Source organism: Cydia strobilella, chromosome 4, assembly GCF_947568885.1.
Source record: "Cydia strobilella chromosome 4, ilCydStro3.1, whole genome shotgun sequence".
NCBI lineage: Eukaryota > Metazoa > Arthropoda > Insecta > Lepidoptera > Tortricidae > Cydia > Cydia strobilella.
In genome coordinates, this window is record NC_086044.1 from 9,268,650 (window position 1) to 9,521,123 (window position 252,474).

Here is a 252,474-nt window from a genome sequence, read left to right on the forward strand (position 1 = left end):
GCTTATTAATAAAATCAAAGTGCATAGAGTTATGATAGAGTTAGAACAAGAAAAGTGCAACGATTTTGATAGCATACGCAGTGCAAGTGTTATTTATAAGCTCCCTCTACACTCGTGCGCGAATCTCGGCGCGAAGCCACGAACGTGAGTGTATAGTCGATTTCGCAGATCTACGACGCCTGCTCCACACTCGCCTTCGCGGCTTCGCGCCGCGATTCACGCACGAGTGTGGAGCGAACTTTACATCATAATTTCATAACACTCCAGACTACGCGGCGTGAAGCCGCGAACGCGAGTGTGGAGTCGATTTAAGTTTAAAATAACACTTCCACTGCGTTTGCTATCAAAATCGTTGCAGAATTACTTGGTCTAATTCTACATTTTTTTTTCATATCATGAGACTGTCTTTTTTGGAACGATCCCTGAGGGAATGGAGAAACAAGTAACGATTTTCGATTTTTCAATGTAGGCGGTAACCCTCTATCCAAAGAGTAGTATAATATATAGGAGACCTCTATCCTATCCATATCCTATCATATCTCCAACGAGAATATAAAGGGTATAACACACCATCGCACCGCACCGCGACCTTGGAGCAGTTCTAGGAATAGGTAGTACTGGCGTGGGCTTCTACACTTGTTCCACGCTATCGCACCCAACCGTCAAAACGGTACGATCCTCCTTACAGACTGCCGCACACGTGCGCCAGTGTTGCCAAGTGTCCCATATTTCTATGAATAAACTGAAAAACATGGAAATATGGGACACTTAACAACACTGGCGCACGTGTGCGGCAGTCTGTAAGGTAGGGTAGGATAGCACCGTTTTGACGGTTCGGTGCGATAGTGTGGAAGCCCACGCCAGTACTACCTATTCCTAGAACTGCTCCAAGGTCGCAAGGGCCTTGGGGCGGTGCGATGGTGTGTTTATTACTGTATCCATCATCGTAACCATCTATTGATATACCATTCTCATATGTCAAACTGACAGTGACAATAGTGACATTAATTATGATAAATCAACTTAACCGCATGCATGTTGTGTGTTCTATACTAAATATATGTTAAAATTATACGAGCTTGTACCGAATACTTGAATAGTGATCATTCGAAAGTAATATCCTTAGATTGGGTAACGATGAGCCTCAAAATTTAAATACTATTTATACTATCGCACTCGACTAGCCTTGACAAAATTTAAAATATCTTGCACCGCACCGGTCTTGATCAAGTCGCTTTTCAAACAATTTCATTTTTAATATGGGTTCTAAAGCACTCGCTTTCACCGTTCAGGCAGAATGTACAGTTACAAAGGCTCGAGCAGGACTAATGGAGCTACCCCATTATAAAGTGAGAACTCCAGTCTTTATGCCGGTTGGAACACAGGTTAGTTGTACTATTATTATTTAAGCTTTATTTCTCGCACATCCGCTGACAATTGACTTCTTTTTAAAAAAATTCATGATCCCTTGAGGGTAAAAGCCTCCACATTTTTCATTTATCTTTGTCTGTAGCATTATTCTATCTATTCTCGCAAGTCTATCTGTCCGTATTGTTTTCATCCGGATATATGTGTTTCTTACTTTGTTTATTCTTCTTAGTTTCAATAGGCTTCTTTCCATTGCATGTTGGCAAGAAAAAAATAATCTTTAACTTTCTCAGTGAAGACCCATGTCTGGCATATGTAGGTTAAACTGGGGAGGAAGCAGGAATCCATAGCTATTTACTTTATTTTTAAACTATAATTTCCTTTTAGGATTTCTATATGTGACAAGTATTTTCTCCAAGCTATGTTTATCCTCTTGTTTAGTTAGTTGTATTGTGGTTGTATTAAAAATAAAATATAGTGTTTTAATGACAATGGGAAAACTTTAAAAGTTCTGGAGGAGCTTACGTTTTACACTGTTACAACAAGACTAAAATAATATACAATATTTGCTTAATATTTGGCACTTACCAGACAGCCGGCCATGGAAATTGCCGTATACATCAAAACATAATATATTACCTAAGCCCTTTAAAGGGTTAACATTTATTTAATAAAAAAAATAGCTCAATATTTTTATGATACTTAACACTTTCAGTGCCAAGCGTCCCATTTCCAATAGGTACAAAATGAACCGACCCATGCCCATGAACGGGTCCTTGGCAGTTAATGTGTTAAAATTGATAAGTTTGAGCTACTAGATTGGACTTAATGCTTATTATACATATGTTGTATAAGTAAAACTGCTACCATCATTGTTATTTTCATAAGTTAATTAATTATTTTACAGGGAACAATGAAAGGTATATTGCCCGAACAATTGGAAAGTTTGGATTGTGAAATAATATTAGGAAATACTTACCACTTGGGCAACCGCCCAGGCACAGATGTGCTGAACAAAGCCGGAGGCCTTCACAAGTTCATGGGCTGGAACAGAGCTCTGCTCACTGACTCTGGTGGATTTCAAATGGTATCTCTTCTAAAATTGGCTGAACTTACAGAAGAAGGTGTCAAGTTCAGATCACCTTATGATGACTCAGAAATCATGTTGACCCCTGAGAAGTCTATTGAGATACAAAATTGTATAGGTATGCACTTCCTGCTTCTTTTATTTTTAACATGATAAGTTTCCCAAACTTACAGCCTTGTATCTTGGTCGGACGAGATAAGTATAGCTGGTCCTAACTGGTTGCAAATAGCCCAGGATAGAGCAAACTGGGTATCTTTGGAGGAGGCCTTAACTTGCGGAGGGGTTCTTGCAGATTAAGTATTTTTATAGTCTCAAAAAAGTAAATTATAAGTGTTAATCATAACATAGAATTAGTTTTTTAGTTATGTAAAAATTGTATTGTATTAGTTCTGGTTGCAAGGAATAAAAGGCTTTTTTATTGTAATGGAGGCTTACCATAGCCCATAAATATATACAGGGCATGGACCCACCGACCAGAGATGGGCAAAATGTAATCGACTAACGATTAAGATTACAAGAATTAATTGCGACTGACGATTGAAAACTACGATTGATCAATCTTAGTTGTATAGAGTGCAACTAATTTAGTTGCAACTAAATTAGTTGCCGATTGATTTCGGACAACTAAATTTTGTAATTGACTAATTAGTTAGACTATTTTCTCGCGACTAATGTTAGAAGCAAATTGAATAGAATACCTCGGTATGGCTATGTTGACAGACTGATTAGGACATCTTAACGGATATTTAAAAATAAAATAGTCATGTATTACTTACAATATTTGATTTTCTTTACAAAGAGGTTTAAATATTTTTAATGACCACACGTTGAAAACAAAATAGACCGCGTAGATAATAAACAACATGCAGATGTGTCATTCAATAGAACGTGTTATGTTTAGAAGATGCGTCGGCACTTGCACCAAAATGCAACAAACAACTTCCAGGTAAGTAGGATTATCCCATTGTTTTGTCACCGCGTGACACTAAAAAGAGTTTTACTATTGTCAGAGACAGCAAAATATTGATAGTTTCTATGTCTAAGATTTACACAGTATCGTATAATTCAAAGTATTAATAATGCACCAACCTACTTTATTGTTTGCGATTTGTAAACAATGCAGTTTTTCGCTATTTGTCGTTATTACCAATATATCGTTATAATAATATTATGGCATTATTTGCATTGTCATTCAAGCATTTCAAACTAAACGTGTATACATAATTTTAGCTCAATCGGATGAAGATATCTGCTTCAAAATAAGTCGCAAAATTCTACCCAAACTAACATAGTTACAACATACGAGTACCTCCATATGTTACATACATACGTACTTGTAGTTACATATTGCAAGATAAAAAATGCAAAACGGGCGACTACGTATAGGTAGTTTTAATATAGATTTAATAGTGAAATTTAGTCGATTGAAACTAAAACTAATTTAGTTGTTAGTCGAACATTCTCACAACGAATTTAATCGCAACTAAATTAATCGCGATTAAACAATGACGATTGATATTTTTCATCGATTGATTAGTTAACTAAAAGATTAATCGATTAATGCCCATCTCTGCCACCGACAATGAACATTATAGATATATATGATAGCTCTTATTGAAATCATTTACACCCGATAATATGTTTACCATCACACATCCTGAGCAATAAAATTGTTACTTTTTGTTCATCTTAAATAATTTCCATTCATGAATGGTTTCCCTTCACTCCATTATTTAAATAGAGGGTTGACAATGTTATATTTGTAACTTATGTATATATATATATATATATATATATTCAAACGCGCTAGGAAGCTTATTGCAGAGGCTAGACTGCAGAGCCTTGAACACCGTAGAAAGGTAGCTTGTTTATCGGTGTTCTACAGGATACATTTCGGGGAGTGTGCGATGTGATTACATAATTTAATCCCCCCATCTCCTTTCTGTCACCGTGGGACTAGACGCGGACTTGCGTTTCACCCTTACGTCGTTACTCTGCCACTGATTCGTACTAAGCGCTATGCATCCAGCTTTATCATGCGAACGGCTAAGGAGTGGAATTCACTTCCTGCAAATATATTCCCAGTCCACTATAACTTGGATCTTTTTAAATCAAGAGTGAATAGACATCTTTTAGGTAAGCATGATCCATCCTAGACTGCATCGGCACTTACCATCAGGTGAGATTGCGGTCAAGTGCTTGCCTTTTTGTAATAAAAAAAATAAATATATATATATATGTATATATAATTTCAGGTGCAGACATTATAATGCAGTTAGATGATGTTGTCCAAACCACATTCAATGACCATGATAGAATCAAGGAGGCGACTGAAAGAACTAGTCGCTGGCTAGACCGGTGTCTAAAAGCCCATAAGAGGCCAACTGAACAAAACATTTTTCCCATAGTTCAGGGTTTGTTAAATGCAGAGTTGAGAGAAAAAAGTGCAAGAGAACATATGACTAAGGATGTCAATGGATTTGCTATTGGCGGACTTAGGTAAATAGATGTATAACTTTTAACCTCATGAGAATATTGAGAATGCAATACATAGCATAATTTTTTTTGTACATATTCAAGTTCAAAAACAAAACAACTACTTCAGGAGGTGAATTATTATTATTGTTATAATAGGCATTGGAAGCCCTAGCAAAAAAATTTGATTGTGGGTGGAACCTTTATAGTCTCTACTTGTGATGTTATTTTTTATTTTTTTATTTTACTTTATTAGGTACACTAAACAGATATCGTACAATATCATGAGAAACATACATTTCACATTATGGCTTAAGAACTAGCACGAAATCCAAAACAAGTGTATGTACACAGCATGTTTTACAATTCAGCGGAAATGTTACAAGTTAATTTAACTATCATAGCTACAGTAAAACACATTTTGTTTTATTTATGGTATTTTCTATAAAAAGGGACCTTATTGTCGATGGCGCTTACGCCATTACAAACGATGCTCCGATATATACAATGCCGCGCGACGCTGTGCGGCGTAAGCGTCGTGGCGCCATCGACAATAAGGTCCCTTTTCATTGGAGATGCCCCATTTTAATTCAGATTTATGTTATGTTTATTTACAGTGGAGGTGAATCAAAAGATGATTTTTGGCCCATGGTTACCCTGAGTACCGACATCCTGGACAAAAATAGACCTCGTTATTTAATGGGAGTGGGAGTAGCCATTGACCTCGTGGTTTGTGTGGCCCTGGGTGTGGACATGTTTGATTGTGTGTTCCCAACAAGAACTGCAGTAAGTTGGTCAGATTTTTAAGTAAAAAATACTATTTAGCTACTTTCATAATGAATCCTTCCAAAATGTATTTGTTTTGTAAGTAACATAACCTCAACTATTACTTAAATTTCAGCGATTTGGCTGTGCACTTGTCAATAAAGGACAACTTAATCTTAAACAAAAACAGTACGAAACTGACTTGAACCCAATTGACAAGGATTGTACATGTTCAACGTGCAAAAACTACACTAGAGCTTATCTGCACTGCATTGTCACTGTGGAGACAGTTGCTTGCCATTTACTGTCAGTGCATAATATTGCTTATCAGGTATGTAATAAAATTATATATTATAACATGCACGGCTAGCATGTCTTGTCGCGACTCACGCGACGACCGAGGACAAATCAAGACTGCGAAGCTGTATAAGCCCTTAACTCCTTATAGATGTGCTAGACATACTGAGTTTGCGTGTTGTGTCATTATTAAATTTTGTAGGTGAAATTTTTATTATCTACTTTACAGTTTACACAAGGTTTCTTTGTTAATCTAATCTTTGTATTTGTTTATTTTCTTTTACAGATGCGTCTTATGAGAACCATGAGAGATTGCATACAAAAAGGGACTTTCCCAGAATTTGTACGGAAGTTTGTTAAAGAAGCATTCCCAGATGAAAACTACCCTACATGGGTGATTAATTCCCTCAATTCTGTTGGAATCAGCATAGAAATTGATAAAAATAAAAATTAATTATAAAATTTAAAATTCAAGGGTTTATTTTCCTTATCACATGAAATCATCAGAGTCATTGCCATCATAATTAGTGCTCATGTTTTCTGGTTTCATAAGAGTTGAGTAGCTTCTAAGTTCTGCTTCTTCCTTTTTCTTTTTCTCCTCCTCCTTTTCTTTTTCTTTCTTTTCTCTTAGCAGTTTCTTTTTGTCTTCTCTCTCAGATCGATCCCTTTCTTCCCGCTCTTGTCTCAGGTCTGGAAAAGCTTCCTTCTTTGTTTTGTTAAGTCTATTTACAATTTCGTTGTGTCTTTTGGCCACTCTGACTTTTCTTACATCTTTATCTTTGTGGAATGCAACTTGGCCTGCCTGTAACAAGTTAAAAAATAGTTTATTCTTCAGACTATAAATCATTGTTTGAGAATTTAGAAGGTATTGCTAATAAAGGGGGATAAAACTTAAAAACATAGATAGTTTTTTATAACTGTGTTTTGTTCCATGTTCTTAAGTCCATAAAATTAAACAAGAAATTGATCTATTGATTTACAAGCTTTTATTTATTTAGTTTCACCAGCCCCAGTCTGTATGTTTGCAATTAAATCTTGCAAGCTAAATTAGACCCACTTCCTATTATTCAATTAAGCTGAAACTTCTCATACTTATGATAGTTGGGTGACAATGCTATGTATAGGTAAATAAATCATTTATCCATCAAGCTGATCTTATGATGGAGACCAGAGGTGCTATAGGAACTCTGTAGTACTATGCCTTATGTGAAACGGTCGAAGAGATAATTCAGATCCGGAATCCGCTACCAAATTTTAGTATGTTGTTAGGCATGGTACTGGGTCTCCAAAACTGCCGGGAGACAGCGGCGCCGGCCATCTACTTCAGCGGAATGACGTCATCAAAATGACTCTCGCCTCGTTGCGAATATTGCATTTTGCACCCAAACTATGCATTGCACATAAACGAAAGCTAATAAAATATTATATATTTCACTAAAACACTATGTAACAAAATATACAATAGTTTAAGAGAAATTTAAAAATAAATCAAAATGATGGAAAAAAAATCGATTATTTGGGTTTTTCAACCAAACCAAAAGTCGGACGTTAAAGCAATGTACTACAAAATTAAAGCTGATGTCTCAAGCCATACACTGATATCAAAATCAGACCAAAAATGTGAAAATTATGCATCAAAATGTAGGTATTTGCTAGAACAAATGCATTAAAGTTAAAAAAATCGAAATTGGTCATTTTCAGGATAATCCGCATAAGCTTCTAGTATGTTACTAGCAATATAAAAAGGATCATAAAACTGCTGGGAGACAATCTCTATAGTGCCTGAGTGACAAATAATGGCGTCATGTGACCACTACCGAAATTTGCAAAATCTAAATTATAACTATACCATGAGTCATACATACACGTGTGCTATATCAAACGAAAGGTTATTAAATATATTATGATTCGTTAATACATTATTTATAAAAACAATGTATATCTTAGGAGCTACAAACAAAGAAAAACCACTTTTTTTGAGAAAAGTTCGTGTATATATATTTTATAGCTCAACTAAAAACGTTATAACAATTTTGCGTCTAGTATAAAAGAAACCAGTTATTCAACTATACGTCACAGCTTAAATTTTGAATTTCGGACAAAAACTGTGGAAGTTGTACAAAAAAAACTAAAGCGCGCCAACAATTCTACCTTAATGCGTTCATATTATGCAAGGAATAGTCCGAATTATAAGGTATTAAATGAAAGAACATTACATAAGACACATGAAAACGATATTTTGGAGTGGAATTATAATTTATAAATTGAATTTGTTTGATAAATAAGCAAAACAACGGTTTTTTTCGTACCTAATCTCCTCCTTTGAAAGTCGGTTAAAATTTAAGTTTTGTGCACCTGGGCTACAAAGGCGAATGAATTGACGCCTCATTCATCAAAATCAGTTCAGTAGTTCCATGTAAACAATACATCACACGTAGACAGCAAATTCTGCCTATTTCTATTGTCTGGGAGAGGACAGTGACTTCTGTAACAGGTTTTTTTTAGTGGTGTACCGACTATGGATTTGGCCGACTAGCCGACTAGTCGGCCCTCTGAGCGCCGACTAGTCGGCTTGGCCGATCATTGGTTTCGTTTTTGTATGAAGCTACGAAAAATCTGAATGATGATGAAAGTGAAGCAATGGGATGTAATCTGGATAGTTATTAAACTAATAATAGTAACGGTGATGACTTAGAGTCAATGATCCACCGCAATTTTTGGCAATGTTATCAAGAATTGGCGTCAAGAAAAATTCAAGACGCAGATGAAAATGATGGTAGATCTAGTGCGGCACACGAACTCCAGTCCTGCTGCTGCTGCGACATCCCATTAATTAAGCGTGCCTAAACTAACATCTATCTAGCCTAAACTATGTATTTCTCCTTACCCAGTGCGGTATATAATAATTATTCAATTTTGGTTGTAAGATTGTTACCTACAAAAAATATATACTCGTATGATTATTTGTTAAATTTGACTAACGTACTTAAAAGAGTTTAAATTAAAATCTTTAAAATAAATATTGGTATTTTTTTCTTTTCTTTCCTGTAGTTTAAAGAGTGCCGACTATTCGGCTAATTTTGCCGACTAGTCGCCGACTACAAATGTGGCCGGATAGTCTGCTTTCCCGACTAGTCGGTACATCCCTAGTTTTTTTACTTAGCTCAGAAGTCAGGGATTTCAACACCTATTTTGTACTTGCTTCTGTCAATATTTTTTTTTTATTTATTTTTTTCAAGTTCATTTTATAAATTATGATTCCACTCCAAAATGTCGTTTTCATGTATTTTATGCAAAGATAGATATAACTCCGTAATAGATGGATACAGTCTAAGGAAAAAACGTGCCTCGAAAATCACGAAAATTTGATTCTCGATCAGATGGCGCCACTAGTTTTGGCCTACACTCGTATAGAGGGCGTTGACTGTTTCGTTTGTTATTTATAATTTTAACTCATACCAGTGAAAGAACATGGGTCAAAATCATATAAAAATAATTAATGCAAATAAAAAAATCATTTATCCATATTTAAATAAATTTTATCGTATTTTTATAAATATTTATTTTTAGTTTTAAAGTGTGTCGACAGATGGCAGTGAATTTACTGGGGTTACAAAATTTAATATGACAGTACCGCTCTAGTATAAGTTACTCTATGATTTTATGTAATGTTCTTTTATTGAATATTTTGCATGCGTGTGGCGTAATATGCACTCATGAATTTGTACCACACTGACATGACCAATATTGTATCTGTGTCTATTAGCAAAATAAATAAATTGAAATACCCCATAATTAGGATTATTCTTTGTATAATATGAGCGCTTTAAGGTAGAATTGTTGGCGCGCTTTAGTTTTTTTGTACAACTTCCACAGTTTTTGTCGGAAATTAAAAATTTAAGCTGTGAAGTATAGTTGAATAACTGGTTTCTTTTATATTAGACGCAAAATTGTTATAACGTTTTTAGTTGAGCTATAAAATATATATACACGAACTTTTCTCAAAAAAAGTGGTTTTTCTTTGTTTGTAGCTCCTAAAATACACATTGTTTTTATAAATAACGTATTAACGAATCATAATTTATTAAATAACCTTTCGTTTGATATAGCACACGTGTATGTATGACTCATGGTATAGTTATAATTTAGATTTTGCAAATTTCGGTAGTGGTCACATGTATGACGCCATTATTTGTCACTCAGGCACTATAGAGATTGTCTCCCAGCAGTTTTATGATCCTTTTTATATTGCTAATAACATACAGAAGCTTATGCGGATTATCCTGAAAATGACCAATTTCGATTTTTTTAACTAATGCATTTGTTCTAGCAAATACCTACATTTTAATGCATAATTTTCACATTTTTGGTCTGATTTTGATTATTTTGATATCAGTGTATGGCTTGAGACATCAGCTTTAATTTTGTAGTACATTGCTTTAACATCCGACTTTTGGTTTGGTTGAAAAACCCAAATAATCGAATTTTTTTTTTCATCATTTTGATTTCTTTTTAAATTTCTCTTAAACTATTGTATATTTTGGCACATAGTGTATTAGTGAAATATGTAATATTTTATTGGCTTTCGTTTAATACCCCACACGTGTATGTGCAATGCATAGTTTGGGTGCAATATGCAATATTCGCACCGAGGCGGGAGTCATTTTGATGACGTCATTCCGCTGAAGTAGATGGCCGGCGCCGCTGTCTCCCGGCAGTTTTGGAGACCCAGTACCATGCCCAGCAACATACTAAAAGTTGAAAGCGGTTTCCGGATCTGAACTATATTCCCATGAGGCAGTGCACTACTGTGAAAACAATGCAACCCCATTGTGTTTGGGTTTATTAGAATTGTCTCAATGAGTATTAGTACTGTTGAAAGAAAGGTACAATCAAAGCTTGTATCAAAATAGAAATTGTTAAAAAAAATTAAGACAGTCTTTTAACTTTGGAGTATGCAACATTTATGACAAAATATAATACTTTACCTCCATAGCAGCAGTCTTTTTTAAATTTGACCACATGGTGTAGACAATATCTATATCATTCATCTTATTTCCCATTATAGAGTTGGCCTTTACTAATTGACAAGCATCATCAAGAACTGAATTGGGTATATCATCTATCGTTTGACCCTAAAACAAAACAAAAAGTAGATAGCAAATTTGCAAGAGGCCCACCTTTGGACGCTATAATGGATGATGCATTCTCACTTGATATTATGTAGTTTGTAAGTACTTACAGGCTCTAAACGAAGATAAACATGTGCAGATGATACTTTATCGACATGGAACCACACATCCTCAGGCCAGCCCCATTTAATTAAATCTTCGTCTAAAACGAAAGGGATGTTGATTTAGCGATAAATTAGTACATGTGGAGTACGGAGATGTTTATTCTAAAGTGAAAAATATCTAGGTATAAGGGAATGTTGCGAATTTTAAGGACATAATTATATTCTTACATACTTTCATGCTTGTCAGCACCCATGAATAAGGTTACAGGCGGAGATACTACATCACTAGTAAAATAGAAAACCATTTTTGATGTTTTCCCAGGAATTGCTTAATTTTATTTAATAAGTCCTTAATAAATTTCCAACCTATACACATCTAATCTAATTTGACACTGACATTTGACAAACGAGCAAGCAAATGACAGTTGTCATGCCATGTGTTGACGCTGTAAAAAATAAATAATGATTATTTTTATCACACTGTCAGACAAAATTAAAACTTTATTACACGTCTCATGTAGGATGGCTTGTATAATATGCAATGTATTAACAGCCTTAAAATCCACAAATTATTGCACAATAGACAAAAATCCAAGTTTATTAAAAGTGTGACAGAAGAGATAGAGATATGACATTGACAAGAAGAAAAGCAAACAGCAGTTGATTTACTTCGATTTATTTAGAATTTGGTTTTCCATTCAAGATTTGCAATGGGTAGCCCAGAGCAAGAGCTCTGTCCACCGCCATCAGAAGAAGATGAGTTAACCTTACCTAGAGCAAGTATTAACAAAATGATAAAGGAGTTGGTTCCTTCCGTTAGGGTTGCATTTGAGTCTAGAGAACTAATACTTAACTGTTGCACCGAATTCATACACTTGCTCAGCTCTGAGGCCAATGAAGTTTGTAATCAGAGTAATAAGAAAACTATCAATGCCGAACATGTACTCACAGGTATGTCCTTATTTCTCATGTGGTATGTAGGTATGTGTATTTGTAAAAAGTAACATTTTTGTAGTCTTCCACGTTACTGAAAGACAATACATTAACAATAAGTCTAATGTAGTCTTGGTTCTACATTCCAATTTTGGCACTGTCCAATAATACTGTATCACAAACTAAGGTTGTAAGATTGTAAACAATTGATTTTCAGCTCTAGATAGGTTGGGGTTCAATGACTACACAATAGAAGCAGAAGCAGTGCTAAAAGACTGTAAGGCTGTAGCGGCAAAGAGGAGAAGGCAGAGCACCCGTTTGGAAAACCTTGGAATTCCAGAAGAAGAATTGCTTAGGCAGCAACAGGCACTATTTGCAAAAGTAGCTAAATCTTTTATCTTTTGTTATTATTAATTTCTTTATCTAATTTATTAAACATACTGGGACAAGAGATGTACTAGGGTGAGCAAATACATACAAATTGTAACTTTTTAATAGGGGGTATTTCTGCAATGTTCTGCCGCCAGAGTGCAGCACTAACGCCTATAGTAAACCATAGAGTAACTTATACATACTGTGCCTTTAACAGTTTTTTGACAAGTTTTCAGAGATAATAAAATATGACATTGATGCAATAAGGCAGTTTGTTTACAGACTGAGGACCTACCGGGAAACGCGAATCCGAAATTTCACTATCTGCCTCTTTATCGCTCGAAGATGCAAGAGTTATAGAGATGTTAGGTAACGAAATTTTGATTTTCTTGTTTCACGGTAGACCCTCAGATTGTGGTAGTGGCGCCCCCTATGCGAGATTCGCGTAATATTCCCTATTAATTAGACTGGAACATAGATAAGTATTATTGAAATAATAATTTTAACCTAAATAATAAAGCAGGTAGAATTGATTAATGAAATAAAATCTGAATTTTGTAGAATATATCTGTACATAGTTTCACACTAATATAACGTTTGTAATCAAACACTTCATTTGTAGGCATTGCAGACAATTGTTTAATTTGTAGATAAATGTTTTAGCCATAGACAATCAATATCAGTGTTTACCAATTTTAATCTTCAGGAGAACCAACTGATGTTTTTTTTTAATTAAATCCAGGCTCGTGAAGAACAAGCAAAGCAGGACCAACAGCAATGGCTGCTGCTGCAGCAACAGGGGTTGGTGGGCTCCGATGTGACGGCACAGCCTTACATACCACCTCCGACTGGACCCAAGGGTGACATGGATGAAGATGATGACTACTCATAGGATTAATATTTATTTCTAACATGTGATATGTCAATATTGTGGCTAATTTAATATTTTTACAAGAATTTGACAAATAATCAATTACTTTGCATCTATAAAATATGTTATACCTATCTATCTGTTTGTAATGTATGTTGATAGGCTTACCCATTCATCGTCTTTAAGTGTCGGAGTTACCATACCACAATAAAACTAAAGCTACCTATTAGCTAAGAAAACTTGGATCCCAAACTTAGTATGGCATACTCCATTTTTCCACTTTTAATATAATTTTAAATAAAACGTGACACTGCAAAGTTCAAAAATAAAAAAGTCCCCTTGTGTGTGCTTGATGTAGAAATACCTACAGAGTTTCTGTGAGCGGGGAAAAAGTAAACAAATAAGACAGATTTTGCTTTGTAACCAATATGTTAAATTTACTATTTAATGAAATGTTTTACTGAAATATGATCCTTTAACTAAAATAGAAATGTAAATAAATTGTTGATATTGATAGGACCATGTTCATTCTCTTAGGCTCCATTCGGACGAGAGCTTAAAAAGCGTTGCGTGTGTGACGCACCCATAAGTAAGAGAATGGAAAGAGATATCGCTTTCTCGCTTTTACTTATGGGTGCGTCACACACGCAACGCTTTTTAAGCTCTCGTCCGAATGGGGCCTAAAGGTAAGGTAAATTCCTTAAAATTAATGTACACAGTTGTTATAGACTTAGGACAGTTCTTAGGCTTATTATACCTATTTTTTTTTTGTTATTTTGTACTGGGATCACTAGAATCTAGACCATATCTAGACTGTCAATACAATAAATCAAAACTTGTCACTACTGTCATGTTGGTTTAATTTCGTTTCTTATAATTTTAATAATGAACACCTCTAAGGAATTCAAGTAATATTAATCAATATTACATGATGGTTTCTGCAAAATGAATACTAATGAGTCTAAAAAGAAGAAGGCTAAAAAAGGTCAAACTAAATCTTTACCAAGGAACATTTCTCAGGCATCAGTAAATTTCATAAAGCTCAATACCTAAAGTTGTCCATTGTTGATAAAATTGCAGATTAGCTTTATTATAAACATTTCAGGGTTCCAGACCAACCGGCGATAGTAATGTCAATGATATAGAGGAACAATGTTGCCCCTTGATAGCCAAAGACTCCGAATGGGTAGACATTTTACAGACACCACATAGAGCCATGTCCTCTGAATCCACCGTAGAGGTAATAAATATTTTGATTACCTGTGTACCCACTTTACTAATCTTTAGGCCAGTGGTTTTCAACCGGTGCTCTATTAGAATAGGTAAACAGATTTATGATATGAATAGTTAGTTATCGGTTTTATAAGGGGGGAAAAATGGTTGAGACCCGAGCAATGGTGTCAAAATTGAACTACGAGCGTAACGAGTGGTTTGATAAGTGGAATCTTGAGCGTTGCGAGGTTTAAACAAACTTTGTTACCGAGTGAAATACAAAAGTTTTCACCACACCAATGCAAGGAATTTTAAAAAGCTGAAAACTACTGTTAGGCACAACTAAGACAAACTACGCGTACCTACTACCATCCTCCTTCTTTTTTAGGTAGAATCGGAAGATGGTCGGGAAATGAAACCATTAGCAATCATGTTTCCAGGACTGCTCGCGAAAGACCCCCAAACTTTGCAAAGCATGCTGACCAAGGCCATGTCGACCACGGAAGTCACCAAGCATTTAGTTGATCTCGGACAGAAAGCTAACTTCAAATACATGAAAAAATCTAGCAGGCTCATTCCGCCTGATAAGGTACTAAGACATTTTAAATTTGAAGGTTTTTAAGGAATTTAAAAAGCTCCTGTGACAGCTCCCTAAAGTGAAGTTGCAGACATCTGTAGATAATAATTTAAGAAATCGGGCAAGTGCGAGTCGGACTCACCCACCGAGGGTTCCGTAATTTTTAGTATTTTTTGTTATAGCGGCAACAGAAATACATCATCTGTGAAAATTACAACTGTCTAGCTATCACGGTTCATGAGATACAGCCTGGTGACAGACGGACAGTGGAGTCTTAGTAATAGGGTCCCGTTTTTACCCTTTGGGTACGGAACCCTAAAAGTATGTATCCCGGCTGGTAGGCACATAACTTGACCTGCTAGCATGAGTTGCGTTCTCACGCGCGAGTGCGCGTCGCGCGTCTGGATACCTAATTACCTAAGTTACGTGTTAATCTTTGCCACGAATGCCACGGTCAGTCTATATATTAACCCTTAAATGCATAATGATGTATATATGCATCGTATATTTGATGGTCCGTGGCTCAATATGCAGCTATCCAAAATCACATTTATTACTTTTATACAGCATGACACATCTATTTCAATTTATTAAAAAGTTATACAAAAAATCATGCATTTAAGGGTTAAATGTATTTTCAGGAATGGTTGGAGAGCGTTTCCGAGGTAAACACCGATTCCCATTCTTCAATGGGCCCCAGCGTGAGCGGTAAGTTTTACGTTTGAAAGCACTTTATTTTGATAACCCAGTCACAAAACGTTTTGAAAAATTAATTTGCCATTACCCATTGGTGTCTTCTGATTTGGACGGCAACTAGTTAAAGTCGAGCAGCCCACTCGGCGCACGGCCACGCTTAGCGTGTTCATATTACAATTCTTATAGTAACGTGAATGTGGCTCGCATTCGGCCGTAGTTTACGTGCGTAGGTATCAGTTTCAATACGTTTTAAAACTAGATAGTACTCAGTTCTACGAGAGCGGGATGGCAATAGGTACAGTTCGCCATCAGATATATCGGAGCGGCAGAGACTTTCACAAATATCTGAACACGCCTCTATTGTCAAGGCGTTATAGTGCGTGTTCAGATATTTGTGAACACCTTGGCCGCTCCGATATATCTGATTGCGGCTGTACCTATTGTCTTTCTATATCTTCGATCTAGCGCTCTTGCAGTTGCAAGCTCGACCATAAATACGAAATCTTTACAGCATGAATTTAAATATTTATTTTCTCAAAAGGTTCCAATTCTTACAACGACTCACTCGAAGATACAGAAACCAAAAAATAGAAGAACTATGACAGTAATATTATAAACATAACATAGGAAGACATCGCGCGCTAAATAAATAAGAAAATCACCCAATAAAATAAATTTCCATTGATATAATATTAAAAATTTATTACAATTTTTGTACAGAAAAAATGTATTTACATATATTTTCTTTTACTACCAATTCGAGACGTACATGAATTATTTCAATGTTTCACTTGTTTAATTTCTATCATTCTGGTCACCTGGTGGATTGATGTGGTTACTAATTATGACGCCATTTCCGGCGAAGGTGCTTTCAACAGCACAGCAACGGCGAGGCGTCTGACAAAGGTGAGCCGAAGCTAATTTTTGTATGCATTTTCACAAAGACACGAATGTTAACGGTACCTTAATACTTTCCCGGTCCATGTATTTGGATAAATGGACAGGAATAGTGTGTGTTGTTGTTAGGAAAAGACATGCTGCGCCGACCCCAAAAGAATGGGATAAGGGCAAGCGAATGATGATGTTGATGATGGACAGGAATAGTGTTGTTGTTAACACAGCCAATAGGGAATATTACGCAAAACTCTGCGTGGGGGGGGGGCACTAGCAGAAACACACCAAACAGTAGACAAACCGCCTTGAAGCATCAACGTCATATTTATTTGTAATAAATAATCTGAAAACTTGTCAAAAAAATGTTTACGGCATAGTATGTAACGGGTGTCCCAAAAACTGTGTACTAACAACAATGATCTCAATTGGTCTATGAATAAAAAGTAAATTAAAAAGGACGCAAGATTTCAATTTGCCGCCATTTTTGTATTTTAGTGCTGGCAACCCTAAAAAAAACTATTTGACAGCTGAATGTTTAGGGTTATACTTGTACGAAAGATCAACGAGTTTTTATTATTGAACAATATTTCAAAAGTAATGAAAGTTTGGCGGGTACGGTTCTAAAATTCCTAGTCGTGTGATCTCTCGATTCGGTGATCAGAATTGGCCCCCTAGATCTTGCGATTTAACGCCTTTACACTTCTTTTTAGGGTTATTTAAAGTCTAAAGTCTATGCCAATAAGCCCACAACCACTCATGCTTTAAAAGAGGAAATTCGACGCTGCATCGGAGAAATTCAGCCGCATCTATGCAAAATGGTCATAGAAAATTTTGACAAAAGAGTGCGTATGTGCCAGCAAAGCCTAGGAGGACATTTGCCTGACGTATTATTCCACAAATAACCCTGTTTTATGTATTTCAAGATTTTATATGTATACAAATGTATTATAACAAAAAAAAATGTTTTTCATCAATTTCAAATTTTGCGTCCTTTTTGGGACACCCTTTATAAGTTGCTCTAAATTTTACGGTTTGTGCTAGTGCTGCACTCTGGCGGCAAAACATTGCAGTAATACTCCTATTAACCCGTTGAACGCCATAAGTGCTATACAAAAATGTCACCCGCACGCAAAGGACATAGGCGTATGCGAGCCGGAATGGACCTTATTTGAAAGTAGGAAGGTAGGTACAGTAGCGGCAAAAAGTTGGAAAATTCGTGAAATTAGACTTTATCACTACATAGTATAAACCAAAGTCGCTTTCCGCTGTCTGTCTGTCCCTATGTATGCTTTAAAACTATACGCAACGGATTTTGATGCGGTTTTTCATTAATCAATAGAGTAATTCTTGAGGAAGACTAAAAAGTGTATAATTTGTAAAGGTTTTGTGTAACCCATGCGAAGCCGAGGCGGGTCGCTAGTATCATATAAACAATGATTGTATCATCATCACGTGCGTTAGCACAATGCGGATTGGGGATTTCAAATACACCAATTAATGTATGTTATAAATTTGAATATTGAATTTCTTATTTGAAAACACTCAAAAGCGAATCTTAGCAACAATAAAACATAGATTGATCGATTTTTCACCCTCGTTAGCCTCTGGTTTGAAAATTAAATCGAATCATTACTTTTAAATTTAATACCCACCGGGAAGCCGCGAAAACTCGGGCAAACTAATTATTCATTTATTAAAGTGTACCCTAGTTTGATCTAATTGTCGTTTCTATACGCCCCTGTATTGTAAATTTCATCGAAATCGCTAGAGCCAGTCTTGAGAAATTACCAAAAAAGTATGCAAATGTCTGAAGAAATATGATAGATTATTTGCAGCTACCGTACATAATACCTAGATACAACACCTATAAGCGTTATTGATGGTGCTGTTAACAGAACTACTCACATCGACTTTTTGCATTATTTGGCGTTCAAAGGATTAAATTTGAATTTCGCTAGTTTCACAAACGCCTCGCCACTGATAGGATATCGCAATACTGTGACAATGAGATAACATTACTAAATATCTAGTTTATAAATGTGTCCTGGTTCATATTATATAATGTAAATTTCAAGTCTATATAGCTGATTACATGATGTAGGCTGCAATCTAAGGCACCTATATATGAAATATCATATCCCACGCTATTTCCGAGAGGATGGCACTGTTCACGTAGGTACTAAGTGTTATCAGTTATTAGTATTATTGGTGTATTATTATGTTTGTCGTAGATAGGCAACACCCTAGATAATTTAACAACCGGAATCGCCTTTAACCTTTTGAACTCCAAGAACACCTAAACGTTTTACGTTAGCTCGCTTGCGCTCTGTCGAAAACCTCGCCCAATGGTCATACTCATTGTATAGACTAACGTTTATCTGACATGGCTATTTGTACGTTACGTATAAATAAGTAGCCATACATTTGACGTGCCCCTCCCCGCAAAAATCGGCAGACTGTTTTGTACAGAAAATTACAGACTCCGGCGACTCCGGTTGTTAAGGCCAACACAGACATAGCTGTTATCTTGTGTCGCCTAATATACGCTGACTTAACAGTACTTAAAAAAAGATGAATAAAGATATACATTAAAAATAAAATTATTGAGCATGATTTAAAACAATCTTATGTCCTAATTTATTAATAACATTTTATAAGGAATAACATAAGTTTAAGACAGTGTAAAACACAATTTAATAAGACTAGCAGTGCCGGATTAACCAATAAGCAAAATAAGCACGTGCTTAGGGCACCACGTTTAGGGGGGCACCAGAATGCCAGGTTGGAAACGGTAAACATATTTTTAAATTAGGTACACACATAATTTTTACCACACGATTTTATTTTAGCTGACCAAAAGTTCATTGCTTAAATAATGGTGCGTAATTCTTTGAGAAACAATCCGAATTTCACAACGTTACTAACAACCCGTCTCGTTGGGCCCGAGTTAAAATCCCACTTTAAGTCTGAGCTTCAATTACGCTCAGTGTGTATGAATCTCGAGGTCATGTTATACTAGATAAATTAAATGCGAGTAGAAAAGGTAGTTTTATGAATTATGTATTGTATAGAGTCAGATTTGCTCCGAAAAATTAATTATAGCCATACCATAAAAAAATTTGCTTTTCATAAAACTAGAAAATCAAAAGTGTTATTAGGTTAGAGTTAAATAAATGTTTGTGATAGTTTTAGTTTTTATTATTCATGCTTGTTTTTAGTAAAGAAAATCACATTATGCTAGGCCAGTTAAATTAGATCCAATAAAAAGCGTTTTGTGAAAATAATTCCCAGCAAGCTGGAAATCATTTAAATACCTTCATTTGGTCCTAAATGCGTATAATTTGCTCCCAGGAGGAGTGGATACATTTTGGGAGCCTTGGAAGCGAATTTTCCGTCGGACGTACCGTTTTTGAATTACAAGCAAAAAATTGAAAGAGCAAAATTTTTTCCACAACTGGAACGATTTCCAGCTTGCTGAGAATTAATTCGTGGAAAAAATCTAATTTGACTGGCCTATGACTATTTTGTAGAGATTTGAGTCTTTTTCAGAGAACTCTTTATTGCAAATATTTTTTCAGAACCATTATTTTACATAAAATTCATGAGTTGGTAGATAGACGAATCATGCAGTTAAGTCTTTGTTATTTACTAATAGTTTAAATAAAACCTACAAAATTGTTGATGGTCTGATGGAGTCTTTATTTCGAAGTTCGAGTCCTTTTGAGTTTAAAAAATACTTAACAAATGACTTGACTCGGGACTACGAGTGCAAAGAATGGAAAGTGTTGTTGCAGTCCGCTGCAGTCTCGTAAAAGGGTTTCTCGACTCGAGTTTTTATTTGACATCCACACAATGTCATAGATTGGTCACGTGCTTCATTGCAGCCACACCTGGTATACCAAATCAGTCAAATTTGAAAAAGTCCAGGGTGAGGGGGCACCCTGGCCTAGAAATGCTTAGGGCACCAAAATATCTTAATCCGGTACTGAAGACTAGATAAGTAAATGATTACTATTTAAACTTGTTGCAGTTATGGGTAGAATGAAAGGATATTGGCAAGCCAATAATGTGCACTCAACTAACCGATTTGTGAATTTGTTTTAATTCTAATCATGCCAGTTAATCTTGCTTAGGAAAATTCGAAAATTTTACTTTTAACCCTTTTCCATCCGCACCAATCTAGAAATTTAAATCGACTCATGAGAGCGTCTGTTGTCTTTTTGGGCCTTAATTAGGAGTCTTGATAAGGTTATGGTGGGTATGTAATGTACTTTGCTAGCAAAAAGGTCAAATGAACTAAATTCAAAGCAATGAAGCAAATAGACACAAATTAAACATTTGGAAGCACCATCACAAACATGCATACGTAATTAAGAAGATAAAATATCTAATTTTTGAGCTACAAAAATAGAGATAGGCTCTTATTACGTGCCAAAATTCGTGAAAATATAGAGAAAATATTTTCTTATTATTGTGGGGCTTATTACTGATTAGTAATCATTAGCAATCAGGTCAGCAAAAATAGTTACGCGAGCGTAGTGATCCAAGAACCTAACATTCACAATCTTCTCTTCGTGTTTATATAATTTCGAAACTTTCTAGGTAGGTATAAGGTAACCTGCCTCTGCCGGAGACAGTACTTTGCGCACTTGAAATAATCACATAAAAACCGGACAAGTGCGAGTCGGACTCGCCCACAGGTTTCCGTAATTTTTTAGTATTTGGTGTTAAAGTGGCAACAGAAATACATAATCTGTGAAAATTTCAACTGTCTAGCTATCACGGTTCATGAGATACAGCCTGGTGACAGACGGACAGTGGAGTCTTAGTAATACGGTCCCGTTTTTACCCTTTGGGTACGGAACCTTAAAAATGAAGTACCTATATTATTCGAGTACCTAATTGTTTTGTTTTACTTCGACACCTGACTTACATCTTTAGATTACCCTTGCGATACACACGAAAGTATTCCACTTCAAATCTAAAAAGCTATCTGCTACCTATTTTTAAAATATCTATCAAATTGTACTCTACTAAAATTCTTTTGCTAAAAATATGCTGCGGTTTGTTATGTACTATTAATTACCCACTATAAAATAGCAGATAAGCGTACTGCATCTGAATCTAAAACCAATAATTGTATATTATATGTATCATAAGTTTTGTAATAAGTACGTGTGATTATATATACTGCTTTCCGACGTAAAGTCGAGAAGTAAAGAAAAATAAATCTTACATATTACAACAATTGTAAGATTATCAATCGTGTGAATATTGTTAGTCAGAAACCCACAATGCTTGTTTTTGTAAATATTTAAACATTATCAAAAGCTATCTTAGACTAGAAATAATAAATACCTATATAATTTATTAGATATTTTCGCGTCATTGAACACATTCGTACCTATGAACTACTATTTATGGTTTGAAGATGAATACGTGATATTCGATTTATTACTTACACTTTTGGGCAATGTTACAGAAGCTGTGATCATCGAGAATATAAGTTATATCTGTCCTAGCCTGATTGTACGAGTACAATGCCGCTAACAGTTATTGGTAGTAAAATATAATATGTGTGTCTAAAGGGCCACTTGCACCATTCACTAACCCGCAGTTAACCGGTTAAACCTGGAGTTACCATGGTTACCAGTACAATTTGACACTGGGTTAGCTATTTAACCGGTTAACCCCGGGTTAGTGGGATGATGCAAGTGGCGCTAAGAAAGGTCATGACCACGAGTTTGCCATCCGAACTAGATAGCGCAATACGGGACAATACCACAGTGTAAAAAGTATACAGTGGACCGACGACTTTGACGTGTACCAAGCTACTAACAATGGTGAATGTATGCAGCTCGCTGCTAGGGTGCGCACGGTTCCCCCCTCGCACCCCGCACGATGGCCCTGTCTAAACGGCTTCGTCGAATAACTGTATTATTTTATAGACTGTGACCATACAGTCTACTTCAACTGTCAAATTTGAAGCATGATTTTTAGGGTTCCGTAGTCAACACATGTCCGTCCGTCTGTCTGTCTGACCGATGCTTTGCTCCGTGAACGTTAGTGCTAGAAAGCTGAAATTTGGCATGGATATATAAATATATAAATCAACCAATACGAAAAAGTCGTAAAATAAAATCTAAAAAAAATTGTGTGTCCAACAACCATTTTTTGATTAAGTAATTATTTTCGGAAAGAAAAAAGATGTGCCCCCTACCTCTAACTTTTGAACCATGGGTCCAAAAAATATAAAAAAATCGTAAAAAAAAAGCTTAATAAATACTTTTAATGAAAACTATATCAAATATAATCGGTCCAGCCGTTTTTGAGTTATTGCAAAAAGTCTTCTCTTCTTAGTAAATAGACGTACAAAGCGCTGAATCTAGATTCTAAAGCGACAGTATCTCGCGCGACGAGATAGACTAGCCGTTCCTATTCTGTCTATCTCGCGCGCGAGGTACGGTCGCGGCGCACTAGTGCTAAAACTACCGAAATACTTGTTTTTATCGAAGAGATTTACCTATATCTCATGTCAGTCAATATCCCAAAAATCTGGTTACAACATGGGGCCACGCCACAGACAACAACATTCGTGTAGTTATAGATATGAAACATGTCAGCGTCATTTTCAATTTTGAATTATACTCGATACATTTTATCTGTCCATTCGCCTCTCTAAATTCCATGACCCGTACCTACTTATCACAACAACAACCTCGTTATGGTTTTTTGACACAGTTATGCCGATTTAATATTTTATTAGATAGATAGATAGAATACTCTTTATTGGCACACCTCAGTAAAAAGATACAAATGAAGAGAACAATTGATTAAATGTAGAGGCAGACAACAGGCGGTCTTATTGCTAAAGAGCGCTCTTCCAGACAACCTTTGTGTTGTGGAAACAGAGAAATTAATCGAAAAAGTAGGTGTTGCAAAAACGTTATTGTATAAAATAAACCGGATAATAGCTAAATATTATGACAGCAACATGTCAGCCACAGAGTAAAAATAACTATGTATGTACTATTAATTACATTATAAAATAAATTTACAATACAAATTTGTAATCAAAGGGGGCTAGGTATCTTCTCAACTGACTGCACAGTACGTAAGAAATTAAAATTACAAACGAAATTTTCATTTCTTCATGTAGTAATAACCTGATACCCTAAATGAGTGTTAAATTGGCAACAAATTAGTTAAATGTGGTTTCCCGTTATTCCTTATATCGTTTTAACAACAATGTCAACAATAATACAAATACTACATACATACATAGGTATTATTATAAAAGCTTATTTAATAAGTTTTTACAAGTGTGTCGTTTTCAAGCAAAAGGTATTGTCGCTTAACATAACGGCGAAAATTGCTTGTATCTTTATACGAAAAACCTGTCAGAGCGTCCTTATGGTAAGCGACACAAGTAATTTCCTACACATTGTCTCAAATAATTTTTAATATCTACAATCCTTTTACGCGTCTTTTTTTTACATGATATACAGATAATTATGCAACTAGACACAAAGTTTTCAATAATTAAAACAGCCACTGGCAGTCTACAGGCTATGTTTAGCAAGTGTAAATGTTATAATTTGTGTAGCTTTATGTACTGACGTTTAAAGCTGCTAAGGCCCACTTGCACCATCCCACTAACCCGGGGTTAAGCGGTTAAACCGTTAACCCAGTGACAAATTGTACTGGTAACCATGGTAACTCCAGGTTTAACCGGTAAACCCGGGTTAGTGTAATGGTGCAAGTGGGCCTAATTGTTAACTGCAGAGGGCGTCTAGGGAAAGGTTTAAAGTGACAGGTTATTATTTGCATTTGATTATAAGTAATTATATACATAGTTTATCTATTTCCGATATTTGTAAATAATTTTCGTATTTTTAGATTATCTTTGAAAAATAGCAAATAGCAAACAAGATATAATTCATATATCTATTTTTTTATCCGAAGCCTAGAATTCAAACTTACAAAATCTCACCTATCACTAGAAACCGTTATACAGTCGAAGGCAAAAATATCGATCCAGACAAATGGCTCAAAAATATGTGAACACGACTTTATTGTCTAAGGTGTAAGAGCGTACACATATGTGATGTTTTCAACCAAAAGGTTGCTGCTGAGGCTTGTCGATAAGGTTGATTTCAAATTGAAGCTATATGGAAAAAGCGCCTTATTGACAACCGACGATAAGTACCCTTTTCGTTGAGAATGGCACATATTTTTGACACTTTGGGAATGTATATATATTTATGTCCTTGACTGTACAACAGCGCCATCTGCGTTTAGCTTTGCGCGTTTAATATCATATCTAGCTACTGTTTGAAAGTTATTTGACGAGTAATTTTCATGATTATATGCAAGTTAAGTAATGGTTTACAACTATAATAATAATAACTATGGATGTTTAATGAAAGAAGTCTGTTTCACAACCTCAGTCATCGGTGAGTAAACAAGTGAAATCGTATTTACTCATAAAATTTGCCGCCACTAGGAAACGGAAAATAACGTAAGCTGCAATCAACACAACTAATGTTGTTACTGACTCCGAATAAAATAACAATTATACAACGGTAAAGCGGAAAAATCACAATGGTGTCATGCAATTTTTGTTAAGGTGTACCGAAAAAAAAAATCTCGCTTTTCAAACTAGGTACGATTTTACTAGCATCTAGCATAATATATATCCTATCCCGAACGTGTAAATATGATACTCAGTGGCGCTCGAGAGTTTGAAAACGGAATAATTGTATTCCTAAGATGTATCTACGGTGTATCCCGCTACAAATACAAAATACAACAGAATAGGGAAGTTTCCTCTACTTAAAATAAATTATTTCACACCGTGCACGAAATAAAGCACCTCTATTTAATAAATCGGATTGAAATATAAAAAGTAGGTGAGCTGACCGTGACGTCACTAATGTCACTATACCCGTTTTTATATAAACTCCTAGAAAATCGTTTTGAAAGTTCTAAAAAAGAAGCTGATTTGACTAGTAAGAAAGTAATAATGGTACTAATGGGGGATGGCCAAGGGCCTGACACTCTATGATAAAGAAAGATAGTCTTATTGCGATTTCTATAAGAGGAAAGAGAAAATAGCTCCATGCTTTGTCCTTATCACCGACCGGGTGGCATCATAGGTAGGCGATGGCGAAATATCGAAATTTATAAGTGAAAGAGAAAAAATCCTATGCTGCCCAAATTTTATATGAATATTCTTTCTCTCACCCCCGGTCGCCCGATGGCGCGTCTATAACTACTTGTATATACTATGTCTATGGGGATGGCCGATCGAAGCTTTTTACAGATGGCGTCAGTAATGCAAGTATAGACCTGTCAATTCTACCAATAATGTCAAATCGTTTTTGTTTTTTATGGAATTTTATGACCCGGATGCTAGGATAAAAGCTAGAAACAAGGAAACCTAAGCCGGCACCATGTCTAAAAACCTTTGACAGTCGTCAACTCTATTAAGTAAATACAAAATGATCAATCTAACATTTTCCCTTAGCTTAATTTTTAACAAGTTAGTAGTTTAAAAGACCGTCTAGGTATCGTACCCAGGCAAGCCAGGCACGGCGACGGCGTCTCTTGGCTGACACGTGCAGCGGGCGAGCACGGTGGCGCCGAGCAGCGCGAGCGCCGCCGCCGCCAGCAGTCACGCGCGCGGCCGCGGCCCGGCGGCCACCGCGGCGTACCTGCACGGATATATCCAATTACATTGATTAAATGTTTACTAGTACAGGTCCATAGTTCGACGATTAGCTATATGCTGAAATTAAAGATGTCAATGGATTCTACTTCCTGTGAAATTGAAATATGTATTTTTAATACACCTGCTATCTATTTGTACCCCAGAAATTACCAAGAGCAAAACTAAGTGTGGCGCGTGCACCACCCCTGGTAAAAGCAGCCCATACAAAAAGCTCGCAGCCTGTGACATCACATGGCAGACAGGTTTTTATGCTAATCTGCATTTAAAGAAAAGTATAACATCAAAAGTATAAAACTTTTTCCACGACTTTTTAACCAAACCTGGTATTTTAGAGTAGTTAATGCATGTAATGTTCCTATTCTCCTGGCTGAATGCTATATTTTTCTGACTAACCGTCATTGCGCGGGCTTGAGCGCTGCCATCTTGCGTCCTCGCGCGCGCGCCTCCTGCCGCGTAGTGGTGTACTCGAACCACATCACGTTGGGGATCAGCGTCGTGTCACGGATCATCAGCATCTCGCAAATTTTTCTGGAATTCACAGAATTCTCAATTTCATTGTACAATTAGCCTCATGCATGAAGTTTATATTTGAACGAAATATTTTTTATTCGAACGTTTGTTACAGTTATATCGTGTTACAAATGCATTTCCGTTATTAAATTATCATTTAATTGCTTAAAATAATAAATAAAAAGTACAAAAATTTGCCCGCGAAAGGTCACGTGACGTCACGCGTTCGACAGATTAGTTCACATAAGTGTCATTACTGACATTACTGTCATTAGTGGCAAACGTCAGTTGGACCGTCCAACGCGTGACGTCATCACGCTCTGTCGAATTCGCGCCAAAAATTATGAGTTTCAACCGCTCAAAATTTTTCAACATTTTAAATATTTTTTAATAAATTAATGTGAAGGTTTACCAAAGTATTTTTTTTCTGGTGTTCAAACGATATAAATTTTATTATGATTATGAAAAAAAAAAAACATGCATGGAGCTAATTGATTATAAAGGGACTAGATCTTTTTTTTGTCGACAAAGATTCCGATATAAAATGAACTTTAATGCATTCTAATAAAGTTGACGAATGCGTGTTACCTATATAAAATAGTTACAGTGTTCAAATGGTTAATTTTAAAGTCTATAGTATTGTTATGGTTGACAACTTGTCAGATCATAAACTTTGAAACCAAGGGCCTGAACTCTTTGATAGAGAAAGATAGTCTTATTGCGATTCCTATAAGAGGAAAGAGAAAATAGTGCCATGCTTTGTCTTCATCACCGACTGGGCTGGGCGGATATAAAAATCGGGATTCATGTGGTTATACCTTTTTTTTACCATTATTTACGTCACCACGCGCGCGCTGCACACGGGCACGCTCGGATATACGTCCAAATTAGTCGAGGCACACACACCAAGGCGCCTTTGAGCATGGTCAAAAGACCGACTGCTCGCCGCTCGCTCGCTGCTCGCACATGGCGCGTGAGGCGCGTACGGATTTGAGCAAACAAGGCGAGCCGTGCGTGCCTCGACCCGAGGCTGCCTCAAATGCGTATGCACCTTAATATTAACCATTATGTTACTCAGAATGTAACATTACACAAATCCAGTCATGCTAAGCTATCTGAGCTTACTTACAATGAAACTAAATGTGGAAATAGTGGTGTCAGAACTCTATGCACCAAGGCAAACCATATTGTAGCAAAGAGGAAGCCCACAAGGGCCCCCACTATGACTTGTGCGGATGTGTGGTAGTGTAGGTACACCCGGCCTATGCTCACGAGCAAGGCCAGGCTTAAACATCCACTGACTATGATGCCTTTCCACAATGCAGATATTATACTATTATTGTTTATATGGTGCAATCTGAAACAATATAAATATGATAACTAGATAGTTATCATAGTTAACCGCTAACCATTTTGAAACTGAATTTATAATAGGTGATACCACTTTTACATAATTATAATGGGATAAAATATTTTATAATAACCTCTAGCCACACTGAAATCAAAACTTGCTATTACAGATACAATTTTTGATTTGTCAAAATAAAGATTTAAAATGTAATGGAGTTGAAGACCTTTTTCTTACTCTGTGTAGCTAGAGGACAAGCACCTGAATAAGAAAACTTTTGTTACGGTACTGGAAAAAAATATTTAATATAAATTCTAATCCAATCAACTTACCTCACAGCAACAAAGTACAGTACATAAATACTGAAAAACCAAACAAATTGAGCATGAGATGATGGCATTCCATACTCATTGTACAGATGCCCTCTCGCTAGAGGTCTTGCTTCACATATTATGTGCTTTAATATTATGTTTAATACTTCATTGACCAGTGTGCCTAAGAAGAAGGCAATCTGAAACAGAAATATATATCTTAGGTGAAACCACATGTGTCTGTTTGCATATACATATACAGTTTCATATTTATATACAGCAATCCAAAAATTTACTGTTCTCCAGAAAGCAAACCAGAAAAAATTAAAAAAAATATTTACTTTTTAATAATGTTCTGCATAGAGTGATACTGTATGAAGCAATGGGATATTTCTCTGTGGAGAAAAAATAATGTACAACTTACGGTATGAAGATCTCGTCGAAACAAAACAAGTGTGACGAATCCGGCGCCAATTCCAAAAGGCGACAGGCTAATAAAGGCAAAGAATTTCCCTATCCAATCACCTGGAAAAATGAAACGAAATACGTGATACTCCTCCGGCCGTTAAAGGAGCTGTTAAAATAGTTTTATTGTATTCAGTGAAGAAAAATCGGTGCAACTTTCACGCATGAACTAGCACCATTTACTGGGTTGCATTGTATTTAAACACTTTGTACCACTCTTCTATAGATATTATGTTTATGGACTGTTTATATGACGACGAAATGTATTGTGGTAATAAAACAATACATACCTTTTGGATATTCAACCAAAGTAAGAGCAAGCGGTTGCCATTCGATCTCGCCGTTGAGTTGCATTGTATCGCTAACAGATGAAACTTCTTCTTCCATTATATTACGCTTATTATTATACAGATTTTAAGATAGAAATCGTCATAGAAGTAACATCCTTTTTGTTATAAATTTATATAAATTAGGTACACGATATGCGATACCTATCAACTATCTATCAACGATTGACAAATTTTGGTAGTTGATTTGACGTTTGGCTCGGTTTACTTTTTTTTAAGTAGTGACTACAATAGGACAAGTGAAACAGCCTGAAAAACTTGTTTCACACGAGTTAAGCGTTAGGTATCGTAGACACGGTAGGACGAACGGTCTCACCAAGTTGGGCCGACACCGTGTGTATTGAGCTTTATCTCATATAACCATAGACAAACATTACCGATTTTTCGATTCAATCAGGCTCTATTTTATGACAGTCACATCACACCGACCTAGGTCTTTCTTTTGTGGAACCGTCGTCAAAATAAAGGAGACCTTTGTATCAAAAATTTCCTGAAAATTATAAAAAATAAAAATGGCAGAATCGGAAATAGTGGATGCGGACCTTACAATTGATGATTTACTTCCTAAAAGTCCAGAAAGGTAAAAGTAAATGCAATTATACATATAAGATACCTAGAATTCGTGAACCAAAATGTACGGAATTTGGTATTGATTAAAGAATGCATTGTTTGCTGAGAGCTGGTGTTCTTTATTGAGCTAGATTTTTAATGAGCACATGAATTAGATTGCAACGTGCCAATAACGTAGGAGTAAGTAGCTATGTACCTTGACATTTGACCTACTTGCATGGATCAAAATATACCGTCGACCAATTTTTAACAAGGAGCAAATTCTCTGCATAAACAAGTTGTACAGCTGATAGCAATGTGTTACTGTTATAGTAATTGATCAACATCTGAAGCTATTATAATAGTCAACTGCACTTGTTCATTTTTTGTTTAGAAATGAATATGAAACGTTCATTGATCTTGTCACATTTCAGTCTGGCTGAGGAGAAGAAAGAGAGTGGCAACCACTTGTACAAATTTAAAAATTACAAGGGTGCTCTTGTTATGTACAATGAAGCCATCCAGCTATGCCCGGAGAATGCCTCATACTATGGCAACAGATCTGCTTGCTACATGATGCTGGGCATGTACAAAAAGGCCCTGGAGGATGCTCAGAAATCTGTTGTGCTGGATCCAACTTTCACCAAGGGATACATCAGAATTTCAAAATGCTGCATAGCTCTTGGTAAGAAAAAATATTATTATTATTTGTATGTCTTTTCCATATCACGGGACCATGGGGTCCCGGACCTTTGGGAGGCGTACGTGGGGCCGAAGCCAACAGCGCAGAGGCCCTTTAAGACACTTTGAAGAAAGGGATACACGTGGCGGATACCATCCCCGATTTGTACTGCGATGGGAACTAAGGTCATGGGCTATTGATTTGAATGTTGGATGGATTGGATAATGGGCTATGGGGGGAGACTAGCGGACACCTGCCGTGACAATCAGTCTCAAAATTGTGTAAGACAGATGGTGACTCGCCAAATCATTTAGTGGGCCCTACAACGGCCGCACGCACAGTGCGACAATAGGGGGCAGCACTTGAGAGCGGCTGTGAGGTTGTCGAGAGTGAGATCCCGGTGATCCGTTCAGCAGGCCGCTGGGGTTATGTCATTTTACACTTCCAACCTGGAGCATAGGTCCCGCTCTTGCGACTCCACTCTGGCCGGCCAGTCAAGGCAAGCACAGAGGCGAGGGCCAGATGACAGGGCCCTCCGGAATAGGGGTCCGCGGTGTCGCCACCACTCACCGTCAGCTCGCCACTAGCTGCCCCCGCGGGTTTATTATTATTATTATGTGTATCTCCATTTTAAAACTCGGGTCATTCGAGCCCGGTCATTTATAAGGCGTGCGTGGGGATATAGGTCCAACACGTAGAGGCCGTTTGGAGAGATTTGATGTCATTTAGAATGCCTGCTGGAATCCATTCACGGGTACATCAATAGATACCCGTGAACTGGTTTCAGCAGGCATTGGAAGCTATGTAGAGAATATGGACAGAGTGCTGGTCTATGGTTTAAGTTTGGGTGGAAAAAAACACTGGGCTATTTCAAAGAAGTCCCGACACCTGCCATAACATTGCTTGCACAAGTTATCGAGGCAGGTGGTGACTCGCCACTCGTTAGATGGGCACCTGATGCGCCGTCGTAAAGACGGCCAGGCGCAACACCGGCGTAAGCGGCTCAGGGGTGTCGAGAGGTGTGCTGCGCTTTCTCCAAAGTTACTCGCGGCGTTATGCCCTTTAACACTTCCACCCCTGGAGCATATAGCTCTTACGACTCCCCTCTAGACGGCCAATGAAGGCAAGCCAGAGCTGAGAGTCCTGCGGGTCCCCTTGGGGTCCACTCCGACCGACGAAGACACGCTGGAGACGGAGACCCTGACCGACTCTCTGGAGCACTCGGGTCCGTGGGGTCGTCACTCCCCAACAGCTCGCCACAAGCTGCCCTTATTATTATTTCATTTTAGACAGGCAGCTGATGCTGGTACGTCTAAATCATTGTTCACTTAGCACAGTTATGTATTAGATTTATATATTTTCCAAAATAGGAAAACTGCTCGTTTTATTTTTATTTTTTTACAATACTTATGGTCTCACAATACATTTTGTGTAGTGCCTGGAACATAATTTTGACTTTACCTTATTTAATTGTTAAACTTAATGATGTTAAATTAAAATATTTTTACTCTTGTTTGTGATGTTGTTTCTTTCCCGCATGAAATTATTATTTTTTGTATTATGTATTTACAGGAGACATCTCTGGCGGAGAGCAAGCTGTACGCAGCGCGACAGAGCTGGGCGGTGCCGACTGCGCAACGAGTGAGCGCCGCGCACTGGAGTCTCTGCGTAGGCTGCATGAGGATGCCCAGCGTGCCATGGAGGCTCAGGACTACCGCCGTGCTGTGTTCTGCATGGACCGCTGCCTCGACTACAGTCCATCCAGCTCCAAGTAATTATTTGCAGATTTAAACTAGTTTTATCTATTATATTTCGTGAGTATGTTTCATGAGTAACTGTCGCGGTAACTGAAGACAATATTATTGTATTTCGACTGACCTGTTTGTCTTGTTATTATACCACCTGTTGCCTTCTAAATTGATATGATTTTAGTGAGATCAAAATATCTAACAAAATATAATATCCTAATTATATCATTAGCATTTTGGCAAAGAAAATGATGTAAGGAAACCATCCTATTACCAAAAAAGCTTAGTTTACTTTCTGTATGCTTAGCACCACGACAGTATTCCACGCGCGTGATGAATACCTGTTCCTTTCTTCTTCTTTGTTGTCACACACTTGTCGGAGTGGTCGTGGTCGTCATATCTGGCGTGGTGCACCCGTGCTAAGACTACTTGGAAGTAGGAATTGCAGTCACTTTCGTAATCACTGTTGGGATTTCATTGACATTTGACACTGAGTTAACCTTATACCTATCCCTTAGATATAGAATAGAATAGAATAGAATAGAATAGAACATTTTTATTCAACATCACATGAAATGGCAGAGTTAACAGATAGCGTAGTACATTTTTTACAGATAAACCTTAAATTTAGACTTACAAAACTAAGAAATTGAGTTGCACATCAGAGAGAAATATTCATGCGTGTTAAATAGGAGCTTGCCTCAGCATAATGTTGCAGTGTATTTACTACAACGCTGGTTTTCAGGCAGACCCTTGATACATTATCCCTTACTCGCTGTTAGTCGAAAACTAAATGGCTTAGAATTGTGTTAACATGTATGTATGAGTGTAAACTATGTTTTAGAAATTGGACAGAACAATTGCTGGTATAGTGTGTAAGCAGAATTTAATAGTTACATATGTATTAAAGGAAGTATATAAGCTTATGATAGATAGATATGAGTGCAAAAATACTTAATATAGATAAGAATAAATAAAGACATAAGGTGCATAGATATAATCATTTTAAATATGACGGCGTGGGTCTAGTACCAAGAGGTAGCGAGTTTTGTATTGCTAAAAGATATTGTTTAAACCGCAATTTAAAACTACTTATTGTATTTAAGTTTTTGAGGGGTGGAGGTATATTATTCCAGCATTTCGTTGCTGTATATTTGAAGCTACCTCGAAATGCAGCAGTATGGTGACGTGGTAATACCAACTCGTCACAAACCGATCTGATGCCATACAAGCTCGACCTGCTTGCGCGCCAAGTGAACTTATCGAACAGATACTCTGGCTCTGATGTTTTAAAAACTCCAAACAACAAAGATGACAGGTGCAGTTCTCTGCGAAATGCCATTTTGAGAATACCTGCTGAGTTCAAATAAGGTGTCACATGCTCTCGTGGCGGAATTCCGAAGCAATAACGAGCACATGCATTCTGCACTCTCTGCACTATACGATCAGTGCGGGCTAGTAAACGTGGACCGTAGACTATGTCCGCATAATCAAATTTAGAAAGTACTAAAGAATTACAAAGTTTGATTCGCAGATCGACGCTGATAAAATTCCGAATTCGATATAGTATTGTGAGTCTATAAAATGCGTTTCTTGTAATTTCCGCAATATGCCCCTCGAAACGCAAAGATTCATCCATTATTAATCCCAGATTGCGTGCCTCTGATACACGTTCTACTTCTTCTCCCGAGATTATAACTGCTGGTTTATGGTGTTCGATCCGCTTAAGTTGATTTTTAGAGCCAAATACCATAACTTTAGATTTACTTGGATTTAACACCAAGCAGTTGGACTCTGACCAGGCTGTAATAATTTCTAAATCTTCATTTAGTTTCGCAATAGCGTGTCCTGTATTATTTGGATTAAATGAGATGTAGATTTGAATATCATCAGCATAAAGGTGGAACTTACAATGCTTTATGGAGTCACGGACATCTGTGGTATAGAGAATAAAAAGCAGTGGACCCAAGATAGAGCCCTGAGGTACCCCTCTGGAGACAGCAGATGGCTTTGAATTTGCACATAACCCTCTATCATTTTGAAGTTTAACGATCTGCGAACGACCACTAAGATAACTGGCAAACCATGCAACTGTCTATATATTTCCTACATACGGAATTTCAAACATGTGTTATATTTTGGATGAGTAAGACTGACATTTGATTGTCAAAATGTCAGCCTGGTAAATTATCTAGTAAATGGTTAAATCCCAGCATTTGTTTGCGTCTTCTTTAATCAAAATGACAAGTAATATAAGAACTTATTTCCTGGTAATTTTAAAAATTTCGGTGGTTTTAGGAGATCCAGATCTTGCATGGACAATTTAACTAGGCTAGTTTCACGCATCCAGACTGGGTATTCCAACAGACTTGCCAGTGTGGGTTGCTTCGTTGATATAGACAGTGCCTATAATAATGTTAGTTTAACTTGTCTTCTGAAAGCACTAGACCACCTTGGTGTGGGGTGTGGGCAATGTTATCTGTAAATATCTTTGGCAGTTTTTACATTCACGTCAACTTCTTAACAAGTTTATTCTGACTTTGAAAACCGTATCGTTTTACTTAAACTCTATTTGAAAAATATGCAAAATATTTGAATAAAATTATCCCCACTACACTCTTTTCAGAGAGAAGGAGGAATCCTATGTGATCATTCAATATAAAATTATGGTGATATAATTTATTAATTCTCATATTTGCTTATTATTTATGACAAGAAATCCCTACCTTCGCAAGTTATCACGATAATTTCGTTGACAAGAGTTTAGTTCATGAACGAATTGATGTATACCAATCATATTATTATTGCAGGGCCAAATTGACCAAAGCAGAATGCTTGGCTATGATTGGACGCTGCCAAGAAGCACAAGAAATTGCTAATGACATGATCAGACAAGACAGTTTGGACGCAGAGGCCATATTTGTGCGGGGCCTCTGTCTTTATTTTGAGGTATGTATCAAACATAGATTATATGTGTTATATCTATATTCGGGGTGGTTTTCCAGCTCTTAGCTAAATATTCTGCCATTGGATATTAGCAGGCAGTCAGTCTTCTGTGAACAAAATGTTCTAAGACGACTGCCTTTTAGTATCCAATGGTAGTATTGTAAGTTAAATATATAGGTAATACTGAGCAAATTTTACTATTTCACCAACCCCGAAATAGCAAAAATATTTTCTGCTTTTCCATAGAAAACATCGACATCTGATCAGCCAACGTTTATGGAACAGCCAATTTTATTTTCGTGATTTCGGGGTTGGTTCCATAGTAAATGTGCTCATGCTCATATCCTCACAAGCTGACAAAATATATTCATATTCATATCATTATTGCTATCATGTAATATGGCTAAGGCTCGGAAAAACATCAGGAAACAATTTAATTCATAAACCATGCTTATTTTTTAGGACAAGGATGACCAGGCATTTAAGCATTTCCAACAAGTGTTGCGTCTTGCTCCAGATCACAAGAAAGCAATAGAAACTTATAAGAAAGCTAAACTTCTCAAGCAAAAGAAGGAGGAAGGTAATAAGATTAACATTATATTAGATTTCGTCACTTGTCCCTTCATGTTTCACCAATACATTCACCAGTAGTATGTATCTCTATTATTCTCTATCTGCCGGCTAGTAGTCGCACAATATTTGAAGACATGTGTTGACTTCTAAGCTAAATAACATCTCTCTAATCGTTCGACGTTCTACTGGCGTCCGCCATGACTCTTGCTTCATTGTTTATATATTATATGTTGTACAGTTAGAATAAAACATTTTATATGTCCAGAAATCAAGTTCAGCATCGTAACAACACATGTATGGAAATGGGGTCTCAATGGCTTTGTTACACTAGTAACTATATTATGTATCACAGGCACGTAAATAACGCGCACTGTAAATTTTAATAAAAAGTCAAGTGCCAAAAAAATCGCGGCATTGTAACAGATGGCGTTGCAATGTTATTTTTACATACCTTTTTTTAGGAAATGAGGCATTCAAGATGGGCCGCTGGCAGCAAGCCCTCACCCTGTACAACGAAGCCCTCACCATCGACAAAAACAACAGAGCTGTCATTGCCAAGCTCTACTTCAACAAGGCCACAGTATGCGCCAAACTCAACCAAATCAAGGAAGCCGCTGAGGCCTGCACTGCTGCTCTTGAATTAGATGAAAACTATGTCAAAGCCCTTCTCCGCCGAGCCAAGTGCTACTCAGAACTGGGAGATTACGAGGAGGCAGTCAAGGACTATGAGAGACTATACAAAATAGATAAAAGTAAAGAAAACAAAATATTACTCCAAGAGGCCAAACTTGCTCTTAAGAAGTCCAAACGCAAAGACTATTATAAAATACTTGGGGTTGAGAAATGTGCATCAGAAGATGATATTAAGAAGGCTTACAGGTATGGAATGTTTAGGATCATAATGTAAATTATATGTGCAAATAATTTGACTTGATATAAGGGCCTATGCACACCGCGTTTTTTTTAACGCGCCGACGACGCGTAATTGTATTGATACAAACGCGATTCGCACGCAAGTCAGACGCGGCACGTAGACCTTTGCACACCTACATGCTAACGCGCTTGCAACGCGAGTTTGTAACGATACAAACGCGCTGACCAAATGCGTTTTTTAGCAGAGACTTTCTAGGATACCCCGGTAGTCAAAACAACGGGCCGTCAACGCGCGTTTGTACCGATACAAGCGCGCGTTTGTATTGGTACAAACGCGCCGTCGACGCGCCCTTGTATCGATAAAAACGCGCGTTTGTATCGTGACAAACGCAAACAAACTGCTCTATAGAATGAAAAAACGCGCCGTCGACGCGCATTCCCAAAACGCTAAAAAGACGCGGTGTGCAAGGGCCCTAAGTAGTAGGTATGTTTATTTGCCTACAATAAAATAGGTATTCTTTCTGGAATACATATTTTGTAACTTAAAATTTGATTTAGGAGAATTTGATTGTTTTGTGCGGTAAGCGTAGCATTAAGAGTTCCGGCAAGCTCGCAATACAATAAAACTTAGATCAATGACTCGGAACAATTCTTGGTGAGAAAAATAAACACTGAAAACACCAAAAGGTACCAAATTGTCGGTCGCTAAAAAAAAAAAGACCAAAAAGGCAATCGCTAGTCGAGTCTTAATGACAGGAATGCTTTATTGACTATCGACAATAAATACTCTTCTGGTCGAAAATGGCACAAATGAAGGCATGTTAATTTTGTGTACCTAGGAAGCGCGCCCTCGTGCACCACCCGGACCGGCACGCGGGCGCGCCGGACGGCGAGCGGCGCGAGCAGGAGCGCCGCTTCAAGGAGGTGGGCGAGGCCTACGGCGTGCTCAGCGACCCCAAGAAACGCGCGCGCTACGACCACGGACACGACATGGACGACGACAGCGGCGGCATGGCCGGTTAGTGTTTTATCCTTCAAGGAGCTGGGCGAGGCCTACGGCGTGCTCAGCGACCCCAAGAAACGCGCGCGCTACGACCACGGACACGACATGGACGACGACAGCGGCGGCATGGCCGGTTAGTGTTTTATCCTTCAAGGAGGGGGGCGAGGCCTACGGCGTGCTCAGCGACCCCAAGAAACGCGCGCGCTACGACCACGGACACGACATGGACGACGACAGCGGCGGCATGGCCGGTTAGTGTTTTATCCTTCAAGGAGCTGGGCGAGGCCTACGGCGTGCTCAGCGACCCCAAGAAACGCGCGCGCTACGACCACGGACACGACATGGACGACGACAGCGGCGGCATGGCCGGTTAGTGTTTTATCCTTCAAGGAGGGGGGCGAGGCCTACGGCGTGCTCAGCGACCCCAAGAAACGCGCGCGCTACGACCACGGACACGACATGGACGACGACAGCGGCGGCATGGCCGGTTAGTGTTTTATCCTTCAAGGAGGTGGGCGAGGCCTACGGCGTGCTCAGCGACCCCAAGAAGCGCGCGCGCTACGACCACGGACACGACATGAGCGGCGGCATGGCCGGTTAGTGTTTTATCCTTCAAGGAGGTAGGCGAGGCCTACGGCGTGCTCAGTGACCCCAAGATGCGCGCGCGCTACGACCACGGACACGACATGGACGACGACAGCGGCGGCATGGCCGGTTAGTGCTTTATCCTTCAAGGAGGTGGGCGAGGCCTACGGCGTGCTCAGCAACCCCAAGAAGCGCGCGCGCTACGACCACGGACACGACATGGACGACGACATGGACGACGACATGGACGACGACAGCGGCGGCATGGCCGGTTAGTGCTCCCCTTATCTTAGGGTGCGGCCACACATAACGGGATTCGGCGAATATTCGCAATGGCGACTCTCCCTACCCAAGGAAAATGAAAGCCTGTTAAGATTGAAAGAGTAAAGAAAATGTTCAAGTCATTTTTCGACCACTTATTGTTGGTAACCGATTATTTTACTGAAATTCAGCATACTTAAATCAGCCTGAAGACATATCACGATAACGTCAAATGATTGAGCTCAAAGGTGTTTTGTATAGGAACTTTGTAACGAAACCTCATTTAGTTTGGGCTTGTTAGAATAGTCGTGGTTGCTAAATAAGTTGTTGGCAAAAATTTGAGTTTTCGCTACAAGCTTATATCGCTAACTGCACTTTTGTTTCGATAGTCCGTCTTTTACTGGTTAAGGGTGGTATTCCATCTGTCCAATATCTTGGTCCAATGTGCACTGCATCTTACTCTCTTATTGAGCAAACTATGAGACGCAAATACACATTGGACCAATATATTAAACAGATGGAATACCACCCTTAACCAGTAAAAGACGGACTATCGAAAGAAAAACTTGTAGCGAAAAATCTAATTTTTGCCAAAAACTTATTTAGCAACCACTATATTGGACATTTGGACCAGACCGTTTGTGAAGGCTGTTTTTCTGAAGGATGGCTGTTGGGACAACAGCTGCAAAAGTGCATTCCCACTTTATGAATAGAATCCATTTATAAAGCGGGTATGCACTTTTGCAGCTCGCCATTTCTAAGACTTCTTATCACTGGGTTTCTGAGATATCCTTGTTCTTCATATGTTGTATTTATTTTTTCTTTTTTAAAGCGGCAATTGACTTGACATTTTTGTTGCAGATATTGACCCGAACGTAGTGTTCCAGACTTTCTTCAACCGCGGAGGTCAACACTTTGATTTCCAGTCGGGAGGAGGCTTCCCTGGATCCGCATTTAGCTTCCAGTTCGGTTAATTCGTAGGGAAACTAACGAAACAATGTCCCAGATAGATACACAAAATTACTAATTCAATACATTGCCATTCCAAATTATATGAATCAAAATAGTGCACTTTATTTTATCATGTAGCGCGTTACCCACGTTTCTACTGATTGTTTTATACCTACTCGTAATTTAGCACTAATAAAACATTTACAATGTCAAATTATGCTGTGTTGGATATAATGATTAATGACTTTGATATTTTAGTACCTGCAATATTTTGAAATGACGAATCATCCCTTAAATATATGGGATGCATTAACGCCTTTAATAACAAGATGGTTAATGGCAAATTAATATTAATCGCATAATTAATTAATATAGATAGAGATAGAGTTAGACCAAGATAAGTCTGCAACGATTTTGATAGCACACGCGGTGCAAGTGTTATTTTAAACGTCAAACTTCTGTGAAATTATGACGTATAAATAACACTTGCACTGCGTATGCTATCAGAATCGTTCCAGACTTTTCTTGGTTTAACTCTAGTAATGTTATCGACTGATTTGGTTAAGTAACTTTTTTCATTCTTCATATGAAGCAGTAACTGTTTAGAAAGTAATAATGGTTTGCTTTTCTTTGATAGTTATTGGAACCCTTTTGATGTGTATATAGTGTAGCGCTGTTACTAGATCAGAAATAGAAATGTACCTTGCATTTTTTAAATAAAGTCATGTGTAATTTCTCTCACTCTATTCTCATTTTATATTACATTGTTAAAATGACCAGTAATATATGATCATTGTCAAGAGGGCGCTGTTCATTCTCATGTATAGGGTGACAGTTCAGTATAGTATGAAAAACATGGAGACTATATAAAGGAGCCAAATCTCTATGTATGAAAAGTGTCCATCAAAAAACAGTAATTAGGCGGCGCCACCATACACCGAAATACTACCAAAAACAACCTACGTAATTTGGTCGGGTTATTTATTGCCTTATGTCCCAGAGCCTAACTAGCGCCACCGGAGAGATTAGGAACTATTATTTAAAGCTAAAAGCGATCACTTTTGCAACAATTCTGCCTTAAGAGATTGGCATCCTTTCTATACCATCCATAATGAAAAAAAATAGTTCCAGTTATGGATGGTATAGAAAGGATGCCAATCTCTTATGGCAGAATTGTTGCAAGTGACCGCTTTCAGCTTTAAATAATAGTTCCTAATCTCTCCGGTAGCGCTAGTTAGGCTCTGGAACATGAGTATAACATGAACCATATAAGGCAACAAATAACCCGACCAAATTACGTAGGTTGTTTTTGGTAGTATTTCGGTGTATGGTGGCGCCGCCTAATTACAGTTTTTTGATGGACACTTTTCATACATAGAGATTTGGCTCCTTTATATAGTCTCCATGGTTCCAGTGAAATTCCGCAACATAGGGCGTGATCATATATTCGGTCAGGCTTTATATGTATTTATATGTGACAACAATACAAACTTTCATGAAATGGGGGGCCTCATATAAAAATTACAACTATATAATTAGGCGAAAAATCTGTATAGTGATAGCAAGTGATAGATTTATTTTATTGAAAGTGTTCGTCTAACATTAAATAAGAAAATGATGTATAAGCATCAAATAAATAGTGACGGTCAAATAATTATATCGATTCACATATCTTTATTTGTGTGATAACAAAGGTGTGTTACGATATACACGGTGGCTAAAAAATAAGTGCATTCCCGTTGCCAGGGACGTTTTGAGATTATACTGAGCAACTTTTACGATGGAACCAACCCCGATATCTCGAATATTTTTTTAGCTGTTTCATACATTTTGGCTGGTCCATTTTCTAGGCGAGGGTAATTTTTATTAGCGATTTTCCCATAGTAAGAGTTGCTCAGTATAATCCCTAAACCTCCCTGGCAACGGGAATACACTTATTTTTTAGCCACCCTGTATTTGGCCACTTTGGCCGTCACTATATATTTGAAGCTGATTGTACTGTGCAGCACATCTGGCACGTTTTACCAAGACTCGCGGGACCACATGTGTCAACTTGTCAAGTCGCGCGATTTACGACAACATACGCTAGACGTGCTGGAATAATATGAATTTACGACATCGAGCATTGGGAGCTTTCAGCTAAGATTAACACTAAGGCGGCGCATGTTATATGGGATTGTTTCAAATAATTACAAGTACCTACAGTACAAAATAACGCTTTTATAACTTGGTTGGTGTCATAATTTACTATCTGAAACTACTTGTTCGGTTTTTATATTGTTAAATCAGCAACAAACTGGTCACAAATACAGTCCTTTGACCTTGCTGACTGTACTTCGCTTAAGCGAAACAATTAACATCTATGCTGTTGTTGCCGAATATAAGAATGCCAACTGATAATTGTACTTTATTTTATTATCGGTACGGTTTAGAAATAAAGTTTTACGCCAAATGTGGGTTGTACTTATTAACAATTTTCATAGTAATTTAAAATTATTAACGCTTTTCCAGGCATAGTACAATTTATCGACCACATCATCCGTGTCAATTTAATTTCAACCTTAGCAAGTTTTCTTTCGGTAAATGTGACTTGTCTTTAAATGAATCACAAAAGCGTAACTATTTGTAATATGGTATTTGATTTGGGAAAACCTTCTAGATTGGTAGATTGGCGAATTTTAACTTGATAATTCCGATTAAATTAATCACATGGACCTTACTTCAACTTCTAATATTTCTTTTACTTTATAACAGACATGGTTTCGGGAATGTGGTGAATTTTCAAACAGAAACGAGATACCTACATACAGTTTGGAGGTTTTATTGATCGAAAACTTGAAATAATATATAAAAATTAAGAATAAATCGTATAAAATAATTAAAAAGTACAAATAAAGAGAAAATATGAGATTTCACTAGTTTTCACCCAATTGCATAGATTTCACTAGACTAGAATAACAAATCGTCGTAGTAAAAATACCGCTCAGAAATTAGAGACAATTGATTCAATGTTCAGGCCTCTTCTTTTTTCTCAGGCTTCTTATTCTTTAGATCTTTCTTGTACTTCATCGCCTTGTCATCTTTGGAACGTTTAGTTGTAGTTTTACTGCCGATACCTTCAAACCTGAACAAATATAAAAGATATAGTTTGTCAAAGGACTGTCTTATTTCAAACATAGACAGAGATAATCATGTTATCTTTGTCTTACACTAGTACTAGCACCCAAAAGAATAGGATGAGTATAGTTCTTTTTGTTCTTATTTACTGACAAGATTTGCTTGACCAACTATATAATTAAGGATGCTGGGAGCGACACAAGGACGTTACATTTAAACTGGACGTTTCGCCTCATAGACCTAGCATTACATAGATGCGGCCTACCGCGTGCGCCCGTAAGGGATAGACATAGATGACGTCATAAACGTGGGGATACCATATTGGTAAAAATTACCCCAATATTTGATATCACGTTGGGGCGATTACCCCGGAGGCAAAGTTTGACGGTATTAAAATTGTTGAATAAAATATCAATGGGCCATTCTTTTTAGGCGTATGAACAATGAAATAATTATATATAATTCGCGCAGGTGGTACAAAACTAAACATGTTTAGTAAATCAAACGTAAAATAAAATGTATTATGAGTTTTAATTTTATGAAATCACAAATCACAATCACATTATTCACACCAATTAATGTACACCACATTTAATCTTCACAACATTTGTTTATATTATTTTTTGGAATTAGAATTACGAAAAAACTTCCGAGGTCAAAATTACCCATAAAATTATGATATTTTCGTCTGGTATCCCTAACATGATTGTTATGCAGCTAAATTAAGAAGAAGATTAAAAACGGCTGACCTCAGACTCGTCTGAGTAGCTGACATATTACCACAAACAACCTACGTAATTTGGGCGGATAATTTTAAAAATAATGTTTTGTTAATTTGCATAAATAATTGTGATATTTTTATTGAAATCGTTTGATTCTACATTGCTTTGAGTGTAACGTAATTTTACGATGTTATTCTCACATATTGCGTTAAGAGAAAGGTGTATCATTTTTAAGAAAAAAAAACCGACTTCAATGGGGGCCGCTGAAAGTTCACTTATGGTGCACTCTCAGATTCCAGACAATAAAATGAAAAAGACAGCATCTTTTGCCTAATTATGTAGAAAAGGAGGTAAAACCACCCACTTTTCTAGCAGCATTTCGTTTTTGTAAGGGTCACAGCTCTAACCTAACCTACTTTTCTGATAGCAGTTCTGTTCTGTGAGAATCGCAGTTCAAAACCCAACCACCCACCTAACCCACTTTTCTAGTAACATTTCCGGGTCCGGGTTTTGGTCCGGATCAGAGTCCGGGTCCGTGTCCGGCTGGCCGGGTCCAAGTCTGGGTCAGAGTTCGGTCCGGGTCTGGGTCCGGTTGGGGTCCATGTTCAGACCCGGGTCCGGGTCCGAGTCCGGGTCCAAGTTTAGGTCTGGGTCCATAAGGAAGAAAACAAATCGCCAAACGTGGACTGTCATCGAAGAGTTCCATTCTGATCGTTATCAGCAGTTTCCACTTTATCAAATGTCACTTTTTTTAAATGTAAATGCTGGATTTGTTGATGAAAATACAAAAATCACTATATGTATGCCTTTCACATTTGAGGAGTTCCCTCGGTTCCTCGTGGGTCTCCTCATCAGAACTCGAGCTTGACAAAAATATGTCTTAAAAACTTAAGTTGCTTAACAAACACAAAGAAGTGGACAAATCGCCAAACGTAAACTATGCGTCATTAAAGAGTTCCAATCTGATCATCATCAGCAGTTCCACTTCAGCAAATGTCACTTTTTAAAATGGAAATGCTAGATTTGTTGATAAAAATACAAAAATCGCTATATGTATGCCTTTCACATTTGAGGAGTTCCCTCGATTCCTCATGGATCCCATCATCAGAACTCAAGCTTGACAAAAATGTTTCTTGAAAACCTAACTTGCTTAACAAACATAACGAAGAGGACAAATCGCCAAACGTGAACTATGCGTCATTGAAGAGTTCCGTTCTGATCATCATCAGCAGTTCCACTTCATCAAATGTCACTTTTTTTTTATGTAAGTGCTTGATTTGTTGATGTAAATACTAAAATCACTATATGTATGCCTTTAACATTTGAGGAGTTCCCTCGATTCCTCATGGATCCCATCATCAGAACTGCTTTTTGACAAAAACGGGACCAATCTGTATGTATATACTTACAATCAAAAAAAGAATTTTCAAATTCGGTCCCGAAATGACGGAGTTATGGAGTAACAAACATTTAAAAAAAAAAAAAAACGAATTGAGAACCTCCTCCTTTGAAATCTTGAAGTCGGTTAAAAATACCGTACTTACGCGTGAAAGGTTATGTTCTCATATTTTTGCTCAGAGCGGCTATTACAGCCGATTACAGAACTATTCACCATTATTTTATCAATTCAAAACGCTAACCATCAGACCATCACTATGTTTTATAAGAGAAAGCACAATTTCATAAAAAAAACAACAATAATTAAACAAGCAACGAACAAGCATGACATGTCACGTACTTATTTGTTTGCCACAATTTCGGTTGTGGCAGCGGTGGAAAAGTGAAACTATGACAAAGACAAAAAGTAATATATTGCTCTCTGTCACTACTACTGAAAGATACATAATACCATGGAGACTATATAAAGGAGCCAAATCTCTATGTATGAAAAGTGTCCATCAAAAAACAGTAATTAGGCGGCGCCACTATACACCGAAATACTACCAAAAACAACCTACGTAATTTGGTCGGGTTATTTGTTGCCTTATATGGTTCATGTTATACTCATGTCCCAGAGCCTAACTAGCGCCACCGGAGCGATTAGGAACTAATAATTTAAAGCTGAAAGCGGTCACTTTTGTAACAATTCTGCCATAAGAGATTGGCATCCTTTCTATGCCATCCATTCATAATACTATCCCGTTCGGTCATTTCGCCCCACCCGTCATGACCGATCCAATGGCAATGCGACAATAAGATTGGTCGATTAAATTTGTAGCCCACCATAAACCATACAAATTTACGGTCGGGAATAAAAAAAAAAGTGAGACTGTGGCAAGGACAAACAATAACGTATTGTGCAGTATTAAGCTGCTGAAATAATAGATATATAAAAAAAAAACACGCGGAGGTATTTTCTATAACCAGAAAATATTATTTTAGAATATGACCTGATAAACACAAAAATACAGTTTGTTTAGCATTATTTACGTGTCTTACGTTATTAAAATTCTTAACGGTCAACGATTGTCAGCTAATATTATACCGGGTTAACCGGAGCTCTATTTTTAACTGCTTAAGCGCGCTCCAGACTACGCGGCGCGAAGCCGCGACCACGAGTGTGATTTCGCTGTTTAGCGAGCTAGACTCCACACTCGCGTTCGCGGCTTCGCGCACGAGTGTGGAGGGTCCTTTATGCTTATAATATTAGTTATAAACATAGACCTAGCATTACATAGACCAGCTATACGCGTGCGCCCGTAAGGGATAGACATAGATGACGTCATAAACGTGGGGATACCATATTGGTAAAAATTACCCCAATATTTGATATCACGTTGGGGCGATTACCCTGGAGGCAAAGTTACCTTGTTTGACGGTATTAAAAAATTGTTAAATAAAATGTCAATGGGTCGTTCTTTTTAGGCGTATAAACAATGAAATACCTCCTATAATTCGCGCAGGTGGTACAAAACTAAACATGTTTAGTAAATAAAACGTAAAATAAAATGTATTATGGGTTTTAATTTAAAGAAATCACAAATCGCAATCACACCAATTACACCACACCACATTTAATCTTCACAACATTTGTTTATTTATTTTTTGGAATTAGAATTACGAAAAAACTTCGAGGTCAAAATTACCCATAAAATTATGATATTTTCATCTGGTATCCCTAACATGATTGTTATGCAGCTAAATTAAGAAGAAGTTTAAAAATGGCTGACCTCAGACTCCTACCTACCTACGTAATTTGGGCGGATAATTTTACAAATAATGTTTTGTTAATTTGCGTAAATAATTGTGATATTTTTATTGAAATCGTTTGTTTCTACATTGCTTTAAGTGTAACGTAATTTTACGGTGTTATTCTCACATATTGCGTTAAGAGGAAGGTGTAAAATACCGTACTTACGTGTGAAAGGTTATGATCTCATATTTTTGCTCAGAGCGGCTATTACAGCCGATTACAGAACAATTCACCAGTATTTTATCAAAGTTCAAGCAATTAAAAACGCTAACCATCACTATATTTCATAAGAGAAAGCACAATTTCATACAAAACAACGATAATTAAACAAGCAACGAACAAACATCACATGTCACGTACTTATTTGTTTGCCACAACCTCGGTTGTGGCAGCGGTGGAAAAGTGAAACTATGACAAGGACAAACAATAACAGCGCTTTCTCTGCTACTCCTACTGAAAGATACATAAGACTATCCCGTTCGGTCATTTTCCCCCACCCCTCATGACCGATCCAGTTATACTAGATTCATGGTTATAAATTGTTGAGCAATACACTTTTTGTCAGTCGCGACACACGGGACATCTAGTGTCGAGTAGCAGTACTGATATTCCGCTACTTGATGCTAGATGTCGACTACGAACATAATAGTCGTTTCGGTATCAAAACTGATATGGAGTGAGGAGTGAGCACTTTATGGGCCAGTTGTTGCACCAATCACAATTAACATACTGATTAACGTGTGATTAACGTCAAGCAACAGAGAACTATGAAACTTTCCATACAATAAAATTTAGCGAACGGTAAAATGGTGACAGACGGTTTGATGCAACCGGCCCTTACTCTACTTAATTCTCTTTGGTCTAAACAGAGAAAAAGCCAACAATTTGAAAAGGGAAATGGGGGCGTCGTGAGCTCATCTATCATCCACAACAACGACGGTGTTTGTAGGTCTTACTTTTTCATTTTAAACATTTTCTTTTTCTCAGGTTTTGGGGGCTGCTGGGCATTTTTGAAGCTCAAGACGTAACTTTTTACTATGTCAACGTTAAAAGCGGTGTTCTCAGGGTACATTCGTTTTTTCCAGAGGTCTCTTTCAGCAATCCACATTCTTTGGTATTCGTACGAGAGCAGCCATCCTATGCGCGATTTACCCTCCTGGAAACGATGTAGTTTAATTATCATATTAGCCGAAACTGCTGGATAAAGGCCTCCCCGTAGGATGGAGATTAGAGACAACGTTCGCTCGTGCGCTGCCAGCATCCAAGTATCCTGCGCTTCTGATGCTAGATTTAAGTCCGGTTTACATTCGCGTGCGAGCCACGAGCCGAGACGCGAGTGTAAACGGTGGGCTCGTGGCTCGTCTCCCTAGAGAGAGGCCTCTACCCCTCGAGCCCACCGTTTACACTCGCGTCTCGTGGCGAGGCTCGCGGCTCGTCTCGTGTCTCAGCCACAGTTGGTAAGCTCGTCGAGCTAATCAATTTTAAACACAAACGGCACGGTATTATAAGGTTTGTAACCGAATGACAGCCGAACGCGAATGTAAACAAAGCGCGCGTCCCGCGCGAACCCTATGACTCGTGCCCAAAAAACCGCTCCTCCACGCGAGCCGATCCACGAGACCACCGTTTACACTCGCGTCTCGTGGTGCGGCACGCGAATGTAAACCGGACTTGACCAGAGTGCAGGAATTCCTTGTTGCGGGTGCTCCCACGCTGCAAGCAACTGCGGTTAATAACGATTGTAGGTGGACTTGTGTATGAGATGTGGGTAGGGGAGAGAATGAATAAACAGTCTTTTTTTTTTTTTTTTTTTTTTAATCCTTGTTTAAAGAGCTTTGTCACTTTTGTGACGATGTCGCTCTGTGCGTATACAAAAATGTGACTATCTTCTATTTAGTCCAAGCGCAACAAGTTTGTATAAACATTTTGCATCCTCAGATAGTGGGTGCCCCAAAATTTGGTTGCAACCCCCAACTTCAAATAAGGTTACGTTCATATCCTTTCTCTCACTTTCGTTTCGGACACACTCCATGATGACATGGTATGCATCCTCCAAAATGTCACATTCGTCACAGTTTGGCGACGGCACCTTTTTCATTAGATACGCAAATTTATTTAATGGGATGTGTCCGGAACGTAGTCTAAATGCTAATACTAGTTCGCGTCGACCCATGGACGAGTCCTCAAACCATGGATTCCTTAGAAGTTGTGGCTGGATCGTTTTATACCATATCGCCTTATCTACCGATCTACAATCAAAGTATTCACTCCACATTTGCCTACATTGTTTTTTGACTAGGTGAATTGAATCCATAAATGTAGGTACTATACTAAACGGGATTCCGTCGCTAACCGCCTCATTTGCTAAAATATCTGCCACCTCATTACCTGTAAGACCTATATGGGACGGTATCCATTGTAGGGTAATCGATTTATCGTATTGTTTTAATGTGCGAACTGTTTTTAGTATAGAATAGGCTATCGGTGCTCCTCGATAGTTCGAGGTGCATCGAGCCAGGTGCTGAAGGGAACTCCTTGAATCTGTCAGTATTACAAATTCTTTTCCATCCACTGATTCAATCCAAGATAATGCTTCTGCAATAGAAACTAGTTCGACCTGCATAATTGAGATATTGGCAGACATTTTGAACTTAGCCGATACCTTGCATTGGGGGTCATAAAAGGCAGCACCCGATATTTCCTTATTCTTGGAACCATCTGTAAATATTTTGTAATGCGACCCATATGTTTCATCCAAATATTGAGTGCATTTAGCTTTGAGTTGGTTTTTATCATATAGTCTTTTCGCTTGCGTTACGGTTTCTAAATTTATTTTAATGACATCAGACAATTTTATGTTATTAATCCAAGTATCTAAGGTAAACATTTCCAGTTGTTTTTTTGACTGAATTAGGACATCCTTTAGACAATTGTGAATCGAAACTAAAAGAGGTATTTTAATGCCATACTGACGAGAGCTGAGAATTTGAGATAAATTGCAAATGGAATTAATTGTAGGATTATTCAAAAGGGGTTTAGATTTTAAATAGTATTTACCAGCCAGATAATATCTACGAATGTTTAGTGGGGGGATATGCAATTCATTTTCCATTACATGTATAGGGGAACTTTTTATAAATCCACCAATCACTCGCATACATTGGTTTTGAACTTTGTCTAACTTGTATAAGTGACATTTTGCGCTCGTGTCATAAAGGAAGCTACTGTAATCCAATCGACTACGTATAAGAGCTATATATAATCGTCTTAAGTGTTTGGGATGTACTCCCCAACGGGGTCCTGTGAGAACTTTAAGAATATTGATAAATTTAGTCAATTTTTGTGTTATTTCATCTATATGTCGCTTCCATCTCAGTCCGCGATCAAGCCACAACCCCAAGTACTTAACATTATCAACTACTTGTAAGGCTGAATCGTTTACGCTAATGTTTATTGCCTCGGCCTTTATATATTTGCCAAAAACGCATATTTTGCTCTTAGACCCTGAAATTGATAGCCCCTTTTCCTTTAATAGACGGTTCATCATATTTAGAGCAGATTGTATCTCAATTATACCATCATTGACGTTCTTGGCCGCAGTGTATAAAACGAAATCATCAGCATATTGCGATACTGTTACTGTTACATTTGTTTTTGTGGAAATATCTATACCTACATTTATACTTAGGTAGGTAGTATATTTATATAAGATTGATTAAGACTTGGCAATTTTATAAATTTCATGAAGCCGCCGGTAGAATTAGATTTCCATACCTACCTATTTACCTAATAGGTAGGTAAATAATGCTGCGTGTACCTCCTACTACATAATTTTGATAAAACTTTATGAGGTTTTTCTCGTCATGATTGAGTGCAAGTAGCCCTTAACTTAGTTAATACAAATAATTACATTATTACTAATAATTATGTAGTGATGATAATTGACGTAAAATAAAAACACGTCCGCGTCTACCCTTCGCGCTCGGTACCACAAACTAGCGTGTTTGTGGTACTGGTACGCGGCCCGCGCCGCCCGTCACCCGCGAGTTCCCCTCCGTTGCTCTGCGTAAGTACATTCGTCGCGCTACTGTAGGGAATATTGTAATACTGTGCTAATGGTGAAGGATATAAATATAATCGGTGGTAAATACGATCTAATTGTGTCATTTAACTACCTAGCGAAAAAACAATTTCGATTGACCACAATTATTATCAGTAGCAGTAGGTATGCTATTTTTATATTTACCATAAATTTCCAGGGTTGAGGATTATATCTGGGGAAATCGGAAGAAATAATATTATGTACTGGGGCACATCGTTGAGCTTTCTCCCATTTAATTTGGCCCATTCGCCCCATGTTTAAAATATAATGTGTACTGCTACTATAATAAACAAAACCCTAAAAACGACAGTAAACAGTCAATGTGGCATATTATCATTTTTAAAAGTAGCCATAATTTCCTTTTACTTACCTAAACCGGCCAGCAAACTATTACCTAAAGCCCCTCCACACTCGTGCGCGAAGCCGAGAACGCGAGTGTGGAGTCTAGTTAGCTGATCGGCGAAATCTACCACACGTTCGCGGCTTCGCGCCGCGTAGTCTGGAGTGACCTTCTTTTTTAGGGTTCCGTACCCAAAGGGTAAAAACGGGACCCTATTAGTAAGACCAGGCTGTATCTCATGAAGCGTGATGATAGCTAGACAGTTGAAATTTTCACAGATGTATTTCTGTTGCCGCTATAACAACAAATACTAAAAAGTACGGAACCCTCGGTGCGCGAGTCCGACTCGCACTTGGCCGGTTTTTTTATACCAAGTCGGTGGCAATCAAGCATACGTCCCGCCTGATGGTAAGCAGTTACCGTTGCCTATGGACGCCTGAAACACCAGATATTACATGCGCGTTGCCGACCCTTTAAAAACCTGTACACTCCTTTTTTAAAGAACCCCATACTGTAGCCCTATTATACTTACTTTACTCTTAGACCTTCCTAGAACTGCTCCAAGGTCGCGGTGCGGTGCGATGGTGTGTTAAGGTCCCTCCACACTCATGCGCGAATCGCGGCTTCGCGCCGTGACGGCCTACATTCGCGCGCGAGCTACAAGTAACGGCTCGTCTCCCTCTCCCCTCGAGCCCACCGTTTACACTCGCGTCTCGCGAATGTAAACAGACTTCACGCTTGGCAAGTCGGCACGCATGTAAACAGACTTTATATATTGATATATGTATACCAACCTCCTAAACTATAAGCAATTCAGACATAGGTAAATTTGATTACAAAAACAAAAAGATGTTTTTTTTTGTATTTTTTTATTTGATACACAAGTGAGTTTTAGATGTTAAGTACTGCACCAGTGCACCTGTAACAATAAGAAAAAAAAATTGTTAAATAACACAATTTTGAATTAATAATAGTACCTAGAGGGCATAGTTTTTTTGTGTGCCATATATTAGTCCATTTTAATGCATCCTGCATTGAATGGGTGGAGTAAGCAACATAATATACCCTCCTATTCTTTGCATAATTCTTATAAAAAGAACATGACTGCCTGGGAGGGACAAAAATATAATACCTACTAGAACACGAGTTCACAAAATTAATTAGTTTTATGCTTGTGCATACTATTTGCCCTCTTTAAGGAGACTAAACCAAAATAATGTTTTTAATACAGTTGCTCAAAAAGTGCTACTTTTAGTGGCTGTTTAGCGTGCGGAAAGTTGGTTTTCGCGAACTAGTGCTTTTTACTTTTCCAATTTTTTTAAATTTTTACTTGTTCCAATTCATGACTACTTATTGATGAGTGTTAATATTAGTTTCCTTTAAACGTCGTAATCAACATAAAAACCTAATGTTAATGTAGGAATACGAAAAATATGCATATTTCATATTTTATTACTTACCTCTTCATCATTATAAGTATCATAACACGTTTATTTTTTAATGTTGAAAAACCGTTCTTAATAAGTTGTCTGAATGGAACGGAACACCTGTCAAAGAAGAGGCGTTTTTTCTTACTGCAAGAATGTTTTAAGTTTCCAAAGGCAACATTCGATATTGTAAATAACGATATTTAGGTAATAATAGTACAATGTTTTAAATTTACAATTGTTTCTGTCTTAGAACATGCATTTGAAAAAAAAAACTCATTGAAGTGGGTTCAATAATAATAACAAAATCCATTCTAGTCGAATAAAAGCAAAAAAAACACCTCTTCATAATGTCAATGATGTCACAGAATTAATAATATAAGTTACGAATTCCTTACTTGTAGTTTCTTATTTTTTCGCAACTGTATTAAAAAACGTCGTTCGATACACGTGCGGAAATGTCATTCTTCACTCGTCCCATCTCGGTACTCGTGAAGTAATGACATACTTTCCGCACTAGCATCGAAATGTACTATTTCAGTGCCCAATTTACACAGCTTGCTCGAAAAAATTCAATTCGAACCACTCAATGTATTAATATTGAAATACCTGATCCTCACAGATCCTGGTGTTTTTGGGTTCTTTCAACTCGGTATCACTAGCATATTCAACCCTGATGATATGCTGTCGATTCCGAGTGGAATGAGCTCAAGAATGTCCAGATTTGAAAGAATCAGGTTTTCAATATTTATTTTCGAAAACGCCCATTTTCAATGACTGATTAATCTAAATCTAACAGTTGCAAGTCAAGCCAAAGGATTTTTCGAATGTAGGTAGGTACAGTCAAGTGTAAAAATATGGGTGCATATAACATACTCAAAAATATGTCCCTAAATAACTCACTGACATAAGAGCTATGGGACATTTTCGAGTATGATGTGTGCACCCATATTTTTACACTTGACTGTAGGTACTAGGTATTGAAACTAACAGGTATGGAAGTTTTTTAGCAAACATCAAAAATTGAATATTCATATCAATGAGGATATAATAAGATAGAGCGGTACTGTCATAGTAAATTTTGTAACCACTGTAAATTCACTGCCATCTATCGACATACTTTAAAACTAAAAATGAAGATTTAAAAAAATACGTTAAAATGTATTTAAATATGGATAAATTATTTTTTTATTTGCATTAATTATTTTTATATGATTTTGACCCATGTTCTTTCACTGGTATGCGTTAAAATTATAAATAACAAACGAAACAGTCAACGCCCTCTATACGAGTGTAGGCCAAAACTAGTGGCGCCATCTGATTGAGTCAAATTTTCGTGATTTTCGAGGCACGTTTTTTCCTTAGACTGTATCCATCTATTACGGAGTTATATCTATCTTTGTTCATACTAACCCATCTATAGTTCGTTTTTTTTGCATTAGTAAGAAGGTAAGAGATCTTGACGTGGCTTTTTATTAAAAATCGCTTGAAAAATAAGTCACAGCAAATATGTTACAATTATAAATCATATACGACCTTTTGCTTTCATAATAATTTTTTTATTTTAAAAGCGTTTTTCAATATTTTTCAATAAAAAGACACCTAAATTGTTAACCTATTTTCTAATGCTAAAAAAAACGAACTATAGTGAAGTGTAAAAATATGACCAACATTTTGCACCTTATTCCTTTATACAACTTGAAAAACATAATATTGCCATTGCCATATCCAGAAATGTCAGACACATCAACATACCTACTTTATACAAGCTATAAACTAATGAGGGCTAACGCGTATGAATTCGCCGCTAGGGGCGCTAGTGTAGATGGTGGTCTTTTCCATAGTTCGAAATGTCAAATGTCACAGAGGCGCCAACTGGTGAGCAAAAAAAACGATAGCCCTCATTGAAAGGTCTTATGGTTTTTGTGGGCCCTCACGGATACACTTTAACCCATAGGGATCTTATATGCAGTTACCCCCTAGGAAAGATCCGTCAACTACTCAAGAGCTTTTTCCACCATCTCCATGTGCCGGATGATGGAGCTCATAGGTAGCATTTTGAATTCCTTTGGTTCTCGATAGCCTGCTCAAAAAAGTCCTTCGTTCTTTATCTGGCAAGGGTGGGCAACATTAGGTGTTTTACTGTCTCTTCTAATAAATTGAAAGGTCGCCATCAGGTATACCAGAGGGGTCGAGGTGCCCATAAATATCTGAACACACTAGCGCCCTGATAATAGAGGCGTGTTCAGATATTTGTGAGAACCTTGGCTGCTCCGATATATCTAATGGCGACTATCATAACTCTTGTAAGTCTGAAGGTTTCTAGCCTGCCTGCTAGTATTCTACTGGCATGGACGGCACTCATGACAGCTTTAAGGGTTAAATAATTCGTGGAGCGTTATATGGTTAGAAGCTTTTCATTAATTAATAGGGGTATTAACACACCTTTTCTTTAAAGTTTTCATAGCACTATTAGCAGGTAAAGAGAAAACTTGGCCATGTGCTTTCCTCTACACAAATTTGCCTGTTTTTTCTCAAATTAATTACCTACTAGAGCCTGCATTGCATGTAATGAAATATACATGCCAAGTTTCTAAATAAATACTTATGGATATTTGCTTTAAAATTTGAAATTAATTTTCATGAATTTGCACATTGATGTGTTTAGAAAGCATGGATGCTCTTTGGTAACCTCAAATTTTCATTTAGTGTTTGATAGTAATTAGTGTTTAAAAAACCGGACAAGTGCGAGTCGGACTCGCGCACCGAGGGTTCCGTACTTTTTAGTATTTGTTGTTATAGCGGCAACAGAAATACATCATCTGTGAAAATTTCAACTGTCTAGCCATCACGGTTCATGAGATACAAGCCTGGTGACAGACGGACAGCGGAGTCTTAGTAATAGGGTCCCGTTTTTACCCTTTGGGTACGGAACCCTAAAAACGAAGGTTTTATATTGACCTAATGGCAAGAAAACTCAGCGTAAACTAATGTAATGAGTATAAACTAAATATTAAGATCCAAGCCATGTTAAGTATTGTAAATAGTAAATAAAAACTTAGCTTTGTAATGCAGGAAAAGTGTAGAAAGCTTTATTTTTTTTTGAATGTGTAAGTGTGTATACACGGTGGCTAAAAAATAAGTGCAATCCTTATAACTTTTATTATGGGGCCAAACCCGAAATCGCGAAAAAAAAATTGGCCTTGGCAACGGGAATGCACTTATTTTTTAGCCAGCCTGTATAAAAGCTAAGGTCAATTAAATAAAAACTGATAGTATGTAGTCCTCAAATTCTTCAATCATTCTAAAAATAATTACATCTTTCACTATCGAAAATATATTTTTATTTAAACACGAACACGTGGTTAACGATACACAAGTAACCAAGAGATAGCTGAAATTTTCCGTTCGTATCACTGAGATACTAGCTGCACTTGAAATACAATTGACAATCTAAACAGCATCACTAACATCAGTCATCATTAGTCAATTGTATAGATAAAGCAATAAAGATATATGAAATATAAATATAGATTAGAGATGAATTCGTTAATTAATCAAACCTAAAACCTAAGTAATAGTTCAGATAGCATCTTTTCAACTAATTGCAAGAATACCTAAGGCCTTGCAATCGGCTTTAGGAAAAGGCGTGTTTTAGAGGTTATCAAAGTATATAAAAATAAAATTAAAATCAGCTTACCCAGTTTATTTAGACCTCGCACGCATCTTCCTGCGTTTACGCTTTAGCCTTCGCATGCGCTTCTTACGCCACTGAAATAGAAAAGAAAAAACATTAAAATGTGTCGAAAATGTAAGGTTGGATTGTACGTGTTAGAAAAGAAGTAAGAATAATGTACATTCAACAGAAGAAATATAAAAATATACAATACCTTGGCTCTCATACCGAAGAGATGAGAAGTTTACTTTGGAGAGACCGCTTATAGCCTTGTGATCGTTGTAATAACTGAAGATACAATATGAGGACCGGCTACGACAAGCGAGCGGGCCCGTGCGAAATCTATAAAAGAAAGAACAAACTGAAGTTACCAGACGCAGGAATAATTTGACTGTTTTTATTGCCAGGCGACAAAATTAATTAAAAAATAATGTTTTGACAGTGAATAGAAATCTTGACGTAACAAATGGGGCAATTATTCGTACAATCTGATTAAATCTAAAATTGGTTGGCACACCGGCTGCGTGTGCGTAGACGTGCACGTGCGTGCGTCGTGAGTGTGGAGCCTAGTTCGCTAATCAGCGAAATCGACTCCACACTCACGTTCGCGGCTTCGCGCCGCGATTCGCGCATGGGTGTGGAGGGCCCTTTGGAGCTGTCAAGCTGTGCATGCACACGTCAAGGTGCGTAACGATCCAACCCTTACTCCCTCGTGCTCCATGGTTCTCTTTCTGTAGAGGGCCCTCCACACTCGTGCGCGAATCGCGGCGCGAAGCCGCGAACGCGAGTGTGAAGTCTACATTCCTTTAAATAGCTATGCGTTTATGATGCGTAAAGTTGACTCGCCCAAATGTAATTTATGCGGAGTAGTTGAAGACGTTGAAGAATGGGTCACTTTAGATTTGTGACCGTACTGGTAACATTGTAAATTGATACATGCCTTGAAAAAAAATGGTCTGTCAAAAAATTGACAATTCGATCACTGCTGTAGACGTATTCGCGCCAAATCTATTTTTATCGAGATATTGTTCATAATAATTAGATTTATCGTAAAAGTGATTGAGAAATATCAAGTATAAGTGAAGGTAAGTTTCCTTAATATGTATTTGACTTTTTTTCACTTGTATTCTAAGTAAATGCTATTTATTTAACTTACGGTTAACCTATGTTGTCGTTTAGTTTGACAGTGTTACCAACATTCTGCAAAAAAAGTGTAATTGTAATGTCGTTTGTAGTTCCATTGTGGCACGGTACGAAGCTTCGTTTTAATATTGATTGTTATTTTGGCTATTAAAAGGCAGATAATATGAACGCTAACGCTATTATTGTGACATGAAAGTCAGTGTATTGTACAGTGAATAGTGTATAGATGCTATAACAACAGTTGTGTTATACGTGTTAATGACGCTGGACATGCATCTGTAAAGATGGTAACTTCCAACAAATTACTCGATAAAAAGGTCGTTAAAATGGCTGAACAGAACAATAGTACGGTTGTGCCGCAAAGAACTTTGTTAGGAGAAGTGAATGAGCAAATTACTTGTCCGCTATGTCGCGGTTACTACATCGACGCCACCACGATCGTAGAATGTTTGCACTCGTTTTGTCGCAGCTGCATCATCAAGCATTTGCAAATTAGCCGTTACTGCCCGGTCTGCGACGTGCAGATAAATGTTGCAAAGCCAAATTTCAGACTAGACAAAGCTCTTCAAGATATTGTGTACAAACTTGTACCAGGGCTTTTCCAAAAAGAAATGGAAAGGCGACAACAGTTTTACTCGTCTAGACCGGGGCCGGCTGCTTCCGCGACGCCAGAGCAAAGAGGTGAAGATACAGAAAGGATAATTTTCAGCCCAGAAGATGTCATCTCATTTTCTTTGGAATATGCAGATGCCACTGACACTGACAGCATATCAAGCAAATCATCAGATAGCAATGAACCTCAGCCACCAAATGGTACCACGAGGAGGTTTCTACAGTGTCCTGCAGTTGTCAATATTAGTCATTTGAAGAAATTCTTGAGCATGAAATTCGATATTGACAGCACTCAATTTGCTATTGACATTTTATATAAAAGGGTACCATTGCCAGACTACTACACTTTGATGGATATTGCTTATATTTACAATTGGAAGAGGAATGAACCAATGAGATTTTTCTACCAGATTATAGATTATGTAGCTATCAGAAATAGATTGTTTGACATTAATAGGAAAGGTTCTCATTTTCGAGATAGTAAATCAAGCCCAACACCAACAGAAGACACAAATGTTAGTAGCCCGGCACCTAATCTAAATGATCACGGTTCAGAAGTATCATCAGGTACTGACAGTCCCATGCCAGAAGATAACAGTGGCAAAAAGTCACATAGTTCTTCAACTACAGACAAGAATAATCAGTCCAACAAGGATATCAGTAGTCAAAATAAGTCAGGCGCCAACAGTAACTCTACAGCGAAGAAAAATGATGATGAAGTAGAAAAGTCGCAGTTTTTGAACTCTTTTGAATTAACAGCCAAAAGTAATAGCCAGTCAGTTAAATCATCTCCTGTAAAAGGTAATGCGCAGGAAACGTCATCTTCATCTAATAATAATACAGTTAAAAGTCAAGAAGCACCAAAGGATGATGATACTTTAAAGAGGAAACCACAGACACCACCAAAAGCACCAGAAGTTAAAAGACTCAAAATTGAGTTAGAAAAAACTAAAATACCCCAAGGTCTGACTAAACCTGCCAACTCTACTTCTGCTTCATCCACTGGAGCTTCAGAACTTCACAACAAGTCTGGGAGTGCATTTGATAATTTGACAAAAACAAAAGATACTGACAGCAAACTCAGCCCTCAGCCTGACAAAAACACATCATCATCATCATCTTCACCAACAAAGGAGCAAAAGATGCCTGCTGTGGGTTCAAAACCAACTCCCGAGAGTACTGGATTAAAAAGAACAATTCCTAGTACAAGTAATGTTTCTTCTCCAAAACGAAAAGCAACAAATGAGCCAGTGGCATCAGTACGGCATGCTTCTCAACCTAAAACAGTTTCTCCTCTTAAGCTTCAAGTACCCAAAATGGATACACAGCAATTTTCTCTCCCAAAGCCCGCAGAAGTTCCAAAGCCACCTCCAAAAAGAATGCCTGATTTAAAACCTACCATGCCAACAACACAGGCAACCCAAAATAAAGGACAACCAATTAATAAAGTGAGGATGGATCTGTTAGCCAACAATAGTGATCCCACAATAGATAGAAGTAAGATATTGTCCCAGGTGAAATCATCACTCAGTGCCGCTCATAATACAGTCCAAACCTCAGGTGACCCGCTGAAATCTTTGTTGTTAGATTCATGTAAAATTAACATCCCTTCATCACTCTCAATTACTTTAACAGACCAGAAATTAGATCCACGTAGTCCTGGTGAGCCAACCACAAGTGATCCGAAAAAGAATATCACTAATAAAAATTTAGTTTCCGCGAATAGTAGCACAGCTCATAAAGTGCCTAGTCCGCCTGTTCACAACTACATTGAAATATTAAAGTTGCCAGATAGTAATCCTAAAAAACAACAGATGAAAGCTGAAGGTAATACTGATACCAAGCAAAGTCCACAAGCAAAACCTGAAAGTTCAACAGCATCACCAAAGCCTCCAGGCAAATCTTCTGAGTCATCCGCTAAAGGGCCAATACCTAATTTAAAACCTATAGCTGACACTAAATTAGGAAAGCAAAGTGGTAACTTTGCTTCACCTATTACTTTCCAGCAAACATTTGAGAAGCAATTACAAACTTTAGTATCAGATAAAAAAACTAAACTCCCAAAAAATAAAGCTCAGGTGCCCAAACTTGTTCCAGCTACTCCAAAAACATTCAATACCATAAATAAACTGAATAATCCAAACAATAAGTCTCCCAGTAGTGTAACTATGACTCCAGAAACTAAGCCTAGTGCTGCTCTAGACTTAACAACTCCCCATAATATGCAAAGTCAAATAGGACAGCATCCTAACCAATCACGACTTTTAGAAAAAATGCAGTCAATTGCGAATTTGGCAGCAACAAAACAAAACCCTCCTGGAAAGGGTTTGCCTGCAAATGTGAATCAAGGGAATGTCTATTCACCTATTTCTAATAGACCTGCAAATACGGGTGCAAGTCCTTTGAGAATACCTTCTTCGAGTATGAACCAAGTTAAGCATGAGAAAGGTAGTCCCAGTGGGTCCCAGACTTCTGTTCGGCATGACATGGGTAACAAACCTTTTCAAATGAATCAAGCAAACACTGGCAATTCTATAATGTCTCCTAGCTATACCCAGTCACATAATTCTCCAACTCCGACACACCCTTCTCCAAGATCTCAAACACGATCTCCTAGTTCTTCTCCTAAGTTAGTAATTGCTGAAGAAAAGCAGGCAAGTAGTAGTTCATCAGAACAGAGTATTAACCAATCTAATCAAATATCGAGCACACAACTTCCCAACCTTAACACTTTAAAGAATGAATCTCCGAAGGCATTCCCAGGGCCTTCTAAACCAGGTCCTAAGCCAATGAAACCATTATCATCAGGTCTAAAACTGTCTGGGATTCGCCAGCCCATAACCCCTTCTATTAAGTCCAACTCTGGTATGAATCTTCCACCAGATTATATGACATCTCAGCAACTGATTGCACAGCATCCAATGGCACATTTAAGGCATCAGATGGAAATGAATTGGTACAAAGCTAATCTATTCAAAAGTATGGCAAATGCCGTACATCAGACTCAACATGATTTTAATAACAAAGATAAACAATGAAATTTCAATGTAAGATAAATAATTGTTAATTCATATTGTATGTATTATAATGAAAACATAATATACATTAAATAGTTAATAATATAATATTTCCTGTTTTTTGAGTTATATTTTACATTTTTATTTTTTAGTTTCATCTTAACTGTATTAACATAAATAAGTTGTGTAAATGAGATATTCTTAAAAATAACTGTAATTTTATATTATGTAGGTAGGAACAGTTGTAAAAGGGTGTTTAATTCATTTGTAAACTTATTTTGATGCTGGGAGTAGACATATAATTAATGTATTACAAAGATTCATAAACATACTTGAATAATAGAAGATCCATATTTTTATATCAAATTTTGTTTCAAATAACACATACTTTTGTCAAATGAATCCAACGCTTTACTGTTGTATCTAAAATCATGAATTAAATAGTACCTATATATGTATGATTTAATAATAAGAAAATACCATCATTTATATTGGATGACCATGCAATTTACTTTTTTTAGGGTTCCGTACCCAAAGGGTAAAAACGGGACCCTATTACTAACACTCCGCTCTCCGTCTGTCTGTCACAGTTGAAATTTCACAGATGTATTTCTGTTGCCGCTATAACAACAAATACTAAAAACAATAAAATAAATTTTTAAGTGCGGCTGCCATACAACAAACGTGATTTTTTTGCCGTTTTTTACGTAATGGTACGGAACCCTTCGTGCGCGAGTCCGACTCGCATTTGGCCGGTTTCTTAGAATAGTTCTATATACTTTACATAAGGTTTGTGATGACAGATTGTTTCTCAACGTTTCATTTTGAATCTTATCTGTATAGTTAAAAGTCTATATTACGAGCATAATATTTAGTTTTAGTTATAAAACCAGATACATTAAAATCAAACGTCAATCATGAATTCGAAATACCTAATTTTATTTACCTGTACGTCTACCACCAGTTTGACACTGATATATTCGCTAGCGCGTGCGTTATTTACTTTCTATGCATCGCGCTCGTACTCGCATAATAGTGCAAGCGAGATGTATAGAAAGTAAGTTACGCAGACGTTAGTGAATATGTCAGTATGACACTTCTAAGGCAGTCGTGGTAAGGCTAATAAACTTGCATGTTTACTATGCTTGGGTTTCATATGGCATACAATTGAAGGCATGTTAACAAAAACAACATAACTAACATTTTTTGCGGATTTGAGTTTTTGGTATCATAGCATTCGTCTAAGCAGGATCTACACGTAGAGCAAAAGATAGTGTCCAAAAATTAACCCAAATGTCCAAAATCAGTCCCCAAAAATATACCTATTTTACAAACCACTAGTTAAGTAAGATAAATCTGTACCTCTCTGATAGAATACAAAACATAATTTCTATAGAAACTTGTTTTATTTTTTTACAAAAAGAACATAACATAACTAACAAAATTTTACAAAAACAGCTTAAGGGGCTACCTGAGGTTTTCATAGATTTTTGACAAGTTTTGAATTTTATCTCCTACTTTTGCACTACATATAGCATATAAGACAAGCGGCTATCGGTTCTTCAATCTTTTATCTCCATTTTTGTCTACCGGATTGTGAAAAAAATTAATACTTATTTATTTATGATTGTTTTAAACATTGTCTAAAAAAAACACTTTTCGTATCTCGATTGCTGTGAAAGATCTTACTTATACGAAATCTACATATTTGGATTCGTCTTAGATGTCTCTAAAAATTTGTCTAAGGTTTAAATTTTAAACTAATTAACACAAAAGTTATGGCCAGAAAACCAGTTTTTTGGCCTAAAATTGTTCAACTTTGATGCCAAATATTTCGAAAACAATGAACTTTGAAGTAAAGATGGGATACTATATTGCTAAAATCCGTTGCTGTTAATATGATAAGCTACAAAAAACATTAGAAAACTAAGGGATTCAAATCGAAGGTCATCGGGGCATGAGTGACGGAACTTATTTTTATTTTTCAATTTTTTTCCAAAAATACTGGTCTTTGAAATGTGTAATCGTATATTTCGGAACTATTGGCCACTTACTAAAATCACCTATACAATGATTATATCCAATAACTAATATATAAGAAGACATTTAGTTTTTTTCGTTTCCTGTAAATTCATGTCTAGTGTAGTTGTTGTTTTTGTAAATATGCCTTCAATTTAATGCTGAGTTTATCTTTTACATATTAGGTTGTTATACATAACCTATGTATTCACTTTACATACTTTACAAACTGTATTCTTGTGATTAAGAAATCTTGACCTTAAGATGGGAATTGTAATTTGTAATAAATGGTGGCAATAATTTTTTTTTATAATACCTGTCCTGTAGGGTTTATATTGGAGATCTAAAAGGTATATATTTTGTTTAAATAAATATATGAGTTTATTGAATAAATTTGTAAACTTCTGTTGGTGTTCAATTAGGTTTTACATTTCAGATGTCGGTTGCTCAAACTGCTATCCCCTTTAAATCCCGCAAGAGGACATACATGAATAAGAGAAACAAAGAATGTAATGAAAATGATAATATTCTTAACAAAATGAAGTTACCAGAAGGCCGTGATTTAAATCTCAAAAATATCTTTGACAATGGTAAGATTTTACTGTCTATTTATATTATTTTATTCAAATTAGGACAGCAACAGGCCAGATGATACGCTAAAATTCATATAGCAGGTGTGCAAGTATCACATTGCAAACACTTACATATACCTTTCAACACGGCGAATAATGTTTGGTAATCGCCAAATTATATAGGACTTTATTTTCTGGGGAAAATAACAAACATCTATAGTTATAAATGGTTTTATTATCTTTATATTTGTTCACCAAGATGAATGATTCCCTTTTTGCATATGTTGAAACCACTTTTCATAGCACTTTAGGGTTCCGTACCCAAAGGGTAAAAACGGGACCCTATTACTAAGACTCCGCTGTCCGTCTGTCTGTCACCAGGCTGTATCTCATGAACCGTGATAGCTAGACAGTTGAAATTTTCACAGATGTATTTCTGTTGCCGCTACAACAACAAATACTAAAAAGTACGGAACCCTCGGTGGGAGAGTCCGACTCGCACTGTCGCACTTGTCCGGTTTTTTCCATTCTGATCTTGGTGTACAAAACGTTTATTTTGTACGCAAAAACGGCTTTGTAGCGAGCTTTTTTTTTACATATGTTCATGTAATGATCAGACGACATGCCAAAAGTCATATTGCAGGTGCAGGTGTGCAAGTATCACATTGTAGTTTTATTTTATTTACATATTCTGTGTTAACCTTACATATGAAAAAGGGATGTTGCGGATGCCGATTTTTTGACATCCGCGGATGAGGATACGGACGCGGATTTTTAGGCTCACATCCGCGGACGCGGATGTCGAGATTAGGCATATAAAAAACGTCAAATATTACACTTTAGTCATTTTTATTAAAAAAAAAGAAGCTTAGTATTTGAACAAGAATATAGGTGTCCCACTATCGTATTACTATACTAAAGCCTAAATAAAACAAACTTTTCACTTCTTGTCGCTGTCCGTCATAGGCTAAAGTGCTCGATCGACGAATCACAAAAACGAAACGAGATTCCTATTGGCTAATGATGAAATTACCTAGCACTTATGCCGCCGCTAAGACGCTCCTGTACCTACCTGTTCCACATCCGCATCCGCATTAAGCTCCGCATCGATTTTATGCGGATGCGGATGTTGAAAATAATGCGGAAGTTCCGCGGTTGCGGATGCGGATGCGAATATTCGCAACATCCCTGATATGAAACTTTCAACACGACGAAGAATAATGTTTGGTAATCGCCAAATGATATAGGACTTTATTGTCTGGGGAAAATGACTCAGAATTGAGTACTTATTACTTAAACTTAAGTAAAATACATTTGTGCTGTGATTGATAAGTCTACTTAGATCTTATAGTAATTAAGATTAATTGTTTCAGAGTCTTGCTCTGCTCCCAAAATATCCAGAAAAACCTTGAAGTCTGTTTCAATCGACAAGTCTAAAGATGAATGTGAAGAATCCTTTGACGAGAGGTTTGTAAGACAATAAAAGCATAGTATAATTATGATGTACGGGAAATCTGTAAGAGCTGGGTTACATACAAAACATTTTATAGTCCGTTTTAATCAGTCCCCATGGCTAACATCGGCAAGGGCCAGCAGATAATGATGATTAACAAGAAAATGCGGAATAAATTGTTTATGACATCTTTTATATTTTTTGTAATTTTTCAGAAATCGAAATGCTGTTACTTCAGGACCGCTTCCTAGTCGAGAAGAAGAATTTGAATGGTTGCACAACGTCCTTTTAGAGAGCCTTGACAAAGAGGAATCTGCTTCTTTATATGTCTCTGGGCAACCCGGCACAGGCAAAACGGCAACCTTGTCATGCTTACTGAATTCGCAAAAGGTATACTTCACTATACAATATCTGTCAATCAAAATGGTAATTAGGACTGTAACTATATGCGAGATGTGAGTAATTGAGTCTATTCGCTAGGCGCGTGACTGGCGTTGTGGGCTTTTCTACGTTAAATGTTATGGAGTAAAATTAGTTCCAACGGCTGCCGCTAGCATTAATGTGCGACATTCCATAAGATTACGTGTGTTTGTGACAAGCGTCACTTCTCTCTCCACCGACTTCGGACCTTGCCAATAACGCTAGTAGCCCACCCACTTTATGGGAAAGCCTGAGCTTTGCTAATCTCCGTGACTCAATTTATGAAGCTACATGTTTACAAGTCTAAGCTGAGAATATTTAATGCTGATTAGAACATCTCTTTTGCCAATAAATTTAGGGCTAAACAATATTTGTCCGAATGTTACCCTTATTATTCAACAATTCGTTATATTTCAAATGAGAAACAATCGTGAAATCTCCGCCTCAGGCGGGACCCGAAGTTCTGACTTTGGAATACAAGCGCCGCTCTACCAACTGAGCTACCAAGACATGCCTGTGTCCGTCGTAATCGCAAAATGCCGGATCTCCACCGAAATTCAAAAATTAAATTTGTATTTTGTTCATTGTATTTTAACTTTTAGCTTAAATTTGTTTACAGATCAAAGAAGGCTTTAAACAAGTGTATGTAAACTGCACTATGATGAAGTCCGCCACGAGCATATACAGCAGAATTTGCAAAGAGTTGCAGCTGCCTACTTCAGGTTCCACAGAGAAGGCATGCTTGGCTGCCATAGACAAATATTTGAATAAAAAACACAAGATGATGTAAGTAATATAATGTAAAATGTTGCTAATATGTACCTTTGAATTGAACCTTTAGAATTAGTGGTAAGATAAGTTGAAATGACTTCAGTCCTTTTTTCGTTACAGCTTGTCTGAATCATTAATTAAATTACTTCTACTTAATATTATTACTAACCTCATTTAAATGCTGATAGTGTAATAGAAGTCAAATATTAAATCTGTAATTTGCAATACAGTAACCATTTCCATCACATAAGCAATTATTTGCTCTACTTAAGTTATAAATGTTACACGAATGGTGCTATTCAAATTATTCAATACACGTCATACAATCCTTAAATAGTGAATAGTTATATTTCTTTTGTCCTTATCTGTTGCTAATGCATTCGTTTATTAAAAAAGGCCAAACATGAATGAACTACTAGTATGATAATACTATTACTTATTCTGTGCTACTAGGCATCGTGCGCGTTGGAGGGTCTGCCTCTGCCATCTTGTGGCTTGAATCGGAAACATAAACATTTACATTGCTAAAACAAGTGCTACCTTTCTCGTACGTTTTCATGCGCATAATAGGTTCGAGGGTTCTGCCATCTTGTGGGCTACATCCACAGAACTGGAAAGCATAAAAATTACAGGTCTGTGGCTACATCGATGATCGGAAGCATAAACTTCACATTTACGCCGCGCGCCAAAAATCTGACAGCTCCTGCTGCCCTCTATAGTTCATGCACGCTTGCCTAACCCCTTTAGTAAGAACGAAACATTAAAGTCTAACCGTTTCAGGCCGAGAATTACTGTAATTGAAAAAACTTGTAATCACTAAATGTATGAATTTTTTTTTCTATTTAGGAACGCTGATGACGTCAACTTATTTCAATAGTTAAATTATCCTATTAGCCTAGAGGTAATCGCGTTAGGGCCACTTGCACCATCCCACTAACCCGGGGTTAAAATGTTAAACTGTTAACCCAGTGTCTAATTGTACTGGTATAGTCTTCATCTTCTCAAATGACTTTTTCGTCTAAGACGGTAATCTGTTAAACAAAAGCCATTGTCTCTTTTGTGCGAGCTGTCGGCCTTTGCGTGCCATTGTATGTTGGCGGGTGCCACGGCGCGTGCGGCGCTCACACAATGGCACACAATGGCCGACCGCTCAGACAAAAGAGACAATGGCTTTTGTTTAACAGATTACCGTCTTAGACGAAAAAGCCATTTGAAAATATGAAGACTATAACCATGGTAATTCCAGATTTAATGGGTTAACCCTGGGTTAGTGGGATGGTGCAAGTGGCGCTTAGCCGCGTAAGCTGAAGGCGCCGGTTCGATTCTGGCCTCGGCCACTAGTGGGCGTGGTCACTTTGTGTTGTATATGACATCTATTTCAGTTTATAATTCTATTTGTTCAACTTGTATGTTTTTCTAGCTTACTGGTGTTGGACGAGATCGACCAGCTAGATAGCAAGCGGCAGTCAGTGCTGTATACGATTTTTGAGTGGCCGGCGTTGGCTGGGTCTCGTCTGGTGTTAGTCGGCGTGGCCAATGCTCTGGACTTGACCGAGCGCGCTCTTCCGCGGTTGCAGGTATTACATTAGTAATGGGTTAAGTTTTGATATCTTAAGGCCGAGATTTCGTTATATCTAGCCATAGTATCAAATATTATGTCCAGGGCCATAATAACAACTTTTACTATGAAGCAAACCCCGAAATCGCATAAAAAGAGTTGATCCATATAAAACTTCGACATACATTAACCTTAATGTATAAAACAGGCGTAGCTGATGTCTGTTTGTGTTTCGGGGTTGGCCATATAAGCAAGTTGCGGCATTCATATTCACCTGTTCAGAATATGGCTACTGATTGACTACAAATCTTTACCAAGTATTTTTTATGTTATTATTACGTGTTTTTATGCAGACTGAAGAGGGTCTAATTGTTAACTTTATGGGCTTATTTTGATTGGTCATTAATTCATGACAGACCATAAATTTGTATGAAGTAACTACATATTTAAAATATATACCACGTTATTCCATACAATATTCTGATATGTTTGATGGTTCCAGGCGCGTTGTTCGCTGCGGCCGCGCACCCTGCACTTCGCGCCGTACACCAAGCAGCAGATCATCAACATATTCACCAAGATATTGGGCGAGGCTGACAAAACCAACGTGTTTTCGCCTATCGCCTTACAAATGTTGGCAGGTATATATCTTAATTCAATATTTTGGAAAAATTCGTTCTTTATCCTTTACTAATAGATGCATTTGTCTATTTTTAACTAATTAATCTAAATAGGCCGATTTTTTTATTTTGGTTTTGTCTCGTAATATGTGAGATGATCATAGGTGCGAACTGCGAAAGTGCGAAGGTCATATTATACAGGGTGGCTAAACATTCCTGTTGCCAGGGAGGTTTTGGGATTATACTGAGACTTGGGTGACTTAATGGACAATAAGTTGATTTTTGATCGACACGTGGATTCAATAGTCAATAAAGCTTTTAAGGCACTTGGTTTTATCCAGGGACCGGACAACCCTTTCCGCTATAAAACCCCTTCAATGGGCGACACTTAAACACGGCTAACACATTGAAAGACTTTCCCTTTTGAACTGCAAGCCCATTCATACCCTTACCTTTGACTAACCCTTACCGAAAAGCTAACCAACAATAAGGCTAGCTCTTAATAAGGGTTACCCTTATCTTTAAGCGCTTTTTATAAAGGTTTCCCTTTGCGTAAAAGAGACAGGATTAGTATATATCTACGCTAGTGTATGAAAAGGAAAGAAAATACATGCCTAGTCAAAGAACGCCGCCGTTGCCGCCGACGATCGCTCGGATTCGAAGTAATGTGTGCTTTATGAACAAGGTAGACGATTTAAATTAGCACGCTTATATGCTAAAAGGGAAGCCCTTTATAAGGCTAACCCTTATAAGCAATATGCAAGGTGTTGGTGAGCGGATGATAAGGGTTTTGTAAGGGTATTTGGGCTACCGATTACTCAAATGTGGTAGCTTTATATAAGGGTTTTTAAAAGCAAAACAAAGGGTTTCGTCTGGCAAAGGTTATGGTGAGTTAAGCCTTATGCAATACCCCTATAAAACCCCGATAAGGGATAGCGGGCCGGTCCCTGGTTTTATCACAAGATCGTACAAGAACTTTAATAAGTTAAAATCAATTAAAATTGTCTATTGCGCATTTATAAGAAGCCATCTCGAATACGCCTCTCAGGTTTGGAACCCTTGTTATGACACCTATATTTCTAAAATAGAAAGAGTTCAAAAAAAGTTTATTCGTTCTCTGAGATTTAAATTCAAAATTCCAAAACAAAGTTATAAACAGCATTGTGCAAAACTTCATCTGCTACCTCTCTACATCCGGCGTAATATATCCGACGTAATATATATATAAAATTGCTCAGAACCATGTAGACTGTCCTGATCTACTAGCCAACTTGAATTTCGCAGTCCCCCCACGCATATCCTCTCGCACCAAAAAACCTTCCATATTCCCTCCGTTCATACTAATTACAGGAAAAACTCCTTCCTTCTAAGAGCTGGTAGGTTTTTCAATCAGCTTTGCAAACATTATGATCTCATCGATCTGTTCTGCGATAGATTTAGTTCGATACGTAAGCTAATGACTCAGGACTTTTCCCACTGTTAAGTGTTAACAGTGGGAAAAGTGTTAACTCAACACTGTATCTCTATCCTGCTTTTTTTCTCTCTTTTGTTCTTCTTGTTAACTGTTTAAACCAATTTTCCCTGTCTAGTAAGATAAGTAAAGTATATTTATAACTTAGTAAGTATTATTAGTTGTAATTTCGCACTCCATACACTTTACGCAGTTTCTATCTGTGGAAACTTGTAATTGGCTCACTGCTTCTATGTTATTACCTAACGTGTTACTTTAGTTGTAAGTTTTCCTAGTAAATAAAATAAAATAAATAAAATAAGTGTTTTTTTGAAAAAAATAATAATAATATCATGCTAAGAGTATTTTATTAACACATTTTCATAGTTATATTCATATTTAGCCATTAAACTCTTTTTACTTTCCTTCTTTTAGCCAAAATCGCCGCCGTCTCTGGTGACATGCGAAGAGCCCTAGACATAGGCCGTAGAGTGATCGAGCTAGCTAAACGCAGTAAATTCGCCGAGAACCAATCCGTGGACACCATGATGAAAGACTGCACGGTCACAGTGGAGCTCAAGCAAGTCCTGGAAGTACTGAACGACGTGTACGGAGGCTCCAAGAAAATCGAGTCTGATGTTGATGAAGGTTTCCCGATGCAACAGAAGTTGATACTTTGCAGTCTTATGCTTATGCTCAAGGGAAAAAATAAGGACATCGTTATGGGGAAATTACACGATGCTTATAAAAAGTGAGTACACTCTTTTATTGACTCATTATTTATCATTTGTCCTGTCGTTGTCCTGACTTATCGCTACGGCTCACTAAGGGAGCCTATTCATTCGAAAACTACTCTGAAGAATTGGCACAGGCACTACTTTTTACGGAAGGGATTGATGACCTTAGTAGTAGCTGGAGGGGAAACTGGAAATTGTAGTCCGGTTTCCTCTCGATGATATCTTTCACCGAAAAGAGACTTAGGGCCTGTTTCACAATGTCCAAGTAAAGTCCTGAATAAGCTACTTGCCACTTATCTGACAAAAAAAGTCATCTTTGGCGTTTCACAATCTTCAAATAAACTTAACTGGTAGATAAATACCTTTACAACTGAAGGTAGTTTTAATTAGCTATCAAATACTTTACTTGGACATTGTGAAACAGGCCCTTAAGCAATGTATAACAGTTAACTGAATTTCGTATATAAGTTAGGAAGCTTCACACCTTAAGCTCGTCACAGACGGAGCGATAACATATCGGCAGATACCGACACATATCTTAAGAGTATCGCTAAGCACCACACATGCCAACTATACCAAAATATATATCGCTCTCTGTCTAGCCCCTACATAGTGAGAGACGAAATATACCGAGCGATATATCGCAAGGCATCTTAAGCCATCTGATATGCGATAAGATATCGTAAGATACCAAAATATATATTACAACTTCGTGTCTGGACTCTATCAAATAGTACGTAAAAGATTATTATCTTATCACTCTGTCTGTGATGAGCTTTTAACGCTCCAACCAATACTTTCATCCCGCTAGGTTACCATCGCTCATACTCCATACTCGTAAATGAACTGATGATGACTAGATGAAGTGATAGCAGGCTATTGACCATCAACCGACCTTGTGAGGCACACGTTTGGTTACATATCGAAACATACACGATTCACTCTAATATTGAAAATATTTCACTTTCAATCGGCCTTGCTTAGTGCCTCATTGCATTGTATGTCATACTGATAGAGAAAAGCGTTCTGTTTTATCTGAAAAATTTAATATATACAGGGGTTTATTACTTCGGCACTTTTGCAGCCCAATTGGCTCGATGAATTTGATCGCATTAGGTGTCGTTACATTGTTTCCATTAGTAATAAAAAAAACCGGCCAAGTGCGAGTCGGACTCGCGCACGAAGGGTTCCGTTCTATTACTGAAAAAAACAGCAAAAAAATCACGTTTGTTGTATGGGAGCCCCATTTAAATATTTATATTATTCTGTTTTTAGTATTTGTTGTTATAGCGGCAACAGAAATACATCATCTGTGAAAATTTCAACTGTCTAGCTATCACGGTTCATGAGATACAGCCTGGTGACAGACAGACAGACAGACTGACAGCGGAGTCTTAGTAATAGGGTCCCGTTTTTACCCTTTGGGTACGGAACCCTAAAAAAGAGGTTATCAGCTTCTGCCAAAAAATTCTTTTAACTTTTAATGATTTAAATTAATATGGGTGTTTTTGTATACAGAGTAGCAGCAGCTCGCAACATCGCGCCGCTGGACATGAGCGAGATGTCAAGCGCCTGTACTCTACTCGAAGCGCGCGGTGCGCTACGGTGAGTTGGATTACTGTCAATAGGGAATATTACGCAAAACTCTGCAGAGGGCGTCACTAGCACAATCACAGGGCTTACCGCGAAACACGAAAATCGAAAGTTCGGTTTCTGCCTCTCTATCACTCTTGCTTATTCGATCGATAGAAAGGTAGATAACGTTTCGCGGTAGGCCACCTGTAAACAAACCTACTTGATGCATCAATGTTATAGTGAAAACTTGCCAAAAAACTGTTTAGTATGTATAAGTTATTCTATGGTTTAGTATGTGCACTAGTGCTGCACTCTGGCGGCAGAACATTTAGAAGCTTTTGATCTTGGATAGAAATTGAATGGAATAGGGAAGGTCTGCTAAGACTATTTTCGCGGAGCATCACGGGATCCGGGAGCTGCCCTCAGTGCCCCATTTATTTCACGTCGGATGCGTGCAAAGCGCTGTCTCGCTCGCACACCGGAGAGTCATAGGAACCCGCACCGGCGTGATAACCGCGTACCTCGTGGACTTTTATCAGATTTACCCCGTTTAATAACCTTATTTCCAACACACTTGCTCGTAACATGCAAGTTATTGAACCGCTTTTAGGCTCATAATCCTAGATATTAAACACGCATGCTATATCATTATATTATAGAACTTGTTAGGTAATGAATGATAATCCGACTGATTTAAGAAGGTAAACTGATTGCTAATAATATGTATGGAAACGGAGCCTTCTTAAATTAGTCCAGTAGATTTTACAACAACGCCTGCCCCGGCCGGCCCGCCAGCGGCAGGCAGTATGACAGATGCAAGCTGCATACTGTTTTAATAATTAAAATTTGATTAATATGAAAGTTTCCTTTTTTTCCTCGCAAGTGTGTTGAAAAAGTCGTATGAAACGCGTGTGCATCGGTCACTACGCACATCGCTCGCGCGCACAATATCGACTCGTGTGTGATGACCAACGTATCACACTTGTATCACAACGTAATGTAGTATTATTTGTCCAGATGCACGGGTCCCTGGGGGCGCACCCGGCGCCTGCGCCTGCAGTGGGACGAGGCGGAGCTGACGGCCGCGCTGCGCGACAAGCCGCTCATGGCCGCCATCCTCGCCGACTCCAGCTGCCGTCCCAACTGTTAGTATAATGCGTCCGCTGATAGTCAGTACGTCGAGAGGCGGGGTATTTGTAGAATTAACGACGCTGACCGCGCTTACTGTCAGCGTGTTAAAAAAAAAAACGAAAAATGGAAAAATCCGATGTCTCGGACGAATATAGCGTTGTCCCGCCTTTTTGCTAAGACTCATAAGAACCTTGGGTTCGCTGGGGAACTATTTATAAAAATTGGCGTCGGTACTAGTTTTTACGAGAGCGACTGCCATTTGATATGCAACCCGGAGAGAAAACGAGGCCTTATTAAAATTAGAGGAATAGTCTAAGAAAAAAATGTGCCTCGAATTTGACCGCTGAAATTGATGTCGCTGTACGGCCCAATGACGTTTGACAATTCAGTTATCACCAGGGACCGGCCCGCTATCCCTTATCGGGGTTTTATAAGGGTATTGCATAAGGCTTAACTCACCATACCCTTTGCCAGACGAAACCCTTTGTTTTGGTTTTAAAAACCCTTATATAAAGCTACCACATTTGAGTAATCGGTAGCCCAAATACCCTTACAAAACCCTTATCATCCGCTCACCAACACCTTGCATATTGCTTATAAGGATTAGCCTTATAAAGGGCTTCCCTTTTAGCATATAAGCGTGCTAATTTAAGTCGTCTACCTTGTTCATAAAGCACACATTACTTCGAATCCGAGCGATCGTCGGCGGCGACGGCGGCGTTCTTTGACTAGGCAAGTATTTTCTTTCCTTTTCATACACTACCGTAGATATATACTAATCCTGCCTCTTTCGCGCAAAGGGAAACCTTTATAAAAAGCGCTTAAAGATAAGGGTAACCCTTATTAAGAGCTAGCCTTATTTTTGGTAAGCTTTTCGGTAAGGGTTAGTCAAAGGTAAGGGTATGAATGGGCTTGCAGCTCAAAAGGGAAAGTCTTTCAATGTGTTAGCCGTGTTTAAGTGTCGCCCATTGAAAGGGTTTTATCGCGGAAAGGGTTGTCCGGTCCCTGGTTATCACAAAGCATAATGGCGATGTATAATGCCATCTAGAACCCGTACTATGGATGGTATAGAAAGGATGCACATATCTTATGGCAGAAATGTTGCAAAAGTCACCGCTTTCAACTTTAAATAATAGTTCCTAATCTCTCCGGTGGCGCTAGTTAGGCTCTGGGACATAAGCCATATTAAGGCAACAAATAACCCGACCAAATTACGTAGGTTGTTTTTGGTAGTATTTCGGTGTATGGTGGCGCCGCCTAATTACTGTTTTTTGATGAACATTTTTCATACATAGAGATTTGGCTCCTTTATATAGTCTCCATGACCCGTACCATGAGTCACTGACAGTGTCAAAACTGGCATAAACGCTATAACATAACGTCTACGTAATTTACTTTCTATACATGTCGCTCGCACTAATATGCGAGTACGAGCGAGATGCATAGAAAGTAAGTTACGTTCTCGATAGCGTTTATGTCAGTGCCAAACTGGTGGTAGCCACATAGGTCGGCTGGCATACTCGAGCGCACGTTTATTTCTTAGACTTTACACCTCTTCCATAATTAATAATTATTTCTTACCAACTGAGACTAGATTTTTCCATTTCATGTTTTTAAAATTATGATACACATATATGTAATTAACAGACGGATCTGGGTAATACAATATTTATTTAACAGATCGGTAATCGGAGGTAGATAGATTCCTGACGAGCATACGTCGCACTAAGTACAAATACTTTATACTGACAACTCGAAAATTGATTTGTGAACCTTACCGAATGACTTGCCCGCAAAATGCCCGCTGTAGTGCGACGTATGCTGACGAGTTATCCAAATCACTAATTCTACATTACCCATTGGTTCAAGCCGTACCGAATAAAACCGCGAGAAACTCACGGTAAGGGTACAAACTGACTTGTGTTCGTCTTTTCGGCACCAGGGTTATAACCGCGAAAATCGAAGTTCGCAAATTGCGGGCATCTTTTTCTGTCATTCTAATTACGCCTTTATTGGAGTATAGAGAAAGATCTCCGCTATTTGCGAATTTCGGTTTACGCGGTAGGCCCTCTGTACCGATAACAACAATTTTTACCTAATGACACTTTTTTTTCGTAAAGGTGTTTATTAGGGATGTACCGACTAGTCGCCGACTAGTCGGGAAAGCCGACTATTCGGCCACGTTTGTAGTAGGCGATTAGTCGGCGACTAGTCGGCCAAAATGGCCGATTAGTCGGCCTTTTATTAGTTACAGAAAAACAGGACATAAACTAAATAAACAGCAAATACATTTGATAAAATTTCCATTTTATTCAATGAAATTAATTATACTTTATACCTGTTAAGGGTGCATACGAATATTGTTATTCATATTATTATATTAAATTCATGTGTAAGGAGTAAATAGATAGATTTATTTGTTTGTTAAAGAAAAAGACACAGTACTTTATACAAAGAGATAAAACAAAATGCTTTCACGAAAAGATCTTCAACTTAAAATTGAAACAGCAAAAATAACAACTTATGAAGTAAAATATTAAATAAAAGATAAAATGTTACAAATAAACAATGTGATGTGACTCGCAAAAAAGGGGTATTGCCGAAATATGAAAAAAGTATGTATGTCGTCGCAGTCCATTCAATATTATGTAGTTGGTTGCAATTACAAACGTTTTATTACAGTGCCTATGTAATTTTTATTATTTGAGGCGCGCGGGTCTCTTAAGGAAAGTCTATTTTGCTCAAAATGCTCAAATGGCAATTGGCTTATTTATGCATAAAGCTTGTATTTGAAGGAAATATTTTTTATTCGAATATTTGATGCCGTAATATCTTGTAGCATATGCATTTCCTTGGTTCAATTGTCATTTAATTGCTTAAAATGTGAAATAAAATGCATTAAAATTACGCGCAAAAAGCTAAAACGACGAAAGGAACAAGAAAATTGTTTTACAAATGAATCCTAACTTAGACATAGCTGTTGCAGTGACCATCTGAATGTAAACTTTAAAGAGAAATAATGATTTATGAATTTGGCCGACTAGCCGACTAGTCGGCCGACTAATCGGCCATCGGAGCGCCGATTAGTCGGCTAGTCGGCTAGTCGGCCAAATCAATAGTCGGTACATCACTAGTGTTTATTAATTTAAATTACAGTTTTAAAAGGCCCTTCCAGGTTATGTTAATAAAACTGGAAGGCCTGCTGCTAGGTTTCGTTATATTTACGAGTATAAGGCTGCTAATGATTAGATTAATCAATTAATGAAAAAAAAAATTTAAACTAAATTATTGTTTTTTGTTAAGATTGTGTTGTGTAGGTATAACATGTTGACCCTGTGAAGATGTATGCTGTGATTAATTTCTTATGTTCCAATTTTCCTTTGGCATTAAGAACACGATGGTAATGACATTTTTGAGGTTTTTGCCAATGAACTAAATACCTATAGTCAGAAAAGTTTTTGATATTGACATAAGGTTTAATTGTGTCTGGCTTGTCTGAGAAAGATTTTTTACTAATTCCTAAGTAATTAAAATAAAATATCCCAAAAATTAAGGTTTTATTCTGAAAAACTTAAGCAGCAGTGATGAAGCGTGACGTTGGCGTTACGTTTGTGAGATACCGTTGCGTTGCGCTGGTCATTTCCGTTACGACCAAAACATTCGTTTTTTACTTACGGTTTTGTGGCTTGTGGTTTTTGATTGCGATTTACTTGTTTTTACATTCACAATAATATTACATAGCCTTTTAAGTATAAAGTTCCGTTAGATTTTATTTTAGGTTACATATTACTCGGTCATTTTATTCTACACTGACTTGGAGGAAGAATCCAATGGTATTCACGTTGACTACTGTTCAACATACAAATCTAACGGTTCTTTATAAATTGTACCCTAGACTTATATTGACCGGGATATGGACCGTGATTACCTGTTATATTTTCCAAGTACATGGTCCATATCGGGATATGGTCAATATAAGTCTATAGTGAAACTAACCGTGAATTATTCAAAACTCAAATTGTACCCGGTTTCAAAACGGCTCAATATAACGAAAGGAGAGTGTAGTGCCTTGACATGTATTGTTTGGATGTTTGTTAAGGTGAGTTAGTGTTTAGTAATCTTAGGTAATTATGTTTGAATCTATTAATACTTAATTCATGTTGTATAATATCTAATATCAAATCTATGAATTAATATATCTGATATTTTGGTAGTTGAACCTAAAGCGTGCGGTTGTTTTATGCGATTAACGCAGCGTTTAACGCGAGGCGTTTGCTGCACACCCATTATACATCAGATAATATAATGCCACTACATTGTATTACGCGTTAAATACAGCGGTAAACGCATTGTCTATTTTCCTTCATTTCGTTGATCGCACCGCATAAAACAACCGCGCGCTGTATAGTTAAAATAATATAATTAATGTTTTGTATATAGAGGTCATATTCACGGCTTATTTTGTACGCGCGTTTCCTGGCATTTGTTGGTTAAATTATTGATAAAGCGCAATCCAAAAAATAGATATGTATGTACATATATAGAACAACGCGACAACGCGATGTACAAAATACGACCGCGGAAAACCTCTAACTAAACATCTAAAGTACACCTATAGTGTAAAATTCCCTAAACTTTTTTATTTTTACTATATCCGGTAGATCTCATACCAGACCTAACATACTATTTTTTATTCTTTAATTGTAACAGCCAGCGGACAACAGGTCTGGTGGAACGTTGTATGCGAGTATTATGACGTAAAAAGACTTCGACAGGATGGTGAAATTGTCTTTCCAATTTTTTACTTAAGCTTTGTGTTTATTAGGAATACATTCAAAAATAAATGTGTTATTAGTCCATCAGTACCTATTCCATTTTTTATCTGTAAGTCTTTTGTTGTAGTTATAATCATTATATTTACTTATATCAATTTGTATTTGTAGTTTTACACGGGACTGACTTTTTATACATAGGATTTTATTTAATGATAATGTTTGGGAAATAAATAAAGAACAAGTATAATATTATTTTTTATTTAATCTTAAACATTTATACACTAATTCTATTTTGTGCAAAAACAAGACTTTTTACATTTTTTTGCGAAGTACCTCTGTACAGAAGACAAGATGACTGACCAGAAGGCGCGACAGCGACGAACGTCGAAACGATCTGATCTTTGGATAGCGAGCTTAGTAACGAGTTAGGGGTACTGTCGGGGCTTACAAATACTCTTTATCTGCAAAAGGTACCCAAAAGATAACGTCGAAGTATGTTAATTTAATAAATAACTTAAATATCAATAGCCACTCGGTTTTGTACAATGTCAGCCATCTAAATTAGAGGGCGAGGCTTCATCGGGGGCTCATAGGCGCAGCTGAGGGTTGCGCGAGCGCACGAAGTTGAGCAGCTCGTCGCTGTCCTCGCAGACGAAGGGCTTCACGTGGTGACACGCCACGTCGTGCCACTTGATGCCGTCGTTGTAGAAATTGTTCAGGATCGCCAGGCACGACTCGTCGTTGCCCTGAGAAACAATCGCGCGATTATGCAAAACGTTACCTCGCGAGTCGTTGAACCGATACAGAGTACAGACGCGAGTAATAAATTCCTCACGCTCCAAAGATGAATCACGAAGTAAATTTCTACAAACAACTTTCAACTTTCTCGAGCTGCAATCTGCGATTCAAACTTCCGGGATTTTTTTAGATTGTAGGGAAATACCGACTATTGTGTAAAAGTTGACGGCGGAATTTTACTTTGTATCCGAAATGACAAAAAACTATGCCTCGTACTTCATGCAGTGGCACAACTGAACGAAGTCCCATGAATAAGAAGACTGATACGGGTTTAAATGACTTCAAAACTATTTTGCGCGATTTTGGTGCATGTGTGTCAATTAAAAATATTTATGTGGCCTAGGCAATTTTTTTTAATAGACATCCAAATCATCCAATAGCATAGTTTTATAAATGAATAAATATTATCTTCTCTAAATATTATCTTAATAAAGAGGCAGTTTTATAAAAAATAAATGCTTGTGTAAAATGATAAAGTTTACCTGGGCAGCTTCACGATTGTCAGGTTGGGGCTGTCCGTACCCGCCGGTGTAGGACCAGTCGCCGGTGTTGCGCTGCGTGGTGGGCCCGATCTTCGCGCCCGACCCCGACCAGAACCAGCCGTTCACGTTCGGGGGCTGCAGGTCGGGCCGGTCGCATCCCGCGAAGTTGCATTTACGACCTGACGTCCAAATGTACCGCACGTTACCGCGAGCGATCCTCTGCTTTATGAATTCGTTCTCCTGTAACATACGTCAAATTTATAATAAGTAAGCTAATGTTATGTACGACGCTCTACTAATTAGTATAATTACGCTGGCAACGACTTGATCCGCTATTCGATTTGCCGCATGCCTCGGCGTTCCACGGTCTCGGTCAACGACTAGGCATTATAATAAACAGTTGTGGTACAAACTACAATACCTAATCAAATCGATTCAACACTCAAGACAGATGCAAACATAGATTCCAAGGTTAGTATGCCCGTAGGTAGTAGGCTCCGTAATTTATAAAAATCAACGCCTCAATAACAATTAATTATTTTAGTAGAATCGCAGGGACTAGAAACACAGAAAAGATAGTCTAATAAGGTAAGTCGGAATGTCAACCTAATTGGAAAGGGAAGTTAGTATCGGCGCGTGTCCGGGTCCGGCACCATAGCCGTCAGAAGTGGGCAGCGGCCCGGCTGCAGCAGGAATGTGTGTCGTGCTCCAGTCCACATGGCGAGCGGTCATAGCGGCCGCGGCCGTACGGCAACACTCGTGACGCACTGGCTCTAGGCCATTGCACCCCTTTCATTCACGCGACGCCTTAACGCTCTATAAAGCGCATCAATCTGTAGATCCTAATAAATATTGATACCTCGTCGCTATTATAGCTTCACTCGCAGAATAAGAGGCGTCATTTGCATCTACTGTCACGCCATTCCGGATACAAGAGCTATAAACGATAGGTAGACGAGCGGAGCTGTACGCGTTCGTTGACATCTCGCAACCGCTGCAGGAAATGTTTAGAGAAAACAGCGTCTTCGACTAGGCATCTATTTATTTCCCACTACCCGGATAGTAATGTTGACAATAGGATATAGGCAGGCCGCGCACATCCGCGACGAACACAGGATTGGCACGTAACTACAGACAAAAATGTAGTTGCCTGGTAACTTGGTATTCCCACAATCATTATGCAAATTTACCTACCTACATTGAGGAGCACAGTATTTATTTTTATGCTTACATAACACTTAACTGGTAACTTTATAAATATGCTTGAATTTGTGTAAAAACGGTCACAGAGCCCAGCCTTCTTACAAAAAAGATCCGGGTTTTTTTTATTACTATTAGTAATAGGTACCTACCTCGGTATCATTTTAATCATTCTAAATCAATCTCTTACTTACTGTTAAGTAAGTTAAGGTCATCGATGATAGATAAAAAAAAATACATCGTGACGCGGTCATTAAATTGAAATGCATGATGTTCATCATCTTGTAAGCGAGATGATTCTAGTAATTTTTGGTTACAACATACAAATTGCAGATTAAATTGCTACAAGTTAAATGTAGTTTGATACCTGGGAAAGTGAACGCATCAGCATCACGACTGACCCTGTTGCGTGATTTATTTGTAGGTATTTGCAAGAGGATTACCTAGTCTCATATAGCGATCTCAAGGCCCGGACAAAATCATGACTGAAAGCAAAATGAAAGGATGACGCTCTGAGAAGAAATAATTGCGTAAATATGTGCAATATGGTACGTATACTTAATGGAGTTACCTATCAATAATGTATATGTAATTAACGCTTAATACTTAGATGAAACGATTGTCGTCGCGAAGGACATTTATAAGAAATAAGGAAATATATAAGGAATAGCAACGAAATTCTAGAATCACAATCCAAGCATGTGAAAAAATAGTGTTGATGCTGGTGCTGATGTCAGACAGTATGAATAGCATCTAAACCAACCTAGTGACGAGATGACGAAATTTAAGAGGTTTGGAAGAAATAATATCGTACAAATAGGGATGTTAACAATTTTTTAGAACTGTTTTAATTTTATAGATAGACATTAGACACGTAATTATTGCAAAAAAAATTGTATTCATTCATCTTTAATACAAAATCGACTTTAATTAGTTTAGTGTTTAAATTTCGTGCAAAAACGCTCCAAGCTGTCACGTGATAAAAAAAAAGACGTGATCATGACGCAACGATGTGATAAACAAACTGCTGTCAGTGCCAGACACGGATTTAGATTTTAATAAACCGGATGGAGTACACGGGCCAAAAAGTGTGTCCACATGAGAAGTCAAAGTGGGCGGTTGCATCTCTTTCTAATTAGGGTGACCATAAGTCATATGTATGTGGGATATTAGGATAAGTTGGAATGTATAGTTTGGCCAAGATATTTTTTCATTCATGCAAAGAGAATGTCAAAACGAATGTCATGTGGTGTTGGGGAAGTCAGAGAGAATGGATATAGTTTTTTTCTCCTCTGTAAAACGCTTCACAAAACCTTACTTAATTTAGTTTAGTCGTTATAAAAGCTGTTACTGATGACAGACAGACTGACAGACGGACAGCGGAGTCTTATTGATAGGGTCCCGTTTTTACCCTTTGGGTACGGAACCCTAAAAATGGTCACTTTTTTTCATTTGTAGTCTGCCTCTTTCGCACTCATGGTATGTTCATATACGTAATGGCTTCTCTTTTACACACTACAGCTATTCTTTAAGCGTCATTGTAGTTAATTGCACCTTTTTTTTATTTGCCGCCTTTGTGTACTGACGGAAATGTGTGTTCAACCTATATAGAATATTATGTATAAATGTGTCTGTAATATTTAAGGATTTTGGATTTAAATTTTGGCAATTATATAACTCTCATTACGTGCACAAATAAATCATTTATCTATCTATCTATCAAACAAATAATTAAACATGCCGAAATAAAGATATACTTATTTAGGTAAACTTATTTTTACATTAAGTAAGTACGAGGTAATAAGAACTCTGTAAGGCCGATTCACATCGTGCCGAAATCATAGTCACCGTAATGAGTTTGACAATGTTTTCTTGTATTTTTATCGTAAACTTTAATAGTTGAGGCTTACCTGTGAAAAGATATACCACAATCAACAAAACTTTAACTTTCACACAACATCTTTTACCCATTTTATACTTTATTTCGCAAATAAATCTTGAGCGCCGCCATTCATGTATTTTGAAAATTTCATTATCAAGTTGGGGATACCAATTAATATTCAAAGTTACTACAATGTCTACCATATTAAAATTAATGTATTTTTTGTTGTGCACATGCTTGGTTAAATCAAAACTATTTACAAATTACGTAAAAGATATCAGAACCGCACTCTGAATATAGCACTTAAAGAAGGTATTTAATTTTAGTAGTTATTGATATAAATACTACCAAAATGGTATTTTTTTAACATTGGCAACATGTGCGAGTGGGACACCGCGACCCACTTTTGCTATCTCATGTGGACCGTTTTCTCTAGTCTGGTACGAACACCTTTCTGGCTCGGTGATAAGGTTCAATTTAGTATGGCAAAAAAAGTGACAGCTCGCTCCTGTTTAGGGTATAACTTCATGGTGCCAGAGGACCACCAGGTTTGACAACTTGTCTGTGCGTGTTTCTCACACCGTGACGTCACGCGCTCCGATTTGCGTTTGAAGTCACGTGATGCTGGAAATTATTTTAAATACTTTTAATTAATTTGTTACGCATACTTATTTCAATATTTACACTTACAAAATATGATTTTCAGCATTCTAATATTCCCTGCTAGTAGTTCAGCATTCTAATATTCCCTATGGTAAAAAAAGAAATAACAATTTATATATTCGCGATTCATGTCAATAAGGGCAAGCGAATGCTAATGATGCGTACCTGAGGAGTTTCTAGCGACACGGCGTCCATGCAGTGGCGACGGCAGATGTTCCTGGCGTCCAGCCAGTCCACCTCCAGGCTGCGGGTCGGCGCGTGCTCCCAACTGAAGAAGTACGAATGCAGCACACCACGTGCGTCGCGGTACGTCGAGTGCCGTACCCCTGTTAACAACGTAACTAATGTGAATACGTGACATCATTGCATGCACTAATACGCAGACACACGCGTTCTTATTGATGGCTAATGAAGATTTTAATTGTAACCGTGCGAATAAGTTTAGCACCATTACGACAGACATGCTCTTCTAGAGAATACCTAATGCGAAGTGCAGAATGGCTTAGCGAATTGTGCCACACCACAAGGAACAAAACAGTCAAACAACTAATACACACGTTAGGAGGTACATTGCGACATGCACGGCATGTAGGATGTGGGTAAGTAAGTTACCTACCATTCCGTCTAGCTTCATACAACAGACTCAACAGAGCAGGTACATCTATTGAACGTCGGTGACGACACCTAGGTATAGACACGTTTCGAAACAAGAGTTTAAATTCGAACGATCCTCCGCTCAAAGCTTTGCACAAGGTTACAGATTTTCGTTGATTCTCATAGTGCCATTGTTTGGGCCATTAGCTGTAGAAACAGTAATTTGTAGGTCATCATTATTTTCACAAAAAGTAAGTGCCACCAACCCATTGCGCAAATCACCTGTTCTTTGTCCTATTAAGCTTTATAACATGCTTATGCATAAAATACGCATGTCATTAACGTGTGCAAACGTATAGATCCACGGTCTAACAAATTATCCAATCAAAGAGTTCTTTCTCTACGGTTCGATAGGCCAAATAAGGCTGTCGTGGTAATAGGGGACATCGTACGTGAAATGCCTTGCAAGTTGCAATCAAAACAAACGTATGGTCAGGCCGTTCAATGAAGCGAGTCTTTCGTAATTAGAAAGTGCTTATTTCATGCCTCTCACCAACTCATCTGCGAGCTCCGGGGCTATGCTGAGTATGCTGAGTTGTTTTGTTCACACGTGTTATGCATAGCTAATATATTGCAAGTTGTCAAAAAGTACCAACACTTAGTAGCAATTTAATAGCTATTTTCGGCATAAAAGAAGTTGGCGCTAACTAGTTGATTACTTAAGGGGATCCCATGGCCCAATGACATTCGATCTGAATCCCTTAGTTTTCTAATGTTTTTTGTAGCTTATTATATTAACAGCAACTATTCCATATTTACTTCAAAGTTAATTGTCTTCGAGAGATTTGGTATATCAAAGATGAACAATTTTAGGCCAAAAAACTGGTTTTCTGGCCATAACTTTTTTGTTAATTAGTTAAAATTAAAACCCTAAACCAGTTTTTAGAGAAGTCAAAGAACGAATCCAAATATGTAATTTTGTATATTGTAAGATCTTTTACATTACAGCAATCGAGATACGAAAATAGTTATTTGTTATACAAGGGTGCAAAGTTGTATTTTACCCGCGAGTGTGGAATTGCAACGACGAGCAAGCGAAAGGATCCTATAACACACGAGAAGTAAAATACATTTGCACCCGTGTGTAACACAAAACTTTTCCCCTCACTATAGCGAGGCTCCACAGGCGTTAGATCATCTTCATCACTGGAATCACTTATTTTTTTACGATAATACGATATTATAACAGAAAACTCTGGAAGTTGTGTATTTTTACGTGTTGGAGTCGGTGAGAAAATTTTTGTTGACAATGTTGACATTTCTGACGATGCGTTTTGTTTTGAAATTGCATCGACTTCACAATAACAACTTAAATGTAAATATAAGGAAAACAACATACTTACAATTCATAAATCACAATGCTAAAAAACTGCCACTTAGGGTATCTTTAGATAATGAACCTATAGAAGAAGCATGTCAAACAATATTTCTGGGCATTATTTTAGACGACAAGTGCTCTTGGGTAAGTCACATCGATAAAGTGTGTGGCAAGATAAAGTCTTTTGTATATGCTTTGTGGAGACTGGTAAAAACTTGTAGCAAGAAGGCAGCCATACAAGCGTACCATGGCTATGTTTGCTCCCTACTTAGATATGCCATCATCCTATGGGGAAACTCGTGCCATGCAAATCGAGCGCTGATAGCTCAAAAGCAATGCATCAGAGCAATTTGCGATGTTGATATTATGACATCTTGCAGACCATTGTACAAAGATCTTGACCTAATTACAGTACCTTGTATGTACATATACGAAATATGTATGTTTGTTAAAATGAACCCAGAACTTTTCAAGACGTTTCAAAATGTATGTAATTTTAATACAAGGTACCCTGATAGGCTAGCAATACCTTGCAAACGAACAGCTTTGTATAGCAGAAACACTTTTTGTATGAGCATAAAAATTTATAATAGACTGGATAATGACATCAAGCAGTTGCCTTTGAAAATGTTTAAAGTAAAACTAAAAGCATGGCTCGTACAAAAAGCCTTCTATTCCGTTGAGGAATACATGATATCTTTTGAGTGAGGTAGGTGCATGATAATTATAATATAGGCCTTGACTATGATTGTTTAAACTTAGCTTTAGTTGTAAGTTTAGTTTTTTGCATGCCAGATGCTGGTGAAATACGTGATACTTATGTATAATATTGTCTGACCACCTTTTGTACCATATTTCATGCAAAATAAAGTTATTTTCTTTTCTTTTCTTTCTTTCAACTTGTGCGTTCAGAATTACATTCAACATCTTCTTCTTCTTCCCGCTAGACCTGTTCCCATTTACTTGGGGTCGGCCTTCCTTGTCCTCAATTTCCATCTAGCGCGGTCTTGCGCTACGTCCTTATTTAAATGAGCTTCTTTTATGTCTTTTTCAACCGTCGTCCACCAGGTGGTAGGTGGTCTGCCTGAGCTGCGTTTAGTGGTTGGCAGTTTTAGGGCCAGTTTCACCATATGGTCTTCTGAACGCCTTTGGACATGACCATACCATCTTAAGCGTTTCTCCTTGACCTTTTCAATAATCGGGGCCATCTTGAAGCTTCCTCTGACATACTGATTTCGGATTCTATCCAGTAGCGTAACACCCGCTGACCAGCGTAGCATACGCATTTCTGTGATGTGCAGCTTGTCTAGATGCTGCTTATTGGTTGCCCAACATATAGATCCATACAGAACACATTCAACATCATTTAAAAAAAACAAATGTTTCTTATGGAATTTAAGGTTTATGACTTAAAATCATTAATTAAAGCTAAATTTGGTATTTTTTATTAAATTCTCAAACCATTTATTTTCTGATAATTAATATCGAACGAACCATTATTATGAGCGTTTTACGTTTTGTTATCTGTCAAAAGCTATTTAAACACGCTCCATCCAAGGTCAAATTACTTTCCCCGCTAGTGGATAAAATGCGTTTTTCCCCGCTTGTTTTAAAGGATAAAAGACGGCTTTCCGAGCTAGTGAGGGGAAAAAGTTTTTTTTAGACAATGTCAAATAAGTACCAATTCATTTCTTTCAAAATCCGGTAGACAAAAATGGAGATAAAAGATTGAAGAACCGTATTGTCTTAAAATTGTATCTATAGTGCAAAAGTAGGAGATACGATTCAAAAGTTGTCAAAAATCGATGAAAACCTCGGGTAGCTCCTTAAGTAGGTAATTATTTAATATTCTCTTCACACAAATTATGTAACTAAAGAGAAAGAGAATTGATGTTATTGATATTGACATGTCAAGCCATGAGAAACTACCGCGCGTTACGTATTACGCGTCAGTGAATTCCCACTTTTTACAATACAAGAGGTACAAGAATAGAACAAAAGAAGTTGCGCTACTGATGTTATCAATATCAGACAAAAGAATATTCAGATGATATCGAGTTTACGCCATTATAAGTAGTTAAAAATTAATCACATATTTCATACTAGCTGTGCCCGCGGCTTCGCCTGCGTGGAATTCGGTCTGTGTCATGGCGAAGCAGATGCTCACGGAGACCTGTAGGCGGTTGAAGCGGAACGGGAAGTTGCTCGGGATGAGGGGAATGCGCGGGATGAACACGGCTTCTCCGGCGCCACACTCCGTCAGGGTCTACGCCTACATATGTATTTCGTACGATGTCTTTCGGATCACAATCGAGACTCGCGCTGGCTTGCCGTTTCAGCCGAAAGCGAAGCGACCTACCTGGCTAGAGCGCCACTGAGTCTCTTACCGTGGTCTTTCTCAGACTCCTGAGACCGTGCCCCTTGTAGCCTCAATGCGTTGCGAGGCTTTCGCGAAAGATTCGATTTTTTTCGGGAAGGCATAGTAACGCGTATAAGTCCCAAATCGTTTGACAATTACTCCGTAAACGACATAGAAAAATGTTTTTTTTTTAAAGTACCCACCTTCGTGGCCATTATTAAGAGGAAAGGGCACGGCCGCTTCTCCATACAAACGCAGTCTCCATTTTCCTCAATCACTATGACAATATTTTTAGGTACATAATTTTATGTAGGTATATTTACCATAACGAAACGCTACGTTTTCTACGTTTCGCTTTTTTAGATTTTTTGATTATTGTAAAAGTTAGGAGCGAGAAACAGATTTCATGCAAATTCTTTAATGCTTCTAACTTTTATAATAAGTAATTAAAAATTCCAAAAACACAAACGTACACGGGACATTCAAACTTTCAAACTTTGATTTAAACGCTGAAATCACTTTTCCTGTATTATAATAATATGCCCATATACAAAGATTCAAGCAACGCACTCGAAAAAAAATTTGATCTCCATACAAACTTTCAACCTCTTTTTCACCTCATTAGGGGATGAATTTTCAAAAACGCTGAAATTAGTTTTCTTGTAATTCAATTATATATCTTTTTACGAAGTTTCAAATTGCTAGCATAAAAATAAATCTTGAACCCCGTACAAACTTTCATCCCCTTTTTAACCTCCTTAGGGGTAAAATTTCTCAAATTTTTATAGCATATAACCTGGCCGTGGATTTTTTCGACAGATTAGTAAAGTTTGCATCAAAATCCGTTCAGCCGTTTTGATTTGATGCGCGGTCAAATAAACAGACAAACAGATAAACAGACAAAAATTCTAAAAACTGTTGGAACGTGTTCTGTTATCGATTCTAAGTATCCCCAGCCAATTTTTTTTCGAATATCTTCCATGTACAGACTTTCGACCCTCTTCCGCTTTATTATATGTGTAGATTTAGTGGAAGCGCATGCATTGCAGTGAGTGTAGTTGGCGAGCCATGCAATGTCCTTTAATTTCATTTGTACGTGCACAACACCTGATTAAATTGAAAATAAACAGATTAGGCGAAAAATTGTCCCGTCTGGAATCTGGACTGGCCTTTATAATCTTTTGCATTTTGTATAGCAGACTGTTTGCCGGTGATCTTATTGTTATACCTTACGGTTTAGGTGAATTTAACTAGTCGGATGCAAAATTATAAAGAAACCAAGGGTGTCCAATCTTTTTGACCCGGAGACGCGGAGACTGACTCTCCCGCTACCCTGTCTGTATCTGAGGCCCTACCGCGAAAACGAAAATCGAAATTTAATTATCCGCCTTTCTAATTTAGCAAGGAGCGATAATGCGGGCCGTAGTTTGGAGACCACTGGGCTAAACGGTGGTCTGGGTAAGTAACGACTTATGTAGATCTATACATGTACAATTTTAACAATAAATGTGCTTCACAACATAGGATCTTTGTTAGCTTTGTAAACGAGTTCAATGCTGATTGTAATCACAAAGTGCACTCCCACATGGCATGTCGTCACGTACAGGAGCCGAGCCCCGCATATGCCTCCGACATCGACATTGCGAAAGCGCGATTATTTCCCATAAGAACCGAACCACAAATATAAACATTAGGTTCGTTGCAAAATACGAGTGTCTGCAACTATTTTGCAACTAAAATTATTTAAAAATAAATACTGAAGGTCAAAATATTTTCAAGTGAGAATTTACAAATAGCATATGTTCGCACAGAGATGCTAAAATTCAAACTTTCCAAACAATAGGAACAGATACAAAGGTCGTACAAGAATAATACATTCGGATTTACAGCGTTCACCTGATCGTTATAAACTTACGAGTATAAAGAATTTAATAGTCGAATGGTTCCTTTAGGCGGGCCAGGACAGATTCGTATTAAATCAGTTGAGGTTTAGGCCTTAATCTGATTAAGTACGACTCTAAGGTTGCCAGTTTCTATTTAATTCGGATTCTAAATAGGTTTCATTATGAATAGGGCATTTTCTAAGTTATCCAAGTTCCTAAAATGTTAGGTTATTAAAATCTCAAATTCCTAGCACTTCAGATTCTCATTATGCCGAATTCTGAGTAGGACAGAAAATTACATATCAGAATATTAGTATGTGTAATTCCGAGTACGACCGATTCGATGTTGATCGGATTCTGTTATAAAAAAAAATAAAAAATATATCCACAAAATATCATATTTTTTTTAATAAATCCAAATTATTATTAAAATAGTAAAATTTATCAAAACATCAAAACATCAGACGTTGAATCTGTAATCCAGAGGTCCAGAGTTGGGTATTGGGATCCAGGGCTACGTACAAAATGATAGTGCGGTCGGCTCCAAAATCGCTAGACACATATTAGGTAGGTAGATACTACTTTGTAATTTTTACATTGACATATTGAATCTGAAGCTTTTCTCGAAAAGAATTCGTAATTACGATTATCAAAGCGAATACGTGGCGTCTTCAATGCAACTGAAGCAATGAATACATTAAATAGAATGGATGCAAAGGCAAGAGGTCAGTCTAAGATTGTGAAGAGCCGAAGGCGAAAAGATGACCCATTTAGATTACCTACTCACACGATCTGTTATTTTATTACGATTAAAATTTAACTGAAAAGGGGTATTAGGTACTTGATCGCATGTAGAAGCAGCTAGTAGCAGTAATTATAGGTACCTTATATATTGTATGTGTCTGCTCCTTCTAGCCATTCTTAGTGCCCTTTAGGGATTAGGATGCAAACGAGAAAGTGCTAAAATGAGGATGATATCACCAGGAGCCGTAGACGCTACTCTTTTAGCTTCGGACATACTAAGCATTAGTTAGCGATGCAACTATGTATGTATGTAAATTAAAAATATTAATTACCTATGAGTTAGTAAGCGATACTACTGTATGAAGAGTTCGTGACTCCACATACCAACGAGGACTCAGCATTACCTCAAGCAATTAAAGACAAGGTGAACAGCTAGTTACTTTGCTGGGATGGGAATAGTCTATGAGATTATTAGTGATCGGAATAGGTATAGTGCCATTTCGGGTGAATGACCTTAAACATTATACATAACATGGATAAGACTCGAGATTCCGGGACTCATATTTTTTCAGAGAAAATTTTCATAATATAATAACATAATGTAATATGAGAAAACGCAAAAATAAAGATTTTGTCTTTGGAAATACATTGCTAATTTAACTTTCGTTTAACAGTTTCAAGTAAAGTAACAGTAGTAGAATCAACACAGTCAGGCCGGTCGAAGTAAAATAGTTATTTGTTATACAAGGGTGCAAAGTTGTATTTTACCCGCGAGTGTGGAATTGAATCATGAGCAAGCGAAAGGATTCTATAGTTGAACCACGAGCGAAGCGAGTGGTTCTAAAATAGAATCCTAAGCGTAGCGAGTGTTTCAACACACGAGAAGTAAAATACATTTGCACCCGTGTGTAACACAAAACTTTTCCCCTCACTATAGCGAGGAAAGTGCAACATCCACAGGCGTTAGATCATCTTCATCACTGGAATCACTAATTTTTTTACGATATTATAACAGAAAACACTAGAAATTCTGATTTTTACGTGAGTCGGTGAGAAAAACACATAGACCTAGCATTACATAGATGCGGCCTACCGCGTGCGCCCGTAAAGGATAGACATAGATGACGTCATAAACGTGGGGATACCATATTGATCAAAATTACCCCAATATTTGATATCACGTTGGGGCGATTACCCTGGAGGCAAAGTTTGACGGTATTAAAATTGTTGAATAAAATGTCAATGGGCCGTTCTTTTTAGGCGTATGAACAATGAAATACCTCCTATAATTCGCGCAGGTGGTACAAAACTAAACATGTTTAGTAAATAAAACTTAAAATAAAATGTATTATGAGTTTTAATTTTATGAAATCACAAATCACAGTCACATTATTCACACCAATTAATGTACAGTTTATTTTATTTTTTGGAATTAGAAATACGAAAAAACTTCGAGGTCAAAATAACCCATAAAAATATGATATTTTCATCTGGTATCCCTAACATGATTGTTATGCAGCTAAATTAAGAAGAAGATTAATAACGGCTGACCTCAGACTCGTCTGAGTAGCTGACATATTACCACAAACAACCTACGTAATTTGGGCGGATAATTTTACAAATAATGTTTTGTCAATTTGCGTAAATAATTGTGATATTTTTATTGAAATCGTTTGATTCTACATTGCTTTGAGTGTAACGTAATTTTACGATGTTATTCTCACATATTGCGTTAAGAGGAAGGTGTAAAATACCGTACTTACGTGTGAAAGGTTGTGTTCTCATATTTTTGCTCAGAGCGGCTATTACAGCCGATTACAGAACATTTCACCATTATTTTATCAATTCAAAACGCTAACCATCACTATGTTTTATAAGAGAAAGCACAATTTCATAGAAAACAACAATAATTAAACAAGCAACGAACAAGCATGACATGTCACGTACTTTCGGTTGTGGCAGCGGTGGAAAAGTGAAACTATGACAAAGACAAAAAGTAATGTATTGCTCTCTGTCACTACTACTGAAAGATACATAAGACTATCCCGTTCGGTTAATTCGCCCCACCCCTCATGACCGATCCATGTTATACTAGATTCATGGAAAAACAGTAAAAATTTTGTTGACAATGTTGACATTTCTGTTCTGACGTATGAAATGTCAACGACGCGTTTTGAAATTGCATCGACTCAACTTGTGCGTTCAGAATTATATTTAACATCATTATAAAAAATCTAACGTTTCTTATGGAATTTTAAGGTTTATGACTTAAAATTATTAAATAAAGCTAAATTTGGTATTTTTTATTAGATTCTCAAACCATTTATTTAATGATAATTAATATCGAACGAACCATTATTATGAGCGTTTTACGTTTTGTTATCTGTAAAGCTACTTAAACACGCTCCATCCAAGGTCAAATTACTTTCCCCACTAGTGGATAAAATGCGTTTTTCCCCGCTTGTTTTAAAGGATAATAGACGGCTTTCCGAGCTAGTGAGGGGAAAATAATATTTTTAATACAGTTGCTCAAAAAGTGCTACTTTTCGTGGCTGTTTAGCGTGCGGAAAGTTGGTTTTCGCGAACTAGAGCTTTTTACTTTTCCAATTTTTTTAAATTTTTACTTGTTCCAATTCATGACTACTTATTGATGAGTGTTAATATTAGTTTCATTTAAACGTCGTAATCAACATAAAAACCTACTGTTAATGTAAGAATATGAAAAATATGCATATTTCATATTATATCACTTACCTCTTCATCATTATAAGTATTATAACACGTTTATTTTTTAATGTTGAAAAACCGTTCTTAATAAGTTGTCTGAATGGAACGGAACGCCTGTCAAAGAAGAGGCGTATTATCTTACTGCAAGAATGTTTTAAGTTTCCAAAGGCAACATTCGATATTGTTATTATAAATATACGATACACAAATAATCATAAATAACGATATTTAGGTAATAATAGTACAATGTTTTAATATTTACAATTGTTTCTGTCTTATAGAACATGCATTTGAAAAAAAAAACTTTCATTGAAGTGGGTTCAATAATAATAACAAAATCAATTCTAGTCGAATAAAAGCTAGAAAAACACTTTTTCATAATGTCAATGTCAGTGATGTCACAGAATTAATAATATAAAAGTTTCGAATTCCGTTCCTTACTTGTTGCTTCTCTTATTTTTTCGCAACTGTATTAAAAAACGTCGTTCGATACACGTGCGGAAATGTCATTCTTCACTCGTCCCGGCAAGATATCTCGGTACTTATGAAGTAATGACATACTTTCCGCACTAGCATCGAAATGTACTATTATTGTGATGCGATCCTTTGTGTACAGGTCCTTACGTGTCTCTTCACTGTACTAAGCTCTTTCTACATCCTAATATATTACCTTCATATTTTGTAAAATATATTAAATGTCTTGTCGATTCGTACATTAAATCGAGTTAGGGTTCAGGGTTCAGCCCAACTTAGAACAGTTTCTTGAGTTCAGGTTTTAAACGTTATCTTTCAACCAAAAAGACATAGCACTAACAAAATAACAAATATTGACAACTGTCGCAGTGGCTTGCCTAGAGTTTTGGAGTAGGGCAAGCCGAAAGATGTTTTCGTAATAACTGCCCAATCTTCACTCTTCGGACTCAAATGCATCTGCTAGCATGTCGAGGCGAGCTAATCATAGCGCACTGAGGGCATATTATTACTAGATAGAATTTTACAAACATAATTATCAGCAATTGCAATGTCTGAGAAACACACAAGTCGGGTGTTGGTTTTGGCGCGGAAATGATATCCCGTTTTTCCACGAAGTTAGACGCGATCTGAGCGCTGTGGCTTGAATTTAATAATACGGATTTTTGTGGCGCGTGATTTAAAAATAATCTATATTGATCTTATTTATCACTACGTAATTTCGGTAAGGCATCTAAGGCAAGCCCGGCTTTTGGGCTTGTATGGAAGTACCGCCACTGAATTCTGTCGTCTGATTCGCACCTCACCCCGGTCATAAAGGTAAACAATAGAAAGTTATACAGGGCGAGTCAGGTAAAGATAACTTAAGAATGCCCTTTAAAAAACAATATGTAAATACCAAAAGATAAGATGTACGGTTTGAGCACAAATAACGTTAAAAACTATTAAATGTACTTTTTTTTTGTTTGCATGAATGTCAAAACTAGTGTCTACATATTTAATCAATGCCATATTCTATAAGTACTAGGAAAATAATTGTTAAATTAGAAATTTATAACATTTCTAAACCAAACACAAACTATACTTTTTATATGAAATCCTAGGTTTACAACTTACAAGCTATATCCATACTAAGCTTACGCACCGAAGTCCTACGAAATGGCACTACCTAATCCGATCACTGGAGATTATTGACCGAAGATGTTGCAAGGCTAAAGTAAATGCCTAGCAGCCAGCCGTGTCTGGACATATGTTCACATTGTCAGTGAGACGTATAAGGTTTACAAGTTTTACGGTTCAATGCTGTAATGACCTGACTTTACATTCCTTAGTCCTTGTCCTTATACATACGTAATAAAATAAGGCTCTGTGGGCAGACATCGCGAGTTTAGTTTAGGTTATAGGTTAAAAGTGAATAAATGTAAGTACCTATGGATAGTCCGCCATTTTGAAAATTAGTTACTTTCTGGAAGGAACGATCAATTGAAGGGTACACGGAAAGAACATGTCTAGTCACTTTTTTCGGAAAATGAGATTTTCATCTCAAAATGTAGAGCTCCTAATAAACTATTAGTTATGTCTTTTGCTACCACTGTATAATATATGTAACACAACTTTTTTTTTAGTTAAAAAAGACCTGGTCACGGAATTACCATACATTCAGCCATGGTTCCAAATTTTAAAACCGCGATTACTCAAAATGTTACTAAAGTGACTAGACATGTTCTTTCCGTGTACCCTTGTTTAGCAGCTCTACATCTAATTTATCATGTTAAGTTACATTTCCTATGCATGTCTTCAATAACGGTTCTAATTAAAGTGAGTACCTACCTAACGATTTTTTAACAGTATTGTACTTACTATTCGCGCAACTCCTGGGGTCCGGTAGAGCAAGTCTCCTCTGGGCATTGACGACACATAGCACGGCGAGCAGCGCCGCGGCTGCCAGGCAGGAGTGCCGGCTCATCTGAACAAAACAACAACATTAGTTAGACGCTATCGTATATACTTTCATATACCACGCGAAGAAAATAGATACTCGAGGCTCGACCTACGGCCTCAAACGTTGAGAAATGATACAATGGGATATTGGGTGTCTATCACAAGTTGCTTAACTCCAGGCAGCGCGTTAAGCCCGATGCCCGTTAGGTTTAATTAGCAGACAGATTAATTTACATTTTCAATTATCTAGTACTAGACGTACCTAGGTACTAAAAAGATAATCTATTCGTACAGCATACGGGACATACGGATGCACTGTACATGCGAGCCTATGGCAGTTCAGTCACTGCATATGAAATAATAGTGATAATAGTAGATAGAAAACATCATTGCGAAAAGACCGATGAGACCGGACTCTATAATATAATAGATATTTGCATGTAAAAGATGGGATCTGTTTCTCCCCTTTTTAGTTGCAACTATATTTCCCTACCTATTTATATAACTATATTATACCGTATACGGGATTCTATCGAATACCGTAGTAGTGACAGCAAAAGTTGTATGGCAACTTACAAAATCGTTCACACGGTGTCTATAGGGCCTATTAGATCCATACTTGCCAACGGAACGGGCCTGACGACGGGCCCTTACTATTTCAATCTACTATACCATAGAGTAACTTATACTAGAGCGGTACTGTCATAGTAAATTTTGTAACCCCAGTAAATTCACTGCCATCTGTCGACACACTTTAAAACTAAAAATGAAGATTTATAAAAATACGATAGAATGTATTTAAATATAGATAAATGATTTTTTTTATTTGCATTAATTATTTTTATGATTTTGACCCATGTTCTTTCACTGATATGCGTTAAAATTGTTAAATAACAAACGAAACCGTCAACGCCATCTATTCGACTGTAGGCCAAAACTAGTAGCGCCACCTGAACGAGAATCAAATTTTCTTGATTTTCGAGGCATTTTTTTCCTTAGACTGTATCCATCTATTACGGAGTTATATCGATCATTGACTATACTAATGCCGGTTCGGTAATTCCGCGTGTGAAGATGCCTTAAGCTCTACCCTATTGCGCGGCAGAATCCAGCAGACATGTCTAATACTAATCTCAAGACGTTCATGCGGTTTTCAGTTTTCACCTATCAAGAGATTCTTGAGGAAGGTTAGGGTATAATATTTGTTAAGGTTTTGTGTAACCCGTGCGAAGCCGGGGCGGGTCGCTAGTTTTAGATATATTTGTTATTTTTTATGATTGTATATACCTCCATCTGCGGAATAAATTTACATATAATAGTATTCGTATAGCGCTCCGACAGGGAAGCTTCATCAAATGCCCCTTGTATTGCAGGAACATAGCATTAGCGTTGGTGGATCTTACGGAGCGCATTAAATAGTACGTTTAGCATATTAATTGAAAGCTTATTAAACATAACTCCGCATGTGGCATCAAGATACTTAGAACTAATGACAGGGGGCAGTAAGATATGCAAATGCAATGTTAGATAAATACGTTAAATGCCTTTTACATCTGCAAAAACCCGCGAAGATAATAATCGCGAATAACATTATAATGCAAATTGCCTCATGAAAGCATGAGTCCATTTATAGACCGCGGGCCAGGAACAGATTTCCATGACCAATGGCCTCCCGGGCGAAAATAGTGGTTAACGGCTATGTAATGTATGATGAACCCTCGTGAAGTGGGTTGAGGAATGGCAGCAAATAGTGTATAAAAAATTTTTTGTCATCGCCTCCCGCTTGATACTTTGTCAGATGATAGTTTTTTTTGCAATGTAATTAATAAGATTAATTTTAAGTATGTGTGTTTAAAAATAAATTGCTGTGCCCTTACAGGGTCTGTATTCTTGTAACTTGTAATACTATGAGCAATAAATATGTTTGAGTTTGAGTTTCATGCTATTGTTAATAAAACAAATCGTCAGCCGGTTGTAGCGAAGACCGTGTTACGCGTTTTGATGGCTGCCATTCCTCAACCCACCAACGGAGCGGCAGCTGACGTTCACGAGGGTTCATCATACATAGCCGTTAACCGCTATACGAGTTTTCGCCCGGGAGGCGATGACTGAGGAAATTTGCGCCTGGCTCGCAGTCTTGAGCAAATAGGTACCTAATATACCTATGTATGTTGTCACTTCAGTAAATGGGTTCTTAGGTTATTGTTCTTATTCTATATTCAACATTATTAACTTATAGTACAAGATGCTCTCTACATAGAGAAAGTTGTCTGGAAGAAATAGTTTCTTTACGATAGGACCGACCGCCTGTTTCTTTTTGTCTAAAATTCAGTTTAGGAAGGAGTAACCTAGCCAAGGGACCAGAGGGCCTACCGCGAACCACGTTCGATGTATTGCCTCTCTGTCGCACTTGTAAATTCGTACGTAAGTGTGACAGGGAGGCAACACGTCGAACGTGGCTCGCGGTAGGTCCTCAGTAAAGTAACGAACATCGGATATGGTACGAGCCACGAGCCACAGAAAATATAGATGTACCTATTATTGCACTCCGTGGCACGGGCTAAGGGGTGCTTGCACCGCACTTTACGCCGCCCAATAGTGTCACCAAGCATTCCGCATCCGCACCGACGAAAGTAGCTAGTGAGCCAACGGGTCCGTATTTATCAACCTACGAGTTCGCTTTCTTTTATTTATGTAGACTTCGACTGCCCGAGGACAATCGATACGTGAGATGAATTTATTTTGTTGTATTTGTGAAAGCAAAACCCGCCTTGCTGACCTCCTTGCTGCGAGTTAAACGTTTGCGTGAAATGGTGCCCAACGCGAGAAATCGTCGATTTGGGACGCATTTTACGGTAACGGAAAGCTGCGTCTCTGATTCATTCTTCTCGTTACAATAATATGTTTACAGAGTGGTGTTATGTTACAGCGACGCTAACTATTAGGTAATAGACAGTTGGTAACATAATCGCAACAGGACCTCATTACCTACCTATTATTATTATATTTTTTTTATTTATATTTATTCATTAAATATATACAACAAACTTTTCACTATTTCTAATTATACATTTTAATTTAAGCCAGCGTGTAAAGACATAGTGTGCAACTGTGCAGTAACAGCCCAAAAAGACCGGGGCCTGTGCAAGGGCTAGTTACAATATATGTGACACAATTTTAGAGAGCGATCGGATTTTGGATAAACAATTTTCTTATAATATAAAGTTTACTTAGGGCCTGTTTCACAATGTCCAAGTTTTATTCCATTATGTTTTGTAGTTTTGTTAAAAGGTATGCCTACGAAAAAGTTTTGGCTGTAAGGCGTACCTAGTCTATTGTTTAATTGAGTAGTAAGGTACTTAACTTTAAACATTCAGAGATATAGGGTAAGTAAATAACTAAATAATTGACCGTTATAAGAAAAGTAATTGGCTCCAAAATTCTTCTAGGAAAGTCACCATCATCATCATTTTGCGTTGAAGGGCCAATTAAAATATTATCCTACGCCTACACTTGTTAATTGTCTATTTATTTAAACCGGGCTTTAAACGGTCTAATGATGTATTTAACTCGTAAGCATAATGTATTAAAGATAATGTTTTCTTATTTAATATTTAATAAAATTACACTACATGCGAATTAAAGATCAACTAACACAAATTAAATAGTAAGAAAACTATAAACAAATCAAATTATTTTAAAGACAAAGTTGCAGGGTGCTCAACTGTTAAAACAAAATAAACATTGTCGCATAAAGTCACAACCAAGAAAATAATGTTTGCCTCTAAAATATTCGTGCATCACCTTGTGCTGTCCGTTTAACACACAACTAAAACCTCATAAGCATTGGACGCTTATTTTGAAAAAAAAAAAAACTGAATTTATTTTCGTGTCACGATTTTGAGTAAACGAGCCTGCGCAGATGCGCGCGGGCGCAGCAATACCTCGGTGGTGGTGCGTGTGCGTGCGGGCGACGTAGGTGAAGCTGGGACTTGGATGCGCGGCGCGGTCGGCAGGTGCAGTAAACACGCGTGTGCGAAGCGCGGTGATGTCGGAGGGACTGGCGCAGGCGCAGGTCTCTTCTCTAATTAAGCCTCCGCCCCATTCATTCACTTTCACTTCCAATATGAGAAAAGACTCGTCCGCAACGCCGCGCCTCTGTCGCTCAGGACACAGAGACCTTCGGAGGTCACAGCCGGAAACAAATGAGGTTACATAACAAACCTGTAACCTGTACTGTACCCACTTTTGAAACTGCAATTTGGGCTTCGATATCCATATAGACATAGTGCGTAACCGTGTATGATAACTTCCTTTCTATGGGCTACTATGGGTACCATAGCATGATGCAGGCAAGCGTAAAGTTGGGCATTGGGCAAGTTCCTTAGTAGGCGCAGGAAAAACAATAATAATAGGCATTTCAACAAATTGGACATGATGGAGCAAAATTATTTGATTACTTTAATTTTTTTAAGTAGGAATTCGCTAACGGAGACTGTTCTATGTTATCCGACGCAGGTCGGGTAGGTACAGTCAGAAGTGGTCAAAATGTATAAATAACACTTGCACTGCATGTGCTATCAAAATCGTTGCAGCTTATATCGGTCTAACTCTAGTGTATAATTCCAAAGAGTTTTATAGGTAGGTGTTGAAAATGATAAAAAAGTGTAACTCCAATCTCCAATAACACCATTTTCCAAAGGGTAAAAACGGGACCCTATAACTAAGACTCCGCTGTCCGTCTGTCCGTCTGTCCGTCCGTCTGTCCGTCTGTCTGTCTGTGTGTCACCAGGCTGTATCTCATGAACCGTGATAGTTAGACAGTTGAAATTTTCACAGATGATGTATTTCTGTTGCCGCTGTAACAACAAATACTAAAAACAAAATAATATAAATATTTAAATGGGGCTCCCATACAACAAACGTGATTTTTTTACTGTTTTTTTCCGTAATGGTACGGAACCCTGGCGCGAGTCCGACTCGCAGTTGGCCGGTTTTTATAATTTTCATAATCATCAACGCCCTGCATATTTTCCGGAAATAGGTCTATCATAATATTTTCCCCTCACTAGCTCGGAAAGCCGTCTATTATCCTTTAAAACAAGCGGGGAAAAACGCATTTTATCCACTAGTGGGGAAAGTAATTTGACCTTGGATGGAGCGTGTTTAAGTAGCTTGACAGATAACAAAAAGTAAAACGCTCATAATAATGGTTCGTTCGATATTAATTATCATTAAATAAATGGTTTGAGAATCTAATAAAAAAGACCAAATTTAGCTTTATATTTTAAGTCATAAACCTTAAAATTCCATAAGAAACGTTAGATTTTTTATAATGATGTTAATATAATTCTGAACGCACAAGTTGAGTCGATGCAATTTTAAAACGTATCGTTGACATTTCATACGTCAGACAGAAATGTCAACATTGTCAACAAAATTTTTACTGTTCTTCTCACCGACTCACGTAAAAATCAGAATTTCTAGTGTTTTCTGTTATAATATCGTAAAAAAAATAGTGATTCCAGTGATGAAGATGATATAACGCCTGTGGATGTTGCACTTTCCTCGCTATAGTGAGGGGAAAAGTTTTGTGTTACACACGGGTGCAAATGTATTTTACTTCTCGTGTGTTGAAACACTCGCTACGCTCATGTTTCAATTCCACACTCGCGGGTAAAATACAACTTTGCACCCTTGTATAACAAATAACTATTATTTTATTTTGTTTATATATTTTATTACTCAACTAATAATCTTTATTTACATTAATTATATAGTAAGACTAAGTAGTAGTACTACTTAAGTAGGTAGTACTCACGTAGTACTATTCTAGAAAAACCTACCTTAGCCATAAATTCTCTAGAGACTATAATTTTAAAGTTATTTAACAAAGTTTTCCATACTAATATTATAAATGCGAAAGTCTGTCTGTCTGTCTGTCTGTCTGTGTGTTTATTATCTCTTTACGCTTAAACCGCTGAACCGATAGCGACCGCTACATCTAAAAGACGTAACTCCTACTTCCCATGGATTTATTTACCAAGGTTATTGAGGCAACTCTCGGCAAGTCAATGTTTGATCCACTGGATAAAAAAATGTTATGTATCTTAGAGAACAAGGCCTCTGCTTTACGCGATTCATAAAAAATAGCTTGTTACAGAAGAAATTTAAAGCTCGGAGGGGTCGTAATTCCCGACGGAGGTGGTGAAAAAGACGTATTTTAAATTCGTCATTAGTTTGTCTGTTTGATATATACAATTTTTGTATCAATAACTTTTAATTTATAGTTGTGATGTGTAATTTATTATAACGGAATTTATGGCTAGACTACTTAGGTATAAAAATTATATTTATTTGAGTTAGGTATTTGCCATACTTATTTTATTTTATTTCTTAATTAGTAAAATTATTTTAACTTTCTTACAAATACAAAAATGACAGATTAGGACAAACGATTATTAGAGCAGGCTCGAATGAGATGTTCGTTTGCAAAAATAGGTGACCGCAGTTTGACTTGATCCTTGTAGTGGGGTGGTGTGGTATTGAAATATCGGTTAATATCGTTCCTAAACCGTTATTTTATTTTGTTTATTAATAAACCGGTTAATTGATGGAACGCGAACTTTAAAATTTAGTTCTCTCTTCTTACCGGTTAGTTGAGAGAACGATTTGTTTTTGTTTTCGTGGAACGATATAATAACGGTTAATCTCAGCCGCCTACATTTCTCCGAATTCTCGATGTTGACTTGACAGTGCTGTTGCTTGCTGACTGAATTGTTTATTTTTTATACTTTTTAGGCGTGTGACATTTGACTGTTGGTGTGTAGTGTTACATTTAAAATGGATTCACAAAGTTTTAAATACAGTACCGGCCAATAATATATCACCTCTATGTTTTTACGGCATAACTTTTTTTTTATATTTGTGAGTCACTTCCACCTCACTGCTTTAGGTAGTCTAGTAGTACTGTAGTATTCCTTTGTACGGGCGATGAGAAAAATTGGTCTCATGTAATTGTTTTTTTATAGAGGTTGTTTTTTATGTATTGTTAACTTAATTTTTTTACTAGAGGTTTTTTTTAATATGCTCAGTATCCTATTGTAATTCACAGTATTTCATTGAAATATTCATCATATATTTGTATAAAACTAGCTGTTGCCCGCGACTTCGTACGCGTGGATTTGTATGTTGGTGGTTATATAAGTCATTTACATATTAGAAAAGATATCAGCAGGGACGGTTAATCATTGGTTAATAATTATACAATGCATGAAATTTGTCTTTCACAAACTACGAAGTTTCAAGCCCGTGAGCTAAAAAAAAATGTTCTCGATACTCACTCAACCCTCTCAGAAGATGTTCAAGTCCACTACTTATTTTTTTTTAATGTTCGCTCCCGATGCAAACTTTATTACTTAATACAAACTTCAAAAACGGCGAAATCAGCTTTCGTCTATTTTAATATAATGCCCTTTTACCAAGTTTCAAGCTCCTACCTTAAAATAAAACTTGTACCACATATAAACTTACATCCCCTTTTTAACCCCCTTAGGGGTTGAAGTTCTAAGAACGTTGAAACAACTGTTTTTGTTATCTTAAACAATGCTTTTCTAAGAAGTTTCAAAGTATTTGTAATAGATTCAAATTTTTAACCCCTTTTTAACCGTTATAAGAGATAAATATTTAAAAACGCTTAAATTACTTTTCTTGTATTTTAATAATATGCCTTTACACAAAGATTGAAGTGTCGCACTCAAAAAAAGGTTTGATCTCCATACATATTTTCAACCCATTTTTTACCACCTTGGGGGATGAATTTTCAAAAATTCTGAAATTAGTTATCTTCTCTTTTCATTAAATATCTTCCTACAAAGTTTCAAGTACCTGGCTTAAAATAAAATTAGGACCCCTACAAACTTTCAACCGCTTTTTAACCCCTTTAGGGGATGAATTTTTTAAAACCGGCCAAGTGCGAGTCGGACTCGCGCATGAAGGGTTCCATACCAATACGCAAAAAACGACAAAAATATCACGTTTGTTGTATGGGAGCCCCACTAAAATATTTATTTAATTCTGCTTCTAGTATTTGTTGTTATAGCGGCAACAGAAATATATCATCTGTGATAATTTCAACTGTCTAGCTATCACGGTTCATGAGATACAGCCTAGTGACAGACGGACAGACAGACAGACAGACAGATAGCGGAGTCTTAGTATTAGGGTCCTTTAGGGTTTTGTAATCGGCTATTATGCCTTTCCAAGAAGTTTCAAAGCGTTTGTAATGGATTCAAACTTTCAACCCCTTTTTAACCCTCTTACGGGATGAATTTTAAAAAACGCTGAAATTACTTTTCCTATATTCTAATAATATGCCCATACCATATCCAAAGATTCAAGTCCCGCAAAAAATTTTTGATCTCCATACAAACTATCAACCCCTTTTTCACCACCTTAGGGGATGAATTTTCAAAAACGCTGAAATTATTTTTCTTGTATTTTAATAATATATCTTTTCCCTCAGCTTCAAATTCCTAGCTTAAAATAAAAATTGAACCCCATACAAATTTTCATCCCCTTTTAAACCCAATTAAGGGTTGAATTTCTTTAAATCCCGTCTTATTTCTTGTACACAATATAAATGTAACCTGTTGTGCAAATTTCAACTTTCAAGCTTTTGTGGTTTCGCCTCTGCGTTGATGAATCAGTCACTAAGTCAGTCACTGAAACTGAATACTAAATTTGTTGGTTTTCAATAAATAATAAAAGTTATTAATAATATTTCTTTGTATAATTAATAATTATTATTTAAATTGTTATAAAAAAGTTATTTTATTATAATTATATACTTATATGTAGTATGATTAGTATAGGTACATAATCGCGGTCGGCAAACTAAAACGATTTCAAAATAGTCATAATTTTTTGAAATCTGCGCCCCTAAAGAATTTAAAAAAACTATTTATTAACAAACAGGAAAATACTAATAAACATACAATAATTAAAAGATAACTAAGAAATATTGAACAAAAAAAAAACAACATTCGGTGTCGCACGCTGTGTTCGTCACAGCAAAAGGATTTCTACTCAGCAATACGCTTCGCTTTCTCGAGGAAAGCATTGATATTCTGCCGGACTGCCGGTTACAAATAATAAAACTCGTTTTAACTTGCTGCGACATTCTCAATTTAACCGGTTTATTTCGAACGAAATAAGAACTTAAGAACGAAATGGGAACGAATTGTTGTAAACCGTTATCTCAAAAGAACTGTTCTTTAACCGGTAACCGCAAACGGAAACGAAATCCTTTTCGTTTCCGGGCGAATGAGCGATAACGGTTTGAGCATTGAGACCGGTTTCCGAGCCCTGGTTCCTAGGCTCTTAGAACCACGATGTTACCGGGCTGAAAAGAGCCCTTTGAATTTCCCCCTTACAATTTTCATACATTCGCTATCGAAAAATCCCACCTTTTGCACAAATCGGACTAATTTTAGTCTGTGATGTGACCACGGAGAACACAATTCGATGACATTATTAATTATGTGTACAAAACGCGAGAGTTTAAAGTGTTATAACGTCATAAGTCTGCCAACAGCGGTTACAATCTTACTTTGTTAGGTACGTACACATTTGAGTTTTAATGATCTTAAACTTATTGCAGATCTAAGTTATTGTTGTAGGCAAACCACTTAATTGTCTAAACGTCCGTAAGTAGGTACGTCGCAACAAAAGTCCATTTGCAAAATTCTAAATTAACGTTATTTGTAAATCTACTTATTGTCTAATTGTCTAATATATAGGTAGGTACCTACTTATCTATACTAATCTATAAAAATAGCTACTCGATTTAATTGAGGTCAGTGAATGACTAGAAGATGAGCAGAATTCTTGACCTCGTGATGACATGCACTTGTTAGTACCCGTACGGCGAGAGGCTAGCGGGAGTGATTAGTTACTTTGACCATGATTCAGCAAAGCCCTGATATTCGAACATGCACTTCTTTTATTATATAAAGCGGCTTCTATTACGACTACCGACTCAGTTGTTTACAGTTCGTGATGGTTCCGGACGGTCGCAATGAGATATTTCACTTCCTTTAGATATGCTTGATTCGGAGCGTAGCTGTCTGAATTATGGCTGGTAAGTAATTACTAAGAACTCGAAAGTCACTAAATAAAAAATTGGGCTATTTATTAAGGGTATCTACTTATTTTTATATAAATCGTACGTCCATTGTGGAAATGCCGCTAGCAGCATGTGCACCTTTGTACCGGGAACGGCAGGGACCGGGTTGTTGATGTTAAGACGATAGTCGCTGATGTGTCCTTGAGCGTCTCAGCGTCTCTGTACCCGCACCCCGCTCACTGCGATCGTACGTGAATTTACCACAACGAGGTTCAAAGAATAAGCTACAGCCCCGAGGCGCGCGGTTGGCGTTATACTCGTATTTGTGTATCTTTTGCAGATATTTTATCGTTTGAGTATGAGTAGATCATGCGTTTAGTGGAGGTCGTAAATTATAATAAAAATATATTCCCTTATGCATTATACTTTGCAAGCCTCAATTAGTTAATTTGTGTTTTATCTGTTTCTTACAAATAAATACCTAAGTCAATTCGACAGATTAAAATTTATAGCTAAAGCTTGGTATGTAAAATTGAGGCGTACAGTGTGTTTATTTTATAGTCATTTTTTTATCCGTAATAAATAAATATAAATAATGCCATTAATAGTTAACTTATAAAATTAAGTACCTACTACCTAGTCTACCTACATATAAAATTTTGGGAACTAGTGTTAAACTAGTATTATTTTTCGAAGTTCGAAGTTTTCTTAAACATTACGTGGGAATATCATTCGTGGGAAATTTATATTACAAGCGCGCCACAACCAAATCAGCGCTCTGCAGTTTTTTTATTTTTTGGCCACAATAACTCCGATATAGTGGTTAACGGCTATGTATGATGAACCCCCGTGGATGTCAGCTGCCGCTCCGTTGGTGGGTTGAGGAATGGGGCAGCCAGCGAAAAAAGCAAAAAAAAAATTGTCATCGCCTCCCGCATGATACTTTGTCAAATGAAAGTTTAAATGCTAATGTGAATAAAAAAATCGTCAGCCAGTTGTATCTCGGTGGAAGGTCAGCTGGTCACATGAACATGTAAAAAAGAATCTTTTCAGTCATCGCATCCCATTTCATTATACTTTGTCAGATGGTAGTTGAGAATTTAGATGATATTGTTAATAAAACAAATTGTCGGCCGGTTCTATCGCGGTGGAAAGACCGTCAGCTCTTAAAACATTCTTGTTAATTTAAAAATAATTTTAATTGATTTAGCATTTAGCCATTAAGTAGAAATAACCAAAGTTAGCCGCAAAATGGCCCGTTGTATTATTTTTATTACGGTGAAACTATAAATTTCGAGAAAAATATTAAATGTTACAATTGTTGAACAATAAATAAAGATAGCTCTTTATATATATATATATATATATATATATATATATATAAATAAAAATTATTAAAAAATATATAGCTATATATTTTTTTATATTATATTTTTATATTATATTTTATAAATATATAGCTATATATATATAGCTATATATTTTTTTCATAATTTTTTTGTTTACCCATTTAGAAGAAATACGCTCTAGACCGTAACAGTAAGTAAGTATATAGTTTCTGAATTAAAGAGGTATTATTTAATGCAAGGTCTATTCGTATCTGAACAAGAAAACATTTGTTAAACACGAACTAACTATTACATTATAGCATAGGTACTCGTATAATCGTTGCGGTGGTAAGTAGTACGTTTGATTTTTTCCTTTCGCCTTAATTTATAGTTTCGCCAAAAAAAAATACGACAGGCCGTTTTGTTCTTTTTACTAAAAGGCTTAATCAATTGTAAGGGTCATGATTTATAAATAGTTTATATTTGGGTTTGCCTACTTTCATTTATGATTAAAAGAATATCAATTGACTCTTACTTGTCACTGTTCGTTTTCATCATCAACCACCACCAATCAATTGGAGATTACCCAATCTCCCAACACAATTTAAAAAAATTAAACTTAAAAATGAATAAATAAATATCTATATACAACGTAAATTGATAGCCTATATTAATCAATTAATTATTGTATTGTTAGGAATCGAACTTTATACAAAACGTAAAAATGGCAATTTATGTCCGCGCATGTTAGAAAACTTTTATTTTTATATTTCAAATGAAGCTTTCTCAAACATAAGTGGAAATATTGTCATTATTTTCGTTATAATAGGCTGCGAAACACCGTGTTAGGCGCGCTAAAGCGCGTCAGAATCAAATCAACTTTCTGCAGTTATTTAGTCTTTGGCCACAATAACTCCAATTTTATTGCACTTGGGCTCAGCACAAGCATACAGAGTACAAGGAAGGCACGGAGCGATGAGCGACACAGCCTCCTCGTCTCAAAGCTAGCACACGTGCCGGCCACGCTTTTTTCGAGCTGCATACGCACGAAATGTTGAATAATATTCGATTTCTTTAAAAAAATCTTATTTTTTAACATTATGAAACGTTGCGTTTGTAGTGCCTGTTAAAAAAATATTTTAGGTTAAAAATGACTAATCGAATAAACCGTTTAGGAGATATAAGCAAAGTTAGTCGCAAAACGACCTGTCGTAATGTTCCTTTTATGGAGAAACTATAAGTCATAGGGAAGAAGTCAAACGTTAGGAATGTTGTACATAAAATGGAGATTAATATATATTTTTTTCATAATTTTTTGTTGAACCGTTAAGCAGATATATACTCTAGAAAGTAAGAGTTTACGGCCAACAATAGCGACTAGCGCCTTAAACTGTTGTTGTAATTTCTTATTTGAAACTAGCCACCCGCCCCGGCTTCGCACGGGTTACACAAAACCTTTACAGATTATACACTAAAACCTTCAAGAATTACTCTATTGATAGGTGAAAACCGCATCAAAATCCGTTGCGTAGTATTAAAGATCTAAGCATACCATACATAGGGACAGACAGACAGCGGAAAGCGACTTTGTTTTATACTATACATATACCTACTATGTAGTGATGACCAAACCGACATGAAAGTAACGTGAGATGATTGTCATTGTCATGCCATCTAGAGTCCGTCAAAGTTAACTCTGCACTAATTTTGACTTGGCAAAGTGTTAAAGTGCCATTCCCATTACAAACGAGTGTCTTTCCCGTCCGCGTCCCTTTCGTATAGAAATTGCCATACAAAATGACCCTTTTTAGGGTTCCGTAGCCAAATGGCAAAAAACGGAACCCTTATGGATTCGTCATGTCTGTCTGTCTGTCCGTCCGTATGTCACAGCCACTTTTTTCCGAAACTATAAGAAACTGTTGAAACTTGGTAAGTAGATGTATTTTGTGAACCGCATTAAGATTTATAAACTATAATACAAAAATAGAAAGAAAAAAACAATAAATTTTGGGGGTTCCCCATACTTAGAACTGAAACTCAAAATTTGTAGACTACGCCGTGACCTTGATTGCTGTTCTAGATTCTATCATCACGAAACATGTTTAAGGTCTCACGATTACAAAGACGGTATAGACCGCACTATTATGATGCCAAACAAATTTTTGAGGTGCCAGTGAAGGACACTGCCAGGATAAGGAGGAAATTCACTGGCTACATGTTTAACTATATATCTAAATGGATATACTATATCCATTATAAACTGAAATAAATGTCATATATTAAAAAGTGACGAAGCCCTACAGGTGCAGGAGGACTTCGTCACAAAATCTATTTCAGTTTATAACAAACTGCATGAATAACAAACTTTGTCGAAAGGAACTGTCCCGCCCGCGCGTTGTACTCGGTGTAGCACCGCCCGCGCGCCGGCGCTGGTGCATGATTTAGTTGAAATTTGGTATAGAGATAGTTTGAGTCCCGGGGAAGGCCAAAGGGTAGTTTTTCTTCCAGATATTACCCTTTAAGGGGATGAAAAGGGGGGTGGAAGTTTGTATAGGGAATCAATAACAGCTAAACAGATTTAGATAAAATTTGGTTTGGATATAGTTTGAGTCCTGATGAAGGACGTAAGATACCTAGGTGCTACCCCAAAATCAAGCCTAGAGGAGGTGGAAATTTGTATGCGACCCAATAGAAGCGAATTTGATGAAATTTGTTGATATGTAGATAGTCTTCGATAAATATTTCAGTTTATACCTATATAGGCGATAGAACCCAGTTTTTGGGTTATTTGGGTTCTTATCGGTTTACATTTTTTAACAAGCTTTTAAAGGCATGCCTTGGGTCAATGACATCTACATAAGAGCATAATATTATCATTTAAGACCATAAAATAATAGTTGTATGCAAATTATACAATTGACTTGTCACTGGGACTGATGGGGTCGCGGTACCGGCGCGGCGGGCCACCGCTGTGAGATAACTGTGGATATAAGTGAAAGTTAAACAACACATTTGTTTAGCGGCTTTTTGCTAACAACTCATTTACTCGGTTCGTTGATATTGGTGAATGCGTGGATATTGGTGAAGACAGATTACGTTTAACAAATAGTTGTGTCATAAACTGAAATAGATATCATATCATACACTAAAGAAAAAGTGATCAAGTCCCAAGTCCACCGGTGGCCGAGGCGGGAATCGAACCCGCGTCTGCAGCTTTCGCGGCTAACGTCCTTGTCCTGACCACTAGACCACCCGACCACACCCCGCCGCCGCGCCGGCCGCATCGACTTGTGAACTACTTAAAAAAACCGGCCAAGTGCGAGTCGGACTCGCGCACGAAGGGTTCCGTATCATTACGCGAAAAACGGCAAAAAAATCACGTTTGTTGTTTGGGATTGGGAGCCCCCCTTAAATATTTATTTTATTCTGTTTTTAGTATATGCTGTTATAGCGGCAACAGAAATACATCATCTGTGAAAATTTCAACTGTCTAGCTATCACGGTTCATGAGATACAGCCTGGTGACAGACAGACGGACAGTGGAGTCTTATAGTACTAGCGGTTACGGCGATATTTGCATCGAAAGCTGCACTTGATGCAGAAAGCAAGCCGCTTTGCCCAGTGATACTAGGGACCAATCTGAATGATTTCATCCGAGGAAACACAAATTTCATCCACTAGAATTCAAGATGGCGGACCTTTTCCAAAATGGCGGCTGCAAAATTAAAAAAAATTGTAGACACAAAACGGGGGCACCGATTTTAGTGATTGATATATCAATCAATTCGTATTGACACCTGTAATCGGAAAAAATATATACCATTTAAGAAATTAAAGATGGCGGCCAAATATTAAGAAAATTATGTTTTTTTCTTTCTTTTTTCCTTCTATTGAAAATAACAACTAAATGTTCTATAGTATGGTCACATATTCTTTCATTTAAATGAAACCTGATAATATTAGCTACAAAATAAAATAAAAAACTTGACAATCCGTTGAGTAGTTTTTTAACTATACGCATTACAAAAAGATTGATGATTTCTCTTTATATTTAAAGGTAAAAAATAATAATAATACATATTTACTTTATTGAGCTATAAATAATTTATTGTATTGCCGCTTATTATTTGTGACGTTCCACGGAAAAAGGAACCTTATGGAGGCTGGCGCTTACGTCGCATCCATGGTACGGGTCCTCGCGGCTGCAGGGTTCTGTGAAGTCGCTGGTAATCCCCTCCGGCGGGGCCGGGCGCGATTCGCCTATTTTTTCCGTAGGAAAAAACGTTCGAAATAGCTGGTGCGGTTAAGGTGCGTCCGTGCAGGTGGCTACCGTTGTCAATCCTAGAAGAAGAAGAATGTGTGTAGTATTTAAATAGTAATGGAGAGGCGGGACAGTTTGGCGTAGTTTATCTATAAGTAACCTTTCGTTTTTGCAGTTGCCTTTGCATGTGCTGCATTCTGCATTGCACTGTGCAGGGTAGACCCACCCTCCGACACGTGCAGCGCATTGTTTCGCAACCTTTTTTACAGCCGCAATGGTCCGGGTATGATAATACACGCCATATCTCCCTGGCTTCAGACCATTGCGGTTCCCAACTGTCATTAGATGACTTCCAACTCCAAGAGGATGGCAATGGCACAGAGACATCATCAAGAATAAGGGCATTGCTCCATGACGCCCCTCTACTCCGCTTCGTGGAGAAGCACCCGGACTTCCTTTCACCTTCGGCAGTGAAGAGGAGACCGGAATGCAGCCCTCCAGAGAAGAGGGAACCGAAACGGGTCTGCCAAAACCCGTCTCCGCCTACCGACCCGCGACTCCGCGCCCAAACGAGAGCCGCCCTGCAACCCACACCAGGCCCCCACAAGGGCCCTGACAGCGCCACAGCACGCACCGAAGCCCTCAAGCCGGGAGCGTCAACCCCCACGACGGCGCCCACCGCAACGACACCTGCGGGGCCCAGCACCAGCAGCTACGCGAAGGCCGCAGCCCTCCCCTCGGGCGTAGCCAACGCGTGCACAGCAACCACCGGCAGCAAGGCTGCTAACAAAAAAAAGACTCCATTAAAAAAAAAAAAACAATACATGCACTAAAAAGAGCGATAGTGCCAAGCAGCCTTGCGGTGAAGATGATGTGGGTACTCAAAAAAAAAAAACTCAAGTACCCACCCATTTTCGCCGAAATTCTTCCCAACTGGCCGAGGGTCCTGGAGGACCTAACGCAAGTACTCGGGACACCGCCCTTCACTACGCCGATAGGGGAGGGCATTCGATTCGAACCCCGCTCCGAGGAGGAATACCGCACTGTAATCCGCCATCTTTCCAAACTGGAAAAAGAAGCGACCGATGCCATCAACGAAGCCGAGAAGAAGGGAGAGACCTCAGACGCCATCAAGCCGCTTTTCAATGTCTACGGGCTGGAGAGTGAGAAGCGGCTCAAAGTGGCCGTTAGAGGCCTCCCCATCAACACGGCTTCTGAAGAAATCAAGATCGCCCTGGAGAAGCTGGGCCACCCCGTAGAATATGTTAAAGAGATCAACGCGAGAGCGGGACGCCCGGGCTGCATCTACTTCGTTCAGCTCGCGGGGACTGCCCGGGACCACGCGGGCATCTACGGGGTGTCTGAGCTACTCCACCTGAGAGGGATCAAGGTGGAGGCATGGCGCGGGAAGAAGGGGCCCGCGCAGTACCACCGCTGCCAAGGATTTGGCCACTCATCTCACGGCTGCCACCGACAACTGGCCTGCGTCCGCTGCGCTGAACCGCACTGGGCCGGCCAGTGCACGAGACCATTAGAGAATGAAGCCACATGCAGGAACTGTAGGGGACCGCACCCAGGAAACCACAGGAACTGCCCTGCTTTCAAGAGGGCCTACCGCCTATGAAAGGCCGGGAAATCATACTTCTCGGCCCCGTCGCGCCCGGGCCCCATCACCAACGCCACGGTCGCCAAGCCCACGGTGGAAGAGTCGGCGCCTTCAACACTGATGGCGCCGGAAAACCCCCCCACCCAAAGGGGGGTGGTACGACCGCAGCCGGCGAAGGAGCCCAGTACCGCTGCGAAAAAGAAGCCTGCAAAGATTGCCACCACAAAATCAGCGTCTACACAAACGACGTCTGCCCCGACACCTTCAACAGCGCCGGCACCAGCCCCCGAAACTGCCGCACGCACCACGCCGCCGCCAGCCCCAGCAGCACCCACCTACTTCGACGCCCTCGTCCTAGAGGTCTTAAGCATGCCGGTCGGACCCAGAAGCCCCAGACGCGTCACGCCGCCGCCAGCGCCAGCACCCATCTACCGCACGCCCCCGGCTGCCGACCTCTTCGACGACCTCGTTGCGGTCTTGAACAGCCCGGATGGACCTAGAAGCCCCAAACACACTTAACAACAGGGCCATACGAGCCCGCTAAGATGCCAGCCCACTTTTTGGGCCTCAAGAGACCCGCCCGTTGTAACGGGCGGCGCATAGATACCGCCAAAAATCCAATGAAAGGATGGGAAGGCAATTCGCCTCTCCTTCGGAGGTGCGAAAGAAGCAATGGAGTTCTTCTTCTACCTACGCCTTTTCCCATTATCTGGGGTCGGCTCTCCTTGTCCTCTTTCTCCACACAGGACGATTTTGTGCTGTTCCGGCGTCAATATTTGTGTTTTTCAGGTCATTTTGGAACGTTGTCAGCCAAGTAGCAGGGCGTCTTCCACGGCCCCGTTTCGTCGTTGGTAGATCCAATGCCACTCATACCATGTGATCTGAAGACCGCCTGAGTACGTGACCGTACCAGCGTAGTCGCTTTTCCTTCAGCTTTTCTTCAATAGGAGCGATTTTAAAACTGCCTCTCACGTATTCGTTACGGATCCTATCCCTCCGGGTGACCAGCTGACCAGCGAAGTATGCGCATCTCTGTTATATGCAGTTTTTGAACGTGTTGTTTTGTTGATGCCCAGCATTCGGTTCCATAAAGTATGGCGGGTCGCACTGCGGTTTTATATAATTTACCCTTTATTTTTAAAGGCATTCTGTTATCACACAACAACTGCCTCCACTTCATCCAGCCTACTGTGGTTCTATGAGTTACGTCTCTATCAATTTTACCATCGTTGCTGATTATCGACCCTAATTTATGTAGAGCTTGATTGAGTTGGGATCTGTTGTACCGTCAAACAAACATGACATGTGTTCTGTTTTCTTACGGCTTACTCTCAAACCATTTTCCTCTAATGATTTAGTCCAAATGTTTAGTTGATTTTGGAGATCTTCGACATTATCTGATATTAGGGCGACGTCATCAGCATATAATATGTTCCATGGCACTGGTTTTTGGTGAGCCCTTGTTAAGTAATCTATGGTGACGTTAAATAATAACGAGCTTAATATTGACCCTTGATGCACTCCGTTGCTTATTTCAAATTTTTCACAGGTTCCAGCTGGACAAACTATCTGGGTGGTGACATTGGTATACATATCCTGAATTAATGCTATATACTGTTCAGGACTTATGAAACCTCAATACTACACACATTGAAATAGTAATGGAGGGGCGGGACAGTTTGGCGTAGTTCATTTCTATATATTCAATTTAATTATATTAGGTAGGTATATTTTGTTCTGATTTCATATGAATTTTCTTTTTTTTACAGTTCAACCACATCGGACGAAGATGATAAAGAGGAGTAAATGTGACGTCCCAAGGGTAAAGATACCTTATGGCGGTTGGCGCTTAAGCTATTATTAACGCCGCTCCAATACTATCGCGGTGCTATGCGACGTAAGCGCCAGCCTCCATAAGGTTCCTTTTTCGTGGAACGTCACAAATAATAAGCGGCAATACATTTATTTACAGCTCAATTAATAAAGTAAATATGTATTATTTTCTTTTTTTACCTTTAAATATAAAGAAATATCATCAAAGTTGTAAGTTTTGATGCGAGGGGGCCGTTTCTGACGGGAGTTACGCGCTTTTTGTAATGCGTATAGTTAAAAAACTACTCAACGGATTCTCAAGTTTTTTATTTTATTTTGTAGCTAATATTATCAGGTTTCATCTAAATGAAAGAATATGTGACCATCCTATTTAACATTTAGTTGTTATTTTCAATAGAAGGAAAAAAAAGAAAGAAAAAAAACATAATTTTCTTAATATTCGGCCGCCATCTTTAATTTCTTAAATGGTTTTTTTTTTCCGATTACAGGTGTCAATACGAATTGATTGATATATCAATCACTAAAATCGGTGCCCCCGTTTTGTGTCTACAATTTTTTTTAATTTTGCAGCCGCCATTTTGGAAAAAGTCCGCCATCTTGAATTCTAGTGGATGAAATTTGTGTTTCCTCGGATGAAATCATTCAGATTGGTCCCTAGTATCACTGGGCAAAGCGGCTTGCTTTCTGCATCAAGTGCAGTTTCATTTTGCTAACCGCTATAGCTATTAGTAATAGGGTCCCGTATTTACCCTTTGGGTACGGAACCCTTAAAACACAACTCAAAATATCATAAAAATAATTTACATAAACTTCAATTTTAATGATTCGAATAACAATAACTTTTTTTATTGCTTAGCATTCGGAAGTTAAGCTTTCTTTCTTTAAAATTGCGTAATTTTATGTTAATCTAAAGTCCTAAACTTTAGGTGCTAATACTTACCGACAAACCTTTTTTTTGCCGTTTTGTGTAATTATTCTACGTTTCTCACTTGTTTGGTGTCGCAGTGAAACCGGCTTATGTACGACAAACGATGGCATAGAAATCGTTCGATAGGCTTGTAAGTGTTGCCGCACGAGTGCCCATGGACAATGTCAGTCATTGCCATAATGCGCGGAGATGCCAGCGCAAGGTGGTCTACTGGGTCTACTACGCGATTATTACAGACCCTAGTAGACCTTTTTTACAGTTCCGTAGTCAACTAGGTATAGGAACTCTGTCAGTTTCACCATGTCCGCCTGTCTGTTCGTCCGCGACTCTGCTCCGTGAATCCTTGATCAATGGTTGGTACTAGAAAGCTGCAATTTGGCTTGGGTATATAAATCAATTATGCCGACAGTGATAAAAAATAATATAAAAAAAAATTAGGGTATTTCCCCTACAGCCATACACGTACTCGTAAATTGGGGATGATTTTTATCTATGGTACACGCGTACCTATCTATGGTTTCGCCATTATATATGTTCGAACTATAGGCGCTGTCCAAGCACTGTCACTCTATTCGAGTGCCAAAATATGTAGTGTAAGTCAGAAATGGGTGCCTTTCATCCCTTGCTTAACATCTACTACTACTACCTATGAGAACTTGGTAAATTTGTTCTCATTTAAATGAAAACTAAGCGACCCGCCCCGACCGCGGGCCAGGAACAGATTTCCATGACCAATCGCCTCCCGGGCGAAAACTCGTATAGTGGTTAACGGCTGTGTGATGAACTCTCGTGAACGTCAGCTGCCGCTCCGTTGGTACCGCCACCGAAACACGTAACACGGTCTTTCCACCGCGATACAAAAGGCTGACGATTTGTTTTATTAACATTAGCACATAAACTATCACCTGCCAAGTATCAAACGGGAGGCGATAACGCAGATGACTAAAAAAATATTTTTTAATACAGTTGCTCAAAAAGTGCTACTTTTCGTGGCTGTTTAGCGTGCGGAAAGTTGGTTTTCGCGAACTAGTGCTTTTTACTTTTCCAATTTTTTTAAATTTATACTTGTTCCAATTCATGACTACTTATTGATGAGTGTTTATATTAGTTTCCTTTAAACGTCGTAATCAACATAAAAACCTACTGTTAATGTAAGAATACGAAAAATATGCATATTTCAAATTTTATTACTTACCTCTTCATCATTATAGGTAAGTATTATAACACGTTTATTTTTAATGTTGAAAAACCGTTCTTAATAAGTTGTCTGAATGGAACGGAACGCCTGTCAAAGAAGGCATATTTTCTTACTGCAAGAATGTTTTAAGTTTCCAAAGGCAACATTCGATATTGTTTTTATAAATATACGATACACAAATAATCGTAAATATTGATATTTACAATTGTTTCTGTCTTATAGAACATGCATTTGAAAAAAAAACTTTAATTGAAGTGGGTTGAATAATAATAACAAAATCTATTCTAGTCGAATAAAAGCCAGAAAAACACCTCTTCATAATGTCAATGTCAATGATGTCACAGAATTAATAATATAAAAAGTTTCGAATTCCATTCCTTAATACTTGTTGCTTTTCTTATTTTTTCGCAACTGTATTAAAAAACGTCGTTCGATACACGTGCGGATATGTCATTATTCACTCGTCCCGAGTCTTGTCACTCGCCTACGGCTCGTGGCAAGATATCTCGGTACTCGTGAAGTAATGACATACTTTCCGCACTAGCATCGAAATGTACTATTTCATGTTTCATTTTTTCATTTTTTTTATTTCTTTAACAATAAGGCATTGTGTTAGAAAACTTACGAACTAATTACATACATGCTTCTAACTTAATTAAACTAAGTAATTATGGGACATGTCAGCAAATAAATACATTTTCAATAATAATTGACGATTAATTGCGAGTGACTAAAACAAGTGAGTCTAAACCGTAAAAGGATTTAATGTTAGTATGTCTCACAACAGTTTAAATTCGATTAAGTACATACAATTTAATTAAATATTTGATAACATGTCAATCCATACAAAAACAAATACTTAACTAAAAAAAAACGATTCATTTAAATAATTTACGATGCACATGTCAAAATTAAATAGATTCATTATTGTACTGGAAAACTAAATAAAAACGTTTTCCCCTCACTAGCTCGGAAAGCCCTCTTTTATCCTTTAAAACAAGCGGGGAAAAACGCATTTTATCCACTAGTGGGGAAAGTAATTTGACCTTGGATGGAGCGTGTTTAAGTAGCTTGACAGATAACAAAACGTAAAACGCTCATAATAATGGTTCGTTTGATATTAATTATCATTAAATAAATGGTTTGAGAATCTAATAAAAAATACCAGATTTAGCTTTATTTAATGATTTTAAGTCATAAACCTTAAAATTCCTTAATAAACGTTTGTTTTTTAATAATTATGTTAAATATAATTCTGAACGCACAAGTTAAGTCGATGCAATTTCAAAATGCATCATTGACATTTCATACGTCAGAAATGTCAACATTGTCAACAAAAATTTTACTTAAAAACTTCTCACGTAAAAGTACAGAATTTCCAGAGTTTTTTGTTATAATATCGTAAAAAAATGAGTGATTCCAGTGATGAAGATGATCTAACGCCTATGGATGTTGCACTTTCCTCGCTATAGTGAGGGGAAAAGTTTTGTGTTACACACGGGTGCAAATGTATTTTACTTCTCGTGTGTTAAAACACTCGCTACGCTCGGGATTCTATTTTAGAACCACTCGCTTCGCTCGTGGTTCCACTATAGAATCCTTTCGCTTGCTCGTGTTTCAATTCCACACTCGCGGGTAAAATACAACTTTGCACCCTTGTATAACAAATAACTATTTCCCAGCAAAAACGACCTCAATTTATTTTTAAATATGAACGGGTTAAGGATGACTCACGTTAGACCGGGCCGTGACCGGGCCGGAGCTTCCGGCGCTTACTTTTCTATGACATGACAGGTGATCACGTGATGCTTTCCATAGAAAACGAAGCTCCGGAAGCTCCGGCCCGGTCACGGCCCGGTTTAACGTGAGTCATCCTTTAGAAATAGCTTTGAGTTCTGTGGGTAGCCTATTAAAAACTTTGATAGCCTGGTACCGAGCACAGTACTCAGTGACTTTTAGCTAGCCTTGGTGTAAACGGGCAGTTCAGATTTTTTGTCCTTGTTGCCAGTCCTTGTTGTTCATGTGACCAGCTGATGGTCTTTCCACTGCGATACAATCGGCTGACGATTTTGTTTATTCACAAAAGCATCTAAACTATCAACTGACAAAGTATCAAGCGAGAGGCGACGACTACATTTTTTTACGTGTTTCGGTGGCTGCCATTCCTCAACCCACCAACGGAACGGTAGCTGACGTCCACGAGGGTTCATCATACATAGCCGTTAACCACTATACGAGTTTTCGCCCGGGAGGCGATGCCTGACGAAATTTGCGCCTGGCCCGCGGTCTATTCCTCTTGAATCACTCTATCTATTAAAAAACCGCATTAAAATCCGTTGCTCTAAGCATACATAGGGACTAGGGACAGACAGAAGGCAGGAAGCGACTTTGTTTTATACTATGTAGTGAAACACAGTAGCTGTAGTGAAACACGGCGTAGATCAAGGGTTTATTTTATGGAGCTATAAGGCCCAAAAGTTACTTGATGACGATGTATATAGGTAGGGTAGGTGGACACTTGTCTGGTCAATGGTGGTGGGTATTACCTACTCGAGAAATTGGGCGTTTTAGTCGGCTTATCAAATATTAGAAGGCAAGGTCAAAATTAAATGAAATTAACATCAGTTCGAAATGTTCGAATTGACCACTCGGACCCTGGTAGCGGTAGATCTAACATGTTACCTCTCTACTTTTGAATCAGGAGGAAGGTCATATATTTTTTAACGGCAAAACAAAAACCAAAGAGAATAGAGTGTATAGAGGATGATTGTCATAGTAAACTTTGTAGTCACGGTAAATTTACTGCCATCTTTCGACACAGGATTAAAACTAAAAATGAATAAAAACTATAGGCCAAAGGTATGGCGCCATCTATTCGAGCATATATTTTTTTCTTAGACTACTTACCTATCTTATACGGAGTTACATATATCATTGCAAAAAGTATCATCTAGTTGTTAGGGATAATAGTGACTAATAGCGACACGTACATTAGTGTTGATTTGTTGAAATGTTTTAAAAATTATATTGAAGTAAAATTTACGACTAATACGAATAAAGATTTATCTACCAATAGGTAACAAACATTTAGTTTTCTGATTGCGCAATGTGACATTTACATACCAATACACACCCAAACTTGTGATCAAGCATGTAATTATGAAAGGTGAACTTTCCGAATAGGAGAGAAGAAATAGTTATTTGTGCAACAAGAGAGGAAAGTTGGTTTTTCTTGCGAGTGTTTATTTTGAGTCCCGAGAAAGCGAAAGATTCTATAATTGAATCACGAGCGAAGCGAGTGATTCTAAGGTAGAATCTTGAGCGTAGCAAGGGAAAGCAATAATATATGTAATAAAGAAAGGACAGTTGCATTAAACTGAAACTGTGAAATAAGACGTATTTACTAATATAACATATGTAGATATTTGTTATAATTATACACGGTGACTAAAAAATAAATGCATTCCCGTTTGCCAGGCAGATTTTGGGATTATACTGAGCAAATTTTACTAATAGTCATACTTGTTATGAACAAAATGCTGCACTTCATGATAAAAGCAAGCCGCTCTGCACAGTGATAGTAGGGACCAAACTGAGCGATTTGACCCGCAGCAGCGGCAGTTTCACCCCTTAGGAACATAGATGGCGCCACTTCTTTAAAAAATATTTCATAAAATTCTACAAGCTAAACCAATGAACCGATTTAAATGTTTAATATCTCAAATGAAAGCGCATTATATACATTACTTTTAAAAAAATACTCAAAAAATATATACTCAATACTTTTGATAAAAACGGGAATTTTAAGTTTGTTTTTTTACCCGATTGATAGTTTTTACTTGATTTCTCAAAAAAATTGTATGGAATATGAATAGTTTAATGCATGTATATATTACTGAATAAATAACAAGTATTATAAAAAAAACCCGACACCGATATCTCTCATACTCTTCGAAATATGAAAGTTTGAATGTGAGTGTAAATTTCTTCAAGATATATTCCAAATAATTCTACAAGCTAAACTATTCGACCGATTTTAATGTTTAATATCTCAAATAAAAGCTCATTATATATACTACTTATAAAAAGATATTAAAAAAACATATACTGAATACTTTTGGCAAAAAACGGCATCTTAAGTTTTTTTTCTTACTCGATTGATAGTTTTTACTTGATTTCATAAAAAAAAATTATGGAACATGAATAGTTTAATAAATATATATATAGTACTGAGTATATAAAAGTATTACAAAAAAACCCGACACCGATACCTTTCATTCTTCGCGAAATATTTAAGTTCAATTATGCACGTTCTTACAAATAAATTCTTTAAAAGAAATCTTCAACCGCAGTAAGTGCACTGATTTTAATATTAAATGTGTCATATGAAAAGAAATCACCCAATTTATTTTAATAAATAAAAAAATTAATAAATAAAAACTGAATAAAGTTTTTTCCTGGTGCTGAACTACAAAAAAATATAACAAATCTAAAATTAGGAATTATTTTTATTTAAAGTGACTACATTTGTAAACAAAAAACTCAAATGTCCTCTTCGGGTTCACCGGTAGATGTAGAACTGAAAAAAAAAGTCGTTTTGAGAAGTACTCGTACCATTTCAATACTACAAAATCACCGATCATACATGAACTGGTTGCTGTACATTACTGTTGGATAATTTTTGTGCCTGTAGATTCACTGTTGAATTATTTTTGTGCCTAGTTGATTACCATTAAACCTATAATTTTGTGCCAGACCTGTAATCAGTGGTCAGCATGCAAAATAACTCTGGATTGAAAATTACATTAACTTACTTTTGATTTGTACAGCCACCTTTGCATGATTTACACTGGGCTGTGCATGGTAAGCTGACGCGACGACACTCACAACGCATAGTTTCGCAGCCAGATTTGCAGCCACAATGGTCCAAGAGGCTTAATTTCGACCAAATCGCTGTAACTGCCGACCATTCCGGAGTCCAACTCTCTTTTTCCTCAGTCCATCCCTAAGAAGATGGACATGGTATGGAAACTTCTGGTTTCATAGCGTTTCCCCATATATGGCCCGCTTGGTAAGCCGCTCGAAGTGCATGTTTATAGAGAGCAGCTGATGTAGGTGGCAGGCTTGTCACAAGCTTGTTTTTTTGAAGCAAACAAATATTTGTGAACTTCATTTACGTTTATGTGTTCCGTTTGGCCAAACAATAACACAAATCTAGGGTAACTTTATACTAAAATTAAAATATGTAGTTACACACCTGACAACTGACAAAATCAAAAACTTAAAAGTTGACATACTCCTATTTTCCCGTCTCTTTATAGTGGCCAGAGAAAGGCAGCTTGATCTGAACGAATTCTTGGAAGAATTCTTGAATTGTTGTACTGGAGTACGAAAACCAAATTTGTCCACCTTCGTTGTCAGTCAATGGAGGGCGTCGTTCAGGGAACAAATCTGATTTGGCCGAGAAATTAGAACCTGCCAACCCTGCCACCTACATCAGCTGCTCTCTATAAACATGCACTTCGAGCAGCTTACCAAGAGGGCCATATATGGGGAAACGCTCTGAAACCAGAAGTTTCCATACCATGTACATCTTTTTGGGGATGGACTGAGGAAAAAGAGAGTTGGACTCCGGAATGGTCGGCAGTTACCGCGATTTGGTCTCAATTAAGCCTCTTGGACCATTGTGGCTGCAAATCTGGCTGCGAAACTATGCATTGTGGGTGTCGTCGCGTCAGCTGGCCATGCACAGCCCAGTGTAAATCATGCAAATGTGGCTGTACAAATCAAAAGTAAGTTAATGTAATTTTCAATCCAGGGTTATTTTGCATGCTGACCACTAATTATAGGTCTGGCACAAAATTTTAGGTTTAATGGTTATCAACTAGGCACAAAAATAATTCAACAGTAATCTACAGCAACCAGTTCATGTATGATCAGTGATTTTGTAGTATTGGAATGGTACGAGTACTTCAAAACGACTTTTCTTTTTCAGTTTTACATCTACCGGTGAACCATATAATTTGACATCACCTAATAATAATTAGTTGCCCTTTTATTTTTGTATTTAATACACTGACAATTATCTGATTCAATTCGGCTTATATGTATAAAAACTACTAAATTGACCTACTTTTATATTATACACATAGATTTAAGATTAGACCCTAAGTATGCATGTATTATTGCTATGCCCCCACGGGGTCCATGTGGAACTACCAAGAATTTGTAATACCTATAAAACCATGGTTGCAATAAATAAATATGAACCCGAAGAGGACATTTAAGTTTTTTGTTTACAAATGTAGTCACTTTAAATAAAAATAATTCCTAATTTTAGATTTGTTATATTTTTTTTGTAATTCACCACCAGGAAAAAACTTTATTCAGTTTTTATTGATAATTTTTTTATTTATTAAAATAAATTGGGTGATTTCTTTTCATATGACACATTTCATATTAAAATCAGTGCACTTACTGCGGTTGAAGATTTCTTTTAAAGGATTTATTTGTAAGAACGTGCATAATTGAACTTAAATATTTCGTGAAGAATGAAAGGTATCGGTGTCGGGTTTTTGTAATACTTTTATATACTCAGTACTATATATATATTTATTAAACTATTCATGTTCCATAATATTTTTTTTAAGAAATCAAGTAAAAACTATCAATCGAGTAAGAAAAATAAATAAAAAGATGCCGTTTTTTGCCAAAAGGGTTCAGTATATGTTTTATGATTATTTTTTATAAGTAATGTATATAATGAGCTTTTATTTGAGATATTAAACATCGAAATCAGTCAAATAGTTAAGCTTGTAGAATTTTTTGAAATATATTTTGAAGAAATTTACACTCACATTCAAACTTTTATATTTCGTGAAGTATGAGAGGTATCGGTGTCGGGTTTTTTTTATAATACTTGTTATTTATTCAGTAATATATACATGCATTAAGCTATTTATGTTCCATACATTTTTTTTGAGAAACCAAGTAAAAACTATCAATCGAGTAAAAAAAAAACTTAAGATGCCGTTTTTTGTCGAAAGTAATCAGTATATATTTTTTGAGTATTTTTTTAAAAGTAATTTATATAATGAGCTTTCATTTGAGATATTAAACATTTAAATCGGTTCATTGGTTTAGCTTGTAGAATTTTTTGAAATATTTTTTAAAGAAGTGGCGCCATCTCTGTTCCTAAGGGGTGAAACTTGCACTGCTGCGGGTCAAATCACTCAGTTTGGTCCCTACTAGCACTGTGCAAAGCGGCTTGCTTTTATCATGAAGTGCAGCATCCGGGCAAAAAATGGCCATAACAAGTATGACTATAAGGGACCAACCCCGAAATCGCGGCAACGGGAATGCACTTATTTTTTAGCCACTTTTTTTTTATAAGTACAGTTGTTTATGTTTACACTGTAATAATAAGTTGTAAATATGTGCAACACAAGACCACAGATTATTAAAGATCGGCTCAAGCTATAGGTTCAAGGTTCTAAGCTGAAAGTTATTCGCTCGAGACTCAAAAACAGCAGTCAAAGCAAACCATTTTTACTCTCGTGTTGCACATATTTGTGCAATATTTAGTTAATTATTCACGAGATGTTTTATTAACTAAGTAGAGCGACCCTGACTTTTTAAGAGCTTTAGGCTAAGTGTCTGCATAGCATTTGCGAAATAAGATAATTACCTACCTAGTGCATCATTATGAATTGTACCTGTCTGTCTGTATGTATTGTCAAATGCTTATGCGCTTCGTCAAGGCAACATTTGATAGTAACTAGGTTTACGATGCACTTTGTGTGGTTAGGGAGTTACATTTGTATAAAATGTTAAACGTAAGTTGTTTCTTCATACCGAGGATGCACGAATATTCTTTATAGTTTCTCAAATTCTAGTGGTTAGCGGTTTAAATAGTACATTGTGCAATATGGGAGCTAGGTAACGCAGGGTACTACGTAGGCGAACAACACGCGAACGCGAAGCGAAGCGATGCGGCGCGGGGTGAATCAGTCCTTTGATACCTATAGAGTGTCCTACGTGGGCGATCTCGTTGCGAACAATGCGAACACGAACGCCGTGGGCCGGCCGCGCCGCGACGCTTCGCTTCGCGTTCGCGAGTTGTTCGTAAGATGTTTATCCCTCGTGCCTCAAAACCCTCGCAACTATCAAGATTCCACTTTTCGATCCACTCGCTACGCCCGTGATTAAATTCTGGAATCTGTCGCTTGCTCGGGTATCAATCAATATTAGCACCAGGGGTTAAACAATTAACAACTTTACTTCCTTGTTAAACAAATAACTATTTAACAGTCATAAAACTATGAAATCGGATTATATCGCGTATATTGAATTTATAATACATCCCGATACGCGATATAATCCGATTTCATAGTTTTAATTCATAAGTAACTACCGCGGTAACCGAAGACAATATTAGTCATAAAGTTACGCAAATTTAACTTTATGAAATGTAGAAAATAGCTAGTTAAGTATTTGTTTTGCAAGGGGGCAAAGTTGTTGTTTACCTCTCGTGCTATTTTCATATAGGCGAATAACCACTTGTCCACTTACAAGTCTTACAACAGTGAATAAATTAAAAACTGTAATAGATGTCATATATTAAAGATTTTTTTTTAATTATTATTATTTTTATTTATATATAGTAGTGTGACTACTTAAAAAACACAAATCAAAATATTTAATAAAATAATTTGATTTGTTCCCAAACTTGTTCAGTGAATAAATTGTTTTAAATGGTAAATAGTCGATGTATACCTACTTTTTAAATATTTAGTGGCGTTGAAAATCTTCATTGGTGGAAGTGCACCTTACTAAATGTTATGGGAAAGGCACCGCTTTGTTGATAACGCGTTACCGTACGGTACGGAGCCGAGCGTCACGATAAGCTCGTCGCAACACGCTTTCTCGGCACCATGCCTTAAACCCGTCAAAATATTCACGCTACGGGGTCGGGCGGTAATGCTATGGACAGCAAAGCAAAGTTTGACTAACCGCTGTCAGATCCGTGACTGTAAAAAATTGCAATGGGCGTGGTTTGTAATGGTCGCCGAACGCGTGGGTATTATATAACCACGGTAACGCCTATAACAAGACCTTAAAGGGTAAACATTTCACAACTTTAACGAGAACGAGTCGTGAATCTTCAATTAGGTGCAAGATATTTTGTGATAAGCTTTTGGGATAAGTATATTGAACATTGGGCATAGATGCGAATAGCCGAATACTTAATTGCATTGTTCCTAATCTAACCGTTTATGGAACTACTTATCACCTTAACAGAACAGCTATCTTAAGTAAATCGAATCATGTCGTTTATAGAGTTAGGCCAAGTAAAGTCTGCAACGATTTTGATAGTACACGCAGTGCAAGTGTTATTTTAAACGTCAAACTTCTATGAAAATATGACGTATAAATAACACTTGCACTGCGTGTACTCTCAAAATCGTTGCAGACTTTTCTTGGTTTAACTCTAGGAGTTGACGTTTGTAAACCTAATTAATAGCCAACCTAAACCACCGCAGCTCTGGACCCACTCGAATACGTACAAGAAATTTCAATAAAGTCGGTGGAGCTGATTTCGAAACTTTGCGAAACTACGTAAAACGTGTGTGAATTAGGGGTTGGTCTGTGGAATAGGGGGTGCAGTACAGCACCAGTGCAGCACTAGCCCCTATCACGGTTCATGAGATACAGCCTGGTGACAGACACACAGCGGAGTCTTAGTAATAGGGTCCCGTTTTTACCCTTTGGGTACGGAACCCTAAAAAGCGCTTGAATCTGCCCGCACGTTAAATTAGATTTAAAGACCATGTGAATTTCACAATTTCAATTTTCACACGATCACGGTAGCGCTTTTTATCAAGCGTTGTTGGATTTTCAACTTTAAGCCTTGGTCTTTAAATTGAATTTAGCGTGCGGGCCATGAATCTAGTATAACTGGATCGGTCATGAGGGGGGGGGGGGGGGGGAATGACCGAACGGGATAGTCTTATGTATCTTTCAGTAGGAGTAGCAGAGAAAGCGCTGTTATTGTTTGTCCTTGTCACTGTCTCACTTTTTTTTTCCCCACCGTAAAAAATGGTTTATGGTGGGCTACAAATCTTCTCGACCAATCACATTGTCGCATTGCGTATGTTTTGTCCCTCACGGGCGCACGCGTATAGCTGATCTATGTAATGCTAGGTCTATGGTGCGGAGATTCAAGCGCTTTTTTAACGCGCGTTGAAAAAGCGCTCGTGAGAATGAGGCCTTATAATTGCGTTGCATTGCTGCTTCACTTTTGTTTAGGCGTCACAAACCCGGTTTCACCGAATTCGAAAAAACCCGGAAAAACCGGGTTTGCAGCCAATTTTAAAAACCGGGTGTAGGTTTGATAAAACCGGCTTTTTCGAGTTTTTCGAATTTCGAAGCAACCTTTTAGTTTTATTTAATCGTACCATTGGTTGGTACCTATAATAAATTATTACACATAAACTTTGTATGTGTAGCAATCGTACCATATAATATTTAGACGTACCTAAATATAATATTGTCTTCGGTTACCGCGATAGTTACTCATAAAATAAAACTATGAAAACGGATTATATCGCGTATATTGAATTTATAAATTTTATAATACATCCCGACGTTTCGAACCCTTTACAGCGTTCGTGGTCAACGGGTGACTGAGGAAAAATTACAATTTTTGCCCTTTGTAATTTTTTTTCCTCAGTCACCCGTTGACCACGAACGCTGTAAAGGGTTCGAAACGTCGGGATGTATTCTAAATTCAATATACGCGATATAATCCGTTTTCATAGTTTTATTTCGTACCTAAATAGTTACCTACATAGTATATATTTAATAATATATATAAAGGAATGTTTTGTTACATTTATTGGCTTAATTATAACTAAAGTTTGACTTAAGTTATAATATAAATATTATGTAGTTTAACATTTTAGTCATTAACGGCCATGTTTTATATGCGATGCATGCATCACGTTAATTGGTCTCTAATTTCTATTCTAGTATTTCTTGTTAAAAATGTTTATCTACACACATATCATAAACACTCTATGATGCCTTCAAAATCCGTAAATTTGCCATTTTTAATCAAAAGGGTACTTATTGTCGGTTGTCAATAAGGCGCTATATCCATTTAGGCATACAGCTTCAATTTGAAATCAACCTTATTGACAAGCGACAATAATAAATAAATAAATAAATAAATATTCTTTATTGCACCACAAAGAAACAAAAATTTTAAAACAGATTTACAATGTAAATAATGGTAGCAACAATGAACAATGTGGTACCTTTTGGTTAAAAATGTCACAAATAATGGCCAACATTAAGATAAACTGTTTTGTTAAGTACAGCAAATTTTTAATCTGTGAAACTGTTATTATTGCTAAATAATAACATCGATTTCGATAATATTATTTCATTCAAATTTCGAACATCTCTGAAAAACGAATAAATTAGATTTGACCTCTATTCTAATATCAGTCGAGATTACGTTTTATTCGAAATGAAATGTCAATTGCATACAATTTTGACAAATCTCGCTTGCTAGTTTTAGTAATTTAAAAAAAAAACTACGGATGCGTGACATGCGTGAAAAAAGTTTTCTTTGCCGACATTTGACGTGCAATTTATCTTTTAATTAGTTTGTAAGTGGAATCGACGTGCATTTGATTTATACCAACATAACAGTTAGTCAAATGATTTCGTTTTGTAGCTAGTCCAAAGCTACAGCTAGTGTAGCTATGGCATAGACAAGATCCTTACGTTATCTGTGTTCGGTACAACAAATCGAAAAAGTACTATAAATTAGTCTATAGGCTTGCACCCTTCCTTCTTACAAAATCTGTAAAAAATGGCTGATAATAAGTTATACGATATATTGGGTGTTTCTAGGAATGCTAGTGATGCAGAAATAAAAAGGGTAAGAATGATAAGCATACTTTTATTTCTCTAACTACGTTAAATAATCTCCTTCCTGGAGCCTAACCGTAGCACGTTATACCCATTGTTCATTTTGTCATACTTACTTCATTTTGCAGAGCTACCACAAGTTGGCGAAGGAATTCCATCCCGACAAAAATCCTGCTGCAGGTGATAAATTCAAAGAAATTAGCTTTGCCTACGAAGCGTTATCGGACCCCAAGAAAAGACAAACGTACGATAAGTATGGGCTTAAAGGTTTGCAAGAAGGTGGACAAGGTGGCGGTTTTCCCCCCGACGATATCCTGGGCCACTTTTTTGGAGACATCTTCGGCATGGGTGGAGGCAGCAGAGGCCGTCAGCGCGCTCGCGGCGAGGATACCATACATCCGTTGAAAGTGACTCTAGAAGACATGTACAATGGCAAAACAACCAAGTTACAACTAAGTAAAAATGTGATTTGTGGCCCGTGTAAAGGCATAGGTGGGAAGCCAGGAGCTGTTGTGTCTTGCAAGGACTGCCATGGACAGGGTATCAAAATTTCTTATCAACAGATAGGGCCCAACATGACTCGCCAATTTCAAACCCGTTGCCCGACATGCCAAGGACAAGGTGAAACAATTAATGAGAAAGATAAGTGCCCTAAGTGCAAAGGTAAGAAAGTCTTAAACGAGACCAAGATACTGGAAGTTCATGTAGATAAAGGCATGCGGGAAAATCAGAAAATATACTTCAGGGGTGAAGGAGATCAGCAGCCTGACACACAACCTGGAGATGTGGTAATCATACTGCAGCAGAAAACTCATGATGTGTTTCAAAGGACAGGTGATGATCTTTTGATGAAACGTGAAATCACACTAACTGAGGCTTTGTGTGGTTTTGAGTTTGTTGTCAAGCACTTAGATGGCCGTGACCTGCTCATAAGACACTTTACTGGAGAAGTAGTTAAGCCTGGAGATCTCAAGGGAATCCAAGGTGAAGGGATGCCTCTGTTCAAAAATCCATTTGAGAAGGGGAATTTATATGTGAAGTTTGATGTTGTTTTCCCTGATAATAACTTTGCTTCGGAAGAGCAGTTAAAACAGATTGAAAGTATATTACCACCTCGACCCGCATTTGTAATGCCCACTGGTGAGGATGTGGAGGAAGTGAACTTGATGGAGTACACAGCCAATGATCGCAACCGTGGGGGCCGTGAGGAGGCATATGCCAGTGACGATGAGGAGCACATGCATGCAGGTCCAGGAGTGCAATGTGCCCATCAGTAGTTCAATTATCCTTATGGATTTCTACACTGACCTCATGGTTTTTTTATAGGTAGTTTAATATTTCTAAACATTCTTTGCATTAGTTCCGAATGCTAGATATTTTTACATTAATGAATGCAATAATTTGTAATGTGACTAGTTGCAATTGTAAATTTTATAGTGAGTCACAATTAAATCATATACTGTTTATCACAAAGTCACATGAAATGCAATAATAAAGTAGCCTTAAATTTGTGTTAATAAAACAGGTGTTTTTTTAAATATTCATTTTATCAATAACCATACCCATTTTTATAGTTTTTGACCTGTATTTTAAATGTATTGGTTAAAATATCTATATCTATACATTTTTCCTTTAAGATATTCATTCCAGGGACATTATTTTGTATGGCTGAGGTAAATAATCATCATAAATTCTAAACAACATGTTTTATTTCTAAATTCCTATTGATCTTCCAGTACAGAAAATAGTAATTAGTCATGAATATTCAGTTCTATTGTATCTACAGCTATTGTACGATAAAAAAAATAACAGGGATGTTTAATTCCAGTTAAGGCTTCATTTTAACTGAGGTGAAGGTGAAGCTGCTGTCATCTAGTCTGCAAGCTGCAAGCTTTCAGGCTTTTCAATATACATCATGATAAATGATAACAATAACAGTGCCATTACTAGTTCTTACTTATAACTTATTCTCCATATGTAAGGCTTCAATTGATTCATAGTATTTTTTAAAATCTTTTCTACTTTTACAAAGAACATTAAGATTGATTTCAGTGAGTCCTAATTTACGCAACTTTTCCAACCTTTGCTTGACTGTATCAGGTGAAGCTGCTAAAACCCTAGGCTTATTAGCAATATCTTCCGGTTGAAAGCCCTCACTGATCAAGAAATCCAAAAAATGTTTTACCTAAAAACAAAAATAACACATTAGGGAAATACGGAAAGATTAAATCATTGTAAGTCACCAGTGGTAACACTTTGTATCATAAATTAGTTAAAACAATAAATACATTTAATAAATTTACAGTAAACCCTTCTATTTTAATAAAATACAAATGTTACAATTACTATCAGAAATAATAAAAACAGAACAACAAATCAAATTATTTTATTGAATAATTTTTTGATTCGTGTTTTTTTTAAGAATAAGTAAGCTGAAGATACCAGTTTGATTCCGGCCTTAGCCACCGAAGGGCTAGGTCACTTTTTCTTTAGTATATATATATGACATCTATACCATTTTAAAATATAAACACAGTTTCACTTGGCCCCAAGCCAAGCAAAGTTAAAACAAAACTACTTACCTTTGTAACTCTGATTGTCTTAAGAGCTGGTATTCTTGTGCAAATCTCTGCAACAGCCTCAGGGGTGGTATTCAATCGGTCAGCCAAATAAATTTGTGTTGATTTATTTCTTCCAAGGATATTTTTTGTATCTTGTGATATCTTTATGTATCTGAAAGGAATTTATAAAAATACATTTGTAAATTATCTTTGATACTCATTCTAAAATTAAATGCACATAGAATTCCATGAAAAATAATAGATGAACAATAAATGGTGTAATCACATTTGTCCCCGCTCCACATGCCGCTATCACCCGCTATACATGAGGCGGGGACAGATGGGAATGATTCATATGAATGCACCTATTCCCATATGTGCCCGGTGGGGACATGGGAATACACCCAATAAATTACCTATTCATAATATCCTGTTTACAACGAACCATCCAAGGGTAGAGTGTCTCAATCCCCATATCTTTTACTCTCTGTAGTCTTTCATGAATCGTCTCATGCTTATATTTAAGCACCCATAAATCTCTTAAAATTCGATCAGTAGACACACCCATTTCTAAAAAGTAAAGAATAATAAAATAAATATTATAGGGACATGTTAGTTAGTTAGTTTTGCTGGGCATTTTCCGCAACTCGACATCCAAAGTGCCTATTTTGCGTGAAACGAGGTAGCGCTACTCTAACCGCCCCAGCTCCTCCACGAAGCCTAGCAAGGTCTTCAGGTTGCTAGTTGCCTCCTCTAGTGTGCATGGATTCCCTAGGTATTTGCTTCTATATACTTCTACCTGTTTACAGTCTAGGAGAATATGTTTTGTTGTTTCTTCTTCTGCCATGCACGCTCTGCACATGGGGCTGTCCGTTTTACCCATAATATGTAGGTGTTTGTTTAGTGTGTTATGTCCTGTTATTAATCCTACTATTTTATGTAGTTGGCTTCTTAGTGTTTTCAGTAATATTTTGGTAAGTTTGTGGTTCAGTTCCGGTAGAATTTCTTTGGTTTGCCTGCATGTCTTCATTTCATTCCAGTACTTGTTGCGCAGTTGTCTGTGATGTTGTTCTAGCTGGTTGTGTATGTAGGATATTGGTAGGGGCATGATTGGCTCGGGTCCATATGCCAGTGTTTCTGAACCTTTCCTGGCCAGTTCATCCCCTGCATCGTTTCCTCTTGATCCACTATGCCCCTTTATCCATTGTACTGTTACTTTGTTGCCTTCTTTGCTCACTTCAGTGAGGCTTCGATGACATTCAAGTATAAGCTCTGAAGTAAGTTTGTCGCTGCATAGCGCTTGTAGTACCGATTGACTGTCTGACAGTATTAGTATTATAGGGACATTCTTACACAAATTAACACGGTAAGCTTAAGAAGGCTTGTGTTGTGGGTACTCAGACAATACTTATACAAATACTTAAATACATAGAAAACATCCATGACTCGGGAATAAATATCTGTGCCATCACGCAAATAAATGCCCTCACCGGGATTCAAACCCAGGACCATCAGCTTCACAGGCAGGGTCGCTAGGTCACTACCCCTACCCACTAGGCCAGTCGTCATTACATGAATATACTTAAAATTTAATCATTTAAAGAAATCTCCTTAACATAAGTCTGAAGACTTACCTAGTAGAGTTTCCAAAGAGTTCCTCAGCCACTCAAATGACAAGCTGTACACAAAAGTTCTTTTTGCTAGGCGTTCACTGAGTTCTGATGGCGAGCACTGAAAATTAAAGTATATGTATTGAGTGTACTTTAAAAGTTTACTGTGTAGACTGTAGAGCATAAAATGTGTTTAATAAACCATACCTTAATTTTATTGGCTATATAATATAGTCTGTTGTTACAGAAACCATTCTTACTATCATTTTTAGTAGTTTGACAGATATGTAGTAAAGTCTTGACTGGTAATTTATAATAAGGTCTGGCATGCTCGTCTGATAAGAAATTCATTTGTGATATTAATTTTTCTTTTGAATATTCAAAATTATCTGCGAAGAAATAGTCAGTCATATTATTATCAGAAAATTATACACCTACTTAGAATATCACATAGCCGGTAAATTATAAATAGAATGAAAAGTTTTCTTTGATTACCATTGTTTTCATTTTTCGTCTTTACTTCTGCTTTGGGCGTAGTATTGTAAAATTGAAGCTTATTGAAATTGTTTATCAAGTTGTTGTATAATTTGTTCTCACTTTTTGCTCTTGGTAACCAGGATATTTTGTGGGATCTACCACAAGTTAATATATTAATTTGTCTGAATAATACAAATGAAGAAAAAGATTTTCGCATTTTTAATAAATTATGCATGCAATGCACATCAACGATTAAAAACGTGAACGTGTCATTATTTCTTTTCTAAATTACCACATGAAGCATGAACAATGAACATATGATTTTGACCAATATATAAGTTATTAGTTACTCTATGATTTTGACGTTTCTTCATTTGGTGCGTTTGTTTGGTTTAGAAGATATAACCAAACGGAGACGCCCTGTCTGTAATTTTTTGTACAAAAAAGTCTTCCATAAGTCTTCCGATTTTTGTGGGAGAGGGGTCACGTCAAATGTATACGTAAAGGGCCCTCCACACTCGTGCGCGAATCGCGGCGCGACGCCGCAAACGCGAGTGTGGAGTCTAGTTCGCTAATCAGCGAAATCGACTCCGTATTCCGTGCTAAGCCCAAGAATCTTATATACAAACTGGATGTTGCGTGCCGAACTATGAGTTGAAGCCAGGTTCATTCACCTTTGCTCCTATGATCTATCTCTTTTCGACACTGTGATGTATTGCTAGGTTATTTATAAAAAAAAACGTTATTTTTTATAGAAATACGAATTATTAGTATATCAACTAATTAATTTACTTTAAGCTAATTTCCACAGAAATTTATATTTTTCTTATAAAACTTTCTGCAATCAAATTTACTTAGTTTTCTTTGTATTATACAAAAAAAAGAACCCAATCAAAATCCTCATTTCACCGGTATGCACCTCCTGCGTACTATGGCAACACTAATTATGGATGGTATAGAAAGGATCGCAATCTCTTATGGCAGAATTGTTGTAAAAGTGACCGCGTTAAGCTTTAAATAATAGTTCCTAATCTCTCCGGTGGCGCTAGTTAGGCTCTGGGACATGAGTATAACATGAACCATATAAGGCAACAAATAACCCGACCAAATTACGTAGGTTGTTTTTGGTAGTATTTCGATGTATGGTGGCGCCGCCTAATTACTGTTTTTTGATGGACACTTTTCATACATAGAGATTTGGCTCCTTTATACAGTCTCCATGGCCGATATGTCAGATCACGTCAGAATACTCAGAATTGTCATTCACCAATTTAGAGGATTTTTTTCGTGAAATAATAGTTTATCGTATGTTTTTTCGTCGATTTACTTGGGTTATGCGCGATGTATTGCATAGTAAAGCATTGTAGGAGTCATTGGAGGCCGAAATCCGACACCCTGAAGAGAGAGAAAAAAGAGAGAAGAGATGCAAGATCGGCGTGACGTAATTCAAGGTCATTTTTTCTGGCTTCAAAGGAATGTTCGGCACGCAATATCCAGTTTGTATATAAGATTCTTGTTCGGCACACAATATCCAGTTTGTATATAAGATTCTTGGCTAAAACCGTGTTTTTAATTGAAAAGGGCCCTCCACACTCATGCGCGAATTGCATGAATGTGGAGGGACCCTAAAGAAAATGGCGGACAGCAGCGGACTACCATGTAGGAATGTGCCTCCATTCACACTCCTACATAGTAGCCGCTGCAGTCCGCCATTTTCTTTACAATGAAAAACACTTTAGACCAAGAAAAGTCTGCAACGATTTTGATAGCACACGCAGTGCAAGTGATATTTTAAACGTCAATCTTCTATGAAATTATGACATATAAATGATATAAATAACACTTTCACTGCGTATGCTATCAAAATCGTTGCAGACTTTTCTTGGTTTAACTCTATTACCCAGGGAAAATCGATTTTCATTCCTATTAATGATTATCACCTAGATCGCCTTAGTGCGGTCAAAATATCTCTTTCTCGCTCTAAATTATAGCTGCATCCTTAACGCACGTACGGCGACCACCTTACACACTATCGATATGTGCGCAGCACCGCACCAAAGTCGCGGTGCGGTAGTCTGTTATGGCTTTTATAAAGGCCCTCCACACGAAGCCGCGAACGCGAGTAGTCGATTCGCAGATCTGCGACGCCGCTCCACACTCGCGTTCCAGCACGAGTGTGGAGCGACCTTCATCACAGTATTTACATCTAGAGTGTGGCTAATCAAAGTTGAACCTGAGAAAACGCGGCATTTTCAAAAAATCTGTAGCAGGCGGCTCTTTGATTACAAGGATCGCATAACTTTATACTTTTTTATAATTTTCATATTCTAGAAATCATAAAAATTATCCAATACTTGCCAAATCCATTGCTTGCTTGCAATCAAAGAGCCGCCTGCTACAGATTATTTGAAATTGCCGCGTTTTTTCAGGTTCAACTTGCATTAGCCAGACTCTAGCCTTCGCCTTTAATGATCCGAGCGCTTTTTCAACGCGCGTTAAAAAAGCGCTTGAATTTGCCCGCACGCTAAATTCGATTTAAAGGCCAAGGCTTAAAGTTGAAAATCCAATAACGCTTGATAAAAAGCGCTACCGCCCTCGTGTGAATAAATACGTTTCCGTTTGTGTCATTCAAACGCTTTTTTAACGCTCGTTGAAAAAGCGCTTGAATCTGCCCGCACGCCAAATTCGATTTAAAGACCAAGGCTTAAAGTTGAAAATCCAACGCTTGATAAAAAGCGCTACCGTCATCGTGTGAATAAATACACATTTTTCCATTTGTGTCATTCAAACGCTTTTTCAACGCGCGTTCAAAAATGACACAAATGGAAATGTCGCAGGCATTTTGTAAGAATCCGCCGTTTACAAACGGCGCCGTCTGCAAACAAACGCGAAGCGGTTTAAAAAGAAAAAGAAAAGTCGGCATTATGTAAAATACCTTATGGCATTAACGGCGCCGTTTGCAATTTGTCGCGGCGTTTTGGTCTAATTAGTTCTTCAATTTACCACGCGTGGCGCTGCACAACATAGGCCACCAAACGAAGCCCAAAAATTGCCATTCAAGTTATAGATAAAGGTGCCTGAAACAACATACTAAAAGTACTGATGGATGGGGGTGAAGCTAACGGGTAGGGGGGGGGGGTTAAAGTTCCCTTTTTAGTTTTTCGTAAAAAAAGGACCTTTGTAGAGCTGGAGTGGCTGGTTTGAATACTTTGAATAGAATGTGTGACGGTTCTATACAGTGTGGAAAAAATTAATGGGCCCTGGAGGCCTTAAAACCTTAAGATAGCTCATTTGACTCAAAGGAAACATTCTTTTAATTTTTTAAACAAACGAAACTGCATTCACAATTTTGTTTCAATTCCCTTGTATCGCCCGAGAATTTAACAGACTAAAAATAAATAATAAAACTATGCTATTTTATTCCACTAGTCGATACAGTTAATTTTAAATAAAATAAAATAATTATTTATTTCAGAAATTCAATTTCCATAATATATTAGTTACTTATTCTATTAACTCTTAACCTATGTTAGTGACAATATCTATGTATGTAATCTATGTATACTTTAACTATTATAAACATGTAGGCTACTCCAGTATTTCCAGAAAGCGCCATCTATCCTGTCTGCGACTGTGGCTAGGATGCTGTTAGTGCTGCCGCGCACGCGCCGCACCAGCGACGTCACCCGCTTGCGCATGATGGCGTGGAAGTCGTCGGTGCGCGCCTCCGCGAACATACCACTAGCGCTGCAGTAGCGCGGCAGCCCCAACAGCATCCTAAAAGCATTATTATATTGGACGCGTAGGGCGCTGTAAGTTTTTTGAGTAAAGTTGATCCATAGGCTGCAAATGACTGATAGTACGCCTTAAACAGGGTGATTTTAACGTTGCTAGTACATCTTGCGAACCTACGAATCAACATATTACTTCTCACTGCCAGCGCCCTACGCTCCCTTTCCACATCTACGTCATCTTTTAGCGATGAGGTTACCCAGTGTCCCAAGTACTTAAATTAAAATTTCTCCAAAAAACCTTAGGTCTTACATTAGGAAACATTCTTTTAATTTTTGTCTGTCGTACAAAATATCCATAAAATCAAATATTTAGTATGTTTTTTTATTTTTAGTCGGTTGGATTCCCGGACAAGGGAAGCAATTTAAAAAAAATCTGAATGCAGTTTTGTTTCTTTAAAAAAATAAAAGAATCACTTAAGAATGTTCCTTTTAAGTCAAATGAGCTAACTAAGGTTTAAGGTACTTTCCCTCTATATAGAGCCCATTAATTCTTTCCACACGGTATATTACTTACTTTACTCTTTGAGAGTGTCAAGGAATTAATATTGTCAGCAGATGTATAGCTTAGTATTTTGTTATACATCGTGTTCTCATGTTGTGTACCTACTAATTCTTCGCAGGTTATGGGCCCAGCATGCTTCCACTGCGGAAAACTGATCGTCAACATGGTACTTTACTAGTGAGTGTAAAATATTTCATGTAATGCTTACATACATTGCGTATTATTTGCGATTAAAATTATTGATAAAAATACAGAAAAATGAGCATATAGGTACATATTTTATTAATTATTTCCTTGCTTCGGAATCTGGACTCCGCCGCCGTGAACGCGACCTGCGTCTGTACCGTTTAGAGTCTCGTCTCCGCTCGTCTCGCCTAGATTCTCGGCGGTTTCTTTCTCGGGACCGGGAACGAGAACGTCGCCTCCTGGGTATTTCGACTTCTGGCGATTCAGACCAACGCCATGATCTTGGAGGTGTTCGGCGTTTTCTAGAAAAAATGTTTGCATTGAAACCACGTTGTAAAATTAGCGAACCATTTGAGAGCGACAACGCCGTCAAACATTCAGTTTTATTACTGTACTAGCTTATAGTAACAGCAGCTAAAGTATAGCGCCTGGAAAAAAATTCATAGCAATTATTCAATTTGAGCATATTATGCACACAAATTAGCAGGCACTTCATTAATTATCTCAATTCTACCCCGCTTTTTACTTTCTTAAGGGATGATTTTGGGGATAAAAACTATCCTATGTCCTTCTCAGGGACTCAACCTATCTCTATGCTAAATTTCATCTAAATCGATTCAGCGGTTTAAGCGTGATGAGGGAACACACAGACAGACAGACAGACTTTCGCATTTATAATATTAAGTATGGATTTATCTATTCTACTTATGTATATTTTTGAGGTAAATGACATTTAAGAAAACAATTTTTTTTAAAACAACGAAGCACGATACGAATATTTTAATCACATAGAGAAACGTATTAGAAATAATATGGCGGTATTTGATGAAAAAAAAAATGATAACCTTTCAGATTCTTGATCATAGCCCAAGTTAAGTGGGAATAAATTATTAGGATTACTGAAGACGTGGAGAAAATTACATGAACGGCCCTTAGGACATCGTTTTGTTGATTGAAGACCTGAAAAATAAAATAAAAAAGTCTGTATTAATTAAGGGCTTGTCAGTGTCACCTACAAAACAATGTAAAACATTTGACCGCAACAAAATGAGTTTTTAGCTACGTATATCGCTACATAAATACTTTGGTATTCTACTAATTTTTTAGGGTTCCGTACCCAAACGGTAAAAACGGGACCCTAATACTAAGACTCCGCTGTCCGTCTGTCCGTATGTCTGTCTGTCACCAGGCTGTATCTCATCAACCGTGATAGCTAGACAGTTGAAATTTTCACAGATGATGTATTTCTGTTGCCGCTTTAACAACAAATACTAAAAAGTACGGAACCCTCGGTGCGCGAGTCCGACTCGCACTTGGCCGGTTATTTCTTACCACAAATCGCAGTTTTCCACGAGTTTATGCGACAAAATTGTAGCGAAAGTTGCTTTCCGGCAAACCAACGCGTGTGCAACGCGCGGTACGCAGAGACAGCGCATCGCAACTTCGCAAACTCTATGTAGGTATTTCCACGGAGATGTTTTTCATAGTTATTGCATACCTGAAAAGTTCCGAAAGTTACTTAGACTCTTTGTTTTCCTTTTTGACAAAATTGATTGGTACTGTATATTTACAAACCTCTGTTTCTTACGCCAAAGCTGTGATTAAAGTATTGTTGAAACGGAATATAGCCCCTCTGAATTGACTTAATGAGTAATTTAAAAATAATTATTAAATTATGATTACTAGTTGACTTCCTTGAGCTATTTGTTTAATCTGTCTTTAAACTGGCTTTCACGTGTTGTGTTCTCTTCTTCTTCCTTGTCGTAACCTCATGGCTGAGGGACGTGACGAGTGTAGACACTCTTTACCAATGCTCTCCAGGCCGCTCTGTCTTGGGCCCAGTGCATGCTAGCCTGCAGTGTGGCGTTTGTCACTGATGTTATGTTACCCATACCCATATAGTCTAGAAATAGTCGTGCCTCGAATTTGACACCTAAATTAGATATCGCTTTAAGAATTCGGGAGGAGGTTAATCACCTCAGTGCTTGATTTTATGTCTCTTTCTGGGTTGAATGGTTTAAGCTTCATAACTGGCTGGCATGTGCTACATAATATATTAAGCTGTATAGCACCATCTAGTTCAGCGGTTCTCAAACTTTTTTGGTAACGAAACCTTTTTGGATAACGAAATATTTGACGGAGCCCCAAATTAAAATTTTTGGTTCGTCGCTGTAGACCAGATATACCTATAGAAGAGCTGTTTTTTTTCTTGTTATTACAATTATTCTCGCGGAGCCCCAACAGAGGCTTTGCGGAGCCCTAGGGGTCCGCGGAGCACACTTTGAGAATAGTTGATCTAGTTTATTAGCTGTCAAAATCTAGGGCACGATTTTTCTTAGACTTTACACATCTTCTACAATTAATAACTCTTTGCCGTACTAACTTCAGCATTACGTAAATTTTTAATTGATATAAATACTATACATGGTAAGTTTAGGTTGGTAATATTAGACATGAGTGAGAAACACCTACCATATCGACACAAACAGCCATAATAATTTCTGCTGATTGCGCTTTATAAAGGATACATCATGTTGCATCTGCAACTTAAATTATACTTACTTTGAACTGTAATATTTGCCCATGTTTTTCAAACTCAGGTAAAACATCATAGAAGAATTCTTTGAAGTCTTTATAAGTCTCACTGTATTCATGTTCTAGTAAGTCATCTGCATCATAATCATTGTCTAATGCATTGTTAATGCCAATGTGAGTAAAAAAGTTTGCAGCTAGAATTATCTGTAACAAAATAAAGAATCAACTTAATAACTTTCCAAACTCCTTTTGACACACTTAAATCATTCACATTTTTATTGATTAACCACTTTTGCGCTTATAGAGTCAATTGTGCTTTTTACCTAAACCTAAACGAGCAGACAAATCGCCTGATGGTAAGCGATTACCGTCGCCCATGCACACCCGCAACACCAGAGGAGTTGTGTGTTTATGATGGGAGTATGTCTTTTCTTGAAGGCATAAAGGTTGTATCGGTCCGGAAATACCACAGGTGACAGTTCATTCCAGAGTATGTGCAAGCATGCACTAAGACTTACCCTACTTATGCCCGGAAACTGGTGATTTCTTGAGCACTGATTACCAAACCTGCAACACCCAGTCTTAACAAAGAAAGGACAAGGCTCATGATTTGGTTTGGTTTCACTAGACACAAGTAATTCTGTAGGTGGTACTTCTGAATCTCCAGTGAGAAATTGCTCAAGCTTTTCCATGAAAGCCTGCTGTTTTCGCATATTGTCCTCTTCAATTTCCTTAAGCCTCTTTTCTTCTTCATCCTTTCTTTTCTGTTCCAGTTCTCTTTCCTAAAATGTTCCATAATAATGTTTTTTTTGGAAAGTGACAAACATTAATCACATGTGGGTGAATCAACTTTTAAAACAGTGAACACTCAATTTCACACGGGCATTATTAGATACATAAGTATTAAATTAACACATTAAAATTAACAACTTGATCAGATAAAATTTACATTTGTACGGTAACGCAGCAGAAAAATACAGAAATGGTGTTCCTGATTTTTGTATGGGAGAAAACTTTCTTCCGCTGCATTACCGTACAAAATGTAACTTTTATCTGATCAAGTTGTGAATTTTAATGTGTTAAATTAATACTTATGGATCTAATAATGCCCGTGTATACAAAAAAGTGAAAAAACCAACATGGTTTTTGAAAAATCGATTTTTCTTTGCTAGGGAGTCTAGGGAAGGGACACGAAATTAAGTGTTCTAAAAGTTAATTCACCCATGTATGAGAGGTTTTTTTTTTTTAATTTAATGAGAAACAAACAGTCTTAAAATAAACATGAGCAACTTAGCTAATAGCTACAAATTGATTTCTTATAGACCTATAGTTTCCTAATTCACATATTGAGGTACAATTAAAAAGTAATGATAAAATAGTGTAAACTTGTACTAGTAGTTGTACATAATCATAACAATAGTTTATAAATATATAAAAAAGACAAAAGACTCAAATTACTGAAATTACAAGTATTTACTATAGGGTTGCTTGCAACATTTCACCCTTATTTTAATAAGGAATACAGATAAGCCAACTTAAATGCAGCAAAACTCATAGATGTGTGTAAAACAAAGTATTATTGATTTCCACTACCTAAAGGTTGTTTGAAAGAGATCGCTTTTTAGCGATAAGACTGCCTGTTGTTTACCTCTACTTGTGTTGTTGTTTTCTTTCTGTATTGTTATCTTTTATTGAGATGTGCAATAAAGAGTATTTGTATATTAAATATATTAAAAACAGGTCACTCACATATTAATAATAAATTTAATATGTCCGTGTCTCACGGAAGTTTTGTTATTAAAGAGTATTTGTATTGTATTTAATTGTATTGTTACATATCGTGATAATAGGAGTAAAGTCAGTGTATGCTTTGAAATTATCATAGCACTCTTTTTCAGCCCACCCCTATAGCTTGGAAATACACAGTTAAAATAAAAATTAAAAATTCAGGGACACAAACTAAGCAAAGTATGGGTCCTATAGTTATTAAAAAAAAAATATATTAATTAGCTATGTAAAAACTAATTAAGTAATTACATCCTAAGTTAATCCTAAATCTAAGAATTTGCAGTAATGTGTGGAATTCTAGATCTACTCTCGTCAATGTGACACAATACACAACAAACAATAAAATCTTTATGTACAGAAAAGGTTATTTTAAATTTTTTATGTGATGAATCCATTACCATTTTTAACTTAGCCTCCTGTTCAAGCCGTATCTGGTTTAGTTTTTCCTTCCTAAGCTGCAATTCTTCCCATTGCCTTATGGCTACCTTTTCTGCTTGGATCCATTTTCCATTTTCAACTCTATTTACAGCTTCAATTTGCTCTCTTTCAAAGAGATCTAAATCTTCTTGTTGTTTTAACCATATGTGGTAGCCACTGTGTGATGGACTCAATATGTTATCTGAAAATAGAAAAATATGAATTGGAATTACATTTAGGTCCAGGTCCAGGTACAATAGTCAAGAGCACTATGCACCCCAACAAAGAAATCTTATACAGGGATGATTATTATTCTGGTAAAAATAGCAATTATTTCTCTAATTTCAAAGATTTGTGGGTCTTTGTTTAGTTGTCAAGGCTTTATGGCTAATGTGATGATCATGATAATTGTCAGTGAACTTTTAAAAAAAAACATTCCTTACCTCGCAACTTGGCTTTATTCTGTCTAATAAGTCTTCTTCTTTCACGTTTTGCAATCTTTCTCCATTCTTTGTGGCTGTAAGTCCCCAAAATCATACATTTCACATGGTATTTCTTCTCTTAGGAGCTTCTAAGTAATGAAACCACAAGTAGCTTATGAGGCAACACTTTACTTTATAAACGTTAATAATATTAGAATTCAAAAAGAGCCTTACCGTCCCATTATAAAGGAATAACACATCTGGTAATCTCCTCCGTCCGACCTCCGACTAAGTAGTAACCATGAATAATAATGATTACGTATAAATATTTAAGCCACGGTTGAAAATGCACTTAGCATTATTTTTCATAAGTTTAACCATAAAACCGAACCGTTGTATCGTTATAATTAAAATAAACCAAATAACCAACAACGGCAAAAATTGTTTTTACAAGCATGTGTCACCGGTCACTGACATAGACATAGTATATACTATGGATGGTATAGAAAGGATGCCAATCTCTAATGGCAGAATTGTTGCAAAAGTGACCGCTTTCAGCTTTAAATAATAGTTCCTAATTTCTCCGGTGACGCTAGTTAGGCTCTGGGACATGAGTATAACATGAACCATATAAGGCAACAAATTACGTAGGTTGTAGGCAAATTATTTCGGTGTATGGTGGCGCCGCCTGATTACCATTTTTTTGATGGACACTTTTCATACATTTTTCATACAGAGATTTGGCTCCTTTATATAGTCTCCATGGTATATACAACGTCACTGACCAACACAACAGGCAATCAGACTGACAGAAGACGTGCGTGTTTTTCTTTTTCCATATATTTTCAGAAGGTATATAATGGCATGAAAGCACATTTAGGACTTTTTAAAATATAATAATTATAGTTGGTCAAATCAAATTGGCAGTACATAAAAACAAAAAAAAACTATTTTCTATTGGGTGCTAGTCATAGACCTAGCATTACATAGACCAGCTATACGCGTGCGCCCGTGAGGGACAAACATACGCAATGCGACAATATAATTAGTCGAGAAGATTTGTAGCCCACCATAAACCATGGTATAATAAAATCAAGGTACTCTCTTCCGAGACTCGCGAACCACGTGACTGACACAAGCCTACGTCATCGTGCTGTTAAAAGGTTCACGATGACGTAGGCTTGTGTCAGTCACGTGGTTCGCGAGTCTGCCAGGCGGAGTATATTATTTTTCCCCTCACTAGCTCGGAAAGCCCTCTTTTATCCTTTAAAACAAGCGGGGAAAAACGCATTTTATCCACTAGTGGGGAAAGTAATTTGACCTTGGATGGAGCGTGTTTAAGTAGCTTGACAGATAACAAAACGTAAAACGCTCATAATAATGGTTCGTTTGATATTAATTATCATTAAATAAATGGTTTGAGAATCTAATAAAAATACCAGATTTAGCTTTATTTAATGATTTTAAGTCATAAACCTTAAAATTCCTTAATAAACGTTTGTTTTTTAATAATTATGTTAAATATAATTCTGAACGCACAAGTTAAGTCGATGCAATTTCAAAACGCATCATTGACATTTCATACGTCAGAAATGTCAACATTGTCAACAAAAATTTTACTTAAAAACTTCTCACGTAAAAGTACAGAATTTCCAGAGTTTTATGTTATAATATCGTAAAAAAATGAGTGATTCCAGTGATGAAGATGATCTAACGCCTATGGATGTTGCACTTTCCTCGCTATAGTGAGGGGAAAAGTTTTGTGTTACACACGGGTGCAAATGTATTTTACTTCTCGTGTGTTAAAACACTCGCTACGCTCGGGATTCTATTTTAGAACCACTCGCTTCGCTCGTGGTTCCACTATAGAATCCTTTCGCTTGCTCGTGTTTCAATTCCACACTCGCGGGTAAAATACAACTTTGCACCCTTGTATAACAAATAACTAATACCATGCCATAAACCATACTAAATTTACGGTCGGGAACAAAAAAAAGGACAAACAATAACAGCGCTTTCTCTGCTACTCCTACTGAAAGATACATAAGACCATAGAGTAACTTATACTAGAGCCATAGACCTAGCATTACATAGACCAGCTATACGCGTGCGCCCGTAAGGGATAGACATAGATGACGTCATAAACGTGGGGATACCATATTGGTAAAAATTACCCCAATATTTGATATCACGTTGGGGCGATTACCCTGGAGGCAAAGTTAGCTTGTTTGACGGTATTAAAAAAATGTTAAATAAAATGTCAATGTTCTTTTTAGGCGTATAAACAATGAAATACCTCCTATAATTCGCGCAGGTGGTACAAAACTAAACATGTTTAGTAAATAAAATGTATTATGGGTTTTAATTTAAAGAAATCACAAATCTCAATCACACCACTTAATGTACACCACATTTAATCTTCACAACATTTGTTTATTTATTTTTTGGAATTAGAAGTACGAAAAAACTTCGAGGTCAAAATTACCCATAAAGTTATGATATTTTCATCTGGTATCCCTAACATGATTGTTATGCAGCTAAATTAAGAAGAAGTTTAAAAATGGCTGACCTCAGACTCCTACCTACCTACGTAATTTGGGCGGATAATTTTACAAATAATGTTTTGTTAATTTGCGTAAATAATTGTGATATTTTTATTGAAATCGTTTGATTCTACATTGCTACGTAATTTTACGATGTTATTCTCACATATTGCGTTAAGAGGAAGGTGTAAAATACCGTACTTACGTGTGAAAGGTTATGATCTCATATTTTTGCTCAGAGCGGCTATTACAGCCGATTACAGAACAATTCACCAGTATTTTATCAAAGTTCAAGCATTCAAAACGCTAACCATCACTATATTTCATAAGAGAAAGCACAATTTCATACAAAACAACGATAATTAAACAAGCAACGAACAAACATGACATGTCACGTACTTATTTGTTTGCCACAACCTCGGTTGTGGCAGCGGTGGAAAAGTGAAACTATGACAAGGACAAACAATAACAGCGCTTTCTCTGCTACTCCTACTGAAAGATACATAAGACTATCCCGTTCGGTCATTTTCCCCCACTCCTCATGACCGATCCAGTTATACTAGATTCATGACTAGAGCGGTACTGTCATAGTTAATTTTGTAACCACAGTAAATTCACTGCCATCTATCGACACACTATAAAACTAAAAATGAAGATTTATAAAAATACGATAAAATGTATTTAAATATGGATAAATGATTTTTTTTATTTGCATTAATTATTAGCTATGTAAAAACTATTTAAGTAATTACATCCTAAGTTAATCCTAAATCTAAGAATTTGCAGTAATGTGTGGAATTCTAGATATACTCTCGTCAATGTGACACAATACACAACAATCAATAAAATCTTTATGTACAGAAAAGGTTATTTTAATTTTTTTATGTGATGAATCCATTACCATTTTTAACTTAGCCTCCTGTTCAAGCCGTATCTGGTTTAGTTTTCCTTTCTAAGCTGCAATTCTTCCCATTGCCTTATGGCTACCTTTTCTGCACACCTCTTCTCGACACACTTTAAAACTAAAAATGAAGACTTATAAAAATACGATAAAATGTATTTAAATATGAATAAATGATTTTTTTTATTTGCATTAATTATTAGCTATGTAAAAACTAAGCGACTAAACTTTCCTTTTTCTAATTACCTCACCGTTGCCAATGTGGAGTCACGGTGGATGGTCTCGGTCACCATGGCCTCTCATGCAGTCGAAGTGCTGGGAGAATCCCTCGGCATGCCAGCATCAACGATGTCATCCGAAGGGCCCTTGTTAGTGCCAAGGTGCCGGCAGTCCTCGAGCCCAATAGTCTGACAAGGGACGACGGCAAGAGGCCCGACGGAATGACTTTGGTGTCTTGGAGTATGGGTCGGCCCCTTGTCTGGGATGCTACTTGTGTAGACACTCTGGCGCCGTCCCACATTCCGGGCACCAAAGTTGATGCTGGTGTGGCTGCATTTTCAGCCGAAAACCTCAAACGTCGCAAGTATGCTGCCCTTGGCAGTAGCTACTTGTTTGCGGCGTTTGGGGTTGAAACCCTGGGGCCGTGGGGGCCAAGTGCGCGCCGACTCCACAAGGAGATATCGGCGCGTCTTATTGAGGCTTCCGGTGACCAAAGGGCTGGTCACTATTTCGCGCAGCGCATCAGCATAGCTATACAGCGCGGAAATACGGCCAGCCTTCTGGGCACCCTACCACACGACCGAGACCTAGGTCAGATTTTTTATTTGTAAGTTTTTTAGTTTAGGTCATTATGTTTTTAGTTCACTTTATTGTTTTAATAGGAAATAAATATTAATTATTTTTATGATTTTGGCCCATGTTCTTTCACTGATATGCGTTAAAATTGTTAAATAACAAACAAAACCCTCAACGCCATCTATACGACAGTAGGCCAAAGCTAGTAGCGCCCTCTGATCGAGTCAAATTTTCTTGATTTTCGAGGCACGTTTTTTCCTTAGATTGTATCCATCTATTACGGAGTTATATCTATCTTTGATAATTCGGTTCGGTCATTTCCCCCCGCCCCTCATGACCGATCCAGTTATACTAGATTCATGGTGCTAGTCATGAATCTAGTATAACTGGATCGGTCATGAGTGGGGGAAAATGACCGAACGGGATAGTCTTATGTATCTTTCAGTAGGAGTAGCAGAGAAAGCGCTGTTATTGTTTGTCCTTGTCATAGTTTCACTTTTCCACCGCTGCCACAACCGAGGTTGTGGCAAACAAATAAGTACGTGACATGTCATGTTTGTTCGTTGCTTGTTTAATTATCGTTGTTTTGTATAAAATTGTGCTTTCTCTTATGAAATATAGTGATGGTTAACGTTTTGAATGCTTGAACTTTGATAAAATACTGGTGAATTGTTCTGTAATCGGCTGTAATAGGCGCTCTGAGCAAAAATATGAGATCATAACCTTTCACACGTAAGTACGGTATTTTACACCTTCCTCTTAACGCAATATGTGAGAATAACATCGTAAAATTACGTTACACTCAAAGCAATGTAGAATCAAACGATTTCAATAAAAATATCACAATTATTTACGCAAATTAACAAAAAATTATTTGTAAAATTATCCGCCCAAATTACGTAGGTAGGTAGGAGTCTGAGGTCAGCCATTCTTAAACTTCTTCTTAATTTAGCTGCATAACAATCATGTTAGGGATACCAGATGAAAATATCCTAATTTTATGGGTAATTTTGACCTCGAAGTTTTTTCGTACTTCTAATTCCAAAAAATAAATAAACAAATGTTGTGAAGATTAGGTGTACATTAATTGGTGTGATTGCGATTTGTGATTTCTTTAAATTAAAACCCATAATACATTTTATTTACTAAACATGTTTAGTTTTGTACCACCTGCGCGAATTATAGGAGGTATTTCATTGTTTATACGCCTAAAAAGAACCGCCTATTGACATTTTATTTAACAATTTTTTAATACCGTCAAACAAGCTAACTTTGCCTCCAGGGTAATCGCCCCAAACGTGATATCAAATATTGGGGTAATTTTTACCAATATGGTATCCCCACGTTTATGACGTCATCTATGTCTCTCCCTTACGGGCGCACGCGTATAGCTGGTCTATGTAATGCTAGGTCTATGCTACCGATGTAAGACAAAGATAGTATGATTCTCTCTGTCTCTCTGTCTATGTTTGAAATGAGATAGTCTTTTGACAAGCTATAGGTAGAAAAAGGCTAAAACAAGAACAATATTTATTCATTCAGAATATTCAGATTAATATAGTAGTGGTAAGATTTGATTGACCAAGCAAGCAAATCTTGTCAGTCAAATTTTGTTGGTCAAGCAAATCTAGTCAGTAGAAAAAGGCGGCAAATTTAAAAAATGTAGGTACGTACGAAGGAAATAGTCCCATAGAAAATTTGAATTTCGCGCCTTTTTCTACTGTCAAGATTTGCTTGACCAACTGTATAATAAATAGTGGCGATCAGACAATAAAAGGCATTACATACCTCGAGTCAAACATGCAAGTAACGTAAAATGGAACGATTGATTTCTTGGGCGGAAACAAAGCAGAAGCCTGGCTGAATGGGGTAAAAAAAACAGAAGCCGCGCTAAGTATACATACTTATCAGAACCGAGGGTAGTTCTGAAAGTAAATGATTATTAAAATATTTGGTTTAATGCCAAAATGGAAAATAAGACAGATTTAATTAAAAACTGCATTCGCAACAACGACGAACGTAAACTAAGTGATTTATTGAGTACAGGTTTAGATCCAAATTACGAAGGAGGATGGCCGATTCGACTAGCAGCCCGTCTTGGAGCGTACTCTCTAGTGAAGATGCTGCTACATTATCGTGCTAACCCTCATTTGTTAGGAGATTCAGGTAAATTTGTATTTCTTTTACGCGTGAATGTTAAATCAAATCAAAATAAGTTCCGAGTCCGAGTGTTAATCTCTTATTATGCTTGTAGGTGCATCGACATTACAATTAGCGGTGTTTTCTGAGAAGCACTGGGATACCGATAAATGGGGATTCCTATTGTCATGTTGCGATTCTTCTCAGTTGGCAGACGGTGCCGCAGTCGCCATCATTTTTCATAATATAGCTGCCCTCAAGACAATCTTACAAACCGGACGATGCAATACTCACATCCCAACAACATTGACAGGTACGTCAGAAGGTAACTAAAGTTTAGCCCCTACATCACCCTACATACTACACGGTCAGTTACTAGGCTTCTGAAGGCAGTTTCCAACTGTGTAGGTGGTTGATGGCCACTAAATTGTATTGCTGTCTATAAAGTACGTGTCTACGAAACCCATTGAAATTATATAATTATTTAAATAGTCGAGCAGTACGACGGCAGTACCTTCACTGTGTAATTTCATTTATCGCGTCACATTATACCTACTTCAGGAAAAACCGTCGAGCAGCTAGCAAAGGGATACAAGCTAGAGAGAGTATTGACGACAACGCATACTACTCCGCAGTCATCTCCAAGAGTTACCAGACAAAACAGGCTGGTAAGAAATTAATAAGAAACCATAAAATATAAAATTAATCTTAAAAAAGTAAAACCGACTTCAAAAAGGATAAAATAAAATATTATCCCGTTTTATATGCGCTAGCACTGATACGTTTGAAGTCGTTGCCAAGCCAAATCTTAAAAGCGTCGAGACGCTGTCAAACCGGATGCCAATCATGGTGTAGTTCGTAAGAACAATAGAACCAGTATTGTAACATTGGTAACAATTTGGCTTGGCACCGATTTCAATCATATCAGTTTGCTAGCGCATATGAAACGGGATAATATTTTATTTTATCCTTTTTGAAGTCGGTTTTACTTTTTTGAGCAATTTTATTTTTCCATTTTTAGGGTTCCGTAGCCAAATGGCAAAAAACGGAACCCTTATAGATTCGTCATGTCTGTCTGTCTGTCCGTCCGTATGTCACAGCCACTTTTTTCCGAAACTATAAGAACTATACTGTTGAAACTTGGTAAGTAGATGTATTCTGTGAACCGAATTAAGATTTTCATACAAAAATAGAAAAAAAAACAATCTTAGAACTGAATCTCAAAATGAATTTTTTCATCAAACCCATACGTGTGGGGTATCTATGGATATGTCTTCAAAAATGATATTGAGGTTTCTAATTTATTTTTTTTCTAAACTGAATAGTTTGCGCGAGAGACACTTCCAAAGTGGTAAAATGTGTGTGTGTGTGTGTCCCCCCTGTAACTTCTAAAATAAGAGAACGATACAACTAAAAAAAATATATGATGTACATCACCATGCAAACTTCCACCGAAAATTGTTTTGAACGAGATCTAGTAAGTAGTTTTTTTTAATACGTCATAAATCATAAACCGCAATTTACCTTTCACTCACGTTTTCACATAAAAAATACATTGTTTAAATTGTGTAATGTACGGAACCCTCGGTGCGCGAGTCCGACTAGCACATGGCCGGTTTTTTAGTTTTTCTTATGAGATGTATCATTCTGCAAAACTCGTTCCTGTCTGGCCAAACTGTCATGTCACTAAACATTTTTGCTCTTCGGGTACGTTTCAAGTTTCAAAATCTGGATCTGAAGCCATCAAGATTTAAAGACTTGGACCTCATGGAACCCATCATCGACTTTTCGACTTTTAACATACATCCCAGGTAGCAAAATGACGTCAGCGACGTCATAATGACGGCATTATTACGTCATAATGACGTCGCTGACGTCATAATGACGTAGCAATGCTACTGGGGATATTCCTTTAGAACTTACTTGCTTAATAAACATAACGAAAAGGACATGCCAAAAATGAAAAATGCGTTTTTAAAGAGTCCCGTTCTGGTCATCATCAGCATTTCCACTTCATCAAATGGCACTGTTTTGAAAATGCTTGGTTTGTTGGTGAAAATACTGAAAATACTAAAATCGCTATATGATTGCCTATAAAATTTGAGGAGTTCCCTGGGTTCCCCATGGATCCCATCATCAAAACTGGGTTTTGAGAAAAACGGGAGCAACTATAGGAACTATAATAACCACTACGTTTTACTTATTATGGGTATACGGTACTTGCAATATATACCTAGTCTGGCAAACCAGTTTTGTCAGTGGAAATGGGCGGCAAATTGGAAAAATGTACGCGGAACGATTCGATTCTGCCATATGAAATTGGAATTTCGTACCTTCTTCGTAGGTAAAAGTCTGTTACCTATTAACCTATTATACTTACTCTACTATACTCTACTATACTCTTTGGTCTGTATACATATAAATATATATACTTACTTATCAACTTGTGAGGTTGAAAGGTGTTTGTTGGGTGTTTGTTTATTTCTGTTCTGTTTCTTAAAATATCGTAAAAAATCCGAAAAGTAGTTTTTCTAATCTACACGTGTTTTTCTCCAATTGGTTTTCGATTTAAGAGTCCCTGGCAAGCTCGGCCGAATTTCACCTTCCCATACAAACGGAGTTTCGTTCTCATTTTAAGAATACGAAAATCTTTGCACATACCTATACAATGACATGAGGTATATCTAGGTCTGTAATTAGTTTATATAGCTCCAGTTTATAAAACAAACCAAATAGAGCAAACACAAGTTTTGTATAAAAACTTAAATTCGCTGTATATTTTTAACTATGGTATCTGAAGCTACATAAACTAATTACAGACATAGATATACCTTTAAGTTTCAGAGCAACCTAGCTACTCGTTTTAAAATGAGAGCGTAACTACGTTTGTATGGAGAACCGAGCCAGCCACTTCACTTATTCTTCGCTCTCTGCTGTTACAGAGCGTGCGAAGCGCCGCAACTCCTTCACATCATCGGAACTTATCGCCATCCGTAGCTAGATTCTTCGACCAAACCGCCGGCCAGCCCACCCTCACAACACAACGAAGCCCTATCCAGCTCTCATCACCTAATGGACGGGCCTAAGCTTGGATGGATAACAGTGATAACTATATTTAAAAAAAAACCTGAACACAAAGTCATCGCTAAATGATAGATAAATGAGCTTTGAATTAATAAGTAACTAGAAAATCAGTAATGTTTACTTTAAGCTAGACTCTAGAGGTAGGTAATAATTTCGACTACTTAATATTGATATAATTATTTCATCTTTGTTTAATTTGTATATATTCTAGTAAGGAAATGACAATCCTTTTTCGTATGACATGGAGCCCGAGTTTGACTTATAATTTTAAAACTTTATGTTAATTAGGGCCACTTGCACCATCCTAGTCCTTGCATAATCCTAGTTACTATGATGGTTATTGGTTTCCATTGCAATTTGACACTGAGTTAACGGTTTAATCGGCTAACCCCGGGTTAGTAGGATGGTGCAAGTGGCCCTACTTACTGTGACAAAATTGTATCTTTAAATAAATGACCATAAAAGAAACAAGTGAAAATCATTAATTTTGATATACGATGAGGGCTCCCGTTTTTGTGCTCACCAGTTGGCGCCACTGTAGATGTAGGTCCAGAAAACAGATCTCAAAATTCTTCTATGCTTATTTTTATAAAATCAATAGGTACGTTCTAATATACACAAAGGTATTTTAACGTCTAAATGTGCAATTTTTTCAACCTGTTTAAATTTACATATATTTTAGTTGGCACTTTTTTTAAACCACTAACATTTATTGAGCTATATCTATTCATTTATTTTATGGACATCAGTACATGATTAATCAGAGATGGACAAAGATTTACCACAATTATGAACAAGGAGTGAAAATTCCCGATAAAAAGCTTGAATTCCGTGCATTTGACATTTTGAAAGACCTCCATCTACACTAGCGCCCCTAGCGGCAAAATTAAACGCGGTAGCCCTCATTATTAGACATATATATATAAAGCATTTTTTTTTTATAATTTGGTTTAGATAAATCAATCTCTTTGCCCAACCGGCAGGCAATTATATTTCATTAAGCAGTTAGTACCTATTTAAATTGCCGAAGATTTGCGTTGGAGTGCACAGACTGATTGGGTGGTCCTGAGTTTGAGGTACAGGTGTTCTTCCGTCCGCCACCTACAAAAGTATAGGGTGGTATAACCTAAAAGATAGGGACGTGTATATACCAACATAAATGCCATGCCGCCCATGACCAACAATAAACCAAAAATTGGTATTGGCTCCGAAATATCCCTTCAACCGGGCCGTTTCCCATAAAGGCATAAGACTAATAGAGAGTAAAATACATGCTAGAAAACCTACCATTGCAACGATCCGAATCCGATCTACTCCCAAAAATAAGTTTTTGGCAAAAATTTAATTTTTGGTACAAGCTTTTATCGCTGACTGTACTTTTTTCCACAGGCAACTAATACTCATTGAGATAATTTTAAAAACCCCAAACACAATTAGGTTGTGTTGTTTTATCACAGAGTTCCTATGACCACCTCCTGTCCTCCTGTCTTCATCATCAGATCAGCTCGATGGTACCATAATATTGCATTGTCACCCGACTTACATGCGTATGCAAATTTTCAGCTTCATCGGAAACCGGGAAGATGGTTAAATTAGTTACCTTAGATTCCATTACATAGTTAGTTACATACAGGTCGACCTAATAAAAGCGTGTTAATATGTAATAAATACCTACATATGTACCATCGCCCACACTGTTATCTGTCCATCGGTAAACCTTATTACAAAAGGCATGCATGCTGTTTGTACCTGTATGTCAAAAATGGCGTCTTACCTTTATTAGTTCCGTGGTTTCCTTAATTTTTATTGTCAACGGAATACCGAGAAAGTGAGGTATTTTACTTTTCAGGCAGCTCACGAATCTTGAGAGCACTATTTCCTGTAAATTCCTGTTAATTAGGCACCTAGGTATATCTTACATTACAACTGATAAGTTTAATTTTTATGGACAAACCATTAGACCTAAATATACCAACATTATTAACATACTTGCCTCTTTGGGCCTAGGCATTGGCGTTACAATGGGAAAATGCCTTGTCACGCAAATATCTGGATATGTCAGTGGCTCTCCTCGCCAGAACCTGATCATGTAATAAGAAGTTTCATCGTCCGGTAGTCGGTAGCCGTGCTGCGGAAATAAAACTCAACTTTGTTATTGTATTAGATTAGGTAAGGTAATAGTAGATTGTTAACCAAGGGATGAAAGGCACTCATTTCTGCTGAGGTATTTTGGCGCTCGAACGCAGTGATGTGATAGCGCCAATAGTCCGAGGCTGAAATGATGCCATTCACCCGAGTGAAACACTTAGATATACTTTTCATTTCGAAGACGAGGAAAGTAAAATGCATGTGGTTTTTTAAAAACATGACTAAGTATACATTTTTATAGTATTTCTTGAGACTTTCAATTAACAATTCAGGCAAAAGTATCGTTATTTATGGAATGGAGAGTCAAATATCAGAATGGAAATTGTATAACAAATCCATTTAAACTCAAACTTCAACTGCTTATAGTAAAAAAACTTTTATAAAAAAAAAGATAAACCGACTTCAAAAAGGATGAAATAAAATATTATCCTTTTTAGGGTTCCGTGTTTAAGTATATGCGTTACCAACTGATATTTTTGAAGTCGGTGCCAAGCCAAATTTTAAACCATATATTCATAATGATTTTGGTGCAATTCGATAAAGATACATAGATATAGAAGTGTCCTACGTGGGCGATCTCGTTGCGAACGCGAACGCCTTGGGCCGGCCGCGCCGTGCCGCGTCGCTTCGCTTCGCGTTCGCGAGTGTTCGCCTATGTAAGACGCAGCGTACACGACGACAATAAACGAACTTTCTGTACACCTCAGAACAGAACACACGGTTGAACCTTCTTGGCGCAGTTCGTACCATGCTTGTCGGCACGTTAGTGTAAATCTAATACGTTTTGTCGTCGTATTTTTTTAAAGAGCATTTCTTACTAATTCTTGAACAGTCATAGCACGCAAGTGTGGGATTGGGACTGTCGCTTATCCAGAGGACTACATTTCAAAATATAAAACAATTCAAGGAACCTTCATGCAAAATTTCAGCTAAAGCGGTTCAGTTGTTTAGCCATGAAAAGGTAACAAAGAGGCAGACATAATTGCTTTCACGTTTATAATATTTGTACAGTTGTAATGGGATTTATAGACATAAAGCTGATTATTTTTGACTGGTATTGTTACTACTTGGAGTACTTGGCTTGGCACCGACTTCAAAAATATCAGTTGGTAACGCATATACTTAAACACGGAACCCTAAAAAGGATAATATTTTATTTCATCCTTTTTGAAGTCGGTTTATCTTTTTTTTTATAAAAGTTTTTATTTTTCCATTTTTAGTTTTAAAACATTGTTAAGAGCGTGACGCATGAATGAAAAACATAATGATGTTTAACTGTAAATTCGTAAACTTTATTAAATAAATCAGAATTTTCCTCGAGTCCGTCTCCATCCTCGATCCATTCTCAGCCCCGCCACTGACCCAATCCCTCAAACCCGGTGATCACTCAACCTCACAGCACATCAACCCCTAATCACTGAACCCCTCGACCCTAAACCACCAACCCTTCAACCGCCATTCCCCGACCCCTAACCCCAGACCCCTTAACTTCTAACCCTAACCCCCGATCCCTTAACTCCCAACCCCACAGTCCCCGACCCATCAACTCACCTCCCCTCAACCCCCAACCTCAAACCCCCCAAACACTAATACCCTCTACCTTCACCTCTCAGTCTCTTTGGTTGTTTCCAACACTACCTACATCAAAAATCATAATACACATACGAGGGAAGTTATCAGTAGCCTTACCACGAGTTTGACATTGATATATTCGCTATCGTGTGCGTAACTTACTGTTTATGCATCTCGCTCGTACTAGCATATTAGTGTACAAAGTAAGTTACGAAGAATATTTAGTGTCAAACTCGTGGTTAGGCTACAGTTGCACTACATCAAATTGGTGGTTTTGGGGAGGAAATGCTTGAGTTACTTTAGAAAACACCGAAATTACCACACACGTGCCTTTAAAAATTGAGGAGTTCCCTCAATTCCTCACGGATTCCATCATCAGATCAAAACCAAAAATATTACGAAAACATCTTGGAGAGGTAACTTCTTTCAAACAGAAAAAGAATAACTCAAATCGGATCATGGGTGCCGGAGTAATCGCTGAAATCATTATCATCAAAACAATCATCATCATCAGCTCCACTTCATCAAATTGGTGGTTTTCGAGAAAAAATGCTCAATTTGTTTAAGAAAACGACCAAATCACCATACATGTGCCTTTAAAAATTGAGGAGTTCCCTCAATTCGTCATGGATCCCATCATCAGAACAGCACCAGATTAATGTGGGACCACCTTGGAGGTAGTTCCTTTCAAACAAAAAAAGAATTGTTCAAGTCGGACCACGGGTCTCGGAGTATTCGCTGAACATCCTACAATAAAAAAATCATCATCACTGTCTTCAAAACAATCATCATCATCAGGTGCAATTCATCAAATTGGTCGTTTTCGAGAGAAAATGCTAAAGTTGCTTATGAAAACACCCAAATCACCATACATGTGCCTTTAAAAATTGAGGAGTTCCCTCAATTCCTCAGGGATCCCATCATCAGATCAGAACCAGATTAATATTGGACCAACTTGGAAGTAGCTCCTTTCGAACAAAAAAAGAATTACTCAAATCGGACCACGGGTCTCGGAATAATCGGTGAACATACATAAAAAAAAAAAAAAAAAAAAAAAAAAAAAAAACATAGCCACAACCGAATACAGAACCTCCTCCTTCTATGAAATTGAAGTCGGTTAAAAAATTAAAAGAACCTCTCTTAAAAGACCCTCTGAAAGAGGGTCATTGTTGTTCTAAAATGATACGAGTCTGCACTAGAGCATTTTACCTTCCAAGTACGATTTTTTATTTTATTTTACGAAAATTAATTGGACTTTGCGTTTAAATGAATTTGTTATAAAATTTCCATTCTGATATTTAATTCCCCATTCCATAAATAACGATACTTTGCCTAAATTATTAATTGAAACTTGGAAGTACCCTTAAGAAATACTATAAAAAATTATACTTAGTAATGTTTTTAAAAAAACACATGCAGTTTACTTTCCTCGTATTCGAAATGAAAAGTAGTGTTTAACTCGGGTGAAAGGCCTCCCTTGTACTAATAATCTACTATATTGTAATGTTCATTCTGTAAAATCAGGAATAAGTTCGTATTTATCATCGTAAAAACACCAGGAGCACAGGTACTCAAGTTTTGAAACTCGAATGCAGTTGAAATTTAAGTGGGGTTCCCAAATAACAAACGTGATTTTTTTGCCGTTTTTTGCGTAAGGGTACGGAACCCTTCATGCGCGAGTCGGACTAGCACTTGGCCGGTTTTCTATTATGTATATATAATATACCTACGTATCTTCGAAACGGAAATGTCATAAACGTGATTGATGACCAGTTTGTAAATATAAATAAGTATATTTAGTAGGCAGGTATGTGTAAGTATAATTAATAATTATTCAAAAACTAAATAATGAAACAAACTTACAATGTTTTTCCAGTGCCTACGTATGTCTTTGTAAGACTTGAAACTTCCTATTTCGGGCAAGGTCTTGTAACATTCTTCTACAACAGCCTTGTTCAAACTAGGAGTAAGCAGGTACAAGTTGCGTTAGAAAAAATAATAGTAGGAACCTATGGATTACAAGGGAGCAAATTAAATGTTTCATCGAGAAAGGTTTTGGAATCCAAAGCGAAGGCAAAATTCCAGAAAATAATTCTGAACCCATCAAGGAGTTCGGGTGTGGAATCTTGAGCAAAGAAGATAAAATAATTTGGCTTCCGTGTTTCGTTTTTTTCTTCCTATAAAAAAGAGTGCATTCTAATGAAGTGGGTACATTTATCCTTACCTTGGTAAAACCCTTATATATTCACCAGGGGCAATGTCTTCAGCTGCCTTCATTATATTTATGTTCACCGGCTTAAGTGTTAGATCGGTGTGGGATTCTGGAATTATTATTTGTAGATTAATACCTACCCGTTAATTCCTTTATCTGGAACTTTGGCGCGTGGTTGGCGCTCAGCACGCTGGATCCGATTCGCACGTTGCTCCGATGTTTGAGCGAGACAACGATATGCGCAATCGAATCGGACCCAGTGTGTTTAGCGACTATAATATTTATGAGATCATAATAAGCATTTTTACCTATGATTTTTACCCACTTACCGTCAGATACAATTTGATATTTAACTCCTTCTTGTATCCCATTAGTGGTTAGGAAATCCCTGTTGTTTACGAGATAATCGAAACCTAGGACATTCCACGTTGGTGCGATTTTCGCCGTCATAGTATATGTGAAACACATCTGGAATATTTCTGGCGTAGTCGAACGAATAGCCCCATCCTAACGAATTCCACGAATTAGTTTTTTTGCAACATAATAATTAGGTAGGTACATAGGTACATACTTAAATACTACTTATGTACTCAACTTTGTATGTAGGTACGTAGGTACATAACAAAGAAACGCAAGGAAAGAAATACCGTAGAGGTTTAGTGATCGGATGAAAACGTTGTTGGACCAACTGGTACAGACACAGTCACCTGCAATAATAAATATGTTGCTCTTCGAAGGCCGCAAAAATATGTGAACCTCGCTCCAGACTACACGGCGCGAAGTCGCGAACGCGAGTGTGGAGTCGATTTCGCTGATTAGCGAACTAGACTCCACACTCGCTTTTGCGGCTTCGCGCCGCGTTTCGCGCATGAGTGTGGAGGGCCCTTGACACGCCGCTCTTATGGCTCCACAAATAAGATAGGTACATACCTATATTATAGGTGACTGTCCCTATTGGTTGGTACCTACAGTAGGCCCAGTAGGGTGATTTCCGTATTTATTGTTTGCTAGTAAACGGAGGATATCATGTTTTTCTATTGTGCATTTTGTATCTGTGTGTACGTATTTATTATAAATCATTATCTTAGTTTACTGTTTATTACCTAACATGACATCATACCTGTCTTAAAGAGAATTTGATAAACAGCAAATTCAGTTTGTCGTAATCGTCGCCCACTTTGTTGAATACGATATGGACTTGTTTTACGTCTTCTTTATCTGGACACGCCAAAATAGACGAATTTGAAAATATCATCATTCTGTCATGTGGAACCACAAAGAATACACTTATTGTTAGTTATATCAGTTATATGCTTAATATGTGATAAGGTCATATTTGTAATTAAACCGGTAGCTATTACATATCAGCCAAACGTACCTGCACTTTAGAATTTTCCAATGGAAATGAGAAGGAGTCGATCGATCATGCTTGTCCTGTATATTAGCCATTGCAACAATGTAGCCGGTATTTCTCAAATCCGGGTTTTTTATGGAGTAGTGGTAACTATGATCCATCTCAAATAATATATTTTTTAAGATATACGAAGCACAAAACTAAATCTTGCCGACGGGAGAGGTACATATGGGTCTATGAAACAGAAAAATCAAAGTTTTATTTTATTTTATGACTTGGCGCCAAAATTACAGGTAGGTGTATTTTCTTAGTCGTAACAAGTCGTAAGATGAAAATGTCCAATTTGTACTAACATAATGAGTCATGGGCATAGAAACTTGTTTGTAGGGGAGTCAGTTATCTGCAGCTTACTGTACATGAACTGTGGGGGGCAAACACAGGAGCCCATTGATTGTGGGTGCTAAGTATAATGCCATGTTTAACTTTTCGATTAAAAGGTCCCTCCACACTCATGCGTGAATCACAGCGCGAAGCCGCGAACGCGAGCGTGGAGTCCAAGTGGAGTCTAGTTCACTAATCAGCGAAATCGACTCTACACTCGCGTTCGCGGCTTCGCACCGGAGCGGAGCTGGTGCGCCAGGGTCCCATATTTCCATGTTTTTCATGAAATTTCACAATCGCGCCTACATTTTTTTAAATTTACCGCCTTTTTCTACTGTCACGATTTGCTATACTCTGTGGGCGAGTACGACTAGCACTTGTCCGGTTTTTTATACAATACTAATCATGAATCTAGTATAACTGGATCGGTCATGAGGCGTGGGGGAAAATTACCGAACGGGATAGTCTTATGTATCTTTCAGTAGGAGCAGCAGAGAAAGCGCTGTTATTGTTTGTCCTTGTCAGTTTCACTTTTCCACCGCTGCCACAACCGAGGTTGTGGCAAACAAATAAGTACGTGACATGTCATGTTTGTTCGTTGCTTGTTTAATTATTGTTGTTTTGTATGAAATTGTGCTTTCTCTTATGAAATATAGTGATGGTTAACGTTTTGAACGCTTGAACTTTGATAAAATAATGGTGAATTGTTCTGTAATCGGCTGTAATAGCCGCTCTGAGCAAAAATATGAGATCATAACCTTTCACACGTAAGTACGGTATTTTACACCTTCCTCTTAACGCAATATGAGAGAATAACATCGTAAAATTACGTTACACTCAAAGCAATGTAGAATCAAACGATTTCAATAAAAATATCACAATTATTTACGCAAATTAACAAAACATTATTTGTAAAATTATCCGCCCAAATTACGTAGGTAGGTAGGAGTCTGAAGGGCCCTCCACACTCATGCGCGAAGCCGCGAACGTAAGTGTGGCGTCGATTTCGCAGGTTGTTGACGCCTTCGCGCCTATTTCCCCGTTTTTTACACGACTGCCCAAAGAAGGAGTGTATTGTTGTCGGTTTTTTAGCCCGCGTCAAAGGAGGCGCGAAGCGCGAACTGGCAAGACTCCACATTACACACTATACTTATTGATTAAGTTATGTTCACATATTTTTGCTCAGAGCGGCTATTACAGCCGATTACAGAACAATTCACCATTATTTTATCAATTCAAAACGCTAACCATCACTATGTTTTATAAGAGAAAGCACAATTTCATAGAAAACAACAATAATTAAACAAGCAACGAACAAGCATGACATGTCACGTACTTATTTGTTATTTTGTTTGCCACAATTTTATTCTCAACTGATCAACTCTCGTAGGGTCCCGTTTTTATTACCCTTGGGTACGGAACCCTAAAAAATGAATTCCCTAAATTATACTCTGTATCTTTAGGTATTTAAATAAAGGTAAACAAACAATTTGTATATTTTCGGGTAGTTTTATTGGTCAACCAACCAAATACAAAACCGCCTGGATCTGACACTGAACAACCTGACTTTAACCCACATTATTTGATCATGTAATGTTATCATCTACCCTCAACTGGCTTAAGGAGCCATTTGAGGGTAGATTTTGTTTACTTTTATTTAAATAACTAAAGATACAGAGTATAGGTATTTTTGTCTGTTATAGATAAGATACGAGTAGCAAACACTCTAACACTTGAATGGTGACTTGAATGCCAATAGAGGCAGTATGAAACTGTAAATGTAAGAAATGATAACGATCTTATACATCTTTTAATTCACAGTATTTTATTATGTAAAAGAATATTTATAATACAAGTCAGCATCATTAAATTGTACATCTTAATTAGAAAAAAAAGAACTTATTAAGTTCTTACGATATGTTATGCATGTTATTCGCAGTAATCATGCGAATAGACACGAGGTTAAATACTATCAGATAAAGTGTAAAAAAATATTTTATGATTGTACACTTCAGTTGGGATTCTCCAAGTGGTCTCTAGCTTTACGTAGCACCCCTTGGGTTTTGTGGATCTCTCGACAGATAGCTCGCTGAACACTTTTCTTTCTCATATTGGCGGCATTCAATTGAGCAAGTGTATCTGCTAGTGTAGCTTTAGTTCTTGCTAGTTTTTGCTTCAAAGACACATTTTCTTCATACAATGAACCTGAAAGTGAGAATGAAATCATAAAATGCGCTGACATGGCAAATCCAAATACATATACAGGGTGGCTAAAAACTAAGTGCATTCCCGTTGCCAGTCAAGTTTTGGGATTATATTGAGCAACTTTTTACTATGGGACCAACCACGAATTCTCGTTATAAGCCATATGTGATGTTCCGCGGCGGGTAAGGGTACCTTATGGCGGCTGGCACAGCTACTTTGTCACTAGAAAAAGGCGCAAAGGGTTGATGTCCCATAGAAAATTTGAATTTCGCGCATTTTTCTACTGACAAGTTGGGTGTGTTTGTGTATAACAGCATAAGCGACGACCCCTATAAGGCACCTTTACCCGTGAAACTAGAACTTCACATATAAATAAAGTAACAATTACTGGAAACATTCGTCAATACACAAATGCACTCTCTTTCTTTTATGTTAAAGTTTAGTTTCGCTTGGTTAGTTGGTAGGAGGAAAATGTGCCGACCGAGGGGCACGGGGGCGATCTCTTCTTTTTGAGATATTCCATGTGATTATAAAATAATTTATTTATTTAACACACTTCACTTCAACAGTTTAAAAATTCCCATTATTCTGTTTTTACTCAAATTGTTCATGTAACTAGTTATTATGGCTATAAAACTGAAATTTCAAAGTCACCCCGTTTTACGGTAGCATGTTTCGTTTAGCCGTGGCAACATTCAATTGTCAATTGATAGTCGCCTTAAAGAGAAAAAGGGACAGAGGTTTCCCTCGAGCTAATTTCTCGGCACGTATTTTGGAGGCGAGATAGCAATCAAGTGTATATCCTAAAGCCCATCACAGACGGAGCGATAATATATATTAATACACCGTAAGACACCTTAAGATGCCGTAAGATATAGTATAGCTAAGCACCACACACGACAACGATACCAAAATATGTGTCTAGCACCTACATTGTGAGAGAGACGAAATATACCAAAATAAATCGTTATATACCGAGCAATAACATCTTAAGGTATCTATCTATCTTATCTTAGCCTTGCTATAAGATATCATAACATACCAAAATATATATTAGAGCTTCGTGTGTGGACTCTGACAAATAGGACGTAAAATATATCGTAAGATGCTTTGCCATAAGATATCTTTGTTATTTGGTATATTATCGCTCTGTCTGTGACGGGCTTAAATCCTATAACATAAAAATATTAACTCACGTGTAGACAAAGTAACAGCATCGTTATGTTCAAGGCTCGATAGTCTGTCGCTGTCAATGCCCTGATCAGGCGACGTGGGTCTGTCCTCCTCCTCGACCTCACGCGCCAAGTGTATCTCCTGCACTCTGTTACACGCTTCTACGGCCACCTTACGTGCTACTTCCATTTCCAGGTTAGCAATGACCTCGGAGGACTTAGCTAACTTGTCACGAGCGTCTTCGAGATCTTGTTCGATGCGCATCTTGTCGTGTTGAGCTCGAGCTCTCTCTAGGGCTGCCTGGGACGCCTGGACCGTCGCGTCATCTGCAGCACGCCGCAGAGCTCGCTCACTTTCCAAAAACGTATATTCAAGCTCTTGCCTTTCGGAACGTAACTTATCCCTAATTTGAATAGCTTCTACAAGTTGTTGCTCGATATCCTTTATCCTTATATGTAGAGACGAAATAGTACATTTCAAATTTTCCGAATCTTTACTTATTTCGTCAACTTTAGAGTGTTCGGAAGCTAGCGCCGATTTTAGTTCGTCTTTTTCTAAAATCAGATCATCTATTTGGGTCTTAGCAAATTCCAGCTGGCTGTTTAAATCTTTTTTCTCGTATTCAAGTTCCTCACACTGTTTTGAGAGCTGATGTATTTCGTCAATCAACGCTACTTCATTCGTAGTTTTATCTTCAGAACGGGAGCCATACGAGACGCGGGATCGTCGAGACCTGTGCCTATTATTATCTGAAGTAGATTCTCTGGCTCCTAGTGCTGTATCATTTAGTCCTATGCGTGCGAGAGATACATTTCTGTCTGGTTCTGACCAACACTCGGATTCCGAAGGACATTCGTTTTGCAGTAGGTGACGTAAAGATTTTCTGTTTGCGAGTTTGTTATCATCGCCACTACATAGCCCGTGGTGCCCGAACATCATTGTTAAATCCTCAATTCTTAGATTTTGTGAGACATCCATATTGCTGTCATCAAATGTAAATCCTTCTGCTGAAATGGTTTCATCTAACTGCAACCCCACGGGTAGAGCTAGACTTTGTTCTAAAATACTCTCCGCCATCTTCTTTTTTTCTTCGCTTAATACACACCTGAAATCAATATAATGAAAATTATTGTGATAGAATAAAAATTACAACACATACTTACAAAAAAGACTAAAAAGAGTGAGTAGTTTCATATATTTCATACTTACTTATGTGCTAATAGCTTATCCAAAAAGAAAGCTAAACCCTGGAGACGTCGAGTGAGCAACTGTTGCAGGTTCCTGAAAATATAAAATAAAATATAAATTAATATAGGTAATTATATATATGGCTACGGACGTACCTATCCGATAGGAAACAGAGAACTGAAATCACGTCATACTGTACGAAGACGAAATCTTTATCAAAAGTGCTGTCCGACCAGTCTATTGTGAATATGGGGGTACCACAGGGAAGTATACTTGGACCGTTGTTATTCTTAGTCTACATTAATGACCTCCCCAATGTCACACATAACAAGGTCCTTCTTTTCGCCGACGACTGCTCCGTGATTATTCCCGGTAACAATCCCGCAACTTACCAAGCATAGGCAAATTTAGTGTTCAACAATATCAACACCTGGTTGCTAAGAAACAAACTGAAAGCCAATATGAGTAAAACTAAGTACAAGGAATTCTACGCCCCTCAAAGCAACGCTAAAAATCAGGTAATTAAACATAACCAAGAAGCCATTGAAAGCGTTCAAACAATAAAATTTCTTGGGGTGATGTTGGTTTGCCATTGTGACTGGCGAGCGCATGTTGAGTATTTGGTCGACAAACTGAACAGATTTGTGTTTGCTCTGCGCAGGATATCGCAGGTGGTATCCCAAGAATCTGCTCTTTTGGCGTTTCACGGCCATATTATGTCCAACCTTCGTTATGGTCTGATTTTATGGGGAAACTCCACATTTGCACAACAAGCGTTCCTATTACAAAAAAAATGCGTTAGAGCAATCTATGGCGCCAAAACGATGGATTCATGTAGACCGTTGTTCGAATAATTAAAAGTCCTTCCGTTACCCACATTGTACATTTACGAAACATGTCTCTTTGTGAAAACTCATATTAGTCAGTACAACATCATGAAATCTAACCCTAGGTCAACTTCTGAATTCCATGGACTCAATATCAGTTACCCATGTCATAATTCTGCTCATTTTGAAAAATCTATTCTTTTCATGTCTGTCAAAATCTTCAACCATTTGCCAAATGACTTAAAATCCTTGGATTGTCAAGGTTTCAAAACCAAATTATTTAAGTGGTATTTACAAAAAATGTTCTACTCGTTTAATGAACACTTTGTATCCACCAACGCCTAATAACTGTTATAATATTTTATTATTATTATTACTTTTTAGGTACTGTATTAGCTTGACATATAATTGTTATGAAAATTATGTGTTGCCACTTTTCTGTATGCATGACATTGACCTGTTATTATTATTTTCTATTATTATTACTAATACTTATTTTTTAGTCTGTCATTTTTATACTTTTATTTTAATTTTATAGGTTTTAATGACATGCACATTGAGAGTCAAAGAGTATTGTACGCCAAATTCAGGCTGATTGTGATGTAACCAAATACTAACCCTACCACCATTTATAACCACTCACATTCAAACAATAAAAAAATTGTATTTGTATTATAAATAATTTTCTAAAATTATTTAAAATTATTTTAAACCACAAAAACAAAATTAGGTAAAAACTGGACCTTCTACCGTGCGGTCAAGCGGCCGTACCTCGAGTTGACACTTAATGTTTACGTTAAGTGCTAGCGGTTCACCAAAAACCGCTGCAATCGGTGTTAAAGCTATGAAAATCAGCACGATTGATCTTTAGTCCATATAAATCAATTAGACCCGAAGCACCAACAAAAAAGAGAGGAGTTATGACGTCATCTTTTTTTGTACCGAAAAAAAAAATTGTAATAAACCTATCGTGTGTGGTATTAAATTAAATGAAAGGGCATTCTGAGCCGGTTCTAAAAATAAATCACATCATTACATTTCAGTTACGTGTTTTAAATTAAAATTATTTTCAAAACATACCAAGTTTCGGCTCCTTCAGATACGATATGGCAGTTTTTTTTTGTACAATATACCACAAATGATACGTGATACATTTTGAAAATAATTTCATTATGTTTTTTTTCCAATATTACAAAGTAACACAGTTCTACTTCAGTACCATAGACCTAGCATAGCATAAAGGCCCTCCACACTCATGCGCGAATCACGGCGCGAAGCCGCGAACGTAAGTGTGGCGTCGATTTCGCAGATTGTTCACGCCTTCGCGCCTAGTTCCCCGTTTTTTGTCGGTTTATTAGCCCGCGTCAAAGGAGGCGCGAAGCGCGAACCGGCAAGACTCCACATTACACACTATTTTGACTCATATGTGGCAAGATAAATAATAATTATAGTATATAAAGCGGCTATATTTTACGGTTTTACAACAAAACAAAATGGAAAAATAGATAAATCACGTATGATAACTAGCAGTTAAGCTCGATCAGCTGATGCTTTTCCGCCATCTTGGCGAGAACCAAACTGCGTAATCACCGTGAAGTTTGCGATTGTGGAGTCATACGTCAACGTCGCGACATGTTCTCTCCGCGAAGTCGCGCCGCGATTCACGCACATAGTCTGGAGGGGCCTTTACATAGATGAGCTATACGCGTGCGCACGTTCAAAAATCATGTTGATTTTTTCACTTTTTTGTTTATACAGGCATTATTAGATCTATAAGTATTAATTTAACACATTAAAATCAACAACTTGATCAGATAAAAGTTACATTTTGTACGGTAACGCCCGCGTAAACAAACCAGAAAAAAAATCAACATGGTTTTTTAAATATCGTATTTTTTTTGCTAGGGAGTCTAAAACACGACATTCAAAAATCTAAAAAAATTAAACGTAGGGGCATAGCTGTGGTTGATACGCATCTAACTGTGACAAAATATTTCCAATAATGCTAATCCCATCAAAAACATTACATGTAAAAAAATGCAAGTCTTGCAACGCAATTCTTCTACTATAAAAAAGTTTTGAGATGTTATGTGATACCAAGTCGGTTATTTTAGTCAGTGCCAGGGGAAGTTAAAACCGTAACAATATTAGATACTTACCTTTATTTTTTAATACTTATAAAAAAAATATAGTAGAAGAATTGCGTTGCGAGACTTGCATCTTTTTACATGTAATGTTTTTGATAGGATTTCATCTCTTTTTGTAGGCAGTCCTTCTTTTCGTGTACTTATACAAATACCATAATCATACTATGTATACACATATCATAATTATACACATCTTCATTCATACTCACATCGTACAACGTAGTGTACCTATACTTAACATATTAATTTTAGTAACTGCAAACGTAACTTTGTTATCGCATATGTTTATATAGGATTACAAACTCACTTGTGCAGTTATTAAATCTTTAAAACGTGACTGATATTGCAGTATTTTTGAATTTTTATTGGCTTAATACGGTAAAAACGAATTATGTTTTAAATTTGGAGCTTGTGGGTCTGCTAGAAGTACCTTAGAATTATAATGATCGTGAGTGAGTGTGTCAGTGACAAAACTAAGGAACTTTGACATGCAATAATTCTTAAACTACATGTTCAAATTACATGTTATTGAGAATATATCTAAATCATGTTATGTGTGTCAATTCAGGGTTCTAGCTTTAGCTATCACAAAATTACAGAACGTTGAAAATGGCCTGAGTGGCTTCGAGAAAAGGATGGTACGGCCGTGCCTCTTTGTTTTGCTCGACTTGGCGGGGGCACTGCCGTGCCCCCAGATATCCAAAGAGGAGATTGAGGGATACTTTTGTATCAATACTTGAAAAGGTGATATCGCGCGGGTTCCTTCACTTTCGTCTTAATAATAATTCGTTCTGTAATAGGGAGTATTACTGCAATGTTCTGCCGCCAGAGTGCAGCACTAGCATAAACCGTAAACCAGCATAACTTATACATACTAAGCATGCCGTAAACAGTTTTTTGACAAGTTTTCACAGATTATTTGTCACAAATAAATATGACGTTGATGCTTCAAGGCGGTTTGTTTACTGTTTGTGCTAGTGGCGCCCCCTACGCAGAGTTTTGCGTAATACTCCTTATTACTGCTAGAAACGATCATTGAATGTAATAAAAGTTGTCGTACCCGGCGTCTTCGTCGTTATGCCCATTATCGGTTGTCTTTTGTAGTTCCCTTAGTTTGCTTTCGAGGTCCTTGATATGCTCATCTTTGCATTTTAAAATTTCATCATATTTTTCAATCTGTGAATCGCTGACATGTTGCATATGAGACTGTTCTTTATCCTGAGAGAAAAAAGTTATTTTTATTTCTTAGATTATTGTTTATTCTAGAAAACTATTATAAAAACACTTTATTAACTTACCAATTTTAGTTTTTTGATTTCTTTATCTTGCTGCTGAATTTTTTTCATGCAGCCTTTTATCATCTGAAGAGCTTTAGAATTTTCTTTGCGTAGCTTGATCAACTCATCCATATCATTGTTATTTGTCGTGGCACATAAATAATCTCTGGAATGCAAAAAATATTACTTAAATGAAGATTCTTGGTTGAATTACAATTACATTTTGCAAGTAGCTGATTAAAAAACAGTCAAGGAAAAATAAAACATCGTACCCAGCAGATTCTGATGCACATGTGTCATCTATTGCCTGGTTTACAGTCTCCTGTAAAAAGAAATACATAGTACATATCTGAAAGTCATGTTAATATAATTACGACTAATCTCATACCTGTAAACGAGCAACTCTTGCTTGCTTGCTATACATATTCATATATTTCGGGGATCTCGGAAACGGCTTAAACGATTTTAATGAAATTTGCTAAATGGGGGTTTTCGGGGGCGAAAAAGCGACCTAGCTAGTTTTTATCTCTAGGGAAACGCGCAATTTTGAGTTTTTATATGACTTCCCAGATATTGTAAAACTATATGTGATAATTTTTATTTATTACCTGGGTGTTCATTTCCTTTGCTACTTCGTTGCCGTGGTTCATTGAATTCTCAATACTGTCGGCAGACATGGAACCCTGAAATTTAATTAGTGATCTAAATAATTATTACGTTCAAATTTTTGTTATTCTCAGGTTCACAACGATGCCTGACAATATGTGGCTCTCCATTAGAGAAGGCTCCTTATGCTTCATGCGCATAAGGACCTTTCCATCTCTAATGGATAGGGGTCGTCCATTAATTAGGATATACCATATAAAATTTCGATTTTTAGACCCCCCCCCCCCTCGTCACACTTTTTCATAGGAAAGAGATAGGTATTTAATACATCCTGTCACACTTGGCATGACCCCCCCCCCCCCTGTTGCTCTGACGTAATATTCGGATGAACCCAAAGCCACATTATGATGCTAATGGACCGCGAGCCAGGCGCAAATTTCGTCAGTCATCGCCTCCCGGGCGAAAACTCGTATAGAGGTTAACGGCTATGTATGATGAACCCTCGTGAACGTCAGAGTGGGTTGAGGAATGGCAGTCACCGAAACGCGTAACACGGTCTTTCCACCGCGATACAACCGGCTGACTATTTGTTTTATTAACAATAGCATCTAAACTATCATCTGACAAAGTATCAAACGGGAGGCGATAACTAAATTTTTTTTATAGACTATTTGCTGCCATTCCTCAACCCACCAGGCACCAACGGAGCGGCAGCTGACGTTCACGACGGTTCATCATACATAGCCGTTAACCACTATACCAGTTTTCGCCCGGGAGGCGATGGTCATGGAAATCTGTTCCTGGCCCGCGGTCTATAACGGCATGAATACCACCCACCTGGTGTTCAAGTACATCGATGGCTTCCGCCGCAACAGCTAGGAGTTCTTGCTTGTCGCTTAATTGCCTCCTTAGTTCCTCTACCTCCACCTGCAGTCGAATGTTGTGTTCCAGAAGTCCCTGTTCAAGTTGTATACTATTAACGAAGAACGTTTTAAATTAAAAAAATAAATAAACAATCAGATAAAAATCAGTGGGTTTCGCGAACCGTAGGACGCAGTCTTAGAAGGCCCCCCAATAATATATAAGGCCCCCCATAATCTATTTTACAGTACATATGGTGGTACTTTCTCGCACTAGTCCGTAAAGGGCACTTTTCGTGCATATGTCGAAAGTTTAAAGGGTCATATGGGTTATATGTACTGTAAAACGTTGTCCGATACACGTGTGCCGCCGCCCGCGGCCGAGGCGAGGGGCGGCCGGCAGCATGACAGATTTTATACTTTACAATGCATGTGCTCGAAAAGTGCGTTTCCTACGGAGCCATATCATGCGGAAAGTACTACTTTTCCGCACTAGTGCTTTTTGTTTTCAATTTTTTTTTACAGTACATATGGTGCTACTTTCTCGCACTAGTGCGGAAAAGAGCACTTTTCCGCACTTGGGATTTTTGTTTTTAATTTTTTAACAATTAAACTAATTTGCCATTATATGTTATTTTTATTTACTCGCACAATGCATAGTAAAACATTGTATGATACACGTGCGTAAAGATGATTTCCGCACTTGTTGCATAAATAGCTATTACAATGCATGTGCTCGAAAAGTGCGTTTCCTACGGAGCCATTTCATGCGGAAAGTACTACTTTTACAGTTCATATGGTGCTACTTTCTCGTACTAGTGCGGAAAAGAGCACTTTTCGTGCATATGTCGAAAGTTAAAAGGGCCATATGTACTGTAAAACGTTGTACGATACACGTGCGAATAGGTAATTCGCAACTCGTATCGATTTAAAACACTCCTTTAAATAATTAAACTTATTTGCCATTATATGTTTTTTTTATTTACTCGCACAATGCATAATAAAACATTGTATGATACACGTGCGTAAAGATGATTTCCGCACTTGTTGTATAAATAGCTATTATAATGCATGTGCTCGAAAAGTGCGTTTCCTACGGAGCCATTTCATGCGGAAAGTACTACTTTTACAGTTCATATGGTGCTACTTTCTCGCACTAGTGCGGAAAAGAGCACTTTTCGTGCATATGTCGAAAGTTTAAAGGGCCATATGTACTGTAAAACGTTGTACGATACACGTGCGAATAGGTAATTCGCAACTCGTGTCGATTTAAAACACTCCTTTTAATAATTAAACTTATTTGCCATGATATGTTTTTTTATTTACTCGCACAATGCATAGTAAAACATTGTATGATACACGTGCGTAAAAATGATTTTCGACTCGTATTCCTTTATACACTCGCTCGCTTTGCTCGCTCGTGAATAAAATTCCACTCGTCGGAAATCATACACTTTCCGCACTTGTTGCATAAATAGCATGATTAATATGAAACTTTCTTTTTTTTCCTCGCAAGTGTGTTGAAAAACGTCGTATGAAACGCGTCGCGTGTGCATTGGTCATTACACACATCGGCTTTCTTATTGCGCGCTCGCTTACAGCTCGCGCGCACAATGTCGCCTCGTGTGTAGTGACTAACTTAGCACACTTGTATCACAATGTACTATAAGATCGCAAGCAATCATTGGATGAGTGCAGTGCTCGACTGGTCGTTGTGGTAGAGATCCTTGGAGGGGTCGCATGTTTACCAGTTTTTAGGGTGATACGATGATAATGGTACCTAAATAACAAAACCTTTTTTTAATGTGTTTCTTAAAGAATTTATTTATGGGTTACCTGAACTGCTGGTGGTGAACCGCTTCCTAATTTTTCCTCAATGAAATATATCCTTAATTTTAAGTGAAAATTATCTTTTCTTAATGCATTAAGCTGGTCTTCATACTGCTTCATACTGATCCCGCTGGCAACGGTGTTATCTTGCAAATAAAAAAATACAAATATTTTATCATTATCAACTTACAATTCTTCCAAAGCAATGGTGAGATGGAGTGCTCTGGATTGTAAAACTAAATGACTGAATGGATTTACAAGGAGCGAACATGAACATACTAAAACGGAACTACGATATTTTTAGGGTTCCGTACCCAAAGGGTAGAAACGGGACCCTATTACTAAGACTCCGCTGTCTGTCTGTCTGTTACCAGGCTGTATCTCATGAACCGTGATAGCTAGACAGTTGAAATTTTCACAAATGATGTATTTATTTATGTTGCCGCTATAACAACTAATACTAAAAACAGAATAAAATAAATATTTAAGTGGGCCTCCCATACAACAAATGTGTTTTTTTTGCCGTTTTTAGCGCAATGGTACGGAACCCTTCGTGCGCGAGTCCGACTCGCACTTGGCCGATTTTTTCGGAAACCAGAACTTACGGCCTATAACATACGGGCGCGGTGTAAAGCATAAAGAGTTAAGAGGGCGCGTAAAGCCAGGAAATTAGAAAGAAACCGACGGTTTAATATGAAACTTTCCATACAATAAAATTTAGCGAACTTATAGAGAATAAAGCTTAACGATGACAAACTGTTTGGTGCAACCGACCCTAAAGAGGCCTACTGACTATCAGTCCGGCGGACGATATCGGCGTGTCAGTTGTTCGGAACTGTAAAATTTTTGTTCTAACTGACAGGCCGATATCGTCCGGCGGACTGATAGTCAGTGGGCCCATTTACTCTGAAAGTATACTTCTGATTAAAATGTTGCTAGTCAAATCCCTCTGCTATATCACTAGCTATTAGGGTTCCGTAGCCAAATGGCAAGAAACGGAACCCTTATGGATTCGTCATGTCTGTCTGTCTGTCCGTCCGTATGTCACAGCTACTTTTTTCCGAAACTATAAGAACTATACTGTCGAAACTTGGTAAGTAGATGTATTTTGTGAACCGCATTAAGATTTTCACACAAAAATAGAAAAAAAAAACAATTCATTTTGGGGGGCTCCCCATACTTATAACTGAAACTCAAAAAAAATTTTTCGTCAAACCCATACGTGTAGGGTACCTATTTATGGATAGGTCTTCAAAAATGATATTGAGGTTTCTAATATCATTTTCTAAAAATTCGTGTGAGCCTGTGAGGTAATTACGAGATGACCCCTAAGAGTCTTACTCTATGCTTTACGCCGTAATTCCGTATTAGATGGATACAGTCTAAGGAAAAAACGTGCCTCGAAAATCAAGAAAATTTGATTCTCGAACAGATGGTGCCACCACGTTTTACCACCTTTGGCCTATTCTCGTTTAGATGGCGTTGACGGTTTTGTTTGTTATTTAACAATTAAAACACATATCAGTGAACATGGGTCAAAATCATATAAAAATAATAAATACAAATAAAAAAATCATTTATCCATATATATAATTATATAAATAAAATAAAAAAGCCTTTTAATTCCTTAAGAAAATTGAATTACATAGTTTTTCATGCATTAATTATTAGGTATTTTCACAAAAAGTCAATTATAATTTTAATATATCAATACATTTACAAATTAAATTAAATATTTATTTATCATCATTGAATTATTTTGATTATCCTCTTAGGGTGAAGGCCTCCTCCAGTTGTCTCCATTTGTCTCTATCTTGCGCCTCCTTTCTCCATTTGTCTCCGCCTGTCCGTCTGATCTCGTCAACCCATCGTTCTGTCGGTTTGCCTGACCTTCGCTGGCCTTCAGGGCCTTTCCAGAAGGTGGCTATATTTGTCCATTTAGTCATGTCCATTCGGGCCACATGACCAGCCCATTTCCATTTAAGCTTTTGTGCATGTTCTAAAGCATCTATTACCTTTGTGTTTTTTCGTGTGGTAGAGTTTCTGACCTTGTCTTTTAATTTTAAACCCGACATGCTTCTTTCTATACTTGTTTGGCATACCTGTATTTTATTTCTTATTGTATTATTGAGCACCCAATTGGCATCCATAAGTTAAGCAAGGCAACAGACAAGAATCTGCCACTTTCTTTTTCAGGGGCATCGGGATGTTGGATTTGAAGACTTCTTTGTGGCTCCAGTATTTATTCCACGTAATATTTATGCGTCTATTTAATTCGTCTTTGTGCCTATCCTTATTAAGACGATAGTCGCTGATGTGTCCTTGAGCGTCTCAGCGTCTCTGTACCCGCACCCCCCGTGAATTTACCACAACGAGGTTCAAAGAATAAGCTACAGCCCAGAGGCGCGCGGTTGGCGCTATACTCGTATTTGTGTATCTTTTGCAGATAATTTGTCGTTTGAGTATGAGTAGATCATGCGTTTAGTGGGTCGTAAATTATAATAAAAATATATTCCTTTATGCATTATACTTTGCAAGCCTCAATTAGTTAATTTGTGTTTTATCTGTTTCTTACAAATAAATACCTAAGTCAAATCGACAGATTTATAGCTAGAGCTTAGTATGTACTAAATTGAGGCGTACAGTGTGTTTATTTTATAGTCATTTTTTTATCCGTAATAAATAAATATAAATAATGCCATTATAATAGTTAACTTATAAAATTAAGTACTTACTACCTAGTCTACCTACATATAAAATTTTGGGAACTAGTGTTAAACTAGTATTATTTTTCGAAGTTCGAAGTTTTCTCAAACATTACGTGGGAATATCATTCGTGGGAAATTTATATTACAAGCGCGCCACAACCAAATCAGCGCTCTGCAGTTTTTTATTTTTTGGCCACAATAACTCCGATATAGTGGTTAACGGCTATGTATGATGAACCCCCGTGGACGTCAGCTGCCGCTCCGTTGGTGGGTTGAGGAATGGCAGCCAGCGAAAAAAGCAAAAAAATTGTCATCGCCTCCCGCATGATACTTTGTCAGATGATAGTTTAGATGCTAATGTGAATAAAAAAATCGTCAGCCAGTTGTATCTCGGTGGAAGGTCAGCTGGTCATATGAACATGTAAAAAAAAAATCTTTTCAGTCATCGCATATCGCATCCCATTTCATTATACTTTGTCAGATGGTAGTTTAGAATTTAAATGATATTGTTAATAAAACGAATCGTCGGCCGGTTCTATCGCGGTGGAAAGACCGTCAGCTCTTAAAATATTATTGTTAGTTTAAAAATAATTTTAATTGATTTAGCCGTTAAGTAGAAATAACCAAAGTTAGCCGCAAAATGGCCCGTTGTATTATTTTTATTACGGTGAAACTATAAATTTTAAGAAAAATATTAAATGTTACAATTGTTGAACAATAAATAAAAATTCATAGCTATATATTTTTTTCATTATTTTTTTGTTTACCCATTTAGAATAAATACGCTCTAGACCGTAACAGTAAGTAAGTATATAGTTTCTGAATTAAAGAGGTATTATTTACCATTATAATAATTTACCACCTCCACGAAATGCAAGGTCTATTCGTATCTGAACAAGAAAACATTTGTAAAATACGAACTAACTATTACATTATAGCATAGGTACTCGTATTATCGTTGCGGTGGTAAGTAGTACGTTTGATTTTTTCCTTTCGCCTTAATTTATAGTTTTGCCAAAAAAAATACGACAGGCCGTTTTGTCTTTTTACTAAACGGCTTAATCAATTGTGGGTCATGATTTAAGTATAAATAGTTTATATTGGGTTATGCCTACTTTCATTTATGATTAGCTTATAAAATAATACCAATTGACTGTTACTTGTCACTGTTCGTTTTCATCATCAACCACCACCAATCAATTGGAGATTAGGATTACCCAATCTCCCAACACAATTAAAAAAAATTAAACTTAAAAATGAATAAATAAATATTTATATACTTACAACGTAAATTGATAGCCTATATTAATCAATTAATTATTGTTTTGTTAGGAATCGAACTTTATTTAAAACGTAAAAATGGCAATATGTCCGCGCATGTTAGAAAACTTTTATTTTTATATTTCAAATAAAGCTTTCTCAAACATAAGTGGAAATATTGTCATTATTTTCGTTATATTAGGCTGCGAAACACCGTGTTAGGCGCGCTAAAGCGCGTCAGAATCAAATCAACTTTCTGCAGTTATTTAGTCTTTGGCCACAATAACTCCAATTTTATTGCACTTGGGCTCAGCACAAGCATACAGAGTACAAGGAAGGCACGGAGCGACGAGCGACACAGCCTCCTCGTCTCAAAGCTAGCACACGACTGCCGGCCACGCTTTTTTAGATCTGCATACGCACGAAATGTTGAATTATAATAGATTTCTTTAAAAAAAATAATGTTTTTTAACATTATGAAACGTTGCATTTGTAGTGCCTGTTAAAACATTTATTTTAGGTTAAAAATAACTTTAATCGAATAAACCGTTTAGGAGATATAAGCAAAGTTAGTCGCAAAACGACCTGTCGTAATGTTCCTTTTATGGAGAAACTATAAGTCATAGGGAAGAAGTCAAACGTTAGGAATGTTGTACATAAAATGGAGATTAATATATATTATTTTCATAATTTTTTGTTGAACCGTTAAGCAGATCTTCTTCTTTTAAAATTATGGCTTCAGCCCAGTGGGACTATTTCGCCAGTATCAAGGTATTAAGAGCGTTCTTACAAGAAAAGTCGAAATAATGTAAAATTGATGATATTCCCGACAAGATTTAAGATTTTACGCTCATTATTAGAAATAAAGAGTACTTGTTCCAGTAAGAGCGTCTTCTTATCTTTAGGAATATCGTTGCACATTTTAGAAAAAGGACTAATTAAATTAGTAATGATTTTTTTTCTGATGGTCGTTTACGAAAAACCGCGTGAAGCACTGAATTGTGAGCTCTTATTTGTAAATTTTGAGAAGTTTACTTTGCTAAAGTTGGATATTTTGTATTACTAATATCCTGTACTTTAGGAATATCGAACGATATTCTTCCTACATGCTTTTAAGAAAGAGAAAATCAATGTTAAACGAATTGAATTTTCTCTTCGAAACAAGTGTAAATTCCTACGAAAATCTACTTAGTATCGAAGTCATTTTCTCTACAACGTTTGCTTATACTGTTGGTATACATTTGTGTTTATCAAATTCTACTTTAATTTTTTGGCAATTTTTTGAAAACTACTCTATATTGCCGATGACGCGCGCTGGCGATCTCAGTACCGCGGCGGAGCTTGAAGAGGTCGGACCTGTGTCGGTCGGCTCCGCACGTTTTCGACGGCGACAACGAGATTTTTTATCGTTGTGTGCGGCAGGCGCCGTGTAAAACGCTATACTGTGTGCGTGTAAACTGCGACTGAGAAACTTTGATCCGAGTACTGTATTTGTTTTTATAGTATTATAATATAGTATAGTAACATAACAAACTTCCGAACAACATTAAAAATATTTGAAATGACCTGACATTTTATAGGTAGTAAATAAAATAAAAAAACAGCCAAGTGCGAGTCGGACTCGCGCACAAAGGGTTCCGTACTGCACATGCACAAAACGGTAAATAAATCACGTTTGTTGTATGGGAGCCCCACTTAAATATCTATTTTAATCTGTTTTTAGGGTTCCGTACCCAAAGGGTAAAAACGGGACCCTATTACTAGGACTCTGCTGTCTGTCTGTCTGTCTGTCCGTCTGTCACCAGGCTGTATCTCATGAACCGTGATAGCTAGACAGTTGAAAGTTTCACAGATGATGTATTTCTGTTGCCGCTATAACAACAAATACTAAAAACAGAATAAAATGTGGTATTTCCTATAAAAAGGGACCTTATTGTCGATAGCGTTTACGCCATTATAAACGATGCTCCGATATAACTAAGACTGAACTTGTATAAGTTTTGAGTATGTATTACTCATCCTCCTTATGAACCCTGGCAGTACAGTACAGTAACTTAGGTTTGGTGCAACATAGGCGCACACTGTTTTGATCATTCGACTCGTCTTGATGAGCAACTTGGGAGAGCAGTACTCATGATAGAGCTGATGCTGAACCGTGGCAGTACCTAGTGGAACTTAGGATTGGTGCAACATAGGCACACGCTGTTTTAGGCATCCGACTCGTCTTGATGAGCACTTAGGAGAGCAGTACCCATGATAGAGCTGATGCTGAACCCTGGCAGTACCTAGTGGATCTAAGGTTTGGTGCAACATAGGCACACGCTGTTTTAGTCATCCGACTCGTCTTGATGAGCACTTAGGAGAGCAGTACCCATGATAGAGCTGATGTTGAACCCTGGCAGTACCTAGTGGAACTAAGGTTTAGTTGACATATCAGTCAAATTTGACAGATTGACAGTTTTTTTGTCATTTTCAGGGAAAATTATCTTTTTGGGATAGAATTTAGCACCAAGTAACATTGTTAAGTGTAGATTTATACTATCTGTCAAAATTGACATTTTTGACAGTTTTGGATCCCAGATCGAAACGGCTTGTCCAATTTTGATAGGACCTTCAACATTAGTCATGGGATGGAAAATGTAGTTTGACACATCTGTCAAAACTGTCAAGATTGACAGTTTGACAGTTTTTGTCATTTTTAGTGTAAATTAACATGTTTTGTTAGTTTGGTACTAAGTGACATAGTTTAGTGTTGTTTGACATATCAGTCAAAATTGACAGATTGACAGTTTTTGTCATTTTCAGTGAAAATTATCTTTTTAGGACATAATTTAGCACCAAGTGACATTGTTAAGTGTAAATTTATACAATCTGTCAAAATTGTCATTTTGGGACATTTTGACATTTTTGGATCCCAAATCGAAACGGTTTGTCCGATTTTGATAGGGCCTTCAACATTAGTCATGGGATGGAAAATGTAGTTTGACACATCTGTCAAAACTGTCAAAATTGACAGTTTGACAGTTTTTGTCATTTTTAGTGAAAATTAACATGTTTTGTTAAAGTTTGGTTCTAAGTGACATAGTTTAGTGTTGTTTGACATATCAGTCAAATTTGACAGATTGACAGTTTTTGTCATTTTCAGTGAAAATTATCTTTTTGGGACATAATTTAGCACCAAGTCACATTGTCAAGTGTAGATTTATACAATCTGTCAAAATTGACATTTTGTGACAGTTTGACATTTTTGGATCCCAAATCGAAACGGTTTGTCCGATTTTGATAGGACCTTCAACATTAGTTATGGGATGGAAAATGTAGTTTGACACATCTGTCAAAACTGTCAAAATTGACAGGTTTTGTCATTTTTAGTGAAAATTAACATGTTTTGTTAAAGTTTGGTACTAAGTGACATAGTTTAGTGTTGTTTGACATATCAGTCAAATTTGACAGATTGACAGTTTTTGTAATTTTCAGTGAAAATTATCTTTTTGGGATAGAATTTAGCACCCAGTGACATTGTTAAGTGTAGATTTATACTATCTGTCAAAATTGACAGTTTGTGACATTTTGACAGTTTTGGATCCCAAAACGAAACGGCTTGTCCGATTTTGATAGGACCTTCATCATTAGTCATGGGATGGAAAATGTAGTTTGACACATCTGTCAAAACTGTCAAAATTTACAGTTTGGCAGTTTTTGTAATTTTTTGTGAAAATTAACGTTTTGTTAAAGTTTGGTACTAAGTGACATAGTTTAGTGTTGTTTGACATATCAGTCAAGTTTGACAGATTGACAGTTTTTGTCATTTTCAGTGAAAATTATCTTTTTGGGATATAATTTAGCAAACAAACCATGTTCATTTTCACTAAAAAAGACAAAAACTGTCAATCTGTCAAATTTGACTGATATGTCAAACAACACTAAACAAAACTTCAATGGCCATTAACGTCTCAAAAATTTAATTCGAATTAACTTATATGCAATTGGTGCGTAATGCAATTGGTTAATGGCGGAACTAATGGTTAATGCAATTGATCAATGGTTAATTAAAATTAACAATTACGAACTGTAATAGATGTCATATATTAAAGAAAAAATGACGAAGCCCTCCAGTGGTGAAGGCCGGATTCGAATATATAGTATTGTGACTACTTTAAAAAACACAAATCAAAATATTTTAATATAATAATTGTATTTGTTCTCAAACTTGTTCATAGATGGCAGCACCAGTCTCTCTCGCTACAACGTAAATCCGTAAGGAGTTCGTTTAGGAGGTGCAAGCGCGCACTGCTTGCCCTTAGAGCTGGTCAAAGACGCCTAGTCTTACTAAGATGGCATATAGTCGAGAAATTCGGACGGGCACCGCCGTGGCGGGGTGGCCTAGGGGTTCATGGCGTTAGCCGCGATAGCTAAAGACGCCGGTTCGAATCCGGCCTTCACCACTGGAGGGCTTCGTCACTTTTTCTTTTATATATGACATCTATTACAGTTTTTAATTTATATATAGTATTGTGACTACTTTAAAAAACACAAATCAAAATATTTTAATATAATAATTGTATTTGTTCTCAAACTTGTTAACAATTACGGCCAACACTGCTACATATAGCTAAAATAGTTTCGCTACCCAAGCGGTACGGTTACCCTGTACCTGTACCAAATGTAATGACGAAACATGTAAACAAGAGAGTATCATTTCTTTCTAGTATAAAATAATTCTTTTATAATACAAAAGTAAGTACATTTGCAATGGATTTAGTATTTTCGTACCAAATAACAATAATTAGGATTTTAAAATTTAAGTACAGTTAGTGTCGTTATAATTGTTTTCAGTATGCTTCACGAAGGATCAAGATTATTTAATCCATCATTGTAGTGCGAGCGAGAGGGAAAACGTGGTAGAAGGGATCGGCATACTGAGCTCGCACAGCCCGCCGCAGCGCGTAAAATACCTAAACTCGCTAAACGCCGAAATGTAATAGCGCTCTTAAGAGGTTTAAAAACGACAAAAATTGTACGGTTGTACAAGACAGTGTACGGTGATTTGTTAGCTCTTGTAAATCGATAGCTAGACTTTACAAGAAGCACGTGGACTACCGGCCGTTGACTCCAAGATGGTGGTTAAACGCGCTTCAAAATTAATTCTCCATTCACTGCACACTACCACATTAGTTTACTGTATAATAAGCTATCGATATTACACTTTAAACAATATTAATGAGCAAAAAACAAAGTAATTAATCACGATGCTAACTATCAAGATGGCGCTCGAACCGGAAGTCCGTTAAGCATATATATACTCTAGAAAGTAAGAGTTTACGGCGAACAATAGCGACTAGCGCCTTAAACGTCATTAATTTTCCTAGATATATGTATTCGTTGACATATTCTATTGTTTTTTCTTGAATTTTTATGGGAACAGTTGAGGTATTTGTCATTACTTTGGTCTTACTCGTATTCATCTCTAGGCCAATGTTTGAGCTTATTGTGGATAATTCTGTTAGCATCGTTTGAAGTTCAGATGGTGATTCAGAGAGTAGAACTATGTCGTCCGCGAAACGAAGGTGATTTAAGCGTTTGCCGTTCATCCATATTCCTTTTCTAGACCAAGGTAGTTTTTCCATAATATTATGCAACACTGCAATGAATATTTTCGGTGAGAGCGGATCACCTTGTCTCACGCCTCTACCTATTTTTATAGGCGGCCCCATGCGATCTAACCTGACTCTACTTGATGTTCTGCTATAAATGTCCTTTAGGATAGTGATGTATGTTCTTGGAATTGACTGTGCTAATAGAGCGTCCCATATGCTTTGGTGGGAAATAGAGTCGAACGCTTTGGCGTAGTCAACGAAGGCTAAGTAGAGTGGATTATTAAATTCTTGATATTTCTCTATAATTTGATCAAGGACGTGTATATGGTCGATAGTACTGTAATTTTTCCTAAATCACGCTTGTTCAGGTGGCTGGTAGGTTTCTAAAATTGGACTTATTATTTATATACTATAGTGGAAACTGGATAAGTGGAACCTGGGTTAGTGGAAAACCTCTTTAAGTAGACCCAAGTCCTCGGTTCAAGTCCCTTGGCAACCAATTACCTCTATAAGCGGAATTTTGGGACCTCTATAAGCGGAATCCATTTTTTCGAAAATTTCTTATTTTTACCTCTGTAACTGGAAGCAGCCGTCTCCGAAACCTCTATTAGTGGAACAGCTCGGCGTTATAAACTTTGTATTTTTAATAAACCGTCACAAGGAGGGTAATTTGTTTCGTTAACATTATGGTTCGTGCTTCAGCTACGTATTTTGTATGAGATCATCACACATCGTTCAGTTTGTTTTTTTTAGCCGTGGTGCGGATTTTTTTCATTAAAGTACAATCGTTACATTTGATTTATTTCTCTTGCATAAATAAATATTAGGAGTGATTTTGTTTAAATATAAGTTACTTCATAACAAAGGCCAGATATTCTTTTTGTATACGAATACTGTGGACTATTTACGGTATTGCTTTTTTTAATTACATACCTATTTTTTGTTAATACATATCTACAGCATACATTAATAAAAGATGATTATTTAACTCTTGATCTTTTATTTGACCATAGACGTGATCTCTATAAGTGACATTACTAGCATCCACAACCTCTGTTAGCGAGAGCCTCTGTAAGTGAGAAAACGTTTTATTTGAACCTGGTTAAGTGGAAAACTGGATAAATGGAAAACCTGGATAAGCGGAACTAAACAGCCGGTCCCTTGCGATTTCACTTATCCAGTTTCCACTGTATATACATTTTTTGATATTTTTATTTTTAGTTTTAATCGTGTGTCGATAGATGGCAGTGAATTTACTGTGGCTATAAAATTGACTATGACAGTACCGCTCTATCCTATTAAGTATATCCTCTTTGCTCTTTATGAATGCTATCATTATATGAATCTCACCCAGTCCTTCTTGAGCCGGCATACTCATCTCCTGCAGCGCCCGTGGACTCGTGCTAAAAACAATTTCATATAAATTTTAGTTTATGCAGATTTAATATCTTTACTTGAAAAATAAATTACCTACAAAATTATACTTAAGTACCTAACTAGTTTAGTTAGTTCTGAAGTAGGTTCGTACATTTTTAAGATTCCGTACCTCAAAAGGAAAAAACGGAACCCTTATAGGATCACTCGTGCGTCTGTCTGTCTGTCCATCTGTCACAGCCTATTTTCTCCGAAACTACTGGACCAATTAAGTTGAAATTTGGTATACATATGTTAGTTTGTGACCCAAAGACGGCCATGTAACGTAAACAAATGAATTTTAAACACGGGGGCCACTTTTGGGGGGTAAATGACAAAATTAAAAAATAAAGTTTTTCAAACTGTATGTGTTACATATCAAATGAAAGAGCTCATTGTGAGAATCCTAAATATATTTTTTTTATAATTTTAGGATAAATAATTTAGAAGTTATTCAAGAAAATAGGCAAAAAATGACCATTCCCCCCTTGATCTCCGAAATTACTGGGTAATAGATGGATACAGTCTAAGGAAAAAAAGTGCCTCAAAAATCACGAAAATTTGATTCTCGATCAGATGGCGCCACTAATTTTTGCCTACTCTCGTATAGAGGGCGTTGAGGGTTTCGTTTGTTATTTATAATTTTAACGCATATCAGTAAAGGAACATGGGTCAAAATCATATAATAGTTATTTTCAACACACATGCTCAAAACGACGTTTTTATTCCACCGATTTTTGGCTCATAATCCTAGATATTAAACACGCGTGCTCTTTCAGTGTATTATTCCACTCGTGCTTTTTCATTATATTATCCGACTGAGTTAAGAAGGTAACTGATTGCTAATAATATGCATGGAAAGGGAGCCTTCTTTAATTGGTCGGACTGGCGGGCACCGGCGCGCCGCTCGACCGACCGCCTGCGCGGTGCGCGGCCCGGCCGGCCCGCCCGCCGCGCCGCCCGCGGCCGTGGCGAGGGGCGGTCGGCAGTACGAGTGACAGATGCAACACACAATACTAACTGTTTTAACTATTAAAATTCGATTAATATGAGTATCTTTTTTTTTCTCGCAAGTGTGTTGAAAAACGTCGTATGAAACGCGTGTGCATTGGTCATTACACACATCGGCTTTCTTATTGCGCGCTCGCTTACAGCTCGCGCGCACAATATCGCCTCGTGTGTGATGACCAACTTAGCACACTTGTATCATAATGTACTATTACGATACAAGTGCGGAAAAGAGGAAATTCGAAACGAGTGGCGATAAATTAAAACACGACCGCAGGGAGTGTTTTAAATCGACACGAGTTGTGAATTACCTATTCGCACGTGTATCGTACAACGTTTTACAGTACATATGGCCCTTTAAACTTTCGAAATATGCACGAAAAGTGCTATTTGACGCACTAGTGCGAGAAAGTAGCACCATATGTACTGTAAAAATAATTAATGCAAATAAAAAAATCATTTATTCATATTTAAATACATTTTGACGTATTTTTATAAATCTTCATTTTTAGTTTTAAAGTATGTCGATAGATGGCAGTGAATTTACAGTGGTTACAAAATTTACTATGACAGTACCGCTCTATCTTATTATATCCTCTTTGTATGCACTAACGTAGGCGTAGCGTCTTAACGACGCGCGAACGCGAAGCAAAGCGGCGCGGCGCGACGCGGCTAAATCAATCCTTTGATACCCATAGAAGTGTCCTACGTAAGCGATCTCGTTCAGCGTAGCAAAACCGTCTCGTGTGATGAGGAAGGGTCCTGGATTTTCCCCAGGCTACCATCCCCCCACACAGACCTATCGCTCTAATTGCCCTAGTGTAATAGAGCCCAAGTCAGGTAAAAAAAAGGCATTGTTTCTTTTGTGCGCCGCGCCTACCTTGTTTCTCATCAGTGAAAAGGATCACACCCGTTTAAAAGGCAATTTTAGCGTCTAGGTCAGAGGTGTGGGGTTAGAGCTTTGTCGCGTATATCTTTACTTGAAAATTGTTGTATTGTATAACTAGCCTTATGAACCGATTTTGCATGTACAACCAGCCTCAAAGTTTATAGTTTCTTATGGTTCATTATTTTTGTATGTGGGTATTTTTGCACATTGTAGTTTTTCTTCAGTCACCCGTTGACCACGAACGCTGTAAAGGGTTCAAAACGTCGGGATGTAGTATAAATTCAATATACGGGATATAATCCGTTTTCATAGTTTTATTTTATAAGGTATTAATAACTTTTTGGCACAAATTTGCTTTACGACGGGATATGGACTGGACAAGGATAGGGGTGGGGTATATAAAAATTATTTTGTGCTTTTCAGTGGGTTGGTTTTTTGAAGTTCCCTTTTTTATAAAAGAAATAAAATTAAGTTATTCTGTTTTTTAGGGTTCTGTACCCAAAGAGTAAAAACGGGACCCTATTACTAGACTCCACTGTCCGTCTGTCTGTCGCCAGGCTGTAGGTATCCGTGATAGCTAGACAGTTGAAATTTTCACAGATGATGTATTTCTGTTGCCGCTATAACAACAAATAAATACTAAAAAGTACGGAAATCTCGGTGGGGGAGTCCGAGTCGCACTTGACCGGCTTTTTTTTCTTTTTTTTTTACTTGTTTTTTTTTTGTAGTTAAGTACTTCTTTTCGGGTGCTACTTCTTGTACTGTACGTCAACGTCAGCTACCACTTTTCTCAAAGCTCATACCCATCCCACACTATACTTTGTACTCAAACCTATACAATACTCATGGCCATACCAAACTATACTTGTATTCATAAAATACTCATCTCATACCTAAGTACCCATCCCACACCATACCCGCACTCATACCTATACCACATTCATATCCTTACCATACTCATACTATACATATCTTCATACTGACATCGTACATCTTAGACCCTTACTTTACCTACTATTTGTAGGAACTGCAAAAGTAACTTCGTAATAGCATATATTTATATGGGACTACAAACTTACTCATACATCTTTAAAACGTGACTGATATTGCAATATTTTTAGGTTTTTTATGGCTTGATAAGCTAAAAACTACTTTTGTTTTAAATTTGAAGCTTGTGGGTCTGCTAGAAGTACCTTAGAATTATGATGATCGGTGAGTGAGTGTGTCAGTGACAAAACTAAGGAACGCGCGCGTCTAAACGCGCAATAATTTAGGAATTAGAAAAAACTACAAGTTCAAATTGAATGTTCTTGGGAATATAATAGGGATGTACCGACTATCGGCCACATTTGTAGTCGGCGATTAGTCGGCGACTAGTCGGCTAAAATGGCCGATTAGTCGGCCACTTAATAAGCAGTTGTGATAACACGAAGCAATTTATTATTGCTGGTGATATTAATATCGACATACTTTCAGATGACGTACATAGAGCTAATGTTACAGAATACTTGTGTCTCATGAGCGAGCATGGTTTAGCGCCAGCCATAACTAAACCTACTAGAGAGGGCGCTTGCTTAGACCACATCTTTGTCAGATCTAAATTTACAGTAGTCGGTACGGTCTGCGAAACAGATAACTGACCACAAGATGGTTGCCGTTGGAATTACCTCAACCAGACCCAGGCCTGTAATTAAGAATAAGCGTCGGTCACTTACCGACTTTGGCGGCGATGCTGCTGAACTTTCATTGGTCAACTGGGATCTGGTGTTAGAGGCAGGCGACACGAATTTGGCTCTTGATTTATTTATGACAACCTTCGAAGCTGTAGTTGCAAATAACACGCGGGAAGTAACTTTAAGTCGAACGAAGTTTACACTAAAACCATGGATGACGCCAGGGCTGCTTCGATGTGCTCGGCATCGAGACAGATTACACTTAAAGGCAAGACAAAATCCAAATGACGAATTTTCAAAAGTAACTTACATCCGGTAGAAAAATTTCTTTAACAACCTCCTAAGGAAGCTAAAACACGAACACGAACAAAGCCTCCTCGTGACTCACAACAAAGACCCTAAGAAGCTGTGGAGTGTGATAAGAAATATATGCAACATCCCAAAGAAACCGACTCAACACGCTGACTTGATTGATCCCAATGACCCCAAGCAGTCTCTGAATATGTGCAATAACTTCTTCTCGTCGGCGGGTAAAAAGCTTGCAGATAAAATTTTTGCTCAAACTGGGGTCGCTGAGAAGACTTTAGCCGCCAAAGTAAATATAAGAGAAAGTCCTTCCAAATCCTTCTTCATGCACCCTACAAATGTCAATGAAATCAAAAGTATTATTTCACAGCTTAAAAAGAATAGTGCACCTGGCCTGGATGGGGTCAGCGGCGACCTGATCAAGTCTGTTGGCCACCTAATATTGGAACCACTAGCACATATACAATAGCACTTTCCAGAACTGTGGAAAATAGCATCTATCACCCCCATAAGGACGGACCTAAAAATGAACCTTGCAACTACAGACCTATATCCCTACTTAGTGTCCTTTAGAAGATTTTAGAGAAACTAGTCAATAAAAGACTCGTCAGGTTTTTAGAAAGGAGCGGAGTACTGTCTGAGAGACAATTTGGCTTTAGGTCTCGCAGGTCCACTGAGGATGCCATCTCGCTCTTGGTCAATCTAATATCTGCCAACTTGGACAATAACATAAACTGCATCGGCGTCTTCTTGGACTTGGCCAAGGCCTTTGACACTGTGTCTAGACCAATACTCCTTCATAAGCTTGAAAAATTGGGGATACGGGGCGTGTCACTGGCCTGGTTCGATAGTTATCTATCTGGCAGAAGGCAACTAGTTAAAGCGGACTGCCACAAGAGCGAGCTGGACAGGGTGGATTTTGGGGTTCCGCAGGGGAGCGTGCTTGGCCCCACATTATTTTTAATCTACATTAATGACATTCACAACATTCCCCTTTCCCAAGCGGAAATAATCTGCTATGCCGATGATACAGTGATCCTTTTTAAAGGCGACACTTGGGAGAGTGTTTTTACTGCAGCAGAAAAGGGTATGAGTAACGTCGCCTGCTGGCTCCGAGATAACCTTCTAACCTTAAATAGTAAAAAGACTAAATTCCTGTGTTTTCATAAATCTGCCGCTTCCAGCCCCTCTAATGCTAGAGACTCAATCAAAATTCATAATTGCAATAATGTCAGTAACTTATCATGTACCTGTGAAGTAATATGTCGTACCGACTCTATAAAATATCTCGGCTTACTTTTAGACGAAAATTTTAATTTCAAAGCTCATATAAAGTGCCTCTCCAACAGAATTAGGAAAACGATGTATATATTTAAGAAACTTAGACATTCCGCAGACTTGAAACTTTTAAAGAATATATATATATATATCTATATGTCAGTCTCTAATCACATACGCCATCTCAGTATGGGGTAGTGCCGCCAAGACGCTTATCATAATGGCTGAAAGAGCTCAACGTTCGGTCTTGAAGGTAATGCTCAAAAAGCCCTTTCGATATCCGACAAACAGCCTTTACCAAGATGCTAAAGTACTTACAGTCCGCCAGCTCTACATACATAAAGCCTGTCTTTCAATTCACAAAAAAGCGTTAAGTCTGAAAATTATGAGAAATTACTTGCTAAACGCGTGTTTAAGTTACCTATCCCGAGGGTTAACACGGCTTTTGGGAGACGATTTGGCGACGTCCTCTGCTCTTCGATTTATAATACGGCCATAAAGCTCCAGAGCGAATTAATTAGTTGCACTGTGCAGGTGGCTAAGAGGTTACTTTTTACCTGGTTATCAACACTTGATTATGATGAGACTGAGACATTACTTTTGAAAATTGTTTAACACAAAACTGTAATGAATACAAAACTAACTAAATTAGACTAAAATATTGTAACTTTATAAAATTGTTTAATACAAAGCTGTAATAGATATAGAACTAACTAAATTAGACTAATATATTGTAACTTTATAAAATTGTTTAACACAAAACTGCAATAAATATAAAACTAACTAAATTAGACTAAAATACCGTAACTTTATAAAATTGTGTAACACATAACTGTAATAGATATAAAACTAGCTAGATTAGACTAAATATCATTGGAATATAATTGAAACTAAAGTTGAACCTAGAAACAAATTTAATAGCAATAATGTAATAACTAATAACAGAAATTGTATTTATCTTATTCCAGGTATATAAACCTAAATCTCATTTTTGTCCTCAATTGTAAAAATTCTTAATCCAGGTATATAAACCTGAATCTCATTTTAGTCCTCAATTGTAAAAATTCTTAATCCAGGTATATAAACCTGAATCTCATTTTTGTCCTCAATTGTAAAAATATTATTCTACTTAACTCGCATGACATAAAAATGTACATCTGGTCTCCCGCGATACAGGCCTAACCTAGTGCGGGGACTCCTGGAACCTCCGAATGTCAATTCAGTTATGCACCAACTCTTTTCTGTAACTTGTGATATGTACTTACTTTGTACTACAATTGTATTCGTTCTGTGCAATAAAAACATTTTTTATCTTTTTTTTTATCTTTATATCTTTACTTATTAGGTACAGAAAAATAGCACATAAACGAAATTAACAGCAAATATTGATCAAATGTTTAATACGCAGTTTACTCAAATTAATAAAATTATACTTTATACCTATTGAGGGTACATACGAATATTTTTGTTCATGTTGTTATATTAAATTTGTCTGTAGGGAGTAGATAGATAGATTCATTTGTTTCAAAGAAAAAGACATTCGCGATAAACTCAAAAACTACTGAACGGAGTTTCATGCGGTTTTTACTAAGGGGTTGTCCAATAATCACGTCATATGTTTTTGGCCGAGGTGCTCAAAAATATCTCAACACGCCTTTAAAGGCGTGTTCAGATATTTGTGAGCACCTTGGCCGCTCCAATCTAATTATCTGATGGCTGTACCATATTTATTGTTATTCATACAACAGCCTACACCCAAACACATACCTACATAATTTCAAATAATAACTCTAGCTAGAATAACCCCTTTAATTTTAAGGAATAGGTCCAATAATCACGGGTTCGATTCCCCGGACAAGTAGATTTTAGACTTTCTTCACAATCCTGTCGTTATTCTTCAATAATTTTCGGGCCAATATTCGATGACTGCATCTTACCCCAGATTAAATTAATGACTTACTATTTCATAATGTTTCGTTTTTTTTAAATTCTCTTACCTGAAAGGCGAAGTTATACCAGCTGCATGTTTAGATGTCCGCGGTAATGTTGCCATTTTGTACATTTATGTACCTCCGACCTACGCACTAGATAATATATAGTCAATACATAATGTATAAAAATCACATTTGAAACTTATTTGCGACGTTAAGGCACTGTCTAGGTACACAATAATTTGGAATAGACAACAAAATGCATATAAATAAAATAAACTCGTTCTACGTCAGTTTCATAGTAATTAATTAAATATACAAATCAACCACAATAGATAACATATAGTTGTCCGCTTCGCACTACTGCTTATAGATAATTGACATTTGTTTACTACTACGTAATAAATACGTACACAATCACTATACTTTGTAATAACACTCATTAACTCGAAGCGATGAAATAATTATTGTATTTATACTCATTAGTTAGGTTACTCTATTATTAACGACCGATTTTAGGCATTATTTGTAAGGTAATTAGTTGGACGTTGATGTTGTTTTTCACGGCACAATATGAGACTGAGCGAATGAATTTAGGACGGGACTTCGGGTGGGATTCGGGAGTATTCGCTTGCTACCGTGCACGTAAAAAGAGAGAGAATTAATTAGGAGTCAATGGGCAAGAAAGAGATGCAAGAGAACTTAAGAGTGATGTTACAAGGAACGAGGGGGGTGACGGATGCTGCGTCCAGAGATGTTACATCGCACACTGAGCGAAGGCGAGTCGAGTGTTTTATTGGCAAAGTGCGCTCTTTGTTTACGCAGTTGTACGGAGCTCCGGGTAACATTTACTCTGGTTTGCCAGAGTCGAACACTCCCCAACGAGTAGTAGCCGATGGGAATAAAGGGTCAACATGCACTCTTCGACACACAGAAATAGAAGTGGCAGCGTCGTTACGTAGCGCTGCTCCAAATTTCGATTTATGCGTTACTTCCTGGACGCGGTAGTGTTTTGGGCGACATTAATTTCCTTTAAGTTATATTAAGATTACGTAAACCTAAATATAAATTGACTATAGAGAGAACATTATAGCTTAAAAAGAAATTCAGTCTTTAAACGTGAAAAGGCTTCCCATACGAGGGTGTCGGGCTACTCGGTAGGCTTGTGTTTGTGTAGTACATGTACTAAAATCAAAAAGACACAATTCCCTCCACTGTCACTAGACCGAACTATTCCCTAATGATTCTGCTCTTAGTACGTTTTAGTCACTACACGCGAACGAAACAGAATGGGAGCGAAGACCGAGGAGTGACAATGACAGTAAAGCGATCCGAGTGATCCGACCCATCCGACCGAACTAAAACTAAACGTCGACTCTCTCTGTGTACTACTGTACTAAAAGACCGAACTAGTACAGTTGTGAGATTGTACTAGTTAGGAGCGATCTTTTCAGTGAACGAGCATGCACAACTCTACTACTCGCGCCAAAATTCTCATAACACAGTTTTCGTCATAAAATATAGTTCTGCAAAAGCATAGGTCTATGGGTCTAAGAAGCGTCGGTGGCTTAGCGATAAAGCATACGACTTCCAAGATGAGGGTTGCGGATTCGACTGGTGGACTGGTATACCTATTTAAGAATTATCGTTTGATATGTGTATCTCGTTCTTAAAGCCTCATTTAGACGGTTCAAGAACTTGCATGCTATTTTCGTTACGTTGGGGTATTTGGTCGATCGGCTGAATTCACTGTACTCTGTAAGTTAGCAATTAGCAATGTATAGAATATTGCATGCAAGTTGTTGAACCGTCTAAATGGAGCTTTATTATTCTATAGCTATGTTCTAGGAAGTCTGAATCGTATCGTATGTAATTTTTAGAGAAATATATACTTAATAGGATATATACCTATTTAATATCTTGGTAATTTGCGTTTAAATAGGAACTTAATGGATAAAGGGAGAAGACGGATTTAACCTCGGTTACATCTTGTATGGAAACTGCATGCTGACTGCACAGTTTCAAGTGGGATGCAGTCCGTTAGTACCGGCCCTTTATACGCCTACAATTAACTGGTTTAGCACCTACCTAACTCGAGTTCTAATTGTCGAATAGGTACGTATGTTAACGGACCAAAACAACGTATCCAAGTTAGTGCAACACGGGCAGACGTTCGCCTTCGCCCGTCTAGAAGGATCCGGGCGAAGGATTGGATTTCGTGACACTACGGTGGCTACTGGCTAAATATGTCTGAAGGGCATGGCGAATTATTAGTCACCTTGATACAAGTTTTTATCCATGAAACACATCTCCACCACAAAACAAAGGATTCACACAATAAAATAAAACCGGCCAAGTGCGAGTCGAACTCGCGTTCCAAGGGTTCCGTACATTATATTTTACACTATTTTGTAAGAATGTATTTTTTATGTGAAACGTGAGTGAAATGTCTTTAAAAAATCCGTAGGGGCCGGATCAAAAACTAAGTAATTAAGTCTGACTCACGCTTGACTGCACATTTCTAATAGGTTTTCCTGTCTATTTTGTGTATTTTTTTTTAAATTTTAGCCCCAGTAGTTTCGGAGATAAACGGGGGGGGGGTATGGTAACTTTTTGGCTATTTTCTTAAATAACTTTTAAACTATTTATTTCAATATAACAAAAAAACCGGTCAAGTGCGAGCCGGACTCGCGCACGAAGGGTTTCGTACCATTACGCAAAAACGGCAAAAAAATCGCGTTTGTTGTATGGGAGCCCTACTTAAATATTTATTTTATTCTGTTTTTAGTATTTGTTGTTATAGCGGCACTCGGTGGTGACAGACAGACGGACAGCGGGACGAAAAAGCGAGCCGACGAGTGCGAGCAGGATAGCTGAACATAATCCTACGACTGATTTCTTTCGCGCGGAAGTGGCGCCACGGCAAAAATTTGCGACACGCTCGCGCCGCGATCTGAGCGCTGTGGCTTGAATTTAATAATACGGGTTTAGTGGAGTGTGCTGGTATTAAAATACGGCGTTGCGTGAACAAGAGATTTCCTTTGGCAGAATTGGTCCTTAAGATCCAAGGATGGATTTAAAAAGTGGAGCCACCCAAGATTTTTGACGTAAATTGGGGGGGGGGGGGGGGAAGGGGTCTCTCTCTCTCACCTTTTTCTTGATATCTACATCAGTTAAGCTACCAGGCCAAGTTTGGTATCGTTTTCGTATTAATCAGGGATGCTGAATTCATTAATGATATGAAAGTGACACCATTCCGAAGTGAAAGCACAAAAAAATATGAAAGAAATACTTTTTTTTTAATTCCTCTTCACCCTTAAACCGCTGAACCAATTTAGTTTAAATTTGGCGAGTCTCAGGGAAGAACATAGGATAGTCTTTATCCCAAAAATCATCCCTTAAGAAGGGTGCGAAAAGGCAGGTGGAAATTTGTATAGAGATTCAATAACCGCTGAACTGATTTAGACATAATTTGGTATAGAGATAGTTTGAGTCCCGGGGAAGAGCATAGGATAGTTTTTATCCTAAAAAAAATCCGTTAAATGTGAAAAGGATGGTGTAGAATTGTATGAGGAATCAATAACCGCTGAACCAATTTAGATGAAATCTACATCTACATCTTAGATGTCCTAGAACCTAAACTTAAGCAATTAATAACCTTAAACATCGCCTACGCTTAAACCAAGGGGGGGGGGGGATCAAAAATCTGGGATATTTAGTTTGTGGTGAACATTCAAACACGACCAAAGGGACCAAATTACCTATTTGCATGTGTATCGTACATTCTACAGTACATATGGTAATATAACTTTTCGACGTAGTTACGTAATGTGCTTATTATAGCACCGGTGTCGTAATGTAGCACCAAATGTACTGTAAACAAATTTTAAAGGGTGAAATATGAAACTTGGTCTCCCCTGAGGTCTTGCCACTGGAAAACTATCTGTTGGAAGGTGCTGGTTGCAGGACTGTCTATGGTCATATTTGAATGTGACATATAAAGGAACATTGTTTTTTTCATGTAACAATTCTCTCTTAAATAAATATACTTTATTATAGCATAAACTAATGCTCATTCTTTAATTACTGCTTTCCACCATCAGTGGTAGCAGAGCGTGGTTGTGTAAAATAAAAGTGATAATAAGAAAGAATAAAAAAGTGTAAAAGTGAGAGAATCAAAAATGGGTTCGAACTTTCGTAACATCGAAACATTAACGAAATCCAATTACGACACATGGTGCCTACAAGCACAAGCAATCTTAATAAAAAGCGACTTATGGGAGTACGCGAGCGGCGAAAAAATTTTATCGACGACTGCGACTGCTGAAGAAAAGAGTGTTTTTGAAAAGGAAGATAGAAAAGCAAGGTCTGAGTTACTACTGCTTATATCTCCAGCAGAACTCAAGCAAATTAAAGGTTGCAACACGTCAAAAGAGGTATGGGATAAATTAATATCCATCTATCAAAGTTCGGGACCAGCAAGAAAAGCTACCCTATTAAAACAATTAGTCTTGAAGAAGATGACACCTCAAGAAGACGTAAGAGACCATTTTAACAACTTCATGGATGTCGTGGGTAAATTAGAAGACATGAAAGTCACTATTAACTCAGAGCTGTTAAGCATAATGATGTTGTTCAGTCTACCTACAAATTTCGATAGCTTTAGAACGGCGATTGAATCGAGAGACAACTTGCCTAGCCCTGAAACTCTCAAGGTAAAAATAATCGAAGAATATGAAGCAAGGAGGCAATCTGAGCCCCAAACTTCAGAAGCATTCTACATGAAGGCAAAGAAAAAGGGTTTAATGTGCAGCAACTATAATAAAAAAGGGCATTCAACAGAAGATTGTTGGTCGAAGAAAAAACAAAAGAAAAACTAAAACAAAAATCAACAAAAGAGCTACAATGTATGTTTGACAACTGAAACGTCAATATTCAAACATGGGTCGTGGTGTCTTGACAGCGGCTGTACGTCGCACATAACAGGAGAAGAAGATTTGTTGACAAACCTAATCCCTGCATCAGATAAATTACGATTGGCGTCAGAAAAGCATACTGCAAATGTAGAAGGTAAAGGAAAAGTGGTACTACATTCTGATGAGTACGAACATATCTTAAATAATACGCTTTACGTACCGGACTTGACAAATAATTTAATGTCAGTAAACTCAGTAAGCAAGATAACAGATAATGGTTTTATTTGAAAAGAATCAAGCTAGTGTCCTAGAAGACAAAAGTGTAATCTTAAAAGCAAAGAGAAGAGACGGGTTATACTACCTTGAACTTGAAGAGCCGACAGAGACAGCCAATTTCACGCCTGTAGTAGAAAGCGATATTATACATGTATTCGGGAACAGAGCGTTTGTTTTAAACAAAAATCGCAGAGGAAAATTGACTGCGAAAGCTAGCAAGGGAGTATTTATAGGATATGCGAGAAACGCAAAAGGTTATAAAATATACATACCGGCGAAAAATGACATTGTTATCAGCAGAGATGTACGAATAATGGAGAAGATGCATTTCAAAATCAATACTGCTGAACAATATGAAAATATTCAACGGGAACGTTCGGAACATGAAAAAGAAGAAATTTAAATTGAATTAGAACCTTGTAAAACTAATAATAACTTACCTTTTCAGGAACCTAATCAATTTTCTTCCGATTCAGAGTCTTCTTTCCAACCTGCTGTTGCTGATCCAGAAATTCCAGAGCCACCTGAGATACCTGAACCTGCTCAAAGTGAAAGACCAAAGAGAGTAGTGAGGCCGCCAGGATGGACACGAGATTTCGAGTTAAGTAGTACTCTGGTGTTGCGGGTGTCCATGGGCGGCGGTAATCGCTTTCCATCAGGTGATCCGTCTGCTCGTTTGCCTCCTATTTCATAAAAAAAAAAAAAAAGTTGCATTACTATGTCTGCGTCTAAAAATAAAACTGACTGCTCGTTACTTACCTATGAAGAAGCTGTGACAGGCACAGACAAGCGAAATTGAGAGAAGGCAATCCAATCTGAAAAGGATTCACTCGAAAAGAACAACACACGGGTGTTAGTTGACAAGTCGGAAGCCAAAGGATACAAGATTCTGTCCAACAAATGGGTATTTAGAATAAAAGATGACGGTACGTACAAGGCGAGATTAGTCGTACGTGGCTGCGAGCAGAAAGGTAATCTGGATTTTGAAGAAATTTATAGCCCAGTCGTAAGTAAATCTGCTCTTAAGACATTATTAGCCGTTGCCGCATCTAAAAATTATTACTTCATGACTTTTGATGTCAAGACTGCTTTCTTATACGGCGAACTGTCAGATGAAGTTTACATAAAACTACCTGTTGGCTATGATACTGGTCGAAATGGAACGGATAAAGTTTGTCAATTACGAAAATCACTATACGGATTAAAACAAGCTCCGTTCACATGGAATAAAACCTTTACCCCAGCAATGTTTGATTTAGGTTTCAAGACAATAGAAACCGAAAGATGCGTATTCGTAAACGAAGACAAGTCAATAATAATCGGATTGTTTGTCGGTGATGGTCATAGGAAAAGACCGAAAAAAGATAGACTGCATATTAAAAAAACTTGAAACTAAATTTGAGATGAAAAGAAATGAAAATCCAAATACTTATCTGGGTATGGAAATTCATAACTCCAAAGAAGAAATAAGGTTGACGCAGAAGATTAACAATATTTTGGAAAAATATAATATGAAAGATACGAAATCTTGTGACACACCTGGAAGCATCGATGCAAAGGCGACACAGGAAACTCCCCAGGAGAAGGAATACCCTTATAGAGAGGCAGTGGGGAGTCTTCTGTATCTATCGACCAGAACGAGACCTGACATTGCACAGGTTGTCAATTTAGTAAGCAGAAATGTTGAAAACCCGACTAAACAAGATGAAAGTGAAGAGGGTATTCAGATATTTAGTTGGAACTAAAGAGAAGGGCATACTGTTTAAAAGAAATAGCCCGTTGGAAATTATAAATGCTTACTCGGACTCTGATTATGTGGGAGACCCGAAGACGAGACGAAGCACATCTGGCTCAATACTTATGATAGCAAATGGACCTGTTTCATGGGCATCCAAGAGACAACCTATAGTGGCCCTTTCATCTACTGAAGCTGAATTTATTTCTGCAGCAGAATGCTGTAAAGAAGCGTTATACCTAAAATCACTCTTAAAGGAAATTACAGAAACAGAAGTAAAAGTAAATCTGCATGTCGATAACCAAAGTTCGATACAGCTTGTCAAATCTGGTTCCTGTAACAAAAGATCGAAGCATATAGATGTACGATACCATTTCATACACGAACACTTTGTGCAAGGGTTGATTGATATAAGCTACTGCCCGACAGAAGTACAGTTAGCAGACATAATGACAAAACCATTGGCTAAAGTGAAGTTTGCTAGACACTGTGAAACGTTAATGTGTGGATAGTGCCATACCGCAGCCACATGAGCATCCATCAGGAGAAGGTGTTGGAAGGTGCTGGCTGCAGGACTGTCTATGGTCATATTTGAATGTGACATATAAAGGAACATTGTTTTTTTTTTCGTTTTGATGTTTTAATATCAATGGCATAACATGTAACAATTCTCTCTAAAATAAATATACTTTATTATAGCATAAACTAATGCTTATTCTTTAATCACTGCTTTCCACCATCACTATCCATATTATGTAATGCATGGAACAAAATCCCATATGAATACATAACCCTACACAACTCACTTTAAAAGTTGTATAATTTAATAAATGACAAAGCTTATCCTATATCTGTTCAGCTGTGTTAACAGGAAATACTAGAGTAAATTCAGTTACTTACTGAAGAAAAGGTAATGTTGGTTTGGTAAAACACGGCATAAAAATTACTTCCTTTAGCCTTCCTATAACACACGTGTGTATTGTCGGAAATAGAAAGCTGAAATATTGCCTATAAAGATAATAAAAATTAATTAGAAAATCAAATAGGTGCTTCAAGTTGGATACAAGATTACCGTGTTCTACTGGTGACTTGACTTTGTTTATCCTATTAGAAATTTAAAATTAAAGACATAACTGACTAAATAAAAACTTTAAAAACAACTCACACAACAGGACTCTCTCCAGTAGCATCAGACATTTTGTAGTTCGACGGAACTCCTTCTAATGAACCTAATGTAACTTCCACGAGTTCTTTCAGTTACTGATTCCACTAAACACTGTTAATAATTATAAATATGTTTGAAATTCATCTAAACACAGAATCGAGTAGACAATAAAAACAAAATATCACACCGATATACGTTAAAATCCGTTTGAATTCTCCAAAATTGAAATGAATAAAACGTCAAACACGGCTTGGTGGTGTTGCTATTGATAAATAAGGTCGGGGTGTCGTAAAGGGCTACACAGGCTTTGCGGCATTTTAATACATTGCCAACTATAGTTGGTCAAGCAAATCTTGTCATTAGAAAAAGGCGGCAAATTTAAAAAATGTAGGCGCGAAGGGTTATCGTCTACTACTACTACTACCACCATCAACAGAGGCGCCAACTGGTGAGCAAAAAAACGATAGCCCTCATTGTTGCAAAAGTGACCGCTTTCAGCTTTAAATAATAGTTCCTAATCTCTCCGGTGGCGCTAGTTAGGCTCTGGGACATGAGTATAACATGAACCACATATAAGGCAACAAATAACCCGACCAAATTACGTAGGTTGTTTTTGGTAGTATTTCGGCATGAATCTAGTATAACTGGATCGGTCATGAGGAGTGGGGGAAAATGACCGAACGGGATAGTCTTATGTATCTTTCAGTAGGAGTAGCAGAGAAAGCGCTGTTATTGTTTGTCCTTGTCATAGTTTCACTTTTCCACCGCTGCCACAACCGAGATTGTGGCAAACAAATAATTACGTGACATGTCATGTTTGTTCGTTGCTTGTTTAATTATCGTTGTTTTGTATGAAATTGTGCTTTCTCTTATGAAATATAGTGATGGTTAGCGTTTTGAATGCTTGAACTTTGATAAAATACTGGTGAATTGTTCTGTAATCGGCTGTAATAGCCGCTCTGAGCAAAAATATGAGATCATAATCTTTCACACGTAAGTACGGTATTTTACACCTTCCTCTTAACGCAATATGTGAGAATAACATCGTAAAATTACGTTACACTCAAAGCAATGTAGAATCAAGCGATTTCAATAAAAATATCACAATTATTTACGCAAATTAACAAAACATTATTTGTACAATTATCCGCCCAAATTACGTAGTTAGGTAGGAGTCTGAGGTCAGCCATTTTTAAACTTCTTCTTAATTTAGCTACATAACAATCATGTTAGGGATACCAGATGAAAATATCATAATTTTATGGGTAATTTTGACCTCGAAGTTTTTTCGTACTTTAATTCCAAAAAATAAATAAACAAATGTTGTGAAGATTAAATGTGGTGTACATTAATTGGTGTGATTGCGATTTGTGATTTCTTTAAATTAAAACCCATAATACATTTTATTTTACGTTTTATTTACTAAACATGTTTAGTTTTGTACCACCTGCGCGAATTATAGGAGGTATTTCATTGTTTATACGCCTAAAAAGGACGGCCCATTGACATTTTATTTAACAATGTTTTAATACTGTCAAACAAGCTAACTTTGCCTCCAGGGTAATCGCCCCAACGTGATATCAAATATTGGGGTAATTTTTACCAATATGGTATCCCCACGTTTATGACGTCATCTATGTCTATCCCTTACGGGCGCACGCGTATAGCTGGTCTATGTAATGCTAGGTCTATGTATTTCGGTGTATGGTGGCGCCGCCTAATTACTGTTTTTTGATGGACACTTTTTATACATAGAGATTTGGCTCCTTTTATATAGTCTCCATGGACCAAGGCTTAAAGTTGAAAATCCAACAACGCTTGATAAAAAGCGCTACCGCCGTCGTGTGAATAAATAATACACATGTTTCCATTTGTGTCATTCAAACGCTTTTTTAACGCGCGTTGAAAAAGCGCTCGTGAGTATGAGGTGAGGAGGGTTATTAAATATTCTTTTTCAGGAGGCAATCCAGTAAATCCGCAATGTGAATAATATATTTATTGCTTTATTGTTACAAAGTTATAATTATTTAGGTCAATTTTAAAATTAAATAAACTAACTAACTAATCTGTAAAACTAAACTAAACTTATAAAACTTAAAATAAACTTATAAATAAAAAATGCTGCCCAGTTCGCTATCATCTGTAAGGCTCCATACGCACCATAAGAAAGAGCGAGAAAGAGATATCGCTTTCTAGCTCTTACTTATGGCGTCCCACACGGAACGCTTTTTAAGCTCTCGTGCGTTTGGGGCCTTATGGTGCCCAGAAGACTGGCAGCGTTAAGGGCCCTTCACACTCGTGCGCGAATCGCGGCGCGTAGTCTGGAGCGCGCTTTACCTCTTTAGGGCCGTCCACACTCGTGCGCGAATCGCGGCGCGTTCCGGTTCAGCCCAAAGAATATATACTCACGCAGTCAGTGAGTTCTTTTAAAGTTGATCTGAAGAGCCTCTCGTGCAAAGAGTAGTATAATATTGTTTATTAGCTCCGTCAAGGCGCTGTATAATTGGTCTAAGGGTCTTCTTCTTCTTTTAAAATTATGGCTTCAGCCCAGTGGGACTATTTCGCCAGTATCAAGGTATTGAGAGGTTTACAAACGACAAAAATTGTACGGTTGTACAAGACAGTGTACGGTGATTTGTTAGCTCTTGTAAATCGATAGCTAGTCTTTACAAGAAGCACGTGGACTACCGGCCGTTGACTCCAAGATGGTGGTTAAACGCGCTTCAAAATTAATTCTCCATTCACTGCACACTACCACATTAGTTTACTGTATAATAAGCTATCGATATTACACTTTAAACAATATTAATAAACAAAAAACAAAGTAATTAATCACGATGCTAACTATCAAGATGGCGCTCGAACCGGAAGTCCTGGTCTAAGGGTCCCTTAAAATAAATAAAAAACAATGTCAATGCTGTCACTGTCATGTTAACGTTAACGCATGAAATAGTATAACCTAACGTCATGTCAATGTCAAAGTGACATACCGTATCATATCATATTGATGAAATAACGTGTTTAATTCTTTGGGAACTTCATTTTTCTCTTTATCAGTCATATTATAAAATAAAATATTTATTATAAAACAAAATAGTAATTTATAAAATCATGGCTCTGTGGATTGGTATACAATCATCCATACGTAGAATTATTTTAGCCGAAGCTAGGACCAGTGTTCGTTTCTACTGTGAGCCGGCCGACAATGGTGAAGGCGAGGAGCAAAAACCGATCGATCCAGCTAAAGATAGGACCAAAATTATTCCCCCAGAAACCAGTATAAGATATATGCAAAGCAAAGCCTACCAACAAACTTATGGGGAGAAACCAGTATGGTTTTTGTACAGACGTAACCACAAAGGTGCTTTTGCTCCAAGAAAGACGAGAAAAACTTGTGTGAGGAACGGTATTATATCGACAGGAAACCCTTGTCCCATTTGCAGGGATGAATATCTGGTTTTAGATCACAGGAATACTAAATTACTGGAACAGTTTATTTCGGAGCACACTGGACAGGTATGGATTTTATTAATACTTGTGAATTTAAGAGCTTTGTTGGCTTTAATTTTTTTGGCTATTTGATTTGATTTTGATACACAATAAACATTTATATCAAATGTTGTGCCATTTGACCTAATAATTATTTTGGTAAACTTCAACCCATATTTTTATAAAACCCCATATCAGTGCAATCAGGATGGGTGGTTTGCTGCATGCAAACAATATTGGCTGCCTGGCAACCTCACTTTGCTTTCAGTGACTGACCTGGTGATCTACCATAACTTTTTCTGCACATTTAATATTAATTTTTAAAATACATGCTGGTACACTGGTGTGTAATATGTACAAAGGATTTATTTTTCAACTGTATTTTTTATTTATATTTCTCATTACAGATACTGGATGCATTCAAGACAGGACTCTGCCGAAAGAAGCAGAAAGAGCTCCTAGTGGCCATTGAACGAGCTTGGGACCAAGGAAACCTCACATATGATGTGCCATTCAGGGAATATGACTACTCCTTATATTACAAGAAACAATTAACACAGTAAAGGTTGTATTTCACATTTTATTGGTTATATTATCTTAATGTAGTCAAGCATTCTATAATTGCAGGTTTGTTTTAGTATAAATATATTTTTCTTAAGTATGGCACTACTGTTAATTGCAAGACATAGTATTAGTATCACAAGAAAATAAAATGTACACAGTTGTGTAATTTGTTTTTTAACATACCAATTTATATTAATTAATCATTAGAGTCCTCATGAGTCCTTGTTCGTATATGAGTTTTCAAATTTTAATGACTGTTGATAAGGGGGCGTTCAAATAATACGTAACACAATTGTTAACGTTTTCGTGTAACCCCCTCCCCCTATCTAAAAGTTACGTAACACCCAACTGACCATTTTTACCTAAAAGTCACAATGTTCAACAAAGTATAATCATAAAATTTAAGAAATGAGCGAGCGTGTATGAGGAATGTTATAGCGAAAGATGTATGTTAGAATCGTAGCAAGTGGAAATACGGTCTCTGCCTACCCCTCTCGGAAATATGCGTGATTATATGTAGGTACTTATGTATTTTATTTAATAAAAAAAAACATTGTTACGTAACGCCTTGTACCAAATTTCTAATATTGCTATTATACTAATACTTCATTCGATTTGCTGGTTCCTTTGAATGTAACTGCGTCGAAATATCGGGAGCTCAAAAACAATACAAAAGGTAATCACGGTCTATATCCTGGTCAATATAAGTCTAGCATTATGTATTCTGTGGTCTAGCGAAAATTGCCAAATATGTGACGTCACACCAGTGCGGAGGGGGTTGCCAAATGTTACCAGGTGTGACAAGGAGGGGAACTTTTCACGATTTCTTCCATACATATTGGCGCAGCTGTGCGGTCTGTGACCGGGCCGTTTATTCTTGAAAAAGATATGTAGTCAACAACAAAATGATTAGTTTTCCTATTTTTTTTATGACGCAATTCCATTTCCATCCAGTATAAATATTTCTGAGAAATTAATCGAGAAAATGAAGAAAATTAAAAAAAAGCACGAGAATATATTTACAGTACATATGGTGCTACTTTCTCGCACTAGTGCGTCAAATAGCGCTTTTCGTGCATATGTCGAAAGTTTAAAGGGCCATATGTACTGTAAAACGTTGTAAGATACACGTGCGAATAGGTAATTCGCAACTCGTGTCGATTTAAAACACTCCCTGCGGTCGTGTTTTAATTTATCGCCACTCGTTTCGAATTTCCTCTTTTCCGCACTTGTATCGTAAATAACTATTTTAATACAGTTTCTCAAAAAGTGATACTTTACGTAGCTGTTTAGTTAGCCTTCGCAAAGTTGGTTTTTGCGAACTGCTTAGTGCTTTTTACTTTTCCAACTTTTTAAAATTTACCTATTTCTGACCGTAATCCATACAATAGTTTGGATGTCCTAAAACTTTTTTTATTTCGCTATTACACGTTTATTATAGGGCTCCCGGTATCCGTGTTACACGCCGAAATGTGTTCCATGTTCTTAAGCCCGGCGGTACTAAGAACCCGGTTTACACGGAACCGCCGGGATTCGAAAACGTTTCGAAGGAACGTTCCCAAGAAACGTATCTTAGACACGTATCTCCGTTTACACGGGTACTTAAGACCGTTCCGAACGGGTCCAAATACTCCGAACCAGTTTGAGCCAATGTACAAAGGTAACAAGGTCCACTATTATTATGTTGACTTCAGATGAATTCGTTTGTCGTACGATTTTTAGTGAAGCTTTTATTCTATCGCCCCAATTTATTAAGTTAAGATTAAAACCGCTATTTTAATACCGTAAATCGAATTAATTTCCGATTTTTTTAGTTAAATGCCTACAATCCGAAAAAAATTTCACTTGCATCGTGGTTTCATAAAACCGCACAATTCCTTTTTTTTTAAATTGTTTTTAACCGTATTGATAAAACATAGGTACTGAGCCATCTTCCTATGTTTGATAGTAGGTATACATAATTTTTATTTTAAACTATTTATATCATTTAATAAAACCGATTGCTTCTAAGCTAATTACATAAATTCGATATCGATCATAGATTTTAATTATAGTTACATAATGGTATAGTATTTTCGTTAATAATAGGTGTGCAGACAGAATACAATATTAATTAAAAATAACAGTTTAATTATTTCGTTGTTATTTTTATCTCGGATCTATTACTGCTTTGCGAAAACAACAAACCTGCCAACGGCGCAAAAAAGTTATTAGTAGGTACACAAAAGCGGGATTATCGAGTAATCATGCTCAAATGAAAAGCAGAATTTTACCCAAGAACCATAAAAACCTATACTACCTTGGATAACTTGCGATAATATTGCTAATTACATTAAGATAGATCTTTAAATTGGTAATCATTCATAATTCACTTTGGTCACTTTCTCACTAGCCTTCAGGTAATAAACTTAAATGCGCACCTTGCCGACCGGTGGTCCATCCATCCATTGTTTTCCAATATCCTTTTGTTTGTCGTCGTCGAAAACATGTAGGTTCCCAAACTATTACCGCCGTAGGTCACCGCCAATTATTAGCTTTATGTCGTTGTAATAAGGTCAAAACATCTGCACAAGAAAATGTTTTCCATTGTTTTGTAGCCGTACCGCACTAAAAAGCGTTTTACTGTAGTAAGAGGTACCTAAAGCAAAAACAATTAGAATTTATTGAGAAGTTGCAAATTTTATCAAGTTGATTTAAAGTGTTTATTAATAACTAGCGACCCGCCCCGGCTTCGCATGGAGAGTCAAGCATAATAAAATACATTCTGTAACAAGTATTCACTTCGGAAGCCTAATAATACTAAGACTTCACTGTCCATTTGTCTGTCACCACTCATTAGGCTGTATCTCATGAACCGTGATAGCTATATAGACAGTTGAAATTTTTACAGATGTATTTCTGTTGCCGCCATAACAACAAACATTTAAAATTAAATTTGTACGGAACCTTCGGTGGGCGAGTCCGACTCGCACTTATCCGGTTTTTTTTAGAAGTTAATAATGGGTTAATTATTCTTAAAATATAGACAGACAGCCATCGCGCACTTTTTTGTAGTCCAATGAAAGAGAGACAAGTCCACCATACATTGAGATCAAATAGATTGGGCAGCGTTTTCGATTAAGCCAGCGTGATTTTTTCTAACTTCACTAGCAAACATCGTCATATTTCTACCAATTTAAACAAAACCTTAACAAAATATACACATAAACATTCCCAAAGAAAAACTTCATTCATAGGTGCGGCGGGGGACTTTGTTTTATAAGGTGTACCTAGACCTACATTACATGACAAGAACTACAATTTCATATCATGTTCTTAAATTAAACTAAAAATAAAGAAGCAAGTTAAAATTGTTTTTTTTTTTATAAATACCAAAGATAGATATAACTCCGTAATAGATGGATACAGTCTAAGGAAAGAACGTGCCTCGAAAATCACGAAAATTTGATACTCGATCAGATGGCGCCACTAGTCTTGGCCTACACTCGTATAGAGGGCGTTGACTGTTTCGTTTGTTATTTATAATTTAAACGCATACTAGTGAAAGAACATGGGTCAAAATCATATAAAAATTATTAATGCAAATAAAAAAATCATTTATCCATATTTAAATACATTTTATCGTATTTTTATAAATATTTATTTTTAGTTTTATAGTGTGTCGACAGATGGCAGTAAATTTACTGGGGTTACAAAATTTACTATGACAGTACCGCTCTAGTATAAGTTACTCTATGTAAATACTTAATGCCAATTTCGAACATTAGTTTGTTTTTTTTTAAATAGGTACTAACAGGTTTTTTTATTATATTGCTAACCCGCAACGTAAAAAAAGTAGCTATTTAAAGTGCTATATAAAATACTATACTTTGATAAGAAGCGTGAATACTCGTAATACCTATTGCAAACAAAAACTACCTGCTCAAGAAAGGGGTTTCTAAACCGTTTATTGAATTTCGACTCTATGACCCACGGAATAAGGTTAAATATGACAGAATCTCGTCATGAATCTTTTGTCTATTCATTTGTAGCTGGCGTTCGTTCCTTCGCTACTATCGTCAAGGACGTGTCCCGGAGGCACGGATAAATAAGATACGTTTCTTCGAATACCCGTTTATCCGTGTACACGGGTCTTAACTACACGAACGGGCCAGAAAACCGTTTACGTATTATTCGGAAACGGGTATTCGAAACGTGTAAACGAAACACGGATTCGACCGCGAGCCCTAGTTTATTACGTCCAAAAAATATGATTACACGATATAAATATTTATTTGTTATTATATAAATAAAATTATATTTTTTTATTTGGCTGAATTAAATTATCATTGCCACGTTGGATTAATGAAAAAGTTGTAGACCATTAACGCAGCATAGAATAGGTGATGTTACTGCAATGTTCTGCCACTAGAGTGCAGCACAAGCCTTTTTAGTAAACCATAGAGTAACTTATACAGAGGACCTACCGGGAAACGCGAATCCGAAATTTCGCTATCTGCCTCTTTATCGCTCGAATATGCAAGAGTGACAAAGATGTTAGATAACGAAATTTCGATTTTATTGTTTCGCGATAGACCCTCAGATTGTGGTAGCGGCGGCCCCTACGCAGAGCTTCGCGTAATATTTCCTATTTGCAGCTGACCTCAGGTCCTCACTGACACCTTGAATTTTTTTATGTTTTTGAGATAGCACTATTTGGCTTATGAACACATGGTTCTGGGTCTTAAATTTCTATGTTATTTACTATTGAGAACAGGATAAACAATTTAGCACCTAAATCTCTGTATGATCTTATTCTATTTTTTTAATTAAGAACCCGGTAACGATTTTGGAGCAAAAATGTAAAATTTATAGATTAAGTCGTTGAAATTATACACGTTTTCTTACGTAATATCTAAATAACAAGTATTGATTTTTATTAGCACATCGTCTCATCTTGCCTTTTTATAATGAGGTGGCGAGCGCGCGTCACCGGTAATATATGAAGAGAAGGGGCAGTTTTTAAAAAATCATCAAAAATGTATGGTGGTAAATTATACAAATTGATGTATAAGAACAGTTTCAGCAAATATTGTAGATTGTTTAAGTATCATAATTACGTTGAAAATAAGTCGATTTTCAGAGGAATTGTCACTTGCTTTGAAGTAATTTCTGAAGAATCTGATTTCGTCTAACTTTCATTTACACTACTTCAAAGTCATAATAATAAAAATGTAGTGTGTAAAAGGTGAAGTATATGATATGTGTAATACAAAATTTCCATTTTTAGCCGTCCAAACTTTACGAAATTGACAAATAAGAGCGACAAAATCAGTGGTTTACACGCGTTTACCTAAACGTCCATCAGAAAAAAAAATACTAATTTAGTGAGTGTGTTATCAAAAAAAATATCTGTAAAACGACAAGATTATAAGACGTGCTAATTGAAACCAGCCCTTGTTATTTCTATTACGTATCAAAAGTTGTAAAATTTCAGCCACTAAAACTATCAATATTACATTTTTGCGACTAAAATCGATAACGGGCTCTTAAATTATTTGTGTGTTATGCAAAGTTATCCAGTATCTTTGTTCGATTTCTTTGTCCTAACACCTCTCTGATCAGTGCTGACTTTTCCCTCTCCAAAACAGCTATTCTCTCATTTTTCCGATTGACTTCCTGCAACAAAGAACAGAAGAACTATAAAATATAAAATAAATACTTAATATTTCCCAGACACTCCTTAAACCCTCAACTTCCAGGGTTCTAAAGTTGTCAGTAAAAAAAAAACTTTTTGAAATTTAGATTCATTTCTGACCCATTGTTGCGTTGGTGCCGTTGGTGGGGAGCGGATTGTTCACGAGGAGTTATACATATGTATAAGCGTCCTTTGGGCTTGAGCGATTTGTCTTTTCCTTTGATAGGTATAAAGTATGAACTGTCAGGAAAAGCATTTCTAAAACTTGAAGAAATATCTGAACACATACATCAGTTCTTAAATACTATTTAAAAAATAAATAGATACCTTAATGCTGTTGCACAGGAGTAAAAACGTAATAGTCATTAGTAATTGGCATAACCGTGCCGATAATCACGGCAAAAAGCTTCGGTATCTATTGTTAACTTTTTATCATACGTAACTCATTCGGTCTTGAGTGTAGAGGTACATAGAACCAAGCAATTAGAATTGTTGATTGAAGGTGGAACTGTTTGTCAATAGCTGGTATTGAATGTTAGATTTCCGAGAAGTCGTAGGGGGCAAACAATGGCTATATATAGGCTATAGGCTCATGTATCCTTAATTTTTGGCAATTAAAGAGACACCTTTTGTTATATATATATATATGACAATTACAATGTGTGTAGAGAGAAAAAAGAATCCACCGGAGACGAAAGGTGTATTAAAACGGAACAGACACAGTTCTCTAGTAATTACGAACCTCGGCTAACACGCGGTTCTGTTTGGTGACGGATGTGAACACGCCCGTGTTTGGCGCGGCCGGCAGCGCCAGGTTCATGTGCAGCGACAGCTGGCCGTGCCGCCAGCCTGCCGCGAGCGCGCCCAGCTGCCGGTTCAACTCCAGCACTCGTGCCCGCAGTAGCTCCAGCCGTTCCTGATGCGCTTCACTCCATGGCTCCTGAAGAGTAACGGCACATACCACGACTGTACACACTTACCTACTTACTGATAATGTCACTGCTCTTAGTTACCTACTTAGGCGCGAATAGTGTGACAGTATACTTGTCGCAAATCTTGTCTTGTAAATTAAAATGATTTTCAAATTAGGACTTTAAGTACTTACTTACAGTACCTACCTACTCGAAACGAAAGCGCTGTATTTCAGTTCTGCGCTGGTATTGTACGGCATTAAGTACTACTCTAACTTTAAAAAGGTTAAACCTAAACTAGAAAAGTGTAGTTCAAAGGCCAGTTCAGTCAACACCGCTGCCCACTAGGTATATGTATAAGAACTTATATGAAATGACTAGATTTGACACGAGAAAAAGAATGTCGAATTGTTTTCTAGTACCTAATTAAGTAATCAAAATGCACCTTGAGTAGGTATGTTACGAGTATAAAGAATTGGAATCATTCTTAAACTTACAACATAAACTCCCATCCGCCCAGCATGTCGCATCTTCTCCTGGACCTCGCCCAACTGCTTTAAATACCACTCTCTTGCTTCCTCGACTGCATTCAACCCCTGTAGCAACACATCCTTTTCTTGTTCAATTTGTTTCATTCGTTTAAGGAGATTATAGTCTACACCGTTATGTAGGGTGTGTCGCCGAGGCTCGCGACGGCGCATGCGACGCATGCCTTGCGCTTGTGTGTCGTTTGATGGTCTTCCATCTCCCAGGCCTCTACTGGCCTCCTCTCCCGACCGAGCTACTTCCTCAAAGTCAATTTTTAAGTCCCCAATGTCTTCAGGCTCAAAGCGTGGTGCGTCATCTGTTTTGAAGCTTCTAGAGGGTTCCTTCCTTTCTGCAGAAATTTTCTCCAATCTTGGCGGTTTTGGAGGAGCGAAAACCCTGTCGTGTTTATTTATTGCTGCTCCGTGGTTACTCATCTCTTGGAAAGGGCCATCTTTGCGGCCTAGCAACTGGGGCATGCTGATAGTTCTTTGTTGTGATGTTGTCTCTGTATTTTTAATTGCGTTCCAATTCTTGTCCTGCTGCACATCGACATCGAGCAAGGGCGCTGAAGGCGGGCGATGGTGGCCATGAGTATTGTTGCTTATTTGAACATTGCCGCCTCCTGATTCTTCGTCGTTAAGTCTGTTAACTTTATCAGAACTTTTTTCAACTTGATTGCACAAAAGACAGATTTTAAGGCCGGTACAAAAGCGTTCAAATGTTAGTAAACCGTCGTGGGAAGCGACCTTTTGAAGGCTCTCTATAACACCTCTTGGCAAACCCTTAGTGCGGTCATCTCTCCAACGATTTTCGATATCCGTGAGCTTTACGTACCCAGTATGTTTATCATCCATAATATCGAACAACGTCCGCATCGCGGATACAAACTGCTTTGGTAATGATTCCATATTTCTAGATGGAGCTTGGGTCATACTCATATTTTGGAATTTAATGAAAATTAATTAGGTAACGCATAGCACCTTTATTAACAACACTTCACACTTATTTTATGTAAATAACAAAACACTTGCATTTAACAACAAATGTGCACTTTTACAACTTTTGCACCGCTTAAACTTTGATAACTTTCGTCAGTTAATAAAATGACAATTGGCCTTTATTCTAATTATAATTGTTCACAACGTTCTAGAACAAAGTATTTAGATTTATTATTCAGACTGGAATGAGGCCGCGCTCGTATCAACATGTTTAGCCATAATACGAAGCAAAACGACCGTTGGTTCAACGTATGTGCAGTAGACTCTAGACGGCCAAAGCCCAAACCGGCTGTTGAGTGGGAGTGAATTTGCGAGAGATTTTTGTCCCATGAGTGTGAGTGAGAGGACCGGTCAAACGGCATCGCGGCGAAGGCCAATAGTTTGGGGCAGGTAGAGAGGCACTGCACTAGTCGGTCAGCATTCAGCAAGTGCCGAGTGCCGACCGCGCGGCTTATAACAGGCACGGTGCCGTGCCATTCACAATCACAAGTAAACCTCGATTACAATAAGCTTGTCTATTTCACCACACCAGCTTGCAAAGGCTCTCTTGCTTGTTCAAAAACTGATGAAAAAGTTTCATTCTATTCACAAGTGGCAAAGTAATTTGATGCAAATTTTGAGTTGTTTCCTTATAATGCTGGCTGGCAGAATTGACTTTTATTTTATATGATGATTTTGAATGATAAATATTCAATAAACTTTTGGATTTGATTTTGTTTGATGTGAAAAATATTGTTCCACTCGATGGCAAAATTTGTTTAACCTTCGCAACGCTCAAGATTTTCTTTTCGAACCACTCGCTATGCTCGTGGTTCAATTTTGGAATCTTTCGCTTGCACGGGTATCAATATTAATATTAGCACGAGCGGATTAACAGCAACTTTACCTCTTGTAGAACAAATAACTATTGATCTCTACCTATTAGATTCGTAATAATATTATCATCTATATGCACGCTTCGCACGGGTAGTTCAACTAATTTACACAAAACCCTTACAAATTATACATACCTATATAAACCTTTCTCTTTAACCACTCTATCTATTAAAAAACCGCATCAAAATCCGTTGCGTAGTTTTAAAGATCTAAGCATACATAGGGTTAGGGACAGACAGCGGAAAGCGACTTTGTTTTATACTAAGTAGTGATGGTATGGTAGGTATAATCTGAAGCGCTTTCGTAGTTGTAACATCTCAGCATGTGGTGGTTATGCTTTATGCTCGCTATCTCTGTAAGCGTTGTTATGAATAATGCCTTGATAGCCTCCTACATATGTAGCACATATCACACATATGGCATTCAAATCAATAGATTATATGAAGATAGGAACAGGATATTCCCACTAGTTACCAGTGGTAACTACTAGGAATTTTTTCCCCACCTTTTACCACTGGTGTGGGAAGTGGGAAAAAGTAGTTACCACCAAACCGAGTTGGTGATAACTACTGGAAATTGTTTTCCCAGTAGTTACCACTAGTAACAGTTGGGATTGCAGTAAGAAATTTTATTGTTTGATACTTTATTAGTTTGAACAGTCGATTATTATTATTATTAATCGCGACGTATTGAGTTTCTATTAACTTGTTAACATGTATTTTTAAATTAGTTTTACATTAACCGTCAGTAAATTACCTAAACTGTAGGCAGGGAAAGAATAGTAGATTGTGTCACACGGGAGCAAAATGACATATTTACGACGAGGGCGTACGTAAAATCCTGTTCGAAGCGAAGGATTCTATAATTCAATCTTGAGCGTAGTGAGGGATTCTATAATTGAATCCTGAGCGTAGCGACGGATTCTAAAATAAAATTTTGAGCGTAGTGAGGGATTGAAGTGTTAACGCCCAAGGTGGAAATAATTTTGCTACCATGTGACGCATACTGTTTTTCACATCACCTATGAGGAAATTATTATGTTCTAAAATATTAATAACATACAAAAAATAGTATGCAAAAAAGAAAACCATCGTATCCTAGAACAGAAAAGTGCCACTTTGATCCCTCCTAGCAGGGAAGAAAAACGCCACTTTGATCCCTCTTAACGGGGAAGAAAAAGCCCTTTTTCGAATAGGTGATGTGAAAAAGTTGTTTTTTCTGCGAGGGCTGAACTTCAGTACCTATTGAGCAGAAGTACCTACCTAGGACTTGAGTTTTGAGCGTAGTGAGACTCGAAGGCACAACGTGCAATTAAATTTTTACCTGATAATTGAGAACATATTAAACGGATAAGTAGTTCCGACCGAACAGAACATTCTCGTTTGGTGTGCTTCGGTGGAATGCTACAGTGCGATTGGTTGATGAGTTCGCATCGCGCGCGCGATTGTTCGCAACTAGTTGCGTTGGACTGTACGCTTGGCTCGTATTCGTGCACAGCGGTGTCTCTGACAATTCTCTGACACCAGTGACACCACTGTGCTGGCAACATTCTTGGTGCCCGTAAGGCCTCATTCTCACGAGCGCTTTTTCTACGCGCGTTTAAAACGCGTTTGAATGACACAAATGGAAACATGTGTATATTCACACGATGGAGGTAGCGCTTTTTATCAAGCGTTGTTGGATTTTGAACTTTAAGCCTTGGTCTTTAAATCGAATTTAGCGTGCAAGCAGATTCAAGCGCTTTTTAACGCGCGTTGAAAAAGCGCTCGTGTCACTAGGGCCTGTCTATAAGCCCGCTCCAGACTAAGCAACGCGAAGCCGCAAACTCGAGTGTGGAGTCGATTTCGCTAATTAGCGAACTAGACCACACTCGCGTTCGTAGCTTCGCGCTGCGATTCGCGCATGAGTGTGGAGCTGTGGAGGGCCCTCAAGGCAGTGTTGGCCGAAACGTTTATGCAATTAACCATTAACCAGTACAAATTGAACCGTAAACTGTACTCGTGTCCCATATTTCCATGTTTTTCTTTTTTTTTCATGGAAATATGGGAGACTTAGCAACACTGGCGGACGTGTGCGGCAGATCGCACCGTTTTGACGGTTCGGTTCGGTGCGATAGTGTGAAGGCCCACGCCAGTACTACCTATTCCTAGAACTGCTCCAAGGTCACGGTGCGACGCACCCATGAGTAAGAGCGAGAAAGAGTTATCGTTTTTGAAAGCAACGATTTTGACAGCAGAACTGTGCAAATGTTATTTATGCATCATCATTTCATAACCTGTAGACCTCGTCGATGTGATTCCTGTAGACTCCCTCCAGCTTCTCCGCTGGAAAACCCATCGCTATCAGCCGATCTGTGATATCTGGGGTTGCGGGGTTAAGGAAATACATATACGTGATGGAAAGAACAGGTTATTTAACAGTTGTAAAATTTGCAAAGAAAAAAGGCAATTGATTTAACCTTTCATATGTGTGGTGGTCAAAAATCGAACCTCGGTTGTGCTGGATAGAGCAGAAAAAAATCGTACTCAGAAAGACGACTAAAAGTTCGGCTAAGATCCTTATCATACACAGACAATAAGTTTAATATTCTAGTGGGTATATAAGCATGTGTGTCAACTTATCTAGTTTAGGATGACCCTGTTAATGTTGCTATATTTAACTCTTCCTGTATCATTCTTCTGTATCGTTTCGGTATCTTTTCAGATTACACTACTAAATTGTTTTGTTAATTTTTCTGTAAATAAACTTTATTAGTTTAATATTCTAGTAGGTATATAGCATGTGTGTCAACTTTTATCTAGTTTAGGGTGACCTTGGTAATGTTGCTATATTTGACCCTTCCTGTATCATTCTTCTGTAAGTATCGTTTCGGTATCTTTTTAGATTACACTACGAAATTGTTTTGTTAATTTTGCTGTAAATAAACTCCATTAGTGGTTTGTCAACTAGACATTGGCAGTTTAATTGTGCGTCTGCAATAAATGCAAACAGCTAACCAAGAAATTAGGACTTAGTTTCTAAGCTATCCTTTCAGGCATTACTTTTAAATTACAGTCCCTCCACACTCGTACGCGATCGCAGTGATTCGCGCATGAGTGTAAAATGAGGGCTAACGCGTATGAATTCGCCGCTAGGGGCGCTAGTGTAGATGGTGGTCTTTTCCATAGTTCGCAATGTCAAATGTCACTTGTCACTTCAATGACTGACAGCTTTTCTATAGTCTTTTGGACCACCATCAACAGAGGCGCCAACTGGTGAGCAAAAAAACGATAGCCCTTATAACACTAGCACAGTCTGAGCTATCAAAATCGCTGCAGACTTATCTTGGTCTAACTCTATTATACGTATAGCCCGCTCCAGAGTACGCGGCGCGAAGCCGCGAACGCGAGGGTGAAGTCGATTTCGCTGATTAGCGAACTAGACTCCACACTGGCGTTCGCGGCTTCGCGCCGTGATTCGCGCATGAGTGTTGAGGGCCCTTATCATTCACTTAAAAGTCAATCCACATTGCATCCAGCTAGCATGAGGCAACAACTGATCAGTGGTAAATACACGTTTCTATTCAAACGCTTTTTTAACGCGCGTTGAAAAAGCGTTCGTGAATTTAGGCCTAAGTGGCCAAATTGGCCTTGGTGTCCGCACCGCCTGTTTTAATCAGATTGGCGTAAAGTTGTTCCCGTCTGGAGTCGATTTCGCTGATTAGCGAACTAGACTCCACACTCACGTTCGCGGCTTCGCGCCGCGATTTGCGCACGAGTGTGGAGGGCCCTTTATAGTTGGTCAAACAAATCTCTTGTCAGTAGAAAAAGGCGCGAAATTCAAATTGTTTATGGGACGATATCCCTTCGCGCCTACATTTTTTAAATTTGCCGCCTTTTTCTACTGACAAGTTTTGCTTGACCATCTATATGTTTGTAGGCAAAGTCAATCCAGACTACGCGGCGCGTGTAGGTGGAATCGATTTTGCTGATTAGCGAACTAGATTCCACACTCGCGTTCGCGGCTTCGCGCCGCGGTTCGCGCACGAGTGTAGAGAGCCCTCAAGGCAGTGTTGGCCGAAACGTTAATGCAATTAACAATTGACCAGTACAAATTGGACCGTAAACTGTAACCGTCCGTTACGGTTTAATTTGTACTGGTTAATTGCAATTAACGTTCGGTCAACACTGCCTCGAGGTAAGAAAAAAAAAAGGTAGGCAAGGTAATGGAAAATGTGACATTTGTCAATTTATTTTGTCATTTGCCTGGGTGTGTTGAGTTGTGGATTTCAGAAATACTTTATAACTGTTTTCAATATTTATTAAAAGACTATTTAACTGTTCGCTATGAGTAACTTAGAAGAAAATGGAAAAAACCCGCCGATAAGTGATTTAAATGGCAGCATAAACAGTGAAAAACCACGCAAAGATTGGGTAAAATTTGAAGAAGATTCGTCTCTATCTTCGGTGCCTCTGTCGGAGATATCACCACAAGCGGCTGCTGCTATTGTACCCAGCACATCCGAGTCCACAACTTCGGCACATCCAGCAGTATTGAAGACTGAATCGGTGCATGTAAACTTAGAGCGCGGTGACAAATCTGTGGAAGTCGCGCCTCAACCAACGTTAACTAAAAATGTTGAATTTGTTAACATACGTACGGGTTTTTGTAAGTATTCAATTGTTGTTTTATAGTCACGTAGATGGGTTATTCTTGTTGCGTATTATACTGTACATTAGTAATGAAGTGACTCATTTTCAAAACATGGATTTTTGAGGTATTGTTGGGTATACTGTACTTACATAAGCATTATAGTTAGTCAACAATAGGCAGTTTTAACCACTTAGCATAGTAGATAAAGTTCTTTCAAAATATGTGTAAAATACACATTCACACAAGGCAGAATCACAAGGCCTAAGAAACAGCTTGATGGATATAAAAACAAATCAATCTACCATTACTGCTTATTTTTATTGTCCAATATGGTTCAGTAAAACTGGTTAGCTGTATTTGTGTCAACTTGTTAATGCTAACCTAGCATTTATTTACTTAGATGTTATGTGGACCATCAAATATTTCATTTATTCAACTAAACTGAACAAGAAGAATGTTTTATAAATAAAATAACTCTCTGATTGCACCCATTCTTTTAACAGCGAATGGGGACATCATAGTAACGATACTTCCATCAAATACCAAGTGGCCATGGGTTACAGCAGCACGCTTCAGACCCGAATTAGTTCCTGAAGAACTCATGGCTCAAGGACTTACTGTATGTTATAAATTTTGTACATCCATAATCGTGTAACAAAATCATACATGATATTAAATTGTGTTTCATTTTTCAGCTTACTGTTGAAGAATATGTCCATGCCATGGAATTACTTGTAAATGATGCCCGCTTCACTCTGTACAATATCTGCTACAAGCGTGTTCTTGTTTGTTGGATAACACTTGCATTTCTGGTGCTCCTAGCTCTACTCTTTTCTGGATTGACAGGTCTCTTACTCTTTTCCCTCGGTGTCTTATGGCTAGTACTTAATGCTGCTGCTATATTCCTTTGTATGTGGATAAAATTAACTCTTTCAAAGGGCCTGGAGCAATGTCTGGCAAGTGTGAATAAGTTGCTAAATAAACATAAATTGATATTGGCCTTGGATGATCGAGGAAAGATATCTTGCCATAAAGTTAATCTTTGTTTCATTTACTTTGATTCTGGTCCATGTGTGGCTCATATTCAGCAGTTTATTGAGAGTGAAGAGGGCAAAACTATAATGCAAGGCTGGGAACACAGACTTGATGTGTCGGCAAATGATATCGTCATTCAAGGAAGTCAGTCAACTAGGTTGTCTCGGAAACAGGTATGTTAACCTAGTTCGGTAAATGAATTTATTTAGAGTCAATAATTTGTAACGTGTGCGTGGGACGGAATGTAATTTTATTGTTCCCTGGTATTGGATCAAGTGGATGTATGCCATATCCTTAACATTCTCATGCTATTACAAACAATATTACAAACAAACAATATGCTATCGCTACTTAATAAGCTAAAAATCTTACATGCTCCAATGTTTAACTATGCTTAAGTTTTATCTCTTAAATCTTAACCCATTTATTCATAGCTTAGGGATTAGCTTTTTATTTATTTAACATACTTGAATGAAATTAACATGGTTTCAAATATATAAGCACAGTATCCACCACCACCACTAATCATCTTTAATTCACTATTTATAATGCTTATTATTAATTGTTTATTTATTGAATAGAAAACAACATCAATTGTATTATTACTCAATGGGCTTTATTTATTGTTAATTCATGACACTGATTAGTGGTGGGCAATTTCTGAAACATCACTAGTTCCCTAACTATGAAGTATTTACACTTTTGCAAATTTCGGCTAAGTTAAAGAAATGTTCTTTACCAAACCATTTAAATAACGTATAACATTTCCCTTACTTCTAACATCAATAGAGCAGATTGTAATTAGAAAATTCGACTATAAGACATACAATTTCTAAGACATGCATGGCTATGGATGAACTATGTTAGAGAGTAGCCTAAAATAACAGACATGTATTTGTTTAGCTGCCCAATCTCAACCTATTGGGAGAAATTGTCTTCCAAAGTACTGAAAAGTGTCCCACCCTACTTAGTTAGTGCTTACGTAAATACGTAATAATTGAAAGGCCCCTAACATAATCCCAATAATGCTTAATAGTTTCCTTACTGGGCTGGAAAGTCAGTGCCTCAGTGCCTACTTACGCCAGTTTTCTTGCGGTTAAGATATGTTGCCAAGCGGACCTTAGGCTCCAGTGAGATGTGGAAAAAAGCTGGGACAACTTGAGAGTTGATGAGTTAACTAATATTGCTGTGGGCACACTACACAATACAAGGTGTGTGGTGATAGGTGATAATAAACACCAAGGTTTTCCAGCCAGCAACGAATACTAAATATTTATTTAAAGTAACACTATGACATTCATGTTAATTGTAGGTATCATCATGCCATTCTATTCCAATTATTGCTGCATCTGTCAGGACAGACGTATACAGTATTAAGTACTTACTAACATAAGAAGTTTAAGAAATTATACCTATACAGACTCCTACTAATCTTGTAAATAACGCCTGCGCATATTAATAATCTCTTTAGCGGTTTGGTAACACTTAGGTAACACATAATATATACTATTATATTTAGTATTGTGGTGGGTAAGAAAAGCATATGAATGTGCAGGCTATGGCAGACCAGTTGTACCTCCGGTACCTGCAGCGGTGGGGCAAAGACTTCCTTCGGCGTCGGCTCGACTGGACCCTAGACGAGGAGGCCGGGAACCCCGCGGCGCCGCGCCACTTAACACAAGCGCTTTGTCCCTGTCAATATGTCGAGGAGATTTTGAGGAATAAAGAGCCGAGAGACACGCGAGCCTGTTGCCCGACCTGCAACAGCTGGCTCAGGCGCCGCGGGCTCGACTGACCAAACAGCTTTCAGTTTGGCAAGTCTGATTTTGACCTATACCTTGTAGTTGAATGATTTGTATTGTTTTGTGTAGTTCGTTTAGGATAATCTTCTTAAAGCACCCTTAAAACAATGCTATTAAAAGTATTGAATGGAAGGTTAACCGAAAATTAAGAAGAGAATGACCTCTACAAGTCAGTCGACTCAGTCGTCTTTTACTCGTTGTAAATAGTCGTTACAATCATTTTGAAGAAGCAACAAATTATCGACGCGACTGTAGCTCTTTCCCTTACCAGTTCATAGGCATAGATAGGCAAAGACATTAGGTACTTGATTTGAATACACCCCCCCTAAGTGGGTACCTGACAACTTGAGAATGGTTATTTGAAAACTGAAATGAATGCCCTTGTTCTTTTATTGAACTTGTACTTCTATTGGCCATAGAGATAGATAACCTGTTGAAACTTTAAGGTGGTTGTAACGACTTTTTACTACGTAGTCATTAGGGAGGTACGGTGTTTCCGGTTAACCTTTCAATTGTTTTTATATGGCTCTTTCCTCGTCCACGAAGGTCGAAGTATTTAGCAGATGGCGCCAGCATAGCTTGCCCAATTGCAGCTTGTCAATCCCTAGAATTGTGTAAAAAAAAATCATGGAATTTTATGCCCAGGATGCCAGCCCTTTAACCCATATCTGTTAGAAAAAGGGGCAAGATATGATGGCGCCGTCTATGCAAACCTTTGACAGTTGCCAACCCCATTCCGCGATAAAATATAATAGCGCCCTTAAGTGGAGTATCTAACAGAATACTATGCACTCGACTTCTGTATGGTGGCACATGTTGGTCTGCCAAATATAATTATTATAGATTTAAATTAACGTGAGAAATATAACAATCCGCCTCGTCTCGATTAACTATCGTTCGCGAAGCCTCATTTGGATACGATCAACTCGACTGTGGCACTGTAAGCGGAAGGTTGCTACAACTTTGGGAACAAATCATATTATTTTACTAAATATTTATGGCTTTTCATCACAGAAGGGTCGTTATGCTTCAAGTGCAATAAGTACGTTTCCATGTGAAATTTCAACAGAAATTCTGATAGAAACCAAAGAGGGATATAATAAGATAGAGCAGTACTGTCATAGTAAATTTTGTAACCACATAAAATTCACTGCCATCTATCGATACACTTTAAAACTAAAAATGAAGATTTATAAAAATACGATATAATGTATTTAAATATGGATATGTGATTTTTTTATTTGCATTAATTATTTTTATATGATTTGACCCATGTCCTTTCACTGATATGCGTTTAAATTGTTAAATAACAAACGAAACCGTCAACGCCATCTATACGACAGTAGGCCAAAGCTAGTGGCGCCCTCTGATCAAGAATCAAATTTTCTTGATTTTCGAGGCACGTTTTTTCCTTAGACTGTATCCATCTATTACGGAGATATCTATCTTTGTAGAAACGTACTTATTGCAGATGAAGCATAAGGACCCTGATGGAAAGCCACATTTTGATTTGTGTTTTTTAAGTTGTCACACTACTCTACTATATACAATATCAGGTGTTCACGAGGAAACCGAAAGATTTTAACCACGCCTTTCTGAGGCCAAAAGAAGGAAAAAATGTAATAAGTTAGGTCGAATTCGTAAAAAAAAAATTTTTTTTGTTTTTTTTTTTTAGATTTTTTTAATGTATTTGTACATAAAAAGTAAATGTTATTGGTAAACTTGTCACTTAAAATGGACTTTTTACTTTTTTTTCGTAAAACCAAGTTTTTACAGTGTTACGACTTGTCACTTTTTGACATCTATCAATAAGGATACCAAAGATAGATATAACTCCGTAATAGATGGATACAGTCTAAGGAAAAAACGTGCCTCGAAAATCACGAAAATTTGACTCTCGATCAGATGGCGCCAGTACCTTTGGCCTACTCTCGTATAGAGGGCGTTGACGGTTTCGTTTGTTATTTAACAATTTTAACGCATATCAGTGAAAGAACATGGGTCAAAATAATAAAAATAATTAATGCAAATAAAAAAAAAACATTTATCCTTATTATATTTAAATACATTTTATCGTATTTTTATAAATCTTCATTTTTAGTTTTAAAGTGTGTCGATAGATGGCAGTGAATTTACTGTGCTTACAAAATTTACTATGACAGTACCGCTCTATAATATTATATCCTCTTTGAGGATACTTACGAGTAGACTACGTCCCATAGTGGCAACATCGCCATCAAAAATGCGTTTTCCACTATGTAACAATAAACCCTTGTTTTTTTTTAAATTGGTATTAACTCTGAAACTAGGAGAATTACAGAAAAGTTTATAGGACATTTTAGTGTTTAAATATGATCAGGAATATGCTGTTAAAAATATTCGGTTTCCTCATGTTACACCGTGTATATATAAATTATAAACTACTATGCGCCCTGGATCTCTAGGTTAATCCAGGGCGTTAGCCGCGTAATAAGTTGAAGCTGAAGACCCGGGTTCGAATCCGGCCTCCGCCACTGGAGGGCTTGGTCACTTTTTAGGGTTCTGTACCAAAAAGGTACAAAGGGAACCCTTATGGTGCGACTCTGTCCGTCCGTCTGTCACATTGCTAAATATCTCGAGAACTACTTAAACTATTGATTTGAAATTTGGAATACATATTTATGAACAACGCTAACCCAGACACATTGAAAGTGAATTTTTATTTATTAATTATAGAAAATGTCCAATATAAAGAGGGGGCAAAACTTTAAAATCTAGTTACGAGGTCAAGTGGGTCAAGATATCATTTGAAAGAGCTCAAATTGAACATTACAAAACTATTTTTTTTCGTAGTGAAAAAAAAACTTATGAAGGAAAAAATAACCCCCCTCCCCCTTATCTCCGATGTTTACTAACGAAAAAATATGTTTTTTTTTTTCGTAATAATCACATTATCATAAATATTACAGGAAAAATATAATCACGTCTATGTAGAAAACTTTTTTTTAATATCAAAGAACATTTACTAATTTCATTTGCAATTTACGGGTGTTTATTATTCTTGAAATTTCTATAAGATTACACTAAAAACACCTTCTTTTAAAATAAGTTAAAAATTGTTGAAATCGGTTCGAATGATAAAGAATTATCCCTGGAAAACCAACATACGTACATGTCGCGCAAATTAGTTAGCCAATTTGCCGATAGATGGCGCTGTACACTATTATGCTTAGCAGTTGCGCTTCTGGTCAAGTCTTTCGTGATTATACCTAGCAAAGATAGATATAACTCCGTAATAGATGGATACAGTAAGGAAAAAACGTGCCTCGAAAATCAAGAAAATTTTATTCTCGATCAGATGGCGCCATTACCTTTGACCTACTCTCGAATAGATGGCGTTTTGTTTGTTATTTAACAATTTTTACGCATATCAGTAAAAGAACATGGGTCAAAATCATGTGAAAATAATTAAAGCAAATAAAAAAAAAACATTTATCCATATATAAATACATTTCTTGATACTTTTATTTTTAGTTTTAATCGTGTGTCGATAAATGGCAGTGAATTTACTGGGCACAAAATTTACTATGACAGTACCGATCTATCCTATTATATCCTCTTTGTACCTAGTTACATGAGAAAATTGAAAGAAGAAAAGTGTACGGAACCCTCGGTGCGGGCGCGACTTAAACGAACTCTCATTTGACCGGTTTTTCTTCTAGTTACACATCTATTTCAGTTTATAATTTACATATGGATGGTTAGCTAGTTCGCGTTTTTTCACTTTAATTTAATACATATTTTGAGCCAAATGTGTTGTACTGCTGCATTTCTCTATCGATCTTAATCTAACTTTAGCTCATATCATAAGTATCCAAGTACAAACTTATGTAAATGATAAGTAAGGATTGTAAACTGCAAATCTTCATACAAAGATGTATTTCTAATAATTAGCATGGTGGCTGTAGTTAATAAGTACATTATTTCATACGATCTATCACGAATTATGACACCAGAAAATTATTGCAAAACGTTTACCGAAGTAATTTTTCGACACATTCATAAATCGGAAAAAAACCAAGACAAGGTTACTATTATTTCAAGTTCAAAAATCGATTTAATTTAACCTTAATAGTCATCTTCCCTATGGTGTTTATACTGATTTAAAAAATTGGAAATAAATTTATGCAAAAATATGATTGAATGCCATGTAAACAGAAGTAACTGATAAATTATGGTGAAGTATACGATATTGCAGTCTAATGAACAACACGCCCACTAGCGTTTACTGAGATTAGCAGTTTTTATTATTTGTTGTTTTGCTTAATATGCTCAATTGCTTAATATGTCTTCTTGAATCGACCAACAATCCTGCTCGTTCAGCGTAGGTATTTACTCTCCATGAGGATGTATATCGTATGTGTTGTTATGAAATTAAAATGTTTGTATGTTAAAGCTATTAATTTAACCAAGCATAATCTCCTACAGGAAAGAGGTGCGCTTCTTTATTTGCGGTACGTGGGGCGATGGGGCGCCATGGCTGTCAAAAACAGACTTAATCTCAGCAGCACCGTGCCCGGCCGCCATGGTGAGAAATACGTCTGCCCTTGCCAGTTCGTAGAGGAGCACCTTAAATGCAAGCCACCGGCTGGCATTGCAAAGTTTTTCATGTTACCGAATCAGAATGTTCAACTGTTTTAAAAGTGTTGTTGTATTATTGAATCCGTCCAATGTATGTTGTATATAACATATCAGCATATCACATAGGTTAAGAAAACTTTTATGAATATAATTGTTATAGCCGTTATAGGTATCAATAAGTTATTATGTGCCCTTATCTATTTAATATTTATTGACCCGAAATGTTGAACGTCCCTAACCATTAATTTAAGCTCTAACGGGTTATATATTATACATATTTAATAGTTATATTTATGGATAGATATTGGTATTTATGGACAGTATTACCATATAATAATGACTGATCTCTGTGAAAAGATGTGTTGCTCCTAAATACATTTCACGGGGTACCTTTAGGTAGGTACTGCAAGGTTTCAGTCCCATATGTTTTGTAATGAATTGGACCTCTCTGTCTCTCTGACATATTGCCTTTAATTAATCTCTTTACCGTGTAATACTGATACATTACCTGCTGTTCACTTCTTCAATGAGTATGATTTCATACTTTATTTAAATGCTATTGGTACATTGTTTATGGTGTTCAAACTGTCCCACCATACTTATTTATACATAGTATTCTTAACTCATATGTAGAAACGCACAAGTTAATAATTACTATTATAAATAGATCTCTAAGCAAAAAACGTAAATATTTTACTTTTATTTATACATATGTCAACAAATTGCAATATGTACCTCTAAAAACCATATGAATAATATCTTTATTTTATGATTTGTTAACCCTGAAAATAGTAAAAATGTATATGAAATGTACGTAAATGCGAATTTGTTCGCCGCTTTCACTATTAAGAAGTGGAGACGACAAAAGAAAATTTTATAAGCGTATTAATACGTAATTATTAAAAACCCCTTGTAAATATTAATAGGTTTGGTATCGAATATTTATGCATTTGTGGCCATAATTATCTAAAAGCCATTGTATATAATATAATATACTGTTTAACTAAACTTCATTAAGAAAAAACCACTCTAGGTGGAATAGTGTAAGATACCCCATATTATGGATTTAATTTTTTTGAATAATATTAGGGAGAGTTTCATATTCAGCAAAACATTGGTGGCAAGTATGTGGACATAGGTCTTCAAAACTAAAGTAGGTAACCCAAACAAATCATATTTGTTTCGCTTAATGCAGCTCTAAGCGTGTATATTTCAAATATAACGTATATTGTAAAACAAAGCTGCTCTGTACGGTTTTTTAAGCATAAATATGCATTAATTATTTCTTTATAACTATCTAATGTCGGATATTTTGTTATGGTATTTTATCGGTATTATTATTCTATAAACTCTGTGTTAGATTAAGGCCGTTCCATCGGTTTGCCGCTGTCACTGTCACATTTCGCAAGAAAGAACGGGAAAGATCATGCGCGTCAAGTGTCAATTTTGATCGATTTTTTCCACGTCTACGAATATTAACGCCTCCTAGAAAAACTTGATCATATAAGGAGATTTTTCGCCTTCTGGCTCAGGGAACCGCCTTAAGTTGAGATTGAACATAAATTACATATAGTGGTAATACTTTTTCACCTCAGCAGCTCGAACAGGCCTACTTTCGTCACTCCCTGGAGTGAGGAAAGTGCGACTTTCCTCACTCCAGGGAGTATAACAATGTAGCTTTTTAATTTAGTGAAGGCCATGAACTTCATACTTTTATTACATTTTTTTTATGGTATGGTATGGTTTGGTATGGTATGGTATCGTATCGTATCGTATCGTATGGTACATATTATAATACTTTTTTTTCTGTTTCTTCTGTGTAATTCGAAATACATTTTAACCTTTAATATGTTCTCACTACTGAGGTGAAAAATTATGTGTGCAACACGAGAGCAAAGTTATTTTACATCTCGTGTTTTTGAGTCCCTCGCTACGCTCAAGATTCTACCTTAGAATCTTTCGCTTTCTCGGGACTCAAAATAAACACTCGCAAGAAAAACCAACTTTCCTCTCTTGTTGCACAAATAACTATTGTAACCCCGTATAAAGTAAGTAGTTAGTTGTATTGTAAGTAATACATATTTCTACGCCGATAGAGGCAGAATATGACGCACTTATTGTAATTTGACCATCTTTGTACCATATTCTATGAAATAAACATTTGTATTTGTAAAACGGGTAAAAAATATGTTTTTGCGATAACGGGAGAAGTTATTCACTCATTATTCGTGAACACCTATAGTATCTATAGAATTCATTCATGGTTAGGTATTCTAATAAATACACATACCTACTTTAGACGAGTGTATAAAAAAATCTCGAAAAAACTTAACTTTTTTTGGTTCGGTAGTTAAGGGTTCCAATTAACCCTCCGCTGAATGACCGGCCGCCTGTATGTCTGTAACCCGGGCTATATTGCTTGTAATGTGTTAGGGTCGTCAGGGCAAATATGGCTGCGTCACTTTCTCTTAAAAAAAAAAAAAGATGCAACATGAATATTTCGGAGTAAATTTTTTCGTAATTGTATGAAGGTAGGTACGGAAACCTCCATTTTGCGTGATTCAACGTGCACTTGGCCGGCTTTTTAAATTAACTATAGCTACTTACACAGTAAAACTCGATTAATTTATTAGTTTTATTACATTTTATTTTTTATTGATTTTTTTTCGACTGAATTTAGATCACAATCTAATGCAGCTAGTCAGTGATTTTTTTCTCTTAAAAATATTAGCCAAATCTCATAAATGTTGTTTTAAAATTTTAGCTAAGAAAAAAGTAATATATTTTGAGCTGGATTGTTTTTTAAACATAAATACTTTACATAATTATTCACGATGAATTTATTGTTAAAATATATACCTACAGTACGTGTTACCTTTACTAATAACAAGGTGTTTTTATAAGAATATAATAAATACTATGTATCTTTATATAAATAAATTACATTTTATATTTTAATGTCTATAAATTATTACAGTCGTAGTAGCAATAATACAATGTTTGGTGCAAAATTGTTAGTTGTGGAATATTATATTTAAAATTGCAGTTAAATTCAATGATAGAGATAACTGACCCCCCTCCCCCCCTGCATAGAAATTCGTTAGCAGGGGGGTCAGTTATCCCTGCAGGTTACTGTACCTACATTGTAGTTTTCTACTTAGCTCCAGCGTGAAAGTGGTGTGTCTATATTAATGTAATATAAAAATATCTGCTCATATTTAGTATGTGAATGGATGTTTGAATAAGTCTTAATACATTCCGTCCAAATTTGTAAAAGTACTTAAAATGTTAGAATTAAGCAATAAAATTCCTTATACACCTATATTTATGTAACTTTTAAAGAAATACATAATACTTTTTACTATTTAAGACCGTTTTATTACATGTCCATCAAAGCTATCTAGTACTTACGGATTACGGACCTTATCTTATTGTGGAATGAGTCCAGTAGGTTGCATTGGTTATTTCACAGTATACGTGTATAGTATAACCAGACGAGTTTGGTTATAGTTAGTTTTTTATTTATTTTTGACGAGTGTATAAAAAATCTCGATACCGGTAACCAAATTAGTTTTGAAACTTTTGAACCCTAAACGACTCAACAATAGGCTATTTGACTAATTTTTGAAAATGGTTTTAATTGATTGTTTATGACTTAATAATTACACTACATTGATATTTCCGTGAAATTTCCTGTATTAAATATAAAAAAACAATGTTAAAGTTTATTTATTTTGAACGCGCCTTAAACGCTGTTTTTGCAAAGGGGCTAATCACGTGACACGTGTGACGTCACTCGCGAGTAAACTCAGTCAATGACCTTAGTAAATCTTATGGTTTATGTGCATTGAATTGATTATTTCACTGTAAAATGGTGTATAGTGCCGCAATGTTCAAGTACGACTATAAAAAATCCAGATAAATTGTTTGTTTCCGTTCCAACGAATCCCAAAAAAAGAAAAATGTGGTTAAAACTAGCGCGAAGAGACCCAAAGAGCATTTTAGCGCATACAAATGTTTTTATGTGTGAAGACCACTTCGATGTAAGTAATATTTAACTGTAAATAAATATGATAGTTAAAGCAGCGGATTTTGTTGTATTTAACCGTTAAATTTTAACGAAACAAGATCTAGGTATTTAATGTATTACTACATAACCTCATAACATAGCTCTTTCAGCATTAGTAGGTAGTTAGTAGCATACTTTTTCTTTCAAACTAAAGTGCAGTATGGAGATACTATTCTCATCATCGTATTCTATATATATATCGTCGTCGTATTCGTATCATCGAAATCGAAATGTTCGTAAATAAATAATTTTTACGTATACTCACACAGCTGTTTTTACATTTCTAAGTTCCGCAGCATAGTAATCCGGATTATCTTTAAAGAAAAGTTTAACCATTAATGCGTCTATGTCTGGTAGGTTGCCGCTATCAGCTTTCACATATTTCGGCTCCATTTTGAGATTCTTATGAATATTGTGCTACTAGATATATGGATAAATCGGAAAATATCAGAAAACTGTGGAACAATAACTAAAATTAACTAAATACAAATAAAACAGTTAAAACACTCAAGGCAATCAAGAATGTTTACCCGCGTGTGACGTCATCCGAGCGTTGACCAATCACAGAGCGTTCACGTCCCTGATGAAATTTCAAAAAATATTAAATTTTCTTTCGTTTATATTCCAAAAACTAAACATAATTTACATTCAAATATAGTGAAATATACTTTATTAGTTTATTAATCTTTCAGGATGATAGCAATTCGTTATATATTTTTAATGTTGTCAAATACCCTATTAAAATAAGCAACCGTATGTACTTCTCTATAGTAACGGAGTAGTCTAACCCATAGACACACTGAAATGTGTTTGTTCACAATTGTAAGTAAAGGCGATTACCTATATTCACGCCTATTGTCAATGCGTTAGAGTGCGTGTTCAGATATTTTTGAACGCCTCGACCGCTCCGATATATCTTTAAAGCCAGCCACACTGGTGCGCGAAGCCGCGATCGCGAGTGTGGAGTCGATTTCTCAGATCTGCGACGCCCGCTCCACACTCGCGTTCGCGGCTTCGCACACGAGTGTGGAGCAGTTTAACCTTTTGGACGCCAATGACGGATATATCGGCACAGCAGGTCCAATGCCAAAGACTGATTGATCCGTTACAGACCAACATAGACCTACGTGTATCTGCATAAAGTTAAATTTCAGTTTTGACAATTCGGTGGCGTCCGAGTGACAGCTTTTGTGTTTGACACGGCGTCGAAAAGGTTAACAGAAAAAACCGGCCAAGTGCAAGTCGGACTCTCGCACGAAGGGTTCCGTACCATTACGGAAAAAAACAGTTTAAATATTTATATTATTCTGTTTTTAGCATTTGTTGTTATAGCGGCAACAGAAATACATCATCTGTGAAAATTTCAACTGTCTAGCCATCACGGTTCATGAGATACAGCCTGGTGACAGACAGACAGACGTACGGACAGCGGAGTCTTAGTAATAGGGTCCCGTTTTTACCCTTTGGGTACGGAACCCTAAAAAACATGCCTCGATTTTGACAGCTTTTGCAGATGTTACTGTACGACCCCCCGTACATTATGCGGTAACTCTTGTAGTCCCATTTTATCCTCGCGTCCCACATTGGACCTCGCTTCGCTCGAAACCGATAAATAGTTCTCGGCGAATAAAATGGGTTGTTTGATATATGCTCTTGTCGTACAATCTACTATTGTACTTGTATCGATAACCTACAAAAGAAAACTGTAGTAGCACTTACTATCACCAAAGAGGATATAATAAGATAGAGCGGTACTGACATAGTAAATTTTGTAACCACTGTAAATTCACTGCCATCTATCGACATACTTTAAAACTAAAAATGAAGATTTATAAAAATACGTTAAAATGTATTTAATTATGGATAAATGATTTTTTTATTTGCATTAATTATTTTTATATGATTTTGACCCATGTTCTTTCACTGATATGCGTTAAAATTATATAACAAACGAAGCCGTCAACTCTATACGAGAGTAGGCCAAAGCTAGTGGCGCCATCTGATCGAGAATCAAATTTTCGTGATTTTCGAGGCATGTTGTTTCCTTAGACTGTATCCATCTATTATGAAGTTATATCTATCTTTGCTATCACGTTGCGGAAAAAAATATCTAGTTAGACCAACCAAGTTAAGTTGGCAGCGGTTTTGATAGCACAGACTGTGTAAGTGTTATTTTAAACGTCATAATTTCATAGAAGTTTGACTTCTAAAATAACACTGGCACAGTCTGAGCTATCAAAATCGCTGCCAACTTCGCTTGGTATAACTGTAACTCGAACACTTTACGGCCATAGAGAGCTAAGAATAGAAGCGTAAAGTAGTTACTTAAGTTTGGTAATATATTTCATATGAAAAAGTACCTTCAGCTAGATTTTGATGAACCAGCAGTATCCTTTTTTTGTTCAGACATGTTATCATAAAACATAATTTGAGATTATGAACATATTTACATAAAATAAGAATCTTGGAGAAATAGGAGAACAATTTATTTACGATCTTAACAAACTTGCATCGCAGTTTGCAGTGACAGATATAAAAGACGATTTGATAAAATACCCCTATAAGCAACTTGTAATTGTTGAACCAAAACAAATGCACTTGAAAAATAAAACAAAATTTACGTTAAAATATATACACTTTAATATATATTTAAAAATTATACAGAAAAATATTGAATTTAGCTATACCTACATCTTATAATAAAAATTATGAATTTTACTATCTATATGTAAAAACGACCACTACTTATCACAGACAAAAAACAATTATGGCGTTATTCAAAAACGCGTTACTGGCCTGAATTAGTTATGAATCGTTTGTCTGTCATTTTGACTTATGTATTTGTAAGAAAGGGATAAAAGATAATTTAACTAAATCAGGCCCGTAAAGTTTAATGAATAAGGGTCGGTTGCACTAAACCGTCTGTCACTAATATTATTGTATAGGAATTTTCATAGTACTCGGTCTAATAATCAATATGCTACGTAATAGGGAATTTGTCGTCCATCTAGGGGATAAGCAGAGTCGTCCCAGAAAACTAAACAACGGCCTACCACAAGGATCCATTCTGGCACCACTGCTGTTTAATCTGTACACCCATGACCTTCCAGAAACAGCGTCCAGAAAATTTGTCTATGCTGACGATATTGCTTTAACTTACCAGCACAGCACTTTCAAGTCGTCGGAAGCGCAACTCACCACAGATTTGCAAGCTTAACTTGTACTTTAAAAGGTGGCGATTGGTACCAAATGCTAGCAAGACAGAGATTTCCACATTCCACCTAAATAACAGACTGGCCTCATACACCCCCTCAGTAAACTTTGACGGTAAAACCCTTGTATACAACCCACAGCCAAAATATCTCGGCGTAACCTTAGACCGCTCTCTTACATATTGCTCCCACCTCTGTAAGTTGAGCAAAAAACTAGGAACCCGTAATAATATTCTACACAACCTGACTGGAACTACTTGGGGAGCCAGCGCTGACGTGCTTCGTACGACGGGACTCAGCCTAGTTTACTCTGCTGGCGAATATTGCGCACCCGTATGGCTCAATAGTGCGCACGTAGAGAAAGTCGATGTCCAGCTGCGAAAAACCATGCGGTGCATAACTGGTACCATATAGTCCACTCCGACACAATGGCTGCCTGCTCTGAGCCACATTGCTCCGCCTCACCTTAGGAGACAACAAGCCCTGCTAAAGGAAGCAAACAAAATTGCTGCAGATCCAAAGCTGCCCGTCTTCTCGGAATTTTTCTGTCCGCCTAGGCTACGCTTAAAATCCCGACATCCACCATACAATACGGCACAGGAACTTAAAGAGAGCAGTTTTAACATCAAAGATAAATGGAGAGAGGACTGGATTGCTAACTTGCCCAGGGCATCCCATGCCAGCTACGATCCCACCCACAAACCGCAAGGTTTTTCGGCCCCGAGACGGGAATGGTGCCAACTAAATAGACTCCGCACTGAAAGCGGGCGATCCGGAGAATTTATGTTTAAGTGTGGGTGGCGAGATACACCGAAGTGCGACTGTGGAGCACCTGTACAGTCCATTTACCACATAGTCCGCGAGTGCCCAAAAAGGAAGTACACAGGAGATCCTCTGGACTTACTTAAGCTAAGCGACAACGCAGCCCATTGGGTGAAGAACCTAACTATTAATTTGTAAATCTGTAAAGCGACCATGAATTGTAATATGCCATACGACTAAATAAATAGTACTCGGTTGAGTGATGTTGATCAGTTGGTTAAAGTATGGTTGGTGCAACTGACCCTAATTTAGGATATATTCTTTCAATGTTGTTCTATAGAACTTACTTATAAATATAAACAGTTTATAGGCAAATAGAAACGAAGCATGGATAAAATTAATTAAGAGCCAGTCAGCTAGAGCTAGTACATTAATTACTTCATCTAACGCCCTGATTCCTAAAAGCTTTTGTTTTGTTTTGAACTTCGAACATTGTCTTCCGAAATAAAATAAAATAAAAAACATTTTTTATTTTTTCCTTATAAATAAACGCCAGACGATAAGTCTATCACTAGAAAGGCGTCGAAAAAAATCGAGCTGTATGAATGTCGTGCACTAGGTGGCAGCACTGAGACATCAGAGTCTGGGAGGAGTGCGAAGACCACGAAGTTTTCATATTAAATTACGAGGCTAAGTAATGAACGACCGTTTCTTCATACAAACGTAGTCCCCACTTTCCTCCTTGGATATTGACATTATGGAAAATATTTTTACACAATTTGATGTATGTTAACCATTAGCTTAACTTGCCCCTTAGTTTGTCGATTTTCGATTTTTAGGGTTCCGTAGAACGAAATTGCAAAAACGGAACCCTTATAAAGCATGTTAGCTAGAGATCTTAGATCCCGTTTTCTAAGGGGACCTTGCATTTTTGAGACAAAGCAAACCGCTTGGAACAGGTGTTCCTGGGGGTGATCTGAGCTGATTTAGCCCGGTTGCCACGAGGTTCCCCCCAGCAGGTGGGCAGGGGCGGGGGGGAAAAGTGCCTCCGGCGCGCCCAACTCTAAGCTTTATATCTGCATACATCTAGCAAATATATCAAGTTTGGTGTCTTATTCGTATAATTCGAGGATGAAGAATTCATTTCTGTGACTAAATTTTCACTCACCCATACAAAAAATACGAGAAATTCAAAATTCAAAAATTTTCTTTACACTTTTTTTTTCGAAAATCCTCCTCAAAATTAAAACTATGGCGATTTGTTCTAGAAAAAAAAAATACCTGTGAATAGCCCAGTTATCCTTCTATATAAAATAGTAAACTTGTCAAACATTTTTCTTTTATAACTCTGTTAAAAAAATGTTTTGTGTCGCCCGGCGTACCCGTGTTGTAAGAGCGGTATGCAGCTTTTAGGATTTTTAAGTATGTTTAGATGATTTCTGATAAGTTGTTATTCTTCTGGTTGTAGATTACATTAATAAATTACTTCTGGATGTGATATATAGTTGGTCAAGCAAATCATGTCAGCAGAAAAAGGCGCGAAATTCAAATTTTATATGGGACGATATCCCTTCGCGCCTACATTTTATAAATTTGCCAGTAGTTATTATAAATGTGATAAAATTAACATAGTTAGATGTTTGACAAAGATGCGGGTTAAAATTAGATATCTATTGTTCGCAATTGTCACTACATGCACATAGGTCCGTACATTTTAGTTTTTTTAACGCAGTTGCACCTCCTTGCTCATTTGTTTTGCAGCGGCAACGAATAATCTCCAAACAAGTAGCTGCCGCCGCAGGTCGGCTTGTCCATATGGGCTCCCAATAACCCTTTTGTTTGGACCAGCCCCAGTCAGCAGGGCATGGTAGCTGTTGCTGAGAGGATATAATCTGTCCCCAAACCTCCTCCCCAAACTCCTCCTTGGTAAACTGCACGGAGAATATGTTTACGTAGGGCATCTTCTGTTGGAGGCAGATTCTCTAACTCACGGTTTCTTAAACTTTTTGCTGTCACGGACCATTTTCACAATTTAAACAATTCCACGGACCCCGGTTAAAATATATTTTAGAAAAATAATAAAAACCCTTATTTATATTTTAAAATTTACTTTTATTACAAGTTTCATTACACTTAGGTCTCGTCAAGTTTATTACAACATTTCCTAATAAGTATGTTTACAGTAGATATTTGACTTACTGCGGACCCCTGATAAACATGCTATGAACCCCTAAGGGGTCCGTGGACCCCACTTTAAAAAACCCTGCTCTAACTGGAGATTTCTCATTGTATAAAGTACTCTTCGGCACTCATTTACACTCGTACCTCGTACTTGTACTGTACCTGATCTGAAATCAGTAACAAAATGCATAGTGTTAAAATACTGTCTAGGAATAAATTCACACCTCGTAATTCAAATCTGTCCAGACTTAAAAATGTAAGACTCTTACTTGTGATACAAGACCATAACAAATTTTTCCAATATTGGCAAATTTGGCAACGCCTGCTCAGTATTGCCTTGTTTGTCGTATTTAAATCCCTCTGTTACAGCAGGATATGCCCTCCAGTCTTGAAATACGCTTTTTTTCACCTTTCCACACAAAAAAGAAACAGTGTCGCAACCTGAAAAGGCGTGGAAGAGTTCCAAGACTACTGTATTTTCTGGTCCTGTGAAATAAATTATATATCTATGCGTTACAAATAAAATCATATATTTAAAGAAAGTTTGCAGCACGTGACCAATTGCCCAGATGACCTGTCTCGTACTGCGGTGACATATTTATTTTATTTACAATTAATGGAGGAACTACAAAAGTTACCTAATGAAGATGCAATAGCATAGCACGAGAGGAACTGGTCATTCTTTCCTGTGCCAATATGTACCCATAACTCCTGGAGCTCCGGCAATTGTGATATACATGCAACTGCGAGAACAACAACATCAGTATCCACTGTGCGTAGCATAATTTTTGTGTGACCTGTGGCTACAGCATCAGCCACATAATGGACCATCATGCGCGTGTCTGCTTCCTGTACGAGGGCAACTGGTCACGTGCTGCAAACTTCCTTTAACTATATGATTTTATTTGTAACGCATAGATGTATAATTTATTTTACAGGACCAGAAAGGACAGAAGTCTTGCCATTCTTCCACGCCTTTTCAGGTTGCGACACTGTTTCTTTTTTGTGTGGAAAGGTGAAAAAGGGGACAAAAAGCGTATTTCAAGCTTGGAGATCATATCCTGCTGTAACGAAGGGATTTAAATTTGGCAAACAAGGCAATATTGAGCAGGCGTTGCCAATATTGGAAAAAATTGTTATTGTCTTATATGACAAGTAACTCAAGTAAGTCTTACAATATTAAGTCTGAACAAATTTGAATTACGCGAGGTGTCAACCCTAGACTTATTTTAACACTATGCATTTTGTTACTGATTTCAGATCAGGTACAAGTACGAGTGTAAATGAGTGCCGAAGAAATCTCCAGTTAGAGAATCTGCCTCCAACGGAAGATGCGCTAAGTAAACATTATTCTCCGTGCAGTATACCAAGGAGGCTATGTTTGGGGACATATTATAGCCCCTCAGCAACAGGTTATTGGGAGCCCATATGGACAAGCCTACCTGCGACGGCTGTTGCTTGTTTAGAGCTTATTCGTTGCCGCTGCAAAACAAAATGCACAGGGAGGTGCAACTGCGTTAAAAAAAACTAAAATGCACTGACATATTTATGTGCATGTAGTGGCAATTGCGAACAATATATATCTTATTTCAACCCGCATTTTTTGTCAAACATCTAACTGTTAATTTTATCACATCCATACTAATATTTTAAATGCGAAAGTGTGTCTTTCTGTCTGTCTGTTACCTCTTCACGCTTAAACCACTGAACCGATTTACTTGAAATTCGGTGTAGAGATAGTTTGAGTCTCGGGAAAGGACATAGGATAGTTTTTATCTCAGAACTCACCCCTTAAGGGGGTGAAAAGGGGGTGGAAGTTTATATGGGGAATCAATAAAAAGGAGATTGGATAAAAGTCGCGGGCAAGAACTAGTATTATATATGCGAAAGTGTGTCTGTCTGTCTGTCTGTCTGTCTGTCTGTCTATCTGTTACCTCTTCAGGCTTAAACCGCTGGACCGATTTAGTTGAAATTTGATATAGTTTGAGTCCCGGGGTGGTTTTTATATCAGAAATTATCCTTTAAGGGGGTGAAAAGGGAGGTGGATGTTTGTATGGGAAATCGATAAAAAGCATATTGGATAAAAAATAAGCTACCCAAATTACTAACTCCACGCAGACGAAGTCGCCGGCAAAAGCTAGTTAATAGTAAAGTTTTCCAAGGCTTTATTTATATATTTGTATATATATCACGTCCAGAAGTAATTTATTAATGTAATCTACGAACAGAAGAATAACAACTCATCAGAAATCATCTAAAGTAATCTAAACATACTTAAAAATCCTAAAAGCTGCATACCGCTCTTACAACGCGGGTACGCCGCGCGACATAAAACATTTTTTTAACAGAGTTATAAAAGAAAAATGTTTGACAACTTTACTATTTTATATAGAAGGATAACTGGGCTATTCACAGGTATTTTTTTCTAGAGCAAATCGCCATAGTTTTAATTTAGTAGAGGATTTTGGAAAAAAAAAGTGTAAAGAAAATTTTTGAATTTTAAATTTCTCGTATTTTTTGTATGGGTGAGTGAAAATTTAGTCACAGAAATGAATTCTTCATCCTCGAATTATACGAAAAAGACACCAAACTTGATATATTTGCTAGATGTATGCAGATATAAAGCTTAGAGTGAGGCGCGCCGGAGCCACTTTCCCCCCCCCCCCCTGCCCACCTGCTGGGGGGGACCTCGTGGCAACCGGGCTAAATTAGCTCAGATCACCCCCAGAAACAACTGTTCCAAACGGTTTGCTTTGTCTCAAAAATGCAAGGTGGTGGACCTAAGATCTGCCACTATGTCCCAAAAAGGACGCAAGATTTCAATTTGCCGCCATTTTTGTATTTTAGTGCTGGCAACCCTAAAAAAACTATTTGACACAGAGAGACTAAAGAAAAGGATGAGTATAGTTTTTTTGTTCTTATTTACTGACAATTTGGTTTGACCAACTATATTATAATCATTGTTTTTTTTTTTTACCAACAACTGCATTACACTGACAAGTGATTTGACAGCTGAATGTTTAGGGTTTGTAAAAATGGCGGGTTATACGAAAGATCAACGCGTTTTTATTATTGAACAATATTTCAAACGTCACTATTAAGTTTGGCGGGTACGGTTCGAAAATTCCGTGCAAAATATGGTCGGAATATTGACTCGACTTCATCAACTGTGAGCAGTGGTTGCAAAAATTTAGGGAGTGTTTATGGGGTTATTTAAAGTCTAAAGTCTATGCCAATAAGCCCACAACCACTCATGCTTTAAAAGAGGAAATTCGACGCTGCATCGGAGAAATTCAGCCGCATCTATGCAAAATGGTCATTGAAAATTTTGACAAAAGAGTGCGTATGTGCCAGCAAAGCCTAGGAGGACATTTGCCTGACGTATTATTCCACAAATAACCCTATTTTATGTATTTCAAGATTTTATATACAAATATATTATAACGAAAAAAAAAATTGTTTTTCATCAATTTCAAATCTTGCGTCCTTTTTGAGACACCCTTTAGTTTCGTCATGTCCGTCTGTTGTATGTCACAGCCATTTTACTCTATTCATATAATTAACCAAAATTTGGAATGTAGGTGTATTTTGTTACCCGCTATACACTGTTTAGAAGTAAAAATTTATAAAAACATATTTTTTTACGGAGGGCACTCCATACATGTAACTATTAAGACCTTTTTGAGTAAAATCAACGTGTGGCACATTATTCCCTTTAGGAACATAATGTTGAATTCTCATAATGTTGGATTCTCGAAATGTTGGATTCTCAAAATGTTGAATCTCGAAATGTTTAATTCTCAAAATGATGAATTATGAGAATTCAATATTATGTTCCTAAAGGCATTATTCGATAGGTATTAAATTTAAAAATAACATTAAGTTTTATCTACTAATAACGTTTTTTGCTTCTGGGAATACTTTTGGAAATAATCGTCCCTCTAACTTTTGAACCAGGCGAGCAAAAAAATAGAAAATAAAACTTAAAAACTTTCCACAAAAATTGTTTTGAAACATATCGAGCAATCATCGACTGTATAAACGTGAGTGACCCGGTTTAATATATTTAATATGTCAGTGCCTCACGGTAGTTTTGTTATTAAAGTTATATTTAAACATGATAGGTTGAGCCATTAATAAGTTTATTTAAAGATCTTATTAAATGGGCCTAAGTGCTGCGAAGACACGGTTCTTTTGCTTGTATGGCTTATACAGGATCTAGAACTGAGATGTCATGTCACGTCTAGTAGATGAACTAACGATCTCAGGTTAGCTGTCTGCTACTTGTTCGAAACGAAATATGTGCCATTTTCAACCAAAGGGGTACTTATTGTCGATTGTCAATAAGACGCTATTTCCATAAAGCTTCAATTTGGTATCAACCTTATCGACAAGGGACAATGTGGTACCTTTTAGTTGAAAACGTCACATATATAGTATAAGAGAAGCTTTATTAGGCAAATTATAAAGATGATTTTTGATAATTAATTAGATAGGAACTTTGGGCAGATTAACTTGAAGATAATCGCCTTCAAAAATGCGACATGTGTGCCTTGCAAGTGTAGGTATACATAATACATTCCTACAAAAAACTAGTCATTAATGTATTAAAAAAATCTACGACGGTTTCCTGACCATAACTTGTTCATTTTCTTTATTATTGTTCTTACATCATCTGCCTGCGCCATTTCCCATCATCTGGGGTCGGCTCTCCTTGTCCGTTTTCTCCTATTGTTCTTACCTACTCTTTAATTTATTAATTTTTAAGTTTTTATATTACCTATTTAAAATGCTAATAATATGCATAGCTTATACAGAAAGTAGAGAGGTTTGTAGGATTGAAGGCAAGTTGCTGTTATAAAAGTTTCATTTATTGACTGAGGTTTAGGTTTAGCTGACACTGATGCCAAAAATTTAACAACTTTTAGGGCTAATTATGTAAAAGACATCACAAGAGTTGCTGACTGGTGCTATATTTTGGGAATGTCGTTAATGGGTTAAAATTAACCCTTAAATGCATGATTTTTTATTTATTTAACCGTAGAATCTTTGTATCAATTCAATTTTTATTGATTCTGTTGAATCTGTGAGCTGTTCAATGCTTTGTATACATTTGGCAACAATATGCATTTAAGGGTTAAGAAAGTGGTAACTATAATGTGCCTATGCTATGATATCGAATATTGCAGGCAGTTGTATAGATGTGTTTCAGATGAATAGCTGACTTAACGTGGTTCAAATGATAACATTTAATACCCAGAAATCAATGCAATCTAATTACGATGTATGAAATAAAATATAAAATGTGTTACGTTACTGGAAACAATTTAAAATTAATACCTGTACAGATGTAATAAAACTAACTTAAGAGCAATTAAATCGGGACATTTTGTATTAAAATCTATACAAAACGATCCGTTACTGCCCTTAAATGAAAAACCCTAACTATAAATTGAGCAAAAATAAAATCAAAAGCGTACTTTGCTGCAAGCTCTAGCTAGATAAATTCATTCAGCGTCACTCTTACGCGACTTTTTGATACTAGCGGACTTGTTGTCGCCGGCCGGAAACAGGCCTTGGAAATTGTGGCGCTGCTCCTTTACTTGGGATTCCTTGTCAATGCAAGCTATAATGTCCCTGTTTCTCTTCAAGTTTCTATCCTCGTCGTCGGTGGAGGCGAGGGACTCTAGGGAGGTGACGGTGGAGGGCGCTGCGGCGAAGCGAGCGGCCAGGTCGAGGTAGGGCCGCGCGGCGTCGGCGTCGGCGTCGCGCGCGACTTCCAGCGAGGCGCTGCTCGCGGGCAAGGACAAGGGCGCGGGCGGCGAGAGCGCGGCCAGGCGAATCACGTCGCGCTGGGATTCGCGCGCTTCCATCAGGAATATGCTCTCCTGTTTTGCCAGTTCAATTGTTTAAAGCAAGCGGGACATGATAAAATTGTAATCAAGATTAGTGGGGCAAGAGGGATGTCGTTTATTTTTTCAGCATCGATCAGAATTGATGTTAATTTAGTTCTGAGTGGCGTTAGTTTAATTAAAGTTGTATTTTCGCCATCTAAAATTGATTGCGCTAAGAGTGTTAACAGGTTTCCCTCTTTCTTAATGTAAAACTTTTGTGTTGCAAATAAAATTTAATAAATAATGCAGAAGTGATAAGCCGAAAAACAAAAATGCAATACTAATGATAGCCGTAGGAACCTACGAGTTAGCGTGGTTTAAGGGGCCCACTGATTACCAGTCCGCCGAACGATATCGGCCTGTCAGTTGTTCGGAACTGTCAAATTTTTGTTCCAACTGACAGGCTGATATCGTCCGGCGGACTGATAATCAGTGGGCCCCTTTAGAAGAGTTATTCCAATGTGTTCTATAGAAACTTAACGAACCGACAATGAACAAGTAGTAGCGGTTATAGTAATGTTTTTTTGTTTAGTGGTATAAAACAAATTAGGAATCACATGGAAAACGAAACTAAAGAAATTATTAAAATAAGTATTAGGCATATAATGTAAGAATAGCTACCTTAACGTCTTTAGTGATATACTGGTCAAGTTTGTCGTATATGACGGCGTGAAGACCGAGATCTTTAAGTTTCTTGATGGTGGTTTTGTCGTTATTGTCGTCGCCCCAACAGAATATCACCAATCCGGCGTCCGTCGCCAACTTGACCTGAAAATACAAATTATATCTTGTAAGTTTATTTTACCTAAATATACTTGTAAGGACGCAGGATATTACAAAAATAGGGGTGCAATTGCACATTCTTTAACGTATCAAAAATGATATGAGCATACAAAAGATGGACTTAAACCCAACTGGTTGCTTAGCCGTGCCAACGTCCCAATCGTTGACGGTCCGTGCCGTGGCGTAGCGTAGTCATCTCTCTCTATCACTCTTCTATATTAGTGCGACAGTGTCAGTTGCGTTTCGTTCGCTACGTAGCGATAACGATTAGCATGTTGGCTACGCAGCCTGGGATACAACACATCACTATTAAGTTACCTACGTATAAAGTCGACATCAAAAATAATATTATTATGTTTACACAATTGTCCGTGATTCAACGTACAACCGCTTACATTGTTAACTGACAGTTCGTAAACCTTATTAAAAAAGGCATAAGGACCACCGATGGACAGTTAAGAGTGTTGCTGTTTGTACCAAGTCGAGAAACTTGTAATGTAATGTATAACTGCAGGTGTCATTGAACTTATGACATTGATGAAGAGAATATCTTTCGCCCCCGGCCTTCATTGTTGGTTGTTATGATCTTATAATACCCACCCGATCGTTGACCTACTACGTTTTATAACACTAGTCACTGTAAAATTTGTTTACTACCTACCCGATCTCGAGTTATGTGTGAAAGAAACTAAAGACTGACGTATAAAAGTGGCAATGGCAAATCGGCAGACTGGATATAATTATTAAGTAAAAGAAAATAATATACTTATCATGAATATTATATAGATATTATTATTTATTATGCAAATGATAATTTGAATCCCTTTGGAACCAATGGAAAATTTTCACAATTAAATAGCGCTTACTGATTTGATATGTGACACACTATAGTTTGCAAAACTCATTTTAAACTTTTTAATTCACATACCACCCTAACGTGCCCCCCCCCCCCCCCCCTTGACAAGGGGCCCTTATAAGTCGTGTGAGGATTAGGCGACTGATTAGATTTCTATAACATACATTAGGGAGCGCGTTGCGTTGATGCAAAGTTCCGGCTATTTTCTAATCAATTCCTAATGTTATTTAACAGCCGATTTGCTCCAACAGCAGACATCCTTGACCTGGTTTGAAACCAGAATTACTGCGTCGTCGTAGTAGCTCAAGATTAACGTGACAACGACACTGAAGTTATGTAATCACTTTAAAACTAAAACCGCACAAAATCCTACATAAAAGTAAACCGTAATTAATTTGACCATTATATGTATGGTGTAGGTAGGTACCTACTTATTTATACTTACTTGGGTACTGTTATTTTGTCACAGTAACATTTTAGCCTTAAAGTGCCGCAAGTTAATTACCATTTTATTAGATAATATAATATACTTATATGAGAAGATGTCACTCGGACGCCACGTTACCGAAGTGTCAAAACTGAAACTGAACTTTATGCACATGCACGTAGGTATATGTCGCTCTGTGGTCTGTGACGGATTAATCGGTCTTTGGCGTTGGAAAAGGTTAAAAAATTATCCTTGATTTGACAAGTAGGTTTTTAAAATAAACTGCTATAAGTATTTTGTAGATACCTATTTCAAAAACTCTTCGACTTATAACTAAGACGTTTGGCGGCGGTGCCGTACGTGCCTATTGAATCTAAACCTTAAGATTTAGCAGTACAGACATGAGAAGTCAAAGTGGGCGGTTGCATCTCTTTCTAAGGGTGGCCATAAGTCATATGGAGTATTGGGATCCTCGGTGTCGACATCTCCAGTGACGTCCAATTCCGTAGCCACCTGGAAGGGAAGGCTGATCTGGCATCCAAAAAACTCGGTGTGCTCAATAAAGCACGGCGATACTTTACTCCGGGGCAAAGACTGCTGCTATATAAATCGCAAGTCAGACCCCATATGGAGTACTGCTGTCACCTTTGGGCAGGAGCACCTGGATGCCAGCTTGGACCCTTCGACTCAGTCCAAAGGCGCGCTGTACGAATCGTCGACGATCCCAAACTCACAAGCGGTATCGAACCTTTAAGTTTAAGGAGAGACTTCGCCTCCTTGTGTGTGTTCTACCGCTTGTACAATGGGCTGTGCTCTGAAGAATTGTTTGACATGATGCCAACGGCCGCTTTCTATCACCGCACCGCTCGCCATCGGCAGGGTGTTCATCCTCACACCCTAGCACCTAAATGGTCGCGTACTGTGCGGTTTAAGAGGAATTTCCTCCCGCGTACGCTGCGGCTGTGGAATGAGCTCCCTGCCGAGGTTTTCCCGAGGGGCTACAGTATGGGGTTCTTCAAAAAAGGAGTGTACAGGTTTTTAAAGGGTCGGCAACGCGCGTGTAATATCTCTGGTGTTGCAGGCGTTCATAGGCTACGGTAACTGCTTACCATCAGGCGGGCCGTATGCTTGATTGCCACCGACGTGGTATAAAAAAAAAAAATATGTATGTGGGATATTAGGATAAGTTGAAATGTATAGTTTGGCCAAGATCTTTTTTCATTCATGCATAGGAAGTCAGAGAGAATGGATATAGTTTTTTTCTCCTCTGTAAAACGCTTCTCATAACCTTACTTAATTTAGTCGTTATAAAAGCTGTTACTGATGACAGACAGACTGACAGACGGACAGCGGAGTCTTAGTGATAGGGTCCCGTTTTTACCCTTTGGGTACGGAACCCTAAAAATGGTCACTTTTTTTCATTTATAGTCTGCCTCTTTCGCACTCATGGTATGTTCATATACGTAATGGCTTCTCTCTTGCACACTTCAGCTATTCTTTAAGCGTCATCGTAGTTAATTGCACCATTTTTTTTTAATTTGCCGCCTTCGTGTACTGACGGAAATGTGTGTTCAACTTATATAGAATATTATGTTACGAGCGACAATGGCGGTAGATAAACCGTACGCGGTTTTCGTTCGCTGTTTCCAATATTTGTACATAGTATTTTAAGATTGTTTTTGGATAAAAAAAAAAAAAAAAAAATGTATAAATGTGTCTGTAATATTTAAGGATTTTGGATTTAAATTTTGGCAATTATATAGCTCTCATTACGTGCACAAATAAATCATTTATCTATCTATCTATTAACCAAATAATTAAACATGCCGAAATAAAGGTATACTTATTTAGGTAAACTTATTTTTACGTAGGTAATAAGAACTCTGTAAGGCCGATTCACATCGTGCCGACATCATAGTCACCCTAATGAGTTTGACAATGTTTTCTTGTATTTTTATCGTAAACTTTAATAGTTGAGGCTTACCTGTGAAAAGATATACCACAATCAACAAAACTTTCACTTCTGGAACCTTTCACACAATATCTTTTACCCATTATATACTTTATTTCGCAAATAAATCTTGAGCGCCGCCATTCATGTATTTTGAAAATTTCTTTATCAAGTTGGGGATACCAATTAATATTCAAAGTTACTACAATGTCTACCATATTAAAATTAATGTATTTTTTGTTGTGCACATGCTTGGTTAAATCAGTTAATAATATTGACATTATAACTATTTACAAATTACGTAAGATATCAGAACCGCACTCTGAATATAGCACTTAAATAATATAAGAAGGTATTTAATTTTAGTAGTTATTGATATAAATACTACCAAAATGGTATTTTTTTAACATTGGCAACATGTGCGAGTAGGACACCGCGACCCACTTTTGCTATCTTATGTGGACCGTTTTCTCTAGTCTGGTACGAACACCTTTCTGGCTCGGTGATAAGGTTCAATTTAGTATGGCAAAAAAAGTGACAGCTCGCTCCTGTTTAGGGTATAACTTCATGATTAACCCCTGCAGGCCCAGGGGCATAAATTTGCCAGCCGAAAAAAAAACATTTGAAGTTTTTAGGAATTGACAACGTAAAACGTTTTTAGTTGAAATGCCATCATCAAGAGCAATTAAATAATTTTCATTGTTCATATATACATTGTCTATTATTTCAATTGGGTTGCATACTGAACAAACTACGAAAACGTGATATTATGTGACCAACGTCGCAAAGTACAGATAAATCGTACAAAAGCATAACGCAGTAGTATCCACGTGAACTATTATCCGAAGCTAGAGATTATTTTTAGTCACGTGCCGACCTGCCGACCGTGAGGGGGACACTGTCGTGTTTGTTTCTATATATATAGTAGTAGCGAGGGTCAGTCAAAAGACAACAATAGTTATTTCAGTTTTGTTATACAAGGGTGCAAAGTTATATTTTACCTGCGAGTGTGGAATTAAAACACGAGCAAGCGAAAGGATTCTATAGATGATAAAATAAAATAGAATCCTGGGCGTAGCGAGTGTTTCAACACACGAGAAGTAAAATACATTTGCACCCGTGTGTAACACAGAACTTTTCACCTCACTAAAACACTCACTAGCTAGGAAAGTGGAACATGCAAAAAAACAGCTCATAAAAATAATTCTATTTGTACACATTATAATCATCATTAATATAGTATTAATAGTATAACATGTAAAAATTTTGTTGACCATGTTGACATTTCTGACGATGCGTTTTGAAATTGCATCAACTGGATCGACTCGACTTGTGCATTCAGAATTATATTCAACATCATTATAAAAAAACAAATGTTTCTTATCGAATTTTAAGGTTTATGACTTAAAATCATTAAACAAAGCTAAATTTGGTATTTTTTTATTAAATTCTCAAACCATTTATTTAATGATAATTAATATCGAACGAACCATTATTATGAGCGTTTTACGTTTTGTTATCTGTCAAAAGCTACTTAAACACGCTCCAAGGTCAAATTACTTTCCCCACTAGTGGATAAAATGCGTTTTTACCCGCTTGTTTTAAAGGATAAGACGGCTTTCCGAGCTAGTGAGAGGAAATTAAATAGGTACAACGGAGAGGCATTTTTTATTTTTTACATATTGCAATAAATATTTTGGGGACAATACACAGATCAATCTAGCCCCAAACTAAGCTAAGCTGTACTTTGGGTACTAAACGACATTATACATACTTATAGATGAATATATACTTAGATACGTAGATAACAGCCATCACTCAGGAACCAAAATATTCGTAATAAACACACAAATAAATGCCTCATAATCAAAATAAATAAATACCTGGGTAGGATCTCTGAGCAGGTCTTCCGTGTGCACAACTATGCCCAAAATGTCTGAACTGATGGCATTTTGTACTGCAGCCGGAATTGATAGGCACCTGGGGTCTCGGTATGGCTTGTATCTACTTGTCACACCCTGAAAATAATATCATAAAACAAGTTGTGTAGAAGTTTATATGAATGCCTTGCAAAACTCTCACTAAACACTATGATTAATATGTGTATGTACATCTACTGAATAAAATATACAATATATACTTATTTATTACAAAAGAAATCAAACACTACTTACAATCGTTAAAAACATGACAGGATATTTGTTTTGCTTGTTTCTGACCATTGTGCAGATATCAGGATTGAAACAGGAAAACACGATGTTTCTCGATCCTGCATGCTTCAAAACAATCTCCAGTACCTAGAAGGAATATCAAAAAGGTCATGTTAATATAACATTATTGTAAATTCTTTAGAACGCAAGCATAGACGAATATGATTAAATAAAAATAATCATTAATATTTCAGTTTAAACAAGGCTAATGCTGGATAAAGGTTTCTGTCAGAATCCAAAATTGGATTAATACAGGACTACCACAGTACTGCATTGTTTTGCTTACCTTATCAACATAAATGTTCATATCAAATGGGTTATTAAGCTCAAATGTACCATCCTCCAACTCCATGGTCCATTTAAGCTCAACATTGAATCCAACATGGCTATCTATAGTGTTTAAAGCCAATTCCAATGTTGGAAATGGCTGGTGTTCTTCTAAATCTTCATCAAAAAACAGGGCTTCATGGCTTCGTCCCTCAACTAAGTGGTATACCTATCAAAATGAATATTACCTCATTATAAATAGTTTTTTTAAAGAGTTCCTTTTTATCTTTTAATTAGGTGGAAATTGACTTAGTACTGTAAGTATATGTCTGAAAAATAATATTTTTTTGAAAAGTCACTGAATTATACCTTTAGTTTCTGAAGCTGTTCCAAAGTCAAGTCCTTCACAGGCAATTCTAGCATTTCTGTAAAGTCAACTTCCTTCTTTCTTTTCATAGAAATACATACATAAAAATCATGATATATAACTGGTATCATATCTTTACTTAGCTGAACATCAAACTCAAGCATGTCTGCACCACTTGCAGCTGCCTGTCTAAGAGAAGCTATGGTATTTTCACGAATAGAATTTCCTCTGAAAATTATCAGATTACATTTTAAAGAGACATTTGTAATTGAGCATCAAAGATATAAATATGTAGGAATATCTGGCAAATGACATGGCTAACAGGTAATTGTGAGGTGACCATAGAATTTCATAAACTTGTCTTATTATAAACATTTCAGTGAAAAGTATAAGGCTTAAAATATGCACAGCTAGTGGCAATACTGGCAAAACATTTAAAATGCCTTTTAAATACTAGATCAGCGACAACATAGAAAGATAAAACAAAATATTAATGTAAATTGATACAATTAATTCAACAAGCAGAAATGTTATACTTTGATGCCCAATTATACTTAGATACAATAAACACACTTTTCCAACAATATATGGAGGTCTGATAAAATTGTTTTATGTTTAATATTTTAAAACATTTAATATATATCATCTGATCAAGAAGGATTATTACTAAATATTTAACAGAACTTACTCTTTCTTTTTGAAGCTAGCTCCCAGCCCCCGATGCCCTACCTCCAACCCGGTCCATGCAGGATTCCAATGCTTCGCATATGAAACCTCAAAAGAGTTAAGCTTAGTTTCAGACATGGGATTTATAGTCAAATACTGAATGTTCACTGTCCCAAGAGGTCTATGCTTGATGCTGCATGTGACTGGCAATTCTAAAATTCCCTCCGACTGTTTGAACATGTTGGGCAGTATGTATGTGTAACCAACATGACATGGCGGTTCCTGAGTGGAAGCTCTTGTACTATAGCAATAGAAATCTACTAGATAAGCCACACTGTCCAGCTTCTGGGCCATTATATTAACAATAAGAATATCATTAGGTCTGTACTCCTTTCCAAACTGTTCTTGTGGGTGCAGCTGACAAAGGGAAGCATCATTATCCAATGTGGCCACCTCTACAGAAACTCCGGTGGGGACCTCAGCAGTATCAGTGCTTAGTGAATCTTCAATCTGACCTTCATTTCCAAAACTCAAATTGACTGGAGTCACTTTTATATTCATGAGTCTTCCAGCTAAACGAGTCTTAAGCTTTAATGGATTTTTGACAAATTTAAATTGCAGTAATGTTTGACATGTGAGCCATCCCCTACAGATCCTGGACTTGCCATCATAGTGCCCATAGACATCTAGTGATGGCTCACGCATGTTTTCCTTGATTACTCTAGGACGAACATTGGTCTCCCAGGATCGCACAATGACTGCTTCTTTGTTATGATCATCGAAGGTACACACGGCATAGCGATAGTAAATCTCGCATGTGTTTGGAATTGTTATACTGTTAGACCACACATCTCTACCTGGCTCCTTTTCAAGTGGAACTGCGTTCAAATAATCCCATTCACCGAGCTGAGGTATATTCCCCGTAATAACTACGGTATCTCGAGCGCTAACATTAGCATATGGAACGGATACACTAAATTTCCACTCTTCGGTATACATTTTCGGTGGTGACGGTGGTGGCTTGGCCGACGATTTCGGAGGAATTCTAGTTTTCGGTTTTTTCCGGTCTTGGGCAAAGAACCAGCTCTGCATACTATTGACGGTGGGCAAGTGACGACTATTTGTCAATAATGCACTGCACTGATTTGTCTTGTAAAATTGTTACTTTGGTCTCACTAACATAATAATACCAGCTGCTTTAATACTATAGGACTTTCATGTACAGGTACCATAATTATAAAATTATTTATGGTAATTAAAAATGATAAAAGATTTTTAGTTTCATTGCAGAAGAAATTTAGCACCACTGAACTGACATTTTATTTAAAGCAAGCTGTCACTGTCACTGTCAGTGTTTATGTCACTGTCAGTGTTTATGTCCATTCACACTCCTATCTTGCAGTACGGGACTGCGTAGCAGTTGGTAGCAGGATAGCTCACACACTATACCTATACTATACTGCTTAGCCGTCCATCACCAGTGGGCCTACCACGAGAGACGAAAATCGAGATTTCGCTGTCTCGGTGATGAGGCAGATAAAGATATTACGCTTTTCGTTTTTCGCGGTAGGCCCTCGTATCGGTGCGCTTGCAATTGCGTTATGTGCTATTTCTAAAAAGAAAAATAGCTGTTTTGGTGATTATTGATCACATACACAGCGAATTTCGCTTTTGTTTTGTATGTCAGGAAAGAGGTGCAAAGCGCGCTCCAGACTCGACGAACGCGAGTGTGGAGTCTAGCTCGCTATTCAGCGAAATCGACCACATTCGCGTTCGCGGCTTCGCGCCGTGATTCGCGCATGAGTGTGGAGGGCCCTTATGAAATTTTGTTGGAAACCTGTCTACACGGTCCGTCCAGACCAAGGCCACGCGGTCCGAGGGGGTTGTCGGCGGCCGTCTAGCAACCGACCGTTACTCGTGCGCGCATACCCTCACAACACGCCTCCATTCTTCTCTGTTAGCTGCCATTACACCCTTAAGGGGCCCACTGACTATCAGTCCGCCGGACGATATCGGCCTGTCAGTTAGAACAAAAATTTGACAGTTCCGAACAACTGACAGGCCGATATCGTCCGGCGGACTGATAGTCAGTGGGCCCCTTTAGACTAATTACACATAGACAGATAGGCCCCATACGGCTAATCGGCCAAAAGTGAAGCCGAAACACGATTGAGTGTGCGTGGAACGCTCGTGTTTTACGCTCAGCAACACACACATATATACAAAAATATGTTGCCAGTATATATTTATTTCCATCGAAGTAGGGAAATTGTAACATCATCCTTACACTTGGTTATTAATAATTTGGAAGTGTGTAGATTTGATTTTGTAGAAAAGCATTTTATGTTTCTTTTAGGGATTTATTGCATTTCTGTACTTTGTGAAATATGGTTTCAATAAATAAGCTGATACGTTTTTACTATTTTTTTATTTAACAAATGTGCATAAAATAATAAAAATCATTGTGTTGCTTTAGGAAAACACGATGCAAGTGAAACTTTTTTTCGTATTGTAGGCATTTAACTGAAATTTTCCGAAATTTAAATCTAAAACGAACATTACACAAAATAAAAATAAGAAAAAAACGAAATAAATAATTAATGTTATTTGATTAAAAAACATTACTTTTAAAAATAAAATAATAAAAAATGTTACAATATAATTTTCTATTAAGCGTATTCATTTTAGAATGTAAGTTCATGTCCCATTTGAAGGAAAAAATATTCACTACACTGGCAACATTTATGAGAAATGGCGGCTGACGAATATTTGGATTTATGTATTTACGATTACGTAAAAATATCACATTAAACTCGATACCAACGCGTGAAATGTAATATCAGGCGGTATGTTTTTATGATTTGATGCGTTGTGACACCCATTCACTGCACAAACAATAATCTTTCCTGTGTTTTTGATTTTTAAATACAAACCGATTTTTTCTATACCATCCATAGATTTGACCTTTAGTACTGCGAGGGCCGTTCGTATACGATGACACGAGTGTGACGTGACGTCGCACTTGAAATGGCTTCACTAGCGATGTACGTACTAGGAATCTATGCCTTATAAATCTATGATTAAACCAAGGTCAAATCAATTCTTTTTTCGAACTCAAAACGATTTGCTACCTACTATCTGACGTGACGCAAAGCGAAACGCACTGCGCAAGGCCACTACCTACCGTTTTTCGAAGCGCTTCGTCGTTTTTTTGAACCATCATAACTTGGGTATGGATTATACCAGTTGATACCAGATAAACAAAATTTTGGGATATGATGTTATCAGTGGACTTATTAAGCAAAAAAAATTCAATGATTTAGCTCTTATACTTTGGATTTTATTCATATCTAAAAAACCCCGATTTCGTCCCTCACTCACTGATGAATTAATGATCATCAAAACCTTTAGGGTACTTCCTGAAATCCTAGGAAGCTGAAATTTGGTATGTAAGATAGTCTTACAACAACAACACAAAAACAACAGAGATAGTCAAACAATAGAAAAATTCAAAAACTTGAAATTGTTTGCCCCTATGGGGGTGAATTTGGTATGGGGAATTAATAACCGCTGAACCGATTTAGTTGAAATTTGGTAAGTAGATAGTTTTTGTTATGGGAAAGGATATAGAATAGTTTAATGATGATCTAATGATGTATTTCTGTTGCCGCTATAACAATATAATATACTAAAAATTATTTTTTTACGGAACCCTCGGTGGGCGAGCCCGACTCGCACTTGTCCGGTTATTTCAACCTTTTCGCCGCCACATCAATGAAGTAATTTATACATAGACTAATCAAGTCGTGGCGTGTGGGGCACGTAGGAGTATTATACGAAATGTACTGACTTTATTCAGTTTATATCAAATCAAGTCGAAAAGGCGAAATAGTCTAACCCGTTCGTATAACCGCAAATCGATGTACAGGTTAGCCGTTTGGCACACACATTTTTGACCCGCAGTTCCTAAAAAAAATTCGTTGGGGGGAGTGGTAAAACATATTTTTTTTTGTATGAAAAATAATAATAATTCCAAACCCTATGGTATGTGGTATCATACGAAAGGGCTTTTTGAGGCGATTCTAAAAATATATCACATCATTACATTTCGGGCATTTTTTTTAAATTAAAACAAAAAGAATTTTCGAAACACCAAGTTTGGGCTCCTCCATACACGATATGACTGACTTTTTTTTTGTACAATATACCACAAATGATACGTGATATCCTCATGTCTAACTCCAAGAAAGCACTTTTGAAAATAATATCATTAACAATTTTTTTTTAATTTTTCAATTTTACCAAGTGACACAGTTCTACTTCAATACCTATTTCACGAGACTTATGGAACTATACTGCAGATACGGTACATATTAATCATAAAATGATACGTAATATCCGTATATCGAACGGGAAATACCTCTTTAACCCTTTAACTGCGCCTTTCATCAGTTGGTATAGTTTTTGACACAAAATATCAAGATTGTATCCTTCAGATACGATATATGTACCTGACTGATTTTATATTTATGATATGGTGCTGTTGAGCCCATCGGTAGGTGGACTGAGAACCCTTATTAATAAGTGTGAGTCATATGCTTTAAAACATAATTTAAAATATAATGTATCGAAAAGCGAATACATGGTTTTTAAGGCGGGAACCAAGTGCCCATCTTATGTCCCACCTATTCGCTTGAATGGCCAGCAGCTTAAGAGGGTTAACTCGTTTAAATACCTTGGGCACTTGGTCACCGAAGACTTGTGCGACGATGCGGATATCGAGAGGGAGCGAAGGGCTCTGGCTATCAGAGCCAACATGATAGCTCGCAGGTTCAGTCGGTGTACAGCGCAAGTTAAAATTACGCTATTCCGTGCGTACTGTACATCACTGTATACCTGCAGCTTATGGTCGAGATACACGCAGCGCTCGCTCAATACATTGCGGGTTCAATATAATGACGCGTTCAGGGCGCTGTTGCGGCTGCCGCGGCATTGCAGCGCGTCTGGCATGTTCGCTGACGCACACGTCGACGGTTTCCATGCGACGCTGCGCAAGCGCTGCGCCGCGACGCTCCGCAGAGTCCGCGACACCCGCCACAGCCTCCTGAGCGTAGTAGCGGGGAGGTGGGACAGTGGCCTAATCAGGCACTGGTCCTCGCTTCACTTAGGTTTAGGTACTAATATAGTTATTTAAGTATTTTTTGGTACTAACAAACTATGGACACTTATTCGTCTGAAATAAATGCATTTTATTTTATTTTTTATTTGTAAAATTGAAAAATTAAAAAAAAATTGCTTTCTTGGGGTTAGACATGAGGATATCACGTATCGTTTGTGGTATATTGTACAAAATAAAAATCAGCCATATCGTGTCTGGAGGAGCCCAAACTTGGTATGTTTCGAAAATTCTTTTTGTTTTAATTTAAAAAAAATGCCCGAAATGAAAGGATGTGATATATTTTTAGAATCGCCTCAAAAGCCCTTTCGTATGATACCACACTCAATAGGTTTTGGATTTTTTTTTCCATACAAAAAAAAATGTTTTACCACTCCCCCCCAACGAATTTT

The 252,474-nt window shown here is 37.3% G+C and overlaps 20 protein-coding genes across 24 annotated transcripts; 10 read left to right on the forward strand and 10 right to left on the reverse strand.

Moving 5' to 3' along the window:
- Nucleotides 1-1,014: 1,014 nt before the first annotated feature.
- Nucleotides 1,015-6,454, forward strand: LOC134740996 (queuine tRNA-ribosyltransferase catalytic subunit). The gene is made up of 6 exons (XM_063673714.1): nucleotides 1,015-1,385; nucleotides 2,276-2,573; nucleotides 4,711-4,954; nucleotides 5,548-5,716; nucleotides 5,832-6,026; nucleotides 6,279-6,454. Exons 1-6 carry the CDS (start codon nucleotides 1,260-1,262, stop codon nucleotides 6,444-6,446), a joined length of 1,200 nt encoding a protein of 399 aa, XP_063529784.1. The 5' UTR covers nucleotides 1,015-1,259; the 3' UTR covers nucleotides 6,447-6,454.
- A 4-nt stretch (nucleotides 6,455-6,458) lies between these two features.
- On the reverse strand, nucleotides 6,459-11,608 carry LOC134741019 (coiled-coil domain-containing protein 25). Its single transcript, XM_063673746.1, has 4 exons — nucleotides 11,461-11,608; nucleotides 11,235-11,326; nucleotides 10,981-11,127; nucleotides 6,459-6,794 (listed from the first exon to the last, which is right to left on the reverse strand). The coding sequence occupies exons 1-4, from the start codon at nucleotides 11,531-11,533 to the stop codon at nucleotides 6,483-6,485; spliced, it is 624 nt and encodes a 207-aa protein (XP_063529816.1). The 5' UTR covers nucleotides 11,534-11,608; the 3' UTR covers nucleotides 6,459-6,482.
- A 242-nt stretch (nucleotides 11,609-11,850) lies between these two features.
- LOC134741021 (protein Dr1) lies at nucleotides 11,851-13,968 on the forward strand. Its single transcript, XM_063673750.1, has 3 exons — nucleotides 11,851-12,179; nucleotides 12,379-12,542; nucleotides 13,276-13,968. The coding sequence occupies exons 1-3, from the start codon at nucleotides 11,939-11,941 to the stop codon at nucleotides 13,423-13,425; spliced, it is 555 nt and encodes a 184-aa protein (XP_063529820.1). The 5' UTR covers nucleotides 11,851-11,938; the 3' UTR covers nucleotides 13,426-13,968.
- Nucleotides 13,969-14,217: 249 nt separating this feature from the next.
- Nucleotides 14,218-15,928, forward strand: LOC134741023 (uncharacterized). Its single transcript, XM_063673752.1, has 4 exons — nucleotides 14,218-14,430; nucleotides 14,510-14,644; nucleotides 15,005-15,205; nucleotides 15,835-15,928. Exons 1-4 carry the CDS (start codon nucleotides 14,350-14,352, stop codon nucleotides 15,916-15,918), a joined length of 501 nt encoding a protein of 166 aa, XP_063529822.1. The 5' UTR covers nucleotides 14,218-14,349; the 3' UTR covers nucleotides 15,919-15,928.
- A 7,326-nt stretch (nucleotides 15,929-23,254) lies between these two features.
- LOC134741014 (dolichyldiphosphatase 1-like) lies at nucleotides 23,255-29,646 on the reverse strand. The gene is made up of 6 exons (XM_063673741.1): nucleotides 29,441-29,646; nucleotides 29,110-29,210; nucleotides 28,707-28,885; nucleotides 28,156-28,383; nucleotides 26,910-27,044; nucleotides 23,255-26,499 (listed from the first exon to the last, which is right to left on the reverse strand). Exons 1-5 carry the CDS (start codon nucleotides 29,535-29,537, stop codon nucleotides 26,912-26,914), a joined length of 738 nt encoding a protein of 245 aa, XP_063529811.1. The 5' UTR covers nucleotides 29,538-29,646; the 3' UTR covers nucleotides 23,255-26,499; nucleotides 26,910-26,911.
- A 363-nt stretch (nucleotides 29,647-30,009) lies between these two features.
- Nucleotides 30,010-42,131, forward strand: LOC134740561 (dnaJ homolog subfamily C member 7). Its single transcript, XM_063673078.1, has 8 exons — nucleotides 30,010-30,077; nucleotides 30,481-30,731; nucleotides 32,301-32,499; nucleotides 35,287-35,425; nucleotides 35,885-36,002; nucleotides 36,457-36,874; nucleotides 37,708-37,886; nucleotides 39,579-42,131. Exons 1-8 carry the CDS (start codon nucleotides 30,010-30,012, stop codon nucleotides 39,689-39,691), a joined length of 1,485 nt encoding a protein of 494 aa, XP_063529148.1. The 3' UTR covers nucleotides 39,692-42,131.
- A 503-nt stretch (nucleotides 42,132-42,634) lies between these two features.
- LOC134741149 (uncharacterized) lies at nucleotides 42,635-51,082 on the reverse strand. The gene is made up of 3 exons (XM_063673920.1): nucleotides 50,947-51,082; nucleotides 47,657-47,856; nucleotides 42,635-42,792 (listed from the first exon to the last, which is right to left on the reverse strand). The coding sequence occupies exons 1-3, from the start codon at nucleotides 51,055-51,057 to the stop codon at nucleotides 42,681-42,683; spliced, it is 423 nt and encodes a 140-aa protein (XP_063529990.1). The 5' UTR covers nucleotides 51,058-51,082; the 3' UTR covers nucleotides 42,635-42,680.
- A 6,489-nt stretch (nucleotides 51,083-57,571) lies between these two features.
- LOC134740907 (polycomb group protein Psc-like) lies at nucleotides 57,572-78,578 on the forward strand. The gene is made up of 10 exons (XM_063673561.1): nucleotides 57,572-61,035; nucleotides 63,473-63,626; nucleotides 64,982-65,075; nucleotides 65,277-65,451; nucleotides 66,101-66,267; nucleotides 67,673-67,829; nucleotides 68,313-68,451; nucleotides 70,316-70,631; nucleotides 72,136-72,222; nucleotides 73,210-78,578. Exons 1-10 carry the CDS (start codon nucleotides 57,673-57,675, stop codon nucleotides 73,340-73,342), a joined length of 4,785 nt encoding a protein of 1,594 aa, XP_063529631.1. The 5' UTR covers nucleotides 57,572-57,672; the 3' UTR covers nucleotides 73,343-78,578.
- On the reverse strand, nucleotides 78,341-99,298 carry LOC134741016 (uncharacterized). Its single transcript, XM_063673743.1, has 5 exons — nucleotides 99,165-99,298; nucleotides 95,140-95,245; nucleotides 83,289-83,449; nucleotides 79,379-79,618; nucleotides 78,341-78,844 (listed from the first exon to the last, which is right to left on the reverse strand). Exons 2-5 carry the CDS (start codon nucleotides 95,243-95,245, stop codon nucleotides 78,686-78,688), a joined length of 666 nt encoding a protein of 221 aa, XP_063529813.1. The 5' UTR covers nucleotides 99,165-99,298; the 3' UTR covers nucleotides 78,341-78,685.
- Nucleotides 99,299-112,661: 13,363 nt separating this feature from the next.
- LOC134740908 (uncharacterized) lies at nucleotides 112,662-113,060 on the forward strand. Its single transcript, XM_063673563.1, has one exon. It carries the CDS (start codon nucleotides 112,662-112,664, stop codon nucleotides 113,058-113,060), a length of 399 nt encoding a protein of 132 aa, XP_063529633.1.
- A 15,232-nt stretch (nucleotides 113,061-128,292) lies between these two features.
- Nucleotides 128,293-129,976, forward strand: LOC134740995 (dnaJ homolog subfamily A member 2-like). Its single transcript, XM_063673713.1, has 2 exons — nucleotides 128,293-128,450; nucleotides 128,569-129,976. Exons 1-2 carry the CDS (start codon nucleotides 128,382-128,384, stop codon nucleotides 129,715-129,717), a joined length of 1,218 nt encoding a protein of 405 aa, XP_063529783.1. The 5' UTR covers nucleotides 128,293-128,381; the 3' UTR covers nucleotides 129,718-129,976.
- Nucleotides 129,977-130,131: 155 nt separating this feature from the next.
- On the reverse strand, nucleotides 130,132-133,464 carry LOC134741006 (transcription termination factor, mitochondrial). Of its 2 annotated transcripts, XM_063673725.1 has the most exons (6): nucleotides 133,107-133,461; nucleotides 132,819-133,000; nucleotides 132,636-132,732; nucleotides 131,418-131,571; nucleotides 131,023-131,173; nucleotides 130,132-130,625 (listed from the first exon to the last, which is right to left on the reverse strand). In XM_063673725.1, exons 1-6 carry the CDS (start codon nucleotides 133,321-133,323, stop codon nucleotides 130,398-130,400), a joined length of 1,029 nt encoding a protein of 342 aa, XP_063529795.1. In that variant the 5' UTR covers nucleotides 133,324-133,461; the 3' UTR covers nucleotides 130,132-130,397. The 2 variants fall into 2 exon arrangements, with proteins under 2 accessions (XP_063529795.1, XP_063529796.1); XM_063673726.1 differs by lacking the exon at nucleotides 132,819-133,000 and having other exon boundaries at nucleotides 133,107-133,464.
- A 4,186-nt stretch (nucleotides 133,465-137,650) lies between these two features.
- LOC134740562 (U2 small nuclear ribonucleoprotein auxiliary factor 35 kDa subunit-related protein 2) lies at nucleotides 137,651-143,196 on the reverse strand. Of its 2 annotated transcripts, none has more exons than XM_063673081.1 (8): nucleotides 142,967-143,196; nucleotides 142,754-142,881; nucleotides 142,292-142,512; nucleotides 140,624-140,887; nucleotides 140,133-140,309; nucleotides 138,903-139,068; nucleotides 138,416-138,530; nucleotides 137,651-137,872 (listed from the first exon to the last, which is right to left on the reverse strand). In XM_063673081.1, exons 2-8 carry the CDS (start codon nucleotides 142,845-142,847, stop codon nucleotides 137,671-137,673), a joined length of 1,239 nt encoding a protein of 412 aa, XP_063529151.1. In that variant the 5' UTR covers nucleotides 142,848-142,881; nucleotides 142,967-143,196; the 3' UTR covers nucleotides 137,651-137,670. The 2 variants fall into 2 exon arrangements, with proteins under 2 accessions (XP_063529151.1, XP_063529150.1); XM_063673080.1 differs by having other exon boundaries at nucleotides 142,754-142,827; nucleotides 142,967-143,195.
- A 5,656-nt stretch (nucleotides 143,197-148,852) lies between these two features.
- Nucleotides 148,853-152,440, forward strand: LOC134741018 (uncharacterized). The gene is made up of 4 exons (XM_063673745.1): nucleotides 148,853-149,137; nucleotides 149,226-149,423; nucleotides 149,672-149,778; nucleotides 152,053-152,440. Exons 1-4 carry the CDS (start codon nucleotides 148,939-148,941, stop codon nucleotides 152,194-152,196), a joined length of 648 nt encoding a protein of 215 aa, XP_063529815.1. The 5' UTR covers nucleotides 148,853-148,938; the 3' UTR covers nucleotides 152,197-152,440.
- A 252-nt stretch (nucleotides 152,441-152,692) lies between these two features.
- On the reverse strand, nucleotides 152,693-159,656 carry LOC134741010 (uncharacterized protein C18orf63-like). Its single transcript, XM_063673735.1, has 8 exons — nucleotides 159,505-159,656; nucleotides 159,247-159,385; nucleotides 158,456-158,633; nucleotides 158,139-158,235; nucleotides 157,778-157,874; nucleotides 154,198-154,322; nucleotides 153,969-154,083; nucleotides 152,693-153,295 (listed from the first exon to the last, which is right to left on the reverse strand). The coding sequence occupies exons 1-8, from the start codon at nucleotides 159,639-159,641 to the stop codon at nucleotides 153,200-153,202; spliced, it is 984 nt and encodes a 327-aa protein (XP_063529805.1). The 5' UTR covers nucleotides 159,642-159,656; the 3' UTR covers nucleotides 152,693-153,199.
- Nucleotides 159,657-161,660: 2,004 nt separating this feature from the next.
- Nucleotides 161,661-198,343, reverse strand: LOC134740563 (centrosomin). Of its 2 annotated transcripts, none has more exons than XM_063673083.1 (11): nucleotides 198,130-198,343; nucleotides 182,890-182,942; nucleotides 171,981-172,120; nucleotides 170,122-170,241; nucleotides 169,287-169,361; nucleotides 168,951-169,000; nucleotides 168,700-168,844; nucleotides 168,462-168,619; nucleotides 164,449-164,520; nucleotides 163,263-164,344; nucleotides 161,661-162,066 (listed from the first exon to the last, which is right to left on the reverse strand). In XM_063673083.1, the coding sequence occupies exons 1-11, from the start codon at nucleotides 198,159-198,161 to the stop codon at nucleotides 161,873-161,875; spliced, it is 2,121 nt and encodes a 706-aa protein (XP_063529153.1). In that variant the 5' UTR covers nucleotides 198,162-198,343; the 3' UTR covers nucleotides 161,661-161,872. The 2 variants fall into 2 exon arrangements, with proteins under 2 accessions (XP_063529153.1, XP_063529152.1); XM_063673082.1 differs by lacking the exon at nucleotides 198,130-198,343 and adding an exon at nucleotides 190,104-190,889.
- A 2,790-nt stretch (nucleotides 198,344-201,133) lies between these two features.
- LOC134740564 (small ribosomal subunit protein mS40) lies at nucleotides 201,134-202,360 on the forward strand. The gene is made up of 2 exons (XM_063673084.1): nucleotides 201,134-201,645; nucleotides 202,026-202,360. Exons 1-2 carry the CDS (start codon nucleotides 201,241-201,243, stop codon nucleotides 202,179-202,181), a joined length of 561 nt encoding a protein of 186 aa, XP_063529154.1. The 5' UTR covers nucleotides 201,134-201,240; the 3' UTR covers nucleotides 202,182-202,360.
- Nucleotides 202,361-207,699: 5,339 nt separating this feature from the next.
- Nucleotides 207,700-210,421, reverse strand: LOC134740565 (suppressor APC domain-containing protein 2). Its single transcript, XM_063673085.1, has 3 exons — nucleotides 209,268-210,421; nucleotides 208,602-208,799; nucleotides 207,700-207,840 (listed from the first exon to the last, which is right to left on the reverse strand). The coding sequence occupies exons 1-3, from the start codon at nucleotides 210,234-210,236 to the stop codon at nucleotides 207,727-207,729; spliced, it is 1,281 nt and encodes a 426-aa protein (XP_063529155.1). The 5' UTR covers nucleotides 210,237-210,421; the 3' UTR covers nucleotides 207,700-207,726.
- Nucleotides 210,422-215,383: 4,962 nt separating this feature from the next.
- Nucleotides 215,384-226,630, forward strand: LOC134740997 (uncharacterized). 2 transcript variants are annotated; one of them, XM_063673715.1, is made up of 5 exons: nucleotides 215,385-215,819; nucleotides 216,308-216,423; nucleotides 216,500-217,012; nucleotides 218,395-218,653; nucleotides 223,109-223,245. In XM_063673715.1, the coding sequence occupies exons 1-4, from the start codon at nucleotides 215,498-215,500 to the stop codon at nucleotides 218,632-218,634; spliced, it is 1,191 nt and encodes a 396-aa protein (XP_063529785.1). In that variant the 5' UTR covers nucleotides 215,385-215,497; the 3' UTR covers nucleotides 218,635-218,653; nucleotides 223,109-223,245. The 2 variants fall into 2 exon arrangements, with proteins under 2 accessions (XP_063529786.1, XP_063529785.1); XM_063673716.1 differs by lacking the exon at nucleotides 218,395-218,653 and having other exon boundaries at nucleotides 215,384-215,819; nucleotides 223,109-226,630.
- Nucleotides 226,631-229,946: 3,316 nt separating this feature from the next.
- Nucleotides 229,947-248,196, reverse strand: LOC134740566 (glycerophosphocholine phosphodiesterase GPCPD1-like). Its single transcript, XM_063673086.1, has 7 exons — nucleotides 246,929-248,196; nucleotides 246,243-246,468; nucleotides 245,893-246,102; nucleotides 245,571-245,693; nucleotides 245,280-245,414; nucleotides 240,001-240,147; nucleotides 229,947-239,373 (listed from the first exon to the last, which is right to left on the reverse strand). Exons 1-7 carry the CDS (start codon nucleotides 247,996-247,998, stop codon nucleotides 238,993-238,995), a joined length of 2,292 nt encoding a protein of 763 aa, XP_063529156.1. The 5' UTR covers nucleotides 247,999-248,196; the 3' UTR covers nucleotides 229,947-238,992.
- Between the last annotated feature and the right edge of the window lie 4,278 nt (nucleotides 248,197-252,474).

Excerpts from the sequence above, each read along its gene's own strand:
- LOC134740996 (XM_063673714.1), top strand. The coding sequence starts at position 1,260 with ATGGGTTCTAAAGCACTCGCTTTCACCGTTCAGGCAGAATGTACAGTT. Across the intron at positions 1,386-2,275 it reads TTATGCCGGTTGGAACACAG|GGAACAATGAAAGGTATATT; the intron begins GTTAGTTGTACT and ends ATTATTTTACAG. Across the intron at positions 6,027-6,278 it reads TGCATAATATTGCTTATCAG|ATGCGTCTTATGAGAACCAT; the intron begins GTATGTAATAAA and ends TTTCTTTTACAG.
- LOC134741019 (XM_063673746.1), bottom strand. The coding sequence starts at position 11,533 with ATGGTTTTCTATTTTACTAGTGATGTAGTATCTCCGCCTGTAACCTTA. Across the intron at positions 11,327-11,460 it reads GGGTGCTGACAAGCATGAAA|ACGAAGATTTAATTAAATGG; the intron begins GTATGTAAGAAT and ends CTTTCGTTTTAG. Across the intron at positions 6,795-10,980 it reads AAAAGACTGCTGCTATGGAG|GCAGGCCAAGTTGCATTCCA; the intron begins GTAAAGTATTAT and ends AACTTGTTACAG.
- LOC134741021 (XM_063673750.1), top strand. The coding sequence starts at position 11,939 with ATGGGTAGCCCAGAGCAAGAGCTCTGTCCACCGCCATCAGAAGAAGAT. Across the intron at positions 12,180-12,378 it reads TGCCGAACATGTACTCACAG|CTCTAGATAGGTTGGGGTTC; the intron begins GTATGTCCTTAT and ends ATTGATTTTCAG. Across the intron at positions 12,543-13,275 it reads AACAGGCACTATTTGCAAAA|GCTCGTGAAGAACAAGCAAA; the intron begins GTAGCTAAATCT and ends AATTAAATCCAG.
- LOC134741023 (XM_063673752.1), top strand. The coding sequence starts at position 14,350 with ATGAATACTAATGAGTCTAAAAAGAAGAAGGCTAAAAAAGGTCAAACT. Across the intron at positions 14,645-15,004 it reads CCTCTGAATCCACCGTAGAG|GTAGAATCGGAAGATGGTCG; the intron begins GTAATAAATATT and ends CTTCTTTTTTAG. Across the intron at positions 15,206-15,834 it reads GGCTCATTCCGCCTGATAAG|GAATGGTTGGAGAGCGTTTC; the intron begins GTACTAAGACAT and ends ATGTATTTTCAG.
- LOC134741014 (XM_063673741.1), bottom strand. The coding sequence starts at position 29,537 with ATGGAAGAAGAAGTTTCATCTGTTAGCGATACAATGCAACTCAACGGC. Across the intron at positions 28,886-29,109 it reads TTCGACGAGATCTTCATACC|ATTGCCTTCTTCTTAGGCAC; the intron begins GTAAGTTGTACA and ends TTTCTGTTTCAG. Across the intron at positions 28,384-28,706 it reads CTGTACTTTGTTGCTGTGAG|ATTGCACCATATAAACAATA; the intron begins GTAAGTTGATTG and ends ATATTGTTTCAG.
- LOC134740561 (XM_063673078.1), top strand. The coding sequence starts at position 30,010 with ATGGCAGAATCGGAAATAGTGGATGCGGACCTTACAATTGATGATTTA. Across the intron at positions 35,426-35,884 it reads GCCTCTGTCTTTATTTTGAG|GACAAGGATGACCAGGCATT; the intron begins GTATGTATCAAA and ends CTTATTTTTTAG. Across the intron at positions 37,887-39,578 it reads CGACAGCGGCGGCATGGCCG|ATATTGACCCGAACGTAGTG; the intron begins GTTAGTGTTTTA and ends TTTTTGTTGCAG.
- LOC134741149 (XM_063673920.1), bottom strand. The coding sequence starts at position 51,057 with ATGGGGCGAATGGGCCAAATTAAATGGGAGAAAGCTCAACGATGTGCC. Across the intron at positions 47,857-50,946 it reads CTCAACCCTGGAAATTTATG|GAGGGTAAATCGCGCATAGG; the intron begins GTAAATATAAAA and ends CATCGTTTCCAG. Across the intron at positions 42,793-47,656 it reads AAAATGTTTAAAATGAAAAA|GTTTGAAGGTATCGGCAGTA; the intron begins GTAAGACCTACA and ends ATATTTGTTCAG.
- LOC134740907 (XM_063673561.1), top strand. The coding sequence starts at position 57,673 with ATGGTAACTTCCAACAAATTACTCGATAAAAAGGTCGTTAAAATGGCT. Across the intron at positions 65,076-65,276 it reads GAAGAATCCTTTGACGAGAG|AAATCGAAATGCTGTTACTT; the intron begins GTTTGTAAGACA and ends GTAATTTTTCAG. Across the intron at positions 70,632-72,135 it reads TTACACGATGCTTATAAAAA|AGTAGCAGCAGCTCGCAACA; the intron begins GTGAGTACACTC and ends TTTTGTATACAG.
- LOC134741016 (XM_063673743.1), bottom strand. The coding sequence starts at position 95,245 with ATGAGCCGGCACTCCTGCCTGGCAGCCGCGGCGCTGCTCGCCGTGCTA. Across the intron at positions 79,619-83,288 it reads TGTCGCTAGAAACTCCTCAG|GAGAACGAATTCATAAAGCA; the intron begins GTACGCATCATT and ends CGTATGTTACAG. Across the intron at positions 78,845-79,378 it reads ACAATCGTGAAGCTGCCCAG|GGCAACGACGAGTCGTGCCT; the intron begins GTAAACTTTATC and ends ATTGTTTCTCAG.
- LOC134740908 (XM_063673563.1), top strand. The coding sequence starts at position 112,662 with ATGGCGCCGGAAAACCCCCCCACCCAAAGGGGGGTGGTACGACCGCAG.
- LOC134740995 (XM_063673713.1), top strand. The coding sequence starts at position 128,382 with ATGGCTGATAATAAGTTATACGATATATTGGGTGTTTCTAGGAATGCT. Across the intron at positions 128,451-128,568 it reads GTGATGCAGAAATAAAAAGG|AGCTACCACAAGTTGGCGAA; the intron begins GTAAGAATGATA and ends TTCATTTTGCAG.
- LOC134741006 (XM_063673725.1), bottom strand. The coding sequence starts at position 133,323 with ATGCATAATTTATTAAAAATGCGAAAATCTTTTTCTTCATTTGTATTA. Across the intron at positions 133,001-133,106 it reads GACGAAAAATGAAAACAATG|ATAATTTTGAATATTCAAAA; the intron begins GTAATCAAAGAA and ends ATTTCTTCGCAG. Across the intron at positions 132,733-132,818 it reads ATATAGCCAATAAAATTAAG|TGCTCGCCATCAGAACTCAG; the intron begins GTATGGTTTATT and ends TTTAATTTTCAG.
- LOC134740562 (XM_063673080.1), bottom strand. The coding sequence starts at position 142,992 with ATGTGTTATTCCTTTATAATGGGACG. Across the intron at positions 142,513-142,753 it reads GAATAAAGCCAAGTTGCGAG|ATAACATATTGAGTCCATCA; the intron begins GTAAGGAATGTT and ends TTCTATTTTCAG. Across the intron at positions 138,531-138,902 it reads GTGGAAAACTGCGATTTGTG|GTCTTCAATCAACAAAACGA; the intron begins GTAAGAAATAAC and ends TTTATTTTTCAG.
- LOC134741018 (XM_063673745.1), top strand. The coding sequence starts at position 148,939 with ATGGAAAATAAGACAGATTTAATTAAAAACTGCATTCGCAACAACGAC. Across the intron at positions 149,138-149,225 it reads TCATTTGTTAGGAGATTCAG|GTGCATCGACATTACAATTA; the intron begins GTAAATTTGTAT and ends TTATGCTTGTAG. Across the intron at positions 149,424-149,671 it reads CATCCCAACAACATTGACAG|GAAAAACCGTCGAGCAGCTA; the intron begins GTACGTCAGAAG and ends TACCTACTTCAG.
- LOC134741010 (XM_063673735.1), bottom strand. The coding sequence starts at position 159,641 with ATGGATCATAGTTACCACTACTCCATAAAAAACCCGGATTTGAGAAAT. Across the intron at positions 158,236-158,455 it reads ATATCAAATTGTATCTGACG|AATCCCACACCGATCTAACA; the intron begins GTAAGTGGGTAA and ends TAATAATTCCAG. Across the intron at positions 154,323-157,777 it reads GTAGGCACTGGAAAAACATT|CACGGCTACCGACTACCGGA; the intron begins GTAAGTTTGTTT and ends TTATTTCCGCAG.
- LOC134740563 (XM_063673082.1), bottom strand. The coding sequence starts at position 190,168 with ATGTACAAAATGGCAACATTACCGCGGACATCTAAACATGCAGCTGGT. Across the intron at positions 182,943-190,103 it reads GGTATAACTTCGCCTTTCAG|CACGAGTCCACGGGCGCTGC; the intron begins GTAAGAGAATTT and ends AATTGTTTTTAG. Across the intron at positions 168,845-168,950 it reads TGTGCATCAGAATCTGCTGG|AGATTATTTATGTGCCACGA; the intron begins GTACGATGTTTT and ends TTTGCATTCCAG.
- LOC134740564 (XM_063673084.1), top strand. The coding sequence starts at position 201,241 with ATGGCTCTGTGGATTGGTATACAATCATCCATACGTAGAATTATTTTA. Across the intron at positions 201,646-202,025 it reads TTTCGGAGCACACTGGACAG|ATACTGGATGCATTCAAGAC; the intron begins GTATGGATTTTA and ends TTCTCATTACAG.
- LOC134740565 (XM_063673085.1), bottom strand. The coding sequence starts at position 210,236 with ATGAGTATGACCCAAGCTCCATCTAGAAATATGGAATCATTACCAAAG. Across the intron at positions 208,800-209,267 it reads GGCGGATGGGAGTTTATGTT|GAGCCATGGAGTGAAGCGCA; the intron begins GTAAGTTTAAGA and ends GTTACTCTTCAG. Across the intron at positions 207,841-208,601 it reads AGAACCGCGTGTTAGCCGAG|GAAGTCAATCGGAAAAATGA; the intron begins GTTCGTAATTAC and ends TCTTTGTTGCAG.
- LOC134740997 (XM_063673715.1), top strand. The coding sequence starts at position 215,498 with ATGAGTAACTTAGAAGAAAATGGAAAAAACCCGCCGATAAGTGATTTA. Across the intron at positions 215,820-216,307 it reads TAACATACGTACGGGTTTTT|CGAATGGGGACATCATAGTA; the intron begins GTAAGTATTCAA and ends TTCTTTTAACAG. Across the intron at positions 216,424-216,499 it reads TCATGGCTCAAGGACTTACT|CTTACTGTTGAAGAATATGT; the intron begins GTATGTTATAAA and ends TTCATTTTTCAG.
- LOC134740566 (XM_063673086.1), bottom strand. The coding sequence starts at position 247,998 with ATGCAGAGCTGGTTCTTTGCCCAAGACCGGAAAAAACCGAAAACTAGA. Across the intron at positions 246,469-246,928 it reads GCTAGCTTCAAAAAGAAAGA|AGGAAATTCTATTCGTGAAA; the intron begins GTAAGTTCTGTT and ends GATAATTTTCAG. Across the intron at positions 246,103-246,242 it reads AACAGCTTCAGAAACTAAAG|GTATACCACTTAGTTGAGGG; the intron begins GTATAATTCAGT and ends TCATTTTGATAG.